The 249,651-nt window shown below is 48.8% G+C and overlaps 3 protein-coding genes, 2 long non-coding RNA genes and 1 other non-coding gene across 19 annotated transcripts; 4 read left to right on the forward strand and 2 right to left on the reverse strand.

Moving 5' to 3' along the window:
• Positions 1 to 4,849: 4,849 nt before the first annotated feature.
• On the reverse strand, positions 4,850 to 66,580 carry LOC105490954 (AT-rich interaction domain 3B). Of its 2 annotated transcripts, none has more exons than XM_071101004.1 (9): positions 66,404 to 66,580; positions 63,211 to 63,875; positions 30,148 to 30,219; positions 29,877 to 29,949; positions 11,191 to 11,374; positions 9,756 to 10,042; positions 9,375 to 9,629; positions 7,947 to 8,048; positions 4,850 to 5,674 (listed from the first exon to the last, which is right to left on the reverse strand). In XM_071101004.1, the coding sequence occupies exons 2-9, from the start codon at positions 63,796 to 63,798 to the stop codon at positions 5,511 to 5,513; spliced, it is 1,725 nt and encodes a 574-aa protein (XP_070957105.1). In that variant the 5' UTR covers positions 63,799 to 63,875; positions 66,404 to 66,580; the 3' UTR covers positions 4,850 to 5,510. The 2 variants fall into 2 exon arrangements, with proteins under 2 accessions (XP_070957105.1, XP_070957106.1); XM_071101005.1 differs by having other exon boundaries at positions 7,947 to 8,045; positions 66,404 to 66,578.
• A 143-nt stretch (positions 66,581 to 66,723) lies between these two features.
• On the forward strand, positions 66,724 to 126,697 carry LOC139364421 (uncharacterized). Of its 5 annotated transcripts, none has more exons than XR_011626363.1 (6): positions 66,724 to 66,888; positions 99,097 to 99,223; positions 115,495 to 115,623; positions 116,197 to 116,275; positions 125,877 to 125,968; positions 126,084 to 126,697. It is a non-coding gene; the product is annotated as an uncharacterized lncRNA (long non-coding RNA). The 5 variants fall into 5 exon arrangements; XR_011626364.1 differs by having other exon boundaries at positions 126,088 to 126,697; XR_011626365.1 differs by lacking the exons at positions 125,877 to 125,968; positions 126,084 to 126,697 and adding an exon at positions 124,989 to 125,869 and having other exon boundaries at positions 66,726 to 66,888.
• On the forward strand, positions 114,922 to 114,991 carry LOC112427643 (small nucleolar RNA SNORD77). The gene has a single exon (XR_003019342.1). It is a non-coding gene; the product is annotated as a small nucleolar RNA SNORD77 (small nucleolar RNA).
• Positions 126,698 to 140,521: 13,824 nt separating the features above from the next.
• Positions 140,522 to 155,401, forward strand: LOC105490952 (ubiquitin like 7). 5 transcript variants are annotated; one of them, XM_011756970.3, is made up of 12 exons: positions 140,829 to 141,138; positions 141,791 to 141,802; positions 142,632 to 142,844; positions 145,032 to 145,151; positions 149,030 to 149,112; positions 149,896 to 149,980; positions 150,553 to 150,610; positions 151,329 to 151,462; positions 151,723 to 151,772; positions 152,041 to 152,208; positions 152,785 to 152,907; positions 155,147 to 155,401. In XM_011756970.3, exons 1-12 carry the CDS (start codon positions 141,060 to 141,062, stop codon positions 155,282 to 155,284), a joined length of 1,263 nt encoding a protein of 420 aa, XP_011755272.1. In that variant the 5' UTR covers positions 140,829 to 141,059; the 3' UTR covers positions 155,285 to 155,401. The 5 variants fall into 5 exon arrangements, with proteins under 5 accessions (XP_011755268.1, XP_011755269.1, XP_011755270.1 ...); XM_011756966.3 differs by lacking the exons at positions 140,829 to 141,138; positions 141,791 to 141,802 and adding an exon at positions 140,522 to 140,660; XM_011756967.2 differs by lacking the exons at positions 140,829 to 141,138; positions 141,791 to 141,802 and adding an exon at positions 140,628 to 140,710.
• A 12,351-nt stretch (positions 155,402 to 167,752) lies between these two features.
• On the forward strand, positions 167,753 to 192,409 carry LOC105490951 (semaphorin 7A (JohnMiltonHagen blood group)). 2 transcript variants are annotated; one of them, XM_011756964.2, is made up of 14 exons: positions 167,753 to 167,965; positions 182,785 to 182,936; positions 183,424 to 183,465; positions 183,764 to 183,856; positions 184,058 to 184,142; positions 184,288 to 184,398; positions 185,019 to 185,158; positions 185,741 to 185,925; positions 186,781 to 186,889; positions 186,983 to 187,181; positions 189,709 to 189,836; positions 190,011 to 190,165; positions 190,365 to 190,426; positions 190,735 to 192,409. In XM_011756964.2, exons 1-14 carry the CDS (start codon positions 167,794 to 167,796, stop codon positions 191,094 to 191,096), a joined length of 1,995 nt encoding a protein of 664 aa, XP_011755266.1. In that variant the 5' UTR covers positions 167,753 to 167,793; the 3' UTR covers positions 191,097 to 192,409. The 2 variants fall into 2 exon arrangements, with proteins under 2 accessions (XP_011755266.1, XP_011755267.1); XM_011756965.2 differs by lacking the exon at positions 167,753 to 167,965 and adding an exon at positions 168,001 to 168,116.
• Positions 170,434 to 182,329, reverse strand: LOC105490950 (uncharacterized). Of its 4 annotated transcripts, XR_011626369.1 has the most exons (8): positions 182,087 to 182,329; positions 178,032 to 178,087; positions 176,098 to 176,264; positions 173,126 to 173,229; positions 172,012 to 172,249; positions 171,593 to 171,689; positions 170,883 to 171,048; positions 170,434 to 170,568 (listed from the first exon to the last, which is right to left on the reverse strand). It is a non-coding gene; the product is annotated as an uncharacterized lncRNA (long non-coding RNA). The 4 variants fall into 4 exon arrangements; XR_011626367.1 differs by lacking the exon at positions 178,032 to 178,087; XR_011626368.1 differs by lacking the exon at positions 178,032 to 178,087 and having other exon boundaries at positions 170,436 to 170,568; positions 170,979 to 171,048.
• Positions 192,410 to 249,651: the final 57,242 nt, after the last annotated feature.

Consider the following 249,651-nt stretch of genomic DNA (forward strand, 5'->3'; position numbering starts at 1 on the left):
GCCTGTAATCCCAGAATTTTGGGAAGCCGGAACGAGAGGATCGATTGAGCCCGGGAGTTTGAGACCAGCCTGGGCAACATAGTGAGACCTCGTCTCTATAATTTTATAACAAATAATTAAAAAAAAAAAAACAAAAAAACCTGCCTTATGGAGCTGTGGGTAGAGTATGAAATGAGATAACTTGTATACAGGGCTTAGCACTTGTGTTCAGGGCACAGGCTCTGGGCCCTGCAGCCACTGAACTACAGCCCCAGCTCCTCCGCTCCCTAGCTGTGGGACCTCACCACACCAGGTTCAATTGGTAGCTTCACAGCCAACCTACTATGCAGTCATCAGTGCTGTGTGAACCTTCCTGCCCATCTCTTGGGGCACAAAAGTAGGAGTAAAATTACAGGGTTCTAGGGCCAAGTGCATGATCAGCTTTACTAGGTAATGCCAAAGTGGTTTCCAAATTGGTTAGCCCAAGAGTGTGAGAGGTCCTGCTGCTGCTCATCCTTGCCAGGACCTGGTACGGTATGACTTTTGTGTCTATCCAGTAGTGTGAGGTGGTTTCTTGCCCATTTCCCTGATCACGAATGAGGTCAAGCCATTTGTATTTTCTTAGACAAAACATCTATTTGTGACTCTACCCCCTCTCCCTAACTCTTACTTTTTGCTTTTGTCTTAAGAATAAGCATTAAAAAGAAATCATTGTGGGCTGGGTGCACACCAGCATGCCTGGCTAATTTTTATTTTTATTTTTTTATTATTTTTTTGAGACGGAGTCTCGCTTTGTCGCCCAGGCTGGAGTGCAGTGGCACCATCTTGGCTCACTGCAAGCTCCGCCTCCCGGGTTCATGCCATTCTCCTGCCTCAGCCTCCGAGTAGCTGGGACTGCAGGTGCCCGCCACCACGCCCGGCTAATTTTTTGTATTTTTAGTAGAGACGGGGTTTCACCGTGTTAGCCAGGATGGTCTTGATCTCCTGACCTCGTGATCCACCCGCCTCGGCCTCCCAAAGTGCTGGGATTACAGGCGTGAGCCACCGCGCCCGGCAACCTGGCTAATTTTTAAATTTTGTTATGTAGAGAGGAGGGTCTCGCTATGTTGCCAGGACTGGTTTCAGACTCATCAAGTGATCCTCCCGCGTTGACCTCCCAAAATGCTGGGATTACAGGCATGAGCCACTGCGCCCAGCCACTCATTTAATCCAGCTTTTAATTTAATTGAAGGGTCTAGCTTGAGAAATTCTTTAGGTCAAGATATTCTCCAATATTTTCTTCTTAATTTGAAAAGGATCGGAGATTCATCATTTCTATTGGATGCCACTTCTGCCAGAAGTCTCCCAGGATCCCCGCCTCGCCAGCCACCACGTGCTGTTTCCATCTCAAATGCCTCTGGGCCTGGTTCTGCTCTTCATCACTCAGCTCCCTCCTAGACGCGTCCTTTTAATTTCCATGTGGCCAGAAGTTGTGAAGTGTGATACCAATGAGTGGTTACCAGTGAAGTACTATAGTACCATTTTTTTTCCACAAGATTAAAAAAAAATCAGCAATGGACGCTCAAGACTGTCCCAATGTCACCCTCTTTTTCTAGCATTTCAAAATGCCAGAGGCTGGGTGTGGTGGTTCACACCTGTAATCCCAACACTTTGGGATGCTGAAGCAGAAGGATCATTTCAGCCCAGGAGTTCAAGACCAGCTTGGGCAGCGTGGCAAGACCTCATCTCTTCAAAAAGTTTTTTTTTTTTTTTTTTTTTTTGGAGACGGAGTCTCGCTCTGTCGCCCAGGCTGGAGTGCAGTGGCCGGATCTCAGCTCACTGCAAGCTCCGCCTCCCGGGTTCACGCCATTCTCCTGCCTCAGCCTCCCGAGTAGCTGGGACTACAGGCGCCCGCCACCTCGCCCGGCTAGTTTTTTGTATTTTTTAGTAGAGACGGGGTTTCACCGTGTTAGCCAGGATAGTCTCGATCTCCTGACCTCGTGATCCACCCGTCTCGGCCTCCCAAAGTGCTGGGATTACAGGCTTGAGCCACCGTGCCTGGCCTCAAAAAGTTTTTAAGAAAAAATTAGCCAGGCGTGGTGGCATGCACCTGTAGTCCCAGCTATCTGGGAGTCTGAAATGGGTGCCGCCTGAGCCCAGTTTGAGGCTGCAGTGAGCTATAATTGTGCCACTGCACTCCAGCCTGCATGACACAGCAAGACAATGTCTCAAAAACAAAACCAAACCACATATATATGTATGTATACACACACACACAAAATAAAAAACGCCAGATAGGAAACCCTGCTAGCCTGACTTCACGTGGTTACCTAAACAGGTGTCGTCAGTACGTTGTCAAGGATGGCAGAGGCAATTACCAGTCCACACAAGGCCTGCCTCTCTGCACATCTTCAGAGTATGCCCAGAGGAGTGTGCATCATGGTAGAGAAAGGCTCTGGGGATAGGCCTGAGCTCCACTGGCAGTGCCCCAGGGTTCCATGCCCAGCAGGTCGCCTGGCATCACCTTTCTAGAAAAGCTTCTAAGCCCATGCCCTGGTGAAAATACATCCTGATTCTTAGAGGATGGCCCCCAAATCCATTAATCCTGGCCCCACCTTTTCCCAATTCCCCTCCCCTCCACCCACTGACCCAAGGCACCAGCCATAGTTCCCCAATGCCAGGTCCTTTGATGCCACTGCATCTCCGTATGTATTCATATGTATGTATGCATGCATGTATTCCTCTGCAAGAATTGCTCGTCTCCAAGTGCAAACTCTGACTCTTCCAGCTTTAACGTTACCACCTGTGGGAAGCCTTCCAGAAGTTCTGTGGCTGCTGCAGCTTCTGTCTTCCACCAGTGGTAGCCTGCTGTTCAGTCCCAGTGATGCTGTAGTCTAAAGAATCCATCTCCGTCTAGATAACCCTGTGGGTCCTCCCTTATCGTCTGACCCAGCAGGAGCTCAACAGGGGCTCAATCAAGGTGACCCGCTGGCCCTGTGCCTGCCAGGACACTGATGTGACATCACTGGAGTCAGTTCTGATGATAAGGTAATGCCGGAGAACCCTGCTAACACAGAAGGTAAGCTGAGAGTGAGCTCAGTGAGCCTTCCCTTTGAAGAAGGGGTGAGTGAATGGGAGAAGATTCAGGACAAATCAAGGGGTCAGGAGTAGTTCACTCAGTCCCCTTTCACTCTGAAGAAGCTCACCTATCCCCAGTACTGTCCACTGGAAGGGCCACTCAAAGCAACTGAGAGAGACCTGCTTGTGAAGAGGTAGAGGTTTATTGAAATATAAACATTCGAGAACATGTAAGATAGAAAATAACCACAACATATACAGACACTTGCTGCAGGAGGACATCTGAGGTATTTATTCACTGCCTAGGCTACCCATGTGCTATCACATTTTTCTGGTTAGAATACACATAAGATGGGGAGCAGGGAGGGGACAGAGCTGCCCTGGCTGATGGCACCTTCAGGGAAAGCTCTGCTTGGGCCAAGGCCCCACTCCTGGGGGTACCTGCTGGCACCCCCCATCACGCTCTGGGTGAGACCCTGCTGTTGTCCTTGAGGGCAGTGAGGGTCCACTCCAACGGTGTGGCCAGGCGAGCTGCCTGGGGAAAGCGAGAGGATCCAGTGACCAGAAGGACACAGTGTGTTGTCCCTGCATCCTCTGGGTGGGAAGAGTCCATCCTTTGTGACCAAACCCCTGAGAAAGACATACTGGCCAAATGTCTGAGACACCTTCACATGGGCCCAGTGCCAGCCAACTGGGCTCCTCACTGGCACCAGGTCCCAGATGCCCTTCTCTGCCCACACCCTGCAGGCTGAGGCTAGACGAGGTCAGCCCCCGGGAAATGGGGGGCGTGTGTGTGTGAGTGTGGGAGTGGGGGTGACCGTGTGTGGAGGGCTGAGAGAAGACGCAGTTGAGCAGAGCTGCAGCTTACCAGGCTGAGGTATCTGTGTGTGCCCAAGCTTTTGATTCCCTTTCCTCTCCTACACAGGACTGAATGCAAGCTGCGCCGCCACACACACACACGCCATGTGTGGTGTCTCCCACTGCCACAGCCCCATGTCCCAGTGGTGGTCTGCTGAACATTCCAGGGCTTCCTCGACTGAAGTGAGCCGCACATAAGAACTGCCTTTTCTTTATAGCACAGGAGCTGCCTGCTCCCGCCCAGGGTTCAGGAGGAGCTGTGGAGTTCTTCATCTCCTCATACCCTGGGGCGGCTCAACCTCTGGCAAAGTCAGCAAGGACCCCAGCCTGCCTGTGCCCTGAGCTGGGAATGCTGAGTGATGGGGAGATGTCCTGCTGCCTCCCTGGTCAGCTGGGGGTGGGGGTGTGGCAGAAAACGGTCTTCAGAACTGGTGTGGTTTCAGGGCCCAACCAGCGTGAGAGAGGGCCTCTCCACTCCACCTCCCCGCCCCCGCGATCCCTGAGTCATCTCCCCTGCCTGCCTCCACCCGCCTCCTCACTGGGCTTGAGGGAAGGGCCAGAGGGGCCGGGGTACCCAATCACTTGCTTGACTTTGGGGGTGATCTGTTTTCATTTCTTTGGTGCTACAACAACAATAAAAATTTTAAAATAAAAAAACAAAAGTCAGCAAAACACATATAAAAAAGATTTCAGAGATGCAAATACTTCCTGAAGACTCAAACATCAACAATTACAAATCTGAGGTATTTCAATGAACCTGACAGCGGCACATGTGGGGACGGTGAGGCCAAGATGGCCCCATAAGAAACAGAAGAGGGCTGGGGAAAGGATGAGTGGGCTGTTCTTGGGAGAGCAGGCCGATAAGGGCAAGTGGGGAGCATGAGGTTTGGGGGGTCAGAGAAGGGTCCGTGTGAAGCAGGTGCCAGGGCTGGGCAGCCCCAAGGTTCTGCCTTCTCATCAGCAGATGCCCTGTGGGCCCTGGCCCTCAACTGCCCTCACAGCCTCTTCCTTCAGATCATTAGAAGGGGGATCTGGGACCCTGAGGACTGATTCAAGACTTGCGTTTGAGGGACCCATACCCCAGGAACCTAACAGTAGGCAAGGTGGTCTGGAAGGGCCCCATCCCATGCTCAGCAGAGAAGCATGAAGGCATGCTCTTGGCTCCTAGCAGCCCCACATGGGACTTAAAAACAGGGGAAGAGACTAGTGGCCCTGGGGTCATGGCAGAAGGCAGGGGCAGGGAAATAAATTAAAGGGGAAGGGAAATGGAGGGCCTCCAGCCCTGTGTCGGCTGACAGATTGTCAATACACTGTGCCCCGAGCTGGGAGGTGGCTGGGGAACCCTGGAGGAAGCTGGACACCCACAGACCCCCACCCAGTTCTCCAGGACATTCCCTGATTGGACAACGCTGTCTGTCCTGCCCCTCTAGCCTCTCCCTGCCCCCAGAGTACAGCAGGACCTGAATGGAACCTGGACAGACGGGCACATCCAAACTCTCAATGTCTGGCCAAATGGTGCTCGTCGACGTGGGCTCCGTGAGATGAGGTAAATTCTGTGCATCAACTTCCTTCACTCTTGACAGGAGAGTGGCAAGTGGGAAGCTGGGTCCTGCCCATCAGAGGGACCAGCTGGTGGAGGGCTCTGCGCTGGGGGTGCCCCGGGATGAGGTAGGACTTGGTGAGCAGTGAGAGCTGCTGCTGCTGCTGGCGCTGCTGCCGAGGCTCTGGGGAGCAGACCCCGCGATGAGGTGGACCACAGGCTTCTGGGCAAACAGCACACCTTGGTGGGGGGAAGAGAAGCAAGTGTGGGCAGAGGAAGAGCGAAGGGGCGGGCCAGCTCCTTTCAGTAAGTATTCACTGCTGGCCTAGCCCTGTGCCTGACTCCGCTGTAGACACTGCATTAGGGGGTGATGGGAGAAGATTTACAAATGCTGTCCTGCCTTGAAGTGCTGATGGGCTGGGGAGGGGGACAGATAGGTTGTCAGAGTAATTTTGCTAAAATGTCATAAATGCTCTGAGACAGGTGTACCCAGGGTACACAAAGAGGAACAGCAAGTCCAGGTGCGGTGGCTCACAACTATAATCCCAGCACTTTGGAACGCTGAGGCGGGAGAATAGCTCAAGGCCAGGAGTTTGAGACCACACTGGGCAATACAGGAAGACCCTTGTCTCTACAGAAAAAAAAAAAATTTTTTTTTTTTTTTGAGATGGAGGTTCGCTCTGTCACCCAGGCCAGAGTGCAGTGGCGCGATCTCGGCTCACTGCAAGCTCCACCTCCGGGGTTCACGCCATTCTCCTGCCTCAGCCTCTGGAGTAGCTGGGACTACAGGCACCTGCCACCACACCCGGCTAATTATTTGTATTTTTAGTAGAGACGGGGTTTCACCGTGTTAGCCAGGATGGTCTCGATCTCCTGACCTCGTGATCCACCGGTCTCAGCCTCCCAAAGTGCTGGGATTACAGGCGTGGGCCACCACGCCCGTTTTTGTTTTTTTTTTTTTCTGAGATGGAGTCTCGCTCTGTCGCCCAGGCTGGAGTGTAGTCGTGTGTCTCGGCTCACTGCAACCTCCACCTCCCGGGTTCATGCCATTCTCCTGCCACAGGGTCCTGGGTAGCTGAGACTACAGGCGCCCGCCACCACGCCTGGCTAATTTTTTGTATTTTTAGTAGAGACGGGGTTTCACTGTGTGTTAGCCAGGATGGTCTCGATCTCCTGACTTCGTGATCCGCCCGCCTCGGCCTCCCAAAATGCTGGGATTACAGGTGTGAGACACCACGCCCGACAATGCTGTGCTTAACAAGTGTCAGGTGGGCTTGTTCCCAAGCTCATCCGTAAACCAATGAAATGGGAATGGGAAAGGGACTGCTGTTTTTATGAATACTAAGTTGTTTCTTTCTTTCTTTTTTTTTTTTATTATTATTATTATTATTTTTTTTGAGACGGAGTCTCGCGCTGTGTCACCCAGGCTGGAGTGCAGTGGCGCGATCTCGGCTCACTGCAAGCTCCGCCTCCCAGGTTCACGCCATTCTCCTGCCTCAGCCTCCGAGTAGCTGGGACTACAGGTGCCCGCCACCACGCCCGGCTAGTTTTTTGTATTTTTAGTAGAGACGGGGTTTCACCATGTTAGCCAGGATGGTCTCGATCTCCTGACCTCGTGATCCACCCGCCTCGGCCTCCCAAAGTGCTGGGATTACAGGCTTGAGCCACCGCGCCCGTCTTTTTTTTGAGACAAGGTCTTGCTTTGTCACTCAGGCTGGAATCATGGCTCAATCATTTGTCACTCAGGCTGGAATCATGGCTCACTGCAGCCTCGACCTCCTGGGCTCAAGTGATCCTCCTGCCTCAGCCTCCCAAGTAGCTGGGACCACAGATGTGCACCACTATGCCCGGCTAATTTTTTTTTGTATTTTGTAGATTTGGGATTTTGCTATGTTGCTCAGGTTGATCTTAAACTCCTAGGCTCAAGTGATCCTCTTGCCTTAGCCTCCCAAAGTGCAAAGATTACAGGCATGAGCCACCATGCCCAGTCATGAATACTAAGTTAAACCCTTGGAAAGACTCTGTAAAGGTGCGAAATCTACCAACCAACAAAACACTGTTGCCAAATTAGGTTTAGGAAGAGATAACTATAAAAGACTGGGGGGCGGGGACCTTAACAATGTAAGCTGATTCTGCTATACCGGGGTTCCTTTGCCTGTGTCTCAGTCTGCAAAAGGAAGAAAAGAGCTGAACCAGTCAGAGAAAGGCTGTGCATGAGAAGACCGGGGGATTGTGGGACACTGACTGACTGCTTCCATTAACGAGCCAACCACTGGTCTAAAAGGGTTAGGTGAAAGATTTCTGCCAAAGTGGGAGGGACCTACCATCCTGTTAACAATCCACAGTCTCTACGCGTCCAGGGGACCACCTAACCTTTGCAACTCTGATACCAGGAAAAAGGAAGCCATCGTGGGAGGTGTTCAGACAGAGGGCAAGAGGCAGGGTCAGCCACAGAGCTGCGCTGGGGCTGGCTGCAGCCACGTGGGCCTCCCCCAGAGCTCCAGGGCCTCACCTGCGTAGGTGGTACCATCGATGTCCACGGACATGTTAATGCTCCCAATGCTACTCGTGGTCAGGTTCAGTGCTGCAGCCGAGGCCTCTGCTCTGTCTTCTGCTGGGGACAGGGAGACAGTGGGCCTGGTCAAGCCTTCCACAGCACTCCAGCACTCCGGCTGTCCTCTCTGATGCTGCCTGGCCCCCCCTGGTCAAAGCCTCACGCTGTCAGAAGGCACCTATGTAACCTTCTCCTGAGTGTAGGGTATGGCAGGAGATCCCAGTCTCGCTAACCTCCTGTCGCTGGCTTTTTCCACTGACACAGTTCATCTCCCCAATTCCCTCTGCTCCCAGAGCAAAGGAATCACAGCAGGCAAGGAGGCTGACCCCAGCCCACCACTCTGCACTGGTACTTTCCACGTGATGGGCAAACCCCGAGCTACACTACACACCAGGCCCAGGAAATCAGAGATCAACGAGACCCAGCCCCAACTTTGAGGACCCACCTTGCCCCTTCTTTCCTTTGACTGAGTCCCTCAAAGAGATGAGTCTATGTCCTCAGCCCCTCCCTTCCATGACCACCTGGGCAGCTGGCGTTTGTAGAAGGCTGCAAGTGCTGGCACACACGGCCTCTGCCTGGCTCACCCCAGACTCAGAATTCTTCCCAGTGAGCTGTCTTTTCTAACAGCCCTTTGCTTTGTGTAGGAGCAGGGCACCTGGCCCTGGGTGAGCTGTTACCTCTCAGTTTCTTTCTGCTCCCCAGGGGCAATGGAGTAGGGAGGGGTGGCCTGGGAATATGTACAGCTCCCTTCACACCTGGCTCCTTCCCACACATCTCATTCATGTTTGCTTTGAGATAGCATCAGGACCAGAATGGGAAAGAATGTGTGTGAATGGGAAAGGGGGCTTGTGGCTTGGGGAAGAGAATGTGGGGCACTAGAACGATGTGAAGAGGAAGGGAAAGGATGTCAATTATGCTGCCAAACTTGTGTTTCCTCCTTCTCTTTATATTCCTGAGTCCCGCTGTCTAGCCCGGGGCAACCTGGCCCCTCGCTGAGCCTCAGGAACATGGGGTATCTTCCTCCCCGACCTGCAGAGGGTGCCCTGCTCTTGCCTACATCCAGTGAGGTGCTGGGGTAAAGGCTGGTGGGGAAACGCTGCAGCTCTCTGAAGGCCTTTGGCTCCTCCTCTGTGAATAACTGCTTTTCCCTCTTATTAGAGAACAGAGCACCGCCTGAGGCAACATGTGGTCCCCTCTACTAAACAACCTCAGCTTGGTGAACTGAGATCTCAGTGCCTCTCTTCTGGGGGCCTAGAAGGCAGAACCTGGAGGGGCCTCTTCCAGGTCAGGAGTATGTGCCTCACCACCCCTGCCCCCAGTCTCAGGAGGCGTGAATGGGCGTAGGGTTTCCCAGTAAGGGAAGGCTCTGCCCTGAGCCTGGCTCACCCCTGCCGTTGATCCTAATCTTCATGGGGAGCTGTCGTGCCATGGTGAAAAAGTTGCGCTGGAAGGCCTGCTGCACCAGGCGCTGCTCCTCCTCGGACAGCCTCGACGCCTTCTTCTCAGCAGGCTCCCCTGACTCCAGCCGCTCCCTCAGCTGCTCCAGCGCGGCGGTCCGAGTACCAGCCTGCTGGTTTGCCAAGGTCACAGGCACAGCCAGGCGATTTGGCACAGGCACTGTTGTCACTGGGGCTCCATCACCTGCGAAAGAACTGGAGCTGGACCAATCCACAATTGACCCTCTTGCCCAAAAACCCCAGTCTTGAACACAGGGAAACTGGCATCCCTTCCTCCCTTTCTTCCTTCTCCCCCAGAAGCCCTACTGACCTTTCCTGAGAGTGGTTGCTGGGGATATCCGAGGGCTACTGGTATTGCTGCCACTGCTGGAGCCAAGCCCAAGGATGGGAAAGCGGATCTTGGGTGGGGAGAGGAGGGCAGGGGCCCCGGCAGCAGCAGCAGCAGCAGTAGCCGCAGCAGGTGAGTAGCCAAAGAGGGAGGAGCTGTAGCTGGGCCGCCGGCCCTCCCTGCGGTTGCCATCAATGGCTGCCTGGAGCTCGGCTGGGGAACTCAAGGCTTTCTTCTCACACTCATAGGCATACAGATACTTCATGTACCTGGAGGAAAGGAAGCAAGCAGGAAGAATAATCCAAAACAGCACCAGAGATCACCCAGTTGAGGTTGGTGGGTCTCTGGAAGCAGTCTCTGCTAGCCAGGACTCTAGGGCAAAGGATCGCAACCTTGGTGTACTTGGCAGAAAAGTCTGGGACGGCTGGACACTCTGCCCCAGCCTCCTCTAACTGCCACTCAATCCTAAATAGGCTCTACTTTGAAGGACCATTCATTAGGGGAAATAAATAACATCTTAGTTGGTGTTTCACATTTGTTTTGGTGCTTTTTTAGTGCCCTGGGAAAAATTAGGCCCATGTTTTACAAGGGCTTTCTGGCTTCTTGATCTTATTCAGAGCTGGGCTAGTCAGATAGGAGCAATTCTTCCTATTGTGCATGGGACCTAGACACTGTCATTCTTTGTGTCTTAGGTCCCAAGAAGCAGTTCTCTACCCAGGAACCTCGCCATTCTGGTTGTAGCTACACCATGCTACCTAACTGATGTCAGCTGTACATTGCATACTCTTCACAGAACAACTTCCAGAGTGTTCCAGAAGAACAGACTCCTCTCTGGCCCTCATTCTTCAGTGCTACTATTGGTTTCACCGCTTCCATCACCCATGTAATTAACTCAAATGCTGACAAAACCAGATCACCAATCCAAGGGGGCCTTCCTGCCTGCCTTTCTCTGGGTCCTCTGCCACTGGGTAAGCTGAATGTCAGGTAAGAGGAGCCACTGGGGTGGAGATGCTGTTTGGAAGACAATGTCCTGGAAGGGGCACAGGTCTTAGAGACAGAAGCTCAGGTCTGAATCTCAGCTCTACCACTTACTGGCTGGTATGGCCTTAGCCAAATTATTTAACCCTGGAGACTTCATTTTTGTAATGTGGAAAATGGGGGCATACCTACTTTACAGGGTTGACTGTGAGGTTTAAATGAAATAGTAAAGTACCAGCACAGAGTAGACACTTGGTAAATGGCGGTTCTCATCACTACTTGGTTTAGTGAGGGATTAATCTCAGAAAGCTTCCCACTGTTTCGGGAATCCACTCATCTTGCTAACTATACAAAGGAATTTCCTTCCTTCCTCTCCTCTAGGTTACAACATCCCCTTTCTTTAGCCTCAGCTTCCTTCCCCCAGGCCCTGGCCACTCACTGGGTCCTGAGGGTGAAGGCGGCGCTGGTGATGGATGTGGGCAGGTTCAGGCCTTTGGTGATCTCCCTCCAGATCTTCTTGTTGATGATCTCCACCAGGCCCCCCTTCTCGGTCACCAGCTTATACAGCATGTATAGGTCCAGGATCTGCTTGGCCATGATGGGGATTCGGTTGATGGGGGTCCCTGTGGTTGTCCGAGAGAAAGAGACAGCGGGATCATCATCAGGCTGAGAAGGATTCCGCGTATGCCCACTTTAACTGAGCTGGAAACAATGCTCATGAATCTGTTTGGAAGTGTAGTTTAACTCAAACTCCCCAAGCCTGAAGACTCAGACTAGCTGTCAGGACAGGTCCAATGCACAGGCTATGTGGGCCTTTGGCAAAGCACTTAGACTCTCTGGTTCTGTTTTGCCGTCTGTAAATAAGAGGGCCAGACTAGATGATTTCAAAGGTGCTTGTTTTTTAGTTTGTGTGTGTGTGTGTTTTTGTTTTGTTAGCAGTATGATTCCAGACTATTCCTAGTGATCTGGCAACTTATCTCTGCAGCTTTCAGACTCCATTCAGTGGCAGCTTCCTCCAGGAAACCTTTCTCTGACTTCCTAGAAGGGGAGCCCTGCCTAGTTACCCTCCTGGCAGCGCTCAGTGCTGCTTGTAAGAGTGTGCTCCTTGGCTGGGCGCCGTGGCTCACGCCTGTAATCCCAGCACTTTGGGAGGCCGAGGCGAACAGATCACGAGGTCAGGAGATTGAGACCATCCTGGCTAAGATGGTGAAACCCCATCTCTACTAAAAATACAAAAAAAAATTAGCCTGGCTTGGTGGCAGGCGCCTGTAGTCCCAGCTACTCAGGAGGCTGAGACAAGAGAATGGCGTGAACCAGGGAGGCGGAGCTTGCAGTGAGCTGAGATCGTGCCACTGCACTCCAGCCTGGGCGACAGAGCAAGACTCCATCTTGAAAAAAAAAAAAAAAGAGTGTGCTTGTTTGCACATGCCTGCTTTCTCCTCTCCTGCTTGATGGAGAAATGGTTTCTTTCTCTCTCGTGTACCCCGCTATGTCAAAGGAGCTGCTGGACACACCAGTCTCCAGGGGAATGAAAAGCCACTCAATTCTCTCCCCACACCAATCATTCTCCCACTCCCTGGCCTCTGAAAGGGGGAGGGTCAGAGCAGCTTCCGCTCAACGGCCCCGAGGGGAAGTGAGAGGAGCCAGGGACTTGATTAGGAAACCTGGCACCGAGCAGGAAGGGCTACTAATGAGCACCAGGGGACGTGGTAAGGGCGGGGCCAGTTCTTTCACAGCCAGCTGGGATGCTCGTCAGGAGGCGTGATGGATGACTGTCATTTGGCAGCCTCAGGATTAATGATCTGGAGGTCAGAGGGGAGAATTCCACAGGGAAGGGTCACCGTCCGGGGCAGGGTATGAGACTTGTTGCCTTTTGATGGCAAACTCCTTTTACTGTACACAGACTGCTGCTCCTCTGCCTTGCCCCCTCCCATTGCCCCGGTCTTGCTGAGGTCTCACTGGGCTGCCTGGTGGACCCTAAGCCAACCTGAGCAGGGAAGAGCTGTTTGTTTCTGCTCCATGAGCCTCTTTCCCTAAAGGCACAGCAGTTTTCTCAGCTCTGAATGGCAGCCTCAGCAACTCTTTTACATGATGGTTCAAGCCAGAGAATGAAAAGGAAGCAATGTGGGCATGGATATGCGGGGCTGCTGCGGCAGGACCAGGCCTCTTCTTTTTTTTTTTTTTTCAAAAATAGGGTCTCACTCTGTTGCCCAGACTGGAGTGCAGTGGTGCAATCATGACTTATTGCAGCCTTAAGCTCCAGCCATCCTCCCACTCAGCCTCCTGAGTAGCTGGGAATACAGGCGCACACTACCACACTCAGGGAATTTAAAAACATTTTCTGTAGAGACAGGATCTTCCTATGTTGCCCAGGCTGGTCTCAAACTCCTAAGCTCAAGCAGTCCTCCTGCCTCAGTCTCCCAAAGCACAAGGACTACAGCGTGACCCACAGCACCTGGGTTAGGCCTCTTTCCTAAGTGTGGGGAGGGAGTTAGTGACCTTAAAGACCTTTACCTTGACCTGCTGGTCCTTGGAGGGTCAAGGACAAAGGCGTCATGGAATTAGACCCACAGATTCACAGGTAAAATAATAGAGGATTACCGGCATACTCGTAAGACACATAGCTCATGTGCTGGTTGACTTCTCCCAGTGCTGTTCTGGACAGTAAACCTTCCCCCTACCAGAAAGACAAAAGCCTGATGTGGGCCCCCAGCAGGACAGAGCTAACGTCGACCTCCTTTCAGAGGCCTGTCTGCCCAAACACACCCATGGCCTTGAGTCCACACCTTCCAAGGCATTACCTGGAGTGTCTGAGAGGACCACTCCCAAGGTCCCCTCACACAGGGCTCCTAAGCTCATATTTCCAGAAGCTCCTAGGGCATCTTCACACATGTGACCCGTTTACTTCCTAGTCAGAATGTCTGTACTGGGCTCATCTTCATTCCCCTAAACTAGCTCCCTTTCCCCACACCTCATTTCTTCCCAGCAACACTACCACCCTTGGAAGTTAGGCAGGAAGGCAGGAACCTCGTGTCAGCACTGGCTCCTCTCCTCTCCCTATCACCCACTTTCAGGGTGCTAGAAGGCTTCATGATTCGTCCTTGGAGGTACCTCTCAAAGGCATCTTCCTTTTTGGCCCGCAGCCACCATCCTGGTCCAGGCCCTCTCTGGCCCACAATTAGATGCCTGCAGTAGCCTCTTATCCATACGATCAACTTGCACACTGCAGCCAATCTTATTAAAATACTACTTTTACCATATTACTTACTTCCTTGTTTAAAAACCTATGAAAACTCTTATTGCTTACCTAGCCCATCTCACATGTCCAATCGCATGACCCACGTTCCTCAACGCTCCCTTAAAAGATCACATATGAAGTATTCCTGGCATATCTGAGCAACTCACTTGCACTCCAACTCGCTAGGCCTTCTCCCTATTGCCCCCAAGACACGCTCTTTTCTGCCTCCAGTCAAATCCTCTACAGTGTCCTTCCACATCCACTCCTTCCAGGAAGCATGTTCTCACTACCCCAGTTCATGTGGGTTTCTTCCCTCTCAGAATTTCTATCATGCCCCTGTAAGTTCAGCAAATTGTCCTTCTCTAATTGTTTCACGTCTGTTCATCCGACATCCCTGGAGGACTGTCAACTCTATGAAGGCAGGGGTTGTCTTTCCTTTACCATGCCTACCATGCCTTACAGCGTTTAATAAATTAACCTACCCAGACATGTTTCTCGGAGTCGAAGCAACCAGCCCCATGGTAATTCAATTGAGAATCTTTTTCTAAAGTTTCTTTTTAGAGACAGGGTGTCACTCTGTTATCGAGGCTGGGGTGCAGTCGTGTGATCATAGCTCACTGTGGCTTGAACTCCCGGGCTCAAGCGATCCTCCCATCTCAACCTCCTGAGGAACTGGGACTACAGGGGCACACCACTATGCCTGGCTAATCTTTAAATTTTTTTGTAGAGACAGGGTCTCACTATGTTGCCCAGGCTAGTCTCGAACATCTGGTCTCAAGGAATCCTCCCACCATGCCTCCTGAGTAGCTGGGATTTACAAGCTCCACCCACTGCACCCAGCTCTCAACTGGGAATCTTTTTTTTTTTTTGAGTCGGAGTCTCACTCTGTTGCCCAGGCTAGAGTGCGGTGGCACAATCTTGTCCCACTGCAACCTCCGCCTCCCAGGTTCAAGTGATTTTCGGCTAATTTTTGTATTTTTAGTAGAGACGGGGTTTCACCACGTTGGCCAGGCTGGTCTCGAACTCCTGACCTTGGGTGATCCACCCGCCTCGGCCTCCCAAAGTGCTGGGATTATAGGCGTGAGCCACCGTGCCCAGCCTCAACTAGGAATCTTAAACACACTTCCCACACGCCTGTGACGTGCCTGCTGGGACCCTCACAATTGAGGCCAAAGGGGAAAACAGGTGTCAAAGAGCAGGCAGTGGCCAGGTGTGTGACAAGCATAAGACAGATGTGGCGAGTGTTGAACCAGCATGGCAGGGCTTGCCCAGCTGAGGAAGTGCTGTCCTACAGGTCACCTTGGACAGCTAGCTTTGAAACTCCATCTGCAAACAGCTTTCAGAGTTTGCACTATTTTCTTTTGAATCTTTTTTTTTTTTTTTTGAGATGGAGTCTCACTCTGTTGCCCAGGCTTGAGTGTAGTGGTGTGATCACAGCTCAGTGTAGCCTCAAAATCCCGGGCTCAGGTGATCCTCCCACCTCAGCCTCCTAAGTAGCTAGGACCATAGGTGCACACCACCTAGCTCAGCCCAGTTAATTTATTTTGTTTTTTATTTGTTTTTATCTTTTGAGACTGAGTCTTGCTCTTTTCCCCAGGCTGGTGTGCAGTGGGATGATCCCAGCTCACTGCAACCTCCGCCTCCTGGGTTCAAGTGATTCTCCTGTCTCAGCCTCCCGAGTAGCTGGGATTACAGGTGAGTGCCACCACACCTGGCTATTTTTAATAATTTTAGTAGAGATGGGGTTTCACCATGTTGGCCAGGCTGGTCTCGAACTCCTGACCTCAAGTCATCCGCCAGCCTCAGCCTCCCAAAGTGCTGGGATTACAGGCGTATTTTTATTTTTTGTAGAGGTGGGGTCTCACTATGTTGCCCAGGCTGGTCTCAAACTCCTGGACTCAAGCAATCCTCCCACTTCAGCCTCCCAAAGTGTTGGGATGACAGGCGTAAGCCACTGCACCCAGCTGAGATTTTCTAGTGTGGTTCGAACCGCCTCTGAAGGCAACTCCCCAGAGAGGAATTACAAATTCATTTTGAGTAGTCAATGGATTAACTGCCTGGCTATTTGAGATGGCATCTTTGAAGGACAACATTGTTATAGATGTAGAAATTTCATTAAAAATTAGCCTCTTTATAGTCACACACAAAGTGACTGTATTATATTAGACTGAGAGCTGCTTAGGGCAAGGGGGACACTGGCAGATACAGAACCTGAGGAGACAAGGAAGGGTCACAGTGGTGTCTGAAGTCAAGGTTGTAACCTAACTAATCAGTGACCTCTTCCCAGAGGGGAAAATGGACTCTTGTGGGAACTGTCATCACACCACAGAGAAACCGCAGGTAAGAGGCGCACTGGAAGCCGTGGTGGTGGCCCCGGCACCCTACCGTGTGGCCCAGCCCCACCCGCGGCATACTTCGGAAGCTGCTGTTTTCCTCACTCCACAGTGGACTCTCCTCACACAAGCCCCCATGCCCTGCTCAGGCACCCTGGTTCTGGAGATCAAGCTGATAAGGAGATTGGGAACATTCTTCCCTGTGGTTGGCCCTCTGTTAAACTGTTAAAGTGGCTCCCAGTGCAGGCTGGCCACTTGGTGCCATCAGAAACAAAGCGGAGGCTATGCCGAGGGCTCTCTCTAGATGACGGTGGGGCTTTCTCCCATCGGATAATCCAGACACAAAAGCCTGCTGTGTCTTTGATTCCTCTAACAACTGAGAGAGGCAGAATCTGCAGGGTGGTCTCAGCAGTTTGCTTTGTGCTTAATGGACCTGGTAGCCATTTCTCTTGTCCAAAGTAAATTCTACTATGAAGAAAGAAGGCCTTTAAGCTAAGTTTACCTGCTGAACAAGAACCAATAGGCAATTGACAGACTCAGGCCTCAGTTTCTGCAAATGTGAAGCGAGGAATTTGGACTAGATGATTTTCAGTTCTAAAGTCTATGAATAAAAAATTAAAACAAAATTCTGCTGATGTACCTTCAAGCCAGCAACATACAAATTGATAAACAAACAAAAATTGGCAGTTGTGATTATTACCAAAGGGAGAATGACTTGGTTTTAGGAACCTGCCTGAATGACAGAGTAATGTTGTCAAATGGCCTTGATACAGACGGTTTGAGATTTTCTCTGTGAAGGGCCCCTGGCTTAAGACCAGATTTGTGAAGTTCACATCCACAAGCAATGGCTCCTTTCCCAGCCTTTGTGGGAGGGAGCAAGGGGCTCTGGCCTGCTCTCTGGATGGTTTTCTATCTTCCTCTAAGGAAGCTCTTCGCCTGAGAGAGACAGGCCTCTGTCCACGATAAATGCAAAAGCAACCCGCAGAGCACTGGGAAGGAGGCAAACACCCATTGAAGAGAGTTCTTTGTGGGTCACTGGTGTTGGCCCTACAGGAGACCAAATCTCCACCCCCATCATGCCTCCCAGAAGAGGGTAAGCACCTGATGGGGAAGCCTGTGGACTGTCAGTCACTGCTATCAAAGCAGGAGCTAGGATTGAGGGTAATTAATCATGCTCTCTCTGACAGGAATCCAGGGCCTTATCTGCACCCCAAGAAGTGCCGCTGGTCTCCAGTTCCCTCCTCAATAAAGGAGACTGACAGTTGCAACAAAGAGGCCCCTTATCAGATTTCAGCCAGGGAGCCTGCAGCCCGAGGGAGGGACGGATGTAAAAGGCTTTTATGAGGGCCATGGACCCAGTGAAGCTGGCGGGACTCCTGGGGCTTTAACCCTTGTTGGTGGGAATGCCGCTGGGCGCTGGCACTAGCAGACCACAGCTGTGATCAGCAGCTTCCAGTGCAGATGTGGCCAAACAAAAGCTGCTCCCTGGTACTTTGTTTTCCTTCCTGCCGCTCAGACAACCAAGACAACCTGAGCTGGGGATAGGGGTGAGGGCAGAAGAAAAGATGGTCTCTTCTTGCTTTGGAGACAAAGATGAGAGATGGTAAGAGTGTTGAAGGGAAAGTCACTTCCTCCCCATTGCAGAGAATGGGCCGGTTCCAGGGAAGTCCAGAAGCAAACAGGGGCAGGGACCCCAGACAGACTCATATGGCTGCCTTCCTGCCCACTGTGCGGGGTGAGGGCCCAGGACCCAGGGTATGGCCCTGCCAGGGACCCTCACTGCTTTTTCCTGGCTTTGAGAAAAATCATTAATCATTTCCATAGCCTGACTGTCAAAGAGAGCTGACCAGAGAGCCTGGAGAAGTTAAAATCTGTGTTAAGCAGGAAATGTGTGCAGGCTTCCTGAACATTCCTCTGCATCTTCATTCTTGCCCTGCTCCAGGCCTGCTCCAGGCCTGCTCCCCAGAAGCCAGTAGAGAAATGACTGCTGATTTTCCCCCATCACTTGTTCATATAGAGAATATCACAGTAGATACTGGCAACTACTAGAGGGGACAAGGGCTGAAAAACTACCTATTGGGTACTATGCACACTACCTGGGTGACGGGATCAATCGTACCCCAAACCCCGGTGCCATGCAATATATCCATGTAACAAACCTGCACATGTACCCCTTGAACCTCTAACAAAAGTTGTAATAGGAAAGGAAAAGGGAAAGGGAAAGGAAAAGGAAAGGTCTCCCGCTGGGAAACCAGGCAGCAGTGTCTGGCAGTCGGCCATGCAGCTTGTAGTTGCCCTGTTCCACAAGACAGGGCAGAGGCAAGGATGTGCCAATATGCTAGTATGGACTGATAAGAATCCTTAAGCCTTCCACCTCCAATTGCCCACTGAGTGGGTCTAACTTACATACAGTATAGTGCATTAACCTTAAACATACAGCTCGCTAGATGTGTACTTCCAAATACACCTCTGCAACCATCCCTCACATCAAAACATAGAACTTTTTTTTTTTTTGAGACAGAGTCTCAACTCTGTTGCCCAGGTTGGAGTACAGTGGTGTGATCTGGGCTCACTGCAACCTCCATCTCCTGGGTTCAAGTGATTCTCCTGCTTCAGCCTCCCAAGTGGCTGGGATTACAGGTGCTTGCCACCATGCCTGGCTAATTTTTGCATTTTTAGTAGAGACGGGATTTCACCATCTTGGCCAGGCTGGTCTCGAACTCCTCACCACAGGTGATCCGCCTGCCTCAGCCTCCCAAAGTGGTGGGATTACAGACGTGAGCTACCACGCCCGGCCAAAATACAGAACATGTCCAGCACCCCTAGAAAACTCTCTCATGACTCTTTCCAATTAATATCCATCCCTCCACCCTACCCACTCTGGAAATAAACTGCTATTCTGACATACATTTTTTTGAACTTTATATAAATGGACTCATATAGTATATATTCTGTGTCTGGCTTCTTTTGTTCCATATCAGGTCTGAGAGTCATCCTAGTGGTGTATAGCAGTAGTTCATAACTTCTTTTTTTTTTTTTGAGACGGAGTCTCACTCTGTAGCCCAGACTAGAGTGCAGTGACACGATCTCGCCTCACTGCAGCCTCTGCCTCCCAGGCTCAAGCAATCCTCTTACCTCAGCCTCCCAAGTAGCTGGGACTACAGCAGGTGCCACCACATCTGGCTTTTTTTTTTTTTTGGTAGAGATGGGGTTTCACCATGTTGCCTAGGCTGCTCTTGAACTTCTGAGCTGAAGTGATCCGCCTGCCTCACCTTCCCAAAGTGCTGTGATTACAGGTGTGAGCCACTGCACCCAGCTAGTTCACAACTTTCTACTGCTGTGTAGTGTTCTAGTATATGACTATGCTACATTTATTTATCCATTCTACTACTGATGGACATTGGAATTCTTTCCAGTTTTTGGCTATAATGAATGGAGCTGCTATGAATATGCTTGCCTGTATCTTTCAGTGAACACAAGCACTCATTTCTGTTGGGAATATACCCAGGAGTGCAACTGCTGGGTAACAAGGTCCAGGTATGTTTAGTTTTAGCAAACACTACCAAACAGACTTCCAAAGTAGATGTATCCCTTTACACTCCCAGCTGTAACGCATGGGAGAGCTGGTGGTTTTACAACCTTGGAGGCTAATTTTAAACTCATTACCTTTTTTGCTACTCCAGCTTCGACTAATCTCTTTAGGTGAAGTTCAACAGTAAATGTAATATTGTATTCTGCTATGCCTAATAATAAGATTATGGTGGCTGGGCGCAGTGGCTCACGCCTATAATCACAGCACTTTGGGAGGCCGAGGTGGGCAGATCACCTGAGGTCAGGAGTTTGAGACCAGCCTGGCCAGCATGGTGAAACCCCATCTCTACTAAAAATACAAAAATTAGCTGGGTGTGGTGGCAGGCATCTGTAATCCCAGCTACTCGGGAGGCTGAGGCAGGAGAATCGCTTGAACCCAGGAGGAGGAGGTTACAGTGAGCCGAGATCGCATCATTGCGTTCCAGCCTGGGCAACAGAGCGAGACTCTGTCTCAAAACAAACAAAGAAACAAAAAAAAGATTATGGCTATGACAACTGCATTCAGAGAAACTGGCCAATGAGTCAGAAGGAGGTGGACTGCGGGGTCTTCCCTGCTTTGCCTGCCACTGGGCAGATCTGGCTGGCATCTCCAGGAGGGGAGTGGAAGGCTGGCTGGGCTGGGGCACACCTCATGGGCCTTCTGGCCTGAGCAGTGCATGGCTGTCTGAGTTTCCAGTGCTGTCCGTGCCACTAGTCTCTCAAGACCCAGCAGAACTTCCCCATGGTGTAAGTAGGCCAAACACTCACTGTAATCTTTCCCTGTACCAACTCTTAGATGATTTACTGAATACAGGCTCACTTTGGGACAAAAGAGGCAAAACTATCAAATAACTCAATTTTCCCGTGTGTTAGAAATACCAATAAAAGATTTTGAAGGGGAAGAGGCTGAATTTAATGACAAAAGCAGGCTATTCAAATTAATTGTGACTTTCAAAAACCAGATTCCCTTTCTATGATCGTGGATAATGGGTTATTTATAGAGTATTATAAGGACTATTAAAAATGGAAAAAAACTATATATTTTTAACAGCAGCTGGGTCACTTAGAGAAAAAGATCTGGCCTCAGACAAAGGGCTAATCCAGACACTTAAAGATTTGCATTTTAGACTTTCATTTGGGGATAAAGTTAGAAAATGAAGCCCCAAAGCCTATTTTATCTGAAAAAGACAACATATTTTCATCTACCAGGAAGGTTGTCTAGGACACAGACCATTTACGGCAAGATACAAAGAATATACAAGAAATTGCCGCCACCAAAAGGCAAAGCAATATATGTCATGAACATTTCCTTGCCTGAGATGGATAGATAAGCACACAACAGAAGGAAAAACACTCAAGTTGCACTTTGAAGCATACTAAGCCCTTTTCCCACGGTAAATTCTTTGTATATTCTGAAGATCCAACAATCCATTTGGGAAAACCAAGGTCAGTTTGCAGCCTTGAACAGAACTGATGGGGGCAGGAGGGCAGGTCTACAAGTGAGAGCTTGACAAAACTTGTCTTCCATGTAGCCAGGCAGTTCCTTAGCCTGATGTGCCCAGATGGGGCAAGGGCAGGAAAAGAGAGCCTTGCTGGAGGGCATTCTGGGCACCTCCTGTGTCCCCCAACCCCTATCCCATCCTGCCTTGACAGATGGCAGCCTCTGTGCCACTCCGAGTTGTCACATCTGCCCTTCCCTATTTCTCTGAGAAACAGCCCTGATCCTGAGATGAAGACCCATCTTGCACATCAGGTTCTTCCCTGTGTTCATCGGCTAGATGCTCAAAAGCACTACTGGATGGTGGCCTGTGGAGGCAGGCCAGCACCCTCTTGGGGGCAGTGAATGCTGCAGAAGACACAACCCTTGCCTGCTGCCCCAAAGGGGAGTGATGGGGTTGCTGGCTCTAGGGAACAAGTTTCTCAAAGATAAGGCAGGAGAAGCAAAGCACACTGGCTTTGGAGTTAGGAGACTGCATGCTAAGTCTGCTCTGTGGCCTTAGGTGAGTCACTTAACCTTGGTCTGCTTCTTCAGGGTTACAGGTGATAACCTTTGCTCTCTCTACTCCACAGAGCTGGAGCTGAGGGGAGCAGGAGATCAGATAATGGGTTGAAAGGGTTCTGTAATGTGTACGGTATAATAAAAATGCAAGTAACAGTAAAATCACCATTATCGTCATCATCATCCTGACTCTTTAATGAAACCACACTTTTGTTTCACTTCCTAGGGAATAAGAGAACAAGCTTTTCTTCCTCACTGATGAAGGAAAAATGAAATTGTTTATAATAGCCTTTGCTTACTAGACTTAGAAATTAGTCCCTCCCCTTCGGCACTGAAAGACTAAATGGAAAATCTGTGAGGGAATGGTATTTCAGAAACTACCCACAGGGAGTTAAATTAGCCAGACAATTTTATTTAGAACTGTTTTGGCTTTACGTTTGACAAAGAAACACGTTTTTTGTTTGTTTTTTTTGACAGTCTCATTCTGTTGCCCAGGCTGTGGTGCAATCTTGGCTCACTGCAACCTCTGCCCCCCAGGTTCAAGCGATTCTCCTGCCTCAGCCTCCCGAGTAGCTGGAATTGCAGGCATGTGCCACCATGCCAGGCTAATTTTTGTATTTTTAGTAGAGATGGTGTTTCACCATGGTGGCCAAGCTAGTCTCAAACCCCTGGCCTCAAGTGATCCACCTGCCTTGGCCTCCCAAAGTGCTGGGATTACAGGCGTGAGCCAATGCGTCCAGCCGAAACGTATGTATCTTTTGCACACACAAGGCAAAAGATGAGCCAAAAGGGGCATCACAGTTCTAAAACCTAACTAATCTTTTCTAGAGAAATACTCTGGTGGGAGTAGGGTGGTAGGGGACAATCAAGGGCAAGGTGCTTAACTGAATTTGGCTTCAGTCAGCAAAAGAGGAAATACATTACACAGCAAGGACAGGAGAGAAGCATTTGGTCTCGGAGATTCCTGGTGTCGTTTCACATAATTACTTTGATAGAAAACTGCTAAAGGGGCTTTTCTTCTTTTGATTTTTGTTCATCAAGGGTAGCTCAATAGACACAATCATGGACACACAATACAGACAATAGAAACTTCCAAGACAACTTTAATTGAACCCTCTCATTCTATAGATAAGGAAACTGTGGCCGCCAGAGTGGGGAGGATGTGCTCAAGATCAGGAGAACGAAGGGATGTTAGCCCTGGCTTTGCACTATCAGTCCAGAGCTCTTTCCACCTCCACAGGGCACTGCCTCATGCGACTCCATTCTTCTCAGGCTCCTTTATGGGCAGGCTGCTCTGCTGTTCAGGGAGGGGAGGGGGTCGCCAGGGTGTAAGTCACCCTGGTCTTGCCTAGAAACCAAGGTGCTGAGGGCTGAAAGGCCCATCTGTTGCAGTCAATTCGCCCAAACATGTTAACAAGCGAGAGACACAGCACAAACCAGCAGTTATGGCCTGTCCCTGTCTCCCACTGGACAGCCGTTTTATCACCTGCAGCTGCGGTCATTTGGGGCGGCCTGCTGTGTGCTGCCTCCCTCAGAGCCGTCTGCTTCCTCTGTGGGCACAGCCTGCTGTGTCAAAGCTGCCGGTCCCTCTCACAGCCCAGTTGGGTGTCTCCAGGCCTTTGAAACTCAGGCTATTTTCTTTCTTTTCTTTCTTCCTTCCATTTCCCTTTCCCTCTTTTTTTTTTTTTTTTTTTGAGACAAGGTCTCACTCTGTTGCCCAGGCTGGAGTGCAATGGTATGAGCTCAGCTCACTGTAGCTTGACCTTCCAAGCTCAAGTGATCCTCCCACCTCAGCCTCCAAAGTAGCTGAGATTACAGGCACGTGCCACCACACTCAGCTAATTAAAAAAAAAAGTTTTTGTGTAGAGACAGGGTCTCACTATGCTGTCCAGGCTAACTCAGGCTATTTCCAATGACTCCTGTGATATCTATTGCTTATCTTTCATATTAGCTATGGAGGCCAAGTCCCTGAACTGCTGCCGAGGTCTATGAGGCTTTTCCTTGGTCCCAGCTAACAAGATCTGCCTCCTGTGTCCCCCAGACACTCCACAAGTGACAAGTCACAAATGTCTAAGGGCCCTTGGTCTCACCATTCTGTTAAGAACAAAGACAGCCGGGCTCGGTGGCTCACGCCTGTAATCCTAACACTTTGAGAGGCTGAGGCGGGTGGATTACCTGAGGTCAGGAGCTCAAGACCAGCCTGGTCAACATGGTGAAATCCTGTCTCTACTAAAAATACAAAAAAATTAGCCAGGTGCAATGGTGTGCACCTGTAATCCCAGCAACTTGGGAGGCTGAGGCAGGAGAATCACTTGAACCTGGGAGGCAGAGGTTGCAGTGAGCTGAGATGGTGCCACTGCACTCCAATCTGGGCTGCAGAGGAAGACTTCGTTAAAAAAAGAAAAAAAAAAAAAAAAAAAAAAAAAAGACAGGCCAGGTGTGGTGGCTCATGTCTGTAATTCCAGCACTTGGGAGGCTGAGGCACGAGAATCACTTGAACCCGGGATGGGGAGGTTGTGGTAAGCCAAGATTGACCACTGAACTCCAGACTGGGACTCTGTCTCAAAAAAAGGAACAAAGACAGCAAGCTTCACATGATTAAAAGTGTAATCTGAAGCCCAGAACGGTGTGGTGGTTCATGCTTGTAATCCCAGCACTTTGGGAGGCCAAGGCAGTTGCATCACTTGAGCCCAGGAGTTCGATACCAGCCTGGGCAACACAAGGGCCTCGTCTCCACATTAAAAAAAAAACAAAAAAACACAGAAAAATTAGCTGAATGTGGTGGCGCACACCTCTCAGCCCAGATTCTCAGGAGGCTGAGGTGGGAGGATCACCTGAGCCTGGGGAGGTCAAGGGTGCGGTGAGCCATGATTGTGCCACTATACTCCAGCTTGGGCAACAGAGTGAGACTCTATCTCAAAAATAAATAAGATAATTAATTTTTTTTTTTTTTTTTTTTGAGACGGAGTCTTGCTCTGTGCCCCAGGCTGGAGTGCAGTGGCGCGATCTCGGCTCACTGCAAGCTCCGCCTCCCGGGTTCACGCCATTCTCCTGCCTCAGCCTCCCGAGTAGCTGGGACTACAGGCGCCCGCCACCTCGCCCGGCTAATTTTCTTGTATTTTTAGTAGAGATGGGGTTTCACCGTGTTAGCCAGGATGGTCTCGATCTCCTGACCTCGTGATCCGCCCATCTCGGCCTCCCAAAGTGCTGGGATTACAGGCTTGAGCCACCGCGCCCGGCCAATAAGATAATTAATTAAAATAAAGGTGCAATCTGTTCCCACCCCTCTTTTAAAATTTTCTTTTTTTTTTTTTTCTGAGATGGAGTTTTGCTCTTGTTGCCCAGGCTGGAGTACAGTGGTGCGATCTCGGTTCACTGCAACCTCTGCTTCCCGGATTCAAGTGATTCTCCTGACTCAGCCTCCCAAGTAGCTGGAATTACATCTTCTTCTTTTTTCTTTTTCTTTTTAATTATAGGTATGGGGTCAGACTTGGCGCGGTGGCTCACGCCTGTAATCCCACCAGCACTTTGGGAGGCCAAGGCAGGCGGATCACGAGGTCAGGAGTTTGAGACCAGCCTGACCATCATGGTGTGACCCTGTTTCTACTAAAAAAAATACCGAAATTAGCCAGGCATGGTGGTGCATGCCTGTAATCTCAGCTACTGAAGAGGCTGAGGCAGGAGAATTGCTTGAACCTGGGAGGTGGAGGTTGTAGTGAGCCGAGATTGTACCATTGCACTCCAGCCTGGGCGACAGAGCAAGACTCCATCTCAAAAAAAAAAAAAAAAAAATTATAGGAATGGGGTCTTGCTATGTTGCCCAGGCTGATCTCAAACTCCTGGTCTCAAGTGATCCTCCCACCTAGGCCTCCCCAAGTACTGGAATTATAGGTGTGAGCCCCCATGCCCCACTCCCAATCCTCTTGAATCACTCACTCTAGTTCAGACTACCAGATAAGAGTTTTCTAGGAAGGAGATCGCTGGGAAATAACAACCTCTACACTATCTTCCTGCCTCAGTCTCTCCTTTCTAGCCCAACTACACACTGCCACAACAAGTTTCCTGAAAGCCTACGTTTTGCCTTCAATAACTTAGCTGTATCTATAGACTGAAGTACTAACTTTTTGGGCAAACATAGCCCTTCAGAGTCTGGTGCCAGCTGACCCATCCAGGATGGCCCCTGGCTGTGGGCCACCAACAAGGGTTCTTCCAGCTACACCAGGACCACATGTGTCACAGCATTTTTTCCTCCACCTACATGGTTGGGTCTGATACACTAGAGCCACAGCTCGTCTCAGAGGCTTTCTGTGTACTCCAGCCCAGGGTGAGGTCCCAGCATTCACTCCTGTAGCACTTAGTCACAGGAAACAGCGCTACCTGATATGGCTTGCTCTCATGTACCTGACTGAAGGTAAGATGATTTTCACAAAAAGATTTTTTTTCCTTTTTTGATTTTTTTTTTGAGACAAGGTCTCACTTTGTTGTCCAGGCTGGAGGGCAGTGGTGTAATGTTGGCTCATGGTGGCCTCCAACTCCCCGGCTTGAGCAATTCGCCCACCTCAGCCTCCCAAGTAGCTTGGGACTACAGGCATGTATCACTTCGCCTGGCTAATTTTGTTTTATTTTTTGTAGGGACAAGGTTTCACTATGTTGCCCAGGCTGCTCTTGAACTCCTGGACTCACCTGATCCTCCCGCCTCAGCCTCTCACAGTGGTGGGATTACAGACGTGAGCCACCACACTCAGCTAAGAGTTTTTCTTGCAGAGAAAATTTTACATCTTTATTCTCTTTCCCATCTTTCCATGCCAGAGAGTCTCAACAGGGGACAATTTTGCCCTCCAGGAGACATTTATGACATCTAGAGACATTTTTGGTTGTTGTGACTGAGGGACTGCTATTGGTATCTAGTGGATAGAGACCATGGATACTGCTAAACATTCTGTAGTAACCAGGTGCGGTGGCTCACACCTGTAATCCCAGCACTCTGAAAAGCCAAGGTGGGAGGATCACTTGAGGTCAGGAGTTCAATACCAGCCTGGGCAACATAGTGAGACCCCATTTCTACAAAACAAAGAAGTTAGCCAGGCATGATGGTGCCTACCTATAGTCCCAGCTACTCAGAAGGCTGAAGCAGGAGAAAGGCTTCAGCTCAGCACTTTGAGGCTGCAGTGAGCTATGATCGCACCACTGCATGCCAGCTGAAGCAACAGAGTGAGACTCTGTCTCAAAACTAAAAACAAAATCCTACAGTGCACAGGACAGTCTCCACAACAAAGGGCTATCCATCCCAAAGTCAACAGTGCTGAGGCTGAGAAACCTTTTATTAAAGTAACAAGTAGCAGACAGAACCGTTTCCCTTCTGTTGGTAATGCCAGCAAATAGTGAAATACCTGACATAAGTGCTGAAGACAGGACAAAGATTTACTCAGGACCTGAAGAACCATAAACTGACATTATCAAAGGAAGTCACTCGCTCCTGCTTTGGGTTCACTCAGAAATATACTAGATGGAAATCTGGCAGTCCCAGTTGCCGCAGAACAGCAGGATATGCAGCAAAGACTGCTCTCTACTGCTGACTCTCAATTATGGGGCAGCTGGCTGAAGGACACAGATGCACCCAAACCTCAAGCAGCTTGAATACCCTGCATGTGGCAAGCTGAGCCGGGAAAACCAACAAGACTGCTCGCACAGCAAACATGTCCTGAGCACCTTCCTGCCTGGCCCTGTGCTAGCACTGGGGACGTGAAAGAATGACAAAGTGGTCCTCCTTGAGGAGCTCCTAGTCTAGTGGGGACATATAGTAGTAAACAGTTACTGATCTTCACAATTGGCTTGGCTGATCTCACTTCCATTTTCCTTTAAAAATCCTTCAGGGAAGGGAGAAAAACAATGAAGTGGAAAATAAAGCAGTGGAGCTCCACTGCTGATTAAAATCTATATTGCTATGGCAGCCCCTTTGAGACAGGATCAGCTCCTGGGTTTGCACCAGCTGGGCTTGTGGAGCTTGTAAATAATTAAAAGGTAATTGGAAGGGGAGACCAAAGTATTAAGTGGATTTCTCTCTCTCAGGGCAAACGGGGAGGTTCATTGCTGCCAGTCACATTATCTTTCAGGATTTCATATATATATATATATATATATATATATTTTTTTTTTTTTTTCTTCTTTATTTTTGAATGGAGTCTCACTCTGTTGCCAGGATAGAGTGCAGTGGCAGAATCCTGGCTCACTGCAACCTCCATCTCCCGAGTTCAAGCAATTCTTCTGCCTCAGCCTCCCAAGTAGCTGGAACTACAGGCAGGCGACACCACACCCAGCTAATTTTTGTATTTTTAGTAGAGACGGAGTTTCACCATGTTGGCCACGATGGTCTTGATCTCTTGACCTCCTGATCCACCCATCTTGGCCTCCCAAAGTGTTGGGATTACAGGCAGGAGCCACTGCGCCCAGCCTCAGGATTATATTCTTGTTTTTTACTGACACATGTAGTTCCAGGTAACAGCTGGAGGAGCAAACTAATGAGGGCTGCTCAGATTGCTTTGATGGGCTTAGAGATTGGGGAAAACCAAGATTCAAAACTTTCGATTGCCTTTTTAAGCAAACCAGCAGTAACAAACATGCTACCAAGAAGGCACTAAGGCTGCCAAAGGTAAAGGAGTGGGAGGAAGGAGGGAAAGAGACAGAAATGAGCTTAGAATATTTAGCTGCTGGGGGCTGCCATTACAGCTTGGCCCAGGATAAAGAGGAAGATTTCATTCTTAAGTCTCAATAAAGTTGTTGACACAGGCACCAAGGGATGCATGATCAGCTGTAACAGGATGCTGGGAACAGGCTACTGGGAGTAGTTCTCTCCTATGGTTTTGTCCTGAGGGTGATTAAGGTGGAGCCACACAGGTTGCTGAAGGCCTTCTCCTAGAGAGGCTGGGGTGCTGGCCATGCATTCTGAGGGCGGACTTGGCTGGTGAACCCATTGCTATGACTGAATACAAAGCCAGGAAGTTGAGTCACTCAGCTCTAAACTCAGTCACACCATAGTCTATAGTGGAGATGGCTCTTGGGTATGTGCAGGGAGTGAGGAGAGAAGGAAAGAGAATTGGGAGGGTGCGTTATAAAGCAGATGGCGGCTGGGCGCAGTGGCTCATGCCTATAATCCCAGTACTTTGGGAGGCCAAGACAGGTGGATCACTTAAGGTCAGGATTTTGAGACCAGCCTGGCCAACATGGTGAAACCCCATCTCTAGTGAAAAAAAAAATACAAAAATTAGCCAGGCATGGTGGTGGGCACCTGTAGTCCCAGCCACTTGTGAGGCTGAGGCATGAGAATTGCCTGAACATGGGAGGCAGAGGTTGTAGTGAGTTGAGATCATGCCACGGCACTCCAGCCTGGGCAACAGAGTGAGACTCTATCTCAAAAAAAAAAAAAAAAAAAAAAAAAAGCAGACGCCTATGTACCTGACCGTTAAACTGCAGGAATGTTCTAACCAAGCCAGCAAATACAAACATCAAAAGTCAATGGGTAAGAAGAAAGTGTTGGCCTTTCCTTTCCAAGGATCATTTCAGACCTTTCCAAAATATCCTGAGGGGCCTCTATTCTTTCACTTACCTTTCTCAGTCTCCATGAGACTAGATACGCCAACAAGAAGCCTTACATGCTAGATTAAGTGAAGTCCAGGGTAGCTTTAAGGCTTAAAAAAGGCATATTTGAAGTTGAAGTGATTCCAGAGACCAGTTAATTGGAAGAAGAGACACAAAATCAGGCAGGGCCAAATGTGGACGATCATTCCATCTACTTTGCGCCAACGCCTTCTCTGTCCTCTTCAATCTGGCTATCAGTTATTTGGCTAAATCCAGAACCAACTGGCAGTAAATGCCCCTTGTCCTCCTGGATGAGGATTAGTGGTCCAGGATGTTTAACAGTGATTAGCACACAGTAGGCACTCTATCAGTATTCCCTGAATTGGAACGATGAGTAGATGCACACTCACCCCTCTTCTGCATAAAGACGAAGAGGTCATCCAGGAACTCTTTCCTTTCAGGATCACCGTCCAGTTCATACAGCTGCAATCCCAATCCCCCAAGAAAAACACACAATGAAAAATTCCATCTTGCTGAAGTCTTATACCAGTTACACTATGGCCATCTGAATCACTACAAATGCAACTCACTGGCTACTTTGGTCCTTATTTCTTGGGAAGCAGCTATAACAAGCCACTGCAGAACTGCCCCTGTCTATATCACAAAGGAAATATTACAGACCTTGGCAAAATCTCGAGAGATCTCTCTTCCCCGGCCTCCATCTGCATCATCACTCCAGGCCAAACCACCATTCTAAAAGGGAACAAAACACAAAGTTGAGAGGGGCAAAGGAAGAGAAAGAGTTAGGACGGAGGGCAAGGCAATCATTTAGGGCAAAGATGAAGACGCTTAGCGATTGTGCTATCCTCACTCATACTATAAAAGACACCTCAGAAGACTAAATCTGCCACCCTTACAGGGACATCTTTTTTTTTTTTTGCTTTCGATTTGGTTCCAAAATAAAGAGGGAATCGGGTGGAAGAATCTTCTTCATTTGTTGGAGAAGGGTGGGTGTCATTTATACTTGATAATCCTGGAAGAGGAAGACACAAAGGCCCACGTTGCTTAGAAGGGGCTCATTCCTAGCTGATCCTCAGAAGCCATCACTCTGAGATGCACCACTTTCCCGCAGACTGGGAAGATACCTCACCTGGTTTCCTACACAACACTCTAAGTGATAAGGGTCAAAGCAAGCAGCACATACATCCTGAAGTTGGTCTCTTAGCCAAGCCTCACCATTCAAAACCCTAAGCCGCATGGCAAGAATTCATGGTGATACGAGGGCCACCATGGCCTGAGATTGTTCCCAAGGTACAGACTCTGTGCCACTAGGGTGAGAGTTCATTTTTATTAGAGAAACAATGAAAATCTAAGCCCATCTTGAGTGAATGGGTTGAAGCAACACCATTCAACTAAATAGGAAGGAATGGCAAATATTCTTTAACCTTGCTTCCCATCTTTATTCAGTCCAGTAACTCTTTTTTTTTTTTTTTTTCTAAGATGGAGTTTCGCTCTTGTTGCCCAACTGGAATGCAATGGTGCGATCTCAGTTCACTGCAACCTCCACTTCGCAGGTTCAAGCGATTCTCCTGCCTCAACCTCCTGGGTAGCTGGGATTACAGGTGCATGCCACCACGCCCGGCTCACTTTTTTTTTTTTTTTTTTTTGTATTTTTAGTAGAGATGGGGTTTCACCATGCTGGCCAGGCTGATCTCCAACTCCTGACCTCAGGTGATCTGCCCACCTCGGCCTCCCAAAGTGCTGGGAATACAGGCATGAGCTACTGTGCCCAGCCAAGTCCAGTAACTCTTATTCCTCCAATCAGGTATCTCTTCAGCGGAAAGCCTTTCCTTCAACCATGGCTATACTAAGTACTCTAGAAGCAATCTCTGTTCACTTCTAGCTTAGATTTTTAACATATTACTTGGAAAGTATCTGTCATCCCCACCATATGGTAATCTCCTTGAGAGCAAAGGTGTCTTATTTATCTTTGTCCTCAGGCACATAGCACATTGCCTGGTACACCAATTAAGCACCTCTTCAAAAAATATACAGATACCTTACAGGGGGTTCAAAAACTCTTTGTGCTAGTGAGGGTATGAACTCTCACAGGAGAACTCTGTTGTTCACCCCGACCCACCGGTCAGTGGAGGTCCCACACCATATCTGTCATACTCATTTCTCCCATAGGACCACAGGTGCATGCGCACCATGCCACCCAGCTGCCCGGGGTATGTATGTGGTGAGGAAAGGACATGTGGAGCTGGGGAGCAGTGGTTTCTTGGGAGAACATTCTTTGGACTACTCAGGAATCTTCTTCTAAAACCATGTCAATGAAATAAAAGCTTGGTTGAATTCCATTCTCTTCCACCTTCCCCTTTAATAAAGCTTGTCTGAAAGGAGAAGGCATTATGCAGTTATATTTTGGGGCCATACTTTGCTTCACCTATTCAAAGTGGGCTCTGAGATGCAGACCCACTTTCTGATAGCAGCAGTCTGGCACACAGTGATGTAAGTATAATCAAGAAGTGACACTCTGTCAGTTAAAATGAAACAGACTACACCAAACTGTTTCTCTGCTTATCTAGTAAAAGACGTGTGTACGGAACTGCTCGGTAAATGCTGTCTGACCGTGCACTCATCATCTCCCAAGGCAGACATTGTTGGATCCCTTCCTACAGTACCTTCAGCTGAGGGGAGCCAATAACCAAGTGGGAGGAACATTGTTTAGAAAGAAAAAAAAGCTAAAGCTCATCCCACATTGTAATTACAGTCACCCTAAATCTGGTGTCATCTGGTGGCAACTAGCACAATGAATAATCAAGATGAATTATGCCTGTCAGGTCAGCAAAACCAGAGAGAGTTACATTCCCCCTTTCAAAGGATGCAGTAGGTTGCCCTAATGCCCAGTGATTTTGTTTGAGCCAGTAATTCCTGCTGGAAAGTCAATTATCCCGGGAGCCCCTATCGGCTGAAAGACATTTAATGGGGGATCATTGCCGCTTCTGTTATGTCAGCTGTTTACTGCGGCAGCTCAATTCCCAACTCTCTGGCCAGAGCTCTGAAGCTGATCTTGTTCACAGAAGGATTCTTTCTCTATCAGTCATCAAGAGAGATGAAAGCACCACTTTTTTTTTTTTTTTTTTTTTTTTTGCTAATTATAGTAACTTCCAAGCACTCTGAATGCTCACTCAAAAACTATTTAACACTCAGTTGGGTGGAAAGGGTGGAATCCACAACCTAAAAAGTCAGACAGGGCTTTCCACAACAGGAGAGCAGTGTGAAAACAAGCACGCTGCTGTGACCACTATGTGACTATGTGTGAAAATAAACACCCAAGTGTGAGCGCTCGGCTCCAGGCACGGAGAATGCCTTGGTAGGATGGGGGCTGGGGCCGGTAGGGTCCTCTTGATTTCTCCAGCTTTGTCCAACCTGCAAGAGAATCCGAGCAGTAGGATGGTGAGGCCTTGCACAGAGCCCACTAAGTGTGACCCACTTAGCTTGAAATGCCTTCAGCTTGGTGACCACAGAGATCAGGAAGACTTGCCAGAGCAGGAAAGAAATGAGACACCGAACTCTGAGTAATCCCACTGTTGGACCCATTCCACAGATAGGAACTGTCAGTTACTCTATTTAAAGAAAATGTGGGGAAAATAGTTGCCCAGAGAGGAGGTATTTTCTTTTGTCCAGCTCCAAGGCAAGGATGCTCCATTCAGCTGGGGCTGATGGAAAAATGTCCAGCGTGCATTCATTCTTTGTCTTAAGGCAGTTAAACTTTGATCCTGCTTCACAGGATTTTCTGGTTGAGGTGAGAGTAATTCCTGAGCCCTGCCTGCCTTTCACAGTCTAGCAGAGCCTCCTGCCTCTGCCCAGCAGGCAGATTCAATGCCTTTCTCCTCTGGGCTCTATCACCTTTGTTCAGTTACTTGTCTGTCTCCAGCCCTGAGCGCACAGAAAGCACTGACCGGCTGGGCATGGTGGCTCTTGCCTATAATTCCAGCACTTTAAGACCAACCTGGGCAATATAGGAAGACTCTTTCTCTCTCTCTCTCTCTCTCTCTTTTTTTTTTTTTTTTGAGACAGTCTTTCTCTATTGCGTAGGCTGGAGTGTAGTGGCATGATCTTGGGTCACGGCGACCTCCACCTCCCAGGTTCAGGCAATTCTCCTGCATCATCCTCCTGAGTAGCTGGGACTACAGGTACATGCCAGTATGCCTGGCTAATTTTTGTATTTTTGGTAGAGGTGGGGTTTTGCCATGTTGGCCAGGCTGGTAAGGGAGACCCCATCTCTACCAAAATAATAATAATAAGAAGAAGAAGAAAATAAAGAGGGAGCACTGACACATCTGCTAAAAGACAGAGATGGGCTCCCCCGTGGGATCTCCAACCCCACAGCTCCTCTGTCTTCCCATCCCCCTTTCACTGGGTGGGTTATAGGCTTAACCAGTTATTTTCTTGGTTCTTAACTCTGATCAACTGTTGTGAAACATGGTCACTTATGCAATTCAAGTTTGTGTGCAGTAGCTTTCTCGGCTTATCAATAGGGTATGGGTGTGACTACTAGAAAATTATCAGCCCAGAAATAATTTTTTCTCGGATGCTGACTGTGGCTGACTGAGACTGTAATGGTGGAAGAAAGCAGGGAACAGAGGCAGATGGAGTGTGGGGAAAACAAACTCAAAAAGAGACAGCTCAACATTTTAGGGATCAAAAGAGGTTGATGAGGAAAGCATTTCGGTTGAAGGCTTGCTGCTCGCAAGTTTAACCTGCCCAGGGAACAGACTTTGTTACACCATCAGCAGCAGGCAGCAGTATTATATAGCCCAGAAATGTGTGTGGGAAGTCAACAGTAGCCAGAGTGGCCACTTACTGCCATTTACAGCCTTCTCAGCCTCTCCTACTTGAGAACTGTCTTTTAACATCTTTGATCTCTCCAGGAGCTCACAGGAAACTGATAGTTTGCTCCCAAATACACACCCAAGACTAGCTTTGGCTACTATACCTACATTCAGCTAATTTTCCCCAGGAAAAGAAGGTGGGGGGAAAGGGAAAAGGTAGCAGAAATCTAGTGTTTGTGTGCCTTCTGCATAACAAGGATTGTACCAGGAGCCTTACAAGCATTTTCTCACTTAATTCTATAATGTAGAAGTGGTTATTTTAGAAATGGGAAAACAATGGCTCAAAGAGCTCAAATAACCCGCTCAGAGCTTCTTAGTGACAGTGCCAGGATGTAAACCTAGGTCTGTTTGGCTCTCTCTGTTACACCATGCTGACTTGTAGTTGGAAAGAATAATACTAAGTGTTCTAGGTAGGGAGATCAGGAAGGGAGAAAGGAAGAAAAAGAAGTGAGAATAAAATCCTCTGTCCATAGATTCCTGAAATGCCCAGGTCACAGCACTGGGCAGCTCCTATCAATGGGAGATTCTTTTATTCCTTGCTTTATCTCATGGCTTCACCTGGGCACTTTAGCCAAATGAAAAGCAGCCCTCACACAATGCTTGCCCAGGAGAGTTATCTGGCAGTTCTGAAATAAGAATTGCTAACTTTTTACCTCCCTCCAAAATAGACCATTCAAGTAGAATGAGCCCCATCTTCCCCCAGAAGACAGAGGATCAGGGGAGAGGGAGAGAGAAAGAGAGAAGAGGGCTACACCTCTGAATGGACCAGAGGAAGATGGCAGCTTACACCGTGACACGTACACACACGCCTTCAAAAATAATGAATCAAGGTCCAACCTGACTGCTACTCAAAATTAGAATAATGCTTCCCCAGCATCTCAAGCCTGGAACCCATTTCAACAGCATACAGGAGAAATAAACAGACTCACTATCTTTGAAAATCTAAAGCTAGTGAGTGAAAAGAAACTAGGCTTTTTCCTCCTTTCTTTCTAAAGCCCCAGAGGGCACAACTAGGGTGATAGGCAGAAGTTACCTGGAGGAAGATTTCAGGTCTACAGAAGGACTTTTTTTTAAAACAATTAGGACTGCCTGGTAATGGAGTGAGCTTCCCAGGAGGTGGGCAGTTTGCTGTCTCTGGACGACCATCTGTATGGCATGTCATGATGCAGAATCCAACATGAGACAGGGTTGGAGGAGATGGTCTCTAGGGTCCCTTTCTGTCCTGAGAAGCAAAGACCTGATGACAAGTTTATTCAACACAGATTTCCTGAGACCCTAACTCCAGGTCGGGCATTGTACAAGGTGCTGAGAATACCACTTAAAAAAAAGAGTTCCCACCACTGGGAGTCCACCATGAAGTTGGAAAAACAAACCGAACACATATAGCATATAATTGCAAGACAACAAATAGGAAAACCCAGGGTGCTCAGGAGGTAGAAGAAAAGGCTGGGTGGCTTAGAGGTGGAGGTTAAGCTGGTCTTGAAGAATGGGTTGAAGGGAGATTTACAGTTTAAATGAGCATGGAGTGGGGGATAAACAAGGCATGTTTTGACAGGGAGGATATAAGGACAGAAAGTCTGAATAGTTAAGGTTGAAAGGGGCTGTGAGATGCCTTGAATACCAGAAGGAAATTTAAACTCTGAACTGTGAACAGTGGGGAGGCAGTGGATGTTTCCTGGACAGAAAAGCACATGATTAAATCAATGTTTTAGACTGTTTAGTGGCACATTTTAGTTGAAAAAAAAAAAAAACAGAAACATACAAATGTATAAAGACACCTAATTGGATTGGAATCACGGGGGATTTTCACTTTTCCTTTTTTTTTTTTTTTTCATTATATTCATTCATGTACAAACATTTGATCACCTAGAATTTACCAGTTACGGTAAAAGGTTCTGAAGGAGAAACAAGAAGACAGATGATCACCTCATGGAGCTTACTGTCTAATGGAGAGACAGCGAGAGACAAACAATTACAAAACACAATTATGCTCATTTTGTTTTATTTTAAAAAACTATACTTTCTAGATTAATCTGAACCATTTGTCACAACTTATCATTTGCTTTCCATCCTACAATGATTTGGAACCAGGCTGCACTGAAATCATAGAAAATTTCTCATAGAACTGATACCTTCACATTATTTATTTAGTCTTTCTTTTTTTCTTTTTTGAGACGGAGTCTCACTCTCTCATTCAGGCTGGAGTGCAGTGTTGCAATCTGGGCTCACTACAACCCCCGCCTCCCTGGTTCAAGTGATTCTGGTGCCTCAGCCTCCCAAGTAGCTGGGATTACAGGCACATGCCACCATGCCCAGCTAATTTTTGTATTTTTTTTTTTAGTAGAGTCAGGGTTTCACCATGTTGGCCAGGCTGGACTCAAACTCCTGACCTCAGGTGATTTGCCCATCTCAGCCTCCCCAAGTGCTGGGATTACAGGTGTGAGCCACTGCGCCCGGCCTATTTAGTCTTTGAATTACAAGTAAGAAAGTAGTATGATTTTTCATTTAATCAAAAACATGTTTAATGCCCCTCAGTAATGACTTGTAATGCTGACAGATTTTGTAAATGGTATTGAAAAATTTAGAGGGAAAGGCTGCACTGAGGGTAGGTGACTGCGCAGTAGCCCAAGTTGAGAATGTGGGACTGGGGGAGATGGAGAGTAGCAGAACCAGGGAGAAATAAGTGCCATAAATAGAGAATCAGCTGGATCTGGATTGAGGGGATGAAAGAGAAAGAGAAAGATTAATCTGAATTCTTATAGTGAGAAAGGTATGTTCTGATGCAAACAGAGGCTGGACAGGGGACCAAGCAGGAAGCCTTTAAACACTAATGAAAACAGACCACTGCCCAGGGAGGTGGGGTGACAAAACCAATCTCACAGCCCTGGAAGAAGCCAGGTTATGAAACTTGGCAGCAGGAGAAGCCAAAGGCTTACTGCCAATGAGAAGAAAGGGGTAGATTTAACGAAGGTCTCCTGATCCAAGAAGGCTACCTTGGACCTTTTCTTTTTACTGACATAAAAAAAAAAAAAAAACCGACCATGCCTCTAAGATCTTAGGAGCCAGCCCTGCATTCCTTAGAGCTGTACCTCCCCAGAGACAGAAGCGCCTGACTTTAAAAGCAATTAAGTATCTAGGCTATTTTAGGATTACTCCTTGACCACCTGGAATATCTTATTAAAGCACAGCTCAGATGTCCAAAGCAATTTTAGTTCCCATACCTCATTCCTCCCCAAGGCAAGGGTTAACCCTTCCTTAGAGTTTAAAGCCCAGGGGCTAAGCTAACAAGTCTTCACTTGGGTTCCTGATATTTTGGAACCTCTCAGAAACTGCCCTGTCCTTAAATCACCATTGCACATACTGACAACTTTTATAGAGATTCTTGAGAGTTCTCTGAAACAGGGTGCGGTGGCTCACACCTGTAATCCCAGCACTTTAGGAGGCTGAGGCAGAAGGATTGCTTAAGCCCAGGAAACATATTGAGACTCCATCTCTACAAAATTTTAAAAAAATTAAAAATTAGCTGGGCATGGTGGTACATGCCTATAGTCCCAGCTACTTGGGAGGATGCAGTGGGAGGATCGCTTGAGCCTGGGAGGCTGAGGTTGCAGTGAGATACAATTGTACCACTACACTCCAGCCTGGGCAACAAGGCAAGACCCTATTTCAAAAAAATAAAAAATATTAATTAATTTTTTAAAAAGACACAGAACGATAATGTGTCTATTCTCTATAAATCAAATAGATTATGAATCCCAAGGTCAAGGATTTAAGCAAATTCCTAGGACCTGAACCTCAAAGTAATCATTAGAAAATCACTAGACTTCAGGCCAGGCATGGTCGCTCATGCCTGCAATCCCAGCACTTTGGGAGGCTGAGGCAGGCGGATCACTTGAGACCAGGAGTTTGAGACCAGCCTGGCAACATGGTGAAACCCCGTCTCTACAAAAAAATTCAAAAATTAGCTGGGCATGGTGGTGTGTGCCTGTAGTCCAAACTACTTGGGAGGCTGAGATAGGAGGACTGCTTGAGCCTGAAAGATGGAGGCTGCAATGAGCCATGATTGAACCACTGCACTCCAGCCCAGGTGACAGAGTGAGACCCTGTCTCAAAAAGAAAAAGAAAAAGAAAATCATTAGACTTCAAAGGGGCTGATCCCAAGCTCATGGATGCCAACTAACTGCTCCAAAATACAAAATGTAACTAAAGCATTTGGGCTGACTGTGGCTGTTGGTGTTTTCAATAAGCAACAAATAAACTAGCTTATCGCTGGCCAGATCCATGGCTCTGCAGGCATTACGTGTACCACATTTGTGACTGCTCTACTGCTGGCCTGATTAATGATGTAATGTTAAAAATCCAATTCTCAGATCTTGGTATGAAGAAAAGAAAAAACACTCTTTGCCCTCATATCAGTTTTAACTGATTTCAGGAGGTAATGAGACATGCACAAGGCATAATGGGCAGGATTACAGGAGAATCCTAAGAGGGGAGGGGAGCCCCAGGAAGTAAAACAGATACTGTTATAAGCAACACTGTTGGACTACAAAACCCTCTTGATAAGATCAGGATTAGTGCTCTTAACTAAACCGCTCAGGCCTTAGAAGCACTAGAGTTATAATTATCAGATGCACACCTTCCGCTGTCAGGTAACTTTAGCAGGAACCAGAAAGAGCCTTCCCACCTCTTACTAGCAGTAGAGATCAATTCAAACTCAGTGGCTTGGAAAAGAGCTAAAGGACACTTCTTCGATTAAGTTGTAGAAAGGGGGCAGAGTAGGGGAGGAAGAGAGGGCAGCGGTCCCACCTTTCCACTAGGCACAGAATCACCCCATGCAATGATCAAGAAGATTTCCCAGAAACAGGTGTTCCTATAAAAGGAGGCACAAAAACTAAAATGCATTGTTGGTGATGAGGACACCCTGATGCCAAGGCATGAACTGGCCCAGCCAAGTCCAAGTCTGAGAGCCACAGAGGTAAGTCACTCCTTTTCTCTGCAGAATCTGACTTGGCAGCACTATGGCTTACTCCAACCCTTGAGCTACCACCTGAACTTCCACAATGGTTGCTGACATCCATTCACACCACAGAGGCTCCACTCAGAGTTGCACAAAGTCAGAGCTGGAGAGCCCAGCACAAGAACACTTCATTGGACCCACAGGTGACAGAAAGGAAACAGACCTAAGAGGTTGGGAAACTTGCCCAAAAGTTTCATAAAACTTTTTTCCCCCCAAACAACACATTTTAAATGTATAGGAAGAACATTTTTAAAAATTGCTATCATAAGTTACTTTATAAAGTCAAAAAATCCCTCTTTTATTTTCAAATTTGGGATTCCACAAGTTTGGGTGTCCTCAGGCAGAACACAGTCACAGTTTGTGTTTAAAATCATTCACAGGGCCGGGCGCGGTGGCTCAAGCCTGTAATCCCAGCACTTTGGGAGGCCGAGACGGGCGGATCACGAGGTCAGGAGATCGAGACCATCCTGGCTAACATGGTGAAACCCCGTCTCTACTAAAAATACAAAAAACTAGCCGGGCGAGGTGGCGGGCGCCTGTAGTCCCAGCTACTCAGGAGGCTGAGGCAGGAGAATGGCGCAAACCCGGGAGGCGGAGCTTGCAGTGAGCTAAGATCCGGCCACTGCACTCCAGCCCGGGCTACAGAGCAAGACTCCGTCTCAAAAAAAAAAATAAAAAAAAATAAATAAAAATAAAATAAAATCATTCACAGATTTTTCAGAGCTTCTCCTAAGGCTTCCTCCAGGTCCACACCCCCATCCCAGGATGCTACTATGGTATACACATTCCTTCTCTGATGACAACTGTCTCTATGCCACCTGCCACCTCTACCAGGCTGAGGCTCTCTCACATGGGGATAGTGACTGACTCCTCTGTGAGGCTGGTGCATCAAGCACAGGGCCTGACAGATGGTCGAGGCTCAAATGAATGTCGGTACCTGAAGAACAAGCCAACGGGAATAAACTTAGGAGACTCAGCACAAGCTAAGTGAGGAATCTGGGTGGGGGAAATCAGAACACACTTAAAAGAAGGTGGGCTGCTAGTTCTAAATGACAACCCTAGAAAGGGGTTCTAGAAGGCAATATAAATCATTTCCTAAAGATAGCAGGTAAATTTTAAGGCCCAAGAGATAAACATAAGAATTTGTGTTTTTAAAAAAGGGGCCCATGATTCATATGTAAAATTAGCAAAGTTTCAAAAAATGATAATTTTCAATGACAACAAGGGTTGGTACAATAGGATCTCCCATATTTCCATACTGGAAATATAAAATAGTATGACCTTTCTGGAAAGTCACTTGCCTTAAAATGCCTATCACAATAAAAACAGCAGCAGCAACAACTAATAATTGAGTACAGATGCTCCTCAACTTATGATGGGGACCAGGTGAGGTGGCTCGTGCCTGTAATCCCAGCACTCTGGGAAGCCATGGTGAGAGGATTGGTTGAGACTGGGAGTTCCAAGTTGTAGTGAGCAGCAATCACACCACTGCACTCCCACCTGGGCGACAGTGAGATCCTGTCTCAAAAAACAAAAAAACACTTATGATGATGTTAACAATCCAATATACTCACCAGAAGTTGAAAATATTGGGCCGGGCACGGTGGCTCATGCCTGTAATCCCAGCACTTTGGGAGGCCAAGGTGGGTGGACCACCTGAGGACAGGAGTTCGAGACTAGTCTGGCCAACATGGTAAAACCCTATCTCTGCTAAAAATACAAAATTAGCTGGGTGTGGTGGCAGATGCCTGTAATCCCAGCTACTCGGGAGGTGGAGGCAGGAGAATTGCTTGAACCTGGGAGGCAGAGGTTGCAGAGAGTCAAGATTGTGCTGTTGCACTCCAGCCTGGGCGACAGAGCGAGACTTCATCCCGGAAAAAAAAAAAAAAAATACCGTTGTCGGAAAAGTATTTAATACACCTAGCCTACTGAACATCATAGCTTAACCTAGCCTTTTTTTTTTTTTTTTTTTTGAGACAGAGTCTTGCCCTGTCGCCAGGGCTGGAGTGCAACCTAGCCTACCTTAAACGTGCTCAGAACACATATATTAGCCTACAGTTAGGCAAAGTCATTTAATACAAAGCCTATTTTATAATAACGTGTTGAGTATCTTGTAATTTACTGAATACTACAATGAAAGAGGAAAAACAGAATAGTTGTATGGGTACTTGAAGTAGTTTCTACTGAGTGTGTATTGCTTTTGTACCACCATAAGGTTGAAAAATAGTAAGTTGGCCGGGCGCGGTGGCTCAAGCCTGTAATCCCAGCACTTTGGGAGGCCGAGACGGGCGGATCACGAGGTCAGGAGATCGAGACCATCCTGGCGAACACGGTGAAACCCCGTCTCTACTAAAAAATACAAAAAACTAGCCGGGCGAGGTGGCGGGCGCCTATAGTCCCAGCTACTCGGGAGGCTGAGGCAGGAGAATGGCGTGAACCAGGGAGGCGGAGCTTGCAGTGATCTGAGATCCGGCCACTGCACTCCAGCCTGGGCGACAGAGCAGGACTCCGTCTCAAAAAAAAAAAAGAAAAATAGTAAGTTGAACCATCTTAAGTCAGGGACTCTGCGCCAACTACCTGCCAGGCACTATTCCAGCATTTTATGTGTATTGACATTTAATCCTCAACACAGTGCTCTGAAGTGGGTACTATTACTATCCCTACTCTTCAGTTCAGAAAACCAAGGCACAAGGAAGTGAGTGACTTGGTTATAAAGTGACCAAATGGTAGAGTTGAGAATCAATTGCAGGAAGGGCAGCTTAAGTCCCTGCTTATAACTAGGTCACTTTCTTAGTCTCCTCCTGATCTTATAATTCTGGTCTATGACTCTATCCTAAGGAAATAACTAGAAATACAGTATAATTTTATTTATAAGAGTAAAAAATTAAAAGCAGTCTAAACGTCTGACATTAAGGGAATGGACAACACATGAAGGTGCTATCCATGTGATAAAACATTATGCAGCCATTAAAAATCATTAAAAATAGCAACACTCTTTGAACACACTTGATTCCTATTCATTCTATTCATCCTTCTCATTCATTCTAGATATAGTAAAGAGCTATTATTAAAAATACAACCATAAAGTATTAAGAATAAAGAATATTTTTTGTAACCTTAGGGAAAGGCCTTCTCAAGTATGACAGAAACCATAAAGAGAAAAATCAATAAATGTAGCTACATCAAAATTTTAAACCCCTACTTGATTAAAGAACCACACATCAAGTTGAAAGGCAAACTATGGGCTGGGCACGGCAGGTCACACCTATAATCCCAACCTATAATCCCAGCACTTTGGGAGGCTGAAGCACAAGGACTGCTCGAGCCCAGGAGTTTCATAAACATATGAAAAGACAGCAAAAATAAAAGGACTAATAATAACTAATGTTGACAAGGGTTTGGGAAAATATATTACCGGTAGCAAAGTGGAGTAATATCTTTGAGGGTGATTTAATAGTATATATTGAAAAGCTAATATATACATAGACACCTAATCAACATCTAAAATAATCTATCCCACCACAGAAATATATACACCAGGGCATAGGGTTACACACACTACACACACATACACAAGTACATTCACACTCATATTCTGTGACTGCACACTTCAGTCAGTAAACACACAGAAACAGTCCTAGAAGCTGATTCACTCCTACTTGTGGGGTATAAGGACACAGGACAGGCAACAGGACACCATGGTATTTTTTTAACTACAAATTTTTACTCTATATTTTTCTATATTGTTTTAAATTTTCATGAACACCTATTCATACCCTTTATGTGATTTTAAATAATTATAAAAACACGAAAAATAGATCTTCATGAACACTCATGGAGGACTGCCAGAACACTGAGTACAAAAGCAAGTGGTAGAACAGACAAAATATACTTGTGAAAAGAAAACACTCTAAAAAGGTGTAGACCAAACTGTTAACAATTACACCTGAAGAGTCGGACTTTTATTTCATACGTTTCCATATTTCTAAAGTTATTTGAGTTATTACTTCTGTAATATAATTTGAAAACTAAAATATTTTAAAATAATACTTTAAATTGCTCATGGCCTGTTAGGTGATAAAAGTTAAGCACGAAATTGTATATAAATTTTTTTTTTTTTTTTTTTTTTGAGACAGAGTCTTGCTCTATTGCCCAGGCTGGAGTGCAGTGGTGCAATCGTGGCTCACTGCAACCCCGATCTCCCAGATTCAAGCGATTCTCCTGCCTCAGCTTCCTGAGTAGCTGGGATTACAGGTGTGTGCCACCACTCCGGCTAATTTTTTTTGTGGTTTTGTATGTGTGTCTGTGTGTGTGTGTTTGTGGTTTTTTTTTTTTCTTTTGTAGAGACAGGGTTTCGCCACATTGCCCAGGCTGGTTTTGAACTCCTGGGCTCAAGCCATCCACCTGGCCTTGGCCTTCCAAAGTGCTGGGGTTACAGGTGTGAGCCACTGCACCCAGCCTGTATATAAAATTTAAAACTATATCCATAGTAGGCATTTTTCTCTAAAACACAAAGAAAATACAACGAATGATTATAGTTATATTAAATCTAAGTTACGTGGCTGTAGTGATTATACTTTCTTCTTTACAAATTTTTATATTTTCCATGTTTTCTAAAATGAGCCTGTATTACCTTGACAATCAGAAAAAATAAGTAAAAATCATTTGTAGAGTAATAAAACCACTGAGAAAAGATTATTTTTCTCCTGTTCCATCTGGAAGGGAGCAAGAGGGAGTATCACTAGCCAGCTTCCCAACTGTGAGACCACAAGCTTCCCACTTGACCTTTTTCCTCATTTGTAAATAAAACAAACACATAAAGGGGATAATATTAGGACCTGCCTCACACAATGAAATGAAATAAAGTACTTGGCACATAAGAGGTCAAAAAGTCTTAGCTATTAAAAAACAAAAACAAGAAAACAAGCAAACAAAACTGTGAGTGAGGATAGTCTGATGTGAAGGAACGCCACCATCTCCCTCCCTCCTTCCCCAAAGAAAACCTCACATAGAAAAGCTGGATAACATTTAACACTCTACCCCTTGCACACATAGCTGAGCTTGAAACCCAGAAAGAAAGCAGAGTCCAAAGCAGCAGAAACAAAATGGTAGCAATCAGTGAGCAAGTGGCAAAGCTTAAGGGCTCAAGGGAGAACGTGACCTGAATAGGGTTCTTAAGAGCTGAGTGCTGAACTGAGAGCTGGAGACTGAATCAACCCCAAGAGAGGGGAGTCCAGGCTGTAGGCCCTTGCATGCCAGGAACCAGAACTGAAATAACTGCATAAAGCCAGAGGCCATGAGAGACTACATTCACTACCCGCCATAAACTGGGCCTAAAAACACTGCCCACCAGCCTGGCAAAGCTGCAAAGAACCTTGCCATCTGGCAGGAGACTCTTACTGAGGGGCTCTCACTAGGCACAGATGCAGGCTTCAAATTCACACTACCCAAACCAATGCAACTAGCTAAACTTGTGCAGCCCCAGCAGAGGGAAAAACAAAATTCCCCTTAGGAATGCTTCCACCATCCAAGGAACATGGGACTCCTACAGAAACAAATCCCCACTCAAAATGAATTTACACTGGAAAAAAAAACAAAAACAAACCACTTCAAGAGGAAATAAATCATCATAAGGGAGACTAACATGACACAGGAAGAACCTGCACCCCAGGAATTAGAGATAATAATAGAATCCAAAAGCATCTTTAAAATAAGCATGTTTAAAATTAATGGCAGACTGTTGATACTTGTTGAAAGCTGATTAAAGAACACAGATGGTTCATTATCATTCTTTTTTTTTTGTATGTATGAAATTTCCATAAATGAGTTTTAGTAATTCCAAAATATAAAGTTTTAAAAAGTCAAAGATGTTCAAAGAGCTGAAGGAATAGAAACCATAGAGTAAAAACAGGCAGATTTTTAAATGCCAAAAAATTTACAAACACACACAATAATTGAGACAAACCATTTTTTAAAGAGCTATAAAATAGAAGAGAGAGAGCTGAAGAGAGAATTAGAAATTAGAAAATTAAATGTGAAAATAATCCTGAATGCAAGAGAATGACATAAACAGATAAGATTTTAAAAGAAAAGATGCACAGAAGATTGAATGAGAAGGTTCAAATACTTCTATTAGAATACTAGTTAAGAAAAAATAGTAACCAAGAAAAAAAAAAAAAAGACACAAACCAGATTGAAGGAGCGGACAGAGACCCAAGTGGAATAAAAGTAAGCTGAAAGGCCGGGCATGATGGCTCACACCTGTAATCCCAGTACTTTGGGATGCCAAGGTGGGCAGATCACCAGGTCAGGAGATCGAGACCATCCTGGCGAACATGGTGAAACCCTGTCTCTACTAAAAATACAAAAAATTAGCCAGGCATGGTGGCGGGCGCCTGTAGTCCCAGCTACTTGGGAGGCTGAGGCAGGAGAATGGCGTGAACCTGGGAGGCAGAGCTTGCAGTGAGCCGAGATCATGCCACTGCACTCCAACTTGGGTGAAAGAGACTCCGTCTCAAAAAAAAAAAAAAAAAACTATGTCGAAACCTAGAATAGCGTAGTTAAAGTGCAGAATAGCAGAGTCAAAAAGAAAACATCTTAAAAGCTACAAGAGAGAAAAAGATCCTCCCTACTCTCCCTACTCCCTTGGACACAACCATATCGAAATTAGGCCAATAATAACCTTGCAATGGCCCCTAAGTATTCAAGTGAAAGGAAGAGTTGCATGTCTCTCACTTTAAATCAAAAGCCAGAAAAAGATTAACAGGCTGACACTAGATTTCTCAACAGCAAAAACAGTTGCTAGGAGTCAATGAAATCTCATCATTAAAGATGCAGAGAAAAATAAAGGTCAACATAGAATCTAAAGCTATGAACAACTGTACAAAAGTGAGGGCAAAATAAAGAAAAAGATTTTTTTTTTTTTTTTTTTTTGAGACGGAGTCTCGCTCTGCCGCCCAGGCTGGAGTGCAGTGGCCAGATCTCGGCTCACTGCAAGCTCCACATCCCGGGTTCACGCCATTCTCCTGCCTCAGCCTCCCGAGTATCTGGGACTACAGGCGCCCGCCACCTCGCCCGGCTAGTTTTTTGTATTTTTTAGTAGAGACGGGGTTTCACCGTGTCAGCCAGGATGGTCTCGATCTCCTGACCTCATGATCCGCCCGTCTCGGCCTCCCAAAGTGCTGGGATTACAGGCTTGAGCCACCGCGCCCGGCCAAGAAAAAGATTTTTTTAAAGTTTCAAACATACCACAATTTTTTTTTTTAAGACAGGGTCTCACTCTCCTCTAGGCTGGAGTACATGGCACCATCACAGCTCACTGCAGCCTCCATCCCTTGGGCTCAAGTGATCCTGCCACCTCAGCCTCCCACGTAGCTGGAACTACAGGCATGTACCATTCCACCTGGCTAATTTTTTTTGTTGTTGTTGTTAGAGACAGGGTTTCATGATGTTGATCAGGCTGGTCTTGAGCTCCTAGGCTCAAGCAATCCGCCTGCATTGGCCTCCCAAAGTGCTGGAATTACAGGTATGAGCCACCATGCCTGGCCCAAGACTTTATTACAAATAAGTCTCTGCTAAAAAAAAGTTAGTAAATAAAGAAAAAGGAGGCTGGGCATGGTCGCTCATGTCTATAATCCCAGCGCTTTGGGAGGCCGAGGCGGGCGGATCATGAGGTCAGGAGTCCAAGACCAGCCTAGACAATATGGTGAAACCCTGTGTCTACTAAAAAATACAAAAATTAGCCGGACGTGGTGGTACACGCCTGTAGTCCCAGCTACTCAGGAGGCTGAGGCAGGAGAATCGCTTGAACCTGGCAGGCGGAGGCTGCAGTGAGCTGAGATTGCGCCACTGTACTCCAGCCTGGGCAACAGAGTGAGACTCTGTCTCAAAAAAAAACAAAAACAAAAACAAAAAAAGAAAAAAAGGAAAAGGAAAGTGAGCCTAGAGGGAATGAGTGGGATACAAGTAATGATGAGAAAAGAAATGCATAAACTTGGTAAGTTTAAATAAATAATAACTGCTAGGGGAAAAAAACTAATTTGGGGAGGGGTTAAAACAAATTAGAACTAAAATACTGGCCACTGTAAACTGGAAAACAGGATTGGAGAGGTAGATGTTAAAACTAGAATTTCTAAGGTACCAATGTTTGAAAGCATAGCCACCTCATTTCTTTTTTTTTTTTTTTTGAGACAGAGTCTTGCTCTGTCACCCAGGCTGGAGTGCAGTGGCGCGATCTCGGCTCACTGCAAGCTCCACCTCCCGGGCTCACGCCATTCTCCTGCCTCAGCCTCCCGAGCAGCTGGGACTACAGGCACCCGCCGCCATGCCCAGCTAATTTTTTTTTGTATTTTTAGTAGAGATGGGGTTTCACTGTGTTCGCCAGGATGGTCTCGATCTCCTGACCTCATGATCCACCCGCCTCGGCCTCCCTAAGTGCTGGGATTACAGGCGTGAGCCACTGCGCCCGGCCTGCCACCTCATTTCTAACAGCACGTGCTCACTTCGTCTCTGTCACATACTGGTAATTCTCATAGTATTTCACACTTAAAAAAATTACTACATCTGTTCATGGTGATCTGGGCTCAGTCATCTTTGATGTTACCATTGTTATTGCTTTGGAGAGCCTAGAATCACACCCATATAAGATATCAAACTTCACTGATAAATGTTGTATGTGTTCAAACTGCTCCACCAACCACCCTAGCTGTTCCTCCATCTTTCTCCCTCTTCTTGGGCCTCCCTACTCCCTTGGACACAACCATACTGATATTAGGCCAATTAGTAACCGTGCAATGACCTCTAAGTATTCAAATGAAAGGTAGAGTTGTATGTCTCTCACTTTAAATCAAAAGCTAAAAATGATTTAGTGAGGAAGGCATGTTGAAAGTCCAGACAGGCTGAAAGCTAGGCCACTTGTGCCAAACAGTTAGGCAAGTTGTGAATGCAAAGAATTCTTAAAGGAAATTAAAAGCAAAACAGCTTTATTACTGACATGGAGAATGTTTTAGTGGCCTAGATAGAAGATCATACCAGTAACAACATTTCCTTATGCCAAAGCCTAACCCTAACTCTCTTCAATTTTATGAAGGCTGAGAGAGGAAGTAAGCTACAGAAGAAAGAGTTTGAAGCTAGCAGAGGTTGACTTGTGAGAATTAAGGAAAGAAATCATTTCCCTAACACAAAAGTACAAGGTGAGGCAGCAAGTGCTGACATAGCAACTGCAGCAAGTTATCCAGAAGATCTAGCTAAGATCATTGATGAAGGTCGCAACACTAAAAACAGATTTTCAATGTAAATAAAAACAGCCTTATTTAGAAGAAGATGCCATCCAGGACTTTCATTGCTAGAGAGAAGTCAATGCCAGGCTTCAAAGCTTCAAAGGACAGAGTGACTCTCTTGTTTATAGCCTCACGCAGCTGGTGACTTTAAATTGAAGCTAGTACTCGTTCATCATTCCAAAAATCCTAGGGCCCTTAGGAATTATCCTAAATCTACCTTGGCTGTGCTCTGTAAATAGAACAAAGCCTGTATGACACCACATCTGTTTACAGGATGGTTCACTGAATATTTTAAACTCACTGTTGAGAACTACTGCTTAGAAAAAAGATTCTTTTCAAAATATTACTACCCATTGACAAGGCACCTGACCACCCAAGAGCTTTGATGGTGATGTACAAGTAGATGAATATTGTTTTCATGCCTGCTAACACAATATCCATTCTGCAGCCCATGGATCAAGGAGTAATTTCAACTTTTAAGGTTGAACTTACAAATTATTTAAGAAATACATTTAGTGGCCAGGTACGGTGGCTCACGCCTGTAATCCCAGCACCTTGGGAGGCCGAGGCGGGTGGATCACGAGGTCAGGAGATTGAGACCATCCTGGCTAACACAGTGAAACCACATCTCTACTAAAAATACAAAAAAAAAAAAAAAATTAGCCAGGTGTGATGGCACATGCCTGTAGTCCCAGCTACTTGGGAGGCTGAGGCAGGAGAATGGCGTGAACCTGGGAGGCAGAGCTTGCAGTGAGCCGAGATCGCGCCACTGCACCCAGCCGGGGTGACAAGGTGAGACTCCGTCTCAAAAAAAAAAAAAAAAAGAAGAAATACATTTTGTAAGGCTACAGCTGCCATACACAGTGATTCCTCTGATGGATCCGGGCAAAGCAAATTGGAAACCTTCTGGAAAGGATTCACTGTTCTAGGTGTCATCAAGAATATTTCATGATTCATGGGAGGAGGTCAGAATAGCAACTGGGGCCAGGCATGGTGGCTCACGCCTGTAATCTCAGCACTTTGGGAAGCTAAGGCAGGAGGATTGCTTGAACCGGGAGTTTGAGACCAGCTTAGGCAACACAGTGAGACCGTTTCTACAAAACATTTTTAAAAATTAGCTGGGCATGGTGACACATGCCTGTGGCCCCAGCTACTCGAAAGGCTGAGGTGGGAGAATCACTCGAGCCCAATAGGTCGAGGCTGCAGTGAGCTGTGATTGCGTCACTGCACTCCAGTCTGGGTGACAGAGACCCTGCTTCAAAAAAAAAAAAAAAAAAAAAAAGAGTCAATCGATGCAGCAAACTTCACTGTTGTCTTCTTCTATGAAACTGCCACAGCCACTCCAACCTTCAGTAACCAGCACCCAGATCAGTCAGAAGCCATCAACATCAACGCAGGGCCTTCTACCAACAAAAAGATTACAACTCCCTGAAGGCTCAGATACTTGTTATTGTTTATCTCGTAATAAAGTATTACTTTAATTTTAATTGACAAATAATAATTATATATATTAATGAGGTACATAGTGTTGTTTTCATACACACAATGTATAGTGATCAGATCAGGGTAATTAGTATCTCCATCACCACAAACATCTATCACTTCTTTGTGCTGGGAACATTCAAGAGCAATAAAACATTTTAATTAAGGCATGTACTTTTTTTTTAGGTATAATGAATGCTACTGTATACTTAATAGACTACAGTATAAATATAATTTTTATATGGGAAACAAAAAAATGTGTGACTTATTTTATTGCAATATTTGCTTTATTGTGGTGGTCTGGAACTGAACCTGCAATATCTCTGAGATATGCCTATAGTGTAAAAAGAATATAAATTAAATCTAAAAGTAATCAATAGAAAAATAAAAACAGAAAGTATAACTTCTACACCAGTAAACGAGACAAAGGCTAAATAAAGAAAACTCGATCAAATCAATATAAGACAGGAAAAGAGAAAACAAGAAAAGAAAAAGTATAATTAAATTGAAAATCCAAAATAAGAGGGCACGGCCAGGCGCGGTGGCTCATGCCTGTAATCCTAGCACTTTGGGAGGCTGAGGCAGGTAGATCACTTGAAGTCAGGAGTTCAAGACCAGCCTGGCCAACATGGTGAAATCCCGTCTCTACTAAAAATGCAAAAATTAGCCAGGTGTGGTGGTGCATGCTTGTAATCCCAGGCACTTGCGAGGCCGAGGCGGGAGGATTGCTTGAGCCCAGGAGGCAAAGGTTTGCAGTGAGCAGAAATCATGCCACTGCACTCCAGCCTCGGTGACAGAGAGAGGTTCCATCTCAAAAAAACAAAACAGGGCTGGGCATGGCGGCTCATGCCTGTAATCCCAGCACTTTGGAAGGCCGAGACAGGTGGATCACCTGAGGTCGAGAGGTCGAGACCAGCCTGACCAACATGGAGAGACCAGCCTGACCAACATGGAGAAACCCCGTTCTCTACTAAAAATACAAAACATTAGCCTGGTGTTGTGGCAGGCGCCTGTGACAGTGCCAGCTACTTGGGAGGCTGAGGCAGGACAATGGCATGAATCTGGGAGGCGGAGCTTGCAGTGAGCCAAGATCATGTGCCACTGCACTCTAGCCTAAGCAACAGAGCGAGACTCTGTCTCAAAAAAATAAACAACAACAAAAAAAATTAGCTGGGCGTGGTGGCGCATGCTTGTAATCCCAGCTACTCAGGAAGCTGAGGCAGGAGAATCTCTTGAACCCGGGAGGCGGAGGTTGCAGTGGGCCGAGATCGCGCCATTGCACTCCAGCCTGGGCAACAAGAGCGAAACTCCATCTCAAAAAATAATAAATAAATAAATAAATAAATATTAAAAAACAAAACAAAAAGAGGGCAGAAATAGATCCAAATGTATCACTAATCCTAATAATGAAATGGATTAATACACATTCTCTCCAAGTACACATGGAACATTTATAGAAACTAATCACACATAAAGCCAACAAAAAGGAGATCTTAAATTTCAGAGAATTGACACCACGCTCGTTTTCTAACTACAATGTAATTAAGCTATAAAATAATACTGGAAGAGATAAAACCCACATATTTGGAAACCAAAAAATACTTTTAACAACCCACGAGTTGAAGAAGCAATTAAAACTGAAATTATAAAATGTTTAGTACTAACCAACAATGAAAGCATTACACATCAGAACTTGTGGGGTACAGCAAAAGTGAGATCCAGGGAAAACTCTATAGCCTCGAATGCATTTATTAAGTAACAAGAATTGTGAAAAACATGTTCAACCTACAACTAAAATGGCTTAAAAACAGATCACACACAAATGAGTACACATAAAACTGAGGAAGAAATCTAAGTAGGATCAGTAGATGATATCAACATCAACATCCAGGCGTGACAGCATACTACACCTGTATATGCTGTTACCATAGGGAAACTGGACAAAGTGTACATGACATTGCTTTCTTTCAACTCCATATGAATGTATAATTAGCTAAATAAAAATTTCAGTTAAACGAACCTGGCCAAAATCCAAAACACTAATAATATCAAATGCTGGTGAGGATGTGGAGCAACGGAAGCTCATTCACTGCTGATGGGAATGCAAAATGGTACAGCCACTTTGAGACACAGTTGGGCAGTTTCTTAGAAAGCTAAAAATACTCTTACCACACAATCTGGCAATCACGCTCCTTGGTATTTACCCAGATGAACTGAAACTTTTATCTACCCAAAAACCTGTATACAGATATGTATGATAGCTTTATTCATAATTGCCAAAACTTTGAAGCAACCAAGATGCTCTTCAGTAGGTGAATGGATAAACTGCGGTATGTCCAGAAAATGAAATATTATTCAGCACAAAAAGAAATAAGCTATCAAGTCATAAAAAACTAAGGAGGAAGCTTAAATGCACATTACTAAGTGAAGAAAGCCAATCTAAAAAGGCTACATTAATGAGCCCACCATATAACATTCTGAAAGAGGCAAAACCATAGACAGGAAAAGAATCAGGGGCTGCCAGGGATTAAGGAGGAGGGAAAGATGAATAGGTGAAGTGCAGAGAATTTCTAGGACAGTGAAACTACTCTGTGTGATACTATAATGGCGGATATATGTCATTACACATTTGTCAAAATCCATAGAATAGGCCAGGCACGGTGGCTCACGCCTGTTAATCTCAGCACTTTGAAAGGCCGAGATGGGTGGATCACCTGAGGTCGGGAGTTCGAGACCAGCCTGACCAATATGGAGAAACCCCGTCTCTACTAAAAATACAAAATTAGCCGGGTATGGTGGCACATGCCTATAATCCCAGCTACTTGGAAGGCTGAGGCAGGAGAATCACTTGAACCCGGGAGGCATAGGTTGCAGTGAGCCGAGATTGCACCATTGCACTCTAGCCTGGGCAACAAGAGCGAAACTCCATCTCAAAAAAATAAAAATAAAAACAAAAAATAAAAAATAAAAATTCCATAGAGTATACAGTATCAAGAGTGAACACTAAACTATGGATTCTGGGTGATAATGATGTGTCAATGTAGGTTCATCAGTTATAATAAACACACTACTCTGGCGCAGGATTTTGACAGGAGGTTGTGCGGTTGTGGGAGGAGGAGGGATATGGGAAATCTCTGCACATTCTGCTCGATTTTGCTGTGAACCTAAAACTGATCTCAAAAAATAAAATCTATTTTAAACAAACACAATGGAAGGCCGGGCACAGTGACTCATGCCTGTAAACCCAGCACTTTGGGAGACCAAGGAGGGTGAATTGCTGGAGCCTAGGAGTTCAAGACCAGCCTGGGCAACATGGTGAAACCCCCCCCTCTACAAAAAATAACAAAAGTTAGCTGAGTGTGGTGGTGCGTGCCTGTAGTCCCAAGGAGGGACTGTAATCCCTAGGAGGCCAAGGTGGGAGAATCAACCTGAGCCCAGGAGGTTGAGGCTGAGGTGAGCCGTGATCTTGCCACTGCACTCCAGCCTGGGCAACAGAGTGAGATCCTGTCTCAAAACAAAACAAAACAAATGGAGCCTTTTCCATTTAAAAAGGAACAGAATAAACCATAGAAAGTGGAAGAAACAGGCCGGGCGCGGTGGCTCACGCCTGTAATCCCAGCACTTTGGGAGGCCGAGGCGGGCGGATCACAAGGTCAGGAGATCGAGACCACGGTGAAACCCCGTCTCTACTAAAAATACAAAAAATTAGCCGGGCGCGGTTGTGGGCGCCTGTAGTCCCAGCTACTCGGGAGGCTGAGGCAGGAGAATGGCGTGAACCCGGGAGGCGGAGCTTGCAGTGAGCCGAGATCGCGCCACTGCACTCCAGCCTGGGCGACAGAGCGAGACTCCGTCTCAAAAAAAAAAAAAAAAAAAAAAAAAAAAAAAAAGAAAGAAAGTGGAAGAAACAAATATTTGAGTGTCTACTATTTGCCATCACTGTTGGGTGGCACGGTACAATGATAAGCAAAACAAACATGATCCCTATCCTCTTGGAGCTTATCATCTAGAGTAGAAATGAGATATCAAAGAAATAAACAAAAGAACCGAACTGCACAAATATAAAAGTATAATGTTCAATGACAGGGACATAACAGGAGAACCTGATCTACACGAAGAGTGAAGACAGTGCCTTTGAGGAAGTGATGGTTAAAAGAGCGACCCAAAGGCTGAGTAAGTTTGCCTAGACAAGAGTATTCTAGACAGAAGTACCAGCATATGCAAAGGCCAGGGTAGCTGGAGCACAGTGATAGATCAGGAGATTGTCAAAGATAAGGCTGGATCAGTAGGCAAGGGTCAGATCATGCAGATTTTGGATTTTATAATTAGAGCAACTGACATCATACTTGGAGGGCATTAACGCAGTGACATAATCTGATTTGATTTTTAGAAGATGGCTCTAGCTGCTGTGTAGAGCATGGATTAGAATGGGGGAGGGGGTGGGCACAGAAACCTGTTGAGAGCTATAGTGGTAGGTAGGTAATCTGGGCCAGGTAGGTGATGATGCAGAAAGCAGGAGTGGCAATACTCTAGATACTTAGATGAGACTGCTGCTAAGACTTGGTGATGGCCGGGCGCGGTGGCTCAAGCCTGTAATCCCAGCACTTTGGGAGGCCGAGACGGGCGGATCACAAGGTCAGGAGATCGAGACCATCCTGGCTAATATGGTGAAACCCCATCTCTACTAAAAATACAAAAAACTAGCCGGGCGAGGTGGCAGGCGCCTGTAGTCCCAGCTACTCCGGAGGCTGAGGCAGGAGAATGGCGTGAGACCGGGAGGCGGAGCTTGCAGTGAGCTGAGACCCGGCCACTGCACTCCAGCCTGGGCGACAGAGCGAGACTCCGTCTCAAAAAAAAAAAAAAAAAAAGACTTGGTGATGGACATGAGGAGTAACAGAACAGCAGGTATGAAAGACAGTCAACTCTAAGGTTTTGATATGAATAAGTGGACAGAAATGCCGTTTACTGAGAAGGAAAATAAAGGAGGAAATAATTATAGGGGAGTAGGTTGGAAATCAAGAGTTCAGTCTCACAGGTATTAAACTTGAGATGCCAGTAAAACGTCTCAACAGAAATGCCAAGCAGGGAGTTGGGGATACCTTAGACTAGAAATGTGGGCTCAAACAATATACACTGGCTTATAGATAGTATTTAAAGCCATGAGAGTGAAACTGCTAAGGGAGAACATACAGAGAAGTAAGCTTAGTACCCTGTGGGAACTTGGCATTTCAGAGGCTGGACAGAAGACAAATAGTTGAAGAGATAAAGGAAAATAAACAGGTCAGTGCAGTGGCTCACACATGTAATCCCCACACTCTGGGAGGCCAAAGTGGGAGGACTGCTTGAGTCCAAGAGTTCAAGACCAGCCTGGGCAACATGGTGAGACCCCATCTCACAAAAATAAAATTAGTCAGGAATAGTGATGTATGCCTGTAGTCCCAGTTACTCAGCAGGCTGAGGCAGGAGGATCACTTGAGCTCAAGAGGTTAAGGCTGCAGTGAGCTGTGTTTGTGCCACTGCACTTAAACTTGTATAACAGAGTGAGACCCTGTCTAAAAAAGGAAGAAAGGAAGAAAGGAAGGAAGGAAGAAAGGAAGAAAGGAAGAAAGAAAGGCTGGCCGAGCGCAGTGGCTCACGGCTGCAATCCCAGCACTTTGGGAGGCCGAGGTGGGTGGATCACGAGGTCAGGAGATGGAGACCATCCTAGCTAACACACTAAAACCCCGTCTCCACTAAAAATACAAAAAATTAGCCGGGCTGGTGGCACGCGCCTGTAGTCCCAGCTACTGGAGAGGCTGAGGCAGGAAAATTGCTTGAACCCGGGAGGCAGAGATTGCAATGAGCCAAGATCACACCGCTGCACTCTAGCCTGGGTGACAGAGCGAGATTCCGTCTCCAAAAAAAAAAAAAAAGAAAGAAAAAAGAAAAGGAAAAGAAAGAAAATAAGCATAAGCAGAAGGAAGGATTATAGAAAGCAAAAGAAGAGAATGTTCAAGGAGGGAGTGCTCTGTATTCAATAATGCTGAGAAATCAATGAGGTCAGGGAAGGCTGGGCTTAGCAACATGGAACTTCTGGGACATGGAAGAAACAGATATCAGACTGGAGTGTGCTGAGGAGTAAGTAGGAGGTGACAAATGGAAATAAAGAGTAAAACCAATTCCTTTGAGAAGCTTTGTTGCAAAGAAGTGGGGGATAGTTAGGAACAGAAAAAAAGCTGGCAATAATGTGCAATCAGGAGGATTTTTAAAAGTCTCTCATTTCCTTGTTAACAACTGACTCAGGTAAAATTTAAGATTAAAGAAGGTTTTTGTTATTTGTTTGCTTGTTTTTAAGTCTGGGAGAGAGAAGATGCGTAAAAATGGAAAAGGCCTGGAAGAGAATGAGCCCAAAGAGTCAGGAAATGGAGGGTTCACTGATGGAGCAAGTCCCTGGAAACCTGGGAGGGGATGGGATCTGGGACACGTAGAGAAATTAGCCTCTGGTGAGAGGGATAAGGACCCAAGTCAAGTCAGTGATTGTGTATTTATAAGGACTTAGTATCCATAAAGCTTACTTCTACTTAAAGAACAATACACACATATCCCTATGCTAATATGTAAAGATACAGCTTCAGAAGTGCCATGGTTTAAGCTCACATAATCCTGAAAGGTTTCAGACAACTTCAGAACACCAGAGTATGGTCATGGCTCTAGAAAACCTGAAAAGCAGTTGTTTTAGAGTAGTGGGTAGGATTTATGGAGCATCTTACCTACAAAGGTCATAAAGACTGAAAAATTATGATTGACCCTTCAACATGGATTTGAACTGCCTGGGTCCACTTATATGTAAACTATTTTCAACCAAACTTGGATCAAAGACAAAATTTACGGGATGTGAAACCCATTTATATGGAAGATTGACTTTTAGTATATCTGGGTTCCACAGAGCTGACTGTAGGACTTGAGTATGCTTGAATTTTGGTATATGTGGGACCAATCCCCTCCATATGAGGGACGATAGTAGCTTCAAAAAGGACTTAGGTGTTGAAGAAAATTCGCCCTAACCTTTATATGGTTGTACACATCTTGCAAAGCTCTTTCACACTCATATTTTTCTTCTACCTTTGTAATATCCTTAAAATCACTTCCTGAGGATAGTGGGAGAGGATTATCATCCTCTGGAACAGATGTATGCATGGGTTCAGACAGGCAGATTAGAACACTTGTCCAAAGTACTAAAGCAAGCAGGTGGTGGAAGTAGGGTCTTAATCCACATCCTCTGGTTCCAAAACCAATGCTGATTTAATAATTAAATCTGTTACTAGGTAACAAGTCTGCCAAGTATTTACACCTTAACTTTTTGGGGTTAATGTCTAGAAGGGCAACCAAGCTCTCTTATACATCACCAATGATATCAGGGAGTGCTGGGCTGAAAGAATCACTGATAGAGTCAAATAAGAGATCTCAAGTTCTAGGCCCCAAACCTTTCCCAAGTGACAGTCTGTTCACCTAGATGACTAGAGGAAAGACATGAGCTTGGCACAGATATTGAAAGCAGAAGTCAAGAAAATTCAAGGTTGCCAAACTCTCAGTTACTGAGACCGAAACACAAAGGAACAGAGTCTCTGGCACTGTCTGATGATAGCGAAGCTTATGTTCTCTTTCTGGTAACAATCTAGAGCATGGTTTCTCAACCTTGGCACTACTGTCATTTTGGACCAGATAACTCTTTTTTTTTTTTTTTTTTTTTTTTTTTTTTTTTTTTTTGAGACGGAGTCTCGCTCTGTCGCCCAGGCTGGAGTGCAGTGGCACGATCTCGGCTCACTGCAAACTCCGCCTCCCGGGTTCACGCCATTCTCCTGCCTCAGCCTCCCGAGTAGCTGGGACTACAGGCGCCCACAACCGCGCCCGGCTAATTTTTTGTATTTTTAGTAGAGACGGGGTTTCACCGTGGTCTCGATCTCCTGACCTTGTGATCCGCCCGCCTCGGCCTCCCAAAGTGCTGGGATTACAGGCGTGAGCCACCGCGCCCGGCCAAGGACCAGATAACTCTTTGTTGTTGGGGGGCTGTCCAGTGCATTATAGGATGTTTAGCAGCATCCCTGGTCTACCCACTAGATGCCCATAGCACACTACCCCCTGCTCCAGTCATGGCAATCAAAAATGTCTCCTGACATTGCTAAATGTCCCCTGGGAAGGGGCGGGGGTCACCTCTAATTGAGAACCACTCAACTAGATGGATTCCACTGTGACTGTAGAAGGCAAGGGCATGCAAGGTAGCTCTACAAAGAACATGAGGAAAGCCTACGAACATTTTCTTTTTTGGGCAATAGTTTGCACAGTTTTTTAAAAAAGCCTCAAATGTTCCATAGTCATGCTGTATCTCTTCTTTTTTCTTTTTCTATTTTTTTTTTTTTTACACCATCTCACTCTGTCACCCAGGCTGGAGTGCAAGTGGCGCGATCTCGGCTCACTGCAACCTTCCTGTAGTTGGGACTACAGGCGTGCGCCACCACACCCAGCTAATGATAGTCACGCAGTATCTACCAAGAAAAGTAGGCCTATCCCAAGAGACCACACTTTACTTAGAGGGATGGCTTCTGGACACCAGTCAGTCAGTCAGTCATGACATTAGAAGAAATGGACAGCAGTCTCCACTAAATGCCCAGTAGGAAGTCGCCTCTCACAGTAAGATGAGACTGATTTTGCTCATGGTTAAGAATAGGGAAAAAAAAAAAAACAAACAAAAAAACAAAAAACTGAAACTCCCTCTTCTCAAATCACATTCCCTTTGTCTCCCAGTGCCCATCTAACATGGCAATTCTTCCCATTTGCCATGGAGCTTCCTTTGCTCCTGTACTGCAGAGGTGCTTCTCCAACAAATTCAGAGAGAACCCACGCAGCTGTCATGAGCTGAGGGTGCCCCAAGCAGCCAGGAGGTGTTCGAAATTGGTAATACCCTGTCCTTGTTAATATGTGTGATTAGCAAGCTTTAGGACGTTAGGAATTCTTTAATTGCAAATATTCTGAAATTAAACCATCCATTCTAGAAGGCAATCACAAAACAAAATCTTGTAAAACATGCTAGAAGGGGAAGGGTAGAGGAGGGGGCCAACATTTATTGTGCAATGGCTCCCAGTGCTTTGCACTGAATTGGCTGTGAACTTATGTTAAGCCTGTGGTTGGATCACAGCCACATGCAGTAACCAAAGTGACTGCCAAAGTATGCAGAAAATCGTACACACGCACCCTGGCCCCACATGTCTGTCAAGCCATCTTTCTTCTTTCTATTCTATTGAAGGGGGTTTACATCAGTAACCCAGCTCTACCAATGGGCTCAAGACAGACCTAGCCTGTACTGCCTGAACCACCCTCTACCAGAGGGAGAGAACACCACCCCCAAAAGGCCAGCAACATCTGCCAGTTGGCTATATGATCTCCTTTGAGAAAATGAACACTCAGTTCTTTGTCTGTTTTCTTGTTTTACAATTATTTACTCTGCCCATAGGAATCTGATGGGTTTTAGAACACTCGACTCAATGGTGTTATCCATCTTCCCATCACTGTGGTGTCAGAGAATAATACCACACCCTAACAATCCAGACCTTGAGAAGCAAATATTTTCTGAGAGTTTCTTCAAAGAGAATGCACGAAATAATTTTGACTTTACATGTTCTAAGTAAGGGATTTCAGATGCAAAGAATAATCTCTGGAACCCTTAAGCTTTCCCAGTTTCACTTTTCAGTTGGCAGATGCCTGTCCTCCTTTACCCTAAAATCTTGCAAAATACTTTTGGGTATCTCTGTTGGTTTGCCAAGCTATGCTATGCTGTAGACAAAATTAACTTTTTAAACTTTGGCATGTGAATGTTTGAAACAAAACCGTTTTAAAATATCTCTGCCATAGCACAGACTGGGTGGCTGGGCTCCAGTAGACTCAGGACAGAATCAAATTATTGTAACCCAAGTTCCAGTCCCCCTTGAGGTTCCCACACTGCCACTGCTAGACCTGAACTCCCTGAGAGAGAAACATGCCTTATTTCATACAGCACAGGTCTGGCACAAAGAAGCCTTTGTAAAAGTTTGTTGTTTAAAAGAACAAGATGGACGCTGTATCACATTAACAGTAAGATCTGTGTCAGGGTGGGTGCGGTGGCTCACACCTGTAATCCCAGCACTTTAGGAGGCCAGGATGGGCGGATCACTTGAGGTCAGCAGTTCGAGACCAGCCTGGCCAACATAATGAAACCCTGTCTCTACTAAAAATACAAAAAAAAAAGTTAGCCAGGCAATGGTAGCATGTGCTTGTAATCCCAGCTGCCAGGGAGGCTGAGGCACGAAAATCGCTTGAACTTGGGAGGCGGAGGTTGCAGTGAGCAGAGATCATGCCACTGCACTCTAGCCTGGGCGACAGAGCACGCTGTGTCTCGGGAAAAAAAAAAAGATCTGTGTCAACTGTAAAGGTCTTTGTAATTGTTGCTGGAGTAAGGGATATTCTATTTTCGCACTCCATTAAGTTACATAAAGAAAAGATTGTGAACAACAAAACAAGCCAGTCTAATCATTTGTAATAGTTTCTACAAGCTCTCCCCAAGAATATTATTTTTGGTCCTTCTAAAATATAACTAAAAAGAAAAGTTTAAAAATCCCCCAGCACATGATTTATTCCTTTAAAAGTAGGATTTATAGAAAAGGAGAGCACAGACCAAATCAATGTTAAAAATTAAAGAGGAAAAAGAGGTGCACATGTGAGGGTTTAAGTCATTGCTACCCAAAGCCCCCCTATTTCAGTTCTTGATCTCCAAATCCTGGGGGAAGGCAAATTTCTGGTGATGGATTATGCCTCAGCTACTCTGGTATTTATAAAACATTTTGGCAGGTGCTCTGCCAGGCAGTCTATAATTAGTGAATATGCCTCAGAAACATAAAGTGAATTCAAAGAGTTTCAAATGCCAACAGCCAGCCCCCTGAATACTGAGCTAAGTGTCACAGGGCTGCCACCATCTAGATAACTTGGTGCTGGGTGCCCTGCCACGGTGTACACATGTGCACATGCACACACCAGTTCTGAAGAGTCTTTTTTTAAACCTCTAATGGCTTGACCTCAACACCTGCTACACTTCCTGAAGACAGGCTCTGGAGCTCCACTTGTTCCTCGCATGCGGCTGCACTTTCTAGGAACGACCGCACACACACAGACGCTGGCCAGCTGCCAAGGCGGGGGCAGCCCAGCCGCCTTGGGCCTGAACTTTCCCAGCGCTGTCAGGGCAGGATCCCGCTATGAGCTGACTCAGCGGCCGGTATGGAACTCTGCCAACCACACAGCAGTGCGGGGGCAGCCGGCAACTCACAGATGTTTTGCTAAACCAAAGCAATCAGTGGGAGGCGGGTCTGGGCTGGCGGCCAGGGTGCTGCTGTCGTGGAAGTTGGGATTCTCTGATTCTAGCCCTAGCTCTGCCACTATCTCCCTGGGTGATGTGAGCGAAAACCTCTGTGTATCTCAGTACCTCTCCCACTTCAGAGGCATGTCTGTGTGATGCAGGAGACGGTGGCACTGTTTACATAAAATAGCTCCCCGGGCACTATTACCTACCATGTGCCTGGCACTGGACAGGCTTTCACGTGTGCTAGTTCGGTTAATCCTTACAACATCCGTGGGAGGCACTGGCATCCTTTTTATTTCACAGATGAGAAGACACAGGCTCAAAGCAACTCAGAGCCCTACTAAAAGATCACAAGGGCAACATTTGGAAGTGATGGGATTTGAACCCCACTTTTGGCTGCAAACACTATTGTTGTAAAACTCAGATCTACTGAGTACAGACCTCCAAGATGTTTGATTTTTCAGGTTCCAAAGGACCTTTCTTACATGACTTCTCAGTTGCCCTGTGAAAACTCACAGCTTTTCACAAATGATTTCTAAACAGTACCACTGGATCACAAGAAGTGTGTGTGCTTCTGCAGGGTACCCATGAACTCCCTTCCTAAGCACCAACAAGTCACTTAACCTGGAACAACTTATCAGCACTCCCATCCTTTGGGCAAGGAAAAACTATATTGTGGGTCACAAAGAGAAGAGGAATCACAAGTCAAAGGCTTGGTTGAGAACAGATTCCCTAGGCTCCACCCTCCAAGATAATTCATTAGGACTCTGCAATCTGTATTTTTTAAAAAGCTCCCTCAGCCATTTGGAAGTCACTTCAGCTTTCCTTGACTAAAAAGGAAATTTTGAGGTCTACCCTTCCCTGTTGTCAAGTGGATGATGTAAGAGTGAAATGAAATCATGTCTACAAAGGCTCTCTTTTGGAAAATATACGCAACGCAAGTGCTTCTTGTCAGCTGTGTTTAGCTCCAAAACAACCAACTGTCCTTAAGAGGGTTAGCCTGGAGCTAAGAAACTGTTTTAGGCAAGAATGTTCTTTTACATTACTATTAGAAAACATTATTATTAGAAAAGCTGTAATTAGTCATACATCTCATTTTAGATATTCCTCACAACACTGTTGCAACTTCATCTTTCCTTTAAAAAACGAGATTGTATTGACATTCTTTCACATCAAACTTGGAAAAACCTATATTAAGAGTAACATACAGGCCAGGGGCAGTGGCTCATGCCTGTAATCCCAACACTTTGGGAGGCCACGGTGGGCAGATCATGAGGTCAGGAGATCGAGACCATCTTGGCTAACACGGTGAAACCCCATCTTTGCTAAAAATGCAAAAAATTAGCCAGGCGTAGTGGCATGCGTCTATAGTCCCAGCTACTCAGGAAACTGAGGCAGGAGAATCACTTGAACCCGGAAGGTAGAGGTTGCAGTGAGCTGAGATCATGCCACTGCACTCCAGCCTGGGCGACAGAGACTCCATCACAAAAAAAAAAAAAAAAAAAAAAAAAAAGAGTAACATGCATTTCATTGCTTTAATGAAGAAAATATTAAATAAGAAAAAAATCCAAAGTCTATTCATGTCTAGGCTGTCGGTCACTGAAGTGGGATGAGAAGGCACAGACTGGCACAGCCCCTGACCCTGTCAGTCCATTACCCCTCTCCAGCCTTTAAGAAGAACAAATGACCTCCAATACCAGAAAGACTGACCTGCTTGAGCTGCTCATCCAGATTCCAATTTGGCTGCCCTGCTGTGGAGACAGAAGGTGGGGCCTTGGAAGCATCTTTGGTATGGTCTTCTTTAGCTTGTTGTCCATGTGGTGGCAGCCCTGGTGCTGGAAGTAGATTAGACATGGGTGCCACTCTGGGATCTTGGCGAGCTACTTTCTGCACATGAAAATATTTTGAAGCAGCCTGGGTTTCTTTCTCAGCCACCTCCGCAACTTCATCATCCCCATCCTCATCTTCCAAACCTCCATCCTCTTCCTCAGGCTCTGAGTTCACGTTGCCCCGTTCAAAGACTTGGGCCACTGCTGTGGTGGGTGGAACTCTGGCTAAGGGACCTAAGGGAGTGCTGCCAGAAGGCCTCCCAGGTGTGGCGGAAATGAGAGTCGGCTGTGTGACCATCTTTTGGGCATACAAGAACTGGGCTTCTCTCATCTGCTGGCCCTGCTTCTCTCTGGCATCCATCTGCAGAGGAGCCAGGTGTGGCTGCTTCTGTTGCTGCTGCTGCTGCTGCTGCTGCTGCTGCTGCTGCTGCTGCTGCTGCTGCTGCTGCTGCTGCTGAAGTGGTTCCATTATTGCCTCAAGCTTCACCCACAGAGTGGCATGACTCTGAACCTGGGCACAGCCCACCAGGCACACTGGGTCTAAACCTTAGTGATTAACAGAAACCACAAAGAAGGAGAGGGAAAAAACAACTATGTAAAACAGGTATAAAAAGGTTTCCTTTTCTCCAGTAGAGGGCCATGAGTTCTGAACACTAAACATATGCTCCTAAACCTGAGTTTTAAGATGAGTGAGTGGTGGGGGGTTTCGTGGGTGGGTAGGAAAAGGTGTGAAGAAGAGAAACAGGATCTAAGAGGGGAAATAGGGAATGAATCTCAGTAGTAGTAGCAGACTGTTGAGGGCTTTAAAAGAAGTACATCCAGCCAATATCTAGTCTGTTAACATGTGTTCTGATCTCTCTTCCTCTACATTATCAAACATTAATCTGTTACTGAATTAATGTCACTGAACATTAATTACTGAAAAGGTAACTGGGTTTGCTCTGTAGCAAAAGCTGTAATTATGCAAACAATAATAATAAAGGAAAAGAAGGGCCTACCTGCAAAAGACAGAGTATGTTCCCAAGCCCACAGGAGAAAGATATCACCTCTGAGCTAGACACAGAACTATCAGGCAGACAGTTTTACTCTCATAGAAAAAGCAAGACCAAGCAAGCTGCTCTTGGGTTTAAACTTTTCAAATTTCCCTGATCAAATTGCCAGCCTGCTTGTTGAGTGGACTGAGCCATACTAACTGGATATTATAGCCTCAAAAAGAATCCAATTTCAACAACATGAAAGAAACACGCAAGGAGGCAAGAGTCTCAAATTGCGATCGTCACTCAAAAGCAAACGGGGGAATTCCTCTGGAGATTTTAAAGTTAATTAATTTGAAACAGATATCAACATTGTCTGAACAAGTTAATGCTGCTTCTTTTTTATAAACAGCCAAGTAAAACTCTTTACATCCCCTTTCTTTCTGATTCATTTCTACTATAATATTCTCTGACGAATACAAAAAGAAAAGGCTTTCGGGCCAAAAGCATTCTGGGGGCAGGTTTATCTGCATTCTTACCAATCAGTCTCCAAACACACATCACTTTCACACCCTGTTCTCCTTTAATTCCCCCACCTCTCCCCTGCAGGCCCTCACCCCCAACAAACTTCACTTGAGTTATGTTTCTTCAGCAAGTCTCCATAACTGAATGGATTACTATGCAAGGGCAAATTTTAGGTGAACAGGACTTGCAACATGGCGTACAATTTTGTCATCACATGAAAGAAGCTGCAGTGCACATGTTGGGACTTGATATCTGCATTGTTCCAGTGTTTTAGGATTGGGTCGAAAGACAAAAAACAAAGTGTCTTTAGCATCTTCAAAAATTCACGGAGAAGTAATCACATCTTTAGCAATAAAAACTGCTTGGATTTAAGATTTTTTTCCAGGTTAGAGTAAAAAAGGGTACAATTTTTAAAGCTAGGCCAATTAGTAGAGATTAAACATTCTCATTTTCTGTTTATCTTATAGCCCTGTTTGTGCCTTTTGTGTTCTGTGAAAGATTCACATTCCAATTTGCCTCTTACTGCCTTTACTTCCTCTCTTGGCACTTTAGAAAGTGTGAGTTACGCTTGCAGCCATACTTTCATTCTGCTTTAGCTCTTCTTACAGTGTAAAAAAGCATGACAAGATTTACATCCACATTAAATTCAGTTGGCAAAAGTGTTCATTTAAAATGAAAACAATTTGGGTCAAAGAAAATTACAGAATAAAGCAAATAATTCGGTGTTCATTTTAAATGTCCTCACAGTCATTACAGTCAATCAATCACGATTGGAATAATTTATCAACCAAGTCCTGCCAGTCACTGAACAACTGCTTCTTGTCTTGTGGCACCATCTTCTCTGAATGCTGTCCCCAGCAGAGGGGGAGGTGTCCCTCCCACAGCCTCTTATAGTAAGACTGAGATGACTCAGTTCTACAACTCAATACACACACCCTCCCCCAAAGAGCCCATCTTCCCGCAGTCCCTAAGCAGCCAGCGATCCAAACAATGCCACCTGCCTACATTTGGAGAACTTATGTCTCAAATCTAAACCTCTTCATCCCTTCACATGGGCCCCTCCCCCATTTCCCCTAAAGTTCCCGGACCACCAAGCCGGGTGCAACGGACTGCCTGCAGCTTTGAACCCGGCCTGCCGACCATTCCCCTACCTTTCCTGCCGGATTCGTTTGGCCCCGGGCCCCTGTAAGCCCCACAGCCCACCTCCCCGGTCACCCCTGCACGCCTCCCCCCATTCTTTATTCACCTTCCCCCATTTAGCCCTATCACTTTTACCTCTACCAACCCTCCCAGTCAATCCGCTGGCTCTTCTCCGATGGCCCCCGCCCCACCTATCTGCGCCCACTCAGCTCCAGGGCCCCTCACCCTTCTTATCGCTTTATCTCAAATGCCCTAATGGGCACAGGGCGCTCGGGGCTCCCGCGGCGCTCTCACTTTCCTTCGCGGTCCCCGCGCCCCCGGCCCGCGCCTTCCCCTCTCTCTCCACACCTGCCTCGGCTCCTGGCCTCGGCCCCTCCACCTGCCGCAGCCTCCCCTCCCGCCGTGCCTGACGGAGCCGGGACCCGCACCGCTTACCTGTGCGGGGCGCTCCGGGTTTTCGGGCGGCGGAGGAGGAGGCGGCCGCTCAGGCCCCGGCACAGCAGCTGCGTCTCGGACTCCTCCGCAGCCGGGGGCCACAGCCGGGGCGGGGCCCGCACCGGAAGCGGCGCCGCGGCGCCGGACCGCCGGCCAGGGGCGGGGGGCGGACGGCCGGCCAGGGGCGGACCGCGGGCCGGGCGCGGGGGCGGGGGCGGGGCGGGGCCACAGGGGGCGGGGCGGGCCCGAAGCCGGAAGCCGCTAAAAAGGGACCGGGTTGGGGGGCGGGGGTGGGACGAGGCGGAAGTGGGTCCCACGGACTGCGCCGCCCGACTGAGTCGTGGGAGGAAGCGAATGGAAGCGGGCGGAAGCTTCGGCCAATGGCAAAGTGCGGACACAGAGGGGTTCCGGTGTGAGCACTTACGCGGGGAGTTGAAAAGAGCCGGGCTGGAGATAGTGTTCTGCGAGCGTTTTCTGTTGCGGAGGTTGGTGTGGCTCGGGCGGTTGGCTGGGAGGAAAGTAACTAAAGAGCAGAGGAGTGTAGGGTTCGGTCCACTACTCAATCTCCTGCCTTCAAGCCCGTCTTCCTCAGGGGTTCCCATGTTTAGATCAGCTTGTCTCTAAACTTCTCCGCTCCTTCCTGGGACAGAGACCTGGCTGTCCTGAGAATGTTGCGTCCCTTGAAAGCTTCTCACGTGAATTAGTATTCTCAGGTCTCAGTTTCCAGAGGTCGGGATTATGTGCTAGGTGCTGTCACCTCTTGTAAAAACACTTGCTTCTCCAACCCTTCCTCTTAGACTCTGTCACCTATTTCACCCCGTTTGGAGATAATCTGCCGATCTGTGTATCCAGCTCCTTGTCTATCTCGCGTCTGACCATCTTTGATAATTTCAGAGCCTATGTGGCCAACCCGTTCACTATCGGGCCTCGTCTTTAGCGACCCTTATATCTGCCTCCCAATACCAGTCAAAACCTGGACCTTGCCCCTCGAAACGCTATACTCAGTAATTTGAACAACCCTTTTTTCAACCACAGCCTGCTATTCTCTCAGCTTGACTACTTTTGAACTATAGGCCTGATACAGTAGCTCACGCCTGTAATTTCAGCACTTTGGAAGGCTGAGGCAGGCGGATCTCTTGGGCTCAGCAGTTGGAGAGCAGCCTGGGCAACAAGGCGAAACCCCATCTCTACAAAAAATATAAAAATTAATGAGGCGTTTTGGCGCATGCCTGTGGTCCCATCTACTCGGGAGGCCGAGATGGGAGATCACCTGAGCCCAGGAGAGGCGGAGGTTGCAGTGAGCCATGATTGTGCTACTGCACTCCAGCCTGGGTGACAGAGATACTGTTCCCCTCCACCCCCAAAAAAATAGAATTACAGCATAACTGTATAAATGTTATTTCACTTTTTTTTTTTTTTTTTTTTTTTTAAAGAAAGAGTCTTGCTCTGTCGCCCAGGCTGGAGTGCAGTGGCACAACCTCAGCTCACTGCAACCTCCGCCTCCCGGGTTCAAGCAGTTGTCCTGCCTCAGCCTCTCAAGTAGCTAGGATTACAGGTGTGCGCCACCAAGCCAGCTAATTTTTGCATTTTTAGTAGAGCCAGGTTTTGCCATGTTGGCCAGGCTGGTCTCGAACTCCTGAACTCAGGTGATCAGCCTGCTTCGGCCTCCCATAGTGCTGGGATTACAGGTGTAAGCCACTGTACCCGGCCTCATCTTTCACTTTATCAGAGCAGAGCATCTAATCGGTTGAAAGCCTCTACATTATGTCTTATCCATTAATCCCCTCTTCACTTCCCTCCTTATCCATTTTAGATTCAGTGGTACATTATTACAGCCCTGCCCTTACTTAATCCCACCACAACACTCCCTTTTCCCTAACGAAGTCCCTCACCCTGGATGGACCTATGTGTTTCTCCTTGCTTGTACCTTGTCATAGAAATTTGTCCTGTTGCTGGGCGTGGTGGCTCACACCTGTAATCCCAACACTTTGGGAGGCCAAGGTGGGCGGATCACGAGGTCAGAAGTTAGAGACCAGCCTGGCCAATATGGTGAAACCCCGTCTCTACTAAAAATACTAAAATTAGCTGGGTGTGGTGGCGCATGCCTGTAATCCCAGCTACTTGGGAAGCTGAGGCAGAAGAATTTCTTGAACCTGGAAGGCAGAGGTTGCAGTGAGCCGATATCGCGCCACTGCACTCCGGTCTCGGCAACAGAGCTAGATTCCATCTCAGAAAAAAAAAAAAAAAAAAAAAAATTGTCCTGTTGAGGCCGGGTATGATGGCTCACGCCTGTAATCCCAGCACTTTGGGCGTCCAAGGCCGGTCGATCACCTGAGGTCAGGAGTTTGAGACCAGCCTGACCAACATGGTGAAACCCTGTCTACTGAAAATACAAAAATTAGCCGGGCATGGTGGCGAAGACCTGTAATCCCTGCTACTCCAGAGGCTGAGGCAGGAGAGCTTGAACCTGGGAGGTGGAGGTTGCAGTGAGCTGAGATTGTGCCATTGTACTCCAGCCTGGGCAACAAGAGCAAAACTCTACTTCAAAAAAAAAAAAAGAAAATTGTCCTGCTGAACAGATTGGCATCACTACATTAATAATTACCAACTTTAAATGGACTGTGGGCCTGGTGCGGTGGCTCACACCTGTAATCTCAGCACTTTGGGAGGCTGAGTTGGGTGGATCATGAGGTCAGGAGTTCGAGCCCAGCCTGGCCAACATGGTGGAACATGGTGAGACCATGCTGGCCAACATGGTCTCTATTAAAAATACAAAAGTTAGCTGAGCGCAGTGGCAGGCTCCTGTAGTCCCAGCTACTCGGGAGGCTGAGGCAGGAGAATTGCTTGAACCTGGGAGGTGGAGGTTGCAGTGAGCTGAGATTGCATCACTGCACTCCAGCCTGGGTGATAGAGCAAGACTCCATCTCAAAAAAAAAAGGACTGTGAACTGTGACTAGAAATTTCATTATATTTTTCTAGTCAACTTGCTCTCCACGATCTCTACAAATCTCTGATCTATACCCATACCACTTCCCCTGATTTCCTTATCATATAAGTAACAGAAAATGTAGAATGTCCTGAAATCGAGAAACCTACTTACTTGTGTTCCCATCCTGTCCTTCCCTCCTATTTATTCAATGAAAAATATTCACTGAATTCCCATTATATGCCAGACTAGGCACTCATGTAGGTGCTTACTGAGCAATGGACAAAACAAAAAAATTCCCTGCTTGCAAGTATCTTCACTAGTTTGGGGAGAGAAAACAAATATATAACATCAGGGATATATGCTATGAAAAACAGCAGGGTAGGGGTTAGACAGTGGTGTCAGGTAGCTGCTGTTTTAGATGTTAGGGAAGAATTTATAAGGATCCCTCAAGCAGAAACTGGGATTGACTTAATGGGCATGAGCCATGTAGATATCTAGGGGAAGAGTGTTCCAGGCAGAGGAGATAGCAAATTCAAATGCCCTGGGGCAGGAGCCTGCTTGAGGTGCTACAGGAATAGCAAGAAGATCACTGTGTTGATTCAGAGTGAGTGACGGGGAGAGTGCTAAGAGACCAGATAAAAAAGGTAGCTGGGGCCTTATCAATTATGGCAACAATTTTGCCCATCACCACTGAAAGCCCTGGAGAGTTTAGAACTGAAGAGTGACTTGATCAGATTTATATCTCTAAAGGGATCATTCTAGCTGTTGTGTTGAGAATTGACTACAAGGGTAGAGGGGTAAGAGTAGAAGCACTAATCTTGGCAGAAGATGATGGTGGCCTGAACTAGGTAACAGCAGTGGACGTAGTGATAAGTGGTTAGATTCCAGGTGTATTTTGAAAGTGGAGCTGGCTGAGCGAGCTAGTGAGCACAGTGACTCACGCCTGTAATCCCAACACTATAGGAGGCTGAGACGGGTGGATTGCTTGAGGCTAAGAGTTCGAGAACAGTCTGGGTTACATGGTGAAACTCCATCTCTATCAGTAAATACAAAAATTAGCCAGGTGTGATGGTGTGTGCCTGTAGTCCCAGCTAGTCAGGGGGCTGAGATGGGAGGATGGCTTGAGCCCAGGAGTGGAGGCTGTAGTGCGCCGTGATTGTGCCACTGCACTCCAGCCTAGGCAACAGAGAGAGACCCTGTCTCAAAAAAAAATAACTAAATAAAAAGATAAGGAAGTGGAACCACCAAGATTTGCTGATGGATTGGTTATATAAACTAGAGAAGAGAGTAAAGGATGATGCCAAGGTTTTTGGCCCAAGTAATTGTTAGAATAGTGGTATAATTTACTGACCTAAGGAATACCAGCAGAAGCCAACAGCAATGGAATGTTAGCAATAAAAAGGAATAAAGTATTGATATATACAACAAGTAGGCATTATAACTGCATAATAATGAAAGGATTATGCCAAGTAAACTAAGTCAGTCTCAAATGACACTCATGCAGATACTGAAATTATAGTTTGGAGAGTAAGTCAGTCTGCCAGGAGCTAAGGGGGTGGAGGGAATGACTGAAGAGACAGCAAAAAGGAGGATTTTAGGGTGATGGAACTCTTTTGAATCTGATTGTGGTAGTAGTTACCTGAATCTGTACATGTGTTAAAATCCATAGGACTATATATAACAAAAATAAAGTCAATTTTATTGTATGAAGTTTTTTTCTTAAAAGCTAACCTCCAGGTCGGGCGTGGTGGCTTACGCCTGTAATCTCACCACTTTGGGAGGTTGAGGCGGGCGGATCACTTGAGGTCAGGAGTTCGAGACCAGCCTGGCTAACATGGTGAAACATCGTCTCTACTAGAAATACAAAGATTAGCCGGGCGTGGTGGCAGTTGCCTGTAATCCCAGCTACTCAGAAGGCTGAAGCAGGAGTATCGCTTGAACCGGGGAGGCAGAGGTTTTAGTGAGCCGAGATGGTGCCACTGCACTCCAGCCTGAGCAGCAAGAGCGAAAATTCCGACTCAAAAAAACCCAAAAAACCAAAAAACAAAAAGCCAAACTCTATATCTGTTCAAGTTTCCCTTCCCAATTCTTAGGGATCTCCCTTTAACCTCTTGCAATATTGGATTCTTTCATTGGTATTCAAGCAAACTCTAGTTTCACTCATCTTTTGCTTTCAAAAGAAGAAAAAAAAGCCTTTCCCTCAATCCCACATTCTGTTGACTAAAGCCTTATCTCACTAATTCCCCTTCCTGGCAAAACTTCTAGAGTTACTGTCTTCACTACAGCCCAAGTGATCAGATCTTTCTCCTTAAAATGCTCTATGGCTTTGCATTGCTCTTGGGATCAAGTCCTAAATTCCTTTATCTGGCCTACAGGGCCCTAAGAAGATCTAGCTTCTTGCCTACCTCTTTGGTTTTATCTCTGTCTCAAGGTATAGAAAAGAGCCTAGGAAAGTGGCCCTACTAGTTGACCTCAGTAGCTGAAACAGAAAGCATACTCCTCCCATCACAGAAATTTGATATAAGTAACAGAAAATGTCGAATGCCCTGAAACCTAGATGATTAAACCCTGAGATATATGTCCATTCATGTTACAAGGAATATCATTTAATCTCTACTTTGGCTTCTAAGGGGTAGTGGGTTGAACAGAATAGCCACAGCTTCTCCATTGCAGAGGTGGAGTCTGTTTCTTCATTTACTAAATCTAGGCTTGGCCATGTGACTTGCTTTGTCCTGTAGAACACTGGCAAATGTAAAGCAAGAAGTGTCTTGAGAAGTGATTACAATAGGGGCTTGCTTTCTCTTGCTGCTGGGATCTCTTCCACTACCACGTAGATAACTCCTGTTAACCTAATGGATGATGATAGACACATAGCACCCCACCTGACATCTGACCAACTGCCAAACATGTATGAGTGTGGCCCCTCAGACCAGCTAGCATGCCAGCAACCACCAGACATATGAACAAGAACATTCTAGACCATCCGGGCCCAGCTGAGCTGGCCCAGACCAGAAGACTTCCCCAGCAAACCCACAGACTGATGAAAAAGAATAAATGCTTATTGTTTTAAGAGTGAAACCAGTAAGTTTTGAGGTGGTTTGTTCTGCAGTAAAAACTGATACACAAAGCATGTCTTTGCATCTTTCAGGATGGATTTGTTTGGTGTAATTCTTGGAGTGCCTGAAGCTACCATACATCAGCTTCACAGAACTGGTCTATGTTACCTTAAGTTATCTCATCAGATTTCTCATAGTTTTGCTGATTTATAGCAAAACATGTTTAAGGCATAATAACACACATCAACTCTCTTGTTATTTCACTTGGTCAGTGATGGTAATTTCATTTGCAAGGTTTTCATTCATTTTATTACTCTTTTTGTTTTTGTTTTTTTTTAAATTGAGATGGGGGTCTCACTGTACTACCCAGACTGGTCTTGAACTCCTGGGCTCAGGCAATCCTTCTGTGTCAGCCTCGGGGTCTCACTGTGTTACCCAGGCTGGTCTGGAACTCTTGAACTCAAGCGATGCTCTTACGTCAGCCTCCCAAAGTGCTGGGATTATAGGCACGAACAACTGTGCCACGACTTGTTACTCTTTTTTTTTTTTTTTTTTGAGACAGGGTCTCTCTCTTTCACCCAGGCTGGAGTGCAATGACATGATCTTGGCCCACTGCAGCCTCTGCCTCCCAGGCTTAAGAGGCTCAAGCAATCCTCCCACCTCAGCCTCCTGAGCAGCTGGGACTACAGGTGTGCACCATCACGCCCAGCTAATTTTTGTATTTTTTGTAGAGATGTGGTTTCATCATGTTGCCCAGACTGGTCTTGAATTCCTGGACTCAAGTGATCCTCCTGCTTTGTCCTCCCAAAGTGTTGGGATTACAAGCGTGAGCCATTGTGCCTGGCCCTTGTTACTCTTTTTTTTAAAAAACAAAGGTTAAGGCCAGGCTCAGTACCTCTCGCCTATAATTTTATCACTTTGAGAAGCTTAGATGGGAAGATCACTTGAGGCCAGGCATTCAAGTTCAGCCTGGGCAACACAGCAAGACTCTGTGTCTACAAAAAAAGTGTTGTTTTTTTTTTTGAGATGAAGTATCGTTCTTGTCCCCCTGGCTGGTGTGCAATAGCGCGATCTCAGCTCACTGCAACCTCCGCCTCCTGGGTTCAAGTGATTCTCCTGCCTCGGCCTCCTGAGTAGCAGGGATTACAGGCGCCTACCACCACGCCTGGCTAATTTTTGTATTTTTATTAGAGACGGGGTTTCACCATGTTGGCCACGCTGGTCTCGAACTCCTGGCCTCAGGTGATTCGCCCGCCTCGGCTTCCCAAAGTGCTGGGATTACAGGCGTGAGCCATTGCATGTGGCCTCCCACAAAATTTTTTTTTTTTTTTTTTGTTTGAGATGGAGTCTCGCTCTGTTGCCCAGGCTGGAGTGCAGTGGCCCAATCTCGGCTCACTGCAACCTCCGCTTCCTGGGTTCAAGCAATTCTCCTGTCTCCACCTCCTGAGTAGCTGGAATTACAGGCACTCGCCACCACGCCCGGCTAATTTTTGTATTTTTAGTAGAGATGGGGTTTCACAGTGTTGGCCAGGCTGGTCTTGAACTTCTGACCTCAAGTGATCCACCCACCTCGGCCTCCCAAAGTGCTGGGATTACAGACATGAGCCACCGCGCCTGACCTCAAAAAAGTCTTTAAAAAATTTGCCAGGCATGGTGATGCATGCCTGTAGTCCTAGCTACTCTGATGGGAAGCTGAGGCAGGATCACTTGAGCAGTGAGCTATGATCATGCCGCTGCACTCCAGCCTGGGCAATAGAATGAGACCTTGTCTCAAAAAAAAAAAGGTTAAGTTGTATAAACATTGGATATCATTTTTTACGTGTTTTGTTATAAATTTAGTCTTTTTTTGTTTTTTTTGAGACAGAGTTTCACTCTTGTTGCCCAGGCCGGCCGGATCTCGGCCCACCACAACCTCTGCCTCCCAGGTTCAAGCAATTCTCCTGCCTCAGCCTCCTGAGTAGCTGGGATTACAGGCGTGTGCCACCACACCTGGCTAATTTTTTTTTTTTTTTTTTTTGAGACAGAATTTTGCTCTGTCGCCTAGGTTGGAGTGCGATGGTGCGATCTTGGCCTACTACAGCCTCCGTCTCCTGGATTCAAGCAATTCTCCTACCTCAGCCTCCTGAGTAGCTGGGATTATAGGCGCCCACCACCACACCCAGCTAATTTTTGCATTTTTAGTAGAGACAGGGTTTCATGACGACGTTGGCCAGGCTGGTCTCAAATTCCTGACCTCAGTGATCCGCCTGCATTGGCCTCCCAAAGTACTGGGATTACAGACTGAGCCCCTGGGCCTGACCTTTTTTTTTTTTTTTTTTTTTTTTGAGATGGAGACTTGCTCTGTCGCCCAAGCTGGAGTGCAGTGGTGCGATCTTGGCTCACTGCAACCTCCACCTCCTAGGTTCAAGTGATTCTTCTGCCTCAGTCTTCCAAGTAGGTGGGACTACAGGTGCGCACCACCACACCTGGCTAATTTATTTTTTTAGTAGATATGGCGTTTCAGCGTGTTGGCCAGGCTGGTCTTGAACTCGTGATCTGCCCGCCTTGGCCTCCCAAAGTGCTGAGATTACAGGTGTGAACCACCGTGCCTGGCCAAATTTTTTTTTGTATTTTTAGTAGAGACGGAGTTTCGCCATGTTGGCCAGGGTGGTCTTGAACTCCTGACCTCAGGTGATCCACCTGCCTTGGCATCTCAAAGTGCCGGAATTACAAGTGCGAGCCACTGAGCCTGGCCTAAATTTAGTCTTAAATGTACAGTGCATAAAAGCTAAGAAACAACAGGTAATTGGCTATATTATGGGATAATAATGTAACTAATGAGATCATAACTAATGAAGGGAAAATGCCTTCAGTTTGTGTTTATGATAGCCAGTGTAATTGTTGATGTAATTGTGTCTGTCTTAATGAGATTTGATGTTTTAGCATGAGTGGGTGTTAATTTTGGGACTCTGTGCACATATAAAATGTTTTTTCATTGAAATTAAGTAGTGATTACATTTTCAACCTGAATTGCCCAAGAGATTTTTTTAGGATTAACTACCCCAGGAAGGCAGGAAAGGACTGTCCTGCAGTCACGGTACCTTTTACTGTCATGGAAAATTAAAATGAAACCAGATGATTAAGGTTTCCACTTGTCCTGAGATGAAGGTGTAGCCTGAGGAGCCTCTATTAGCATGTGTAAAGCCTCTGCTGAGTAAATGGTATTAACTTGTGTAAAGAAAGAATGTGACTAGGGGGCCCAGAAAGGAGGTATATCAAGTCAACACATTCCTGAGGGTATCTCTCTAGCTGTGGGGGTGGATGTGCCAGTAAGTATCTGCAGCCTGAGTGGGCTTTCAGTGTGTTTTCCTGTGGGGAGGGGATACGACCATCAGGCTGACTACTTACTGGGTGTCCTCTTTCACAGAACTGTTTGTATTGGTATTTGGTGTCTGGTGACCTGGGTTATGTGATGTGTCAGCCTCCACTAACCACTAAACCCTGGAGAAATGCCAGTACCTAGTTATTGAGGCTCAAAGGTAAACTTTGAAAACTTTTTCAGAGCAACGAGCCCTCCTGGCAGTGGGAAGACCAACATTCCCCTGAAGATAGTTGCTCTCTTGCCACATTCTCTTTCCACATGGCTTCACCGCAAAGGTCTTCTCCAAGCCTGGGACTCCGATTTGCCAACATGCTGATGAACTGACTTGACTCCATTGTTCTTTCTCTTACCTGTGAATAGAAGAGGTTAGACCTCTAAGGCCAATGCCAGAGTGACTCATCTTTGAAAATATTAGATTGTCTCACTCTCCCTGATACTTAATTCAAAGCCATCTTTGCAAAGCGCCATCCAATTTCTGTAGTGGCCCCAGCACTCAATAGTCCCAGAGACTGCCAGAGCAAAAGGGAGCAGGAGGCAATTCAAGCCATCTGTCCTGGAATAGGACACCTGGTCACAGGCCTGTGCCTCTGGTCTGGGCTCTTTGGGAGCCATCTGGCCCTCCATCCCACAGAGCTGTGCTAAGCCAGACCCTGTCAAGTATTGGTGAAACTAAGAGGAGAGGGTACATAAGCCAAAGTTAGCCTGGCTGTGGTCTTGACTGTCTGGGAGAGTTGCAGGGCCAACCAATTCTCATAAATGTGTCCGCAGACACCTACACAGGTGCCTCAAATAAATAAATAAAATAAAATAAAGGAAGCTAATTATACTTTTTTTTTTTTTTTTTTTTTTTGAGAAAGAGTCTCGTTCTGTTGCCCAGGCTGGAGTGCAGTGGCGCGATTGCTCTGGGCTCACTGCAAGCTCCACCTCTGGGGTTCACGCCGTTCTCCTGCCTCAGCCTCCCGAGTAGCTGGGACTACAGGTGCCTGCCACCACGCCCGGCTAATTTTTTGTATTTTTAGTAGAGATGGGGTTTCACCGTGTTAGCCAGGATTGTCTCGATCTCCTGATCTCGTGATCTGCCCGCCTCGGACTCCCAAAGTGCTGGGATTACAGGTGTGAGCCACCACGCCTGGCCTCTTTGGTCCTTTTTTTTTTTTTTTTTTTTTTTTGAGACGGAGTCTCGCTCTGTCACCCAGGCTGGAGTGCGGTGGCCGGATCTCTGCTCACTGCAAGCTCCGCCTCCCGGGTTTATGCCATTCTCCTGGCTCAGCCTCCCGAGTAGCTGGGACTACAGGCGCTCGCCACCTCCCCCGGCTAGTTTTTTGTACTTTTTAGTAGAGACGGGGTTTCACCATGTTAGCCAGGATGGTCTCGATCTCCTGACCTCGTGATCCGCCCGTCTCGGCCTCCCAAAGTGCTGGGATTACAGGCTTGAGCCACCGCGCCTGGCCTTTGGTACTTTTTAAAAGCTACGTAGTAAGGAAAATTCTACAGTACTCGTTAACTGAATATCATGTACTGAGCACTGCTTTATCATTTAACCTTCACAGTAGTCACCACTCAACAGGTGAGAACAAATGCTTACAGTTCAGCAACTTGTGTGAGGTTAAGTTACATGTTATAGGTAGTAGAGCTGGGATTTGAACCCAGAGCTGTCTCATTGTAATCATGCTGTTAGGTCATCATGTTATAGTCCTCCTACCTGTGTAAGTATTGGACTTGTACTCACTTGAGTTTATTTTTCAATATATATTTTACAATAGTAGACCACAGAGAATCAATAAAGTATATTAGCTTTGTAACCTGGCTAAAAGAATCTAAGGGAAGTCCTAAATTAAAGAATAGAACTAGATAATGCTGGACATGTAGCTGACCTGTCCTTTGCATTTGCAGAGTGCCAATTGAAAGTACTTGAATCGATCAGGCACAGTGGCTCACACTTGTAATCCCAGCACTTTGGGAGGCTGAGGTGGGCAGATCACAAAGTCAGGAGTTTGAGACCTGCCCGGCCAATATGGTGAAACCCCATCTCTACTAAAAATACAAAAATTAGCCGGGCATGGTGGTGGGAGCCTGATAGTCCCAGTTACTTGGGAGGCTGGGGCAGGAGAATCGCTTGAATCTGGGAGACAGAGGTTGCAGTGAGCCGAGATGGTGACATTGTACTGCAGCCTGGGTGACAGAGCGAGACTCCGTCAAAAAAAAAAAAAAAAGAAGAAAGGAAGGGAGGAAGGGAGGGAGGAAGGAAGGAAGGACGAACTTGAACCAAGGACAATAGCAAAAGACTGTTAAACTAAATGTCCATCAGTAGGGAACAGGCTAAATAACATGTGGTACTTAAGCTATTCAAAAAGCAAACATAGTAGCTCACTCCTATAATCCCAGTGCTTTGGTAGGCCCAGGTGGAAGGATTGCTTGAAGTCAAGAGTGCAAGACCAGCCTGGGCAACAAAGCAAGACCCTGTCTCTACAAAAAATAAAAAATTAGCTGGGCATGGTGGCCCACACCTGTAGTCATAGCTACTGGGCAGGCTGAGGTGGGAGGATCACTTGAGCCCAAGAGTTTAGGCTGCAGTGAGCTATGATGGCACTATTGCATTCCAGCCTGGGCAACAGTGTAAGACCCTGTCTCCCCCGCCAACGCCCCCCAGGAAAAAGCAAAAATAAAATAAAAACAAAGAAGTTATTAATGTACTGATACAGAACACTTACCAGGACATGTAGTGAAAAACAAACAAACAAACAAAAAAAACAAGGTTCACTACAAGGATGTTTAGTATGTTACCATTAATAATTATTGTTTAAAAGGATATACATATATAATCATGTTGAACAAGTATGACTCATGGGGTGTGTATCAATTAATAATAGGTTAAACTACTGTGACAAATAGATCCAAAATATAGCTCAGTAAAATACTTAATGTCTTGCTCAGCTAACAGTCCCAGGCCAATATTCAGGTCAATGAGGCCGCTCTCCTCCACCCTTTTCATTAAGGGGCCCAGAGGCTGTCCATCTATTATCCCCTGGATCAGGAAGTGACACACATTGGTTCCATTCACATTACATTGGAGAAAACCATCACATGGCCACACTCAGATTGAATGGGAGTATGGGAAACAGTCTAGTTGTGTGCCTAAAGAGAATAATGACTTTTGGTAGACAGCAAGGGTTCACTGCTACAGTCAGCCTCTCCGACCAGCAAATCTCATACTCACCCTTCTCCCAAGGGCTATGACAAAAACTTCCATTCATTTACAGCATTCATATCAGAATCTGGATTGTGGTCTTCTCTAATTGGCCTGAGTGAATTTCCTTATGGTCCAGCAATCTATGAACTGAAAGCCAAGTTTCTCACCACCCCAATAAACCCACCTACCCATCTACAATGATGAAGCAGGGTAAGGACGCGGCAATAGCAAATCCTATTTGGAAAAGGGAGTATGGGAAACACCCAACCTTCCTGTCCAGAGCAATTATGGAGTTCTGCTAGATACATATTATGAAGACGTCCTTTCCTGGCAGTGGATGAATTTCCTACATTAGACCAGATTTTGCTCTTTAGGAAAAATTATCCTGGCGTTGTTCTCCTTCCACCCTTGTTCTGCCCTCTGGCAAGTTCTTCCTCAGCCATTGTTCTCCCTGGCTTTGTGTGAAGTGGGGTGCCTGTCCTCCTTGGGAACTACACAGCCTCAAAAGCCTCCTCAAAAGTTCCTGATGGTGCACCTTTGGATTTTCAAGTGTTACTTTATGGTTTTACTTATTTATTCAGACTAGGTTGGGGAATTTTTTTGGCAATACAGTTCACTCAGAGACTTTTTGGATCTATTGGTCTCAAAGCAAACAGTGTCTTGTACCAGAGAATATTGTGTGTGTGTGTGTGTGTGTGTGTGTGTGTGTGTGTATACATATATATATTTTTTAAAGACAGGGTCTCATTCCATCACCCAGGCTGGAGTGCAGTGGCACCATGTCAGCTCACTGCAATCTCCGCTTCCCGGGTTCAGGTGATTCTCCTGCCTCAGCTTCCCGAGTAGCTGGGATTACAGGCCTGACACCATGCCCGGCTAGTTTTTGTATTTTTAGTAGAGGCGGGGTTTTACCATGTTGGCCAGGCTGGATTTTTTTCAAGACATAAATATCAACCTTTGCTTATCTCTTTCTTCACTCCCTGCCTCTCTCTTTCAACTTAATGGCAGTTACAGCAAGGCCATAGGAAACAATAGGTTTAGGTAGGAGAAAACATCTTTTTTTTTTTTTGAGACAGAGTCTCACTCTGTTGCCCAGGCTGGAGTGCAGTGGCGTGATCTCGGCTCGCTGCAAGCTCCGCCTCCAGGGTTCACGCCATTCTCCTGCCTCAGCCTCCCGAGTAGCTGGGACTACAGGCGCCCGCCACCACGCCCAACTAATTTTTTTTTTTTTTTTTGTACTTTTAGTAGAGACGGGGTTTCACCATGTTAGCCAGGATGGTCTCGATCTCCTTACCTCGTGATCCACACGCCTCGGCCTCCTAAAATGCTGGGATTACGGGCGTGAGCCACCGCGCCTGGCGAGAAAACACCTTTAAACTCTTCTTTGCAGTAGTGCCGAATTCCTCTGTTGAATTGAAATACCTTAGTGGACCTGTGTTTCTCAAAGCCTTTTCAGTCTTTTTTCCTGTTGCTGGGGTTCAACAGCTTCTCCAACCCTATAAGACCCCATTGCTGGACTCCTTCTATTCCTTTTCATTTCACCTGCAAATCAATATGTTCTTACCTGAACTTATCTCTTACTATATCTTGTTAAACACAGCAAGGAATGACTAGTACACACTAACATTCTGACTCACAGGCCATGGCTTCAGAATACCATGGAAAGAGAACATTTTCCTTCCCAATTGGTATCCCTGTTAAAAACAGAAACCAAATAAATGAGTTTCATGATCTCTTGGAAATTGCTGTCATTAAGCAGAGGCCCACACTAAAAACATGAGAAGAAATGCTTTAGCAGATATTTATACTTACAAGTTGCTCTGTCTGAGGTCTTTAAAAGTGAGTTCTTTTAACCACAGAATGATGATGAGCCCATGTAGAGGTTCAAGAATTCCATCATCTATGTACAGGATTGGGTTATAAGATCCATGAGGACAGCCTCCATGTAGCACCAGAAACCTTCAAACGAACACTTACAAAAACCCTCCATAGAACAAGTTACCACAGTGGGGGTAATATGGTTTGGGTCTGTGCTCCTACCCAAATCTCATGTTCAGCTGTAATCCTTAATGTTGGAGGTGGGGCCTTATGGAAGGGCCCCACCCTTGGCTCATGGGGGTAGTTTCTCATGGTTTAACATCATCTCCCTTGGTGCTGTCACCATGATAGTGAGTTCTCATGAGATCTGGTTGTTTCAAAGTATGTGGCACTTTCCCACCACACTCGGTACAGATTCTGTCATATAAGACTTCTGATCTCACTTTGCCTTCTGTCATGATTTTAAGTTTCCTGAGGCTTCCCCAGAAGTGGAGCAGATGCTGCCATGCTTCCTGTACAGCCTGCAGAACGATGAGCCAATTAAACCTTTTTTTTTTTTTGAGACACAGTGGCTAAGAAACTAATGGACTTTGTATTCCCTATAGGGGCTATTCTAATTTAATTGTTTAATGATAGAGAAAGAGAAACTTATTTTACTGGGGCAATTATTCTTGAGCTATGTAAAGCATTGCCTGTCATGTCAAAGCCTCAACCATCTAGAAAAGTCAAAACCACAAAAGGAATACTAAAGCTTAAATTAACTAAATTATCAGACACACTTGAGTTCCCATGGCCTTAAGTACTATCCTTGGCTCTGTGACTCTGTTCTGCCTGTTCAGGAACCCATAGACTGTCTCCCTCTGATTTGGCCACTGGCAGGCAAGCCCATGTAAGTAGGAGTCTCTCCACCCATACTTGATTCTAATCTCTTACAGGCAGACATGGCTACCTTTTCAAGCAGCCTTCTGTGTTATTTTGACATGTCATTATCATTCTTTTTTGTTTTTTTGAGACGGAGTTTCACTCTTGTCGCCCAGGCTGGAGTGCAATGGTGCCACCTCGGCTCACCACAACCTCCGCCTCCTGGGTTCAAGCAGTTCTCCTGCCTCAGGCTCCCAAGTAGCTGGGTTTACAGGCATGCGCCACAATGCCCGGCTAGTTTTGTATTTTTAGTAGAGACAGGGTTTCTCCATGTTGGTCAGGCTGGTCTTAAACTCCTGATCTCAAGTGATCCACCCACCTCAGCCTACCAAAGTGCTGGGATTATAGGCGTGAGCCACTGCGCCCAGCCTCATTCTTTTTTTTTTTTCTTTTTTTTAAAGATAGAGTTTTACTCTTGTTGCCCAGGCTGGAGTGCAGTGGTGAGATCTCGGCTCACTACCACCTCTGCCTCCCGGGTTCCAGTGATTCTCCTGCCTCAGCCTCCTGAGTAGCTGGGACTACAGTTGTGCACCACAAAGCCTGGCTAATTTTTGTATTTTTGGTACAGATGGAGTTTCACCATGTTGGCCAGGCTGGACTCGAACTCCTGACCTCAGGTGATCTGCCCGCGTCAGCCTCCCAAAGTGCTGGGATTATAGGTGTGAACCACCATGCCCGTCCCGTTCTTTTTTTTCTTAGGGACAGGGTCTTCCTCTGTCCTTCAGGCTGCAGTGCAATGGTGTGATCATGGCTCACTGCAGGCTCAACCTCCTACCTCAGTCTCCCGAGTAGCTGAGACTATAGGTGTGTGCCACCACACCTGGCTAATTTTTGACTTTTTTGTAGAGATGGGGTCTTATTTTGTTGCCCGACTGTTCTACAACTCCTGGGTTCAAGTGATCCTCCTGTCTTGGCCTCCCAAAGTGCTTGGATTACAGCTGTGAGCCACTGAACCCAGTTTGTCATGTGTTTCTTTTTGCACAAATGAATATATACATGTGTATTTTCTTATTTACTCCCTTTTATTTCTTACCCAGAAGGGAAGGTAGCATACTACAAGATCACATACAGTTTTGTTTTGTTTTGTTTTGTTTTGTTTTGTTTTCCAAGAGACAGAGTCTAGCTCTGTCTCCCATCCCTGAGTGCAGTGGTGCAATCATAGCTCACTGTCGCCTTGAACTCCTGGCTCCAGGGATTCTCCTGCATCAGCCTCTCAAGTAGGTGGGACCACAGGCACACACTACCACACCTGGCTAATTTTTTAAAAACTTTTTGTAGAGATGGTGGGTGGGACAGGTGGTCTCACCATCTTGTCTAGACTGGTCTTGAACTACTGGGCTCAATAGATCCTCCCACCTCAGCGTCCCAAAGTACTGGAATTACAGGTGTGAGCCACTGTGTCTACTGTGTATGGGCTTTTTATTTTTCCTGTTTCTGTTGTTGATACTCTTGCCTTTAGTAAACTCCTTGTGTACAAAAATTACTTATCGACAGCCCACAGTCTAGCCAGATTCAGTTGCTGGGTTGCACTCACTTCCCTTTCGGTTGCATAATTCCTTTGGGTAGTAATTCCCTCAAATGATATCAATGACTTCATAATGAATGAAGTTATTATGAACTCTTAACATAATAACTGATAATCACCATCACAAAGCTTATATTTCTAAGCCACCAATACCAATATTGTCATACCTAAAGTAGGACATTTTTGCTTACACAGAAATCGAACTAAAGGGCCTAAGGTGGGGACCAGTTCGTGTGTTCACATTTTTGCAGCATTGATAGCCCAGGCGAAGAATGAGTGGTATGGTTTATCTTAAAAAATGCATAACCTATACAATTCTTATCACAAAGGCATACCAAAGCATTATTTTCAGACATTTTAAGTTAGTTTCAAACTGAAGTAGACTCAGATTCACTATCTTTGCCAGGATCTGTAATGGGAGTTCTGGATTATCCTGGCCTGAACGCAGTCCTAGGTGACTCCTAATAAGTGGTACTTGCTTTGTGGAATAAAGAACTGCTGGTTACTCCCTGAAAATTGTCGATATGTTTCTATTTATGGCAACCGATTCCTGTATTAAGAATTATTCACGGCCGAGCACAGTGGCACATGCCTGTAATTCCAGCAGTTTGGGAGACCAAGGTGGACAGATTGCTTGAGGCCAGGAGTTTGAGACCAGCCTGGCAACATGGCGAGACCCCATCTCTACTAAAAATATAAAAATTAGCTGGGAGTGGTGGTGCCTGTGGTCCCAGCTACTCGAGAAGCTGATGCTGGAGAATTGCTTGAACCTAGGAGGTGGGGCTTGCAGTGAGCTGAGATCACACCACTGCACTCCAGCCTGGGCCCAGCAAGACCCTGTCTCAAAATAACAATAATAGTAATAGTAATAATAATAATAATTCAGGACCTCACTCATAGACCCTTTTGGTCAAAATTATCTAAAGAGAAATTCTTTTTTAAAAAAACAGGGTCTCAGCCAGGCGCGGTGGCTCACACCTATGATCCTAGCATTTGGAAGGCCAAGGCGGGCATATTACAAGGTCAGGAGTTTGAGACCAGACTGGCCAATATGGTGAAACCCAGTCTCTACTGAAAATACAAAATTTATCCAGGTGTGGTGGCGTGCGCCTGTAGTCCCAGCTACTCGGGAGGCTGAGGCAGAAGAAAATCACTTGAACCCAGGAGGCCGAGGTTGCAGTGAGCCAAGATTGTGCGACTGGACTCCAGCCTGGGCAGCAGAGCAAGACTCTGTCTCAAAAAAATTAAAAATGCGTCTCTCTGTTGCCCGGGCTGGAGTACAGTGGCACAAACATGGTTCACTGCAGCCTTGACCTTCTGGGCTCAAGTGATACTCCTGCTTCAGCCTCCTGAGTAGCTGGGACTACAGGTGTAGGCCACCGTGCCAGGCTAACTTTTAAATGTTTTTTATAGAGATGAGGTCTTGCTATGTTGCCCAGGCTGGTCTCAAACTCCTGGACTCAAGCAATCCTCCCACCTCAGTCTCCCAAAGTGCTGGGATTACAAGTGTGAACCAGTGTACCTGGCCTAAAGGGAAACCCTTTCATTTCTTTCTCTCTCTCTGTTTTTTTTTTTGAGACGGAGTTTTACTCTTGTTGCCAAGGCTGGAGTGCAACGGTGTGATCTGCAACCTCCGCTTTCCAGGTTCAAGCGATTCTTCTGCCTCAGCCTCCCAAGTAGCTTGGATTGCAGGCGTGTGCCACCACACCTGCTAATTTTTGTATTTTTTGTAGAGTGGGGTTTCACCATGTTGGCCAGCTGGTCTCGAACTCCTGACCTCAGGTGATTCGCCTGCCTCGGCCTCCCGAAGTGTTAGAATTACAGGTGTGAGACACCGCGCCCGGCCCCTTCATTTCTGTTATAAGCAATTAAACCTTGGCATAAGATAATTTTAAAAATATTTTTCTGTCCTCAGACAGCTTCACACCATGCTTTACAGGGGGCACCTATATTTGAGAGAATTCTTCAAGTTTATGACAGTACAAATGACTGAAAGCTTAACAAAGGCCTTCTAAGCTTTAGACTTATTGCAAGAAGGCAGTCAGCCAAAATAGAGCACCCATAACGTGTTTTCCTTATCTCACAAAAAGGAACTTGTGCTGTACTGAGGGAAAATATTGCACTTGTATTTCCCAAGATGTCTCAGAGATTTTCAACATTATCAAAGAGATTAGAGAAACTTCAAAAAATTTCAAACTATAACAACCTGGTCAATATTCCTCTGTCTGGGCCAGGCATGGTGGCTCATGCTTGTAATCCCAGCACTTTGGGAGGCCAACGCAGGTGGATCCCTTGAACCCAGGAGTTGGAGACCAGCCTGGCCAACATGGCGGACCATCTCCACCGAAAGTACAAAAATTAGCTGGGCTTGGTAGTGCACACCTGTAGTTACAGTTACTCACTCAGGAGGCTGAGGTGGGAGAATCACCTAAGCCTGGGAGTTCGAGGCTGCGGTGAGCCAAGATCATACCACTGCACTTCAGCCTGGGTAAGAGAATGAGACTCTATCTCAAACAAAAAACACTTCTTTGTCTTATCTCCATACTTCAGATCAAAAAGAGGATTTAATCTGTGAAAACTTGGATCATGATTTTGGTGCGCTTTCAAGTCCTTCCTTATTTTACTAGTTGTAGGCCGGGTATGGTGGCTCACACCTGCTTCCTTATTTTACTAGTTGTAGGCCGGGTATGGTGGCTCACACCTGTAATCCCAGCACTTTGGGAGGCTAAAGCAGGTGGATCACCTGAGGTCAGGAGTTTGAGACCACCATGGCCAACATGATGAAACTTTGTCTCTACTAAAAATGCAAAAATTAGTGGGGTGTGGTGGCGCACCTGTAATTCCAGCTACTAGGGAGGCTAAGGCACGTGAATGGCTTGAACCCGGGAGGCAGAGGGTGCAGTGAACCAAGATCGCACCACTGCACTCCAGCCTGAGTGATGGGCTCTTGACTCTAAAAAAGAAAAATCTAGTCGTGTGTGTGTGTGTGTGTGTGTGTGTGTGTGTGTGTGTGTGTGTATAGATATTATTATGTTAAAGTCAGAGTCTTCTGACCGGGCACAGTGGCTCACGCCTGTAATCCTAGCACTTTGGGAGGCCAAGGTGGGTGGATCACCTGAGGTCAGGAGTTTGAGACCAACCTGGCCAACATGGTGAAACCCAATCTCTACTGAAAATACAAAAAATTAACCAGGCATGGTGGCGGACACCTATAATCCCAGCTACTCGGGAGCCTGAGTGAGGCAGGAGAATCACTTGAACCTGGGAGGCGGAGGTTGCAGTGAGCCGAGATCGCAACACTGCACTCCAGCCTGGGCAACAAAAGCGAAACTCTGTCTCAAAAAAAAAAAAAAAAAAAAAAAAAAAAGACAGAATCTCGCTCTGTTGCTCAGGCTAGAGTACAGTGACATGATCTTTGCTCACTGAAACCTCTACCTCCTGGGTTCAAGAGATTCTCCTGCCTCAGCCTCCCTAGTAGCTGGGATTACAGACGCCCACCACCACACCTGGCTAATTTTTGTATTTTCAGTAGAGACAGGGTTTCACCATGTTGGCCAGGCTGGTCTCGAACTCCTGACCTCAAGTGATCCGCCCACCTCGTTCTCCCAAAGTGCTGGAATTACAGGCGTGAGCCACTGTGCCTGGCATATATTTTTATGTTGTATTTATATACTGTCTAGCTGGTGTCCAGAATTTTAAACTCTACTATGTGTTGGCTGTCTCATCAGATGGTGCAACAGATGATCCTGAATCAAAAACAAAATGAAATCATGATGATCACCACAGCCACCATTTCACCCCCTAACGAAAACCATGTCAGTGGACTACATCTAGAGTTCTAGATCAGGGGCTAGCAAACTGTGGCCAATGGGTCAAGTCTGGCCCACCACTTGTTTTTATAAGTAAAGTTTTATTGAAACACAGTCACACCTATTCATTTATGAATCATTTGTGCTGTTTTTATGCTACAACAGCAGAGTTAAGTTGTTATGATAGAGTCAGTAGGGCTCACAAAACCTAAAATATTTATGTTTTGTCCCTTTACAGAAAAAAAGTTGCCCACCACTGTTCTAGACAATATGTAAATGGCCTCTTCCATGACCTGTCAAGCAGGTGCAAAATGGGAGATGAGAATAGAAAATTCCATTCTTGCCTGAAGAACCTAGTTCATGTCTGCAGGCATTTACACAGGAAACTATAAGACGAATCAATATCAGTCTTGGACTGAATCACCTAGTCATCAAACCCTACATCAGTAGGTCACCTGTTCTTGAAACCTGTCTAATCAGTGAGTAACCTTACTCACTTTGAGCCAAAACCAATCACTTACGTTTTCCCAAAATCCTGTATAAACCAATTTTTTACTTTGTTCACAGGGATTACATGTGTCTTTGCAGTTCTCCCTTGCCAGGCAAGAAATGAATTCTACTTTCATTTTCCAGATTTGAAAGATTTGTGATTCCTTTAACATGAGCAAAACTAAAATATAATGGCTTAACAAAATAGAGGTTTATTTCCTGTTCACAATAGTAGTATTGGACAGGTGTTTAGCTTGGTGGGGCAGCTCTCCTCTTTGCCATCATCCACAGACCCAGGTTTCTATCTGTCATCACTTGAGTCCTTGTCATCATCTACATTAAATTGGCAAAAGGCAAGAAAAAATAAAAGAGTTTTGGCCGGGCGCGGTGGCTCAAGCCTGTAATCCCAGCACTTTGGGAGGCCGAGGCGGGCGGATCACAAGGTCAGGAGATCGAGACCACAGTGAAACCCCGTCTCTACTAAAAATACAAAAAATTAGCCGGGCGTGGTGGCGGGCGCCTGTAGTCCCAGCTACTCAGGAGGCTGAGGCAGGAGAATGGCGGGAACCCGGGAGGCGGAGCTTGCAGTGAGCCGAGATCGCGCCACTGCACTCCAGCCTGGGCAACAGCGTGAGACTCCGTCTCAAAAAAAAAAAAAAAAAAAAAAAAAAAAGAGTTTTATGGGTGGGGGTGCGGTTATAGGCCAGTTCTGCAAGTCATACCCATCATATTAACCCAAAACTGTTTTGCATTTCACTGGAGAAAATTTAGTAAAAAGATTATATCCATCTGGGTGCGGTGGCTCACACCTGTAATCCCAGCACTTTGGAAGGCTAAGGCAGGCAATCACTTAAGGTCAGGAGTTCGGGACCAGTCGGGCCAACATGGTGAAACCCCGTCTCTACTGAAAATACAAAAATTATCCGGGTGCGGTAGTGCACGCCTGTAATCTCAGCTACTTGGGAGTCTGAGGCAGGAGAATCTCTTGAACCTGGGAAATGGAGGTTGCAGCGAGCCAAGATCTAGTAACTGCACTCCAGCCTAGGTGACAGAATGAGACTCTGTCTCAAAACAAAACAAAACAAAGATTATACCAACCTGCAAAGTGTGCTGGGAAATAGAGCCTAGCTTTGTGCCTAAAGGATAGAATGCTTATTAGTAGGGAGTCTCCACTACAGAGTATGAATCAGAAAAATCTTAACTTTTATCTTTCACTGTCCTTTTAATGTATTCTTTGGGGCTAGTTTTCCCCTGCCCCCTTAGATGAAACCTTGGTCAAATCCCTCAACTTTTCTGGTCACTCATAAGTATTAAAAGTCTTCCTAGGCTGGGCGCAGTGGCTCACGTCTGTAATCTCAGCACTTTGGGAGGCTGAGGCAGGTGGATCACCTGAGGTCAGGAGTTTGAGACCAGCCAGGCCAACAAGGCAAAACCCCATCTCTACTAAAAATACAAAAATTAGCTGGGCATGGTGGCACATGCTGTAATCCCAGTTACTTATAAGGCTGAGGCAGGAGAATCGCTTGAGCCCAGGAGGTGGAGGTTGCAGCGAGCCAAGATCATGCCACTGCACTCCAGCCTGGGTGACAGAGGGAGACTCCATCTCAAAAAAAAAAAAAAAAGTCCTGGCTGGGTGAGGTGGCTTACGCCTGTAATCCCAGCACTTTGGGAGGCCAAGGCAGGTGGATCATGAGGTCAAGAGATCGAGACCATCCTGGCCAACATGGTGAAACTCCGTCTCTACTAAAAACACAAAAATTAGCCGGTGTGGTGGCACACACCTATAGTCCCAGCTACTTGGGAGGCTGGGGCAGGAGAATTTGCTTGAACCCAAAAGGTGGAGGTTGCAGTGAGCCCAGATCACACCACTGCACTCCATCCTGGCAACAGAGCGAGACTCTGTCTTAAAAAAAAGAAAAAGAAAAAAAAGTTCTCCTGTCATGCTAGTTTCCCAAATATTATCAGTTAAGTGATAAAAAACTTCCAGCCCCCTCTAACATCCATTTCTGTAAAATTCATTTATACAGAGGCTCCACCCTCTTTCCCAGATTGGGCCTCTAGGAGGTGGGTCACCTACTATGGAAAAGGAGCATGTGGCCAACTTAGCTCCTTCCTTATTTAGTGCTTCCACTCTGCTCCTCTTGCTAGTCACTGTCTCTGAGACCCTCCAAACTGGGTGGCTGCTAGCCCATCCGGTGCCTCTGTAGATTAGGAATATGTTCCCCTTCTGGGTGTATGCAGCCCCATGGTGAGAGAACTGTACCTCTGTGTGAATTAGGAAAACACGGCTCTTCTTCCAAGTAGATACAACCCCATGCCAGGGCATACAGTTTGGAGAATGGAACTCAGACTGGGTTGCAGCCACCATATGCACCTTCATTCAGGCACCCTTTAGCAGTGAATGAATCACACAGCCATAAGGCCTGTTAAGGTTGGAACATATGGAGAAAGTAATAGAGGAGACGGTAAAGTTCACACTTGACTAGTACTGTCATGAATGGCATCTGTACTCTGGCAGGTGTTTAAGGCTTACTCTTTTTGTATGTGGGCTGTATGTCTGAGTTCCTTAAAACTTCCTCCTCCCATCATTGGGGATCTCATCTCTGCAATTTCTTGTTTCTTCTTCCTTTTTTAAAGATGGGGTTTCACCATGTTGGCCAGGCTGATCTCGAACTCCTGACCTCAAGTAATCCATCCACCTTTGCCTCCCAAAGTGTGGGGATTACAGGGACGAGCCACTGCACCCGGCCTGCAGTTTCTTCTGCATAAATGAATACATGGCTTTTACAGTTGTTTATTTACAATTCTTTCTCGAGACTCTAGGCATCTGGTGCTACGCCTCCACCTTCCTTCTGCTGAAGTCCACTTACTTTCCAGGCAGCTTTCTTGAAAAGGATCCAAGGCAATGCTTCTCCAGAGCTCTTGCATGTTTGTATCATACTTATATTAGAGAAAATATGTTTATTTGACCCATTGTTGCAAGTGCTGCTATATCCCAAATCACAGCCTCTTTTCTACCCCACAGGATGCCTGCATTAACCCTTAACGCTTTACACATCCCAGGCATAACTCAGACTTCAGCCCACTGTGCCTCTCAAAGATGAAGAAACACATATTATGTTCTATTATGTGATCCCAGTAAAATGCCTTTTATTAATGTGAGGTGAGGGGCATGTACCCCTTAGGGTGAGGTTGGGGTGGAGGCAATGACTCAGTGACTCAGTTCAGCAATAGCTTTTTCTAAAACCTTGAACCTTCTTTTTTTTTCAATCTCTTCAACATCTTTTGTAGGCTGGAGATGGGTAGTGAATGAAGATTGAAAACTGGTTTTCTTTCTTTTTTTTTTTTTTTTGAGATGGAGTCTTGCTCTGTCACAGGCTGGAGTGCAGTGACGCTATCTCAGCTCACTGCAATCTCTGCCCCTGGGTTCAAGCGATTCTCCTGCCTCAGCCTCCCAAGTAGCTGGAATTACAGGCGCACACCACCACATCCAGTTCATTTTTGTATTTTTAGTAGAGACAGGGTTTTACCATGTTGGCCAGAATGGTCTCGATCTCCTGACCTCGTGATCCGCCTGCCTCGGCCTCCCAAAGTGCTGGGATTACAGGCGTGAGCCAGTGCGCCCGGCATGAAAACTGGTTTTCTAAATTCTCCTTTTGCAAATCCTGTGTTGGTGGACTTGCCCGTAACTTTGAAGTATGACCTTATTGTTTTGGTGTCTCAGCCAAACTTGAGATGAGTGAGGTTCCTTTAAATATCCTTGGTATGACATATCTCTGGATATGCAACAGGAAATATTGGTTACCTTTGGTGGGGAATTTGTTGGCTCAGGGCAGCAATGAGAGGGAGAATTTTTCACATGTATACTTTTTTGAACCATTTTAATTTAAAACCATATGGTATGTAATATCAATTCAAAAATTTAAAGAAATGTACCTCTTAAATATATTATAGTCATACAATGGAACACTTGGCAAATCTTAAAAAGAATGAGCTATATATCCCAATGTACAAAAATCTCAAGCTGGTGTGGTGATGTGTACCTATAGTCCCAGCTACTTGGGAGGCTGAGACTGCAGGATTACTTGAACCTAGGAGTTTGAGTTCAGCCTGTGCAAGATAGCAGGACCCCCCCGACCCCCGCCACCCCACAACTATCTCTAAGGAAAATAAATAATAAAAAGAAAGATCTCAAATATCTTAAACTTGAATCTCATTTCTTAACCACAGAAAAGGCTTGTTTTTTTGTTTTGTTTTTGTTTTTGTTTTTGAAACAGAGTTTCACTCTTATCACCCAGGCTGGAGTGCAATGGTGCAATCTAGGCTCACTGCAACCACAACTTCCCGGGTTCAAGCGATTCTCCTACCTCAGCCACCTGAGTAGCTGGGATTACAAGCACCTGCCACCACACCTGGCTAATTTTTATATTTTTAGTAGAGACAGGGTTTCACCATGTTGGCCAGGCTGATCTCGAACTCCTGGCCTCAAATGATCTGCCCACCTGGGCCTCCCAAACTGCTGGGATTACAGGCATGAGCCACCACACCCGGCCAGAAAATTCCCCACCAAAGGTAACCAATATTTCCTGTTGCATATCCAGAGATATGTCATACCAAGGATATTTAAAGGAACCTCACTCGTCTCAAGTTTGGCTGAGACACCAAAACAATAAGGTCATACTTCAAAGTTACGGGCAAGTCCACCAACACAGGATTTGCAAAAGGAGAATTTAGAAAACCAGTTTTCATGCCGGGCGCACTGGCTCACGCCTGTAATCCCAGCACTTTGGGAGGCCGAGGCAGGCGGATCATGAGGTCAGGAGCATGTGTAGTGCAAGATGGACAACTTTTCAGAGCAGGTGTTTGTGCATCTGGTGACTCAGGGATCCAGGCTCTTTCCATTTTGTGGCTTCACCATCTAAATGCATGGCGTTCACAATTGCTGCAGCAGGGGAAGAGAGAGCTGGAGAGTCATAAAATGGCACTAAATGCTTTGGTCCAAGAGTGCCCAATATCGTTTCTGTTCATAGCCCTTGAGCCAGAACTAGGCTTATGGTCTCAGCCTCACCGCAAAGCAGGACAGGAAGTGTTGTCATCCTGTAGCCCAGAAAAAAGGAAATGAAATGAGGTTCAATATCATATGGCATCGTGTCTGCCACAAAGACATAAACAAGTAACAGGAGGAAGGATCCTGAGGATCTAATATCAGGAGATTTACTTTTCACTATACTATTTATTCTATTTCTCTTTTTTTGTACAACAAAAAGTGAATATGTATACATACTCGTTCACTGTATTGTTGTGAATTTTTTTTAACCATTGGCTTATGTATACTTTTTCAATTAAAGACTTTGTAAGCTTTGTAATGGATGCTAAGACTAGTGGGTAAAAGTTTTATGAGGAACAGGATATAGTCTCAAAATATCTCCCCGCAAGATACTTATTGGTCGGGCATGGTGGTTCATGCCAATAATTCCAGAGTTTTGGGAGGCTGAGGCCAAGTTGGGAGGATTACTTGAGGCCAGGAGTTGGAGATCAGCCAGGGTAACATAGCAAGACCTGTCTCTACAAAAAATAAAATATTAGCCAGGCCTGGTGACATGCCTGTCGTCCTTGTTACTCAGGAGGATGAGGTGGGAGGATCACTGAAGCCTGGAAATTTGAGGTTACAGTGAGTTATGATTGCGCCACTGCACTTAAGCCTGGGCAGCAGAGTGAGACCCTGTCTCTAAAAAAAGAAAAAATATATATACGTATTAACTAAAAATGGACAAAGAATAACTTTACAGTGGAAAGGCTGGCAGACACCACCTTGACCTAAAAATAAAAATTAACATCACCAGTAGTCAGTAATGTGACAAATAGGTATCATGTGCCTCCTGATTTAATAAACCAAGAACACAGCATCAGTTTTAGAATATTCCTGCCAAAAATGTATAGCCTGAATCTAATCATGAGGGGAAAAAACAGATAAACCTAAAACAAGAACCTCTTACAAAATATCTGGCCTGTATTCTTCAAGTAACAAAGGATCGTGGGAGGCAAAGTCAGATTGAGGAATTATTCCAGATTAAAAGAAACTAAAGAGACTTCTCAGCTAAGTGCAGTGTGTGATCCTGGATTGGATCATGAGCCAGAAAAATAATTTTTCTTTCTTGCTTTTGAGACAGTCTCACTCCATCGCCCAGGCTGGAGTGCAGTGATGCTATCTTGGCTCATTGCAACCTCCGCCTCCCGGGTTCAAGTGATTCTCCTGCCTCAGCCTCCCGACTAGCTGGGAATACAGGTGCACACCACCATGCCTGGCTAAGTTTTGTTTTTTTTTTTTTTTTTTTTTTTTGAGACGGAGTCTGGCTCTGTTGCCCAGGCTGGAGTGCAGTGGCCGGATCTCAGCTCACTGCAAGCCCCGCCTCCCGGGTTCACGCCATTCTCCTGCCTCAGCCTCCCGAGTAGCTGGGAGTACAGGCGCCCGCCACCTCGCCCGGCTAATTTTTTTTTTTTGTATTTTTAGTAGAGACGGGGTTTCACTGTGTTAGCCAGGATGGTCTCGATTTCCTGACCTCGTGATCCGCCCGTCTCGGCCTCCCAAAGTGCTGGGATTACAGGCTTGAGCCACCGCGCCCGGCCAAGTTTTGTATTTTTAGTAGAGATGGGGTTTCACCATGTTGGCCAGGCTGGTCTTGAACTCTTGACCTCAGATGATCTGTTCACCTTGGCCTCCCGAAGTGCTGGGATTTCAGGCATGAGTCACCCTGCCTGACTTTAGAAAAGTAATTTTTCTTTTTGCTCTAGAGAACATTATCATGACAGTGGAGGATATCTGAATAAGGTCTCTGGGTTAGGTAATACTATTATATAAATGTTTTTATTTTTATTTTATAATTGTGCTATTGTTATACAAGAGAATACAATATTCTTGTTTTAGGAAACACATACTTAAGTATTTAGAGATACAGTTTCCTCCTGTTTGCAATTTATTCTCAAATGTTTCTGGAAAAATAATTTCCTATACATATATTTGTGTGTGTATATATGTGTGCATGCATATATATTACCAGTGCGTGTGTGTATATATAGAGAGAGGGAGAGAGAGAAAAAAATGATAAAGCAAATATGGTAAAATGTTAGGATTTTGAGAATCTGAATAAACGTTATATGGGACCGGGCGCGGTGGCTCATGCCTATAATCCCAGCACTTTGGGAGGCCGAGGTGGGCAGATCACAAGGTCAGAAGTTCAGGACCAGCTGGCCAACAGGTGAAACCCTGTCACTACTAAAAATACAAAAATTAGTCGGGTGTGGTGGCACGTGCCTGTAATCCCAGCTACTCAGGAAGCTGAGGCAGGAGAATTGCTGAACCCAGGAGACTGAGGTTGCAGCGAGCCAAGATTGCACCACTGTACTGTAGCCTGGGCGACAAAGCAAGGAAAAAAAAAAGAGGCCGGGCGCGGTGGCTCACACCTGTAATCCCAGCACTTTGGGAGGCTGAGGCGGGTGGATCACGAGGTCAAGAGATCAAGACCATCCTGGCTAACACGGTGAAACCCCGTCTCTACTAAAAATACAAAAAAAATTAGCCAGGCATGGTGGCGGGCGCCTGTAGTCCAGGCTACTCAGGAGGCTGAGGCAGGAGAATGGCGTCAACCCGGGAGGTGGAGCTTGCAGTGAGCTGAGATGGCGCGGCTGCACTCCAGCCTGGGCGACAGAGTGAGACTCCGTCTCAAAAAAAAAAAAGAAAAGAAAAGAAGAAAAGAAAATGATAAAGCAAATGTGGTAAAATGTTAACATTTTGAGAATCTGAATAAAGGTTATATGGGGCCAGGTGCCGTGGCTCACGCCTGTAATCCCAGCAGTTTGGGTGACCAAGGCAGGTGGATCACTATAGGCCAGGAGTTCGAGACCAACCTGGCCACCATGGTGAAAGCCCGTCTCTTAAAAAAAAAAAAAAAAAAAAAAAAAAAAAGCATGGGCACTGTGGCTCATGCCTGTAATCCCAGCACTTTGGGAGGCCGAGGCGGGCAGATCACAAGGTCAAGGAGTTTGACCAATACGGTGAAACCCCATCTCTGCTAAAAATACAAAAATTAGCAGGGTGTGGTGGCAGATGCCTGTAGTCCCAACTACTCAGGAGGCTGAGGGAGAAGAATTGCTTGAACCCGGGAGGCGGAGGTTGCAGTGAGCTGAGATTGCGCCACTGCACTCCAGCCTGGGCAACAGAGTGAGACTCTGTCTCAAACAAAGCTACAACAACAAAGACACACAAAAATTAGCCGGGCATGGTGGCAGGTGCCTGTAATCCCAGCTACTCAGGAGGCTGAGGCACAAGAATTGCTTGAACCGGGGAGACGGAGGTTGCAATGAGGTGAGATGGCACCGCTGCACTTCAGTCTCAATCTGGGTTACAGAGTGAGACTCTGCCTCAAAAAAAAAAAAAAAAAAAAAAGTGCATGAGATGTCTTTGATCTTTCCTGAAATCATTTTGTAAGTCTGAAATTATTTCAAATAAAAAGTTGTAATAAGCCTAGGTTCAGTGGCTCACACCTGTAATCCCGGCACTTTGGGAGGCCAAGGTGGGAGTAATGCTTGAGCCTAGGAGTTTGAGACCAGCCTGGGCAACATAGGAAGACCCTGTCTCTACAAAAATTTAAAAAGTAGCCACCCATGGTGGCACACGTCTGTAGTCCCAGCTACTTGAGAGGCTGAGGCGGGAGGACCACTTGAGCCCAGGAGGATCACTCTTGCCACCAGATTCCAGCCTGGGCAACAGAGCAAGATCCTGTCTCCAGAAAAAAAAAAAAAGTTGTCATAAATGACTAGTAAATAACTACACTGGCTAAATTTGTGAACTTTTGCATGAGATATAGTGCTTGTTAGTAAATTCTATTTGTAATAGAATTAAGGTCCAGGGTAATTATTTTTCACATAATATCTCACAGAATTATTGTGAGGAACAAATGTAAATATGTATGAATACAGTCTGTAAACCATTATTTGAATGCATCGTTTTCACTATTATTGTTATTATCATCATCATCATTTTGGTTAAAGTGGGTAATTCCCATTGGAGAGTAATGGGGGCTGGTGTCAGAAAGTAACAAGAACAATATATGGAAGAAGATATTGAATGCCAGCCCAGGGCACTTGAATTTTGCCTTCTGGAATACTGAAAAATCATTGCTTACCAAAATGGCTGGGGAGAAAGTTGAATTCTTTTTCCTCTTTTTTCCTTTTTTTTTTTCTTTTTTAACAGACTGCTCATCTGCAAGAAAGTTTAAGTCTCTCTTTTTTTTAGAAGGCTCTTGCTCTTTCAACAAGGCTGGAGTGCAGTGGCTCGATCTCGGCTCCCTGAACCTCTGCCTCCCAGTCTCAAGCCATCCTCCCATCTCAGCCTCCCAAGTATAGGCACACACCACCACACCTGGCTAAGTTTTGTATTTTTTGTAGAGATGGGGGTCTCGCCATGTTGTTCAGGCGGTCTCGAACTCCTGAGCTCAAGCAATCCGCCCATCTCAGCCTCCCAAAATGCTGGGATTACAGGTGTGAGCCATCATGCCCAGTGGTGAATTCTTAACAGTTCTAAAAGATATCCATAGAGATCAGATGATGGTGCAACCTCCTCATTTTTCAGTTAAGCTGGTGAGTTGGCAGAGGAAGCATGTGAATTAGAGTCTTGTGGATGAAGCTGTGCAGATTCAAAGATTGAGAGGGCAGAAGAAAAACAAGGAGATAAGAAATGTCAGGCCGGGCGCAGTGGCACACACCTGTAATCCCAGCACTTTGGGAGGCCGAGACGGGCGGATCACGAAGTCGGGAGATCGAGACCACGGTGAAACCCCGACCCCACTAAAAATACAAAAAATTAGCCGGGCGCAGCGGCGGGCACCTGTAGTCCCAGCTACTTGGGAGGCTGAGGCAGGAGAATGGCGTGAACCCGGGAGGCGGAGCTTGCAGTGAGCCGAGATCGCGCCACTGCACTCCAGCCTGGGCCAGACAGCAAGACTCCATCTCAAAAAAAAAAAAAAAAAGAAATGTCACATCACCAGGACCAATTACATAATTAGGAGGGCCCAGTGCAAAATGAAAATGCAAGGCCCAGGCCAGGCGCAGTGGCTCACGCTTGTAATCCCAGCACTTTGGGAGGCTGAGGTGGGTGGATCACCTGAGGTCGGGAGTTCGAGACCAGCCTGACCAATATGGAGAAACCCCATCTCTACTAAAAAATACCAAATTAGCTGGGTGTGGTGGCGCATACCTATAATCCCAGCTACTCAGGAGACTGAGGCAGGAGAATCACTTGAACCCAGGAGGCAGAGGTTGCAGTGAGCCGAGATCGCGCCATTGCACTCCAGCCTGGGCGACAGAGCAAAACTCCATCTCAAAAAAAAAAAAAGAAAAAGAAAAATTAAGAATTTCAAAACCATGAAAGCAGAACATTAAACCAAGTGTGGGGCCCTACTAAGTGTGGGCCTAGTGTGACAGCACAGGTTGCACACCCATGAAGCTGGCCCTAAACGTCATAACCCACCAAATACATTCACATTCAGTAATTCATCCAAGGTCAGCTAAGGTCCTACTAGTGAGGTGCTTTCAGTTCAAAGGGACAGAAACCATGATTCGAACTGACTTCAATCATAGGAAATGTAGACCAGCAGAAGGTTGGTTTTTAAAAATTATTATTATTATTTCAGACGGCCACCTACCTTGGCCTCCCAAAGTGCTGAGATCACACAGGTGTGAACCACCATGCCATGCCAAGCCTCAGATGACACTTTTATTTATTTATTTTTATTTATCCTTTTTTGAGATGGAGTCTCGCTTTTGTCGCCCAGGCTGGAGTACAGTGGTACGATCTCGGCTCACTGCAACCTCTGCCTCCTGGGTTCAAGCGATTCACATGCCTCAGCCTCCTGAGTATCTGGGATTACAGGTGCACACCACCATGCCCAGCTAATTTTTGTATTTTTAGTGGAGACAAGGTTTCACCATGTTGGCCAGGCTGGTCTCAAACTCCTGACCTTAAGTGATCCGCCCACCTCAGCCTCCCAAAGTGCTGGGATTACAGGCATGAGCCACTGCTCCTAGCCTTTAAATTATTATTATTTTTGAAATGGAGTCTTGCTTTGTCACCCAGGCTGGAGTGCAGTGGCCCAATCTCGGCTCACTGCAACCTCCATCTCCTGGGTTCAAGTGGTTCTACTGCTTCAGCCTCCCAAGTAGTTGGGAACTATGCACCACCATACTCGACTAATTTTTGTATTTTATAAAATTATTATTTTATTATTTCGAGACAGGATCTTGCTCTGTTGCCCAGGCTGTAGTGCAGAGGCACGAACATGGCTCACTGCAGCCTCCACCTCCTGGGCTCAAGCGATCCTCCTGCCCTGCCTCTCAAAGTGCTAGGATTACAATGTGAGCCCTATGCCCAGCCAGAAGGTTGTTCTTTAGGGAGAGTATGATCACTGGCACTCCATGTCACCAAAGGCCCAGCTTCTATCAGGCAAGTCTCAGTGCTGTCCTCAGTGTGTGGGATTTGTCATCCAGCCTGACAACATCCAACATGAATAATGATCTACCTCTTCCTGTTCTCTTTGGCAGGAACAAGGATGACTTTCCCAGGAGCCTCTTGCATCTCATTAGCTAGAACTGGGTCCCACGTCCATGGCAGAAGGATTGTGGAACCACGATTGGATTAGGCCATCAGGATGCCCTTCCTGTGGCTAAGGTGGGGGCATCTTGCCCTGAAGCACAGGGCTATGTGGGGGAGAGTGGACACCTAAGTCAGGGCTCTGGTGGGAAAGGGGAGAAGGAGTGTGGGCCACAGTGTCTGACACACTGTTATTTCCACACTGCTGGTGCAAAGGCAGTGTGGTTAGCAATGCCGTGCTGTGTGAGAGCTGCTTTGTTAGTGGAAGGATGAAGAGCAGGGAGCAGTGGAATGGGGCTGGAGGGCTTGACAGGGGCATGATCAGGGTGTTTCACAGTAGGCAGGTGGGCTTCATCCAAGAGGCCAGTAGTGTTATACAATATAATTGTAGGTGGTTCACAGAAGAATATTTTTATGTCGATAGGTATATGTTTATTTTTTATTTTATTTATTTTTTTTTTGAGACAGAGTCTCGCTCTGTTGCCCAGGCTAGAGTGTTGTGGTGCAATCTCGGCTCACTGCAAGCTCTGCCTCCCGGGTTCACACCATTCTCCTGCCTCAGACTCCCGAGTAGCTGGGACAAAACAGGCGCCCACCACCATGCCTGGCTAATTTTTTTGTGTTTTTAGTAGAGATGGGTTTTCACTGCATTAGCCAGGATGGTCTCGATCTCCTGTGCTCATGATCCACCCACCCCGGCCTCCCAAAGTGCTGGGTTTGCAGGCATGAGCCACCATGCCTGGCTGGTATATGTTTATTCTTATGTGTATTTTAAAAATAATTAGTGAGCAGAACACAAAAAACACTAGTCATAAAGAGAAAAATTGGTAATTTGAATTTATTAAAATGAAGAACTAATCAAAAGATAGCATTAAGAGAGAAAAAAGGCAAACCATAGAAAGGGAGACTATATATGCAATCCACATGTTCAACAACGAGCCCTTGTCAAAAATACATGCAGGCTGGTGGCTCATGCCTATAATCCCAGCACTTTGGGAGGCTGAGGCAGAAGGATCACTTGAGCCCAGGAGTTGAAGACCACCCTAGGCAACATAGGGAGACCCTCATTTCTCCAAAAACAACTTTTTGTTGTTGTTTTGTTTTGTTTTGAGACAGAGTCTTGCTCTGTCACCCAGGCTGGAGTGCAATGGCGCAATCTCAGCTCACTGCAACCTTCGCCTCCCAGGTTCAAGCAATTCTCCTGCCTCAGCCTCCCAAGTAGCTGGGACTACAAGCGCCCGCCACCATGCCTGGCTAAATTTTGTATTTTTAGTAGAGATGGGGTTTCACCATTGGCCAGGCTGGTCTTGAACTCCTGACCTCAGATGATGTGTCCACCTTGGCTTCCCAAAGTCCTGGTATTACAGGCATGAGCCACTGCGCCCAGCCCAAAAATTGTTTTAAAAAGTACCTGGGTGTGGTGGCAGGCACCTGTAGTTCCAGCTACTCATGAGGCTGATGTGGGAGGATCACTTGAGCCCGGGAGGTCAAGGTTGCCGTGAGCTATGATTGCACCACCACACTCTAGCCTAAGCAACTGAGTGAGATTCTATCTTAAAAACAAAAACAAAAAATGTACATACACCTACATACCCACACATTTATGTGGGAGATTGGAGAAGACACGGTGTATAATTTGTGGCAAGCCCCAGCAGGGTCACTGGGGTTCTGGAACAAACCCATGCCATCTGGAGAATCACCCTTGGAAAAATACATGCATACACCACAATACTACAAATCAATAAGGAAAAAACAGGCCGGGCGCGGTGGCTCAAGCCTGTAATCCCAGCACTTTGGGAGGCCGAGACGGGCGGATCACGAGTTCAGGAGATCGAGACCATCCTGGCTAACACGGTGAAACTCCGTCTCTACTAAAATACAAAAAAAATTAGCCGGGCGAGGTGGCGGGCGCCTGTACTCCCAGCTACTCGGGAGGCTGAGGCCGGAGAATGGCGTGAACCCGGGAGGCGGGGCTTGCAGTGAGCTGAGATCCGGCCACTGCACTCCAGCCTGGGCAACAGAGCTAGACTCCGTCTCAAAAAAAAAAAAAAAGAAAAAAAAGAAAAAACAGACAACTAAATTAAGGGCAAGAAACATGAACAAGCGCTTCACAGAAAACATGAACAAGCACTTCACATCCAGTTGACTGATAAACATAAAAAGTCTTTCAACCTCATTAGTCATTAGGGAAATACAAATTAAAACCACAATGAAATACCACTTTACACTAATGAGAATGACTAAAATTAAAATAACTGATGATATCAAGTGTTATTGAGGATACCAAACAACCGGAATGCACATTCAGTGTTCTGGAGGGGGTAAATTGGTATAGTCATCTTGGAAAACTATTTGGCAGTGTCTAGTAAAATTAAACAAACATAATCTATGACCCAGCAATTTAACTCTTAGGTGTTTACATCCAGAAATGCATAAATGCGTATAATAAAAGACACCAACAAGAATGTTTATAGCAGCACTATTCATAACAGATTCAACATGGAAACAACCTAAATGTCCATCGCTGGTGGATGGAATAAACAGATTGGGATGTGATTATACAATGGACTACTATATATCAATGAGAAAAGTAAACTATTGCTACATGTAATAAGATGGATTAATTTCACAAACATAATGTTGAGGGAAAGAAACCCAACATAAAATAATACACATGGTAGAATTCATTTTGTTTATATGAAAAGCTCAAAAGCAGGTAAAGAATCTATGCGTGTTCATAGCAGTATTATTTACACTAAGCAAAAGGTGGAAGGGACCCAAGTGTCCATTGATGAATGTATGGATAAACAAAATATGGCATATAGATGCAGTGGAATTTGTTTATTATTATTATTATTTTAGAGACATAGTTTTGCTCTTGTTTCCCAGGCTGGAGTACAATGGCGCCATCTTGGCTCACTGCAACCTCCATCTCCTGGGTTTAAACCGTTCTCCTGCCTCACCTTCCTAAATAGCTGGGATTACAGGCATGTGCCACCACACCTGGATAATTTTGTATTTTTAGTAGAGATGGGGTTTCACCATGTTGGCCAGGCTGGTCTCAAACTCCTAACCTCAAGCGATTCACCCACATCAAGCTCCCAAAGTGCTGGGATTTCGGGTGTGAGCCACTGTGCCCGGCAAGATGCAGTGGAATATTATTCGGCCTTGAAAAGGAAGGAAATCCTGTCACATGCTATACCATGGCTGAAACTTAAGGATATTAGGCTATGTAAAATAAGCCAGTCACAGAAAGATGCATACTGTATGATTCCACTTATATGAAGTACTTTGAGAAGTCAGATTTACCGACACAGAAAGTAGAATGGTAGGTCAGGCACGGTGGCTCACGCTTGTAATCCCAGCACTTTGGGAAGCTGAGGCGGGCCGATCATGAGGTCAGGAGTTCAAGACCAGCCTGGCCAACAAAGTGAAACCCCATCTGGACTAAAAATACAAAAATTAGCTGGGCATGGTGGCGTGCACCTGTAGTCCCAGCTACTCGGGAGGCTGAGGCAGGAGAATCACTTGAACCCAGGAGGTGGAGGTCCCAGTGAGCCGAGATCCTGCCACTGCACTCCAGCCTGGGTGACAGAATGAGACTCTGTCTCATAAAAAAAAAAAAAAAAGAGAGAGAGAAAGAAAAAAGAAAAAAGAAAGTAGGATGGTAGTTAGTAAAGGCTCGGGAGAAAGATAATGGGGATTTGTTTAATGGGTACAGAGTTTAAGTTTTGCAAGATGAAGAGTTTTGGAGATTAGTTGCACAACAATGTGAATGTGCTTAACACTGCTGCACTGCACACTTAAAACTGGCTCACATGGTAAGTTTTATGTTATGTGTATTTGACCACAGTTAAAAATTTAAAAAGCAGGTAAATGAGTCTATGGTGATAGAAGAAGGATAGTGGTTACCTTGGGGAGAGAGATTGAGAAGAGGAATAAATGGGGGTTCTGTGATACAGATAATTTCTACTTTTTGAGCTGGGTGAGTTCACCAAGTTGTATACTAGGATTTATGTTCCTTCATGTCTGTATGTCATTAAGAGACACATGGTGACGTGTTGCCCAGATTACCTTCAAGGAAGGACCTGCTGCCTAGCTGCATAGAGAGGGCAGCAGACAATACCAGCTTTCAGTTCCTTCAGAGCCTGCCTCAGCTGCAGGGCTGCCTCACCTGAGGTCATGCCCTTCCTGGGGTAGCCCACATCTGATGACTGAGCAAGGCAGAGGTATAAAGGTCCAGACATCAGGGCTTTTCTAGAGTGACCTGCTGATTGGCTGAGCTTGGTCGAGCCTGCAGCACAGGTTGACTTTCCCTCTGCCCAGTCCTGCTTTCTCTTCCTTCCTTTCACAGGTATGGATCCTTAATAAACATTTTGCATCCCAAACTATCTCACCATCTCCTTCTTGAGAATCTGGTCTTCTACAGCTGCTGCCAAAGTAGATGAAAAAGGAGATGGTAAGATGGGGTTTGGAACTGGATCACCACCCATCTGGCGATGAGGATCCCATTAGTGGAGGTGGGCAGAGCACAGGCAAATGGCAGCAAATTGGGAGAATGTACCACTAGAATTGGATACTCTAAGGACACAATGTACCAGGTACTTGATATTATGGAGGGAGTAGTAGCTATGAGGATGATGGAATTGGTGGCTATTGCCAAGCTCCATGGATGTGCTACAGGATAATAAACAACTTAGGGCCAGTACAGGCTATTAAAATCCAGGTTATGGGGCCAGGTGCAATGGCTCATGCCCGTAATCCCAGCACTTTGGGAAGCCAAGGGGGGCAGATCACCTGAGGTCAGGAGTTTGAGACCAGCCTGGCCAACATGGTGAAACCCCATCTCTACTAAACATACAAAAATTAGTCAGGCGTAGTGGCACATGCCTGTAGTCCCAGCTACTTGGGAGGCTGAGGCAGGAGAATTGCTTGAACCTGGGAGGAAAAGGTTACAGTGAGCAGAGATTGTGCCGCTGCACTTCAGTCTGGGCAACAGAGCAAGACCATCTCAAATAAATAAATAAATAAATCCAGGTTATGAAAAGGAAAAGGCCTCTTTGGTTTATATAAATAAGTCAACATCTCTTGCAGTGAAAGGGTGGAGAAAAGCAAGGACTAAGCCTAAGACTTAATAATCTAAGCAACTGACCAGGCGTGGTGGCCCACACCTGTAATCCCAGCACTTTGGGAGGCTGAGGCGGGCAGATCACCAGGTCAGGAGTTCAAGGCCAGCCTGGTTAACATAGTGAAACCCCGTCTCTACTAAAAATACAAAAAATTAGCCGGGCATGGTGACGGGCGCCTGTAATCCCAACTACTCGGGAGGCTGAGGCAGGAGAATCACTTGAACCCGGGAGGGAGGCGGAGGTTGCAGTGAGCGGAGATTGTGCCACTGCACTCCGGCCTGGGGGACAGTGCGAGACTCCATCTAAAAAATAAATAAATAATAATAATCTGAGCAACTGACTTCAGAGACAGTTAAATGTCCAAATAAGGCACATCTCTTTTTTTTTTTTTTTTTTTTTTTTGAGACGGAGTCTTGCTCTGTCACCCAGGCTGGAGTGCAGTGGCCGGATCTCAGCTCACTGTAAGCTCCGCCTCCCGGGTTTACGCCTCAGCCTCCCGAGTAGCTGGGACTACAGGCGCCCACCACCTCGCCCGGCTAGTTTTTTGTATTTTTTAGTAGAGACGGGGTTTCACCATATTAGCCAGGATGGTCTCAATCTCCTGACCTCATGATCCGCCCGTCTCGGCCTCCCAAAGTGCTGGGATTACAGGCTTGAGCCACCGCACCCGACCAATAAGGCACATCTCTTATGCTAAAGTCAAAGTCCTGGTTGGAAAAGCTTGGGACCCTGACACATGGAATGGCAATATCAGAGTGGATGCTCCTAAAGATTTTTCTTTTTGAGACGGAGTCTCGCTCTGTCTCCCAGGCTGGAGTACAGTGGCACGATGTTGACTCACTGCAGTGTCTGCCTCCAGGATTCAAGCGACTCTCCTGCCTCAGCCTCCCAAGTAGCTGGACTGCAGGCATGCGCCACCATGCCCGGCTAGTTTTTTTTTTTTTGTATTTTTAGTAGAGATGGGGTTTCGCCATGTTGGCCAGGTTGGTCTCGAACTCCTGACCATAAGTGATCCACTCGCCTTGGCCTCTTCTGAAGATTTTGACTCCACAAATTCCTCTGAATCTTCTGAGCCACTCTGAATCTTCTGTCCCACTCCTCCCTATGAAGAGTTACCACTCTCTTATGCAGTGCCTTTCTCCACAAAGCAACAGCTCCCCCACAGAATCTGCCCCCACATCCCCTCCTAGCCTATACTAGGTTAGCTGCAGCATAACCCAGCTGGAGAGGTGCTGGATATGATGGGGTGGAAAGGGACTATATGCCACAGAAATAGCAAGACCTAGCCAGCATGTATTGTGAGGAGCCAGGGAGATACATGTGGAACTGGATTTTGAGAGTGTTTGATGAAGGAGAAGGAATATAAAATTGGATAGGGAAGAGTTTATTGACTTGGAAATCCCTCTTTTCCCCTTCCCTTTCTTTTCTTTTCTTTTCTTTTCTTTTCTTTTAAGATGGAGTCTCACCCTATCAGGCTGAAGTGCAATGGTGCAACATGTTGGCCAGGCTGGTCTCGAACTCCTGACCTTGTTATCCGCCCGTCTCGGCCTCCCAAAGTGCTGGGATTTCAGGTGTGAGCCACTGTGCCCAGTGGGAATCTCTCTTTCAAAATACAAGATTTAAAATCCTGGCAAGGACAATAGGAGATGGTACAATCTTACCACCAGGATGGATCCTAGAAGCATGGAAAAAGTGATGACCCATGCCAAAGAAAGCTTAAATGCTGGAACTGCTATGGCAGATAATGATGGTAGATTTAAAACACTCAGGGAGGCCGGGTGCGGTGGCTCAAGCCTGTAATCCCAGCACTTTGGGAGGCCGAGGCGGGTGGATCACAAGGTCAGGAGATCGAGACCACAGTGAAACCCCGTCTCTACTAAAAATACAAAAAATTAGCCGGGCGCGGTGGCGGGCGCCTGTAGTCCCAGCTACTCAGGAGGCTGAGGCAGGAGAATGGCGGGAACCCGGGAGGCGGAGCTTGCAGTGAGCCGATATCGCGCCACTGCACTCCAGCCTGGGCAACAGCGTGAGACTCCGTCTCAAAAAAAAAAAAAAAAAAAAAAACACTCAGGGAAATGGGTGTGCCAGAATGGATAGACTGTAGGTAACCAGAGGATCTGCTAGCTAATTATGCCCCATGAGAAGGCCCAGAGAACACGTTTTCATCCGTTTTCTGTTGCTATCACTGCATACCACAGACTGGGTAGTTCATAAGAAGTTTACTTAGCTCATGGTTCTGGAGGCTGGGAAGCCCAAGAGCCTGATGTCAGGATCTGGTGAGATCCTTCTTGCTGTGTCATAACATGGCAGAGAACATCACATGGTGAGAGGGCAACCAGAAAGATTCTGGTTACCCTTGCTTGCTTTTATAACAAAGCCATTCCCATGATAGACAGAGCTTGCTTTTATAGCAAAAAAACAAAGCTTGTTTTTATTACAAAGCCATTTCCTTGATAAGGAACCTACTCCCATAATAATGACATTACTCCATTCTAGAGGATGGAACTCTCATTACTCCATATATTCATTCATGAGGGCAGAGCTGACATTAATCCGTTTATGAGGGCAGAATAATTAAGTTTCTTTTTTTTTTTTTTTTTTGAGACGGAGTCTCGCTTTGTCGCCCAGGCTGGAGTGCAGTGGCCGGATCTCAGCTCACTGCAAGCTCCGCCTCCCAGGTTTACGCCATTCTCCTGCCTCAGCCTCCCGAGTAGCTGGGACTACAGGCGCCCACCACCTCGCCCGGCTAGTTTTTTGTATTTTTTAGTAGAGACGGGGTTTCACCATATTAGCCAGGATGGTCTCGATCTCCTGACCTCGTGATCTGCCCGTCTCGGCCTCCCAAAGTGCTGGGATTACAGGCTTGAGCCACCGCGCCCGGCCTATAATTAAGTTTCTAACACACAGATTTTTAGGGGCCACATGCAAACCATAGCAACACATTATTTGTCAAGACCATAAAGAATTTGCTGCCCAGCATGGTGGCTTATACCTGTAATCCTAGCACTTTGGAAGGCCGAGGTGGGTAGATCACTTGAGGTTGAGGCAGGAGAATCACTTGAACCTGGGAGGCGGAGGTTGCAGTGAGTCAAAATTTTGCCATTGCACTACAGCCTGGGCGACAGAGCCAGACTCTGTCTCAAAACAAACAAACAAACAAACAAAATATGTATATACACACACATTAGCTGGGTGTGGTGGCAGATGCCTGTAATCCCAGCTACTCGGGAGGCTGAGGTTCGAGAATTGCTTGAACCAAGATCATGCCACTGCACTCCAGCCTGGGTGACAGAGCAAGACTCTGACCAGAAAAAAAAAAAAAAGAAAGAAAAGAAAGAAATGATTTGCTGGTGAGAGGTTCACCAGAATCTCTAAAAAGATAAGTACTCTCTTCTGTAGGCTAGGACTGATAATAGAAAAGACTAGTACAAAACTTGACTTACTGATAGCAGTGAGGATAATTGGACACTGAAACAAACAAACGAAAGGCCAGATGGCAGTGCTTAACTTCCGAAAGTTAGTCAATGGCAATTATCATCATGGCTGGTGAGGTTTGAGTGGCAGCCAGGAGGACCTGGCCAACGAAGAGTTACGGAGATGACTAATAGAGCAAAATGTCCCCGGGGCAAATTAGATGGGCAGTTGTTAAGGGTACTACTCAGCTTGTACTAGCAGAAGAAACTACGGAAAGATGACTAGAAGACTGAAGGCCATAGCCCAAGAAAAATTCATAATCCCTTTCCCAGTGTCTAGACTAGAGCCAGCTTCAGACTTGGAATCTCATGATTAAAGAGGTGGCTAGGTCCCTAGGAGGAAGGACCCTCAATACTATAAAAAGAACATGTGATAATGATCCTGTCAGTTCTTTCTCAAAGAGACCAATGGCAATTTATTTGGGTAACTGTGCACCTGGGAAAGAAAAATACCTAGACATATCAAGGTCTGTTGGATGTAGGGTCTGTGTTGACAATGATGCTGGAGGCCTGAAGCACCATCATAACCTCTCCTTGTTAGAGTGCGGGAAGCACATGGGGCCAGGTTGTAAGTGAAATCCTGTCTTGGGCCTGGCTTACAGTGCATCCATTGGGTCCTTGGAGCCACTCAGTGGCCATTTCCCAGTCTCTGAGTTTATAACCAGGATAGGTTTACTCTTGGGGGTCAAAAAAGGAAAGTGTTGAGAGTAGGTACAGCAGAAATTAGTTCCATCCTTAGGCTATAAAGGATACAGGGATGTTGGATTCTATCATATATCTGTTTAATTAATTATTCTTGACCCTATAGAAACCAAATGAATCCTGGAAGGTGACTGTAGACTACCATGAGTTCAACCAAGTACTATAGCCCCAATTATAGCCATTATGTAAGATGTAGTGTCTTTGCTAGAGCAGATTACTTTGGCCTCAGGAACATATTACACAACCACTGATTTAGCAAATGTGTTCTTTTCTATCCTAATCAGAAAAAGAGTCAGAAAAAAGTTTGCATTTACATGGAATGCGCAACAATATACATGTGAGGTTTTCCTCCCAGGGCTATGTCTCCCACTCTATGTAAAATACAGTCTGAAGAGATTTGGACCATCTCAGCCTTGTCCAACCCACCACTTACAGGCTGCATGTGGCCCAGGAGAGCTTTGAAACTTTCTTAAAACATTATTATTATTTTTTTGAGACAGAGTCTTGCTCTGTCACCCAGGCTGGAATGCAGTAGTGCAATCTCAGCTCACTGTAACTTCTGCCTCCCGGCTTCAAGCGATTCTCCTGCTTCAGCCTCCCAAGTAGCTGGGATTACAGGTGCCAGTCACCACACCCCGCTAATTTCTGTATTTTTAGTAGAGAGGGGGTTTTGCAATGTTGGCCAGGTCAGTCTCAAACTCCTGACCTCAAGTGATCTGCTCACTTCGGCCTCCCAAAGTGCTGGGATTACAGGCGTGAGCCACTGCGTGCGCCTAGCCTTTTTTGTGATTTATTTTTTGGCTCATCAGCTATTGTTCATGTTAGTGTATTTTATGTGTGGCCCAAGACAATTCTTCTTCCAGTGTGGCCCAGGGAAGCCAAAAGATTGTACACCTCTGAACTATCTGGACATACTTTTAGAGTTTCATGCTGATTCATTGCATTGATGACAATATGTTAATGAGCCAGATGAACAAGAGATGGCTAATACACTGAAGGCCTTGGTAAGACACAGGCACTTCAGAGGGCACTCTGTAAAGATTCAGGGACCTTCTACATCCATAAAATTTTTATTTTTTATTTTTTTGAGATGGAGCCTCGCTCTGTCGCCCAGGCTGGAGTGCAGTGGCATGATCTCACTCACTGCAAGCTCCGCCTCCCAGCTCCTGCCTCAGCCTCCCGAGTAGCTGGCATTATAGGCACCTGTCACCATGCCCAGCTAATTTTAATATTTTTAGTAGGGTTTTGCTGTGTTGGCCAGGCTGGTCTCAAACTCCTGACCTCAGGTGATCTGCTCACCTCGGCCTCCCAAAGTGCTGAGATTATAGGCATGAGCCACCGTGCCAAGCCCCAACATCCCTAAAATTTTTAGGAGTCCAGTTGTCAGGGACATGTTGGGATATCCTCTTCAAAGTAAAAGACAAATTATTGCATCTTAAACCTTCTCCCACAAAAAAGGAAGCACAATACCTGGTGGATCTCTTCAGATTCTAGAGTCAGCATATTTTACACCTAAGGACACTGCTCTAGTCTATATACCAGGTGTCATGAAAGGCTGGCAGCTTTGAGCAAGGCCTAAAGCAGGCCCAGAGCATGACAGAGCTTTCCAGTAGATACAGGCTACAGTGTAAACGGTCCTACTCCTGGGACAATACAATTCAGCATACCCTATGGTGCTACAGATTATCAGAAGTGGGAGAAGATGTTGTGTATAATTTGTGTCAAGCTTTGAAAGTGGCCTTGGGGCTCTGGAGCAAGACCCTGCCATCTGCCGTGAAGATTTAAACACCCTGTTGAAAAATAACTCTGGGCCGGGCGCGGTGGCTCACGCCTGTAATCCCAGCACTTTGGGAGGCTGAGGTGGGTGGATCACTTGAGGTCAGCAGTTCGTGACCAGCCTGGCCAACGTGGCAAAACCCCGTCTCTATTAAAAATACAAAAATTAGCAGGGCGTGGTGGTGTGCCCCTGTGCTCCAAGCTACTCAGGAGGCTGAGACAGGAGAATCGCTTGAACCCGGGAGGAGGAGGTTGCAGTGAGCCGAGATCACATCAGTGCAATGTAGGCTGCGTGATAGAGTGAGACTCTGTCTCAAACACAAAACACCACAAAAAAACAACTCTGGTATGCTACTGGGCCTTAGTAGAAACAAAATGGCGGACCATGACCAAATGACTACACAGCTGAAATTTCCCATGATGGTTTGAGTTCTCTCAGAACAGCCAATTCGTAAAGTCAGCAGTGCGCAGCAACACTCCATCATAATAGTGATGTGATATGGGCCAGGCGTGGTGGCTCACGCCTGTAATCCCAGCACTTTGGGAGGCTGAGGTGGGCGGATCACTTGAGTTCAGGAGTTTGAGACCAGACTGGCCAACATGGTGAAACCCTTTCTCTACTAAAAATACAAAAATTAGCTGGGTGTCATGGTGCACGCTTGTAATCCCAGCTACTTGGGAGACTGAGGGGGGAGGATCAGGTGAAGGTTGCAGTGAGCCAAGAGGGTGCCACTGCACTCCAGCCTGGGAAGACAGAGCGAGATTCTGTCTCAAAAAAAAAAAAAAAAATTGATGCAATATGTCTAGTATCAGTCACGAGTAGGACCAGAGGACCTGGGAAAGCTGCATGAGCAGGTAGCCCAGACTCCTATGGTCCCTACCACTGTAGAACCAATTACTCTCCCTCAATTCATGCCTTTGACTTTATGAGGAATCTTATATGAAGGAGCTGAAGCAGGAGAAAAAAGCCTGTGCTTTTCTACAGTAGGTCAGCTTAGTATACAGGTGCAGGAAACAAGTGGGCAATGGACAGCATTACTCTGAGATAGTCTTGAAAGACAATGATGAATGGGAATTCTCCCCGGAGCAGAACTTTGAGAGGTGCACCTGGTGATCCACTTTGTATTGAAAGAAAAGTGACCTTAAACTAGAATATACATATATAGATTAATGGGCAGTAACAAATATCCTGACTGACTGGTCAGGAGACTGGAAGGAAGAATATTGGCAGATTGGAGACAAAGAGATCTGGGGTAGAGCCACGTGAATGGACATATGGGAGCAGGCCTGAAGTTTAAAGATCTTTGTGTCACATGTTAATGCCACCAGAGGACATCTGCTAAGAAGGCTTTACGTACCAAAAAGACAAAAATGACCCAGCCAATTGACCTTAGCCAGCCTCTGTTCCCTGCCATTCCAGCACTAACGGCACATGAATGAAACAGCCATAGTGGCAGAGATGAGGCTACCCATGGATCAACAGTCTGGACCCCCAAGGCCATGGTGGCTCACGCCTGTAATCCCAGCACTTTGGGAGGCCAAGGTAGGCGGATCACCTGAGGTCAGGAGTTCGAGACCAACTTGACCAACATGGCGAAACCTTGTCTCCACTAAAAATACAAAAATTAGCCAGGCGTGGTGGCAGATGCCTGTAATCCCAGCTACTCCAGAGGCTGAGGCAGGAGAATCTCTTGAACCCAGAAGGCGGAGGTTGCAGTGAGCTGAGATTGTGCCATTGCACTCCAGCCTGGGTGACAGAGCGAGACTCCATTTTTTTTTTTTTTTTTTTTTTTTTTTGAGACGGAGTCTCGCTCTGTCGCCCAGGCTGGAGTGCAGTGGCGCGATCTCGGCTCACTGCAAGCTCCGCCTCCCGGGTTCACGCCATTCTCCTGCCTCAGCCTCCCGAGTAGCTGGGACTACAGGCGCCCACAACCGCGCCCGGCTAATTTTTTGTATTTTTAGTAGAGACGGGGTTTCACCGTGGTCTCGATCTCCTGACCTTGTGATCCGCCCGCCTCGGCCTCCCAAAGTGCTGGGATTACAGGCATGAGCCACTGCGCCCGGCCGAGACTCCATTTTTAAACAAAACAAAACAAAACAAAAAAGTGGATTCCCACTCACCAAGGCTGATCTAGTTACTGCCTCAGCCAAATGTCCAGCTTTCCACTAATAAAGACCAACTCAGAGCTCTGGATATGGTACCATTCCTTGAGGAAACCAACTGGCCAGTTGGTGGAAATTTGACCACATGAACCCCTTCCCTCCTGGAAAGGCTAGAGGTTCGTTTTCATGGGAATAGGTACATACTCCAGGTATAGGTTTTGCCTTTCCTGCCCACTGGGTCTCAGCCACCACCACTAACCAAGGGTTTATGGAGTGTTCTTTTTTGTTTTTCTTTTTTTTACCTTGAGCCGTTTAAGAGTATGTTGCCAAAAACAAGCCCTGTTGCCCACGAGAATACTTTACTGTATGTATTTCCTACAAACAGCAACATTTCCTTATATAAGTATAATACAACCATCCAAACTAGGACATTGACAATGATGTTTTACTATAGTCGCATCCATGTACTCCACTTAAGTTTCACCAATTGTCCCAATAATGTCCTTGCAAAAGAATCCAACCCAGGATCAAAACATTGCTTTTGGTTTTCATCCCTTTTAGTCTTTTTTAGTCCGGAACAGTTCCTCAGTCTTTCCTTTACTTTCATGACCACTTTTGAAGATAATAGGCCAGTTATTTTATAGAATGTCCCTTGATCTGGGTTTGTCTGATGTATCCTCTTGTCTAGATTCAACATGGTGAAGATATTTAGATCAAATGAAAACCATGGGCTGGGTGTGGTGGCTTATGCCTATAATCCCAGCACTTTGGGATGCCAAGGTGGGCACATCACTTGAGGTCAGGAGTTCGAGACCAGCCTGGCCAACATGGTGAAACCCCGTCTCTACTAAAAATACAAAAATTAGCCGGGTGTGGTGGCATGTGCCTGTATTCCCAGCTACTCAGAAGGCTGAGGTAGAATTGCTTGATCTCAGGAGGCGGAGATTGCAGTGAGCTGAGCTTGTGCTGCTGTACTCCAGCCTGGGCGACAGAGCCAGACTCTATCTCAAAAAATAAAAAAGAAAGAAAGAAAACAAAGGAAAAAAACAAAACCACGAATCCACCCCCAATACCTTCAATTCCAGTCTAATGCCACAGGGTTTATTCTAGTTTCCTCATTACTATATTCTTTCATTTTAAATAGAAACTTTGCTCCCATTATTCTCAAAATATTTACCTATTTGATCAATCTCTTGTCCTGCCCCTCCGTGAACCATTTCCTTACCTAGCTTGGACTCTGACATTCTCAGGTGGGCAGCTACAGTCACTACCCCTACTTTCCTATGGAAACTCTCCTCATGCTTGGGGTCCAGCACCCCATTCTTACCATCACCAATCCCCCTCTCCACACCACGGACTCCCTCTGCATTCCGTTGGGCTTTCATACTCTGAGCCCAGTTGTGAAATGGGACTTTTTACAACCAAAAGATTAGGAATGTGCACTATAAATTGTGACTCTGATGAAATCAGTCACATGTCTTCATATAGGCATGAGGACCAAATTAACTATATTCTGAACTTAGTTGGGGTTCTAAAAGGACCTGCTGGACACGCATGATGGGTCACACCTGTAGTCCCAGCACTTTGGAAGACTGAGGTGGGTGGATCACTTGAGCCCAGGAGTTCGAGAATAGCCTGGGACAACATGGCAAAACCCTGTCTCTATAGAAAATACAAAAAATTAGCCGGGCGTGGTGGCACAGACCTGTCCCAGCTACTTGGGAGGCTGAAGTAGGAAGATCGCTTGAGCCAGGGAGGTTGAGGCTGTGGTGAAGCATGATTGTGCCACTGTACTCCAGGCCAGGTGACCGAGTGAGACCCTGTTTCAAAAATATAAGTATAAATATAAATAAATGAATAAGTAAAAGTACCTGCTATGTTTTAGTATTTAATATACTTGGAACTTATTTTTGTATGATATAAAATGGAGGTCCAATTATTTTCCTGATAGATAATATCATAATCATTTATTATATAATCCATCCATTTCCCACTGAATTAAAATTGCACTGTTCACATTTTATGTTCTTAAAAACAGATATCTATTCCTGGATTCTCGTTTCTTTTTTTTTTTTCTTTTTTTTTTTTTTTGAGACGGAGTCTCGCTGTGTCGCCCAGGCTGGAGTGCAGTGGCCAGATCTCAGCTCACTGCAAGCTCTGCCTCCCGGGTTTTTACGCCATTCTCCTGCCTCAGCCTCCCGAGTAGCCGGGACTACAGGCACCCGCCACCTCGCCCGGCTAGTTTTTTTGTATTTTTTAGTAGAGACGGGGTTTCACCGTGTTAGCCAGGATGGTCTCGAACTCCTGACCTCGTGATCCGCCTGTCTCGGCCTCCCAAAGTGCTGGGATTACAGGCTTGAGCCACCGCGCCCGGCCCTGGATTCTCTTTTCTATTCCACTGGTTTATTTGTCTATGCCCAGGCCAATATTATATTGATGCTATTGTGGTATCCTTATAGTGTCTTCTGAGATCTAGTAAGCCAAGTGCACCCTTAGTGTACTTCTTCCTACATTTTTTGGCTATTTCTAAGTACTTTATTATTTCCAAATAAATTGTCAGATAATTTAATCCAATTAAAAAGAAACCTGTTGGATACTATGACAGTTTCGTTGTTCAGCAAATTGAATCATGAAGAGATGTATACCATCTGTCTGATGTATCTGGGGTGGTTGGGAAAAAAAAAAATGTTGGGATTACATTGGAATTTTTTTCTTTTTTTTCTTTGCCCCAGCTGCTGGGATATAATAGGAATTTTATGAATTTTATACAAATTTGTAGAGTTGTCCTTTTTGTGATAGTGTCTTGATATTCAAGAAAGAAACAATGAAGGTCATACAATGCCTGCTCATTATTCAGATCTTGATTCATTTATTTCCCCAACATATATATTTGAGCACTACTACAGGCTAGGCACTATTCTAGATCCTGGGGATTCAACTAGCAACAAAACAAAGTTTCTACTTTTTTGAAAAAGCAAAAAGTAGGGGGAGACAGGTAATAAATATAAATACACATGCACATATATATGTAAATAAAGATGTAATATGTTAGATGGTATTAAATACTATGGCAAAAAATGAATCCAGCTAAAGGGGATATAGTGTGCTGGGAGGAGGGTTGTTTTTTTATTTAGTGCAAAAGATGATGTGGTGATATTTGACACAGATATGAAGGACATGAAGGAGTCACCTGTGCATTCCCAGATGGGAGAGACAGCAAACACAGAGGTGGGAGTGTGCTTGGTGTGTTATGCTGGCAAAGGAAAAGCAGGCAGCCCAGCATGGCTACAGCACAGTGAGTAGCTGGGAGAGGGGCAGGAGGTGGAGACAGAAAGGTAGCTGGGAGGTGCCATACTGAGTACAGCCATGGAGACCACTGAGTACTGTGGCTAAATAACTCAGAGAGAAGGGAAATTACCTTGAATTTTGAGCAGAGGAGTGACATGATCTGATGATCTTAACAAATCTTTCTGGTGGACAGGAGTGGAAGTAGGGAGACCAGTTAGGACTCTGGCTTTGTCTTGCCTGAGATGGGGGTGGCTGGGAGGAGGGTGGGGGCTTGGGGGGTGAGAGATGGGGGATTCTGATCTGCCTGGCTTGCGTGCCACTGCAGGCCACCAGAGGGCACTACACATACGTCCTTGGTGAGGATGAGCTGTGACAGCCAGTCCTTCCCTCACCCTCCCCAAATGACAGGTTGTGATACCTTCTTATGCAGTAACCACCCTACCCACTTTGCTACTAGAATTTATATTCTGGTCCAGACTATGACATGCCCATACTCAAAAGACGAACCGTGGTAGTACAAGCACCATCTGAGTCTCTGTGATTGCAGTCATCTAATGCCACAGTCTTCCTTTGTTTCCAGGACCCTCCTATCTCTCCATGAACCTCTCCCATACACTTACCTGCATCAACTGAGTGCATTAATGTAGCTGGAAAAACAGGTTTGCTGAATGTGACTGGAGTTCTTTGCCATTTTGTCATTTCTTTGCCATTATGTCTTTCTTTGCCATTATGTCTTATGGGAACACTGCCTTTTAAAACCTGTAGTGCTGAATGAAAAGAGTGTTTTTAGACCAGGCGCGGTGGCTCATGCCTGCAATCCCAGCACTTTGGGAGGCTGAGGCAGGTGGATTGCTTGAGCCCAGGAGTTCGAGGCAAGTCTAAGAAACATAACAAGAGGCTGTCTCTACAGAAATTAGCCGGGCGTGGTGGTGTGTACCTGTAGTCCTAGCTACTGAGGAAGCTGAAGTGGGAGGATCACTTGAGCCCAGGAGGTTGGGGTTGCAGTGAGTCAAGATTGCACCACTGCACTCCAGCCTAAGTAACAGAGCGAAACCCTGTCTGTACAAAAATACAAAAATTATCCAGGCATGATGGCGGGTGCCTGTAATCCCAGCTACTCCGGAGGCTGAGGTGGAAGAATCACTTGAACCTGGGAGGTGGAGGTTGCAGTGAGCCAAGATCACACCATTGCACTCCAGCCTGGGTGACAGAGCGAGACTCCATCTCAAAAAAAAAAAAGAGGAAAAAAAAAAACCATACGCACATGTGGTTAGTATGTGCTGTATTGGACAGGGCAGGCTTACAGTGTGTGGAAGAATGTCTTATCATCTCCCCAGTATTCATGCTTCTCTTTCTTTCATTATAGAACTCCTCCTCCAAGTTTAACAATGCACATGAATATCCAGCTTGAGACACCATTTACCAACCTCTCTCAGTTAGTTGTGGCCATATGTGTTTGTTTTCTATTGCAGTGTGACAAATGACCACAGACGTAGCAGCTTAAAACAACACCCACTTATTATCTCAGAGTTCTATACGTCAGAAGTCTGGGCTTGGTTGGGTTCTCTGCTCAGGGTCCCAAAAGGCTGATAGCAAGGTGTCCATGGACTGGGCTCTTATCCGGAGGCTCTGGGGAAAAATCTACTTTTAGACTTATTCAGTTCGGCAGAAACCAGTTCCTTGTGGCTATAGATCTGAGGTCCTGATTCCTAACGGGCTGTGAGCAGCAGGGGCTGCTCTCTGTTCCCAGAGGCTGCCGGGACACTTCATGTGGTCCCTACATCTTTCATTTTCTTTTTTTTTTTTTTTTTTTTTTTTTGAGACAGAGTCTCACTCTGCCACCAAGGCTGGAGTGCAGTAATGCTATCTTGGCTCACTGTAACCTCTGCCTCCTGGGTTCAAGCGATTATCCTGTCAGCCTCCCAAGTAGCTGGGATTACAGGTGTGCACCACCACACCTGGTTAATTTTTGTATTTTTAGTAGAGACGGGGTTTCACCATGTTGGCCAGGATGGTCTCGAACTCCTGACCTCAAGTTGTCTGCCCTCCTTGACCTTCCAAAGTGTTGAGATTACAGGCATGAGCCACTGCACCTGGCTGGTCCCCTACATCTTCAAGGCAGCCTTGGTGCAGTGTCTTTCTCATGCTTGGAATCTCTCTCTGATGGTTAATTTTAGGTGTCAACTTGACTGGATTAAGGAAAACCTAGAAACCTACTAAAGCATTTTTTTGAGTGTCTCTGTGAAGGTGTTTTCAGAGGCAAAAACTATCTATCTATCTATCTGTCTGTCTGTCTGTCTGTCTACCTACCTACATATCTATCCTTCGTGTTGGTTCTGCCTCTCTGGAGAACGCTGATTAATACACTGTCTTCCCCTTCTGCCCAGCAGCCAGAAAAACTGTGATTTTCAAGGGCTTGTGATTAGATTACACCCACCTGGATAATCCTTTTGCTTTATAACAGAACATGAGCTCATGTTGATTTCTACCTACCCTCAAAGAGGAAGAAAGGGATTATACCAGGGCAAAGATCACAGGAGAATTCTTAGAATTCTGCCTCCTATGCCATGTGATTAAATTCTAGTCAACAAGAAGTTAATGGCAACTCTGTTCTTACAGTTGCGCAAGTCAAAATACTGGGTGTCCTCCTTGACCTCTCACTTCTCACACCTCACTGGTCAGTCAGCAAATTCTGTCAGCTCTGCCTGCAAAACACATTCAGCATTCAAGCACTTCCCATGCCCTCCTATTTCCCATTGCTGGGCAGGTCACCATCATCTCTCATGAAGATTAGTGTAACTTCCTAGCTGGCTTTCTCCCCAGCATTCTTTTCTTTTCTTTTTTTTTTTTTTTTTGAGATGGAGTCTTACTCTGGTTGCCCAGCCCAGAGTGCAATGGCATAATCTTGGCTCACCGCAACCTCTGCCTCCTGGGTTCAAGCAATTCTCCTGCCTCAGCTTCTCGAGCAGCTGGGATTACAGGCATGCACCACCCATGCCCAGCTAATTTTTGTATTTTTACTAGAGCCGGGGTTTCTCCATATTGGTCAGGCTGGTCTCAAACTCCCGTCCTCAGGTAATTTACCCACCTCGGCCTCCCAAAGTGCTGGGATTACAGGCATGAGCCACCATGCCCAGCCATTCTGTTCTTAATACAGCAACCAGAGTGATCCTGGTTTGGCATATGCCAAGGCATGTCCCTTAGCACTCTTCAGTGGGTCTCTATCTCATAATAAAGACCAACATCCTTAATATGGACCACATGATTCTACTTTGGTCTCCATATTAGGTTTGTGATTTCAAAATCCTATCACTCTTCTGGCTGGGCGTGGTGGTTCACGCCTGTAATCCCAGCACTTTGGGAGGCAAGATGGGCGGATCACTTGAGATCAGGAGTTCCAGACCAGCCTGTCCAACATGGCAAAACCCCGCCTCTACTAAAAATACAAAAATTAGCTGGCACAGTGGCACATACCTGTAATTCCATGAATTTGGGAGGCTGAGGTGGGCAGATCACTTGAGGTCAGGAATTCGAGACCAGCCTCGCCAACATGGTGAAACCTTGTTTCTACCAAAAATACAAAAACTGGCTGGGCGTGGTGGTATGTGCCTGTAGTCCCAGCTACTCAAGAGGCTAAGGCACGAGAACCACTTGAACCCGGGAGGCAAAGGTTGCAGTGAGCCGAGATCTCACCACTGCACTCCAGCCTGGCGACAGAGCAAGACTTAAAAAAAAAATCCTATCACTCTTCTCCTTCCCTTCACTGTAGCCTCATAAGGCTCCTTGCTGTTCTTTAAACATGTCAAAAAGTGCTTTAGGTCTTTGGTACTTGCTATTCTCTTTGCCTAGAATATTCTTCCCCAAGATATCTACATGGCTAGCTCTCATTTCCTTCATGTCTTAATTCAAAAGTTGCCTTTCAGCCAGGCAAGATGGAGCATGCCTGTAATCCCAGTACTTTGGGAGGCTGAGGTGGGAGGATTGCTTGAGGCCAAGAGTTCAAGACCAGCCTAAGGAACATAGGGAGACCTTTTTTGGCTCTACAGAAAATAAAATAAATAGCCGGCTTGGTGGCACATTTATGTAGTCTCAGCTACTTGGGAGGCTGAGACAGAGGATACCTTGAGCTCAGGAGTTTGAGGTTGCAGTGAGCTATGATCGTGCCACTGCGCTCCAGCCTAGGTGACAGAGTAAGACCCTGTCTCTAAAAAAATAAAAAATAAAAAATAAGCCGGGAGCGGCAGCTCACACCTGTAATCCCAGCACTTTGGGAGGCCAAGGTAGGCGGATCACTTGAGGGCAGGAGTTCGAGACCAGCCTGGCCAACAGGGTGAAACCCGGTCTCTACAAAAAAAAATAGCTGGGCGTGGTGGCGTGTGCCTGTAGACCCAGCTACTCAGGAGGCTGAGGCACGAGAATCCCTTGAACTCGGGAAGCAGAGGTTGGAGTGAGCTGAGATCGTGCCACTATACTCCATCCTGGGCAACAGAGCGAGACTCCATCTCAAACTAAACAAACAAACAAACAAAATTCAGCTGGGCGCAGTGGCTCATGCCTGTAATCCCAGCACTTTGAGAGGCTGAGGCGGGTGGATCACCTGAGGTCAGGAGTTTGAGGCCAGCCTGACCAACATGGTGAAACTCGTCTCTACTAAAAATACAAAATTAGCTGGGTGTGGTGGGGGGCACCTGTAATCCCAGCTTCTCCGGGGAGCTGAGGCAGGAGAGTCAACTGAACCCGGGAGATAGAGGTTGCAGTGAGCTGAGACTGCGCCACTGCACTCTAACCTGGGCGACAGCAAGACTTGGTCTCGAAGAAAAGAAAAAATTCAGGCTAGGCATAGTGGTTCATGCGTAGCAGGATGAGCCGCAGACAAAACTCCTCAGACACCGGATTAAAGAAGGAAGTGGTTTATTCGGCCAGGAGCATCGGCTGACTTGCGTCTTAAGAGCCGAGCTCCCTGAAAAGGAAATTCTTGGCCTTTTTAAAGGTTTACAACTTTAAGGGGTCCATGTGAAAGGGTTGTGATAAATCAAGCAAGCATGGGAAACGTGACTGGGGGCTACATGCATCAGCTAACAGAACAAAGTTTTACAATGCTTTTTTTCTTTTTTTTTGAGACGGAGTCTTGCTCTGTCGCCCAGGCTGGAGTGCAGTGGCGCGATCTCGGCTCACTGCAAGCTCCGCCTTCCGGGTTTATGCCATTCTCCTGCCTCAGCCTCCCGAGTAGCTGGGACTACAGGCGCCCGCCACCTCACCTGGCTAGTTTTTCGTATTTTTTAGTAGAGACGGGATTTCACCGTGTTAGCCAGGATAGTCTCGATCTCCTGACCTCGTGATCTGCCCATCTCGGCCTCCCAAAGTGCTGGGATTACAGGCTTCAGCCACCGCGCCCGGCCTACAGTGCTTTTTTCATAAAGTGTCTGGAATTTACAGATTACACAAGTAGTTTAGGTCAGGAGTTGACGTTATTATTATTACTTGTTTTAACTCCTAGGGCCAGGTGGTGGTGTCAAGGTTGTCTGGCTATTTATCTTACTTTTGTTTTTTTTTTTCCAACTTTTTGCTTTGTATCTTTCCTCCAAGATGTGGGGAGGAGGGCAGCAGGAGTAGTAGTGGTCTCCTTCCTTAATGCCAGTAATCCCAGTGAGGCTGAGGTGGGCAAATCATTTGAGCCAAAGGAGTTTGAGACCAGCCTGGGCAACTGGGCAACATGGGGAAATCCTCATCTCTAAAAAATACAAAAATTAGCCCAGTGTGGGACATGTGCCTGTAATTCCAGCTACTTGGGAGGCTGAGGTGGGGAAGTTGAGGCTGCGTGAGCTGTGATAACACCACTACATTCCAGCCTGGGTGACAGAGTGAGACCCCATCTCCAAAACACAACAAAAATTTACCTTTCGGCCGGGCGCGGTGGCTCACGCCTGTAATCCCAGCACTTTGGGAGGCCGAGGTGGGCGGATCACAAGGTCAGGAGATCGAGACCACGGGGAAACCCCATCTCTACTAAAAATACAAAAAATTAGCCGGGCGCAGTTGTGGGCGCCTGTAGTCCCAGCTACTTGGGAGGCTGAGGCAGGAGAATGGCGTGAACCCGGGAGGCGGAGCTTGCAGTGAGCCGAGATCGCGCCACTGCACTCCAGCCTGGGCGACAGAGCGAGACTCCGTCTCAAAAAAAAAAAAAAATTTACCTTTCTAGTGAGGCTTCTTGTGGCTACACCACTTCATATTCTCCTACCCTGCTTTAGTGTTTTGCACCTTAGTACTTTTCACTGTGCAACATATTAAAGATTTTTTTTTTTTTTTTTTTTTTTTTTTTTTTTTTTTTGAGACAGAGCTCTGCTCTGTCACCCAGGCTGGAGGGCAATGGTGCGATCTCGGCTCACTGCAACCTCCGCCTACCAGGTTCAAGTGATTCTCCTGCCACAGCCTCCTGGGCAGCTGGGATTACAAGCACGTACCAACACGCCCAGCTAATTTTTGTATTTTTAGTAGAGACAGGGTTTCACCATGTTGACCAGGCTGGTCTTGAACTCCTCACCTCAAATGATCCATCCGCCTCACCCTCCCAAAGTGCTAGGATTACAAGTGTGAGCCACCACTTCTGGCCCACACTACAGATTTTAATATCGCATCTTGTTTATCTCTCCCACCAAAATGTAATCCATTAGCACAGAGATTCTCTCCCATTCCCTCCCTCTCCTCCTCTTTTGTTCATTACTGTATCAACTTGGCATGTGGTAGGCACTCACAAATGTTTGTTGAATTAATAATACGGTGAGAGGGAGATGATGAGAGTCAAAGCATTCTTTTTGGCCGGGTGCAGTGGCTCACACCTGTAATCCCAGCACTTTTAGAGGCTGAGGCGGGTGGATCACCTGAGATCAGGAGTTGGAGACCAGCCTGGCCAACATGATGAAACCTTGTCTCTACCAAAAAATAAATAAATAAATAAATAAATTTTTAAAAAAATTAGCCGGGCGTGGTGGCCCATGCTTGTTCTCCCAGCTACTTGGGAGGCTGAAGCAGGAGGATCGCTTGAACCCGGGAGGCAGAGGTTGCAGTGAGCCAAGATCATGCCACTGCACTCCAACCTGGGCGACAGAGCAAGACTCCATCTCAAAAAAAAATTTTTTTTTTCAGTAAGAGACAGGATTCCAGGCTGAGGTGTAGTGACACTATCATAGCTCACTGCAGCCTTGAATTCCTGGGCTCAAGCCATCCTCTTGCCTCAGCCTCCCGAGTAGCTGACATTACAGATGCGTACCACCACACCCAGCTAATATTTTTGTTTTTTGTAGAGACAAGGTCTTGCTATGTTGCCCAGGCTGGTCTCAAGGAGTCTTCCTGGCCTCAAGAGGTCCTCCTGTCTCAGCCTCCCAATGAGCTGGGATTATAGGCATGGGCCACCATGCCTGGCTGGGAGTTGGAACATTCTAAGATCGTTATACTGTTTGGGAGGGAGGTGGTGATACTGATTAACTTTAGAGTTTGTTAAGCTAAATGTGCATGCTGTGCTTTTAAGGGACACCACTGAGAGAACCGAAATGGAACTATGACTTCAATGTGGATGGGAAGGGAAGGGCAAAAAAGAAAATTTGATTAAGCCAATGGGAGGCAGGAATGAAGAAAAAGCAGCAAAGATACAATAAAAAGAAAGCACAAAGCTTCCTGATTCTTGTGGAATAATGGCAGGTGCCTAAAATCCCTTCACAGTCCTTCACAAACCATACAGATTGACAATGAAAGCAAATTAAATCACCCCATCCCTCACGGCGTCACTAGGAGACAAGGCATACCTCAAACTTCAATTTACATGTAAATGGGGAGATAAATATCTGAAACCAGCAGAGCTAGGTCTAGAGCTCACTTCTGAACCGGAAAGTCAGGAGGGTTGTGTGGAAGACAGCAGAGTGCAGCCAGGTCCTGGAGGTGGCGGCACACTGATAACATTGGCTAGAATTAGCCCCAGAGGACCCTATCCTGAGACTTGGTGGATCAGAGAACTGTCTACTGAGTAATTTAAAGAAACATTCGTGAATTAGCAATAGCAGAAACAACATTCTCTGATCACAAAATGCAATACAATGACAAATTAACAAAATTAGAAGCAAAAAGACTTTTCGAATTTTTTTTTTTTTTTTTTTTTTTTTTTTGAGATGGAGTCTCGTTCTGTCACCCAGGTTGGATGGAGTGCAGTGGTGCAATTTCGGCTCACTGCAACCTCCGCCTCCCAGTTCAAGCAATTCTCAAGCTTCAGCTTCCCAAGTAGCTGGGATTACAGGTGCCTGCCACTACATCCAGCTAATTTTTGCATTTTTAGTAGAGACGAAGTTTCACCATGTTGGCCAGGCTGGTCTCGAACTCCTGACCTCAAGTGATCTGCCCCACTTGGCCTCCCAAGGTGCTGGGATTACAGGTGTGAGCCACCCTGCCCGGCCTAGAAATTTTAAAGAACTAGATTAAGCAACTCTTGAATCAACAGGGTAATGCAAACCAAAATTGCAGAATTTCATAAAATAACAATAATGAAAACACAGCTTATCTGAATCTATGACGTACTGCTTACAGTTGTCAGGAAATGTATTACATCAAATACATATATCAGTAAAAGTAAACATCTACTAAAAAGTTAGGAAAAAAGCAAAGTAAACCAAGAGAAAGTAGAAGGTAGGAATGAATATAGACATAAATAGAAATTAATGAGTTAGGGCCGGGGGCAGTGGCTCACGCCTGTAATCCCAGCACTTTGAGAGGCTCAGGCGGGTGATCACTTTGAGCTCAGGAGTTCGAGACCAACCTGGGCAACATGGTGAAACCGTGTCTCTACTAAAAATACAAAAATTAGCCAGGCACATGGTGGCACATGCTTGTAATCCCAGCTACTCAGGAGGCTGAGGCAGGAGAATCACTTGAACCTGGGAGGCAGAGGTTGCAGTGAGCTGAGATTGCACCACTGTACTACAGCCTGGGCAACAGAGTGAGACTCCATCTCAAAAAAGAAAAAATAAAGAAAGATAGAAATTAATGAGCTAGGAAACAGGAAAAATGGTGTTTGGAGCTGGAGATGGCATGGGCACTGGTAGAACCATTCTGGCTGTGGTGAGGAGGTGACCCCTGCCCGGTCCAGGAACTCTCAACTCTCCCTGCACCCTCCTTGGCTCCAGCCTTTGAAGCATGTCTGCCTGCCTCACTCCTAGTTTCCTGCGTTTCCTCGTCCTCTGCCCCTCTCCACACCATTGAAGGCAGAAGAATGGGGTGTTCCCCTGTGCCAGCTGTCCACGGGCAGTACCAATGGGCAGAAGGCAGTTAGGTCTCTGATTCGCCTCTCTTGTTTTTCCATTCCACCTCCCCATCCTCCTCCATAAGAAGACTGGATGCCTGTGCTAATGCAGAGATTGAGAGACCCCAACATAAACCCTTGCTTGAAGGATCTGATGCTTCTACTGGAGGAATGGATGAAAATGACCATGATAGGGAAACATGTTCCATTTATGTATTTATTTATTGGTGGTCTTGCTGTGGTGTCCAGGCTGGCCTCAAACTGCTGGACTCAAGGGATCCTCCTGCCTCAGCCTCCTGAGTAACTGTAATTATAGGCCACCACTCTGGGCTCTACTTCTTGGAATGCAAAAACTACCGAGATTCTGGAATTCTATCATGGTCCAGAGAATACAGGATGGAGTGAAGCCATCTGTGTCCACAGCAGAGAGAGAGATGAAATCTTGGGAAAATGGGAAAGGAGCCCTGTTGAACGTTTGCATTAAAATTGTTTGTATAAATTGATGCCCGCATCAACATGGACAAATATAATCATTATGCTGAGTGAGAGAAAACAGACTCAAAGGGCTACATAATGTATGATTCCATTTATGTGACATTCTGGAAAAGGTAAAACCTTAAAGTTACCAGCTGCTGAAATTGGGGATGAAGAGTGCTGAAAAAGAGGCATGAGTTATAATTGAATATTGATTGTGGTAGTACTTATACTATAGTGTATATATGTCAAAAATCATCATATTGTACAGTTAAAATGGGTAAATTTTATTGTATGGAAATTAGGCCTAAATAAAGTTTTTGTTTGTTTGTTTTTGAGAAAGGGTCTCACTCTGTCACCCAGGCTGGAGTGCAGTATCATGATCTCAGCTCACTGCAACATCCTCTGCCTGGGCTTAAGTGATTCTTGTGCCTCAGCCTCCCCAGGAGCTGAGACTACAGATGTGAGCCACTACGCCTAGCTAATTTTTGTATTTTTAATAGAGACAAGGTTTCACCATGTTGCCAGCCTGGTCTTGAACTCCTGACCTCAGGTGATCCACCCGCCTCAACCTCCCAAAGTGCCAGGATTACAGGTATGAGCCACTGTGTCTGGCCATAAATTTGATTTTAAAACTAAAAAAAAACTGTGTAACTTGATGCAAATAATTTATTTTTTTCTCTTTCTCTCTCTCTTTTTTTTTTTTCAAGACAGAGTTTTGCTCTTGTTGTGCAGGTTGGAGTCCAATGGTGTGATCTCAGCTCACTGTAACCTCTGCCTCCCGGGTTCAAGCGAGTCTCTTGCCTCAGCCTCCTAAGTAGCTGGGATTACAGATGCCCGCTACCATGCCCAGCTAATTTTTGCATTTTTAGTAGAGACAGGGTTTTGCTATAATGGCCAGGCTGGTCTCGAACTCCTGACATCAGGTGATTGACCTGCCTCAGCCTCCCAAAGTGCTGGAATTACAGTCATGAGCCACTGTGCCTGGCCAAGAACATTGTTTTAATGTCAACTGACAATAAACTATCTATCTGAATCCTAAACCCAGCTCAGAAGAGTTTAAGTCATATGACCTTGATTGTTAAATATGATTCCATTTGAATAAAAAGTGGATTGTTTCAAAAAAAAGAAAAAATATATAAAAAACATAAATTAACTGAACTGCTGTTTCTTAGAGAAAACAAATCAGTCAAGTAGACGAACTGCTAGCTAACCTAATCAAGAACAAAAGGATATGTTCCCAACACAAAGAGATGGTATTTGAGGTGATGGATATCCCAGTTACCCAGATTTGAACATTACATATTGTATGCTTTTATGAAAATATCACATGTACTCCATAAATATGTATGACTATTATGTATTCATAATTTTTTTTTTAAAAAAAAAGAACAAAAGAAAAAGGCATCAGCGTGCAAGATAAGAAATGACAAGGAGGACAACCACTGAAACAGAAGACAATTTACAAATCCTAAGACACTACTTTTCTCAAGTCTAGACAAATGCCTTTGAAAACCTCGGTTAAATAGATAATTTTCTACAAAAATATTATTTACCCAAATTGACCCTGGTAAACACAGAAAATTTAAATAAATTAACGAATTGCTCTTTAACAAGTCACAAGGCCCAGATGGATTCACAGGAGAATTTACCAAACCTTCACAGCTACTTAAAATGTTACAGAGCATAAAAAAAGAAAGCTTCTACTTATTTTTAAACGGCCGCATGCATTTTAAAGAAACTAAGAGGAAAAAGTAGTTTTTAATGTGTATTTACATATTTATAAATTTGTCCTTACTTCACTCACTTTGTTTAAACAAGGTTAGGCACATATTAACCATTTCCGATGCTCATCAGTCTTTTCTGAAAATTCCAGTTTCCATCTGGTTCTGGCAAAGGGGTGCAAAGGAGAGATGGAGTAGCACCTACAACTGGAAGACAAAGCTTTTCCAGATAACCTTGGCAGCGTTTTGCTGGCTAGAGAGGTCGAGGTCATCCCCAGTTGCAAGGGAGGTAGGGAATTGTAATGTTTTTGCTGGACACACTGTGATATGGTGTGGCTGTGTCCCCACCAAAATCTCATCTTGAACTGTACTCCCATAATTCCCACATGTAGTGGGAGGGACTTGGTGGGAGATAACTGAATCATGGAGGTGGTTTCCCCCATACTGTTCTTGTGGTAGTGAATAAGTTTCACGAGATCTGATGGTTCGATAAGGGGAAACCTGTTTCACTTGGCTCTCATTCCCTTCTCTTGTCTGCCGCCATGTGAGATGTGCCTTTCACCTTCTGTCATGATTGTGAGTTGTCCCCAGCCATGTAGAACTGTTAAGTCCAATCAACCTCTTTCTTTGTAAATTGCCTGGTCTCGGGTATGTCTTTATCAGCAGCATGAAAAATGGACAAATACACATTGCTTCCTCCATCAAATTCAGGGTTGTACTAGTCAAGAAGAAAAGGAGACTGGTCATTGGGTAGAAGGAAAGCAGTGACTGCCATAGCCCACCCTTGGCTATCCATCCTTACATGCACAGAATATACTCCCTTTCTAAGGGAGACAGTGCCAAAGTCTCACCCAGAGTCTACATCCATCTCAAAACCCAGAATCTCCAGCTGACATATAGCTTTCTCCCTTTAGTCCTGATGTGAATCTTCAGAGTCCAGTAATCTGTGAACTAAAAGGCAAGTTATCTTCCCCCAGCATGTCTCACATACAATAATGGAGGAGAAGGAACAGAATAAAACTTCAATGTAGGACAGGGAAGAGTGTGAATAAAGGAGAGAATCTCTCTGTTCTAAGCATGTCAAAGCTATTGCAAATATTGGATCTATAACAAATGTCAGATCCTGCTAGACAGGAGTGGCCATGACTCCCTTCCAGGCAGGGAGTAATTTCCTTGTTCAGTCAACCTACTCTCTAGGAGGAATTCCTTTCTCTATTGTACTCTGTGGTCCAAGTTCCATCTTCTTTTGAGACGGCTTCTTGTTCATTATCCTCTTTAACCATATCTGAAGTGAACTTTGGGGAGAATATGCTTTCTGTTGTGTGAGTCCAGGAGCCTGGGATTGAAAAATTATATGCTTTTGCTGGCCAGGTTTTTAAATTTTCGTTTTTGGTGATATGATTCCTTAAAAATTGTTGCAGGCTCTCAGTGTATTTGCCTCTGGTTGATCCTATGTTTGAGTCACCATAGCCAAATCGCCTATATAGGCATAGTCTTTTAGGCCTGAAAACCTTCCTTTGTTAGCTACTGGCCTTTGTGTCCTGCCTGTCCCTCTGGCCTTTAACTTAATGATTATTGACTTGAGACAATTTGAAACAAAAGATTCTAGTGGGAAGAAACCACTTTGCGGACTCCACTTCCTCTGTTGAGTGATGAGTTCTTAGAGGAAGGTGCTTAGGAAAGGCCGAAGACACCAACCAGTCTTACCTTCTTCCACCATATTGCTTGGCAGCCACCACTCCTGTATGGAGAACAGAACAATTATCTTTTTTTTTTTTTCTTTGAAATAGGGTCTTGTTTGGCTCTGTTGCCCTGGCTAGAGTACAGTGGTGTGATCATGGCTCACTGCAGCCTCAACCTTCCTAGGCTCGGGTGATCTTCCTGTCTCAGTTTCCCAAGTAGTTAAGACTACAGGCACATGCCACCACACCAGGCTAAGTTTCTGTATGTTTTGTAGAGATGGGGTCTTGCTATGTTGCCCAGGTTGGTCTAAAACTCCTGGTCTCAAGTGATCTGCCCACCTCAGCCTCCCAAAGTACTAGGAATACAGGCATGAGAGACTTTGCCTGGCCCACAGCAATTGTCTTTTTCAGCCCTGCAATTCTCCAAATTATGAAATGCTCCTTCAAAGCAGATTTGCAGGCCATAGGCAGAAGTACTACTTAGTGAAGTAGCACTGCCTTCCTGTTTTCCTTCAGCCTGGGTAACTCAAGTTCACTGGTCTTCTTCAAGAATTCATTGAAAGTGGAATGAAGTCACCAACATGAGCCAACATTCTGAATTATTCTAGCCATTTACTCTATCACTACAGACTTGGTTGATATGTGGGGGTGTCTCCCATAAAATAGCAGATTGACTAAATGTTTCCCCACAGCATAGCAGGGTTGTCAGCATTCCTGTCTGCAGTATCTGTGCCCCCACTGCCCACAGCTCTGTCTCTACCACTCAAGGAAGTCCACGTTTCAGATATTACGTGCAGCACCCCACTTCAGCGGACTGAATTCTCTATTTGATAGGAATGCACTTGGCTGCACTTAACAAACCCAGCAAAGCAAAGGCTTAACAAGAAAGGGGTTTACTTTTTTTTATGTTACGAGGAGACTGGGATAGGCAGTCCAGGGCTCTCATAGCAGCTCAAGGAATTTGGTTCTTTTTATTTTCTTCAGTCATCCTTAGTGTGTGTCTTTTGGCTTCATGATCACAAGGTGGCTGTAACTCTTCTGGTTTGCAGGTAGGAAGAAGTGGGTGGGGGAAGGCAGAATGCATGTTCCAGTTGAGACTGGCTTCTCTTCTTTTTGAATCAGCTAATCAGTTGCTTTTCCAAAAGTACCACCCAGTGACTTTCACTTGCACCTTATTGGCCACATTGTCACCCTTAGCTCTGGAGGAATGTGGGGAGATAAATATCTAAAAACTCTGAATAAAATGGGGTTTCTGCAAGGAGGAGAGAATAGGCCAGGTAGTGTGGTGACTCACATCTGTCATTCCAGCACTTTGGGAGGCTGATGTAGGAGGATCTCCTGAGCCCAGGAGGTTGAGACCAGTCTGGGCAACATAGTGAGATGCCATCAACTATAAAACATATATTTATTAATTAATTATAGAGATGGGTTCTTGCTATGTTGCCCAGGCTGGGCTCAAACTCCTGGGGGTCAAGTGATCCTCCTGCCTTGGCCTCCCAAAGTGCTGGGATTATAGGCATGAGCCACCATGCCTCGCCTACTACAGAAAATTTTTTTTTTTTTTTTTTTTGAGACGGAGTCTCGTGCTGTCACCCAGGCTGGAGTGCAGTGGCCGGATCTCAGCTCACTGCAAGCTCCGCCTCCCGGGTTCACGCCATTCTCCTGCCTCCGCCTCCCGAGTAGCTGGGACTACAGGCGTCCGCCACCTCGGCCGGCTAGTTTTTTGTATTTTTTAGTAGAGACGGGGTTTCACCGTGTTAACCAGGATGGTCTCGATCTCCTGACCTCGTGATCCGCCCGTCTCGGCCTCCCAAAGTGCTGGGATTACAGGCTTGAGCCACCGCGCCCGGCCCAGAAAATTTTTTTAAAAATTAGCTGGGCATGGTGGTGTGCACCTGTGGTTCCAGCTACTTAAGAGGCTGAGGTGGGAGGATGACTTGAGCCCAGGAGGTCAAGGCTGCAGTGAGCTGTGATTACACCACTGCACTCTAGCCTGGGTGACAAAGCAAAATCCTGTCTCAAAAAAAGAAAAAAAGAAAAAGAAAAGAAAAAGGAGATTAGATATTGCACAGTCAACTAGGTCTGCCAGACCAGTACAAACTGGTTTATACACAAGAAGTAATTTATTGGCTTAAGTAACTGAAAAGTTCAGAGGGGTTGTGGTTACTTGATCCAGCAGTTTACCAAAATCATCAAGAAGTTAGGTTCTTTCCAGCCCTCCCCTCTGCCTTAGTCCATGTCAGAATACTCTGTGGCTGGCTCCCCTTACAGTCCTCAGAAAGCACCCATGGCTATGTGCTTTCTCATTCACGCCCAGTGAAAAATATAGAGTTTCAGCATCCTAGTATTTGTGGCTAACATACTGAACCCATCACTGGGCTCAAAGGATGGACTGTGCTGAATGGCTTGGCTTATGTGATGCCACATGCCAGGAACTACATGGATTGATCCCCAAAGGGAAAGTATAGTCTGTTGAAAAGAGGCCAGGGATCTCTGGGAGTGATGTGGGAAAATGGATAAGACAACCAACAAATGTCTTCCAGCATAGCTGAGGAAAGAGTCAACAAGAAAGGGGATGAGTTACCACTGGAGAGGCTGAAAACAGGACAGTCCCTGAGGTGACATTGGTGATGCTCATCTGAACACTGCTGGGGGAGAGGGAGCCTTGGGCCAAGATCACATCCTGTGCAGTTCTAGTGGCAGATCCATCTTTACTGTGAAGGTCTTGAAAGCACATTCCTATTCTCCCTTGACCCCCTCTCCCATTGTGGTGCTCTGAATCCAGCTCTCCAAGCAGGCTTGTGATTATATTTGGCTTTCCATGTGTTTTGTTGTTTTGTTTGGTTTGTTTTTTGAGACAGAGTCTCACTCTGTTGCCCAGGCTAGAGTGCAGTGGCACAATCTCAGCTCACTGCAACCTCTGCCTCCTGGGTTCCAGTGATTCTACTGCCTCAGCTACCCAAGTAGCTGGGATTACAGGCACCTGCCACCACACCTGGCTAATTTTTTTGTATTTTTAATAGAGATGGGGTTTTACCATGTTGGCCAGGCTGGTCTCGAACTCCCGACCTCAAGTGATCCACCGGTCTCAGCCTCCCAAAATGCAAAATGCTGGGATTACAAGCATGAGTCACTGCACCCAGCCTGCTTTTTTTTTTTTTTTTTTGAGATGGAGTTTCACTCTTGTTGCCCAGGCTGGAGTACAGTGGTGTGATCTTGGCTCACCACAAACTCCACCTCCCCAGGTTCAAGCGATTCTCCTGCCTCAGCCTCCCAAGTAGCTGGGATTACAGGCTTGCGCCACCACGCCCAGCTAATTTTGTATTTTTAGTAGTTTCTCCATGTTGGTCAGGCTGGTCTTGAACTCCTGACCTCAGGTGATCTGCCTGCCTCGGCCTCCCAAAGTGCTGGGATTACAGGCATGAGCCACTGCGCCCATCCCTATCTTGACTTCTAATACCATAGATTAGTTTTGCTTCACTTCTTCTAAATGGGATTATACCATATAGCTTTTTTTTTTTTTTTTTTGAGACACAGTCTCACTCTGTCACCTAGGTTGGAATTCAGTGACATGACCTCAGCTCACTACAACCTCCATCTCCCGGGTTCAAGCGATTCTCATGCCTCAGCCTCCTGAGTAGCTGGAATTACAGGCATGCACCACCATGCCCGGCTAATTTTTATATTTTTAGTAGAGACGGGGTTTTGCCATGTTGGCCAGGCTGGTCTCGAACTCCTGACCTCAAGCAATCCACCCATCTTGGCCTCCCAAAGTGTTGGGATTACAGGTGTGAGCTATGGTGCCTGACCCCATCTATAGCCTTTTGTGTCTAGCTTCTTTCATTCAACATTATGTTAATGTGATTCTTCCAGGTTATTGTGAATAGGGGTGGCTCCATAACTCTCACTACTTTATAGTGCACCACAGTTTGAATATAACACAATGTATTCATTCGTTCTACTATTGGTGAATATTTGTGTTATTTCCCATTTAGCACTATCAGGAATGGTGCTGCAATGAATATTCTTGCACATGCCTTTTGTGAGCACATGTGTGCATTTCTGTTATCGACATACTTAGGAATAGAATTGCTGGGATATAGGGTAAATGTAAATTCAGCTTCAGTGCATATTGCCAAACAAACATCTCAAGAAGTGTACTCATTTACATTCTTACCAGAACCATGGGAGTCCCAGTTTCTTCATACCCTTGCCAACACTTGGTATTATTGATCTTTTTAATTGTAGTCATTCTGATGGGTGTGTAGTATTATTTCATTTTTGTTTGATTTACATATTTCTTATGACTAATGAGCATGAGTAAATTTCCATATGAACATTTAGATATCCTTTTTGTGACGTATCTGTTCATGTAAGATTCAAGTCTGCTTCATTGACTCTTCTACAAGATCAGAAGGGCAGCTAGGCAGGTTATGAGGCTCACAGCAAGAGACGCTAAAGATGAAAAAGAACTTTGAGGCCGGACACAGTGGCTCACACATGTAATCCTAGCATTTTGGGAGGCCGAGGCAGGTGGATCACTTGAGCTCAGAAGTTCAAGACCAGCCTGGGCAACATGGTGACACCCAATCTCCACAAAAAATGCAAATACTAGCCAAGCATGGTGGTGTGCACCTATAGTCCCAACTATTTGGGGGGCTGAGGGAGGAGGATAGCTTGAACATAGGAAGTCAAGGTTTCAGTAAGCCAAAATCATGTCACTCCACTCCAGCCTGGGTGACAAAGTGAGACCCTGTCTCAAACAACAACAACAACAAACAACTTTGCATCAGGCTGGACATGGTGGCTCACGCCTGTAATCCTAGCACTTTGGGAGGCTGAGATGGGCAGATTGCCTGAGCTCAGGAGTTCAGAACCACCCTGGGCAACATGGTGAAACCCCATCTCTACTGAAAATACAAAAATTAACTGGGAGTGATGACATGTGCTTATAGTCCCAGCTACTCAGGAGGCTGAGGGAGAAGAATCACTGGAGCCTGGGAAGTGGAGGTTGCAGTGAGATGAGATCATGCCACTGCACTCCGGTGTGGGTGACAGAGCGAGACTGCATCTCCAAAAACAAAACAAACAAACAAACAAACAACTTTGCATCAGCTCCAACCCAGCCTTATCAGCATCAGGAATGATACAATGAGATTCCAGAATAGGATACTGAACTCCATGAGGCCTCAAACGAATACCCAAGAAGTAGATGGTGGATTGGACACATGGCAATGTGGGGGTTAGGGTTTTTTAAGGGAAATCTATTGGCTGGTTGCTCACAGACTCACAGGTTGTCAGGTATCTTGAAAGTACCAGGACTTCAGGGTCTGGTTCTCAACCACACAGACTCAGAAAGGAGCTTTTGCAGACACAGTGAGTCAGAAATAAATGTAAAAACCAGAGCTGCCAAGCATTCTAGTCTCTGATTAGGATACTCTTTCCCTATTAAAAAACAAACAGGGCTGGGTGTGGTGGCTCATGCCTGTAATTCCTGCACTTTGGGAGGCTGAGGCGGGTGGATCAACTGAGGTCGGAAGTTGGAGACCAGCCTGACCAATATGGAGAAACCCCGTCTCTACTAAAAATACAAAATTAGCCGGGTGTGGTGGCACATGCCTGTAATCCCAGCTACTCAGGAGGCTGAGGCAGGAGAATCGCTTGAACCCGGGAGGTGGGGTTTGTGGTGAGCCGCAATCGCACCATTGTACTCCAGCCTGGGTAACAAGAGCGAAGCTCCGTCTCAAAAAAAAAAAAAGAGGAAAAAAAAAACAAACAAAAAAACAGGATAATGGTTACCTTTGGAGGAGGAGTGCGTAATGACTGGGAAGGTGCACGAGAGGTGCCTCTGAGGTGTTGTTAAGGTTCTAATTCTTGATCTGGGTGGTGATTATATAGATATGTTCACTTTGTGAAAATTCATCAAGTTGTATAATTATAATTCATACCCTTTTCTTAGCTGGGCTCACTCATATGTCTATATGCGGTCTGGCAGGCAGTTAACCAAGGCTGGCATCAGTTGGAGCAACTCAGGAGTCTCAGCCCCATGACATGTGCCTGTCATGTTGTCATGATGTTAGAGGTGCAAAAGGGCAGCTCCCAGTGTTCAGATCAATTTCAAGCCTCTGCTGCCATGGTATCTGCTAACTTTCCATTGGCCAAACCAAGTCACATACTGGAAGTTAGAATTATGGGGCAGGAGAGGTTACTCCTCTCATGGTGGTGGAGGGCACTGCACAGTCACATGGTAAAGGGCATGGCTACAGAGAATGTGATGAATTGGGCCATCAACACAGTCTGCCACAGTGTGGGAGAAAGAAAAGTGAATAGTTAATGATAATACAGAGAAACACATCCAATAATTAAGAAAAGCAAGGCCAGGCATGGTGGCTTATGCCTGTAACCCCGGAACTTTGGGAGGATGAAGTGGGCAGCTCACTTGAGGACAAGAGTTCAAGACCAGCCTGGGTAACGTGATGAAACTCTGTCTCTATAAAAAATACAAAATAATTAGCCTGGCATGATGGCATGTGCCTGTAGTCCCAGCTACTGGGGAGGCTGAGGTGGGAGGATCATTTGAGCCCAGGAGGTTGAGGTTGCAGTGAGCTGTGATCAGAGAGCACCTTAGGGGCACAGAAAAGGGCATACTTCATATTTTCTCTTATATTAAAATTATTCATGGAAAAACTTATGCATGTACATATCCCCTTCAGGATTCTGAGCTTCTTGTATATGCTTCATTTTCACATTTTCCACAGCTCCTGACACAATATCTTGCATATAATAGGCACCTGAATATTTGTGAAATAAAACTTCAGCTGTAAAGGTAGTCATTTCTTCTTTGTCCTTTTTTTTTTTTTTTGAGGCAGAGTCTTGCTCTATCACCCAGGCTGGAGTGCAGTGGCATGATCTCAGGTCACTGTAACCTCTGCCTTCCAGGTTCAAGCAATTCTCCTGCCTCAGCTTCCTGAGTAGCTGGGATTACAGGTGAACACCACCACACCTGGCTAATTTTTGTATTTTTAGTAGAGATGGGGTTTCACCGTGTTGGTCAGGCTGGTCTCCAACTCCTGACCTCGTGATCTGCCCGCCTCGGCCTCCCAAAGTGCTGGGATTATAGGCATGAGCCACCATGCCCAGCCTAAACATAGAATTCTTTGTAGTATTAAGAGAGTTAAAAAGAGGAAGGTAGAGTAATGAGTATAGGCTCAGATAATACACAGCACATCTGTTAAAATGGAGAGAAGGAATGGAGGGGATAGAATGAGAAGGGCATATGCAAATATTTTTTTAAATGTCTCAGTAATTATATTGGTGGTGATAGTATCATTAGTATTGTTATTTTGAGACTGCTGGGTATGTGATGTGGGATAAAGGAAATGAGTGGTTATGGGATATTTAAATACTGTTGTCCCTTATGTTCTTGAGAACTAGTATTCTCAGTGTGGAAGAAAGGAAATAAAGATGTAATACAGAAAAGATTAAATTAAAATTCTGTAGTCTTACTTTGGGAGGTTGAGGCAGGCAGATTGCTTGAGTCCAGGAATTTAAGACCAGCCTGGGCAACATGGTGAAACCCTGCCTCCACAGAAAATACACAAATAAGGTGGGCCTGGTGGTGCATAACTATAGTCCCAGCTACTTGGCAGGCTGAGGTGGGAGAATCGCTTAAGCCGGGGAGTTCAAGCCTGCAGTGAGTCATGATTGCACCTCTGCACTCCAGCCTGGGCAACAGAGTGAGACCCTGTCTCAAAAAACAAAACAAAAAACAACCCATAAAACCAAAAACCAAAACCAAACCCAACCTCTGTAGTCTTGACTTTGAAGTGGCAGTATAAATCTATTTCTATCTCTATGGATAGAGATCTCCCTCTAGCTCCATCCACTAATGTGGCTTACAAGTAACAAACAATTCAGTAGCAATAAGCATCCCTAGTGCCCAGATTGTGGTCTTAATATACAGTTTCCCACAGAAAACAATATTAATTTCTTGAAGAAATGGTTAATTTTTTTTTTTTTTTTTTTGGAGACGGAGTCTCGCTCTGTCACCCAGGCTGGAGTGCAGTGGCCGGATCTCAGCTCACTGCAAGCTCCGCCTCCCGGGTCTACGCCATTCTCCTGCCTCAGCCTCCCGAGTAGCTGGGACTACAGGCGCCCGCCACCTCGCCCGGCTAGTTTTTTGTATTTTTTAGTAGAGACGGGGTTTCACTGTGTTAGCCAGGATGGTCTCGATCTCCTGACCTCGTGATCCGCCCGTCTCGGCCTCCCAAAGTGCTGGGATTACAGGCTTGAGCCACCGCGCCCGGCCGAAATGGTTAATTTTTTATGCCTAGGGCAGGAAGTACAAGATTAGCCAGGAACTCTTGTCATGCTAGATAGCAGGGAGCTATCAAAAATCTCCGGGGTTATTCAAAAAGACTCAAGAATCAAGTTAAAGAGGAGGCTCCATTGTTATGGTACTGTATTAGTCTGTTCTTGCACTGCTATAAAGAACTACCTGAGACCAGGTAATTTATAAAGAAAAGGGGTTTAATTGACTCACAGTTCTGCAGGCTATACAGGAAGCATGGCTGGGGAAGCCTCAGGAAGCATACAATCGTGGCAGAAGGTGAAGGGGAAGCAAGTACATCAAGACAGAGAGGGCAAAGGGGGAAGTGCTACACACTTTTAAACAACCAGATCTCGTGAGAACTCACTATCATAAGAACAGCAAGGGGGAAGTCTGCCCCATGATCCAATCACCTCCCACCAGGCCCCTCCTCCAACACTGAGGACTACAATTCAACACGAGATGTGGGTGGGGACACAGAGCCAAACCATATCAGGTACCATGAATTTCAACATGAGAAAATACAAGTATATCGTAGAAAATGAGAATCAAGTTTCTTACTGTTGCAGAAGGGAGGTAAAATTATAGAGAAGAGGAAGACTAGAGGAAAATATGTGGTACTGGACTGGAATTTGAGTTACTGGTGTGAACTCTTTATATATATACATTTTATATATACATATATTTCAATATGTGTGTACACATATATGTTCACATATATATAGATCATACATATGTATATATAACATACACATCTATATGCACACATATTTAAATATATTTAATAGAAATATATTCATTTATTTGCTAAGTCTAGTCACTGAGATAGACTGGAAATAATGACATCTCAGTAACAATAAACACACCTAGCAGCCAGACTTGGCTTCTAAATACCATTCATTCTTCACTAAAAGGAACTAAGGCTCTTTGGAGAAATGACTGATATGATAGATGTGAAAATCTATGACATAACTTATGAAAATGGCAGAGAGATAATCAGCCTCTACCCAACTGGAATGGTTGATGAAAGGTGAATGAGATTATAAGTTACATGGTAGTATTGTATTTGTTAATTTCTTGATTTTGCTGGGTTATACTGTGGCTATGGCATAGAATACATCCTTGTTTTCAGGAAATAATGAAATACTTAGGGTAATGTCTGTAATTGGCTCTTAAACGGGTGGAAAAACAAAAGAACAATATGCATAGTGAGAGAGTGAGAGAGAAAGAATAATGAGGTAAATATAAACTATTAACAACTGAGGACTTTGGGTTAAGGGTATGAGGGCATTATTTTGTAATATTTTTGCAACTGTACTGTAAACTTGAAATTATTTCAAAGTAAAAAGTCTCAAGAATATTTGCGCACAAGGGAAATATTCAAGCTAAGTAAAGTATGTAGATTACTAAACAAATGTGCAGTGCAATCTAAATTTTGTTGAATACATATATTTAAAATTCAGTAAAATTATACTTTTAGAAGCATAAAACAAAAGTTAACAATTGTCATCTACTGGTGATAGAACAGCCATGCCCCTCTTAAAGGAAAAAGGCTAGCAGATATCAAGACCTACTCTAAAGTTGTAGAAATCAAGATGTGTGATATTGGCACAATGACAGAAAAATACACCCGTGGCACAGAATAGAGTAAAAAATTGACCCAGACATATATAGTCACCGGATTTATGACAAAGCTGCCACTGAAATTCAGTGGGAAGAAAATTTTTAAATAGTGCTGGATCAACTGTACACCCATATGGAAGAGAAGAATCTTGATGTCTAACTCCTATCATATACAAAGATTAATGTGAAATTAATCATAGACCTAAATGTGAAAGATAAAATAACACAGAAGAAAAACTAGGGTAGTATCTTCACAATGAGGGCAGACAAAGATTTCTTATATAGGACACAAAAGGCACTAACCATCAAAACAAAATATCAGGCTGGGCGTGGTGGCTCCCGCCTGTAATCCCTGCACTTTGGGAGGCCAAGGCGGGTGGATCACCTGAGGTCAGGAGTTTGAGACCAGCCTGGACAACGTGGTGAAACCCCGTCTCTACTAAAAATACAAAAATGAGCAGGGAGTGGTGGCAGGTGCCTGTAGTCCCAGCTCCCCGGGAGGCTGAGGCATGAGAATCGCTTGAACCCGGGAGGCAGAGGGTGCAGTGAGCCGAGATCAGCCACTACTGCACTCCAACCCAACCTGGGCGACAGAGTAAGATTCCGTCTCAAAAAAAATTTTTTTTAATGAGATTAAATTATACCATTAAGAGTAAAAAAAAAAAAAAATCATGAACTGAGGAAAGTATTCATAATATATAATTTTGATAAATTATGGAGCTCAGGTGCAAGTAACTTAGGAAAGGAAGGAGTCTAAAGATCTGGTTAGGAAGGATTACTGAAAGAGGGGGTGTATCTAAAAATGGGTAGGATGGGAAAGGGAGACTTTGGGAACACCCTTGGGTTCCTAATACGCCCACAACATACATGAAGATAAACTCCCTGAAGACAGTGAAAGCCATTTCAAAAACCCCCCACATAACTTATGAGAACAGAGGGGTGATCCGCCTTTAATGTTAGGCCTTCTCAGACCCTGCGATCTGTTTGCTCTCAGTAACATTACCCTGCTCAATTGCTGCCCTAATCCCAGGCCGTACATTGGAATGTGGGAATTCAGCGTTTACATTTGCCCACACAGGATCAGCCTTCAGTTGCTACAATCAACTTCAGTATTTTCATATAATCACTTCTTTCTTTCCTTAGTTCTTGAATTATAAATTCCTTGAGAAGAGTCCAATCAGAGGTAGTCTTTCTTCAGTATTTTTGGTAATCCTAATTTCAGTGCAAAAAAAGTTCTGTTCAATTTTAACCGTGCAGAACTTTCTCAGTTACCTAAAACACAGTTTCTCTATGAGCGTTCAGCGAAAATTCCCCTCCCCAAACTGATTCTATGAATGACTGTTAGATAAGCTTCACCACTGCATGTAGAGAGTGTACCAGGAACCCAAGTTAGTAGCTCTCCTCAAGGACCCAACTTTTGGAGGGCGTCATCGTCGGGTTCCCGGTATGCCTCCCCAGGTAGGCCCGCCGCAGGAAGTCAGCGGCGAGGAGCACAGAAGAGGCTGCCAGCACCAGCGGACAGCAGTTTTCATCGTGAGGGCCGTGGGAAACCCCTGGGATGTGTCTTAAGGGGCCTCTTGGGAACAGGTCCTTCTGGAGGGAAGGGTCGGAGTGGGAGGGGATTCAGGATCCGCCTTACGGCCGAGTGTCCAGCAGCGCGTTCCAACCTGGCAGAACCGACGTACTTCATAAGCTCCTCAGGGGAGCGCGAGAATCACCAGGCTGAAGAATGACTGGAAATGCGACCCTCTCCAACGAAAGCACCAAGTAGCCCGGGCGCCGGACATTTCAAAGAGCGCGGAAGCCACGCCCTCCCCTAGAACCGGAAGCTTTGCAACTAGGCTGTTTATAAGGAGGCGGGTTCCACAGCGGGAACTACAACTCCCAGAATGCAGCGCGGAATTTCCGGTTTCCGGCTAGAGGGCCAGAGTGAGTGTTTACACCGGCGGCAGTGCGGCCGGGTTCCTTCCGCGGGACGGGTGAGGGCGCTGGGTCCCTGGGCATCGCGGGCTCGATGTGTGTCAGCTAATTAGCTGGTCCCACTGGAGCGGTGAGGTCGCCACTGGATAGTGCCCCTGCCCCATTACTAGCGATCTGTGACCTTGGGCCAGTGACTTTACTGAGTCTTGGTTCCCTCATCCTTAAAATGTGGCTAATGCCTGCCGCAGGGAACCGTTGTGAGGATTAAGTGAGACATGGTATATAAAACGACCTCCTTCTGGCATAAACTTGAGGTGGAAGGTACCTTCAGGATGCTTTAAGGTCTGCTAGGCAGCTTCACAGCCTTTTCTCTCCTCTTCCCTACCAGAGGTCTCTTTGGAAGCAATAATGATGACTATAACAAGAACTTATCTTGCTTTGCAAGATTCTTCCGCCGTAAGAGTTTCTGATTTATTTTCTGGGGTCCATATATGTCAGGTATGAGGACAAGGATGAGGAAAACTTTAGTCTTTTGTTTCCAAGGGCCTTCAAGAATTGGGGTGGAGGAGGGAGCAGGCAGATATTTGTAGCCCTTTTGTTCTGAGGGGATGTGGGAACAACAGAGGAAAGAGAGGGGACTGAGGTTGTTGAATCTGTGTTGGTTTCGGTAGGAGTTTGCTAAGAGGCCAAAAAGGGAAGAGAAATTACTTGCAGAGTTAGATGAGCAGAGGTGTAAAATAGGGGAGAGCTTTGTTATGAGTGTGTACTTACATGTTGTGGAGGCCCCTGGCAGGGTAGGGCTCTGTTGGGGAAGGAGCCTGGTAGGGAGTTTTGTAAGCCAGGCGATGAAGTTTATACTTAATTTATATAGATGGTTTGGAGGCATTGGAAGATGTCTTTGTGGGGGGGGGGGGGGGGGAGGGCGGGGACGGAGTCTCTGTCGCCCAAGCTGGAGGGCAGTGGCGCTATCTCGATTCACTGCAACCTGGACTTACTGCAACCTGGACTCACTGCAACCTCCGCCTCCCGGATGCAAGCAGTTCGCCTGCCTCAGCCTCCCAAGTAGCTGAGATTGATTACAAGCGCCTGCCACCACGCCTGGCTAATTTTTTTCTATTATAGTAGAGACGTAGTTTAACCATGTTGGCCAGGCTGGTTTCGAACACCTGATCTTAAGTGGTCCGTCCGCCTCGGCCTCCCAAAGTGCTAGGATTACACGTGTGAGCCACCGCCCCTGGCTTGCTTTTTTTTATTTTTATTTATTTATTTTTTGCGACAGAGTCTCATGTCACCCAGGCTGGAGTGCAGTGAAGTGAGATCTTGGCTCACTGCAACCTCAGCCTTCCAAGTAGCTGGGACTACAGGTGTGCACTACTAATGCCCGGCTAATTTTTGTATTTTTAGTAGAGATGAGTTTCACCATGTTGGCCAGGCTCGTCTCAAACGCCTGGGCTCAGGCAATCCGCCTGTCTAGACCTCCCAAAGTGCTAGGATTACAGGCATGAGTCACTGCGCCCAGCCCAACATTGGAAGAGTTCTAAGCAAAGAAGTGACTTGATCAGATCTGTGTTTTAGAATGATAGGTTGTTAGGTGGCAGCACAGATATTTGATAGGGAGAGGCAAGAGTTAGGGAACTTGTTATAAAGCTGTTCTACTGGTTCAAGCAAGAGTTGAAGAAAATTGGGAAAAGGAGCATACAGAAGGGAGAGGGTTAGATGATCTCTTTCATAACATTCCTATTAGGTTGGATGGCGTTTTTATGTCCACATTAGGGATGAAGAAACTGAGGCCTAGAGAGCTGTCCATCACAGTATGAGTAGAGAGAGAACCCCAGATTCTAGTTCTGGCCTCCTGATGGTGCACCCTGTGCTTCTTCAACAGTGTCACATTGAATTGTCTTTTATTCAACCCTTTGGTGGGTGGGGGTGGAGTAGGGTGGTGGTCTGTTTTTTAACCACTGAGGCTTTGTTCTTTTACAGGGAGAAAGAGAGAGCGCGAAAGAGAGAGGATGTCTCTCTCAGACTGGCACTTGGCGGTGAAGCTGGCTGACCAGCCACTTGCTCCAAAGTCTATTCTTCGGTTGCCAGAGACAGAACTGGGAGAATACTCGCTTGGGGGCTATAGTATTTCATTTCTGAAGCAGCTTATTGCTGGCAAACTCCAGGAGTCTGTTCCAGACCCTGAGCTGATTGGTGAGTCTCTCTGGAATGGGGTTGGGCTGCTGCTCTGATCTCTTTTAGGGGAGGATACTTCTGAAATTACAAGAGTAAAGTAAGGGCTTGGGATTTGTTGCCTCATAATGTTAACACTTCAGGGAAGTGAGTGTTGGGTAAATAGAAACACAAATCATATAATGAAACTACTGGTTGCCATTTTCAGCCATGTATTATACTGAAGTACTTTATCACCAGGTTCTTTATGACATTGTCTTATTTTATTTATTTATTTATTATTATTATTTTTTATTTATTTTTTAGACGGAGTCTTGCTCTGTAGCCCAGGCTGGACTGCAGTTTTGCGATTGCGGCTCACTGCAACCTCTGTCTCCCGGGTCCCAGTTCAAGCAATTCTCCTGCCTCAGCCTCCCAAGTAGTTGGGATTACAGACATGTGCCACCATGCCCAGCTAATTTTTATATTTTTAGCAGAGACATGGGGTTTCACCATGTTGGCCAGGCTGGTCTTGAACTCTTGACCTTGTGATCTGCCCGCCTTGGCCTCTCAAACTGCTGGAATTACAGGCATGAGCCACCGCTCCTGGCCAACATTGTGAATTCTTTTTCTTTTTTTTTTTTTTTTTTTTTTTTGAGACGGAGTCTCGCTCTGTCGCCCAAGCTGGAGTGCAGTGGCCGGATCTCAGCTCACTGCAGCTCCGCCTTCCGGGTTCCCGCCATTCTCCTGCCTCAGCCTCCCGAGTAGCTGGGACTACAGGCGCCCGCCACCTCGCCCGGCTAGTTTTTTGTATTTTTTAGTAGAGATGGAGTTTCACCGTGTTAGCCAGGATGGTCTCGATCTCCTGACCTCGTGATCCACCCATCTCAGCCTCCCAAAGTGCTGGGATTACAGGCTTGAGCCACCGCGCCCGGCCAATGTGAATTCTTTTTCTGAAAGAACAGACGTTTGGGGCGAGTTAGGGAAGGAGAAGTTGGTCAGGGGAGGCTCCTCAGTATATTTGAGGTAGGTCTTAAGAGATGATTAGGAGGATTTGCTTGGTTGATTGGTTAAAAGAAAGGCAGTAAAAAAGAAAATGAAAATGGCGTGAGCAGTCCAGGTGGAGGAGGGAGGAATTTAAATATAATTAAATTATACTGGAAAGGTAATTTATAATAGCTAAAGGATCCAACTGGCAAAAAAGATGTTTTCAGTCATACCTGGATTGAGTTCATCCTATTTTGTTGTTTTTCCATTGATTTAAATTGGGCAGTCTCCACAATGTTAAACTCTAGAGCTTTTCTATGGATAGATTCTATGTGAATCCTCTTTTTTTTTTTTTGAGACGGAGTCTCGCTCTGTGACCCAGGCTGGAGTGCAGTGGCACGATCTCAGCTCATTGTAACCTCTTTCTCCCAGGTTCAGGCAATTTTCCTGCCTCAGCCTCCTGAGTAGCTGGGATTACAGGCGCCTTCCACCATGCCTGGCTAATTTTTGTATTTTTGGTAGAGACGAAGTTTCACCATCTTGGCCAGACTGGCCTTGAACTCCTGACCTCAGGTGATCCACCCACCTCGGCCTCCCAAAGTGCTGGGATTACAGGTGTGAGCCACCGTGCCCGGCCCTAATTTTTGTATTTTTAGTAGAGACAGGGTTTCGCCATGTTGGCCAGGCTCCAAAAGTGCTGGGATTATAGGCGTGAGCCACCATATCTGGCCAGATTCTATGTAAGTCCATTTTATGAGTTTATATTTGCAAATAGTTGTTAAAATGTATTTAATTGGCTAGACGTGGTGGCTCACGCCTGTCATCCCAGCACTTTGTGAGGCTAAGGCAGGAGGATCCCTTGAGCCCAGGAGTTAAGAGACTAGTCTGGGCAACATGGCAGAACCCTATCTCTACAAAAAACTACAAAAATTAGCTGGGTGTGGTGGCATGTGCCCATAGTCCCAGCTACTCAGGAGGCTGAGGCGGGAGAATTGCTTGAGCCCAGGAGGTTGAAGCTGCAGTGAACCGTGATGGTGCCATTGCACTCAAGCCTGGGCAACAGAGTAAGACCCTGTTTCAGGAAAAAAAAAAAAAAAAGTATTAAGTTATTAAATAAGAGTATCTTTTAAAACATGTATCATTCTCCAGCTATCTATCCAATCAAAATAAGGTTCTCAGGGAACAAAAACTATCTAAATTTGTTTTGAGGAGCAAAATGTAAGTGGACAGTTCTTTTTTTAGATCTGATCTACTGTGGTCGGAAGCTAAAAGATGACCAGACACTTGACTTCTATGGCATTCAACCTGGGTCCACCGTCCATGTTCTGCGAAAGTCCTGGCCCGAACCTGATCAGAAACCAGGTGAGTGAGGGTCAGCCCTTAAGCAGGCAGAGTTTCTGTAATATCTGCAAGGGAAAGGTCTGTGTGTTCTTGAGACACAAGCCTGGGTGGAACAAAGGGATGATTTACTGAGCTGATGATAAATGATATCTTTATTACTTATTGGATTAAACCATGCTGATAAACAGAGTCCAATTTTGACCTTCTTACTGCTGGTATCACTAATGGGAGATTTGTTTCTCCATTTTGTTTTCTGGTTTTTGTTTTTTTTTGAGACAGAGTCTCACTCTGTTGCCCAGGCTGGAGTGCAGTGGCACAATCTTGATCTTGGCTCACTGCAGCCTCCACCTCCCGGGTTCAAGTGATTCTCATGCCTCAGCCTCCTGAGTAGCTGGGATTACAGACATGTGCCACTACGCCCAGCTAATTTTTTTATTTTTAGTAGAGACGGGGTGTCTCCATGTTGGTCAGCCTGGTCTCGAACTCCTGACCCAAGCCATCCGCCCCACCTCAGCCTCCCAAAGTACAGGCACCATTCCTGACTGTTTCTCCACTTTCTAAGTTTGTCATCCACTGTTTCCTAATGGGATAGTGAGTTTGTGTCTACTTAAACTCCTTTAAGTTAACAGTTTATTTTTCAGTGATACAAAGTAAACTTTGTATCCTTTTGTTATTGTTGTTCTCATTAGAAAAAAACTGGAAACTTTTGGCACTTTCCTAATGCCCCAGTTTGTTCCCTTGTTAACAAATCTTCCTACAAACTGCCTCAGGTGGTGATTTGTTCAGTCAGCTAACTGCTCTTGCTATACTGGTAATTTATTTTCCTGAAGCTATTCAAAGAGTATTTAAATAGCTCTTGGAGAAAATATACAAAGCCTCGGATGCCTTTTTGGTTTATAAATAGAAGGTGCTTGGAATTCATGATTTAAATTTTGCATGTGTATTTTAAAAGCCTCCCCAAGAATAAAGCTAAGCTGTGTAAAAGAGATTAGCTTTGTTAAACTGGCAGGTTGACATCTTTTTATAATGTTCATGATTGCTGTGACTAGTTATCAGTTTGAAATTTACCCCCCTTTCAGTTCTAACCGTAAAAGACAAAAATGTCTTTCATACTCTGATGGGAAGTGAGAAAGAGGAACGGAGTTCCTGACATCCAGAGGTTGGCCTGGCACTCACAGCCAGGCCTTGGTGTCCTTTTGGGGAACATGAACAATTGTACAGATCCCCAATATCAGTCAAGGCCACTCTGAGACCACTATGGATTAAGACAAAAACAAGATCCCTATCATTGCTGAACAGAGACAAAAACATGAGCATTATCCAAATCACAAAAGTGACCAAGTATCTTTCTATCTCGGCTGATGAGAGTAATAGCTGCTTCTTTGCCAATTACAGCTTCCACCTTGCTCTAGTTTTCCTTCCTTCTAGGTAAGAGTTATTAAAATACTCAATTATAAAATCACTCCCACTGCCGAAAGCATCCTATCCGGAGTAAAACCTCACTTCTTTAAATTTTTCCGCAAATCACTCAGACAAAGCCAAAATCGTGTAAGAAGTCTTTTCTGGCCGGGCTCAGCGGCTCATGCCTGTAATCCAGCACTTTGGGAGGCCGAGGCGGGCAGATCACCTGAGGTCGGGAGTTCGAGACAAGCCTGACCAACATGGAGAAACCCCGTCTCTACTTAAAATAAAAAATAAGCCGGGCATGGTGGTGCATGCCTGTAATCCCAGCTACTTGAGAGACTGAGGCAGGAGAATCGGTTGAACCCGGGAGGCAGAAGTTGCCATGAGCCGAGATCATGCCATTGTACTCCAGCCTGGGCAACAAGAGCGAAACTCTGTCTCAAAAAAAAAAAAACCAAGAAGTCCTTTCTAATATCCTCTTACTGAGACAGCCCATGGTTTCCTATGGTGTTCATTCTTCTCTCTGTACTGAGCAGTACGCCCAACTAGTTTAAATACAGATATGCCCCTCAGCTCTTTGGCTGGAGGGCATTAACAGAAGGAAAATAACATTTGTGGCTTCTGTGAGCCAGGTTTTTTCCCTTTTATACCTCATTTAATCATTACAGTGGCCCTGCAGGGTAGGTAACAGCATTAGCATCTTATGGAGGAAGAAAAGGGTTAGAAAGACATTTATTCAAGGTCAGCTACTTAGAAAGTGAATGCAAGAGCTGGGATATGGACCAGGGGTTTTCCTGGCTCAAGAGGAAAACCATTTCCACTGGGCTGGCTGCCTTCCACTTTCAAAGGATGAATTTAGCTCAGAGGTCTTACAGTGACAGCCATGACTCTTAGCTGAATACTGGCTTAAGATATTAAGAGTCCTTTCCTCCCACCTTCTACCTGGAGGATTATTTTTGAAACAAATGACCTTTTTATTGGAAGGTTACAATAAACTCTTAGATCTGTGAAGAAACTGTCTTGTGACAGTGTTTTAGATATTTTCTCCTTGAGTGCTTTTCTTCACAAAGGAATCACATTTCGTGTTCTCCTACAGATTAGGGTCTGTAGGAGGAGAACCCATTGTTATCTGTCTTCCCAGCTGGATCCCTTTGGTGGTTCTCCATGGCAGGTTACAAATCCCTTCAGGACCTCACCTTATTAGCCTGCTGTTTGAGCTGGGATGTGTACCCCAAGCTCCAGCCACAAAGAATGACTTGCTGTTTGTTCAAAGCACCACATTCTTTTATTCTTCCATGCCTTTGCACATGTTCTCATTTAGGCTTGGAATACCTTCACCCCCCAGTAAATATCAGCTGTCTCTTTGATACCCATTTCAAATGGTCTCCTCTGGGAGGCAGCTCTCTGTCTTTACCCTCCCTCTCAGTGGTGGCTATCTGCCTTTGTGTTCCTGGTGCCCTAGCTGGGATCCACATCTCTGTTGAGGTCCTCAGCGTGGCATTTTGTAATTGTGTGTTTGATGTAGTCTCATTTCTCCTACTGCCGTAAGAGTTCCTTGACGGCAGGGGTTCTTATTTTTCACATTCTAGTTCCTTGTCCAAAGTCAGGCATGGAGTAAATGCTTAGTACATGTTTGTTGAATGAATAAATTAGGTAATTTACTTACGGTGACTATTTTTCAAAAGACAGCCTCATGATCAGGACTGTCGATAAGGATGTGGCTGCCACACTGAACCCCAGGGGTGCTATTGACCTTGCTTTGGGAGTGGTGCCCCTGGAGTAGGGCAGTACACAGTCAGTACAGTCACAAGTAGTGGTCCTTCATGAGGATAACCATACTTTAAAAAGTGTGACCCAGGGCGGGGCATGGTGGCTCATGCCTGTAATCCTAGCACTTTGGGAGGCCGAGGCACATGGATCACTTGAGGTCAGGAGTTTGAGACCAGTCTGACCAATATGGTGAAACCCCGTGTCTACTAAAAATACAAAAATTATCCAAGAGTGGATAATTGCACACCTGTAATCCCAGCTACTCGGGAGGCTGAGGCACGAGAGTCGCTTCAACCAGGGAGGTGGAGGTTGCAGTGAGCCGAGACTGCGCCACTGCACTCCGGCCTGGGCAAGAGATGAGACTGTGTCTGAAAAACACAGGCAAAAACACCAACAACCAAATGTTATTAGTCTGGAATTCCTGCAGTGGGATGTTGATCAGAGCACTGTTTTTCATGTGGTAAGATTCTCCTCTGCCACAACTTGAATTTGTTTGTTTTATCTGTGGAAGATGCTTACAAGAGAACGTAAAGATGCTTACTAGCAGTTTTCACATCCGTGGCACAAATGGGTTTTTCTGAGTGGGCACTCACATTCTTAAGGGGTAATGAGGGAAGGGAATGCACAGACCAGGCTGCTCCTTGGCACATTGAAATGATGTTACCATGTCTGTGGAAGAGACAGGGCCTGTGCTGTAGGGTAACTCTGAGTGTCTTGTCCGCCAGAACCTGTGGACAAAGTGGCTGCCATGAGAGAGTTCCGGGTGCTGCACACTGCCCTGCACAGCAGCTCTTCTTACAGGGAAGCGGTGAGTGTGTGCCACGGCCCCCAGCCAGGACTGTAGGAGAGGGTGTGAACGCTGGCTGGCGAGTGGTGTGGAGTGGGAGCTGGAAGCCTGTTTCCATGACAACCAAGAGTTCCTTGGGGAGTTTTTGCCATGTCTGTGGGCCTCAGTGGAGCCCTGTCTTTCCCCAAAGAGCCTGTCTCAGTCAGGCATTGCTGATTCCCTCTAATGATAACCATACAACCTGCCCGTACGGTGACAGCCAAAAGATCCACATACTGTTTCTGCTGGACCTTGTTCTTTGACTTTGGCTGAACTGCCTGCTTATTGCCCCTTGACCTAGTTGTCCTTACTGGGGAAGTGGGCTGATGTCTCTCTGTAGGAGAGTTGAGAGGCAAAATTAGTACAGCTGTGAACTTAGCAATATATACAAATATGAAATAGTAATTGTACAGAGATTGAAAAGGACTTTTGGAACCTAGAGAAACCTTTGTTACTGGGCTTGTAATGAGAGCTTTTATTTTGGAAGCATTAAACTGTAGGTGGGGAAAAGGAGCACAGAGATTTGAAGGTTTACTGTGGTCTTGCCTTTTTTTTTTCTTTTTTTTTTTTTTTTAATTGTTTGTTTCCCCTCCAGTAAGCTACGATCTTAGACCAAAAAGAGGTTCATCTGTTTCCGGGGCTATTGTTCCATTGTGGTGATGTACATGCAAGCACTTAAAGGGAGGAAGTCCTCAGCACAATGTGGGCATTTGATGAGTGCATTGAGTTGGTTGGAGTGCTCAGCCCTCCCCATTTCTCCTGCAGGTCTTTAAGATGCTCAGCAATAAGGAATCTCTGGATCAGATCATTGTGGCCACCCCAGGCCTCAGCAGTGACCCCATTGCTCTTGGTAAGTGCAGGACTGAATTTGCGGAAATAGGAGTTGTCGGAAAAGAACAGGAGAAGACAGTTCTTCTAAAGAGACTTAGACTATCTTTTGAAGAATGACTGGTCTTGTGGGAAGAGGGAGAGTAATCAAGGTGTGTCTGATATACCCAGCGCTTTAAGAGCTCTCAGTCCCACAGAGAGATAATGGCCTAACTAACATCGTAATTAAGGGTATGAGGATGCCAAATGAGGACAGCAGTTAGCCCATATCACAGCAATCAGGGAAGGCGTCTTGCACACCTTGAGTAAGGGAGGAACCCAGAGATACGGGAGAAAGAGACAGGTGTGTTGGTAGCCAGTCTGTGATGTGACTGAAGTGCAGGGGGAGGTGGAGAGCTGGGGACCATCCTCCCTAGAGCAAGATCGAGAGTACCTGAATTATGTTGCTTGGTGCTTTGTTTCCTCTACTTCTGATGAAGATTGGCTTGTTGTCCTGTGTCCCTGTTGAGCTGGTTGCTCTGAGACACAAAGCCTCTTCTCCCTCGTGGATCTGACTGATTTCCTTTCCCTGAGGTGAGCTCTGCTCTTTTTCAGGGGTTCTCCAGGACAAGGACCTCTTCTCTGTCTTCGCTGATCCCAATATGCTTGATACGTAAGTGTACCTGTCCTATTAGAGGGTACCTTCTCTCTCCTCATGTGCTAATTGTCACCCTGCAGTCTGCTCTGGGAGCCCATCCATGGTCTGTCACCAAGTCTACCCTGTAAATATGTCAGGAGGTGAGAAAGAGCAAAGCCCAAGAGCAGGGCTTTTGTCAAGAGTGTTGGGAGGAAGCAGGATTCTGAGGGAAAGGATCTTGCCTGCCAGGCTCAGTTTAGGTTTCGTTTGGTAGAAATTAGGGAGCTTTCCAAGGATTTTAAACTGGTGAAAGGAGAAGCAGGTGTACAGATCCATAAAGTGTCAAAGCTGGAAAGGACATGTCCTCATTTTGCAAGTGAAGAAAACAGCCCCACCCTGGGAAGAGAAGGGACCTGTCCAGGGTTGCCTGATGTAGTAGTGGTGCCTAGACCAGAGGCTCCTCATGTGCTCAGGCCAGAACCCTGAGCCTCCCAGGCTGCATCTTTCCCATCATGCCTTGCCTACGGAGAGGGTGAAGAATCTGCAGTGGACCCAGGAATTGAAGGCCTTGCTCCCGTTGCTGGGGGCAGATCAGCAGGAGGATAAATCTTCCTGGCGGAAGATGCTGAAGACCGAGGAATTTGAGGGCAGGCACAGGTGGCTGCATTGTTGTGAGAGGGCACCCAGAACTCTTGTCATGGTCGAGGGTGCTCTTTTGGAGTCACCCTTGGGTTTCTTCCTGCTTCTGTCCTAGGTTGGTGCCTGCTCACCCAGCCCTCGTCAATGCCATTGTCCTGGTTCTGCACTCGGTAGCAGGCAGTGCCCCAATGCCAGGGACTGACTCCTCTTCCCGGAGCATGCCCTCCAGCTCATACCGGGATATGCCAGGTGAGCCCCTGAATAGCGTAATATGGGCCCCTTAGGAGCCGGCAGTGGCCCAGGAATTTGCTTTACTCAGCAGCTATGTATAGCGTTGGCAGAGGGCGTTCCTTGGGAACTCTCGGTTTGAGTCAGGAAGTGCATCTGTCCTGTAATTTTCCGAGGGGAGAGATGAAAATATGAATTTGGAGAGTAACTTGAGCTGAGATTCTGGAGCTGCGCCTGTGCCTTTCTGTTCTTCCTCCTGAAATCTGTTCGTCCTCCTCCAGGTGGCTTCCTGTTTGAAGGGCTCTCGGATGATGAGGACGACTTTCACCCAGTAAGTGGACTGCCTGCCTGCCTGCCTGCCATTTGGGGTAGATGGTGCTGGGAATGAGCTGCATCCTGGGACCTGGCACTCCCGAGGCTGGGAGGTGGACACAGGCCACTGAGGGGCCAAGACCATGTCATACTATTTCTGCTTTGGGATTCCTTTCTGAACCTGCGAGCTTAAGAGTTTCCCCAAGAACTATTCCTGGAGGTGGGTGAAGTTCATCTGGGAGTTTCATAGTACTGCTTGCCTGATTCTGAGTGTCTTCTTTCTCTAGAACACCAGGTCCACACCCTCTAGCAGTACCCCCAGCTCCCGCCCAGCCTCCCTGGGGTACAGTGGAGCTGCTGGGCCCCGGCCCATCACCCAGAGTGAGCTGGCCACCGCCCTGGCCCTGGCCAGCACTCCGGAGAGCAGCTCTCACACACCGACTCCTGGCACCCAGGTATGAAGACAGGGCCTGGAAGATCAAGGCTGGGTCCCCAAGGAACAAGCTCCCCAGCAGTAGAATAGATTTGCCTTTGCTGACCCTGGTGCTAGATCTAGTTTAAGCTGAACCCTGGACTCCTGGTGGGGATTTCTTACTGCAGCTTGAGTGACCTCCCCTTCACTTGCCTTGAGGACTCAGAGGTCTAGATTTTAACATGGTCCTGAGTAGTCCCTCCTATTAGTTCAGAAGACTCTCCCCTCACACAATATGCCCTTCCTCATCCCTGACAGGGAGCAGACACCACCAGCTTAAGCATTTCTGGGTGAAAAGTCACTCAGCTTTCAAGGCCATCTCTCCCAGTGCTGGGGTCCTAGGGTGGGACAAGGCGCTCAGTGCAGAAAAGAATGGAACCTTTCCTGCCCACATAGAGAGCTTCTAGGTACCTTTGTTTGGTTGTCTCATGGCAGGTCTTTGTTGGGAGGCAGAAGTTGGGTACCTCAGGAGCACTATGGGGTGATATGACAACAGCAAGTATCTGCTATAAGATTGAGATGGCTCTGAGGGTGGCACTGACCACTGATTTGTCTCTAGGGCCATTCCTCAGGGACCTCACCAATGTCCTCTGGTGTCCAGTCAGGGACGCCCATCACCAATGATCTCTTCAGCCAAGCGCTACAGCATGCCCTTCAGGCCTCTGGGCAGCCCAGCCTTCAGGTCAGTCTTCCCCACTTCCTGGTTTCCATGTGGCTTCCTTGTTATTTTGGATGCCCAGCCTTTTTTTGCTCTCTGGGGGTCCTTCACACCTGGCATGCTTCGTTCTGGGAATAGCTGGAGCATGGCAGTGGGACAGGTACAGAGTGTTCCCAGCAAGGGCACACTCTCAGACCATTCACAGTGGTCACTATGGCTTCTCCTGCCCCTACTGACCATGGCTTGACTCCCTAGACCACCTGGCTTAGATAATCATGGCGATTTTATTCATTCATTCAGTGAGCATTGACTGAGCATATATATACTAGGCCGGAGTCCAGATGCTGGGCTAGAGGCAAGCTGGTTCTCATCCCTGCCATGGAGGGGCACCAGGCAGGTACTGAGCTGGGGAGCAACAAGGCAAGAAGCCCAGCTCCTTGAAGTAAGGGTCAGGCAAAACTTTTCTGAGGGAGGGGTATTTAAGCTGATTGTCAGAAGAATTAGAAGTTAGCTAACCAGGGAGGGGATGTTTGAGGTAGGAAGGGGATGATTTCCAGGTGAAGACAGCTACCTGTTTGTGCACGTGTGGAGGTATGTGTGATGTACTCAAAACTACGAGGCTAGGATGCAGTGTCCAGTGTAGAAGATCCGCAGATGGGGCCAGAGAAAGAGAGCAGGAACCTACATGTGAGGGGCTTGAATGCCAACCTGAGGAGAATAAACTTGATGACTTGATGTAGTAGTCACCAGGGATCCCTGGGAGGCATTGATTGATTGATTGATTGAGACAGGGTCTCACTCTGTCACCCAGGGTGGAGTACAGTGGTGTGATCACAACTCACTGCAGCCTCAACTTCCTGGGCTTAGGTGATCCTCCCACCTCAGCCTCCTGGGTAGCTGGGACTACAGGTATGCACCACCATGCCTGGCTAGTTTTTTGTACTTTTTGTAGAGATGGGGGTCTCCCTATGTTGCCCAGCCTCGTCTTGAACTCTTGGGCTCAAGTGATTCACCCACCTTAGCCTCCCAGAGTGCTAGATTACAGGTGTGAGCCACCACACCCGGCTCATGGGAGGCTTTAAGGAGGGGAGAGGTCACCCTAGCAGCTAAGGGGCAGACCTGAGGGGCCAGCATTGTAGTTCACAGCTCCATGCATGAGCTGTTTGCTTCACATCTCTTTTCCTTTATTCCACATAGTAAGCCAATGGGTAGAGCATCATTCCTGGAACTTGTCTGGGGTCAAAAGGCCATGAAGTTGTAACGATAGCGTTCAAGCCTGTGTGGTTTTCAGTGTTCCATGTAGTCCTTGTGAACAGTAAGGGAACAGGAGCAGGATGTGTGAATGACTTGTCTTCTCCATTTTTGCATCTCCCCTGTTGCTAGATGCCTGTTCACTTTATTCCTTAGCTCAGAAGCTTTCACTGGTTCCACCTGGCCTGTAAAATGAATTCAAATTGATTTGTGTGGATTTTTTTTAAGCCCTCCACGTTCTCATTCCTGCCTGCCTCTTTGACTTTGCTTTTCTTCCCCTTTGCATTGCCTTCTTCCCACATGTGAACACATTGTTTTCCCTAAATTGTGCTCATCCCTGCTGTCATGAAATAGAGATATTAATGAAGCTGTGAAAGTACTAGAAGAAAATATGGGTGAATTTCTTCAAATCCTTTTAGTAGGAAAGGGCTTTCTTGGCCGAAACTCAGTATCCAGGAGCCATTAAATAAAAGTTCTGCATTTTGAGTTTGTAAAAGCGAAAAATTTAAAACATCTCTTATACTCCACAAATAGATATACCTACTATATACCACAAAAACTTAAGACTTTTTAAAAAAGGTGAACATTTCTGCATGGCAAACCAAACCAAACAAAAAAGCAAAGCAAAGTCCGAAGGCTAACAACAAACTGGGAAAAAAATCTGTAACACTCATCACATAAAGAGCAAAATCTCGCTGATGTGTGTGTACACACAGCAAGAGAAAGAAAGTAATTTAGCCTCTTGGAATTCAGACAGTGAATAATTTGTACATTCTCTTTTGATCCTTATGCCAAGAATTTCCTTTTTTTATTGTAAAACTTTGGATTTGTTCTCTTAACCCTCAAGCCTATCTTTTAGTCTTCCTAGAAGTACCGTGTTCTGTGGAACTCAGCATCAACAGCTTTGCTGAGGACTCCCCCATCTTCCTTTCCTTCCCCGGAAAGCACAGACCTAAGTGAGTCTTCCCTGGATCCCAGCTAACAGCTTCTGCCCGTTCCTATTTTTCCACAGAGCCAGTGGCAGCCCCAGCTACAGCAGCTACGTGACATGGGCATCCAGGACGATGAGCTGAGCCTGCGGGCCCTGCAGGCCACCGGTGGGGACATCCAAGCAGCCCTGGAGCTCATCTTTGCTGGAGGAGCCCCATGAACTCCCTGCTTCCCCTGAACCCCCAGCAAGTTGCAGAGGCTGCTGCCCGTGGGAGGCACTCATGAAGGTGCCTCCATCTCTCCCTCCCCCAATATACCTACCTGATGGTCAACTCTCCTGCTTTGTCCAGTTCTTGACCTTTCTGGCTGATCTGAGTTGGTGGAGGCAGTGGGGCAAACAAGGTGTACTGGTCTTGATGCTGTGGCCTCGGAGCAGGGCTGGCCCCTGGTTCTGGGCCCTGGATGAAGGATTTTAGATCCCACATCATGGGATGCTGTGAGATACCCATGTTCACTTCTGGGAGAAGTTTCTAGCCGTAGCCCCCAGACTCTGGGGCTTTGGAGTTTGGCAGCCTCAGGATGTGCCAAAGGCTGGGCAGGGCTGCGACCCAATCTTCAGGGTGGCTGCTGGATTACAGCTGTGCCCAGAAGAGGCTTATGCTTCCGAGATGTCCAGTCTAGGGAGTGGCTGGGTGTACTTTCATGGGAAGCAAACGGAGGCAGCTTGCCTTCCACATTTCTCTCTCTCTCAATGGCTTCCAAAGATTTCCTTGTCCACCCCACCAGCCTACTCTCACCAAGCATCTTTTTTTTTTTTTTTTGAGACGGAGTCTCGCTCTGTCGCCCAGGCTGGAGTGCAGTGGCGCCATCTCGGCTCACTGCAAGCTCCTCCTCCCGGGTTCCCGCCATTCTCCTGCCTCAGCCTCCCAAGTAGCTGGGACTACAGGCGCCGCCACCTCACCCGGTTAGTTTTTTGTATTTTTTAGTAGAGACAGGGTTTCACTATGTTAGCCAGGATGGTCTCTATCTCCTGACCTCGTGATCTGCCCGCCTGGGTCTCCCAAAGTGCTGGGATTGCAGGCATGAGCCACCGCGCCCGGCCACCAAGCATTTTTTGATGCTTGTTCTGTAATGATGCCAGAATCCGGGCCTCAGAGCTTTGCCAGGAGGCAGGGCGCTCCTTGTCCTGAAGGCATAAATACAAGAGCAGTTAAATAGCAATACTAAAGAACAACACCAACATGAATAGGGCTCAGCTTTAATATTGAAGAGAGGGCACCAACCCCCAAGCTGCTGCTCCATCTGCCTGTGCTCACTCACGTTCCCCTTGGCATGGTGTTCCCTGTGACGTTCCCTGCGGCATCACAGACAGGTCCAAGTTGAGAAAGTGGGTTTTAAGTGCTTTGAATACTTCGTTGGGAAAAAACTTCTTCCCCTCAGATGGTGTTTTGATTCATTTGGGAATAACATGGGTGGAAAGGGGCTCAGAGGTCTGTTCCTGCCCTCTGCCTTGGCAGACGTTTCATCTCCACCATTCCCAGTCATGGTGGTTTGGTTTCTGCTTGTCTCCTCCAGGAACAAAAGATTTACCATTTACAGCCTATTCTGTCCTTTAACTATTTGCCAGGGCATTACCCCTTGGTCCCCTCTCTGCCCTAAGGAACCACTCAGAACAAGCCCGCTTTCTCTTCTACCTTAGCGGGGCTTTAATTACTTACAGAATGCCATGGTGGGTCATTGACTTGCCCCTTTGACCTGTCCTGGTTTTGGTTCCCAGCACATCCTGTTCATTTCTCTGGATGACCTTCAGTATATCCGTGATACTCTTAACGTCCAGATATGGCCTGAACAGCATGTTATTCTTTGCCTCTTTCAGAAAATTTGAGAAGTCTGTCTATTTGCATTGACAGAAAAGATTCAGAACTGGCCTTCTCAGTGCTAGGCTTCTGTGTGCCTCAGTGGTCTGCCTGGAGCCCAGCTGCCTACTTGTGGTTGAGAGCAAAGACCAGGAAGCTCTGTCTTTGAACACAATGTCTCTTGCTTGTTTGTGGTGGAAACAAAGGCCAGTCCCATCCTCATGGGTCTGTCTTGGTCAAATGGGGCTGACACAGCCCTTCTTGTGCCCATGATACAGCCTGCCCAGAGCTGGTTTCCATTCTGTGGCAGCTCTCACCCTGCCTCTGAGGACTGCCTTCAAAGATGCTGGGGTTCCTTAACTCCCCCACCCCATGATGCTGCAGAACATTTGGGTCACCCTGCCCTATCCCTTGGACCAACCCCCAATACCAGTTCCCAGAACAGAGCCATCCCCATGGTTTCCCTTTCCCTTCTTTGTTGGCTTTTTCCTCCAGGGGCTTGGCAAGTTGGCTTTGCTTCCTGTGGCCATGTGTCGAGTAGTCTATGTTGAGTCTGATAAGTGCCCCCACTGAGCCTGGGGCTTTCCATGAGCCAAGGACTCTTTCCTCACCATTGTCCCTTTCATAGTTTCTTTTTCTTTTTATTATTTAAAATTTTTTTTTTTTTTTTTTTTTTGAGACAGAGTCTCGCTCTGTCGCCCAGGCTGGAGTTGAGTGGCACGATTTCAGCTCACTGCAACCTCTGCCTCCTGGGCTTCTGCCTCAGCTTCCCAAGTAGCTGGGACTATAGGTGCGTGCCATCACAGCCGGCTAATTTATGTATTTTTAGTAGAGATGAGGTTTCGCCATGTTGGCCAGTCTGGTTTCAAACTCCTAACTTCAAATGATCCATCCGTCTCGGCCTCCTAAAGTGTTGAGATTACAGGCATGAGCCACCGCACCCGGCCGCCTTTTATCCTTTCAAAAACCATTGACTGAGCCTCCACTCTGTGCCAGATAAACATGATGGTATCTTTGCTCTGACAATGCTGTGTTGTTGGTAAGATGGACAAACAGATGATTACATTAAAGCCTAATGAGAACTGGGTGAGACAAGTCTAGGGGCTGTGGTGCTCACAGGAAGGGGGGCTAACGTGGGCTGGGGTGGGAGTGTGAGGATGAGAGAAAGCTTCATGGAGAAAGTGGCACTACACTGAGACCTGAAGGGTAAGGGAGAATTGGGCAGGAAGGTATATGTACTGAGGGGGCTGGGAGTGGGGAGCAAAGCTGGCTTCTGTACCCCTGTCCGTCAGGGTGGCTTGCAAGGCAAGTGGGTGGGTAGAGGCTAGATCATTTGAAGGCATGTAAGGAGTTTAGACTTAACCCTGGACAATGGGAGTCACAGAATGGCAATCAGGGGAGAGAGTCCAATGTATATTTCAGAAAGGTCATTCTGGCTGCTGTGTGGTGAATATATTGGGAGTAGAAGGCTAAGGGAGGGCAGGCATGAGGAAGCTAGGGAGGAGGCTCTGGCAGTGATCCACTTAGAACTGCTGGTAGGCTGACCTGGCAGCGTGGCAGTGGGGAAGGAGAGGAGGAGGTAGAGAGGCTTTAGGAGTTAGAATTGGTATCAGATCTTTGGGAAAGGTAAGTATACTGTTGTCTCCACTGAACAGGTGGGGACACCAAGGTTCCAAGGGTTGAAATCATCTGCCCACAGTCTCATGGGCAGGAAGTGGACAAGTGGTCCCAGAAACTCAGGTCTGTCTTACTCCAGAGCTGGCGCCCTTCTTCCCACTGCCTTTGGCCTCTTAAGTGTGGAGGAATGGGAGATCATGAGGGCTTAGATCCAGCTGAGGAGCTAGGGCTTTATCCTGAGGGCAAAGAGCACCCCTGAGACAGCTTCAGGCAGGGCCGTGGGGGACCAGATCTGTGTGTGAGATAATCTGACAGCTGTGTGGAGGCTGGATTTGTGGGAGGTGAGACTGGGGGTAGGCAACCAGCTAGGAGGCTGGCTGGATCCTCCAGATGGGACACGGAGGGAGCCTCAACTGGAACTGCTGCAGGGGAGCTGGGTGGAGGGGAGCTGCTAGGTGTGAAGGACAGACTAGCTCTGGGGGCTGAAAGTGGGAAGGGAGGCAGGATGTGAGCGGGCGGATGGTGGTGCAGCAGTAAGAATAAGGGACTGGGGTGACAATTTGGAATGAGGTGCCATGGGACAGCCAGGTGGGGATGTGTATAATTAAAGACAGTTGGATGTCTTTGGGCTGAGGTAGTGATCAGGAAGTTCTAAGTTGAACACTGGGCCTGTGTCATGTGAGAAGGCAATTAAGCTTTTCAGAGAAAGGTAGAGGAAAAGGGATACCCACTAAGGAGTTCAGCTTTATGGGAAATGGTGACTGATAGATGTGAGGCATGGAACGGGGGCAGGATCTGCTGCTTCTGGGAAGATGAGAGCAGGAGTCAGCAAAGCTGAGGGAGTGGAAGGAACTGGACAAAGAGGGCATGCTCAGTGGGGTCAGATGCCACAGACAAACCTAGCAACAGAAGGGCTGACCTTGGACTTGTTGACTTGTGCCATGGTGACCTTGGGGAGACATTCCAATGGAACCGGAGCCAGATAGCAGGGATTGAGGACTGAACAGGTGAGGGGCAGTGGATGCAGAGAGGGCAGGGGACCTTGCTGGTGAGGGAGAGAATAGTAGTTAGAGGATTGAGTGTGAGTTTTTGCAGTTCAGCAGAGGTGAAGTTGGAAGTGATCACAAGAACTTTTCTAGGAAGCTGACGGAAAAAAAGGAAAAGACCCCGAAATAGAATATGCAAATATGTAGAGATGGGTGAGTTTTCTAACAGATCCGTTCTCCTGATATAACTCAAATTTGGCTGGGCTGGTATGGGCTGGGCTGGCACAGCTTGCTGGGCACATGGGCCCCAGATCTGCTCCTCGCCTCAGCCCCATCTGGCCTGGGCCCCAGACCAAGCTCTCAGAGCCCTACCCTGAGGTGGCTTCTTGTTGCTGTTGCCACAGACTTTGGCAGTGGGTGTTTGTTGAGGATGTTGGGGAGTTTATTCAGGCCTCCCTCTTTGTGCTTACCCAGCCTCTCCAGCAGGTGGAGTCCCCTCTGGCCCTGGGCTGAGTTCAGGTCAGTTCAGCTGTGCCGCTTGTTCCCCTGGGCCTGGGCCTGTCTCGCTCTCATAGGCCCTGAGATTGCTGGGAATAGAATTCAACTTCTATGCTTGAAATGCTTTCGTGGCAACCCAGGCACTGGCCTATTCTATCTTGGCAAAACTAGCTAATGTTAATAGCACACTGCATGGCACAGTAGTACTTATTTATCAAGCATCCTCTCTGTGCCAGGCATTGAGCTAGGCACTCACATGTGCCATCTTAGTTAATCCTCATAGTGACTCTGAAAATAGATATTATTAGCCCTGTGTACAAATGAGTGCTTCCTATAGGCTGAGGAAATGGCCTTTCTAGGGGTTGGGTGGGATTGTGTCAGCATGATTCCATCAGTGCACCTACCTGGGGCCTTGTGCCTGGCTGACTGAAGGGTCTCCTAACCACTTATCTTGGGAGTGGCAGCTCAGGTCTTGGAGGGGACTTAGGCTTCTAAGTCGGACTGAGGTTTAGATTGCTTTTCCACATATGACCTAACTTCTTGGAGTATCAGTTGTGCCATGTTTGACATGTCCCCTCAATTTCTATAAGTGGATATTGAGTGTGTGTATCAGAGATGCCAGGCACTCAGAGCTGGGCCGTTGAATGTTCTAGATGGCATCAGGGCCCAGACAATGAAGTAACCCTAACAAGGACAGAAACAAAGGAAGTCTAAGGTCTTGCAGTGGGGACCACAAAATTAATTGCTCTTATGCAGAATCGAGTCTCATTTCTTCTCCTGGGCCCAGATTCACTAATCTTTCTCAAATGTGCATCCCAGAGAGCCACTACTGATGGTTGAGAATTGGCCCAGGGATAACCCTGGGCTAAGATCAAGAGGATTTAACAACGTGGTGTCTCAACCCATTAAGAGTGCCTTTAGAGGTGCTAGAATAAGGAGGAAGGAAGCCAGTCTTTCAGCCCTTTACTGCTCAGCCTCCATACTAGGTGTTGTGTTCTGATCTGAGGCCTGATCTTTGAAAGAGAGAGAGACAATCTGGACTGTTTAGCATCTAGGAGAGGTCGGTAAAAGTTTGTTAAATAACTGACCATGTCTTAGAAATCAACCAGGATTAGAGAGCTTCTCAAGGAAAGCCCCATGAGGGATCTATTTGAAACTGGGGTTATTTACCCTGAATACAGAGCAGATTTAGAAGGATGTGACCTCTGTGAAATCCCTGAAGGGCTCTATTCCAGGAAGAGAGATTAGACATGTCCTTGTGGCCTCAGACGGCAAATTTAGGACCACTGTTTGGGAGTCTTCCACTGGAGAAGAAGGCTCTGGGTCAGAGCTAAACAAGATGGGCAAGGCTGGCTTGTGAGGGAGCTCATCATCACTGGAGGTATGTAAGCAGAACCTGCATGGCCGCCATAAGGAGTCTTGTGAGTGGCTCTCAGGTAGCTACTCCTAATTCCAGGAATTGAGATTCTTGGATCATTATATTCATGAAAGAAAGTGAACTGTTTGTGGGTGACCACACTTCTGCATGTGTATCTCCTCACTGAAGTGGCCTCAGCAGGCCCAAGGATCATATCAGAGATGGGAGGGTCCTGGGACATCATCTCTCCTGTAGACATCACTTTATTTTTATGTTATTTTAGTTTAGTTTAGTTTGGTTTAGTTTACTTTATTTTTATTTTTATTTTTTTTAATTTTTTTAATTTTTTGAGACGGAGTCTGGCTCTGTCGCCCAGGCTGGAGTGCGGTGGCCGGATCTCAGCTCACTGCAAGCTCCGCCTCCCGGGTTTACGCCATTCTCCTGCCTCAGCCTCCCGAGTAGCTGGGACTACAGGCGCCGCCACCTCGCCCGGCTAGTTTTTTGTATTTTTTAGTAGAGACGGGGTTTCACCATATTAGCCAGGATGGCCTCGATCTCCTGACCTCGTGATCCGCCCGCCTCGGCCTCCCAAAGTGCTGGGATTACAGGCTTGAGCCACCGCGCCCGGCCATTAGTTTGGTTTAGTTTACTTTAGTTGAGATGGAGTTTTGCTCTTGTTGCCCAGGCTGGAGTACAATAGCATGCTCTCGGCTCACTGTAACCTCCACCTCCTGGGTTCAGGTGATTCTCCTGCCTCAGCCTCCTGAGAAGCTGGGATTACAGGCGTGCACCACCATCCTCACCTAATTTTTATATTTTTAGTAGAGACGGGGTTTCACCACGTTGGCCAGGCTGGTCTTGAATTTCTGACCTCAGGTGATCCACCCGCCTCGGCCCCCCAAAGTGCTGGGATTATAGGCATGAGCCACCACGCCTGGCTGACATCACTTTAAAAGCATATTTAATTCATCCTACAGAAGGAAATGCAGAAGATGGAATGAGAAAGCTTTGTGTCTCTCTCTGATATAGAGAGAAGATAGACCAGGAGAAGATATGGAGTTTTAGCTCCTCTTTCTCATTTTGTACACAAAGAAACAGAGGCCTGGACTGGGTCAGGGCCTTCCTTGAGTCAGTATCCAGGCTGAGACTTCATCTTTGGCCTCCCAGCCATGTCTAGTCAGGAAATTTTGTTAGTCTAGATGGATTCCATATGACGTCCATGAGATTCTGCCCTGCCTTAGGCCTTGGACAGTGAGAATAGAGGCTCAGAGATGGATTAGGGGCATAGGAATGGGTGGGAGGGAGAAATTTGTCTCTAGAAAGTCTGGGGAGTATCTATCACATAAAAGCACATGTAGAACGTATGACTAGGACAGAGCAAAGATGCACTTAGTCTCTGCTAAGACTAGGCTGTGTTCCAGAGTGGCCACCAGGTGGCACTCCCACCACAAGCCCAGTGCCAAGTTGGCCAAGTTTGGGGCTTGGGTCTAAGGATGTTGCTGATTTGTCTGTGGAAGGCTCGGGACCTGTAGTGTTTTCAGGTGAGCTGAGTGCCCTGGTAGAAGGAAAAAAAAAGTCTGTCTCTTCTCTGCTGACTGAATATTCTTCTTTGGATTTTTCCTTTTTTTGTCTGTCTTAACTTGACCTGCCCTACTTAGATCTTAGTAATTTAGGTAGGGTTGATCAGATAAAAATGCACGTAGAATGATTAGGACAGAAAGCAGAGATGTAGGCATGGGATGCTGCTGGGAGCGAGACCCTCAGGGCTAAGAGGGTGGTGGCAGTTCTGAGAAGTTCTCCATTCACAGCAGGCTGAACAGATGTATGGAGGGTGGTGATCTCTGAACTGGTCTAGGAGGAAGAGTCAGGCACTTGAGGGGAATGTCCTGGCTGAGGTTTGGAGGCAGGCAGAGCACTGAGGGGAGGGTGAGGCATGGCCTACGCAGCCTGAGAAGTGTCTTCTCAGCACTCCTTGCCTGACATGGTCTGCCACGAGTTGGGCCAGGTACAGTGACTGTTGTGTCTGTGCCTGTGAGATAGTCACAGTGGGCACATGGTATGTTGGGGGTCCCAGATATAGGCCCCAGACCTGTTTTTATTTGCCCGTATCCATCCTCCTTAACTTCTGAATTATTTGCCAATATTTTAAAAGTGAGAGTTTCAACAAAGAGTCAATTTTCTTTTCTTTTTTTTGATGGAGTCTCGCCCTGCCACCCAGGCTGGAGTGCAGGGGCACGATCTCAGCTCACTGCAACCTCCACCTCCCAGGTTCAAGAGATTCTCCTGCCTCAGCCTCACAAGTAGCTGGGACTACAGGCGCGTGCCACCATACCTGGCTAATTTTTGTATTTTTAGTAGAGATGGGGTTTCACCATCTTGGCCAGGCTGGTCTCGAACTCCTGACCTTGTCAGATAAAAATGCACATAGAATGATTAGGAGAGAAATCATTGACCTTGTGATCCACCCACCTTGGTCTCCCAAAGTGCTGGGATTACAGGCATAAGCCACCATGCCCAGCCTCTTTTTTCTTTTCTTTCTTTCTTTTTTTTTTTTTTTTTTGTGAGACAAGTTTCGCTCTTGTGGCCCAGGCTGGAGTGCAGTGGTGCGAACTTGGCTCACTGCAACCTCTGCCTCCTGGGTTCAAGTGATTTTCCTGTCTCAGCCTCCCAAGTAGCTGGAATTACAGGCGCTAGCTACCATGCCTGGCTAATTTTTGTATTTTTTAGTAGAGACAGGGTTTCACCATGTTGTGCAGGCTGGTCTTGAACTCCTGACCACAGGTGATCCACCTGCCTTGGCCTCCCAAAGTGCTGGGGTTACAGGCGTGAGTCACCGCACCCAGCCCTCCATTTTCAGCTTTCCTTGAAAATCATACTACCTTTCCCTACTGAGTTTACTTCTTCATGGTTCCATGGGCTGGAGCTGAGTGGAAATTACCTTATAGACAGGACAGGGTTCTGCAGACCCCAGCCCACCCACTCCCCTCATTCTCATCAGTGCCTAGTCTCTGCCCCCTGCAATAGGTAATGGTGGTAAGGCAATAGGAATTGTTGCTGCTATTAGTAGCCAGTAGGCCTGGGTGGCCACCAAGCTCTGAAGCCTCAAAGCAGGGGTGGGATCTAGCATGGAGGGGGCTGTTGGGGGTTGAATGCCCTCTGAGAGCTACTTCTAATCCTAAGAATTGGGATTCCTGGATCATCGTATCTATGAAAGGAAGTGAACTGTGTGTGGGTGACCTCACATCTGCATACGTTATCTCCTCACGGAATCCTTCTATCTCCCACAGGCCTCTTGTTTGGGGTGGGTCACTCCTGCGAAGGCCGTGTGTAGCCATGGAATCAGGGCTGAGGAGGAGGTCACATAACCCTGGAGAATGGAAGGATGAGTTCAGTTGGACCCTGAAAAGTGAGAGGCTTTAGTTAGAATGTTGGGGGGATTGCCTGGGGCTTCTGCTAGTGCTTCAGGACCATCAATCTCAGGTCTGTGTGTATCCATTTCTTTCATTCCAAAAGGAGTCTTCTTGGATTAGGCTGTGCCTCAGCTGTCCATGGGGCTCAGCAAGTGGTCTCAAGGTATTTTTCTTATAGATTGAAGCCCTGCATCATTTCTTTCTCCCAGTCTCCTTCCTCCCTCCCCTGAATGTGGAATCACGGGGAAGGGAGGGACAAGAATGTGCCTCCCCATCAGACATATCAGCATCCACATCTGTTGCTTCCTCTGCTGGTCCACTTCCCATCACTGGCTGTGAGTGGGGATTGTGCCCTTGTTCTCAGTCCAGGCTCAAGAGCCAGCCTTGGCTTTCAGTGAGGCAGGCAGGGCCCTGACACCACCTATACCATTCCAACTTGATTTTCCTGTGCTGCCTGAGGCAGGAAAACCCATGCCTAAACTCTGGTCATAGTGCCTGCCCCACGGTCTAGCTGCCTTTCCCTTTATAAAGTTACTGCCTCAAGTCATGGGCTTAGTTTTCTCCTCCCCTGGCTGCCTGCAGCCAACCAAGAGAGTGGGCTGCCATCTCGCCTGGCCCTTTGTCCCCAGGTTGGCTGGCTTGTGGGGAGGATGGTCTTCAGTACTACTTCCTTCCCCCCTACCCCCGAGTCTGGAAAAAAAATTATCTGGCATCTACCCCAGTTTCCATCTGCTGCTCTGTTGATTGAGAGATTCAGCCCATTCCCTGGTCTGCCCTTCTGCCCAGCACCTGGTGACCTGGGCCCAGTCTAGGTCCTTCTGGGGATGGTTTGGATCCAGACTTCAGCCACAGACAGGAGGCAGCAGTGCCAGGGTACATCACACAGAGAGAACTCAAGGGTGTGGACCCTTGATAAACCACCTGAGTTTCAATCCGTCCTGCCTCTAGTTGTGCGATCCTGGCACTTCACATCCCTTGTCTGTGCCTTGATTTCTTCATTTGTAAAGGGAGGTGACTAACAGCTCCAACTGCATAGGAGTATGAAGATTGAATGAGTTCAGATGAGGCTATGAGATGGCACAGCACATGGGAACCACAGTGTTAGCAATTGTTACTGCAGTCAGAAAACCCATCTTCGTTCTACCATTTACTGGTTGACCTTGGGCAGGTCCATCCTTGTCCCTCCCTGTACCTCAGTTTTCTTCTCTGCAATGGAGTTATGCTCCTTCCCTCAGTGAGAGGAAGAGAGTGGAGGACCGGCAGAGATGATGTAGGTGAACATGGGTTATGTGTTGTGAGTCGTTGTGCACATGGGCAATGTTATCATTGATTTTGAATCCATTTGAATTCTTAGTTCCAAAAGGCAGAGACAGGTGATTTCTTAGTTTGCCCTAGCTTTGCATAGACAGGAGAGACACTAGGGGCAATACCTATTTAGCAGATGAAACCGAACGTCCATCTTAGAGGCTAGCCTGGGCCAGGCTCCACTGCTGGCTTCAGGGCCACAGGCTTAGGTGCAGGCCTGGGGAGGAGCTCTTAGACTGTCCACAGCCTCCCTCTCTGGGGCAGTGTGCCCCTGGGTATCATGGGGCTGTTGGCTCCACCCAGTGGGCCAGGAGCCTCGCTCTGCACTGTCTCTGGAGGTGCCTTGAGTTTACCTTCCTGGCCTGCTGCGGTGCCTCAGGGCTCTCAGGGAAGAGGGAGGGAACAACTGGAAGCAAAATGTAGAATGGTAAAGTCAAACTTCTTGGTAGCAAAACTTCCCTGGTTCCAGGGGGTAAAAACAACAACCAAATGGTCCTGGCCCCATGGAGCAGGGCAGAGGGCAGAGAGCAGCCAGCCCACCGCCTTTGCTGGTGTCTGCAGTGCATGAATCATATCTACGTCTGAGTTCTGAAGGTTGGATATTCACCTCTGCTCCTTCCTCATCCTGTCTTCTCAGTAAACACTAGATAAGTACTTACTGAGCTGGGTGGATTTTCCATTCATGGTTCCCTGGGGCACAAGTGGAGGTGGTAGATCTGGGCCGTCTCTGGTCTAGAGAGAGAAGACCCTTTTACAAAGGGCAGGCACGTAGTTCTGAGAGGAGGAACTGATGGCAGAACTGGCTGAGCTGCTCAGGTAACTGCAGAGGGTCTGGGCCTGGACCCCCAAGGCAGTCCCCACTGAATGGTCAGATTGCCTGAAATAGGTGAGCCCTAGGTACTTTGTGGGCAGAGATCCCCTTAAGCTGTTCTCACCCTCCCTCCCCCACAGTGAGTCTTGGGCATGGGGGATGCTCCCCTCTCTACTTGGGGAAGGGGCCTTCCTAATTATATCCCCCTCCACTCACATGGAAATGAGTTTGGATTTTCTGAGCGTACACCAGCTGGCTGGGGGGGAGGCAGCCCAGAAGGCTGCTGGCTGGGGAAGGGAGGAGAAAGGAGAGGGAGGGGAAGGAGCCAGGCCAAGATGAAAAATTTCCAGTGTTCTCCCAGGCAGAGCAATAGCGGGTCCCTGAGTGCTCCCCACATATCATCGTTGTGCCTGCTGGTAGGCTCAGCAGGGAGCCGTGTCCACTTAGGCGAACTCATCCTCCAAGGACCATAGTCCTCAGGGTGCGAACCACTTAGCTGGCCATAGCAAGGTTGTTGGGTGTTGGACTCCTCTGTGCCTTTGGACAGAGGTCCTCCACGACTTCTAGGCCAATCTTTTTATGGGGTGCAGGGAGTGGAACTGAGGCCCAGAGAGGGGATAGGGCCTGCCGCCCCTGGCAGAAGACCACAAGTCTGGCTTGTCCGCAGCTGGGCTTTCCCCGTAGAGTTGCCCGGGAGAGGGTGCGAAGGTTCCCCCAGCGGTTCCGCTCTCGCTCAGGAAAGCCAGTGAGGCGAGAAAAGGCTGCGAGGGGCGGGGGGAGGGGCGGGGTGGGGTCAGCGCTGGCTCCGCCTCCTAGCGCTTGGGTCTGCCTGCGGCCGGGCGCTGGCTCAGTCTCGGCTGATTGCTGCTGTCGCTCCCGGGGCCACGGGATGACGCCTCCTCCGCCCGGACGTGCCGCCCCCAGCGCACCGCGCGCCCGCGTCCCTGGCCCACCGGCTCGGTCGGTGCTCCTGCTGCGGCTGCTGCTGCTGCTCTGGGCGGCCGCCGCCTCCGCCCAAGGCCACTCAAGGAGCGGACCCCGCATCTTCGCCGTCTGGAAAGGTAGGCGGCGCCGCGCGGCTGGTCGGGCGCGGGATCAGACGCTGCGCGGGGCGGGTGCGGAGTATGCTGCACCCGGAGGGAGTGCGTGCGCTTGGCTCTGCGGGTCCCGGGCTGTCCCCGCGCTGTCCTCGCGTGGAGCGTGTGGGTTTGGGTGAGTGTGTGTGAGTGTGTGCGCTGACACACCAGAGCCGGCTGTAACGCTGCGGCGAGCGAGCGGCGGGGCCGGAGCCCCGGCCAAGTCGCACCAAGTCTCTGGCAGCCGGGAGCCGCAACGCCCGGGCGCCAGGGGAGGGGGCGGGCCCCTCTCTCGGCCCCGAGCCAGTCTGGGTTCTCTGGCTCGGGGGCTTCGGCGCAGGACCCTTGCCCCGCCCGGGACACCAACCCCGGTCCCCTCCTCTTGAGCTGCGGGCTCTGCTGGCGCGCGGGGCGCAGGCTGGGCCGGCGAGGGGGGCGCGGACCCCTTGCCGCCGCCGCCGCGCTTCGGCAGCGGGAACAAAGACCCCGCCGCCTGCCCCCGCCCCCGCCCCGGCCTGGAGCTCGGGCCAGGCAAGGGGGTGGGCACCCTGCGGCGAGGCGGCGGGACATGGTGTGGTGCGGGGGCTTGGGGTACCAGGGCGCTGCCTCCGCAATGCCGGCACCGGCTGCTCCCCCCTTGCCCGCACGTGGCAGTTGTCACCAGAAATCGGCTCCAGCGTTGGGGGGCAGTGCCCGTTGGGTGGGGCACGGCTGTTGGGACCCCCAGGCGCTGGATCTAGGGCGGGGGTGCAGCCTTTAGGCCAGGGTAGGTATAAGAACCTGGGGGACCGGAGTCTCCCCCAAGGCACCTCAGTTTAAACCCTGTACTATGGGACAGAAAGCCGGCTAGGCGGGTGTTTGAGGCTTTCTGCCGTGAGGAACTGATCTCCCCTCCCCTGCATTGCACACAAATGCCTCCCCGCCCCCAGGCCGACTCGGCTCTGTCCCCAAATTTGGCGTGTCTGCGGCCCCCCTGTGGTGATGGTGGGGGAGTCGCAGTGGGGACTGGGGGGACTGGTCGGGTCTAGCCCCACCGGGAGCCTTTTGATGCCTTTGGCAGTTTGCAGGGATTGCGGGAGTCTGAGCATTATCTGGGGCAGGTATTATTAGCAGAGGGGAAAAAAAAACCATACAGAAAACGAGTGGCCCGAACTGCCGCAGTAGCTGAGGGAATGTGACTTGCCCAAGGTCACTGAGCAGTGTGGGTGCTTAGGTGCAGGCAGGGGCTCTGATCTGGCACAGGACCAGTCCAGGTTCTGCGTTAGGGAGGGGAGAAGGATTTAGATGGTTCAGGGACTATGAATGAGGTGTTCTGGGGACCAACTCGGCTACCCAGCCTGAGGTGCTCCTGGAGGAAGCCAAGCAGCCCTGCTAGAGCTCTAGCCGCCTGTGCATGTAGGAGACCTGCACACCACTCTGCAATCCCAGCTCTAGCCCCAGCTTCGTTTGCCCTCACAGCAGCTTTGCCTTCCCTCAGTCCCCTTGGCTGTCTTGGACATCATAGCATGTGGGCACTCTGGAAGGGACAAATGGGCATGTCTGAGTGTTCTGGAATCTTTCCCTACATCAAACCCTTTGCATTTTGGCTCTGTTTGCCTGTCCCACAGTCTTCCCATGACCCCCCACCCCCACCCCACTTAATGCACACCCGCTTCTTAGCACTTAATGCATACATCCCATCCTGGGCACTTAGTTCCCACCCTGAGGCTATTTAAAGCTGCTTTCAGTCCTCTTACCCACTTTTCGAAGCTCCCAGCCCAGCTCCATGGGCTATCTCCCCTACCCGCAGTTCACTGCTGTAGCCACACTGGCTGTGCCCTCTGCTTAGTAATGCACTGTTGAACCCCACTGGCTGGGGTCTGCCAACCATTCACCAGTCTTGTCCAAGGACAGTCTGTGGTCTCCTTCACCAGTGCCAGGTGCCCCACTGGCCAGACAGGCCCTGCCATTCACCTGCCCCCCACCCCCAGGGCCACCAGCTGGTGATGGTGTGCCCGACTGACAGCTGCCTCTTGTCTCCTGTGGGGTGACACATGGTAATCGGACAGGAATGGGCTTGGGTAGGACAAACCCAGGAATAGGGTAAGAGGGGGTCTTGCTGGAAGTCTAGAGCTCTGTCTACCAGTGGGTGGGTGCGAGTATGGTGGTATCCAGGAATGACAAAATCAGGGATGGTGGTGGTTCTGGAGCCATTTCTCTGTGAGGCATAGATGGGGATTTTAGTTTTGAGTCAGGACAGCTGTGGGGACTGGAATAGGTATGGAAAGTTCTTTCTTTTCTGCTGCTTGGATCCCCAAGTTCTAGAGAAAGATTAAAGCAGGGAACTCTGAGAGTGGCCCAGCCTGCACTGATCAGGGAGGTTGCTGCCTCTGCAGCCTGATGAAAGTCTGGCACAGTATAGCGCAGGCCAGGGAGAGAGATGGGCCATCATGTACCTGCTGGGTGCCCTTGAGCTCCGCACTTGTCTTTGACCCTTAGAGCTTGCCAGAGCAAGTAAGGCTCTAGGGGTTGTCTCCCAAGGGCTGTCGCTGACACATGGGCAAGTCAAGGATGTGCATGTGTGGTCCTGATCTTCCTGCAAGCAGCGACTGGAAGGGAGTAGATTGCAGGTGAGGTCTGGGGCTTAAAAGGAGGTTGGCATGCCTGTGTAAGCTGTGCACCCCTCTTCCATTTTATCAGTGGTTGGAGGAGGTAGAGAAGGCATGGAAGGTCCTGAACCCCAAAGTCAGAGGTGAACCAGCCTGTCCATGGGGAAACAGAGCCCACATCCCCAGTCTCAACCTGCCCAGCTGGTTCTGCCCTCCCTCGCTTTTGTCCTATTGAACAATGGGATGTTATTGTTGACTTGGTGGCTGCTGGGGAGCCATTCTGGGGCTGCTCCCCAGGGCAGGAGGTTTGTTACCTCCTCCAGGGGATGAGGTCACATCTGGGACTCCCCAATCATCAGCATTTCCAGTGGAAATCCTTGCCCCCTTGGGGACTTAGATGTGTTCATCACCTTCAAGGTGAACTTCCTCTGCAGAGTCTCATGGTGGGGGGGCAATTCTCTGGAGGAGAGGGGGAGTTTCCTAAGCCGAGAGAAATGCATGGTGAGGTCATCAGGAGCTTCCTACCAAGCTCTGTGACCCCTCTGTCCTGGACAGTGAAGATTCTGAGAGCAGGTCTGGTGGAATGGATGCTGGCACAGGTCCAAGGATGACCGTGGTATAGGGGAGAGAGTTGGGAGGTTGGGAGCCTGGTTCAGGCTGTGACCTAATTTGCTCTGTGACTCTGGGCAAGTGTTTGTCTTTTACTGAACCTCAGTTTCCCCAAGTGCCCAAAGAGGGTAGGAGAGGGGGCTTATCCTTGTCTGAGATTTAATGTCTTAGGATTTCTATCTCTCTGGGATGGGAGGGGCTGGACAGAGTCTGTGGTGGCCTGTTTAAATCTTAGATTTCCAGAAATCTAGAGGAGAAATTGAAACCTGGGAAGTCAGGGGAAACCCTTAAGTTTCATGTTCTTTCCTTATTCTCTCATGGGCCAAAGGCTGAGGATCATTTGGAGGAAATAGCTCATTAGCTTGTGCCCTCACGGGTGGACATATTCACTCAGCAAACATTTGCTGGGGCCAACCTTGTGCTGGTCTTGAGGCTGAGCTTGGGGATCATGGAACAAGATGATTCTATGCCCTTGGAGACTTTTCAGTGTAGATGGAGATGGGCAGATAAACCTGCAGGTACAACAGAATGTGTAACAGAGAGCAGCTATGGGCACTGAGGAGATGTCTAACCCAATTTTCCCAATCAGGGAGGGCTTCCCGGAAGAGGTAGCAAGCTGAAATGGCAGGAGGAGTGAATCAGCTGGGGGAGGGAAGGAACAGGAGGAAGCACCCCACTTAATAGGATTTTAAACCCAAGAATTTACAGCAAGGACCACAGAGAGGAGAGAAGCCATGTGAGGGGCCCCCATATGAGGAGGTATTGAGTCAGCCTGGGCCTGGGGGCTTCCGAAAAGTTTGAAACTTATCCAGCTGGGCATAGGTGAGGGGATACCTGTCATCCTATGGCTGGCCCAGCAGTGGGGAGGAAGGCTGCATCCACTGGAGAAAGGCCGTGGCAGGCAGGGAAGGCCTCTCGAGTGCTGGCAAGGCCATAGCCCCGTCACAGCTCCCTGGTGGGAGGCTGGGGCTGGGTCCAGGGAGACCACGGCTTTCCGCATTGACTCCTGACCACAGGACAGTCTCCAGGTGAGAAGGTCTGTCCCTCAGCTCTGTCTTCTCCTGCTCTTCCTCTGCAGAGATGGAAGGAGCATGGAGGTGGTGGGGTGGGGGTGGCGTGGATAGATCACTATCTGGGCTGAAGGTGGGGCCCTGAGGGAAGCAGGGAAAGCTGGGCTCTGTGTTTTGAGGAGGGCCAGGCAAGGTGGGATGTGAAGTTCAACCCAGGGGGCAGGTCTGGCAGCCCTCAGGGGGCAGTAGCGGGAGTGCATGGACCACTAGCTGACGGCCTGTCCACCCCCAGCTTCACAGGGCTCTGTCACAAGAGACTGACTGCACTTCCCCCGCTTTGGTCGGCAGCTCTGCACTGAAAAGTTTCCACTTCTCTTGATTTCCTTTTTTGGCCCAGCATGGCTGCCCCGGGAGCCTTCCTTCGTCCATAGTTGGGGGAGGAAGGGGCCCTTAACCTGTCCTGCCTTCAGAAGAGCCAGGGTTCCGTACCCTTGCAGGAAGGGCCAGCCACTAGGTGTATGGCCAGCTGTCCTGTCCTCAGGAAGCCAGACAGGCTAGAAAGAAAGCCAGGGAATGGAGAGCCCCGGCGTCTTGTTGGGCCCTGCCTCCTCAGAGGACAGAGTTCCCCCTTCCCTAGCCAGCCAGGCCTCGAGGGACCGTCCCCTCTCAGCCCCGAATGGTATGGGGTGGCTCTCCAAGCCCTTTACTCTCCCTGGCCCTGGCCTTACTGTGTCTCCAGAACTGTGCCCAGCCTCCTGGAGGACCTCCGTCCCTATGCTGCATCCCATCTGGAACACACGGCACACAGCTGCCGCCTTCCCCAGGCCCTGCATGGTGGCCTGGCCCCACTGCCTCCTGGACTCCCATGGTTCTTCCCTCACTGCTCCCTGGCTCCCCCATTCCTCTCTGCACCCCACTCCTCTCTGTACCCCACTTACCTCCTCCTTTCTGCTCTGCCCAGAAAGGAGGTTGCTGGTTCTTTCTCAGTTCTTCTGAGGGACCTTCTTGGATGACCCCAACCCACACAGCCTGACAGCGCTAGCTTAGGATGTCAGAAAAGAAATGCCAGAGATTAGCTAGGCCAGCCAAACATTCCACAGATGGAGAAACTGAGGCTCAGAGATGACAGGGACTGGCCCGAGGTCACCCAATGAGACAGGCAGAGCTGGGACCGGGGCTGAGTCTTCTGAGCCTGTTTCTGCCCCAACTCTCAGCCTGTTTCCAGCTTTCTGTCCGCCGTCATACTCTGTCCCAGGCTGGGGGCTCCTTGAGTGCCTTTTTTCCTCAGCTAGCTCAGCTGAGCTCAGACTCTTCCTGCCCCAGTGCTGTCTGTTCTAGGAGCCGCACCAGCCATCAGTGCCCTCTCTTCAGGACCTTGAATTTGGACCAGCTCCATATACCCCTTCTGGTCTTTCCTCAGGTGGCCTGGGCCTTGGGTGCCAAGGACAGGTTGATCTGTGTCCCGGCTCAGGCTAATCTGGTTTTAACTGTCATGACAGCCTGGGATTAGGCTGATCCTGCCATGCCTTCTGCACCCCATGCTTCCAGCCAGAGGCTTGGGCTCTGTGCCAGCACCCCTGGGTAACTTCTCATCATGGAGGGCAGCAGGCCTAGGTCTGTGTTCGGCTCCTCTGGGGGAGAGTCAGGAAGAGAAGCCCTGGGTTTGCCCTTGGGGAGCCCCCCACATTCCTGGAGAGGTGGATCTTCTGCCTGTGAAGTAGGGTGGACCCCTGGGAAAGTCAGGAATGACCTGCAGATGTAGCCTAGGACTGTGACAGGAGGTGAGAGCAGGAAAGGTCAGTGTGGGATGGTGTAATCAAGGAAGGCTTCCTGGGGGAGGAGGAGGAGCCAGGCTAGAGCTAGGGGCAAGGGCATAGAGTGGGGGCAGAGTACAGCACAGACAACTATTCATATTGTTGTTTGTACAGAGTCTCAAGCCTGTAATCCCAGCATTTTGGGAGGCCGAGGCAGGCGGATCATTTGAGGTCAGGAGTTCGAGACCAGCCTGGCCAACATGGTGAAACCCCGTCTCTACTAAAAATACAAAAAAATTAGCTGGGTGTGGTGGCACACGTCTGTAATCCCAGCTACTTGGGAGGCTGAGGCAGGAGCTCTGGCCCAGCCTGTCGAGGAAGGAAGGTCACTGTGATGACTTCTGCACCCCATTGGTGACCCAGGCATCTGTTCTAGGATACCTGTCCCTCTCGCATGGGAGTTTGGCCTGCCCCAGTCTTGCCTTTCTTCATTGTCTGAGCTGCTCCCTGGCAATGGAAGACATAGAGCAAGAGGAAGCCTTGTCCTCACCTTGAGGACCCCACAGGCCAGATGAAATCCCATTAGACAGCATGATCTGAGTGAAGATGGTAGTGCCAGATGGTTTGTGGTACAAGGTTGAAGGTACGGGCAGTGAATCTGGAATACTTCCTGGATCCAAGGGATTTAGCTAGATTTTCAAGGACAGGTAAGATCCATGTGCACAGAGAAAAGGGGAAAGGTCAATCCAGGGAATGGAGAACAGGAGTAAAGTGCAGAGATGGGAATGAGCCATGGCAGAGCTGTGCAGAAATGAGGTGGGCCTTGACTGCCCTGCCCTGAGGTTTTGGGCCCTGCTTGGATGGGCAGATAGGAGCCATGGTGGGTCCTTGAGCTGAGGAGCGGAGGTGAGTGTTTTGGCCAGGGCTGGCTGGGTGGGGACCTGGCTGGTGAGCACACTCTGCTCTTCACTGTGGTCAGCTTCAGAGCATGCAGTACTTTTTTTTTTTTTTTTTTTTTGAGACAGGATCTCACTGTCTCCCAGGTGGAGAGCAGTGGTGCAATCATAGCTCTCTGCAGCCTCGAACTCCTGGACACACGTGATCCTTCTGCCTTGGCCTCCTAAAGTGCTGGGATAACAGGCATGAGCCATGGCGCCCGGCCCCACAGAGTACTTTATGTTCTGAGCAGAGATCTGAGAGACTTGTCTTCCTACTCAGTCACTCAGGACCAGGGCCCCACGCTGCACCATGAGAAGATTCCTGCCCCACTGTTGTAACTTAGGATCTCTAAGATGGAGAGCACTCCTTCCATGATTAAGAGAGAGACAGGTGGAAATAAAGATTTTGTTACTAACAGGTCTTGAGGGATACCTGGCATACCTGAGGCCACACACGTGGAGGTCAGGGAGCACATGCAGGGTGGAGGGATCCATGGGCCAGCATCTTTATGGGGTCCAAGGTGTTATTCAAACAAGTTTTTCACAGGGAGTTTGTTTTGTTGTTGTTGTTGTTTTTTGGAGATGGAGTCTCGCTCTGTCACCCAGGCTGGAGTGCAGTGGCGCGATCTCAGCTCACTACAACCTCTGCCTCCTAGGTTCAAGCAATTCTCCTGCCTCAGCCTCCCAAGTAGCTGGAACTACAGGTGCACACCACCACGTCTGGCTAATTTTTTTATATTTTTGGTAGAGACGGGGTTTCACCATGTTGGCCAGGCTGGTCTAGAACTCCTGACCTCAAATGATCTGCCCGCCTCAGCCTCCCAAAACGCTGGGATTACAGACGTGAGCCACCGTGCCTGGCCTCCACAGGGAGTTTTAATTGGTGAGTTTACAGCAAGCAGTCATGAGTTCCAGGAGGTCATGTTGTGACTGAGACAAGGTCACTGGCCTGTCTGCACAGTCCATGCGGGCTGTGGGGTCAGCGGGACCAGTTAAATGGGCTGTATGTAGCTGTCCCACAGGGAGGCAGTCACCAGGAGATGACTGTCTATGGTCTATGGTAGATATCTGGATTGAGCACATTGAGGAACCGGGAGGGGGCAGGGAGCTGGAAACGGTGTCAAGGGTGACAGCCCTGCTTCTGGTGTAAGAAAGCCCAGATTATATTCAAAACGGATGCCAGGACAACATCAAAGCATAGGAATTCACTACTCTCACCTGGGCCTGCAAACCCGTGCTCACTTACACACTGTCTTCAGGGTGTTATGGGCAGAGGTCAGGCCTTCATTGGCCAAGTAGCCTCTAACTGGGCTTCATCCTCTGTGGGCCTTGGTCTCCTCATCTGTCTGGGAATGGCTGGCCTGGAAGCCTCCACGGGCCCGTCTCTGGAATACAATGTTATAAACACAGATTCTGGAGTCAGCTTGCCTGAGTATGAACCTCTGCTCCACCTCTTACTAGCTGTGTAATGCTAGGTAAGTTACTCAGCTTCTTTGTGTCTCACAGTCCTCATCTGCAAAATGGGGATAATAAAAGAACCTACTTCATGAGAGTTCAGTGATGATTGAGTTAAAACTTATTTGGAATAGTGCTTGGCACGTAGTAAATGCGATGGAAGGGTTGGGTGGTAGGGGCATCATCATCGTCGTCATCATCTTCCTCCTCCTCCTCTGGCATCTCTGGTTTCTGATGGAATGCAGCCCTGGCAGCCCAGCCCCTGCCAGTTCTCCCTAATGGGCTTTGCTGGCTGGCTGCCCTTGCTCGGTCTCCCCTGCTGGTTCAGGCTAAGGCTAAGACTGGGTAACCTTCTGTTTCTCAACAGTCTTCCACCTGCCTCCCTCCCTCCACTTGGGGTGGTGTAGCCATCCTCTGCCCTCTCCCCCACCCCTGCCTTGGCTCTGGGCCCAGGGGCAGGCCCTGCACCGCTACCCATTGTCTGCTTTGAAGGAGCCACCAGCTGACTTCGGCCCCACTCTGGGGCTTTTGGAACCTGATGGGCTGGAGAACAGCCGGAAGGTGGACAGGACATAGTGTTTGTCCTGGGCTTCCGGCCTTCCCTGGGCTTGGGCTCAGGGCCTCCTTACCGGCCTTCCTTCCCTGAGTCCTTGAATCCTGCCCAGCACAGCCCCTCATTACACTGCTTTCCACACTGACCCTTCTCCCCAGGACTTTGCCCCAGACAGTCTCCCCAATAGCCAAACCTTCTTCTGGTCCTTTGAGCACAGTGGTGCCGTGGGGAGAGCATCCAGACCTTGGTGGCTTGGAAGGGCGTTAGTTTTCCTGTTTGTAAAACGGCAATACAGGTTGTCCTGCCTTCTTTACAGGGTGGCTGGGGGTTTGGTGGGCTGGTCAGTGGAAGCAGATGAGAGTGTCAGTTTTTTCTGCCGCCTCCACTTCCAGAAAACTGTCTGACTTCTGTGGCACTCAGAGAGTCACACTTTCCCAGAAAGACCCATGGACTTAACCCTGATTGTTTTATGATTTGTTTCAAGAATCCTGGTGGGTCGTAAAACCCAGGCCCAAACAAGTACCAGCATCTACCCCAACTCACACCCAGCTAAACCACAGAGGAGGAAAGTGAACCCAGGAAGGCCCAGCCTCAGTCACCGTCACAGCCAGCCAGCTGTCCGGCCACCAAAGAGATGATGAGACTTCTTGGAGTCAGGGCTGAGCCACACATGAGATATACTCCCCTCCCACCCACAGCTGACCTTGGTGGGTGGGAGGATACTCCCCTTTGGCCCAGCACACAGCGCGCTCTTCTCATGGCTCATAAAGAAGGTAGACTACTCACTCCTCCATGAGCTGAGTGCTATCTCGAGGCCCCACCACCTGCCCCAGCACACAGGCTCTGCTCCTGCCAGGCAGCTAGCTAATCTAGAACCTAACCCTGCCTGAATTTTGCCAGGACCCACCTGCAGCCATGACCTGTCCTTAGCACCAAGCCAGTGCCACCCTGGAAACCAGGCTTCTCACACCCTCTTCCTGGCCATATCAGGAGAGACAGAAACGTTTGTTCCTGTACTCCCACCCCTAGTGGAAGGGTTTCCTCTACCACTCTGACATGCACAGCACCTACACTTCCACCATTAGTCACTCCTTTGGATTTAAGGCTTTGATCACTAAAGGCCCCTGGGAGATCAGGGCCTCACCTGGAAGGTGGGTGGGCGGGTGATTCCCTTTAGTTATCAGGTTAGTGACTCGGCACCTAGTGAGCAAGAGAGGGAAGGGTAGAGTAGGGATGATTCAGGGAAGTAGGGAGAGGCTGAATATACAGCTTTTTGCAAATCAGAGGCTCTCCAGGAAGCCCAGGATGTGATCCTGGAGAGAAGCAGCTGGGTAATGGGTACTGGAAACTTGGAGCTTCCCTCGCTCTGTGTCCTTGGGCCAGTGGTACAGCCTCTCTGGCCTCCACGTCCTTCAGTTCAATGACTGTTCAGATCCTCTCCCTTCCACCTTGACATGTGGATGTGGGATTCCAAAAGGTGGGGAGGCTGCAGGCTAATTCCTGGGCATCATGTGGGCCTTCCCTCTACTCTGTTTGCCAGGCATGTGGTTGGGCAAGGGTGTGAGGTAGGCCTGGCAGTGCAGGGGTGGGGGCACAACTGTGGGAGGAGGCTCCTGCCAGATGTGCTGGCTCTCCGACCTGAGGTCGGCCTGCTTTCTGCTCCTTGGCCCGGGGCCTCTCTGACTGCCTGACTTAGGCATTCTCCGGGGGGGTGCCCACATTCCTGCCATTTTCAGAGCCTGACTCTCTGCCCACTTTCAAAGGGCTCCTTGAGGTTAGCATTCAAGGCCCACTGGGTCAGTGGGTCAGGTTGCAAGGCTGGCTTTGCCAGACCAGAGCATGGGACCCAGCCCCTTCATGGGCAACACCACCTCCCACTCTGCCCTCCCCTGGAGCTGCACTCCTCTTTCACAAACAACAAGAGTATGGGGACAGCGGGCCAGACGGTGACAGCACCAGAGTGAATGAGAAGAGGAAGCGTGCGCCACCAGGCAGGCCTGCTTTAGGAAACGCACCCCAGAGGCCCAGACTTGCCACAGTCGGTCAGCTGCTGGGGTGGTGATCAAGGGTAGGGGCCCCAAGGAGTCAGGCCCCATTCTTTCCAATGGGATCAGAGCCCCGTGAGCACTTGGCCCCAGGGCTGTGTCTGGTGGAGGTTATCTCCTATAACCCAGCCTTCCTTGCAGCCCGCCTATCTGACTGGAGCTGGGCCTTGCTGGCCCTGCCACCATGAGAAATGGGACTCAGGGGAACTATGGAGTCCGGCTGGGTACGGGGCAGCCTGAATGTGCTTTCTTGGTCCAGCAGGAGCGAGGATTGGCTCGGAATCACATGGGGTGGGGGGTGGGTTGTCTTGTGCCTGGCTTGCCTCTGGGCTATGCCCTCCCCATGTGTCCCTAGCCCCCTCCCCTGCCTGAACCCCTGGTTATTCTGGGAGCTTTTAGCTACCACTTAGTCAGCCACTAATGCGTCAGGCTGGGTAGTGAGGGGGGAGACACGGTGCCAGACGGTGCTCCTTTTAGACAGGCAGGATGGGAAGCAGGGGGAGCCAGGAGGTGGGGGACGCCAGAGGATGGGGAGGCATTTTCCACTCCTGGCCCTGCTCGTAGAGTTCAGGCAGCAGGGGAGAGTGATGGGCAGTGGGTCAGTGTGTCCTTGGACAGGCTGCATCTTCCCTCCCCCATCACACGTGGGCCTCAGCTCACCTTCCTGATTCTTCTCTCATTAGGACTGTGCCAGGCTGCAGCGCATGGCCTCTGCCCTCTGTACAGCCACCTTCCCTACCTTTGCTCAGTCTGTGTCCCCTGCCTGGCATTCCCTCCCTGCCTGTTCTGGGCCCATCCAGCTTTTATCTACCTCTCCTCTCTCTTTGAGTTCATAAAGCAGCAAAAAGAAAATGTTCAGGGATATGACACGTACTCCCTTGGCCTGGCCTTTTTAGGGGCAGCCCCTGGCCTTGCTCAGCCCCTGCCTGTGCAGAGACTCGAGGCCTGGCCCTGATGGCTTGGTGCTGCCTTCACTTCCAGGCAGCCCTCCTGCCCCTGAGCCCCCAGCCCCCGCTCCTGCCAACCTAAACAAAGCTTCCTTTCATGTATTCATCGAGCTGCTGCTGCTCGACACTTCCCGGGCACAATCAGGCCTTTTGAGGGCCTCGGGCGGTGCGGGAACCCAGGCCGGGGCTGGGGTGGAGAATGGGCCAAGGCCTTGTCCTGGGGCTGAGCTGGTGTCATTCCCTCTAGCCCATATGCATCACCAAGAAGTGAGCTGGGAGGGGCAGGAACCTGGGGGTCACGGGAGGCCGTGCTCCTGGGCTCCTGTTCGTTTTCCTGCAAAATGGGACGAACAGTCCCTGCCTTCCTCCGCCCTAGCCATTGTGGCTAGGGTTTGAAGGGAACTGGGCTCAAGCTTGCAGATCCGCATGGGATTGTCCTGGCCCTAGTGCCGCAGCTCCTACCCAGGGGCCAGCAGCCCTCACCCTCCCTTCATGTCTTCAGCAGATACTTTGTGGGCAGCCCTGTGGTCCATGCTAAGACAATTTTGCTGGGGAGCTGTGGAAGCTTTCTGTGGTGCGGCTGTCTGACCCCTCAGATGTGTTCCCAGAGTAGGGCCAGGCTCCCCCTCAGACCTTACTCTCCGGGACCCAGCCATGCCTCGGCCATCAGGGGCCGTCAGGCTTGTCAGGCTCGACTCCCTAGGGCAGGACTGCTTTCCTCTTCTCTTCAACAGCCCTGCAACTCCTAGATGAGGCACCACCCCCCAGCCCAGGGTCCTATCTGGTGCCTCTTTCCCCTTGAGTAGTTGTACCAAATTGGCCTTGCTGGCTCCCTTGGAGACCTGGGCCTGTGGCCTTGGTGCAGGTGTGGGGCTAAGGTGACTGATGGAGGTGGCTAGCACAGTCTGACGGCTGGGACTTTTCTGCTTTGACTCCCAGGGGCTATGGATCTCGGGTCCTAGCCCAGCATCTCCAGATGCAGACATGCACCTTTTCGTGGCTGCCAGGCTGGCTATTGGGGGATGGGAGGGGAGCGGGAGGGGAGTTGGGGCTGCAGACTGTCTGGATTCCAGGCTGGGCCATAGGGGATGGTGGCTGCGGCTTGGGCTGCGGGTGGAAGGGGAGTCATGGGAGCTGAGTCGGGAATACTGTGTCTGTGACCCCAGCACTCTAATTCTATCCCAGGAAGGTAGGGGGAGCAGGGCGGCACCCAAGACCTGCCAGTTTTCCCTCCCTCCCTCCCTCCCACTGAAGTGCCAGTACCTTTCAGCCCTTGCTCTGCACATCTGGGGCCTACAGGGAGGGAGGCTTGGGGGCCAGGGAGGGCTGATATCCCCGGAGCTGTTCAGTTGGGCTGTTTATGATGTGCACCAGGAGAACTACACCACCCAAGGACAGTGAGCTCAGCATTTCTGTGGCCTGCCTTGCTCCTGAGAGCTGATACTCCACCTTTGGACAAGCTGATCTGTCCTGCCTGCTGATGTGACCTTGGCATGTCTCCCAGGGTACCTCAGCATTCTCCTCTGCACAGTGCACCAGGCCACAGAAGAGGTGAAGAATGCTCACTTCCAGGGGTGACCTGACCGTGAAGGGATGTTTCTTAAAGAATGAAGGTGTGGTTGCACCGTGTGTGGTCCAGCTGCTCCATACCCCCGTTAATGCAGAATCAATATGGCTCCAATGGGAGTCAGAGGGATCGGGGGCAGAGTTGAGGAAATGGTAGTTTTTTTTGGTCAGAACTGGAGCTTGGGTGTCACTGCCAAGCTGGCTGCCCCAGAGTTTCCTGCAACTGGAAAAACAGTGGTCAGACCCAGTTCCTGGGTGAGGCCCCGGCTGGTCAGAGGGGAAGATGCTGGCTGTGGCTGATTGCTGGGGGCACAGCCACAGGCCATCCCATCCCTATAATTTACTCCTACAACCAGGACAACCTCAGTAGTGTCACTGGAGATGAGACATCTCCCCAGAGACAGTGGCTGCAGTCAGTTTCTTTTTTGGGGAAAATATTTCCAGTGAGCCCTTCTGCTGAAAGGCCCAGGCTGTGCTCTGTGAAGGTCCCCCTGTCCCAGAGTTGCTGGGGAGGGAGAGCTGATCTTTACCCCCAGGAGAGCTAACATCTCCGTGGGTGAAACCAGGCCAGAGTGGGCCATGGTGCAGAGTCCAGCTTGGTAGGCAGGAGTATAGGCTCTGGTTCAGAATCTGCTACTGACCTGCTTCCATGTGCCCTTGGGCTGCCCCTCCCTTGGCCTCTGTTTTCCCATCTGTGAAATGGGAGGGAGTAGATGTTGAGGTTCCTTTCCTCCTTTAGTCTAGTGCTCACTAAGGGGCTGGGGAGGGACCAGGAGGGGTTGGAGAGGGATTCCTGAAGGAGGAGAAGGGATTCTGAGCATTGTGATTCCTCGGAACCTGGACTCCAAGGGGGGTGCTTGGAGGCCCTGCTGCCTGCTGAAAGGCCTGGGGTCGGGGGGCACCACTTGCTTTGGCTTAGGACAACAGAAAGCCTCCCAGAGCATAGCCAAGGAGCCCTGGTCCTCCTGCCGGAGCCCAGCCCCTCAAGAGTGTGTGCCAGAGGAGGGGGTCTGTTCCCCCAAGAGGTCCCTAAATCCTGCCCCATTCTGAAGTCACACACACTGTGAAGGAAGGAGAGGCTGCCACACTAGGGGAGGGGCCGTGCTGTAGGTAAGGACAGCTGGTTGCTGGAGCCCACCAGAGGATCTCTTACTTCTCCTGTCCTTGGCTCTCTGCGTCTGGGTGCCACCCCAGCCCAGAGCTTGTCTGAGGCCCTGCCAGGACGCTGAGCACAAAGCACTGGTTGTCAAGCAGGTTCCGGTGTGCCATGTGGAGGGGACCCAGAGTCTTCTCTCTTGGGACCTGGCTTCAATGTTTCTACTAATTGTCTCCTCCTCAGGCCATGTAGGGCAGGACCGGGTGGACTTTGGCCAGACTGAGCCGCACACGGTGCTTTTCCATGAGCCAGGCAGCTCCTCCGTGTGGGTGGGAGGACGCGGCAAGGTCTACCTCTTTGATTTCCCCGAGGGCAAGAACGCATCTGTGCGCACGGTGAGCCTCTCTCCCCCAATGCCCCACCACCCTCGTATCTCCCCTCTAGCCCTGCCGAGGGGCCTCAGGGAATCCGTGGGAGCTGGCATCTCTTCCTAAACTGCCCCCACCTCCGTATCCTATAAATGGTTCCTGGGGGAGGCTCCCTAAAGGTAGTCCAGATTGGAGTGGGGAGCTGGGGCGGTGTGGAGAAAAACAGGAGCTAATGGGCCTGGCCAGCTGGGCAGCGCTGCTGCAGAAAGCCCAGGCTGGAAGCTGGGCCCCAGAGCCCATGGCTGGTCTTCTGAACCCTCTGGGCCTCAGCTCTGGATATGAGACCCTGTTTGACCTCAGGTAGATCACTTACCCTCTCAGAGCCCCAGTTGCTCATCTGTCAGATGAAAATAATGGTTGCTTCCTTTGGGGCTTATCCTGAGGCTGTGTGGAAAGCATTTCGGGGGCATCTCACTCCTGGCAGAGTGAACTAATGCTTCTCCCCTTCCCCCAGGTGAACATTGGCTCCACAAAGGGGTCCTGTCTGGATAAGCGGGTGAGTCGGGGAAGGAGTATGGAGGGATCTGAGCCACTTGGTAAAGGGAGAGGAGACCCTGAGGGTCTGAGGAAGGAAGCATGGCCCTGCCCTGTGAGACCCAGACTGATGGGGAGACGTGGTCCTCTGTGCTTAGGGGATGGCATCAGCTGCACCCACTCTGGGCTGTCCTGGGAGGCTGTCACCTATGCTCAACCCTTCCGACACCTTCTTCCCTGATCCTGGGGGTCCTAGTGCTAGACCTGCCAGGGCCTTCCAGCAACCAATTTCTCTCCTCCCTTCTCTCTTACCCGGGCAGGACTGCGAGAACTACATCACTCTCCTGGAGAGGCGGAGTGAGGGGCTGCTGGCCTGTGGCACCAATGCCCGGCACCCCAGCTGCTGGAACCTGGTGAGAAGGCTGCTCCCCATGTGCCTGATTAGCTCGCCTTCTACTGGGTGGGCTTCTGCCCCTCAAAGTGGGAAGGAGATGGCGAGACTCCAATGCTGCCCTTGCCCTGGGAGGATTGGGCCCCTGGCCGAGAAACTGGCCATCATGGGAGGCAGTGGCCGTGGGATTACATGACCATCCAACCCTCTGGATCTCCCACAGGTGAATGACACTGTGGTGCCACTTGGCGAGATGAGAGGCTATGCCCCCTTCAGCCCGGATGAGAACTCCCTGGTTCTGTTTGAAGGTAGGGCAGTGCTGGAACAGGCGCCCCAGGGGGAAGCTTCTGAACTGGGCTGGGAGAGGGGTGGTCAGCTCCTTGTCCAGTGTCTGGAGGAGGGACTTCCAGGAGCTGCCTGCCCTTACTCATGCCCCCCTCCCACCATCCCCAGGGGACGAGGTGTATTCCACCATCCGGAAGCAGGAATACAATGGGAAGATCCCTCGGTTCCGCCGCATCCGGGGCGAGAGTGAGCTGTACACCAGTGATACTGTCATGCAGAGTGAGTCAGGCTCTGACTGGGCTGAGGGTGGACCAGGGGGTGTGAGCACCTAAGGTGGCAGATGGGAGCCTGATGTTTCTGGGAGGGCTCCCTGAGGGCCGCTGGGGCCATGCAGGAAAGCAGGACCTTGGTACAGGCCTGAGGAGTTAGGGTTGGCTGGGGGCAGAGGAACAGACAAGGTGTAGCAGTGGGATGGGCCCAGCCCTCTTTGGGAACACAAACGGAGGGAGCCCCAGACCCAGCGCAGGGTCCCCAGGAACCAAAGTTTATCCTCTGCTGAGTTCATGTGGAGGCAGCCCCCAACTCCCTCCTCATTAGGGCTCTGCCAGTTGGGCATAAGTGACATAGGGGCCCCCAGGGACCTTCCCTCAATCCCCAGGCATGAAATCATTGCTCCTGGGCTGATGACATCTTTGTAGGAGGAGGGCAAAACAGGTGTGGGGTGGAGGTGCAGAGCCTAGGGCCCCTGGGGGTGTTGGACCTGATGCTCTGAGTCCTCTTCCAGATCTGATTTGCCATGGTTTGTGCAGACCCGAAGGAGAGAGGAGAGTGTGCAGGGTTGGGGTGGTCTCCCAGGCAAGCTTCCCAGCTTTACGCCCACTCGCCTCTGTCCCCGGCAGACCCACAGTTCATCAAAGCCACCATCGTGCACCAAGACCAGGCTTACGATGACAAGATCTACTACTTCTTCCGAGAGGACAATCCTGACAAGAATCCTGAGGCTCCTCTCAATGTGTCCCGTGTGGCCCAGCTGTGCAGGGTGAGCAGGGGCGTGAGGGCTGCTGGCTGCATATCTGTGTGTGAATAGGTCTGAGTGAGGGTGAGTTCTGTGTGTCTGTGTGCATGTAGAAGTTGTGCGGATGTAGGAGTGGGTCTGTCTGGGACTGTGGGAGTAGCTGTGTGTACATGGAGCGTCACGCGTCTGTGTGTGGGTAAAGGTGGCTGAGCTCCTGTGCACATATGATGGCATGTGAGCATGTGAGAGTATGATGGTGTGGGTGTGTGTGTGTTTTGCCTGTGTGAGTGTGCTGTGCCATGTGTGTGGGTGTGTGAGTCAGTAAATGTGTGTCTGAGTCCATCTGCTCTGTGGGGACCTGGCACTCTCACCTGCCCTGACCCCGAGCACCGTTGGTCCTGGGCTCTGGCTCAGCCAGGCCTGCTGACTGGAGTCTCATCTGGAGACCTGCCCTGAGTCCTGGGGCACCCCTGGCAGGTCCCGGCCCTTCACAGCCTGCCTTCTCCTCTGGGCCCAGGTGCTGATATTGCTGGCAGTGGTTTCCTGGAGGGTGTGGGGAAGCCCGGGCAGGTGCTGAGGGGCCTCTTCTCACCTCTACCTTTCCAGGGGGACCAGGGTGGGGAAAGCTCACTGTCAGTGTCCAAGTGGAACACTTTTCTGAAAGCCATGCTGGTATGCAGTGACGCTGCCACCAACAAGAACTTCAACAGGCTACAAGACGTCTTCCTGCTCCCTGACCCCAGCGGCCAGTGGAGAGACACCAGGGTCTATGGTGTTTTCTCCAACCCATGGTGAGTGGCCCTTGTCCTGGGGCCGGGGCTGGCATTGGTTCAGTGTCCAGTAGGGACAGGAGGCCTTGGGCCCTGCTGAGGGCCTGCCTGGTGTGGCATGAGCAGGGGCTGCAGGCTCAAGAAGTGAGGCTGTTGCTGCGTGTGGGGTAGGGGGACAGCCAGTGCAATGTGTGTACCGTCGTGAGTGAGTCTGCACTCATGGGTGTGTGTGCATGCCCTATATGTACACTCATGACTGCACTTGTGCCTGTGTGTCCCGCCACCTGTGTGTGCCCAGAGTGGACGCTAGGCCTGGGAGGAAGCTGCTGAAGCATCTCTCGGGGAGCTGGGTGCTATTACACCCGCTCAGGCACTGCCTGAGCCTGGTAATTCACACTTCTTAATCATTCTCATTGATTGAAAACACAGCAGGCAAAAGTGTTGGGTGTGTAGGGGGAGAGTTAGGGACAGAGTGGAGGAAGCCAAGACCCTGCTCTGTGGCTCCTGGGTGGGTGGGGCTGCCCCGGCTGGGAAGAGGTTGGAGGTCTGGCCTCCTGGGGCATCAGCATCCCACAGCCTGTGCCCAGGGAGGGTTAGAGAACTGCTCAGCCCATGTTGGGGTTCCTCCTGCCTTGGGGTCGGGTAGAGCAGATGGCCTCTAGACTCAGTGATTCTGTAACAGGATACAAGGTTGTGGTTTTAGATTGCAGCACAAAGAAATTAGGCTGAACTCCTTCTCTCCTTCCTCCCCGCCATCCCTCCCCATTTTCAGGGGTGTTTGGTAACTCAGTGCCAGGCACAGAGCTGGCCTGGGGGAGTAGAGGTGGGTGGGTGGGTTCTGGGCCCCCCATTGAGCTGGTCTCCATGTCACTGCAGGAACTACTCAGCGGTCTGCGTGTATTCCCTCGGTGATATTGACAAGGTCTTCCGCACCTCCTCACTCAAGGGCTACCACTCAAGCCTTCCCAACCCTCGGCCTGGCAAGGTGAGCGTGACACCAGCCGTGGCCCAGGCCCCAGCCCTCCTTCTGTCTCACCTCCCACCACCCCACTGACCTGGGCCTGCTCTCCTTGCCCAGTGCCTCCCAGACCAGCAGCCGATACCCACAGAGACCTTCCAGGTGGCTGACCGTCACCCAGAGGTGGCGCAGAGGGTGGAGCCTATGGGGCCCCTGAAGACGCCATTGTTCCACTCTAAATACCACTACCAGAAAGTGGTCGTCCACCGCATGCAAGCCAGCCACGGGGAGACCTATCATGTGCTTTACCTAACTACAGGTGAGAGGCTACCCCGGGACCCTCAGTTTGCTTTGTAAAAATGGGCATGAAAGGTATAAGGAATAATGTAGTTAACATCTAGTTGGACCTTTACGTGTGGAAGGAATAATTGAGTGACTAGAATTGTGGGGGGTTAATGTGTGTGGGTGTGGAAGAGTCAGACAGGGAGAGCTTCCTGGAGGAGGTAGGGGCAAGAGGGGAAGGGGATGGGAGAAAAGAAAGCATTGGGATTTGGAGGCGGAAATCTGGAGAGTCTGAGCAAAGCCAGGTGCACCTTTGGTCCAGATGTCTGACTCAGGGAAGAAGATGGTAGGAAGACATGTGGCAAATGAGGAGGAGGGGCCTGAACCACAGGGATCCTGGTCTCTGCCAGGCAGAATGAGGGATTCAGGCCCTGCGCCTGTCTTTGGGATTGTGCAGGTGAGAGGAAACATTTGAGGAGTTGGTGGGACACAAATTAGGCATGAGGAAGGAGTTCCAGGGGCAGAGGCTTTGCCGTCTCACAGAGATCAGGGGCAGCTTCTCCTCTTCCCTGGAGTAGGCCCCGCTGGGGGAAGCTGGGTGGAATGCCCTGGGAGATGCTTCTGCATTCTGGAAAGCCACAGGACACAGAGGAGCCAGTCCTGCGTTGGGTTTGTGGCAGTTTGCCATGCCAGCTGCCTTCCTTGAGACTGGAAAGGCCCTCTAGCACCTCTGGGGCCATTTGATTCAGGCCCAAGCGCCCATCCTCAGTTGTTCACATTCTCCATGTGATTTCCTGTTGCTGCTTCACCTTGGAACTATCTCAGCTTTGGTGACCTTGTAGGAAACTGGAACCCCAGCGCCATTGTTTGGCTCCTGGAAGCCTTGGGGAGAGGAATTTCCCACAGGGCAGGACCTGGGTCCTGAGTCCCTGACTTTTTACCCCGCATTCATTCCAGCTGCACCCTTGGGCCCCTGTCCTTGCTTGGCTTCTGTAGTGGCTGGCACAGCTGTTGTGGTCAGCCAGGGATGGCACTGGGGAGCAGGGGAGGAGAGGTCACACAGTGCGGGACTGGGAGCAGGAGCTAGGACAAGGAAGGCTGGACTTGGGTCATGGATTCCCTTCCTGCAGACTTGGGAGGTGAGCACACTTGAGTGATTAGGGAAGGTGTTTTGGTTCTCTCTGAGGGCCGTGCAGGAGGCCACATTTTGCAGCCTGCAGCATTCATATTGGGGATAGATTAAAAAATAGAGCTTTCTGAGTCCTCTGCAGAGAATGGGAGGCTCTCACAACTGGGAGACGTATTGGCTCTTTTCCTGAGAATTTTGCCAGGGGGATGCTGTTACTGGGGCTGGTTTGGAAGGAGGTACAGGGCAGTATGTCTGTGAAGGCAGTGGCTGGGGTGGGGGCTTATCAGGCCCAAGGAGCATCTGGCCACATCTCAGAGTCCACAGATGAGGATCACAGACGTGTAGAGGAAATGTCCTAGGCAGGCGATCATCTGACTGCTTTTTTGGGGCAGGCGATGCCCTGGGAAATTGGGAGGGAGGGAGAGAGGGAGGTAGGCTATTCTAGAAACTGGGACAGCAGTTGAGGTAGGATTGGGAGGACCAGGGGTCAGGATGCCCATTGGTCCCTAATTGTGAACAGAGAGAGCATTGGTCTAGGAGGCAGGCAGCTCGGTTCTAAGACCTTGGGAACTCTTGATTTAGAATCCAAGATCCTTTTTAGATCTAAGATTTTATAAAATTAAGATATCCCCTAAGACCAAATGCAATGCGGAGTCCTGAATTGGATCCTAGAACAGAAGAAGGACATTTGTGGAAAAACTAGTGAAATCCAAATAAAGTCTGTAGTTTTGTTAATAGTAATGCACCAATGTCAGTTGCCTAGTTGTGACAAATATACCGTGGTTATGTAAGATGGTAACATTGGGGGAACTGGAGAAGGGTAGATTGGAGCTCTCTGTACTATCTTTGCAACTTTTCTGGGAAATCTAAAATTACTCCAAAATAAAAAAATGTATTTAAAGTAAATATATTCCCTAAGAGTCCAGGAGACAGGGGAGTTGTAGAAGCAGCTGAGTGGTTGGGTGCTGACAGATTTGGGTTCCAACTTGGTCTCTGCTGCTCATCAGCTCTGTGACCTTAAGCAAGTGGCTTAGCCTTTCTGAGCCTGATTTCCTTATCTGTGGAGTGAGGAAGATGACAGCTACCTCGCAGGGCTGTGGAGGGTTAAATGAGGTGATGCATGGACAGTAGCCACATTGTCCTTGCTGGTGTGGGGCTCCTGCTTCTGTTCTTCCTGTGCAGCCTTGGGAATGTTGGAGGCCGTATCCAGGGACCCCTGGACCTCCCAGGATGGCCTCTCTGGACCAGCCTTGGAAGGTTCTGGGCTGCCCTTAGGCTCCCACATTCCTCCCCAGTCACGCTCTCCTCACCCTGCCCACCCCAGTCCCGTGACCCTCGCCTGAGCTGTGACTTCCCACCCCTCCCCGGCTAGAGGGAGGCTGCCCGGCCCCACAGTGGGGCTCCCGCCCACTGATCCTCTGCCCACCACACACAGACAGGGGCACCATCCACAAGGTGGTGGAGCCGGGGGAGCAGGAGCACAGCTTCATCTTCAACATCATGGAGATCCAGCCCTTCCGCCGCGCAGCTGCCATCCAGACCATGTCGCTGGATGCTGAGCGGGTGAGCCTCCCCCCACTGCATCCCATGGTCTGTGCAGTGACCGCAGCTGAGGACAGGGCTCCTTTGCATGTGATTTGTGTGCTCTTTTAAGAGCTTCTAGGCCTTAGGGCCTGGACGCTTAGGACTGAGTATGGGGTGGGGCCCAGGCCTGATGCAGTCCTGCTGTCCTTCCAGAGGAAGCTGTATGTGAGCTCCCAGTGGGAGGTGAGCCAGGTGCCCCTGGACCTGTGTGAAGTCTATGGCGGGGGCTGCCACGGTTGCCTCATGTCCAGAGACCCCTACTGCGGCTGGGACCAGGGCCGCTGCGTCTCCATCTACAGTTCCCAACGGTACGTTGGCCAGGATCCCTCATCCCTGGGAGAAGGTGGGTGTGGGAGAGGGGGAGGTGTTGTTGGGCTGGAGGAGGTGGCAGTACTGGGCCTTTCTGGTGGGAACCTCCTCTCTGCTGGAACTGCATTGGGGTGAGGACAGGAGGGCCAGGTCTGCAGCCTTGTATCTGCTGAGCCTCTTTTGTCCTTCCCACTCCAGGTCAGTGCTGCAATCCATTAATCCAGTTGAGCCACACAAGGAGTGTCCCAACCCCAAACCAGGTACCTGATCTGGCCCTGCTGGCGGCTGTGGCCCAATGAGTGGAGTATGGCCCTGCCCTGATTGTCCTGGTCTGAGGGAGACATGGCCTTGTCCTGTGGGCCCCAGGCACATGGGGCAGGATACAGTCCTGCCAAGGGAGCCCTCTTGGTGGGATGAGCGAGACGGAAGAACAAAGGAGGAAGCTGAGGGCTGGGTTCCCCGTGTTCATTCAGAAGCCTTGTCCTGGGATCCCAGTCCGTGGGGAGGACACATCCTTCCCTGGAAGCTCTCGGTCCCTCCTCATGGCTGCTTTCCCCTGCCTCCCCAGACAAGGCCCCACTGCAGAAGGTTTCCCTGGCCCCGAACTCTCGCTACTACCTGAGCTGCCCTATGGAATCCCGCCACGCCACCTACTCATGGCGCCACAAGGAGAACGTGGAGCAGAGCTGCGAACCTGGTCACCAGAGCCCCAACTGCATCTTGTTCATCGAGAACCTCACGGCGCAGCAGTACGGCCACTACTTCTGTGAGGCCCAGGAGGGCTCCTACTTCCGCGAGGCTCAGCACTGGCAGCTGCTGCCCGAGGATGGCATCATGGCTGAGCACCTGCTGGGCCATGCCTGTGCCCTGGCCGCCTCCCTCTGGCTGGGGGTCCTGCCCACACTCACTCTTGGCTTGCTGGTCCACTAGGGCCTCCCAAGGCTGGGCATGCCTCAGGCTTCTGCAGCCCAGGGCACTAGAACGTCTCGCACTCAGAGCCGGCTGGCCCGGGAGCTCCTTGCCTGCCGCTTCTTCCAGGGGACAGAATAACCCAGTGGAGGATGCCAGGCCTGGAGACGTCCAGCCGCAGGCGGCTGCTGGGCCCCAGGTGGCGCACGGATGGTGAGGGGCTGAGAATGAGGGCACCGACTGTGAAGCTGGGGCATCGATGACCCAAGATTTTATCTTCTGGAAAATATTTTTCAGATCCCTCAAACTTGACTAAATGTAGCGATGCTCCCAGCCCAAGAGCCCATGGGAGAGCTGGGACCCCATCTCTGGACCCTGGGGCTGAGGCCTGAGTCCTTCTGGACTCTTGGTACCCACATTGCCTCCTTCCCCTCCCTCTCTCATGGATGGATGGCTGGTGTTGCTGAAGACCCAGGGCTACCCTCTGTCCAGCCCTGTCCTCTGCAGCTCCCTCTCTGGTCCTGGGTCCTACAGGACAGCCGCCTTGCATGTTTATTGAAGGATGTTTGCTTTCCGGACGGAAGGACGGAAAAAGCTCTATTTTTATGTTAGGCTTATTTCATGTATAGCTACTTCCGACTGCATCTGTATGAAAATACCAAAACTACATGCTGGGGGGGTGGGAAAGGGAGGGGCTGGGAAGGGATGGGTTGGGGAGGGGGGTGATCCCAGTCTGAGGCTCCCGGGGATGAGATAAGAGTCTGGAGACGGGCATGGGTTCTTGGAGAGTGGCATGAGCTGGCTCTGCCCTGGGAGCCCGGTCTGAGGGGGATGTTGTTGGAGCCCCCAGTGTTGGGGGTGGTTATGGGAGGGGGTGGGGTGAGAGAGACAAGGGAGAATGAAGGAGAAAACTGAGCCGTAGGTTCACCGTGTTCATTTAGAAGGACGAGCCGGGTCCTCAGGGGGAGGTTCCAGGACTCTGCCCTTGGCGTTGAGGGTTGGGGGGCGGGGGGCCTCCTCCCTTCCCCTCAGCCCCCTTCCCCAGGGGCTGTGCTTCCATGCTCCTAGCCTCCCACCTTCGCTCAGGACATGTTATAACTTAGGCTAAACTGTGAAAATTCCGGTGGGGATGGCCTGGACCGAGCTCTCCAGGCAGGCGGCCCTGCCCCCAGCCCTGTCCATCCATTTCAGTGGGGAGCTGGGCCCTTCTCCAGCTGTGTCTGGCCGCCCAGGGCAAGGGCTGGGGCCAGCGGCCTTCCAGCTTTGGCCCCTGCACCTCTTCTCAATGCACTTTAATAATGTAACATATTACTAATAAACGAGCTATTTATTTACCTGCGCCTGTTCCTTGCCTGCAAAGCTGTCCTGGTCAGGGGGTGAGGGTGGGGGCTCCTGTTTATTATTCGCCACCCCCTGGCTACGTGAGCATCACACGCATTCTTGCATGTCCTGGTTAGGGCCCAGGAGCCAGCTTAGCAGGGCTGTAGCTAGTGAGAGGCAGGAATGGGTACCTGAACCCACGACTCCTCAGCAGCGTGCTGCTTGCCCAAGCCTTGACCCCAGAGCCCCAGTAGCACCTGCACCCCTTTTCCCCATTCCCAGCCTCCACCTCCCACCACTTTCCCTGGGAGGCCTGGCCTGGGCCATGCTAGAAACAGCCTCAGGATTCCCTGCCTTCAAGGGGCAGTTCTGGAGGGCAAGCTGATCAAATGCGGCCCTGTGGGATGCTGTAGGCTTGAGTGTGTGTGCAGGAGGCTGGTGCTGCCTGAGGGGATGAGGGAATGGGATTTGCTCCAGGCAGGGTAGGGGTCTGGGTGAGGGTTGGAGAGTAGGGAGGGAGCTGTGGGGAGGGTTTAGGAGTGATGAGGTGGGATTTGAGTTGTAGAAACTCAGGGCTCCCTCCAAGATCAAGTAAATAGGTTTTAGAACACATACGTTTGTGCAGGAAGGAGCCTCTGAGGCTGGGGTGGAAGGATGCAGGGGAATTAGGAGGCTGTCCAGTGGCAGGTGGAGGTCAGGATGAGGGCAGTGGCTCTGGGATGAAGGGCAGGGACAGTAGGGGGAACTGCAGATAGAAGTCCAGATGTCCCCCCAGAGGCCTCACCTCCCCCTTGTTCCCTTCTCTCTGTCCCCTGTCCCTGGAGGCAAGGACCTAGGCCTTTGGGGTCTGCTAGGTGTTTTTCCTGAGCAGTGACTGCTGGAGGGGTCCGTGGCAGACTTGGGGCAGTTGACTTCTCTGTCTGAGCCCAGCTTCTGGTTGGCTCTGGCAGACCCCACAGGATTGGAATCGCCCCCGCCCACAGCGCTCCCTCCCACTTCAGTTTGCTCTGCACTTTCATAGCCAGCCCATTCCTGAGGATTCTCCCCATCCTTTTCTCCCTCAACGCTCAGCGTACCCCGGGGAACCAAGGTCTCAGCAGGTACACAGGAACAGGGGTCTCTGGGAGTTTGGGGAACCCAGAAGAGCCCTGGGTGACTGGGGCAGAGACCTGGGGCTGCTGCCACAATTTGTGGTCCTGGGCAGACCCTCGCCTTTCCCGAGCCTCATTTCTCTCCTGTGTAAAAGGCAGGGCTGGACCTGGGCTTCTGTGGACCCCTTTCCTGTACATCTTGTCTGTCGCAGTCTGTCCGTATTCCAGTGTACAGCCAAGCATCAGCAGCAGGACGGGGGCTTCACAGGCTCCCGCTCAGCAAGCTGGAGGCTGGTGGCAAAGCAAAGGATGGGAGTGAATTCCAGCCCCAAATGGGCTGAGTGGCAAATGGAGAAAGTGTGGGCTTAAGCCTTGGTCCCTCCTGGAGTGCTGGTGGTCTCCAGTGAGTTCCCTGTCCTCTCTGGGCCTCAGCAGCCTGCCTCTTTCCAGAGATGCTCTTGGTACTCTGATGGGTCCATGGCAGGGGATTTGAGTGACGGAACCCACTCTTTTGTCTCTGTGGAGGCACCAGGAGAAGCTGGGCTGGGAGGGAAGCCGTGTGCATTAAGGCATGAAATGAGCCCATGTAAATTCCGTGTAAATGAGCCAGCAGGGAGGAGGCCAGCCAGGCACAAGCCTCCTGCCCTGTTTTCCCCACTGGACAAGCAGCACAGCAGGCCTCTGGCTGGCGGTGTGTGGGCAGGACGGTTAGGCTGGGCCCAGGTGGTGGGAGGATCTGCTCTAGCCATAACCACACGATATTCACGGTGCCAGCACTGGCTTCTTGAGGGCCAGGACAGGGACAGGAGCCAGGCCACGGGCAGGAGCCAGGCCCATCCTTCTGTGCTCTCTTGTGCGTTCTCGTTGGGAAGGAGGAAGAGGGATGAGACTGAAAACTCAACTCTTCTGGGGAAAGCAGCTGGGAACTGGAGATTTTGTTCTGCCTCCCTCCCACTTTAGGAATGTAGAGTCACTACAGTTTATCCCCCGTCCACATGTCCTGTCATCCTCTCTCCCTGAGAGAAGGCTGCTGTGTCCTCTTGTCTCTCTGCTACATCAAATCATTTAACAGCTCCCTGCACCTGCAGACTGATCAGTCTGGATCCAGCATTCATGGCCCCGCTATCCCTTCCCATCTCTCCTCAGCCTTCTACCTTCCTTTGCTGGAACCACTGTATGCATTTGCTCCTATGATTCCCTCCCCTGGAATGCCAGGAGGAGGATGCTCCCTGGCAAAGATTTCAGAATGACCTGGAATTCTCCAGAGGAATCCTGGATCCCCCCCTATACTAATGCCTCAACCTGTTCACTCCTGATCTTTGGGAGGGTGCACCTGGAAGCAAACTCTGGGGTCCCTGGGAGAGAAGGCACAGCCCCTGCCCTGGAGACACTCAAAGCCTGGTAGGGAAGGGCAGTGGGCTGGACAGTGACCACAGGTGTGACGGTCCTAGGTGGGAGGTGGGATCTCAGAGGGGGCACCTAACCCACTGGGCAGAGTGCTCAGGGAAGGCTTTGAGTAGCGCCTTAGAGGATGTGTAGAAGTTCCCCAGGAGGAGTGACTGAATGGAGAGGGAATAGCATTTACAAAGGCCTGGGAGTGTGAGAGGGCTGGCTGGAGTAAAATGAGCTCCATGAAGCCAGAAATCCTCATCAGTTTTGTTCACAGCTGTATCTCTAGTACCTAGAACAGTGCCTGGCACATAGTAGGTGCTCAAGCCATTCTTATTGAATGAATGAATAAGATGAGAGAAGGGAGAGTATCTAGAGGGGAGACTGGATGACTCCATCAGTTCCCGATCCTGAGAACTAAAGCAAGATCTTTATCCTGCAGACACTAGGGAGCCATTGAAGGATTTTGAGCAGGGATGGGGTAGATGATAATGATAATAATAATAATGGTGAGGATAATGGGAGCCTGAGATCCATGTTTTCTTACACCCCATTTCTTACACCAAAGACCCACTCCTCACCATTTCCAGGTGTTTGTAGCTCCTTACAAGGTCCAATTTTAGCCTCTTGCTAACTGGAAAAGGAAGTGCAGCCATCCTGGCTACAGTGCCAGACAGGAGGTCTGTAGGCATGGGCCAGTGGAATGGGGCTGAAATGGCTAAATCTGGGGCTCAGGAAACACGTTTATGTCAGCATTGGTTAGCTCTGGGAGGAAGGGACCTTGAGAGAAAAACAAAAACAAAATCCACATTCTCAGGGTCACCAATGGCCATGAGTCAGCTCCCACCAAGGGAAGGAGCACAGAACCAACCTCGGGAGGCCCTGGCCCTCTTAGTATGCCGGGGCCTTTCTGTAGAGTGGTGTTCACACCAGAACCGCTGCGCTCAAACCAAGTCAAGGTCCCAGAACTCTGGCAGTTCCTTCAAGTTGGGCAAAATAAATGAGCTCAGACGGGCTTAGGTAGAGGTGAACACGTCCTTGGGGCTGAGCCTACATCATGGTGGGCACACACATGGCTTGCAGCTTGATTCAGCTCTAGCCTATGCCTGGAGCAGACATTGCTAATCAGTCGTGGCATTCCTTTCCTGAGCTCAGATGAGCAATTTTCTCTAGAACTTGCATTCTCTGGGGGCTACTGGGCACTTGAAATAGGGCTCATCTGAATTGAGATGTGCTGTAAGTATAAAAGACACACTGGATTTTGAAAACATAATATGAAAAAGATGACCTTAAATTTTTACATCAATTACACTTTGAAATGATAATATTAGAGGTCGGGTGCGGTGGCTCACACCTGTAATCCCAGCACTTTGGGAGGCCAAGGCGGGTGGATCACCTGAGGTCAGGAGTTTGAGAGCAGCCTGGCCAACATGGTGAAACCCTGTCTCTATTAAAAATACAAAAATTAGCCAGGCATGGTGGCATGTACCTGTAATCCCAGTTATTCTGGAGACTGAGGCAGGAGAATCGCTTGAACCCGGGAGGTGGAGGTTGCAGTGAGCCGAGATTGCACTATCGTACTCCAGCCTGGGCAACAAGAATGTCTCAAAAAAAAAAAAAAAAAAAACAAGGAAATGATAATATTTCAGATATAAGATATATTTGGCTAGATAAAATGTAAAAATTTCACCTATTTCTTTAACTTTTTTTTTTTTTTTTAGATGGAGTCTTGCTTTGCAGCACAGAATGAAGTGCAGTGGCAGGACCTTGGCTCACCACAACCTCCGCCTCCCAGGTTAAGTGATTCTCTTGCCTCAGCCTCCTGAGTAGCTGGGATTATAGGCGCCCACCACCACACCCGGCTAATTTTTGTATTTTCAGTACAGATGAGGTTTCACCATGTTGGCCAAGCTGGTCTCGAACTCCTGACCTCAAATGATCTGCCCGCCTTGGGCTCCCAAAGTGCTGGGATTACAGGCGTGAGCCACCGCTCCTGGCCTCCTTTAACTTTTATCTAGTGTGGCTACTGGAACATTTTAAATTATATGTGTGGCTCATATTGTATTTCTGTTGGACAACACTGCTATGGAACGTCTGCTCTGTGGGGGCAGGGAATTTTGTCTTTTTTTGTTCACAGCTAAATTTCACAGCACTTAGAGTAGCACCTAGCACACAGTAGGTGGTCAATAAATTATTTGTGGAATGCATGAACGGATCCTCACCAGCATTTCTCTTTAGGAGCCACCAGCAATTGATCAGATGGAATGTATTTGCTGCCCCGAGCCTAGCGGTCGCCCCACCACAGTGCTAACAACCCCCGTTTGTGCTTCTGACTTTAGAGTTCGTGTCACCCTCCTGGGACACTCCTGATGCCCAGTGGGGCAGGTGAAAGTGGACTTGGGTGAATGCACTGCCCTGCTGAGGGTCTTCTAAAAGGGAACTTTTCTGTTCCTTCTGATCAGGAAGCAGGGCAGTGTGCAAATGGTATGGAAATCACCTCTTGTGGGTGTTTGCCTATCAAGGGTGCTGGGGATACTTCCAGTCTGCCTCCTGACCCCAGACCTTGGTCCCTAGAGACAAAAGAGGAAGCTCTGGAGACTTTGAGCTCTGGGGGCAGATTGGGGGAACTGGGGCCCCCTTAGTCTTTCCCCAGCGAATGAGGGCTTGTAGCCCGGAGCATCCTCATCTCTCAATTCAGCAGGAGCCTAAAAATAGTCTGCAGTTTCAGCCTCCCCCACAGCCGCCCGCGCCAAGCGGGGCCCTGCGCCCGGCAGCTCCTCCACAATCCAGACTGTCTGCACAATCTGCCCCAGCCACCGACCCCCATCTCCTCGGCTGCTGTCCCATCCTGGCCCCTGAGAACCCTGAGCTCAGCACTCCCTGCTGTCAGGCTTGCTGAGGGTCTGCCTCCCACTCTGCCTTTCCTAACAGCCTGGACCCTGACCCCTGGATTTCCAGACCCCATGCTTTGTCCACTCTCGATTCTGGAGGGGACGCTAGCCAGACACAAGTAGGGTGAAGGTGTTCCAGGTAGTGGAACCAGCACGTGCAAAGCATGGGGTGCGAGAGAGTGCAGCATGCCATGGAAAGGGTGAGCCGAAGGGCTGGGTGCACAGGACGGAGTGAGGGGACCAGGCCCAAGTTGGAAGGCAGCACCTCAGGTCTGTCGGCTCCCACCCCACGCATGGACACCCTGGAGTAGATGATGTCTTCATCCTGCCCACGGTGGAGCAGGGCTACCCCTCGGATCTGGCAGCCTGCAGTAGCTCCGGTGCCACCCACACCTTGTGTAGAGCCCAGAAGGAATGCTCAGGTGCCAGGGCCTGTCTCCCTGTTTTGGGTCTTCCACATCTTTCATTTGTGGGAAGCCCTGGTGCCTTCCGGCTCTGAGCTTCTGGGGTTCCTGCCTGCTCAGCGATGCAGGAAGGCTCCTCAATGAGGTCCAGCAAGGGAAAGTCCTCGAGGCGACCAGTACCTCGGTAGCAGAGCTGGAACCAAACCCTCCATATCCTGATACCCAGCTGGGACCCGCCCCTTCCCTCCACGTCGGGCAGCCACTGCTGAGAACACATCCTGGTCGGAGCCTGAGATATGGGGCTTGGGGACCTGCCCTGCAGAAGGGTTTCCTGGTGGCAGGAGGGAGTGTGCAGGTGACACTGCTGGCCCATGACGGTTCCACACTCTGAGCGAGCAGGGTCCCAGCTGTAGGAAGTGGTGGCAGAGGAAGTCACAGTCACCTTCCTCTCCTGGGGGCCGGCTTTCGGGGAAGCCAGGGGAAACGCTGAGCTCATGGGCTGTTCTTCCCACAGCTGGTTCCCAAGGTCTCTTCTTGTCCCTGACATCTCTCCACGGCCTCACCACAGGCCTCAGAGGCGGAGTGCCAGCGTGGGCATTACTGTCCCATTAGGCAGAGCAGGTGCAAGGCCAGCCTCTTGCTCTGAGCTACCTGGCCCCTCAGAGCCTGGCCTAGAACCTGGACTCCTGCCTCTTCCCACCTCCACACAACACCCTCCCCCAAGGAAACAGGGGTGGGTGGAATCTAGAAGCTTCTCAGGCGAGACAAAGGTGTTGGGAAGGCATTAGAACTTGAGGTTTTCTCACCTCCACCAGCCCCTCATTTCCCAGCAGACCTGATACCTCTTTGGTGTGCATGTCAGCCTGTGACAGGTCAGTCTCAGGACGTTTCCCCCGGCATGGGGCCTGTCAGAGGTGCTCCCCTTCCCCAGCCACCTGAAGAGCCCAGAGTCAATGGGAGCATTCCTGAACCCTGGAAGGCATCCAAGGGATCCAAGCCCATTCCTCAGCTTGAGGAAACGGCAGCCCCTGCAGAGGGCCCTGACTGGCCCTGTGAGTATGGAGGTGGGGCTGTCCTGGCCCTGATACATCCTTTCCTGAACCCCACCCCAATCATGGGTATAAACACAGGCAGAACATCAATGAAGTGAGAGGAGAGTTGTCTGCCTTGGCAACCAGCACCAGGGAAGATGGAATTGTGGCTTGTCTACCTCTCTGGTCTTCTGTTGTTCTCTGTCTCAGTCTCATTCTGTTTCCCGGCTGGTCTCTGTTTCTATTCTCTCTCTGTCTCTTCTTGTTCCTCCTGTTTCTCTCTCTGGCTTGACTTCTTATGCTCACTTACACAAAACAGGCATGCATATATACAACATGCGGGCATATGGGACCACACGTATGACCTGCTCACCCGTACACATGTACAGACATGCACATCTGTGCACACAGGCATCCACACAGAATCTTCCCTCTTCAGATCCTGTATGTGTATTCAGAGAAGGGGGCGGTGGTGAAGTTCTCTTTCCATGTGCCCACAGGCTCAGGGAGAACCCACAGCTAATTTCCAGGCTGTGCCTGCCTCCCTGTCACTGGCAACTGGGAGCTTGGAGGAATAGGCTGGTATCCCCACTGATATCTGGGACTCTGGTGGGGATCTCTGGGCCATTATAACCTGCCAGCGAAGAGCGTGAGAGGGGAAGGGGAGTCTCTGGAGGTGAGCAGAGGGGATGAGACAGGAACATGAGATGTGGAGTTAGCAGTGCGCTGGCCTGGAGGGCTCTCTGACTCCTTCCCCTCCTGATGCTCTTCCTGGTGGTCCTGCTGAGATGCCCTGTGACCCACCTGAGAGCTGGGGACCAGGGATGACTGGACCACGGGAGGCCCCAGAGGGAGGTGCCTGCAGGGAGGGAAGCCTGGTCAATCATTTGCCCCACCCACAGACAGCTGGAGGCTGGACGTCCCTAGGGGGGTGGCCATGATGAGAGAGCCTTTGTTCCTGTCCTTTCAGGACAATGGGCCGGATGAGGCCCCACCAGGTACTTGGGTTTCCTGGGCAGATTGGGGCTTTCCTTGAATGCTCAACCTTCCTGGTGTCCCAGGGTTGAGGCAATTGCATGGGAAGAGGGCAGGCAGGAAGCCCTTATGGTCAGTAAGGACCTGTCCTGCCCTGGAGTCTGGGTTCAGTTGGTCATCAGAACATGCACCCCTCCACCACTCTCAGCATGTGGGCCTGCTCCCTGTTCAGAGCAACCCCCTTACTGAGCTCCCGTGTGGTGCAGGCTGTGCTGGAAGGAGGCTTGTGAAGGGCAGGTGAGCTAGGGCTGGGCACCAGAGAAGGAGGCACCCCTCTCGCTGCTAGGGCAGGAGCTAGAGCCCCCATGGGCAGGTTCTGGCATGGGGACAGACTCAACAGGAGCCCGGGGATCTTTCTGAAATGTGACACTTGCCTCTACCCTCCTTGCCAGAAAGGGACATTGCCCAGTCACTTGGCTCGGCTTCAGTAAGCAAGTAGTAATAGTGGCGAACAAAAGCCAAATGCATATGTCACGCACCTGCCCGGGACTGTTCTGAAACCTTATATGAATTATCTTGGTTGGTTTTCTCACCAGCTGTTTGAGGTCGATACTATTATTATTGTCTCCATTTCATAGTTCAAAGAACTGAGGCTGAGAAAGGGTAAGTAGTTTACCAAAATTTCACAGCAAAAAGATGCATCTAATCTTTGTCCTCAAGAAACAGGAGTTTTACTTTTTCCTTTTTTTTTTATTTTGAGACAAAGTCTCGTTCTGTTTCCCAGGCTGGAGTGCAGTGGCACAATCTTGGTTCACTGCAATCTCTGCCTCCTGAGTTCGAGTGATTCTCCTGCCTCAGCCTCTTGAGTAGCTGGGATTACACCACGCCTGGCTAATTTTTTTTTTTTTTTTTTTTAAGTAGAAACGGGGTTTCACCATGTTGACCAGGCTTGTCTCAAACTCCTGACCTGAAGTCATCCACCTGCCTCCGCCTCCCAGAATGTTGGGATTACAGGCATGAGCCACTGCGCCTGGCCCAAGCTCCTGCTCTCTTTGCTGGGCTTGAGGTTAATACAAGTGATACACACAGCAGAGGGAAGCAGTCAGGTGGGCCACTCTGACAAAATGGCAAAGATCAGGTCTGGGGCAGGGTCTGCCCCAGTGACCAGGGTTCCCTACACAGAGTCCACTAGCACCTGAGGCTTGGACCTCAGAGGAAGATGATGGGATCACCTGTTCCAAGACACCCTGAGGCTCTGAGACTGGGAGGTGACCTGTCAATCTGTCCTACTTGGGACCGAGGGGGGCTGAGAGGCCCTCTGTTTGGGCCGCAGGGGCCCTGGCAGGGTTGGAGATCAGCCTTCTCCTCTCATTGGTTCCTGCCAGAACCATCTTAGGGAGCAGCTGCTGTGGGGGCTGCTCTCCCACAGCAGGGAACCCACATCCTGCCCCATTACAGCAAAGTGAGCATCCGGTGGGGGAAGGACCCCTACGGGGGCCTGAAGCTGATGAAAGTTGAGTCAGTGTGACTCAGTGGAAGCTCTGCCCACTGCTGTCTCCAAGTGGAATACTGTGGTCAGACCAAAGGAAGAACTGCCCAACCTCTGGTCCCACATCTGGAATGCATGCCAAAAAGGGGTCACTGAGAGGGCACAGCAGTTCGGCAGTTCTCAGGCTCTGTCATGCTACATCCTGACCTCAGAAAGACCCTCGGAGGCAGACTGCAGATGGGGAAACTGAGGAAAGAGACAGGACCTGTACCAGAGCTGGGACTGTAGCTGGACTTTGAGTCTGCTCATCATGGGGGCACCTGCCCAAGGAGAGGGCACCACCCCACTGCAATGTCCCCTAGGTTTCCCCAGAGCCCCTCTCCTCCCTCCGCCTCCTCAAAGGCCTTGTCTCGAGGTAGGAGTGGAGTGAGGGGGTGGGGGTTTTCCAAGTAAAGAATGATTGTCCTGCAGAATGCTGTTTTAAGAAACACACAAATAGACAAGCCACCCAGCCAGTCAGACAAGTTTGGCCTTCCAAACATGTCCCTGGGGTGGCTGTTGTTGCCTATTTGTTTATTTAGTCAGAAAATATTCATATAACACAAATTTTGCCTTTTCAAAATGCACAGTGCAGTGGTTTGGAGTATATTCATAATTCGGTATGACACCTACCACTATCTAACTCTGGAACATTCCATCACCCCCAAGAAACCTTGTGCCTGTTAGCAGCCACTTCTCCTTTCCTTGTTCCCCAGCTAATGTACTTTCCGTCTATGGATTTGTCTCTTCTGGACATTTTTTAAAAAATAATGAAATAATTTATTTAGAGATGAGGTCTCGCTATGTTTTTCAGGCTGGATTCAAACTCCTGGGCTCAAGTAATCTTCTCACCTGGGCCTCCCAAATAGTTGGGACTACAGGCGTGAACCACTGCATCTGGCTTCTAGGCGTTTCATATAAATGGAATTGTACAACATGTTACCTTTTGTGTCTGACTTTTTTCACTTAGCATACTGTTTTCAGGGTTTATTATGTGGTAGCATGAACCAGGACGCCCCCTCTTCTCACTGCTGAATGATACCTCATTGTGTGGCTAGGCCATATGCTATTTATCTGTGCCTCAGTTGATGGACATGGATGTGTTCCCACTTTTTGGCTACTATTATAATATCTAGAATAATGCTGTATAAATATTTATGTACAAGTTTTTGTGTGATCAGATGTTTTCAACTCTTTGGAACATCTATTTACCTGCGAGTGGGACTGCAGAATCCCACGGTAACTCTGTGTTTAACGTTTTGGGCAACTGCCAAACTGCTTTCCCCAGAGGTGATACCATTTTACATCCCCGCCGTCAGAGTGTGAGGGCTCTAATCTCACCACAGTCTCACCGGCACTTGTTATTCACTCTGCTTTTATTCTTTCAACACACACACACACACACACACACAGAGAGAGAGACAGAGAGACAGAGAGACAGAGAGACAGAGATTGAGAGAAGGTCTTGCTCTGTCACCCAGGCTGGAATATGGTGGCACAATTTTGGGTCACTGCAATCTCTACCTCCTGGTCTCAAGCAATCCTCCCACATCAGCCTCCTGACTCAGGAGCACCACAGGTGCATGCCACCACACCCAGATAATTTTGTGTATCTTTTGTAGAGATGGGGTTTCACCACATTACCCAGGCTGGTCTCAAACTCCTGAACTCAAGAGATCTGTTGGCCTTGGCCTCCCAAAGTGCTGGGATTTCAGACATGAGCCACTGTGCCTGGCCTTCAACACATATTTTGTTGAGTCCCTGCTTGGTGTCAGGCCTGTGCTGAGGGCCCGGGCTGCTCTTGCAGAGCCAAAGGGACATAAATGTGACCTAGTGGTGGCTGGTGCCGAGCGGAGGGAAGGAGGAGGTGAAGTGATGGGAGTGACCTGCGTGGACAGGCAGGGCAGGCTTCAGGGAGGCAGTGTTTGTGCCCTGGGGAGGTCTTGGCTGTTACTGCCCAATCCCAGCCTCTGCCCCTTCCCAAGTCCCCAGGATGAGTGGTGGTCAAGGTGCTGGGTGCCTCAGTGTTACAATGTGCAAAGTCTCAGACTGGCCTGAAACTCAACCATCAGAGCCCTCACCTGCAGACTCTGTGCCCACAACCCAAGCCAGATGAGGAAACTGTGGCTCAGAGGAGGGAATGACTTCCCAAAGGTCATCCCAAAAGATACGGGCAGAGGGAGACCAGATCCCTGATCTCCGGATGCCCAGCCTGGGGTCCTTTTAGCTCTGGTGGGGTGAGGCCTGGGGCAGCATGAGACCGGGAGTGGGGAACGGTGGCAGGGCGGGTGGGGGCAGGGCGCAGGAGGCTGAGACAGCCCAGGTGAGAGAGGGCCAAGCTTGAAAGGTTTTCCCAGGCTTGGGGAGAGGCCCTGGTCAGGATGTGTATGGGTAAGGGGTGAGAGACAGAGGTCTCTGGGGCAGGCCCGGACCTATTTCTTCTCTGCCCAGTTTCAGTTCTGTTTCGTTTGTCCCCTGAGACCCCAGCGTTCAGAGTGGGTTGGGGTGGTTGTGGGGTGACTCTTAACCCCTATCTTGATCCCTATGGCGGGGGATGAGGAGATGGGCTTAACTCCAGACACCACTTTCAGTCCCCTTTCCTGCCCCCACCCCGGGTCCCCCAGTCTAGGGGTGGAGGTGGGAGGCCTGGCTGGGTCCATCCTCACAGGGAAGGGTGAGCTGGGCAGAGCCTGGCTGGCCTCCCCTGCTGCCATACCTTGGAGCCCACAGCCTCCAGTGGGTAGTGACTGACCCCAAATCTAGGCATGGGTAATATTTGCTTAATGAGCTCATGTGTTATGGGACTAAGTTGAAATGCTCTGCCCCTTACTCATACACCCTTATTCACTCACAGGACCCCAGGGTGAGTCATGTCCACATCAGGTACTGTGGGTATATGAGACAAGATGGGATGCAGTTTCCAGTCCCCTTGCCAGCATGCTCAGGGTACCAGGAAGGGCAGTGGGGGCTGATGGGACCCAGATTTACCAAAGATGGCTCCAATTGGAGGCCTTGGACTGCCATGGGCATGTCAGGGGCCTTTGTGGCCCTGGGAGGAGGTGTCTGGGGCTGCTCCAATGTCTTTAGGGTCTCTCAGGTTGGGGTGGATCCTTTGGGAGTGCTGGGCACTGGCAGAGACTCAGGCCGTGGGGAGGGGACTCCCTTTCCCTCTGGCTCCCTCCGGAGGCCTCAGCTGCAGGGCTGGGTGCTGGCTGTCCTAAAGCCCATGTCCTCCAGCCGCCTGACGTCTTCTCATTTCCTCATCTCAGGTTTCAGCCCATTCAGGCTGACATTGCCTTCTGATCTCATTTCCCACCAGCCCCCAGGCCCGTCTCTGTGGCTGCTGTGCAGAAACGCGAGTGGTTGGGGGAAGTCCACATGACCTTGAAGAGCCTCCTGCCAGCCAGGCCTCAGGAGGGCTCACTTCCCCATTGCAGAGCTCCTGCGGGGACCCAGGGGCAGTTTCTGGGTCTTTAGCACAGGGCCTCTGAGGGCCTGGCTTTTCCTAGGGGCTGCCCTGGTGCTGTGGCACCATGGGGTGGGGGATTTCGGCAACGCCAGGGGCTCGACGTGGCTGAAACTTTCCTGGACAGCTCAGCTACCCCAGGTAGAAGCCTCTGTCCCTCCCCCAGCCAGGCCTGTCCCAGTTGCAAAGACAGACATTGGGATGTACTACATGTCTTTGGGATGAGTAGCCCAGTGGGCTCAGAGCTCTGACAGTGAACCCAGATGGGGGTGCTGTGCGGGACCGGGCAGGTCTAAAACCAACGAGGTGCTATGTGAGTGCATAGGTGCAAGCAGGCTGCTCCAGGGGACTCTTGAATTGTCTTTGTGGAAAAGTGGGAGTTAGCTGGAAAAGAAGGAGCTGCGTGGTCAGAGGTGTGGAGGCAGGCAGTGGAATAACCCATGTGGAGAACTGCAAGCATTTCCATAGGACTGACTGAAGTGTGAGGGGGTGTAGGAGACTGGAGGGCAGGCGGTGGGCAGGGGGCTGCAGAAGGACCCTGAGGGCTCAGCCAAGGAGCAGGACTTTTCCTGAAGCAGCGGAGAGGCAGAGAGTCGGGCCCCTCCTGAGCCCTCTCACTTCTGTGCAGGGACGCCTCCCAGTGAAGCAGGCCTGGGTCTCAGAGGCACCCAACCCTGGATGCTGACTCAGCTCTGCCTCTGTGTGGGCCAGCGGGAGGCTGCCCACATGAGCCATGGAGCCATGGCACAGCTTGGGGCTGGCTCTCCTGGGCTGCCCTCCACCCAAAGTCTTCAAGGGGTCTGACTACCCAGCCCTAGCTGAGGACGGGCCCTGTAGCCTGCTCACTGGTGTCTGGGATGCCACCGCCAGTCCCACTCTGGCTCTGGTGGGGAGGTGGAGGCAGCCGCCAGAGAAAAGAGCCCAGGTGGGGAGAATGTGGGCAAGAGGCCATGCTCTCTCCCGCAGCCTTCATGAAGGCTCAGAGTGTTCTGGAAGTGTTTGGGAGCTGGCCTCACCTCCTCCGCTAACTCCAATGCCTCCCAGCTCGGCCCCCACGTATCACGATCAAGTGGACCGACCCTGACTGAGGCAGAAAGTCGAGTTGGCCCCTCACCATGGGCTCCAGCCCTACTGCTGAAGGAGGCAGGATGGCACAGAGGTGAGGGCGTGAATTCTGCATCACTCAGCCTTGGGGCTAGATCCTGGGTCTGGTGGGGAGCACACTGGGCTGGCGAGGCCGTGGGAAGCAGCACGTCATGCCTTACTAGCTACCTTTGACCCAGCAATCCCACTCCTGGGAGCCTGTCTTACAGAGACACCTGCATGAATATGACAGATGCACAAACACTAACTGCATACCTGTGATGGCAGAAGATCAAAAACATTCTTAATAGCCACCTACTTGGGACTGATATATCCCAATGGTATGTCCCCATGATAGAATTCAAGACAGCTCTAAAAAAGAATGTGAGACTGGGTGTGGTGGCTCATGCCTGTAATCCCAGCACTTTGGGAGGCTGAGATGGGCAGATCACTTGAGGTCAGGAGTTGAAGACCAGCCTGGCCAACATGGCGAAACCCTGTCTCTACTAAAAATGCAAAAATTACCCAGGTGTGGTGTGCACCAGCTACTCGGGAGGCTGAGGCACGAGAATTGCTTGAACCCGGGAGGCGGAGGTTGCGGTGAGCTGAGATTACACCACTGCACTCCAGCCTGGGCAACAGAGCGAGACCCTGTCTCGAAAAAAGAATCTGAAAGTTTTCTGTGTATGAATGTGCAAAAAAGCTCTGGGATTTCTGTTAAGTAAGAAAGCAAGTATAAGTCAGTGAAGAGTAGAGAAAATGCCCAATGCCCAGGCCGGGGCAGGAGGCAGCATGATGGGCTTGGGAGGCCCTGGGGAGTTTGGTGGGACTGGGAGCAAGAAGGGACAGACCAGGCAAGTGAGAAGGAGACCAGCTTGGGAGGGCCCCTGGGTGCAGAGAAGAAACTGAAAACTACCGGGAGCCAAGGGACAGTTTTCAGCAGATTCGGATCTACTTTGTCTGGTAACAAGATCTGGCAATTGTAAAGCAATAATCCACATTTACAATGTGCTTTGCATGCACCGTCTCATTTAAACCTCTCAGCACTCCAACCTCTATGAGAGAAGTGCTATCACAACATGTGGAACTGGAGCACGGGAAGGCTAAGGAAGGCTAAGTCATACCGCTGGTAAACAGCAGAGCCAGAGAAAAGACCCTGAGCCCACGCTGGAATCACCTTGCTATCCTGCCTTTCACAGCGGTGTTGGACTGGAAGGGGATGGCTGGAGGCCAGGGACAGTCAGGGGCTTTATGAGATGGGGACCCAGATGAGAAACAGCGAGGCCCAGGGAAGGCAGCGAGTTTGGGATGGGGTCTCAAGTGTAGATTGAAAAGCTTTGAAGGATGTGGGAACAAGACCTGGTGGTGAGTGGGGCCCCTAATCCATTCATTCATTCATGCAGCAAAAGTATGGAGTGCCTGCTGGGTGCCAGGTACTGTCCTGGGAGCTGGGCTTACATCAGTCACCAAAACCAACACATGCCCTGCCCTCAAGGGGCTTTCCTTCTAGCTGATGGAGACAGACAATAGTAATAGACATAAGAAATATGTAATTAGGTAATCTGTTAGAACCATGGAAAGCTAAAGTAAAGGTAAGGGGGATTGGCAGCCCGTGTCCAGGAAACATCTGAAGTTTTAAGTGAGGTGGTCAGGGGAAGTGTCATCAAGAAGGCCATTTGAACAAAGACGGAAAGAAGGTGAGGGGCGAGCTGTGAAGGTGTTTGGGGAAGGGCACTCCGGGCAGAGGGAACAGCCAGGGCAAAGGCCCGGGGCGGGGGCATGTCTGGCGCATTCGAGGAACAGCAGTGGGGAGGGTCACCCCTGTCCATCAGTGCCTGTCTCTTCTTCTTGGCAGAGGGAAGGGCTACACTTCTTCCATTTGGGGTTAGGCCCAGCTGTGTAATCTGCTCTGGCCAGTGAGATACGAGTGAAGAGATGCGTGCCACTTCCGAAGTATGGAGGAGCCAGCGAGTGACTCCATGTTCCCTTCACCCTGCCTGGAAGCACGTGATGCTCCAGATGTCCCCGACATGGTCACGAGAGAGGACAATGCAGCGTAGCCCTCCCTGCTGACCCTCATGCACATGAAGCTGGAATGAGAAACGCCCCTCTCTGTTTTAAGGCCTGGTGACTGCGGGTGGTCACCGTGGCACACCCCAGCCTGCCTCAACTGATACCCCAGGGGAGGCCTCTGCAGTGCAGTCAGAGAGAGGAGGGTGCAGGGAGGAGAGCAGGGGATGCGGGCAAAGAGGCCAGGGTGCCCAATCATTCCCTGGCTTTTCCTGAGAGTGACACAGGAGCCATCGGGAAGCGTCAACCAAAGAGGTGCGATCCAGTGACATATCTGAACAGGAAGGCTCTGGCGACTGTGCTGGGAACACCTGGGGGCAGGAGTGAAAAAGTGGGAGCAGGGAGACCAATTAGGAGGCTTCTGCAATGATCCAGATGAGAAATGATGGGGGCCTGGCCCAGGGTGGGGGTGGCGGTCAGACTCTGGGTCTCCTTTGAGATTAGAGCAGCAGAGTTTGCCAGTGGACAGGAGAGGGAGAGGGATCTGGGATGCCTCCAAGGCTTTTGGTCTGAGCATCAGGAAGGAGAAAGCTGCCAGCCGGGGGTGGGGAGAGTGTAGTGGTGGGGGAAGTGGGTTGGGGTGCTGTGGGGAGCGGGAGCTGGAACGGCTGAGATGCTTGTTAGACATCCAAGTGGAGTGTCGTGTGGGCGGCTGAGGAGAGGCCTGGACGGGGGAGGGAGGACAGCCAGGCGTCTGTTTGGGTGTGGACAGTATAGACAGCATCTAACGCCTTGAGACTGGATGAAATCAGGAGGGGTGAAAGCTGGTGCCCCTTTCAGCATCTGGGCGGAGGACAAGGGAGAGAGAAGGGAGGGCATCTCCAGGGACATCCTGGAGGTGGTGTCCAGCAGTTATGTAGATTATCTGGTCTGGACCTCAAGAGAGGAGCCAGAGGGTGGGGGGCTTAAGGATGTAGGAGGAAGGGAAGGCTAGGGGTGGGAGAGGTCCGTCTCCCCGGGCGGAGGCGATGGAGGGGAGAAAGGCCAAGGACAGACTCCTGGGTGGGGCTTCTTTGAGGGTGGCCCCGGAGAAGGAAGTGGAACCTTGAAGGGGCCAGTGATGGAGTGGGCAGGGAGGTGGGAGGACATCTGGGTGGGCGTCTCAGGACCCAGGAGAGTGGGCACATGTTTTAAGAAGAGAAAGAAGGATCTGTGCTTTGGAATGGCGTTGAGGAGTGGAGGCAGGGGTGGCAGCGAAGTGCCCCAGACATAACAGCAGAGAGGTGGTCAGTGGCCTCGGTGGGGTGTTGGGGCAGGGGTTAGATCCCAGGAGTTAAGGGGATGGGGAGGAGGGGGTTCATGGAGGCAGTGGGTGGAGACTGTGCTTTCCAGAGCTGAGGGCAGAGGCTGGAGGTGTGGGGTGCAGGGCTATTGAGAGAGGGGTCCTGTTGGTTTGATGTCCAGAGGCAGCAGTAGGCAGTGGGGGGAGGCTGAGAAGCCAGGGAGACAAGGCAGAATGTCAGCAGGTGCCCCATAGCCTTGCTGGCTCCTGAGTACTGAGGAAGGAGGGGAGGTAGGCTAAGGTGGTGATGGGAGGGGGACACAGACAGAGCCAGGAAGGGGCAGAGGCAGGAGCGGAGGGAGTGTCAGCTGCTTTGACAGATAACTGATGCGACCATGTGGTGCGAAACCGCAGAACACAGGGGAAGGCCTCCAGGCAGGGCAGGCCTGCAGGCACGGAGGTGGAAGCAGGAGTGTATGGGGGCAGGTGGGTGGCCCTGGCAAAGCCATGGAGGCAGGGAAACCTGTGGGGCTTTGGGGAGCAGGACGAAAGGGGCTCAGGGGAGAGAGGCTGGGGTCTGACCATGGAGACCAGGCTGCCAGGCATGGGCATCTGCGAGTCGCTCAGCAGCCCTTGGGTGCTGCTGGAATCTTGGCTGAGCTCCGCCTGATGGAAGATGCCCACTGTCCCTGTGTCTACCCCCTGCTTGGGTCTGGGAGGGCCTCCAGCTGTTCACATCCTCTCCAGGCCTGGCCTCGAGGTCCCAAGAGGGGACAGGGGTCCAGAGGCAGGGTTGGGCTGGATGAAAATTCAGGTGAGAGGACCTGACTTTGGTAGCTTGCACCTCCTGGGCACACCTGGAAGTCACCTACTGAATCATCAGAGCCACTTGCCTGGGGGTGGAACTAAGGTTTCCTAAGAATCCACCCACTTCCTCTTTTCTAAAAGTCCCTTTCATCACTTTAGGGAAAAGGAACTCGTCTTTGTTGACGTCCCTGCACACACAAGAGCAGGCCATGATCTGGTGTGATACTCATGATGGCTTCATGGGGAGGGCACTGTTATTCTCCCCATCTGACAGGTGGGGAAGCTGAGGCCATGCAGGTACTGTGACCTACCCAAAGTCACATTGTGGAGTGAGTCTGTGGAGGTCACAGACACGGTATGGAGCGTGGGGGGCCTGGCCATGGTGTTAGGGGTCTCCTGCATGTGGCTGCCGAGAAGCCTCTGTGAGCTGGTCAGTTCCTGATCTCTCCATCTATCTTGGCTGCCGGTTTGGTTTCTTGAATGCTTGACGTTCCTGTCACTCTCACGGACATACCACAGAGTTCTTCCATCTCCCGTCACAGGCACTTCATGCAGGGCCCCACGCTACCACCGTGGGCTTCCTCATTCTTGCTTCAAAGGTCATGGCCTCCTGGAGGCCCAGGAAGGGACATGAACCCTAATCCCACCGGCTGGACCATCGACTCCCTGAAGGCAGGAACCAAGTCCCAAAGCTTCATTCTCCATTTCTTTTCAGAACTCACTCAGTCCTGGTGCCTAGGGGTGGATGGTGGGGGTCATCCCAGGAGGCACGGGTCCTGTAAGAAAGGAAGTAGCACTTACTGAGCAGTTTTTCTTATTATACTTTTTTGAGGTGGAGTCTCACTCTGTCGCCCAGGCTGGAGTGCAATGGCACGATCTCAGCTCACTGCAAACTCCACCTCCCGGGTTCAAGCGGTTCTCCTGCCTCAGCCTCCTGAGTAGCTGGGATTACAGGCACCCACTACCACATCCAGCTAATTTTTTGTATTTTTAGTAGAGATGGGGGTTTCACCATGTTGGCCAAGCTGGTCTTGAACTCCTGACCTCAAGCAATCTGCCTGCCTTGGCCTCCTAAAATGCTGGGATTACAGGCGTGAGCCACCTTGCCCGGCCTTTACTGAGCACTTTGGCTGAGCCAGGCTCTAGCACCATCTCCCCCACTCCTTTACAGGAACCCTCTGAGGACGATGTTACTGTCAGTGCCCCCATTTTATAGGTGAGGGAACAAAGGTGACATAGCTGGCTTCCAGTCCTCATCTCGGAGCCCAGAGCCTGTACGCTGTGCACTCGAGCAGGCAGAGACATGTAGGGCATTCCTGTCTCTGCACAGAGACATATAGGCATTTGCAGGGGGCTGGGAGGAGCAGAGAGCAGGCCTTTTTGTGTCACGACAGAGGAGCCAGGTCAGCCCTGTCACGCATGGGCCCCCTGCACTGACCAGCAGCCCCCCTCAGGGGACAATCCCGAGTCCCCAGTAGGACGGCCAGCAGTGAGTGCTCCGTGGTGCGCTGGTGACGGGGCGGGGTTGGTGGGGGAGGAGGGGGCTGACCTGGGCCTGTGAGGCAGGCCATGAACCAAGTGTCCCTGCACAGTCTATCTCAGGCCATTCACAGAAAAGGAAAGAAAATATCTTGAGTCTTGAGATATTTTCTGGCCTTATCAGCCCCACACAGAGGCCCCACTGTGGTGTGGTAACAGGGTCAGGGAGTGTGTGCTCAGATAAGTGCCAGGCGTTTCTGAGAACCTGCAAGACACCGTCCTGAGTTCCCCCTCTCTAGAACATTCTTCTCCCACACACTGCACAACTGGCTCCCTTAGGTCCTCAGGGCATATTCTCAGGCCCTCCCTGCCCAACCTTCTCAACCCCTCACCCTGCCCTCGTCTCCCTCCTGGACACTCTTCTCTGGGAGCCTTCTGCGGATTCCTGGCTGATGTCTGTTTTCCCGCATGAGGGAAACTCCCGGAGGGCAAGAGACACATGTGTCTGGGCCTCGAATTCCTGGTGCTGCTCAGTAATATCCATTGTCAGAGTGAGGCAGAGAAGGAGGTCTCAGCCCTAAGGTGTTCTTGGCATGGGGCTTGGCCTATGCGTGTATTTCATCCAATCCCTCTAACGACTTTACAAGGCAAAATTTATTATCTTCATTCCATAAACGAAGAAGCTCGGAATGTAGAGCAGCTTGTGGGAGATCACAGAGAGTCAGTGGAAGTAGGGATTTGAACCGGGGGGTCTGTGAGGCTCTAAAGAGATGGACGATGCCCCCTGAGCTGAAGGGGTGGGGCAGGAGACCTGTCCTAGCGTGGGCTCAGCCTCGCAGCCTCGCTCTGGGACTGTGGGCCTCAGACTTCTCTTTGCAGACCAGGGGCTGGGGTCACTCCCTGAGCTAAGATCCTGGCTCCAACGGAAGAAAGGTGATTTGCAGTGAGGGGGGCGAGGGGGCTTGGAGCCTCGAGGAAGGGGCTGAGGCTGGGTAGAGAACGAGGGGCAGGATCCTCCTGAAGTGCCAGCATGGGAAACCGTGCGGGAAGGGCTTGGCCACAGGAATGAACTCAAAAAAGGGATCAAAGCACCCTGAGCTGGATGCAGAGGCCGGTAAGCCTCGGAGGCAGGAGGGACCTGCAGGGGAGGGCATAGCAGCCCCATCCAGGCTGTGTGTCCCTGGGCCACACACTCAGCCTCTCTGTGGCTTTCCCAGCTTCAATCAGAAGCCCAACCCTGGGAGAAGCTGCTCTTTGGGGTTCCCCTGCTTCTAGCCTCAAGGACCCAGCCTACTGGGTCCCACCAGCCCTGGGGCTAGGTCCACAGTTGCGTCTGGGCTCCATGGGCTGCTGGCCACCTGCCCAGCCCTGCTTTGGCAGCGCTCACTGGCTGGAGAGCAGGGGTCTCCTGAGGGATGGGGCAGGGGCCAGGGCTTGCCCTCTGATCCCACCCCTGACATTGCCTGGGCCCAGGGCAGGAGCAAAAATGGAGGTCCACACACACCATATGTCTGGATATTTCAAAGTTATAAATCAAGCCAACAACCTCTAAATAGGATATGCTGTATCCTCCTATATTGACAAATACACCTTCGTAACACCCTGAGGACCAGGTTTGCACTTAGAATTCTTGGGCTCTTAGAATCCAGGACTGGAGTGTGGCAGGCAGAGGCTGAGCCAACCTCAGCTCCCATCCCGGGCTCCCCCTCAGACAGTGTGTGACCTTCCCAGGCCCATCCACATACATAGCAGCGGCTGCCCCTTAGCCACCCCCGAGGCCTTGGGGTGTGCACACCCGCTGCAGGTCGGTTCTCAGGAAGGCAGGCCCAGCAGAAAGGCCCATGCAGGCTATGGAGTTGGATTTGGGGCCCTGTGGGCAGGGAATTCTGGGGTTCTGTGTTTGGGGGGGACGTGGGGCTTGGGTGGACACATTTCCTTGGCTCATGGACTTTTTTCCCTGTTGGAGTGGCAAGGCCAGTGGAAGGCTGGAGTGGGATCCTCTAGAATGCAGGGGCCAGGGCAGGGCTCCTTTTTGCTTGCATCTAAGGGTGATGCTGTCCCTGGGTGCTCCCAGAACCTGGCTATGCAGCAAATGTCCCTACCCGGCTTACATCTCAGCATCTGAGGTACCCTGGAGCCACACTGGACTTGCCTACCTTGCCCCACCCACAGTCTATGGTGCTGGTCTTTCCTCGCCCTGGACACTGGCACTCCTCTCTGGCACCAGCCCCTCCCTTTCTGCCCAGCATGCCCACTTTCCTCATGTGGCAGGGGCGGGGGCGCCTCCTGTCCCCCACCTCTCTGGGACCTTGGTCTCCGCCGGTCCATGTGCTGACCCTGTCTGGTCTGGCTCGGTGGATCTCTCGGTGCCTCCCGCCCTGATCGGGGGCTCTGCGGGCAGTGGGCAGCCCTCCCTTGCTTGTGTCTGGAAAGTGGGGCACCAACTCCACGTTGTTTCTCGCTCACTCAGCTGAAAAGCCACCGTTTCCCTGAGGCTTCCAGCCCTCACCCCACCGGTGCTGGCAGCTCCTTCCCTGATGCTGTGTGACAGGCCCAATGTCAGGGCTTCCGCACCTGGCCAGCCGCCCTGATACTGGGTGCCTCCCCCACAACACCTGCCACAAGCCATTCAGGGCACTGCAGCCCCTGCTGTATGGGTGCTGTCTGCCGTTGGGCCCAGCATGGGCCCTTCTGGGCTCCCCTGTTCCTGTCCAGTCTCCCCTCCCACCCTGAGGGGGATCATGGCAGAAAAAGTGGGGGTGGTGAGTGGACCCTGCTCTCGGGGTTGAAAGGTGATTCAGAGGACTTTTCTGTCCAGAGAGAAGGGGGTTGGGTCCTGGGGAGAGGTGATGGGGAATTTTGGACTGAGCTATGCCCCGAGGGCCTTGACCAGCTTTGCCCCACCGAGTACTTGATCAGGAACGTGCTGGCTGGAACACTCGGGGAGAGGCCGTCCTGTGCCTCCTCAGCCTACAGTCCACGGTGCTGGCTGCCGCCTCAGGAATGACTCCTGCAGACGTGGCCCCTTCCCATGTTTCTTTGTTCACGACTGGCCTGGTTCTTGCTGTGTCAGCATCGGCACTGTCCCCTGCCAGGCATGGCCGCAGTCCCACAACCAGCATGGCTCCCCAGGGAGGACAGTGTCAGGTGGGAGGCTCCCGGTTGTGGGGACCAGGTTGGGGCCTGGGCAAGGAGAGTGCCCATCTCATCCTGCCAGATAATGGATGGAGGGAGGGGCACCCACTGCCTCCTGTACAGCTGTGGGTTCCTCTGGACAGGCTTGTGCCTGCCACCCTGGGGAGGCCCCTCCTCCTCTCTCCTCATCGGGATGGCCTGGCCTGTCTCCCTCCTGCTACAAAGCCCCTCCCTGCTGGCCCGCCAGGGTTCAGGAGCCTGAGCTACTGGGACATAATCAGCTTACAATGGACAATGAGCCCAGATCCTCCCCTGCAAGCCAGCCAACGTTGGGAAGGGAGACAGGCCAGGGCGGTCACCTGAGGGGGATCCCTGAGTGCCTCCTCTGCTCCGCCCTTTGCACCTGCTGAGCCCATCTCAATGCCTTCCTCCCTCCTTGTTGCGCTTGAGCCCCCCACAGCACCCCTCTCTGAGAAGCCCTCCTGACTGCAGAATTCCCCAGCGTGAGTCTGAGTGAAGGACCCGTCTCTACGGGTCACTGTCCTGGGAGTCAAGGCTCCTAGGAGCCAGCCCAGGGTGTCCTTTTAGCCTTAGCCTGACCCCCTCCTTGGCTCATGCTAGGCCACTGGGCTCAGTAGAGCCTTTCACAAGAGGTGGGGGCTCATGGCAGCCACAGCATGCTGGCCTATGGCTTGTGGCTCAGTTGCCTATCTGAGAAATGGGGGCGCTGTCACATCCTCTCCCAGCAATGGTCTCCATTCCTCCCCGCCTCTCTGGTTTCCTTTATGGAGCAGCTCAGCTGCTTCCCAGTTGGGAAGCGCCCTGCTCCCCTGGGAAGCGCTCAGGAAGCAATTGAGGATCTGACCTCATGTTTGCGTCCATCCAACCCTGTCTGGTGCCGCCAGATGTCTGAGGAGCTTCTGTGGGGGAGGGGGAAGGGGTAGGAGATGGGGCTGCAGGACTAGGGGCTGGATCTAACCCAAGCCCCTCTTGGCATGAGGCTGTTGTCCCTTTTGATGGGGAACTGAGGTCCCAAGTTGAGGGGAGCTCAGGCTGTAGAGCTGGCCGCCCATGCCTTCCTGCTCAGAGCTACCCCTGGCATGTGCTAAGGAATTTGCAGGGGAAAAATTACAACTGGATGCCAGGCCTTGAGGCCACCTGAGTCCCACAGGCTGTGAGAAGGCAGGTTTGGGCTGGAGCTGGCACAGGAGCAGGGTCTGCCAGGGAGCGGGGAAGGCAGGAGGCTGACCACAGCTTGGGGGATGGAGTGGGAGGGCCAAGAGGACAACAGGCAAGGGAGGCTGGTCCGAGTGCCCCGAGGAGCCTGCCCAGGTGGGAGGCTGCCAGCCAGGCCCTGAGGAGGGGACCTCTGAGGCACTGCACCCTCTCTGGGAGTACCACTGAGCAGGGCGGGCAGGAAGGCTGGGCTGTTTGTGTTTCAGGACCAGTCACTTCCTCTCTCTGGACCACACCTTTCAGATGAGCTCACCACCTATTTCAGTGCCCAGCCCACCTAATGTTGCAGGAGCAAATAAGGTGATGAAGACTCTGAAAAGCAGAAAGGTGGTATTATTAGCAGAAGTCATATTTGACTTGCTAATTCACTTCCTAAAAATAGCCACGTTTATTATAGCACGGGGAGAACCCTATGCTACAGTTGGCACCCTGGATTCTTGGTGAAGCTCTGTGACAACTATGCTGTGTGACCTTGGGCTGGGCCCTAACCATCTCTGGGCATCTAATTTCTAGGTAGAGGCTGTATAGTCCCTGAGGGCCATAGGCCCTGAGATTGGAACAGCAGCTGGATGCAAAATCATCAAGGAAGATGTGGACTGGATGTGGGCTCTGGAGGACTGGCTTCCTCTGAGTCACTGGGTCAGGGCAATTGATGTCACTGAGGCTACCCCTGTAACTTGTTGGACGGGTATTGAGTCTTGAGTCTTGCCTTGATCTTGAGGCCCCAGGGGCAGGTTGCCTGGTCCCCACCACAGAGCCCAACCATTAGGAGGCTCCAAGGACTACAGATGAAAAGGGTCATAGAGAGAAGCTAGAGCCAGATAGGGTGGGGTGGGGGGAAACTGTGGGACATCCAGCTGGCTGGGGAACCCACTCATTCACAGCACATTTACTGAGGGCCTACTATGTGTCTAGCACTGACTACTATGTGCCACATGCTGCAGAGACAATGGAGGGCGAACTAGACCAGGCCCCGGTCCTTGCCCACCTGGAGCTTCAGCTCTAGTACAGGAAGCAGACTCTCATCACTAACCACACAACTAAACTCTGCAAAGAGCTCAGAGAGGGGTGCATGGTGCCACAAACACATGTAATGGGGGATTTGACTTAGCTGAGAGGTCAGAGAAGGCTTACTGGAGGTGACATGGGTTGAAACCTGAAGGATGAGTAGGTACTTGCTAGGCAAAGCAGGGGTGGTAGGGGAATGCTAGGGGGAAGAAAGAGCAGGAGCGCTGGCCAGGTGGTGAGCAGGGGATGCAGAGGGGCTAAGGGGAAGCCAGAGTGGCTGCAGTGGACACCAGGACCCAGGAGTCCTGCCTTTACCATCAGCTTGGTGAAAAGCCCCTGAAGAGGAGATTTTTGATCTGAAGCAGCTGCTATGTGGGCCTGATGGTGGTTGAACCAGAGTGCGGGGGTTTAGATAGGCATGGGCCAGACTCAGACGTCAGCATGAGGCAGCTGAAGGGATCAAGGTGGTTGTGTCTAGAGACGCTGATTCATAGAAACGCTGGTCAGGAAGTGCACATGTCAGAGGATACAAGTTACCTGGTGGGTGTTCCTTCCTCCTTCCTGAACTCTCCTGTCTGGTTTCAGCTCTTCGGTCAGCCCCATGAGTCACCGGCTCCTCTAGGCGGCGCAGGCCTGGGACCTGCCAGGATGCTGCCCCCACTCCCTGCATGTGCCCCCATATCCATTTTCCTTGCCCCTCTGTCCCTGGGTGCCTGCTGTGACTCCCCAAACCCCTGCCCACCCTGTCTGCTCTCTGTGCGGTGGAACGGTAGGCTTGGGAGGACTGAAGAGTTAATTGTAGGACAACTGGCCCTGACAGGGGCTTTCCAGTAGACCGTGCCTGAACTTCAGTGTATGGTGGCATTGATGGGAAACCAAGGGGAGTGGCGTTGAAAGGAGCCCCTTGGAGGTCATTTGTCCATGCTGCACAGGGCACAGTGGGCTTGGGGCTGAGGACCACCATGAAGTCTAGTAGCGTGGGATGGGAACCCCTACCCCCCTGGCATTTTAAATCTTGGGAGAGGCAGGTGTGTGGGGCCTTTCTGACCCGGAGCTTCAAGGTCCCCTGCCTCCTAGATTTTGTATTGCCAGCTGCTGTAGGACTTTTGCTCCGAGAAACTAGACTCCTGGGATTTTGAAGGGAGGCCTTGGGGTCACTCATTATAGCAGGGGCTCCTGCTGCGACCAGATCCAGAAGTTTGGTTAGGAATACAAGCCCTCACCATTGGGAAAGGTCCCAGGGCTGATGGGGGTGACGCGGAGCCCCCTGCACCCTGGCCATCTCTCCTGGGGGCCAGAGTGGCTCATCTTCTTGACCCCTGCGGCCCTCCTCACTCCCCCATGCCCCTGCTCTTTAGCTGTCCTGGGGAAAATTCTCCCTTGTCCCACCTAAGGGGGGCCTGAAATAGCAATAAGGACATCTAGCCCCTGTCTCCCCACAGCACCGCAGTTGGCCATCCTTATTCTAGAGCATTATTTTGGGAAAGGGACAATCCCAGAATCCAGGGTGGATAGTCAGTGCGGAGGCCTCTAGAAGTTCCTCCTTAGGTCTAGCCTCCTTTGCAGGACAACTTTCTGTGGAAGCCTGTGGCCTGGGACACAGTCTCTTCTCCAGCCCCTTCCCCTCTCGAGAGAGCAGACTTTGGATGGAGCTGGGTGTGTTTCTACAATGTTCTCTCAATTGGTGGAGGTGCAAGGAGAAAGGAAGGGCTTATTTCCTCCCTCGCTCAGGTTAGAAGAACCTGGCATCAGAATGTGCCCAGGAGTCCCATGCTCAGCTCTGCGTGCTGCTCCTCCCACCCCAGAAACCCTGCCCCCTACCTATGCCTTCTGTGTCCCCAGCCCTGGTTCTGCCGTGGGACCTTGAGATGGGCCTGAGGGCGGTGGCTGGGAGCCTGGGAGCTGTCATTCCTGGGGCAGTACCGCCCCCTGCTGGCCACCCAGAGAGGCCCGGAGGCTAGAAGTTTCATCTGGTGCCTGCTGGTCAGCCCAGTGCCAGCTGATTGGCCCCATGGGGCTGGTTCCTGGGTTCTCCAGGAACAGCCTGGGTGTGCTCTGGCACAGATCCTGGCTTGGTCTCTGGCAGGCTAAGTGGCCTTAGATGAATTTCTGTTCCTGCCTGGGTGGGCCTCAATTTCCTGATCTGTACAAAGAGTAGGGTGGCTCAAGGAGGTTCCTCCAATGTCTCAGATTCGGAACCTGCTCCTAGCCTGCCTCTTCATTCCCGTTCCTGCTCTCCCTGCCCTCAAGGCGTCCCAGCCCCTCCTGGCCTCTCTCTACTTGGCATGTCCCAGTGTTGGCAGCCCCCACTTGCCCTCCACTTCTGTGGGCCCCCCTCCCACCGCCACAGTCCGCCTCCCCTCCCACTTGGCCCCTCACTCAGTGATGGGCCTGGCTAGCTGAGATGGGCTGATGAGCACCCCCAATCCTCCTCCCACTCAGGCATGAACTACTATGAGTGGACTCCTGACAAGTAGGTTTGTCAACTGTAAAATGGGATAATAACACCCAACTCTCAGAGTTGTTATGAGGTTTAAACAAAATAATGATATATTTGCAAAAGAGCTTTGTAGGTGGTGTCTGTGTCAGAGGAGGGGCCAAGAGTTACTTGGGCAGGTTGCCTGGATGGTCCCTGAGGCCAACAGTGGAAGGCTGGAAGACCTAGACAAGCCCTCGCTGGCCCCATCCCACCCTCCTGGGGTTGGAAGTCAGGTCAGACCCCTGGGAGTCCAGTCCTGATCTCCTGTGGTGAGAGAGGCCTGGAGTCTGGCAAAATAACTCTGCCAGGCATAGCTCCAATACTTACTGGTCCCAGCAGAGACACGGGGGCAGTTGGGGAGCCAGAGACAGACCTCTCAGCACCCCTGGGGCAGGAGGGGCTCTCAGTCCCTGCAGGAAAGGAAGCACGACATTCCACAGGCACCACAGGCACCAAGACATTCCATAGGCACAACATTGATCAGAGACTTAAGACTTTATCCTGAAGGCTCTCCACTCATCTCAGGAGAAAGTTCCCAGGCCTTAGTTGAGCACCAAAGGTCTTAAGGACTTAAGGACCTGGCTCCTGTGCCTCTTTCTGCTTTGTTTTATCCCCTCCCTCCCATCCCCTATTGGCCACTCTGAATTCCTTGGTAACCAGACTATTCACAGGCAACTCTAGGAGAGAGGTACTATTAAGACAACGATGCACAGACAGGTTGAGCAGATTGCTTAAGGCCACACAATCAGTGAGTGGAGGAGCAGGGGATGGAATGCACTGGAGCCCTGCCTCTAACCTCTATGCTATGCTGCTCTCAGGACACACGGGAGGGGGCAGTTCAGGTGGGGAGAGCAGGGAGGGGCCTTTTCAGAATTCTAGGGGACAGAGGATGGTGGCCTGATGTGGGGCAAGTCCTGGGGTCTGGGAAGAGAAGGGTGGGGTTTGGAGACACTTGGAAGAAGGAGCAGGGGGAGCAGCAGTTTGACGCTTTGAAGACTGGATGAAAGGGGCTTGTGGTGAGGAGCAGGGGCAGAGGAAGCTGGTAGAGTTGGATTTGGGTGTGGCATAGGTGTGGGCCTGGGAGTTGTGGGAGGTGGGAGGCTGGGGCTCAGGAGTGGAGCCATTTGGGAGTGCCAACTCTGTGCCTAGGACTGAGTGTGGGCACCTGGGGGGCGGGTATGTACAGTGAGAAGTCCCAGGGAGCCTCCACATCAGGGCTATCTCAGAAACTGGTGGGGCTAAGGAACCAGGTGAGGTTTAGGGGAGCCGGACACCTGCCCAGGAGAGGACCAGTAGAGGGGGCAGTATCCATTGGTACATCCAGGGCAGAGGGAGCAGTAGCCCCAGAGACTGGAGATGGGACTTGTGGGAAGAAATTGCACAGAGGAGGCGGGGCGTGGTGACTCACGCCTGTAATCTCAGCACCTTGGGAGGCCAAGGTGGGTGGATCACTAGGTCAGGAGTTCAAGACCAGCCTGGCCAATGTGGTGAAACTCTGTCTCTACTAAAAATACAGGTTGGGTGCGGTGGCTCACGCCTGTAATCCCAGCACTGTGGGAGGCTGAGGTGGGTGGATCACTTGAAGTCAGGAGCTCAACACCAGCCTGGACAACAGGGTGAAACTCCATCTCTACTAAAAAATACAAAAAGTAGTTGGTCGTGGCGGCAGGCACCTGTAATCTCAGCTACTGGAGAGGCGAGGCAGGAGAATTGCTTGAACCTGGGAGCTGGAGGTTGTTGCAGTGAGCCAAGATCGTGCCGTTGCACTCCAGCCTGGGCGAAGAAGCGAGACTCCGTCTCAGAAAAAAAAAAAAAAAAAAAAAAAAATTAGCCAGGTGTGGTGGCAGGCACCTGTAATCCCAGCTACTCGGGAGGCTGAGGCAGAGTATCACTTGAACCTAGGAGGCAGAGGTTGCAGTGAGCCGAGACTGCACCACTGCACTCCAGCCGGGGTAACAGAGTGAGACTCCATCTCAAAAAAAAAAAAAAAAGAAAAGAAAACGAAAAAGAAATTTCAGAGGAGGCTGGATGTGGTAGCTCACGCCTGTAATCCCAGCACTTTGGGAAGCCGAGGCGGACAGATCACCTGAGGTCATGAGTTCGAGACCAGCCTGGCCAACATGGCGAAACCCTGTCTCTACTAAAAACACAAAAATTAGCCATGAGTGGTGGGGCACACCTGTAGTCCCAGCTACTCAGGAGGCTGAGGTGGGAGAATCTCTTGAACCCAGGAGCCAGAAGCTGCAGTGAGCCAAGATTGTGCCACTGCACTCCAGCCTAGGCAACGGAGTAAGACTCCATTTCAAAAAAACAAAACAAAACAAAACAACAACAACAACAAAATCCCCAAAAAACAACAAAAAAGAAATTGCACAGAGGGAAACTTATCTTGACGGAAGAAGAGCTTTCTCATTAATGGAGTATCCAAAGGTCACAGAGGCTTAGGGTACTAACTCCCAGTCACAGGAGTTATCAGAGGCAGGGCTGGATGGCTGCTGTGCAGGGTGGAGGCTGTTGCTAAGGGATCTTCAGTGGTGGTGATGGACAGGAGGCCAGGGAACCTGTTATCTAGTGGAAGGACCATTGCTTTCTAAACTTAAACAGCCCCTTTCCTGGGGAACGAGCTCTAACTCATGCTGTGAAACCACGATCCACCCTGGCATTCTAAGACTCACCTGCTGTGTAGATGGAGGCCTTCTGCATGACCAGAAGGAGTCCCTCTCCCCCTCCCCTTGTCTCAAGCTCATCATCTTGAGGGGTTTTCCCCGCCTCTCTTCATCCCACACCCACCCCAGAGCAGGCCTTTGAACCAAGGTTTTCTTCCTGGTCTGACATGAAAGGAAGCCAGGAGGGAGACGTCAGCAGTGGCCACAGGCACTCCCACTCCATTCCGGCCAGCCTGGGGGCTGCAGTTGACAGGCTGGCCCCAGGGAGGGGTTCCTGAGATGTTTCCTTAGACGCGTAATTGGAATTGCACAGCTTGGTAATTAGGAGAGGCAGCAAAGTGTTCTATAAATTACTGTAATTATGGCCAACATGGCGAAACCCATCTCTACTAAAAAATACAAAAAAATTAGCCAGGCATGGCAGCAGACCCCCTGTAATCCCAGCTACTCAGGAGGCTGAGGCAGGAGAATCGCTTGAACCCAGGAGGCGGAGGTTGCAGTGAGCCAAGATCAAGTCACTGCACTCCAGCCTGGGCGATAAGAGCGAAACTCTGTCTCAAAAAAAAAAAAAAAAAAAAAAAAAAGCCTGTAATTATAGTTACTTTCTGCAGCCAAACCAGGAGTTTCCGGGATCACCTGGGGGAACTGGGTGAAGGGGAGAGGAAGAGGGAGGGGAAGATATGGTTGTGAAGTGTCAGTTGTCATGGAGGAGGCCAGACCTCCTCCATGAGCTATATACATGTTCACAAGGCCCCTCCATGGACTTCTTGGGGGTCTAGACCACCAGCGGGCCTGGAACCCATCTGGTTCAGGGCCCCAATTTGACAGAGGCGAGAAGCCTAGAGAAGGGAGTGGACTTGGTCCAAGTGACAGAAGCATCAACAGCAGAACCTGGGCTGGAACCCAGCCATCCCCTCAGCCAGACTGAGCCACACATTTTTAGTTTTTGGACCATGCCAAACACTTTGTTTTCTCCTGGTCTTTCCCCAGTTCCCTCTCTAGCCTGGCACTCTCCCCTTACCCCTTTCTGGGATACATTTACCCTCCCCTCTGTTCTCTATAATGCTGCCTCCTCCAGGAAGCCTTCCCTGAACCCCTGCACAGAGTGTCTCCTCTGGTTCTCCATGGCCCCCATGCATCCCTCTGTCCCCCCACAGACTGCCCCACCCTGGGTAGACCTGTCTCCCTCAGATAGCAGGGACCACACTCAATTCCCAGTGATGGGCTGCAGCCAGCTGGTACCAGCTCATGGGTGCTGGTGGCCACATTTTCAGACTTTTGCGAACGAGTTGTTAAGCCCAGTCATTGTTAGTAATTAAATTATATAAGCTTACAATTAAATACATTTTGTTAAAAAAGGAAATACCCACTAGAAATTCATCATTTCCTAATTATTTTACTATATGTTACCATTATTCACGCTCGTAAGGTATTTTATGTCTCTTGCACCTGGTGGTGTGCACGCTTTGTGATGGTGTGAACCAGCCCCACGCTCAGTGATGAAATACTGGTGGCTTTATATCTGCCAGGGTAGGAATATTTGCACCACAGAAATGGGCAAAGACTACAAATCAGGGCCCCTCACCCCAGTCCAGAGAGCTGGTTGTTAAACACTGTTCAGCTCGCCCCTGAATTTGCCTCTGACTTTCTGGCCTTGACAGCAGGCTTGGCACCTGGCAGATCCGGCAGGTGCTCAGTGAGGGAAGGGCCACTGCGCAGGAGGAGAGAGCATGCAGGCTTGGCCGTGGGAGGAGGGACTGCCTGCTTCTGCTCCCAGTGCTGGCTCTGGCCTCTGCCCCATTTTCCAACCCCCACCCAGGGCTCTTACAGGGGTGTAGGTAAGCCCTGTGGCAGGGGCCTGCATCTTGGATTTGGGTGAAGCCACTTTCCCAGGCCAGGGCTGAGGGGCCCCAGAGAGTCAGGCAGGTGTAGGTGGCCTTGGCAGGGCTCACAGAGAGCTGGGCCTGGAGGGGTTCCTGGCTCTTCCTCTTCCAAACTGTACATGGCAGTGTGCCACCTTCCTGCACCCCTATCAGCCTCGCCACAGCAGGTGGGGTGGGTGGAAAGGCCGTGGGAGTGGAAGGTTTCAGAGAGGCATTTAGTGGGTTTCGGCATTCCACCACACACAGGTCAGGTTTTGGGCTAAGGATGTTTGCAGAAATGTGTTGGGGTTAAAGGTCATACCACACCTATAAAAACTGGAAACGGTCAATTATTGCCAATGTCAAGAAGAAAAATTGCCCCTTTGTTGCCTTTCGCTATAGCAGAGTGCTACTTCAAACAAACCAGTACGCAAATACCAGCCCACGGGTATGTTCTGAGAGGGATCTAAGAATGATCTGGCCCTAAGTATCAACAGTGCTGAGGCTGAGAACCCCTGCCCTGAAAAGATGTTCTCACACACACCCAATTTCAGGGGAGCCTTCAGTCCGGAGGAAGGAACCCCCGGTCTCTGCAACCTTAGTTTACAGAAGAGAAATTAACCAAGGGCTGAGGTGGGGGTGGTAAAGAGCATGCTCACGATCACCCAACAAGTCCCCCTTGTGCACTCAGCATGGTGCCTGCCCACAGTAGTGGCTCAGTAAATGTTAAATTGGGAAGAAAATCAGGACAGGATTAGGCTCTGACCTGAAACTCTTCTCAAGGTTGCCCTGGAAAGGATCCCACCAGCATCCCCTTGATCCTTGTTGGACTCCAGCTTCTTGGCAGCAGTCGCTACTGCTGATCGGCATCTTCTTGACTGACATGAGGAGGCCCGATCCTGGCTGATGGTGCAGGCAGGCGAGGCTGCCTATAAGATAAAGAAGAGTGGGTCAAGGTCAATTTCACACATCTAAGCCAGAGAGGACACAGTGGTTACAAGGGTTCACCATGGTGGCAGGCACCCAGGGTGTTGGAGAACTGGGCCGCCACCCATGGTGATGGGTGGGCTAGCTGGGCCACCACCCATGGTGATGGGTGGGCTAGCACAGGTTCCTGCAAGGTATGTGGGGTGTATGTGCAGGTTGAGCCCAGATTTTCTGACCCTACCTGCCTGATGACCCAAGGTCCTTAATTAGGGTCCTGTCTGGTGCCTGCTTCTGGAACTGGCCTGAAAGAGTCCACAAGGGTAATATCTGTGGGGGCCTCAGCTGCCACCTTTGCTCTCCATCCTTCCCTCCCTCTTCAATGGAAGCAAAATTGCATAGGTTTATGAATGTCAGATTTATAGCTCTACTTCAGGGTTCATATCCCAGATTTGCTTCTTATTGGCTGTGTGACCTTAGGCGAGTTATTCAACCTGTTTTTGTTCTCAGCTGTAGAATGGGGTTAACACAATTGTATCCACCTTGATAGGGTTAATGGGAGGATCAAATTAATTTTTTTTTTTTTTTTTTTGAGACTGAGTTTTGCTCTTGTTGCCCAAGCTGGAGTGTAGTGGTGTGATCTTGGCTCACTGCCACCTCTACCTCCTGGGTTCAAGCGATTCTCCTGCCTCAGCCTCCCAAGTAGCTGGAGTTATAGGCATGCACCACTATGGCCGGCTAATTTTGTATTTTTAATAGACTCGGGGTTTCACCATGTTGGCCAGGCTAGTCTAGAACTGCTGACCTCAGGTGATCCACCCACCTGGGCCTCCCAAAGTGCTGGGATTACAGGCGTGAGCCACCACGTCCGGCCCAAATTACTTAATTTTTTTTTTTTTTTTTAACAGATCAGTCAGAGGGATGGCTGGCTTACAGTAACCAGTCAACGAATGTGAACTAATACCAGTACGGTTTTTATTGGGTTCCTCACACCCTCCAGGGATGGTGAGAACTAACTTAAGGCTCCTTTTCTCTCGAGCATCTCCATCTTTCTGCTGCCCTCTAGTGGAGCCCGGCTGTATGTCCTGAGAGGACAGGAGATGAACTTGGTGTGTCCGGAGAGGTAATTTCTTGCTTCAGATTTCAAAGAAAGTGTGCCATTTAAGGAAACCTTGTGATTGGTTCTTGTACAGAGTCAAACAACTAGTTTCTCCCCCATCCTCCAAAGCGGAATGCACCTGTCGTTGGCATTTGTGTACTGGTTTGTTTGACGCAGCACTCTACAATAGTGAAAGGGCAACAACGGCAATTTTTCTTCTTGACATTGACGATAATTGGCCATTTTCACTTTTTACAGGTGCAGTGACCTTTAACCCCAACATATTTCTGTAAACTTCCTAACCTGAGCTCTTATAGCAACCAGGTGGGGCCACATGTTGTCCCAGCCTGGTCCCCTGCTCCCACGGACCTTGCGAGAGGCTAAAGGACAACCACAGAGGGTGAGGGCTCTCTGCTGGGCACTGGGTGTGCAAAGCTGTACGTGATGTAACCGTGGACCCTGGAGAGAGGTTTCTTTAAGGGAAAGATGAGGATGGAGCGGGGCAGGGGGCAGGATAGGAAGGGGTCTGGATACCTACCTGGTTTGGCTGCTGGGAGGTCAGTGAGAGCGAGGGGAGGGGCAGGCCAGAGTACTGGATTGGGATGGTCCCCCGGCCCCGGCTGGGGAAACAGTTCTGGGAGGGACAAAGCTGTGCCGAAGGATGCACACCTGGCTACCTGAGGGACCCTGGAGCTTGATCTCTCGCAGCACGCCTGTGGCTGCGGGCAACGCGGCCGACGGCCACTCCAGATGCTCGATCAATTCTGCAGCTCAGGCCCTGTCTCAGAAGGCTCCGCAACACCTGCGCCGGGTCTCTGCGCCTTCCCCACGCGTTCACGTTCGAGGTCCTCACGGCTCTCAGCCCCGCCCTTGGTCCCGCCCCCTCATGGCCAGCCAATCCGAGAACCCCAGCAACCCCCTCGTCCAATGCGGCGCCTCCGGGTCCGCGCCCGCCCCGCCCCCTCCACCACAGCCTCCGCGGGTGGATGCTTTCTGCTGCTCTGGTCGCCGGCGTTTGTCCCCCGAAGCCCGCGTCTTAGCTGCGGCCCGCCCCAGGAGGTGCTGGAGGGAACTGCGGCCTGGGCCCCGGAGCCAGTCGTAGGCTCCGGAGCCAAGCATGTCCCCGGGCCTAGCTCCCAGGATCTCCCTTCTGGAAGCCGTACCTTCCTCTCGTGCGCCCTCCCCACGGGCAGGAGATACATCCCGGAAACGGTGCAGGGGAAGGAGCTGTGGACAGGGGCGCGGACTCTGGCTTCAGCCCTGTTCTGGCTCTCCTGGATCCTCCCCTCAGGCTCTCAGCCTCCTCATCTGACAAACGGGGATTTGCGGCTGCCGGGGTTGGCTCTGGGACCATTTAGCCTTTAGTACGAGTTCGGACGGAATAGACCATGTAAACCAAATAAGTCTACTGTGGGCTGTGGCTGGCTCCCCCACTCCTTTCCTGGCTTCCCGGTAGGGCCCAGACTCAGCCCGGGGCCCCCAGTCCCTTGCCTCGCGAGCCCATCTCCCTCCTGCACGCGGGCGGCTGGGTGTCCGAGCCCAGCGCTGTTGCCATGGGCTTTGGCTCCACCTAGTGGCGCGAGGTTTGATCTGAGAGGCGCCAGCTGAGGCTCTGGAGTGAACAAGGACAAAGTGGCATTTCTCTGCCTCAGCTTCTGCCGCAGACCTGGCTGAGGGTGGTCTCAGTCCTCTCCGCCCTCTGGTTCCGAGGGGAGGCTGGGGTACTGTGCACTTGCCTGTGTCACCGTGTTAGCTTTTTCATGTTCTCCTTGTGGTGTGCTGTCCTTGTGCCAGGTGGAAGCCTCTCCTAGCCTGTTGGCCCCATGCCCACCTGCCTGGAACACCGAGGCTATAGTCTTCGAATAAGTGTGGGCCACTGCTCTGTGGCCGACTGTGTAAACCAGGCGGGTGGCCCTTCCCCTCCTGCCCCCACTACCTACCGTCCCCAGGAGGGAAGAGGTGCCCATGCCAACCTCCGTGGCTCACTGGTCTTGAGTCTTAGTGCCGTTAGCAGCCGCAGCCACTGGTTGCAGTAAGAAGCTTCTTGCTTACATGACATGGCATGGCATGGCTTCTGCGATCTGTGATCTGACTGGCCCCATCCTCTTCCTCCTCCGGAACTGGACTCTGTCTCCATGGTCCAGCCAAGTTGGATGTTTTTCCTTATGTGCCTGTGTAAAGGGGTGCGAGGTGTGTCGGGGGAGGACAGGGAAGAGATGTTGGCCTAGTTACTTATGTACTCCCGCTAGAGAAGCCCGCAGCAGGGACCTCCCAAGGGTCCATGTGAATATCTGACAGCTGAAGAAAAAATGATTGGCTCTGAAATAAGAACACTGTAAAATTGAAATCAATAAATTCTTAATCAAGTGTCCAACTGTAACATTATATCAACCTCATTAATTGTTAAATTTAGTATTCATAAAAATTTCATTACATTTGAAAGAATGTGTGGGCTAGGTTTTTCTCATTTCACAAGAATTCCCAATTGTAATTTAAATCAGTTACTCCTAGTCAAATGGTTTCAAGAGCAAAATTATAAATATCCTTTCAAAAACTTTACAGCAAATTTTTAATATTTTAGCATGTTTGCACTGAGGAAGTAAAGTGAAGCTGTGAAAATAAAAATGAAACTGGACGCGGTGGCACGCGCCTGTATTCCCAGCTACTCAGGAGGCTGAGCTAGGAGAATTGCTTGAGCCCAGGAGTTCAAAGCCAGCCTGGGCAGTGTATAGTGGGGAACAGGGAGCCACAGTGTGCACCCAGGCAGGGAGTGCTCTGGGGGTACTAATTCACCCTTCAAGTTGGGGCGTGGGGGCTCCTCTGGACTTACAGGAGTAATGAGGACTTAGGGGAGTAGCGAGAGGCTGCACTGCGGAGCTAAGATTAGGGCTCAGGTTCCAGATCACCATGTGGAGTAAGTTCTCATAGGAGGACTGCAATTGGTGAGCCCCCAGAACCAGCCCTCAGAGATGTCCTTTGCAGGGCCCCCAATCTGGCAGCACTCCTCTGCTGGGGACTCTGGGCCTTTGACTTCTGGGTCCAGTCTTCTCCCTCCTTCACCCCAATTACTCTTGCCCCCAAAGCTATGTCAACTCTGTCCCATATTTCCCTTCATTTCACTCTCATTGGGCAGAAGGAATAGCCCAGGATCCAGAAAAAGAAACAGTCCCCAAAGCAGGGTCTCCTTTCCTCCAGGACACAGAACATTCAGTCTTCACAATCCCTGACTACATAAGTCCTGGCCTGGGCAGGAACAATGTGTTTCATTCCTTCCTTGGGAATGTCTCTTTACCATATGGCCACGTGACCCCTCCCAAGGCCAAACAACAAACAAGAAAATCCCCAAACAGCAAAAGGAATCTATTCAATAATAAAATAGTTTTAACAGCCACATCTGATACTTAAGATGAGAAATGCCATAACCTTGAATGCCATCTCTAGGGCTGGTTTCTCTCCAAACATCTTAGGTCCTTGCCCCTCCCTCTTACCTTTAAGCTGTTAGAGTGGGGTGGCACAGAAACAGATGAAACGCCCTCAGAGGAAGGAGTGGAGTCGGGGGGAAATACCTTGGGGTATTTCTCCCCCTTAGTGAAATACCCTGAGCTGTGCATGTGAAAACAAACAGGGAAAGAATCACCTAATTTTCATGTATGGTCTCCATACCCTAAGCTGAGCAAGAGGGTGGTGTTTAAGACAATGACATTAGGTGGGCTACTTTGAGAACCTATGAATCTTTTAAGTGCTTTTTTTGTCTTGCAACAACCCCGAGAGGCAGGTCCGATTATCTCCATTTTTTTTTAAAATTTATTTATTTATTTATTTTTTGAGACGGAGTCTCGCTCTGTCGCCCAGGCTAGAGTGCAGTGGCACAATCTCGGCTCACTGCAAGCTCTGACTCCCGGGTTCACGCCATTCTCCGGCCTCAGCCTCCCGATTAGCTGGGACTACAGGTGCCCGCCACTGTGCCCGGCTAATTTTTTCTATTTTTAGTAGAGACGGGGTTTCACCATGGTCTCGATCTCCTGACCTTGTGATCCACCCGCCTCGGCCTCCCAAAGTGCTGGGATTACAGGCGTGAGCCACCGCGCCCGGCCATCTCCATTTTAAATATGAAAAAAATTAAGTCTCAAGTAGCTCAAGTGTCTTGCCCTATGCCACACGACCACTCGGTGGTTGAACTAGGATTTGAACCCAAGTCCATCTGGCTCCAAAACCCTTGCTTGTTTCATGATACAAAACTATTATTATGTGTATGGTCTGGCTAGCACCTCTGCTACCAGGTGTATTGCCATCTAGAGCCAAACGACATTGCCCAGCCTCCCTGTACCCAGGTATAGTCATGTGGTTACTGAATGGAAGGTCTTGACTGAGTTGTCCCAGTTCCTGGCGTGTTAAAGAATTGAACAAAACGCACAAACAAAGCAACAAAAGACAAAGAAATGAAAGAATGGAGTAATGAAGGCACAGATTTATTGAAGATGTGAAAGTACAATTCACAGAGCAAGAGTGGGCTCGAGCAAGCGGCTCAGGAGCCCCTTCAATGAGAGATTTTATTAAGCTAAACAACAAAAACACCCCTGGTGCCCTCCAGAGGCCTCCAGTCAGTCACATCCTATGAAGGACTGACCCATGACCAATTAGAGGCTGAAGTGGAGACTTGGATTGTGGTTATCACAGGAGTGAAGATGTGGCCTGTATGTTGCCTAATCCTGCCCAGAATTGATTGTACCTGCTGTTCCTTTTGCTTATGTGAACTGGCTGCACCCGTTCTTCTTTTGCTCATGCCTTAACCGTTGGTTACCCTAATTCCCTATTCTCCTGCCTCAGTGTGGTTAAGTTCCCACCAACGAGATGTGGTTGGACTCGTGTGGGACTTTGAGGAAGGGGCTTAAATGAAGCTGGCTCTACAGGGAGGGCCCCTTTTGGTCTTCCTGAGTTCTTCCGCCTTCTGGCCAGCAAGACGGTTAGCACTCAAGCAGCAGCTTCCACCATCAGGTGGCCTTAGAGATGCCAACCAAATGTTTTTGTGGTGAAGCAGGAAGATGGAGCCTGGCGTTTTGCTGGGAACGACATACTCACCCTGGACTGCCCAGCCTTGGACATCCTTTATGGGAGAGAGAATACACTTGTATCTTAAGTCTGTGATCTGGAATTTCTTTTTTATTCATCCAAGCTGCCTGCAATGAACAAAATCATGTTCCCCATCCTAGGCAACGTTTAGATGGATCTAAATGTGTACACCCTCTACTCTGAGAATGATAGGATAGTTACAGAACGTGGGAGGCAGGAGTGGGAGGAGAGAGCACTATAAGTATGGGCCTGTCTTGAGAGAGCCAAGAAGGACTTAGGCATAGTCAAGCACTAGGCTAACCTCACCTAGCAGAGGATTCACTTGCCCATCGTGAGGGGGTTGGTGAGGGTTGGACCCTAACTTCCCATCACTTTTGAGAGGGTGAAAATTTCAGTTTGGGTACTGGCAAGAACAGAGAGAGGGAGGGAAAAATTATGTAATATACACATAATATATATCTTTTGAAATGTATATCTCATTCATTAATATTCTCAATAGTCCCGAAACAGCCACTGAAAAGTTTTGAAGCAGGGCCAGTTTAATCCACTCAGCTTGGAAGCTGATCCCCCACCCTGGTCAAGCTTCAGAGACGGCAGCCCCTTTGTGAGAAACCCTGAGCTTGAGCCACTCAGCCCCCCAACCACCCAGCAAAGCTGCTCCTGGTGCTGCACCCTCAGAAGCTGTGAGATCATAAACATTTATTGTTTTAAGCCACTAAGTTTTGGGATAATTTGTTAAGCAGCAGTAAACAGCTAATACATTCAGCCTCGTCTGGGGTGAGTGATGTGTTTCTGGAAGTTCTTTCAGAGAAGTGAGGGAACTTTTCTCCCAGAGGCTGCCAGCAAAACTTCCCTTGTGTTTCATTGGTCCAAACCAAATCACTGGCCTATGCTGTGATGTGACTGTGACCATTGGGGAGGATGAGGCAATAACCCCCAGCTTGGGCCACTTCTGGGGAGGCGGTCAGTGCCCCACAACACTAGGGGAGGTGCAAAGGCCTGAACAGAAGTTGGGGTGGCTGCCAAGAGGACCACAAGTTCTTCCATGCCACATCAATTAGGGCTCCTTCTGAGGGAGGAATGCGGGGCTGCATAGAACAGCGGGATTGACTTTAAGTCAGAAATGGATAAATGTCACCTCAGTGCTGAGACCCTTGGAGGAAAAACCAGTCCTTGGAGGACTGCTTTTCTTTGTGGAAGCTCATCACCCTGCTGCTGCTCGTGAGACAGCTGCTCGTGAGACATCTTCCCCGGCTGATGTCATTCCAGGCTCAAGGTCATCAGTGAGGCAAAACAGGCTTTCTCCAAACTCTCTTTATCAGAAGGTTCGTGACTGATGAGGTAGCGGTCACTCCAGCAGGGAGAGCAACAACCACTCTTGATAAGTGCTTTTTTTTTTTTTTTCTTTTTTTCTGCTAAAAACTGTTGCTCTAAATTTGTTGAAAGTGGTTCAACGGTATTGGAGTCTGGGGTCAAGTGGCTGTGTAAGGACATCTTTCGCCATGGTGGGTGATCTATGGGCTGACACATACAACAGAAGAGGCCAGGAGAGTGTCACTCGTGTGTGTGTGTGTGTGTGTGTGTGTGTGTGTGTGTGTGTGTGTGTGTTTGGTAACAGCTCTATTGAGTTATAATTCACACACCATACAATTCACCCATTTAAAGTATGCAATTCAATGGCTTTTAGTGTATTCAGAGAGTTGTATGATAATGACCACAATATACTTTAGAATATTTTCATTTTAATCATCCTAAGAATCCCTACACCCTTTATGTCCCATCCTCTAATCCCTCCATCCCTTCAGCTCTAAGCAATCACCAATCTATTTTCTGTCTCTTAGATGTGTGTTTTAAATGCCTTGTTTGCCAGAAAATAAGATTTTGGGGGAAAAAACAGAGAAGCTGTACTCTCCAATGATAAGTATAAGGTATAGTGCAGATTGTTGTCATGAAATGCTCTACATGGCACGTGTGTGTTTTCTGACCTACACATTTTTACCAAGTGGGCAGTAATTTTGTTGAAATGACTTGAAAACTCTATAGGTGACTGACCCTTGTTGTTTGGGAAAGTGGTAGGTGCAGGGTGATGCGGGGTGGGTGTGGGGGATTTACCTGGGCTGGGAGAATGGGTCTGGGGGTATGATATGATGGGAGGGGGTATGGAAGCAGCTCTGAGGGGAAGGCAACACAGATCAAGTATGTGGACAGGGAAGAGTTGACATCCTGAGTTCCATGGCAACCAGATTTGCCAAGGTCTTAGAGTGTGTCCAGAGTGAAGCCTGACCGCAGACCTCAGCTCAAGGGATCCAGAGCCCCTCTGAGTCAGCTGTACTGAATTACAGCCCCAGATCTGGGTCAACTGGGGAGAGATGACGAGGATTAGGATTCCAAGGTGAAATTCCTTTCTTCATGTTTTCCCAAGGCTGGGGAAGAGCCACTCTTGACTCGGGCCCTTGGGGCTGCCTCTGAGGCCTGCCTCTGCCCTTGCCTCACTCTAGTAACTAGAGTGGCTCTTCCCCACAGCCTGCCCTGTGTGAGGCCAACCCAAAAATCACTGCAGACTTCCACAGAGGAAGTTCCTGGCTGATGGTGGAGGGCAAGGCCAGAGGAGAAAGAGGAGGTGATGAGGTCTTTATCCCCCAGGGTGTTGGGTCACATTGCTCACTGCCCTGCACCTGTACCCAGGTCTGCTTCTCAGAAGCATGGCCAGGGCCTGAGAGCCCAGGCCTGGGCGAGGTACAACTCAGGTTTGAATTCCAGCCACAGTAAGGCAAGTGAAGATCTAGAAGAATCTTCCATAGAGGAAATGATCAGCCCAATTGATAAGTTGTACAGGCACTGAGGTTGGTGTCTGAGTCCTCCCTATCACCCTGCTCTGAAGCCACAGCCAGGTGAGCCCTGCCCACTTGTTCCAAACTCCAGCCAGTCACTTGGGTCCTGACTCTTAAATTTGGAATCCAGGGAGGACTTTGAGTTGACTGCCAAAAATCATTAGACATTTAAGGAATCTTTTTTTTTTTTTTTTTTTTTTTGAGATGGAGTATCGCTCTTGTTGCCCAGGCTGGAGTGCAGTGGTGCGATCTCAGCTCACCGCAACCTCCACCTCCTTGGTTCAAGTGATTCTCCTGCCTCAGCCTCCCGAGTAGCTGGAATCACAGGTGCATGCCACCATGCCCGGCTAATTTTGTATTTTTAGTAGAGACGGGGTTTCTCCATCTTGGTCAGGCTGGTCTCGAACTCCTGCCCTCAGGTGATCTGCCTGCCTCGGCCTCCCAAAGTGCTGGGATTACAGGCATGAGCCACCAAGCCCGGCCCAGGAATCTTCTAATATGAAAGGCAGGGATCAAAACAAACAGAAAAAGGAATTCAGAGGAAAAAGACTATGCAGAAAGTGAAAGAAAACTAAACGAACAAACCAAAAACGATATTTAATATCTTCAGAGAGTTAAGAGAAGCTGTTACATCCATATTGTGCCTACATCCAGACATAAGAAAGGGCTGTAGGAAATTAAACAACAGATTGTGGAAATAAAAATTGCAGTGGAAAGGCTGGAAGCAGCCGGGCGCAGTGGCTCACGCCTGTAATCCTAGCACTTTGGGAGGCCGAGGCCTGCAGATTGCCTGAGGTCAGGAGTTCGAGACCATCCTGGCCAACATAGAGAAACCCCATCTCTACTAAAAATACAAAAACTAGCCGGGCATGGTGGTGCGTGCCTGTAATCCCAGCTACTGTGGCCAACATAGAGAGACCCTGTCTCTACTAAAAATACAAAAACTAGCCAGGTGTGGTGGTGTGCACCTGTAATCCCAGCTACTTGGGAGGCTGAGACAACAGAACTGCTTGAACCCAGGAGGCGGAGGTTTCAGTGAGCTGAGATTGTGCACTCCAGCCTGGGCAACAGAGTGAGACTCCATCAAAAAAAAAAAAAAAAAAAAAAAAAAGTTGGAAGCTGAAGTTGAGAATTATTTGGTGGGACAAAGAAATGGAACATGGGAGAGAAAATAAAACAACAAAGATAAAATCAAGAGGTTCACATATGAACCATAGGAATTCCTGAAGTAGGTAAGAGAGAAAGTAAGGGAAGAAATTATGAAATAAATTATATGAGAACAGTTATAGGGATTTGAGAACTTGTATTTCCAGACTGAAAGGACTCACCAAGTCTCTTGCCCAAGGACTGATGTGATGTGGCAAGGTGCATCGTGAGATTTCAGGGCAGCCAGAAGGTCCTGGGAGCTACCAGATGGGAATAAAAAGAATAAATGCAAGGATACAGGAACCAGAATAGCCTTGGACTTCCCAATGGCAGTTCCAAAAAGTGGAAGACAATGGAGCTATGCTTTCAAAAATTACTTTAAAAGATTGAAAATTATTACCAACTTAAAATTTTATATCCAGCTAAACTCTTGACCAAGTGTGAGGGCAGAATAAAGATATTGTCAGACAAGCAAAAGCCTCAAAACTAAGCCTTTCATGCACTCTTTCTAAGCAAGTACTGAGAGGTACATTCAAGCTAAACAGGAGAGACATGGGGTAGGAAGAGAGGCAAGAAAAAGGAAATCTCCAAGATGATGGTGAAGGGAGGATAAAAGCTATGCACAGGCTTAGAGATAAGCAGCGTGGATCAGGGAAAGCAATGGCTGGGAGATGCTTCTAAGAAAAAACAAATGGAATCTGATTGGTTGATTGTGGAGAAGAGATTTCCATTCCCCTCTGGGAAATGGTGTCAGGAGTAGGGAGGGCTGGGGTTGGAGCAGGGGGTTGCCCTCTTTCCTTACAAGTTTAGTAATCCTGTTGATAGTCAGTTTTATGTACAGTTTTACATATAGTAGTAGCCTTGACTGATAGTTTTATGTGCCAACTAGACACAGTTATTCAATCAAACACGAATCTAGGTGTTGCTGTGAAGGTATTTTAAAGATGTAATTAAAACCACAAATCAGTTAACTTTAAGAAATGGAGATTATCCTAAATGATCTGGGTGGACCTGGTTCAATCAGTTGAAAGGCCTTCAGAGCAGGGCTGCAGCTTCCCTGAAGGAGAAGAAATTCTGCCTGAGGAAAGTGGCTTCATCCCATCCCTGAGAGTCCCAGCCTGCTCTTCCTGATGGGCTCCCCTACAGATTTGGGACTTGCCTAGCCAGTCTCATGATTTTATAAACCAATCAATGTCTTGATACATATCTCCTACCTGTCTTCTTTTCTGGTAGAGTCCAGACTCATAGAAGAACTACTTGAATTTTTCAACCACCTACATGGATTATTTTGATAAAACTACACGATGAAGTAAAAAATGAATAAATATTTTATTTTATTTTATTTTTTTGAGATGGAGTTTCATTTTTGTTGCCCAGGCTGGAGTGCAATGGCGCGATCTTGGCTCACTGCAACCTCTGCCTCCTGGGTTCAGCTGAACCTCCTGCCTTAGCCTCCTGAGTAGCTGGGATTACAAGGGCCTGCCACCACACCTGGCTAATTTTTTTGTACTTTTAGTAGAGACGGGATTTTACCATGTTGGCCAGGCTGTTCTCAAAGTCCTGACCTTAGGTGATCCACCCACCTAGGCCTTCCAAAGTGCTGGGATTACAGGCATGAGCCACCGTGTCCAGCCAGAGTAAATAAAATTTTAACCTCTCAGAAAACAAAGCAAAAAAATAAATAAATAAGAATTAATTAGAAAAGGGATTAGAAAAAGGACTAGAAGAAACCACATCAAAATGTTTTTTAACACTTACCTAAGGGTGGTAAAACTACAGGGAATACAGTAGCAGTCCCTTTCACGCACATCCTGCATGTCCATGTGAAGAGACCACCAAACAGGCTTTGTGTGAACAATAAAGCTTTTTGATCACCTGGGTGCAGGCGGGCTGAGTCCGAAAAGAGAGTCAGCAAAGGGAGATATGGGTGGGGCCATTTTATAAGATTTGGGTAGGTAGTGGAAAATTAGAGTCAAAGGAGGTTGTTCTCTGGCTGGCGGGGTGGGGGTCACAAGGTGCTCAGTGGGGGAGCTTTTGAGCCAGGATGAGCAAGGAGAAGGAATTTCACAAGGTAATGTCATCAGTTAAGGCAGGGACTGGCCATTTTCACTTCTTTTGTGGTGGAATGTCATCAGTTAAGGCAGGAACTGCCCATTTTCACTTCTTTTGTGATTCTTCACTTGCTTCGGGCCATCTGGACATATAGTGCAGGTCACAGGGGATAGATGGCTTAGCTTGGGCTCAGAGGCCTGATATCCCTGTCTTCTTATATTAATAAGAAAAATAAAATGAAATAGTGTTGAAGTGTTGGGACAGTGAAAATTTTTTGGGGGTGGTATAGAGAGATAAAAGGCAATGTTTCTCAGGGCTGCTTCAAGCAGGATTAGGGGCAGTGTGGGAACCTAGAGTGGGAGAGATTAAGCTGAAGGAAGGTTTTGTGGTAACGGGTAGTATTGTGGGGTTGTTAGAAGAAACACTTGTTGTATAGAATGATTAGTGATGGCCTGGATGTGGTTTTGTATGAATTGAAAAACTAAGCGAAGACACAGGTCCGAATAAAAGAAGGAGAAAAACAGGTATTAAAGGACCAAGAATTGGGAGGACCCAGGACATCCAATTAGAGAGAGCCCAAGGAGGTTCAGCACAGCCCTGCCAGCAAAGATTATTTATTTATTTTAAGAGGGAGTTAAGAGTGGCGGTTTGGGGATAGCACCAGGAGACATCAGCTGTGGTGGCTTGGAGAAACAATGTAAACTGGCAGTGTAAACAAGAGCAGGGCATTTATGAGTACTTGAGAATGGCAAATAGGAGTATGACTAGACAGAAGATAGTAGGGATGACAAGTTTTTGGGGCACAGTCCAAGTTGGGCTGGTGTCTGGAATGAGACTGGGGCCTCATAAAAAGGAGCGTCCATACAGGAGCTCAAATGGGCTGTACCTTGTAGCATTCTGAGGACAGGCTCGAATTCTGAGAAGGGCAAGTGGTAAAAGTATTGTCCAGTCCTTTTTAAGTTGGTGGCTGAGCTTGGTGAGGTGTGTTTTTAAAAGACCATTAGTCCGTTCTACCTTTTCTGAAGACTGAGGATGGTAAAGGGTATGAAGGTTTCACTGAATACCAAGAGCCTGAGAAACTGCTTGGGTGATTTGACTAGTAAAGGCTGGTCTGTTATCAGGCTGTATAGAGGTGGGAAGGCCAAACCAAGGAATTATGTCTGACAGAAGGGAAGAAATGACCGTGAAGGCCTTCTCAGACCCTGTGGGAAAGGCCTCTACCCAGCCAGTGAAAGTGTTTACCCAGACCAAGAGGGATTTTAGTTTCCTGACTTGGGGCATGTGAGTAAAATTAATTTGCCAGTCCTGGGCAGGGGCAAATCCCCAAGCTTGCTGTGTAGGGAAGGGAGGGGCCCTGAACAATCCCTGAGGAGTAGTAGAATAGCAGATGGAACACTGAGAAGTGATTTCCTTGAGGACAGATTTCCATGATGGAAAGAAAACAAGAGGTTCTAAGAGGCAGGCTAGCGGCTTGTAACCTACATGGAAGAGGTTATGAAATGACAACAGAATAGGATGGGCCTATGAAGTTGGAAGGAGATATTTTCCTTGGTGTAAAAACCGTTTGCCTTGTGTGGGAAGAGATTGATAAGTGGGAGTTTCAGTGGGGGAGTAGGTGGGAGGGACTGATGAGAAGGAGAAAAACTGGCCATGAGGGACAGAAGTTGGAAGCTAGCTGCTTCTTTAGTTACCTTATCAGCATAAGCATTGCCCTGAGCAATGGGATCTGATGCTTTCTGATGGCCCTTGCAGTGAATGACTCTAGCTTCCTTTGGAAGCAAAGTGGCCTTGAGAAGAGTTTTTATTAAAAAGGCATTAATGATGGAGGACCCTTGCATAGTGAGGAAACCTCTTTCAGCCCATATAACAGTATGGTGGTGCAGGATATGGAAGGCATATTTAGAGTCAGTATAAATATTGATGCATAGTCCTTTTGCAAGAGTGAGGGCTCGAGTTAAGGCAATGAGTTCGGCTTGCTGAGAGGTAGTGGGGCGGGGGCAGAAAGTATATGCATCAGGTGTGAGGAAGAAAATAGATTTTGGAAGTTATGAGAACTGTAGAGAGTGAGTTGAGCACAGTTTGTGATTTTGAGGGCCTCTAAAAGTATTAAAGCAGCGGCAGCCACCACACGCAGACATGAGGGCTAGGCTAAAACAGTAAGGTCAAATTGTTTAGACAGAAAGGCTATAGGGTGCGGTCCCGCCTCTTGTGTAGGAACTCCAACCACACAGCCCTGCACTTTGGCTGTATGTAATGAAAAGGGAGTGATGAGTTAGGGAGAACTAGTGTGGGAGCTCTTTTTTAAGGAATGGAAAGGGGAGTGGGGAAAGGATTTAGGATCTGTGGGGTCAGCTAGGTTTATTTAGAACAGAATAGTGGGTTGTGGAGGGAGGTATTGAGGACAGGAGAGTATATGGGTTTGGCACCATGAGGTGGATAGGCAAAACAATTTGGTTGATAAGGCACAGATCCTGAACTAACCTGTAAGGCTTGTCCGGTTTTTGGACAGGTAAAATCGGGGCTTTGTAAGGAGAGATTATAGACTTTAAAAGGCCATGCCGTGACAGGCAAGTGATAACAGGCTTTAATCCTTTTAAAGTGTGCTGTGGGATGGGATATTGAGCCGGGTAAGGGTAATTAGGTTTTAATGGGATGGTAAGGGGTGCATGATCAGTCGCCAAAGGGGAAGTAGAGGTGTTCCATACCTGTGGATTAAGGTGGGGAGATACAAGGAAAGGATGTGAAGGAAGCTTTGAATTGGGGAAAAGAGTGGCAATGAGGTGTGACTGTAGCCCAGGAATAGTCAGGGAAGCAGATAAGTTAATTAAAATATCTCAACCTAAAAAGGGAACTGGGCAAGTGGGGATAACTTAAAAGGAGTGTATAAAAGAATATTGTCCAAGTTGGCACCCAGAGTTGGGGAGTTTTAAGAGGTTTAGAAGCCTGGCTGTCAATACCCTCAACAGTTATGCAGGCAAAGAAAACAGGCGTTTGAAAAGATGGCAATGTGGAGTTGGTGGCCTCCATATTAATTAAGAAGGGGACAGACTTACCCTCCACTGTAAGTTACCTAAAGTTTCTGTGATTGTCCAGGAGGCTTCTGAGGCGATGGGGCAGCATCAGTCTTCAGCCGCTAAGCTGAGAAGATCTGGGAAGAAGTCAGTCAGAGAGCCTTGGGCCAGAGTTCCAGGGGTTCTGGGAGTGGCTGCTGGGGGAGTTGGACATTCTGATTTCCAGTGGGGTCCTGCACAGATGGGACACGGCTTAGGAGGAATCCCAGGCTGCGGGGCATTCCTTGGCCCAGTGACCAGATTTCTGACACTTGAAGCAAGTTCCTGATGGAGAAGTTCCTGTAGGAATGTTTGACCACTGAAGCTTAGGCATGTGCGGCTTAGGCATTTTAAAGTTCTTGTGTGCTGGAGGTGCGGCTGGGGTTTTGTCTCACAGTGGAGGCAAGTAATTGTAACTTTTCTCTATTATTGTACACCTTAAAGGTGAGGTTAATTAAGTCCTGTTGTGGGGTTTGAGGGCCAGAATCTAATTTTTGGAGTTTTTCTTTTCTTTTTTTATGTCAGGAGCTGACTGGGTGATAAAATGCATATTGAGAATAAGACAGCCTTCTGGTCTTTCTGGGTCTAGGGCTGTAAAGTGTCTCAGGGTTGTGGCCAAACGGGCTACGAACTGGGCTGGGTTTTTCATATTTGATGAAAAAGAGCCTAAATGCTAACTGATTTGGGAGAGGTCGGATAAAGAAAAAGGCGCATTAACTTTGAGTGTGCCTTTAGCTCTAGCCACCCCTTTAAGAGGAAACTGTTGGGCAGGTGGGGGAGGGCTAGTCTCGGAATGAAACTGTAAGCCGTACCAGGTGTGAGGAGGGGAGGTGATAAAGGGATTATAGGCTGGGGGAGCAGAACCTGAGGAAGAATTGGGACCTGGCTCAGCCTGGTGAGGAGCAGCCTGGGGAGGAGGATAGGTCAAATAACTTCATAAAAAAGGAAGATTGGAAAGACTCAGTAACACTTGGGGTTGGGACTGAGGGGACAGGCGGGAGGGAAAGAAGGAAGATTTGGGAGGAGTTGCATTGGGAACAGAGACTAGGGAGGGACCGATGCGTAAAAGAATGCCTGGACATCAGTCACCTCAGACCATTTGCCCATTTTATGACAAGAATTATCTAGATCTTGTAGGATGGAGAAATCGAAAGTGCCATCTTCTGGCTATTTGGAACCATTGTTGTGTTTGTATTGGGGTTAAGCGGCATTGCAGAAGAAAATCAGGCATTTAGGTTTTAGGTCAGGTGTGAGTTGAAGAGGTTTTAAGTTTTTGAGAACACAGGCTAAGGGAGAAGAGGGAGGAATGGAAGGTGGAAGGTTGCCCATAGTGAAGGAGGCAAGTCCAGATAAAAGAGAGGGTAGAGACATGGAGAGAAGGTGTGGGGGGTCCTTGCCCTCCTGGAAAGTGGAGTGAAAAGAGAGGGTAGAGACACGGAGAGAAGGGGTTGGGGGGTGCTTGTCCCCCAGGAAAGTATAGAATGGATGGGCAGTGCTTGCCCCCCAGGAAAATGGAGAGTAAAGAGAGGGTAGAGACATGGAGAGAAGGGGTGGGAGGTGCTTGCCCCCCAAAATAATGACACTGGCCACTAAGGGTGAAGGATCAAGGCAGGCATCCCCCTGGTGATCAGACACCTCTGAAACGTGGGTGAATAATCAGGCAGGCGTCCCCGCAGTGATTAAACACCAAGGTAAGACTGTCTTCCCTAGTCCATGACCGGTGCTGGAGTTTTGGGTTCATGAATAAAACGCGTCTCCTCTGTATCTACCAGAAAAGGAAAGGAACTGAAATTAAGAGAAGGGAGAGATTGAAAGATGGAGCCAAGATTGAAAGGAGAAAGAGGTTGAGGGATAGTGAGAGAGGTTGGAGAAGAGAGTAAAAAGAGGCCGCTTACCAGATTTAAAATTGGTGAGATGTTCCTTGGGCTGGTTGGTCTGAGGACTTGAGGTCTTAGGTGGATCTTTCTCATGGAGCAAAGAGCAGCAGGACAGGAGATTGGTCTCCTAAGGGAGGTCCCCTGATCTGAGTCATGACAACAAATTTCACGTGCATCCATGTGAAGAGACCACCAAACAGGTTTTGTGTGAACAATAAAGCTTTTTAATCACCTGGGTGCAGGCAGGGCGAGTCCAAATAGTCAGTGAAGGGATATAGGGGCTGTTTTATAGGATTTGGGTAGGTAACGGAAAATTACAGTCAAAGGGGGTTGTTCTCTGGCGGGCAGGGGTGGGGGTCACAAGGTGCTCAGTGGGGAAGATTTTGAGCTAGGATGAGCCAGGAGAAGGAATTTCATAAGATAATGTCATCAGTTAAGGCAGGGATTGCCCATTTTTACTTCTTTTGTGGTGGAAGGTCATCAGTTAAGGCAGGAACTGACCATTTTCACTTATTTTGTGATTCTTCACTTGCTTCGGGCCATCTGGATGTGTATATGTGCAGGTCACTGGGGATATGATGGCTTAGCTTGAGCTCAGAGGCCTGACAGTCCCCATAACAAATCTTTTGCCCTCCTTTCCATCAAGTCACAGTTTGCCATGAGACTTTCTCACTTTGGTTCCCAGACTGTCCCCTTAAGGAGTTAAAGCCTGTAAATAAATTAAAAGTAGGATTATCTGAGCTGGAACAAAATGTTTGGAGTAAGTTTGAAATATAAGAGTATGACAGGCCGGGTGCAGTGGCTCATGCCTGTAATCCCAGAACTTTGGGAGGTCGAGGTGGGTAGATCACCTGAGGTCAGGAGCTCAAGACCAGCCTGACCAACATGGAAAAACCTTGTCTCTACTAAAAATAGAAAAAATTAGCCGGGCGTAGTGGCATAAACCTGTGATCCCAGTTACTTGGGAGGCTGAGGCAAGAGAATCACTTGAACCCAGGAGGCAAAGGTTGCAGTGAGCCGAGATTGCACTAGTGCACTCCAGCCTGGGCAACAAGAGTGAAACTCCATCTCACACACACACACACACACACACACACAAAAAAAAAAAAAAAAAGAAAGGAAGAAAAGAGTATGACAAACTTTTAGCAATATAGTTAGCTGTTTACCAGGGTATCACTCACAGTTCTTAGTTGTTAACAGCAGAATTCACTCTAGCTAACATGTAGTACAAAAAAAAAAATGTATTAAGGGGACCATGTGCCTCACTAAATCTCTAGGAGGGTCAATAATCAGGCTTGGATGCCAAGGTTTCAGGAATATCACTGAACTCACATCTCAGAGCTGCCCTGGAGGCCACCCACTGAACCCCACAGGGCTCAGGCACTGCAGCTGTCCCAGGGTGGAGGTCCCTTCCACCCCATATGTCAGACTGGGTTTCACACGGTGCCTGTTTCATCATGTTGCTACCTTCTCAACAAAGATTTCATGAGGGTGCATCTGATTGGTAGAGCTCAAGTCATCTGCTTGCATCCCAGTTGCAAGGTATGCTGGGAAAGAGAGTTTCTGGCTTTTTGCCTTGAGTTGAGGCATAGTCATTAGCCGGAGAATTTCCAAAAACTCTGGAAATTTGTGCCTGGACAACCTACCCCCGGATGCCCAGCTGTTTTGATAAAAGCCAGGACCACATTCATAGGCCTCATAAACAGAGAGAGTCCAATGGCCATCATCTGGGTCACCAGGACGACTGTTAGGCGTGGTGATGCTGCCACCCTTACTGGGATCCACTGAATCAACTGCTGCCCCTTCCTTGCCAGATGTCAGTAAGTGCAGAGCTTCTCAGGGCAGCTGGCTTCTCGTACCCATCTCCTTGTTCTCTTCACTGTGTCAGGGTGGCCCATGCTCTGCCTGCAGTGACAATTTGATCTCTCGGGAGTCAGAGACCTCCTTCTTCCCACAGAATCTGAGGAGGAGGAAATCTGCACCAAAGCTTATTTGGGGCTTTTTCCTACTCAATGAGTCTGTGTCCTTTCTCTAAGGGTCATTGTTTTTAATACTGGAGAAAGGATTACCTAGGCAAAGATGCAGAGCTTTTGTTTACACTTTTATTGAGGTAACATATTTAATAAAATGAAACAAATCACAAATGTATAGTTCAGTGAATTTTTACATATACAAACACTCAGCTTAAGAAAGAACATCTCCAGCACTCCAGAAAGTTCTGTTGTACCCCCTTCCAGTCATTACCTGACAAGAGAAACACTTCTAACACCATAAATTAATTTTGTCAATTCTTGAACTTCATCAAAATGGAATCCAACAGTGTGTACTCTTTTGTGTCTGGTTTCTTTCATTCTAACATTAATAACTCACAGGATTTTAATTTTCTGGTTTGTCTTTTTCCTCAGCATTCTATAATGAACAAATACAACTGTAATTTAAAAAATAATGCAACACTTGCCATTTACATAATATTTTCAGAAAATATACAGTATTTTAAAATCAGGGAACTATACAAAACAGTTTATAATCACATATATATATACAATCACATGCTGCATAATGACATTTTGGTCATGTGGTCCCATAGATTACACTACTTTATTTTTACTGTACCATTTCTGTGTTTAGCTATATTTAAACAAATACTTGTGTTTGTGTTACAATTGCCCACAGTATTCAGTACAGTACATGCCGTACAGGTTTGTACTATGCCATGTAGCCTAGGTGTGTAGTAAGCTATACCATCCAGGTTTGTGTCAGTGAACTCTGGGTTGTTCACGCCTCAGTGAAATAGCCTAAGGAGGCCAGACGTGGTGGCTTACACCTGTAATCCCAGCATTTTGGGAGGCCGAGGCGGGTGGATCACCTAGGTCAGGAGTTCGAGACCAGTCTGACCAATATGATGAAACCCCATCTCTATGACAAATACAAAAATTAGCCGGGCATGGTGGCTGTTAGGCAGGAATCTAGACCCAACATGGCGGCGTTACCCGGTGTAGCAGGCCTTTTGTTAAAGACTCCCTTCACCCTTGTACACACCCGCAGACTTACATGCGTCAGAGTTCTGGCTGGGCAACCACACTCCCCCATGACCTGCAGCTCACCTGCATTCCACAAGTTCGTAAACAGCAGTTTCGGTTGACAGTTTCCAAAGACCCCTTCCTCATGACCCTTACTCAACTCCTGCCTTAGTAGTTTCAAGACCCCCCAGGCTCTGTTTGCACAACCAGCTTCCCTACCTCTTGGGCTATAAAAAACCCCTACCTTCGGCCGGGCGCAGTGGCTCAAGCCTGTAATTCCAGCACTTTGGGAGGCCGAGACGGGCGGATCACGAGGTCAGGAGATCCAGACCATCCTGGCTACCACGGTGAAACCCCATCTCTCCTAAAAAAATACAAAAAAAAAAAAAACTAGCCCGGCGAGGTGGCGGGCGCCTGTAGTCCCAGCTACTTGGGAGGCTGAGGCAGGAGAATGGCGTGAACCCGGGAGGAGGAGCTTGCAGTGAGCTGAGATCCGGCCACTGCACTCCACCCTGGGTGACAGAGCGAGACTCCGTCTCAAAAAAAAAAAAATAAATAAATAAAAAAAATAAAAAACCCCTACCCTCTCCCTCAGCGTGACTTCCTCAGCCCGCACCTTTGGACTGAGGAACCTCGCCCGCGAGTCCTAATAAAGGGTATTCTCACTGCCATTTGCCTTGTGTCTTCATTCCCGGTTTGGCTCCAGCCTCAGTTTACCCTTACAGTGGTGTGTGCCTGTAATCCTAGCCACTCGGGAAGCTGAGACAGGAAAATCACTTGAACCCAGGAGGCAGAGGTTGCAGTGAGCTGAGATCACGCCACTGCACTCCAGCCTGGGCAACAAGAGTGAAACTCTCTCTCTCTCAAAAACCAAAATAATAATAATAATAAAAGAGCCTAAGGTTGCATTTCTCAGAATGTATCCCTGTTGTTCAATGATGTGTGTCTATACAGTGGGGCCATAACTAAGACATATGTTGCCCTAAGCTGGCAAGATGGCTCTGAGGCCCCTCATTTCCCCCATAGGTTGTCTGCATTCTTGACCAATGGCTGCCAGGGCATGGACTCCCCTGCAGGGGCCAGCAGGAGGCCCAGCTCAGGCAAAGGCACAGGCAGATATTTCAGGAGTCTGCTAGGACTGGCACTGAGGGCAGAGACAGAGGGGTCTCCCTGTCTGTCATGCACGTCTGTGTGAAGAGACCACCAAACAGGCTTTGTGTGAGCAACATAGCTGTTTATTTCACCTGGGTGCAGGCGGGCTGAGTCCGAAAAGAGAGTCAGTGAAGGGAGATAAGGGTGGGGCCATTTTATAGGATTTGGGTAGGTAAAGGAAAATTACAGTTAAAGTGGGGTTGTTCTCTGGCGGGCAGGAGTGGGGGTCACAAGGTGCTCAGTGGGGGAAATTTTTGAGCCAGGATGAGCCAGGAAAAGGAATTTCACAAGATAATATCATTGCTTAAGGCGAGGACTGGCCATTTTCACTTCTTTTGTGGTGGAATAACATCAGTTAAGGTGAGGCAGGGCATTTGCACTTCTTTTGTGATTCTTCAGTTACTTCAGGCCATCTGGGTGTATACGTGCAAGTCACAGGGGATGCGATGGCTTGGCTTGGGCTCAGAGGCCTGACATTCCTGCCTTCTTATGTTAATAAGAAAATTAAAACAAAATAGTGTGAAGTGTTGGGGTGGTGAAAATTTTTTGGGGGGTGATATGGAGAGAGAATGGGCGATGTTTCTCAGGGCTGCTTCAAGCGGGATTAGGGGCGGCGTGGGAACCTAGAGTGGGAGAGATTAAGCTGAAGGAAGATTTTGCGGTAAGGGGTGATACTGTGGGGTCGTTAGAAGAAACATTTGTAGTATTGAATGATTGGTGATGGCCTGGATGCGGTTTTGTATGAATTGAAAAACTAAATGGAAGACACAAGGTAAGAGAAGGAGGAAAAACAGGCACTGAAGGACTAAGAACTGGGAAGACCTAGGACATCTAATTAGAGAGTGCTTAAGGAGGCTCAGCATAGCCTTGCCAGCAAAGATTATTTACTTACTTTAAGAGGGAATTTAGAGTGGCGGTTTGGGATAGCACTAGGAGATATCAGCTGTGATGGCTTGGAGAAACAGTGTAAACCGGCAGTGTAAACACGAGCAGGGCATTTATGGGTAGTTGAGAATGGTGAATAGGAGTATGACTAGACAGAAGACCGTAGGGATGAAAGTTTTTTGGGGTGCAGTCCAAGTTGGTCTGGTGTCTGGAATGAGACTGGGACCTAATAAAAAGGAGTGTCCACACAGAAGCTCAAATGGCCTGGAACCTGTAGCATTCCGAGGACAGGCCTGAATTCTGAGAAGGGAAAGTGCTAAAAGTATTGTCTAGTCCTTTTTAAGCTGGTGACTGAGCTTGGTGTGTTTTTAAAAGACCATTAGTCCGTTCTACCTTTCCTGAAGATTGGGGATGGTAAAGGATATAAAAGTTTCACTGAATACCAAGAGCCTGAGAAACTGCTTGGGTGATTTGACTAGTAAAGGCTGGTCCGTTATCAGACTGTATAGAGTTAGGAAGGCCAAACCGAGGAATTATGTCTAAAATGACCGCGATGGCCTTCTCAGACCCTATGGGAAAGGCCTCTACCCATCCAGTGAAAGTGTCTACCCAGACTAAGAGATATTTTAGTTTTCTGACTCGGGGCATGTGAGTAAAGTCATTTGCCAGTCCTGGGCGGGGCAAATCCTCGAGCTTGATGTGTAGGAAAGGGAGGGGGCCTGCACAATCCCTGAGGGGTAGTAGAATAGCAGATGGAACACTGAGAAGTGATCTCCTTGAGGATAGATTTCCATGATGGAAAGGAAATGAGAGGTTCTAAGAGGTGGATTAGCAGCTTGTAACCTACATGGAAGAGGTTATGAAATGACGCCAGAATAGAATGGGCTTGTGAGGCTGGAAGGAGATATTTTCCTTGGTGTAAGAACCATTGGTCTTGTGTGGGAAGAGACTGATAGGTGGAAGTTTCAGTGGGGGAGTAGGTGGGAGTGGCCTATGTGAAGGAGGAAAACTGCCGTGAGGGATAGAAGTTGGAATGCTAGCTGCTTTTTTAGCTAACTTATCAGCATAAGCATTGTCCTGAGTGATGGTTGGGGGAAGAAAATAGATTCTGGAAGTTATGAGAACTGTAGAGAGTTGAGCATAGTTTGTGATTTTTAGGGCCTCTAACAGTATTAAAGCAGTGGCAGCCGCTGTGCGCAGACATGAGGGTTAGGATAAAACAGTAAGGTCAAGTTGTTTGGACAGAAAGGCTACAGGATGCGGTCCTGGCTCTTGTGTAAGAATTCTGTCTGTACTAACCATGCCTAGGAAGGAAAGGAGTTGTTGTTTTGTAGAAGGGATTGGGGTTGGGGTTTGGGAGATTAGCCAGACACCATCAGCAGGGAGAGTAAGTGTGTATTTATGAGAATTATGCTGGGATAGGTAACAGATGAGGAAGAAATTTGGGCTTGACTGAAGTAATGGGGGCTGTCCGTGAGGCCTTGCAGCAGTACAGCCTAGGTAATTTGCTGAGCCTGATGGGTGTCAGGGTCAGTCTAAGTGAAAGTGAAGAGAGGCTGGGATGAAGGGAGTAAAGGAATAATAACGAAAGTATGTCTGAGATCCAGAACAGAATACTGGGTTGTGGAGGGAGGTATTGAGGATAGGAGAGTATATGGGTTTGGTGCTACGGAGTGGATAGGCAAGACAATTTGGTTGATAAGGTACAGATCTTGAACTAACCTGTAAGCCTTGTCTGGTTTTAGGACAGTAAAATGGGGGAATTGTAAGGGGAGTTTACAGGCTTTAAAAGGTGATGTAGCAGGTGAGTGATAACAGGCTTTAATCCTTTTAAAGCATGTTGCGGGATGGGATATTGGCGTTGAGTGGGGTAAGGGTTATTGGGTTTAATGAGATGGTAAGGGGTGACTGATCAGTCGCCAAGGAGAGGTATCCTATACTTGTGGGTTAAGGTGGGGGGACATGAGGGGAAGACACAAAGGAGGCTTTGAACTGGGGGAAAAGGCAGCAATGAGGTGTGGCTGTAGCCTAGGAATAGTCAGGGAAGCAGATAATTTAGTTAAAATGTCTTGGCCTAAGGGCCGGGCGTGGTGGCTCAAGCCTGTAATCTCAGCACTTTGGGAGGCCAAGACGGGCGGATCACGAGGTCAGGAGATCGAGACCATCCTGGCTAACTTGGTGAAACCCCGTCTCTACTAAAAAATACAAAAAATTAGCCGGGCGTGGTGGCGGGCACCTGTAGTCCCAGCTACTTGGGAGGCTGAGGCCGGAGAATGGCGTAAAACGGGGAGGTGGAGCTTGCGGTGAGCTGAGATCTGGTCACTGCAC

The sequence above is a fragment of the Macaca nemestrina genome, chromosome 7, assembly GCF_043159975.1.
Source record: "Macaca nemestrina isolate mMacNem1 chromosome 7, mMacNem.hap1, whole genome shotgun sequence".
Classification (NCBI taxonomy): domain Eukaryota; kingdom Metazoa; phylum Chordata; class Mammalia; order Primates; family Cercopithecidae; genus Macaca; species Macaca nemestrina.

What these genes read in the sequence shown, in the direction of transcription:
- LOC105490954 (XM_071101004.1), bottom strand. Translation starts at nt 63,798, where the DNA reads ATGGAACCACTTCAGCAGCAGCAGCAGCAGCAGCAGCAGCAGCAGCAG. An exon ending in AGCAACCACTCTCAGGAAAG is followed by an intron (nt 9,630 to 9,755) that starts GTCAGTAGGGCT and finishes GTTCTTTCGCAG; the next exon opens with GTGATGGAGCCCCAGTGACA. An exon ending in CGATGGTACCACCTACGCAG is followed by an intron (nt 5,675 to 7,946) that starts GTGAGGCCCTGG and finishes CCCCCCACCAAG; the next exon opens with GTGTGCTGTTTGCCCAGAAG.
- LOC105490952 (XM_011756970.3), top strand. Translation starts at nt 141,060, where the DNA reads ATGATGACTATAACAAGAACTTATCTTGCTTTGCAAGATTCTTCCGCC. An exon ending in TCCAGACCCTGAGCTGATTG is followed by an intron (nt 142,845 to 145,031) that starts GTGAGTCTCTCT and finishes TTCTTTTTTTAG; the next exon opens with ATCTGATCTACTGTGGTCGG. An exon ending in CTCATACCGGGATATGCCAG is followed by an intron (nt 151,463 to 151,722) that starts GTGAGCCCCTGA and finishes GTCCTCCTCCAG; the next exon opens with GTGGCTTCCTGTTTGAAGGG.
- LOC105490951 (XM_011756964.2), top strand. Translation starts at nt 167,794, where the DNA reads ATGACGCCTCCTCCGCCCGGACGTGCCGCCCCCAGCGCACCGCGCGCC. An exon ending in ACCCCAGCTGCTGGAACCTG is followed by an intron (nt 183,857 to 184,057) that starts GTGAGAAGGCTG and finishes GATCTCCCACAG; the next exon opens with GTGAATGACACTGTGGTGCC. An exon ending in CCAACCCTCGGCCTGGCAAG is followed by an intron (nt 186,890 to 186,982) that starts GTGAGCGTGACA and finishes CTCCTTGCCCAG; the next exon opens with TGCCTCCCAGACCAGCAGCC.